Below are 288358 nucleotides of genomic sequence, written 5' to 3' on the forward strand. Positions count from 1 at the left end.
TATTTGGAAGTAAATACCACTGCAATCAGCAGGTCTTTCTAATTGCTGAAGGTTTGGGCTTCATGTTAAAAAAAAAAATTAACCCTTCTGAAGAAGTGTATAATACTTTTAGAGTTCAAAACTGTATTAAACTGAAACTATTAAGAATGAACGATTCATAATCCGTCCTCCCATAATTTATTCATCCCAGTAACGCACTGAAATCTGCTGTCATTACTTTTCCATTTTGTACTAGTTTCTGTGCAATCTTGCTATCATTGAGATTATGAAATACAGTAAAAATGTATGATAACCATGTATCATTCCCCTCCCCTGCCACTCCTCCCCACCCACTGTCATGAACAAGTGATTAACTGCACGCTTGCAATGCATAAAGGAAATGGGGCATGCCAGAATAATGGAAGAATTCTTTAATGGCCATGACCATTCTATAAATATTTCATTGATGAAAAATAATTCTCCTGATGTTGAGAATAAGGTCTTTGGAGCCAGAAGTATGATAGGTTTGCTATTGCACTCCCATCAAAGAATAAAGTCCAGGTGATCATTTGCTCATCTTGGCAATATTGATTGCTGCAAATAACTGTCAACTAACATCACATCTGATCCCTCTTCAACATAAGCACTGTGTGAATTTTCCAGAAAGGAATCTTCCAGTGGGCTTTAGCTAGCTATATTGAATAATACCAGGCAATCACACAATTTCTGAAAATGTAAACCATTGATCACTATACCGACTCCCTCTTACTTGAAACCTGGTACAGATACTCTGCTGTTTCCTCACCCCTCTTATAACAAAAAGCTCTCACCATTTCAAAATTAATTACCGCAATGGCTCTTGTAAATAATTCAAGTGGCTTCTAACATCAAATTAAAAATAGAACAAGTATACAGCATGGATGAGTGGGCCAAGAAAGAATGCTGTTTTTATCCTGTGACATCTTCATGACACTAGAAAACGGCTGTTTTACAGAAAGACTGCTATTTATGCACTGTTAACTCTAGCATTTATGTCAATGGAAAGTTTCCCTCGAAGTCCAAAACATTTACATTTGATTACAAAAATAAGACAAAAATGAGGGGACTGATCAGAAGGAAAATGAAAAGGAGAATCAAAAAACATCAAATTCCTCTTGGGTGCTTGGAAGCTATATAGAGCCATGCTTTCTGAGGCCCATATAGAATGCATATATCAGGCTAGGAAAGGTACCGACAAGCGTAAAAGGATGCATGCCTGATTAATGACCCCAGTCAAGTAAGCCATAAAAGGCAAAAAGGCTTCATTTAAAAAGTGGAAGGTTTGCTTGAATGAGGTGAACAGAAAGAAGTGCAGGTTTTGGCAAAACAAATATCAATTGACAATGAAATAAGCAAAAAGAAGATTCAAAGAAGAGGCTGAGGAAAAACATTAGAACAAACAATAAATGGTGAATCCTGATTCTTTTTATTCCTGCTTCTATGTTATTTTCTATTAGTGTCTTGTTTTCTTTTATTTGACATTTTAACTTTTTAAAAAAGGTTTGCTTGCTTTTAACCCTGGTTTTGGTTGCTGCCTTGAATATACCAGCGTGAAAAGGCAGGATAGATGTAATCCGCCTAGAGTCTCAGTGAGAAAGGCGGACTATAAATGATATACATACATACATACATACATACATACATACATACATCAAAGATTGGTGAGCCTATTCTCCTAGGACCACCTGACAGTCTCTTACAGTGAGTAGCTGGACTTTGCTGCATGTTGGCATTCCCGTGGGACAACTGACCATTCTAGATGATTGATTGATGAAGGCATTACCTAATTTCAAAGGCCTTGTGAAACATGTACATTGTCAAATGGATAGAGCCCAGTCTTACATTGGTCTAGTTTATGTCCATCTCAATACAGAATGCATAGCCCTAGGAGAGGGGCCGTGGCTCAACGGCAGTGTACATGCTTTGCACGCAGGTCCTGGGTTCAGTCCATGGCAGCTCTGGTTAAAAGAACTCAGGAAGTAGATGATGCAAAAGACCCCGGAGAGCTGCTTCGTCAGAGTACTGAACAAAATAGACCTACGGTCTGACTCAGTATAAGGCAGCTCCATGTATGTGCATGTGACATCAGTCTTTTGTATCTTAAAAGGAAACTTCCCCCATATCATTAAAGTAACTTCTTTGACAAAACTGGGTGTTTCAGGTAATGGTGGTGGCTGGAAAATATAGGGTAAGCCTATGGGATAACACTAGGCAGTGGGGAAAATCAAAGCACCTGAACGCCAGCGAGGTTAAGTGTGTCACTTTGGTTCCTGGTGCTGCCAGCCCAACTTTGCAGCAGCCCATTTGTATCTGTCTAAGGGTGGGCATTAATCCAGTTAACTCAAGGAGAATTGAATCAAGAAGATATTTCTTACTTGCCCTGATCTAATTTGCAAGGGGTGGCTTTCGATACTGTAATTTGGTTATTCTGCTTGCACTTAAGGTAATTCAAAGTGAATGACTTGCATGTGTGAAATGAGCAATGCACAGTTCAACCACTTGTACCATTCAGCGGTCTTCCCATCAAACACAATGCTTTTCAACAGAGGCAGTTCTTTCCTATTCAGCTGTAAATTGTCCACAATGATATCCGATTGCTGAGGTGCCGAATAATATGCATGCATGTGTGAATTAGCTATAGGGTGTTGCCTGCAATGTAACCCAGAAGGCTCAAATCTCAAAGCTGATTCATGCAACCAGTTTTAATATGGAAAGTCACCACACGTTCTTTGGGTGTATAGGTTTCCTTGTGTGAAATGCCTTTCTGAATACCCTGACATACTTCAAGATCTCACCTTGCTATGTTGCAAGCTGAACTAATTTTTAAAGCTATATGGGACATGGGTGTATTGTGCAGTATTTAATTAAATTAATTAATTACTTATTGACCCACCTTTCTTCCCCATGGGGACTCAAAACAGTTTACATTCTATTCCTCCATTTGCAATACAAGTTCTGCATGTCAACCAAAATGTATGCATTTCACAAGAAATACAGTAAACTAAAGCAAAGAAAACCTTATCATGAAAAAGTCTTCTGCATATTAATTCTGTCGGCTACCTCTGTTTTCACATTCCTCCACTTACACTTTCTCATCCAATAAAAAATCCCTCTAATGGCTCCACTTAGGAGACACGGTGGGCCACTTGATGTGTTTAAGGCCCATTTCAGTTCATGTTCTCCATCGTGAATTCTTTACGGGCATCTTAGCTATCCAGCACTTGCTCCTCATTAGCAACTTGCCAGGCCTTTTCAATCAATAGCTGGTTTTTTATGGGAACTATTATGTCTCTCCTGCGTAAGATTATCAGAAACTGATGACAGTATATTATTAAGTATGCTTTCATTCATAGCTGCTACAGCCAGGAAAATTGGACAGAGTCATTTATAAAGAGGAACAAAGTGAGAGGGAAACCAAACCTAAACAGTTACAAAGTAAATGGTCCATCTCCAGAGTGAGTGCACATAGGTAATTAAAGAGTGCAGCATGTAGCTTTTGCTGAGATATTGGTAATAGCAAATATAAAGTAAGTCTTAGTTTGAGCTGTGTTAAGAATTTGCTATTTCTCTCTCTATACCGAAGCTGCTTTTGGATTGTGAGCGATACTGGCTCTTGTGACTCTCAGAGCATTGGCTAAACCGGAAATAACAGCATCAAAAAAGCTTCGCACAAACTCGGTTCTCTTTCATTTGGAAACGTTAAGGTGCTGAGAAGACTGTGAATACATGAATGTATTGGAGCTTAGTCTCCTTTGCCCCAGCAAGACAGCTGTACATAGAAGGCTGATTCATGAAAGCACCAGCTTTTTGTTAAGGAGGATCTGATGGATGCCTGCTATGTCAGGGGAACAGAGTATTTTCTGTAAAGTGGGAAGGGAATGACTTTGACTTGTTCTATGCTGCAGCTGCAGAGAGCTCAGCCTAGCCTCTGGCTCTAACAGTAGGAAGATAGGTCTACAGCAACAAAAATAAAGCTCAATAAGCCTTTGTCACTTCTCTTCACCTTCATTACCTACCATTCTTTATTTACATAAGAAAGACGAGTCCATTGACAGACAACTAAAATCCGACCCTCTTGTTCCTGGTTAGCAAAGAAATAGGGCACATGTTATAGTAGCATGCACAGAGACCACTTGAAATAATTCCGTATGGCAGCAGGAGCCACATTGTACAGCACGTCACCACACCAGCCTTTTATGCACTACTGCCAAACGTTTGCTTGCCATTTGTGGGGTATGGAAAGAAGTGTCCAACCTATGCAGTAAGATGTTACTATGCCTTACAATATGAGCACCATCTTCTATGTGGATTTAAAGACTACTACAGTGTTGGCCATGATATGCTATTTGAAAATAAATCAATTGCAATTTCAGGAAAATTGTGTCTATCCATCAGGTTTTCAGTACCCAGTTTATTTTGCAGTTTTGCTCACAGTCACTATGTATTATTGGTGTTGTAGTATTAGAAGTTCTTGGACCACTTTGGACTAGCTAATCTAGCAATAAGTCACTTATGCCCACTCATGGGCATGTTTGATCAAGAGAGACAGAATGGGGAGAATAGTCACCACCACATACTTAGTGCCACAGTCCAATCCAGATCAGGCCTCCCATGGTTGTTTTCAGGACTTTTTTTCTGGGAAAAGAGGTGGTGGAACTCAGTGATGGAACTCAGGACTGTGCAATGATGTCACTTTGGGTCAGCTGGAACAAGGGGGGAGTTTTTAAAAGTTTAAATCACCCTTGGTGAAAATGGTCACATGGCTGGTGGCCCTGCCCCCTGATTTCCAGGCAGAGGGGAGTTTAGATTGGTCTTTGTGCCGCTGCGTGGAGGGCAATCTAAACTCCCCTCTGTCTGGAGATCAGGGGGCGGGCCACCACCATGTGACCATTTTCAAGAGGTCCCAGAACTCCGTTCTACCACGTTCCTGCTGAAAAAAAGCCCTAGTTGTTTTTAAGGATCATTCATGCAACTTTGTCATTATGCAGTTTGTCCCTGTATATAATGTATGGCTGCCAACTCTGGGATGGGGCATTCCTGGAGATTTTGGGGTGAAGTCTGTGGAGAGTGGGGTTTGGGGAGGGGAGAGACCTCAACAGGGTATAATGCCAGAGTCTACCTTCCAAAGTAGCCATTTTCTGCATGGGAGATAATTCCAGGAGATCTCCAAGCACCGTCTGGAACAAGGGTGGCCAAACTGCGGCTCAGGAGCCACATGTGGCTCTTCTAGACATATTGTGCGGCTCCAAGAGGTCTCTGAGTATTGTCGTGGCCATATATTTTATTTTAGTTTATTTCCCTCCCTTCCCTTCTTTCTTTCCATATCTTTCCCTCCCTTTTCCTTTTTCTTTACTTCCTTCTTTCTTTCCATGACTTTCATGTTTTCAATAAAAACGTTGGGGTTGCCAGGTCTGACTCAGAAAATACCTGGGGACTTTGGGGGTGAAGCCTAGCAAGGATGTGACATCATTTTTGTGATGTCACTTCCAGCATACTGCACCAAAACCCCACCCCTTCCTGTGATGTCACTTTCAGGACACTCCCCCAAACCCACCTCTTAATCTGAAGTCACTTCAGTGCATCATGACTTGTGGCTCTCAAACATCTGACGTTTATTCTATGTGGCTCTTACATTAAGCATGTTTGGCCACCCCTGGTCTGGAAGTTGGCAACCCTGTCTGTGTCAGTTAATGTTAATCAGCGTTGTACAGAGATGGCTACTCCCAGGCAAACTCTTTGGAACTCAAATGACATAAGATATGGTTAGGTTATAATCATTGATCATTATAATAAAATGTCAATCCATCTATCCTGTTGGGAAAGGAATTACCATGTATTTTCAAAGTTATTCCCAATACCCTACCTGAGTTGGGTGGAGAGGTACCAAAAACCATTTTAAGTAAATAAATATGACCACTCTTTTTAGTATAGCTAAAATAGTCTTGGACTCTGCAAGGACACAAGGAAAGAACTAGGTTAGCTAAATCTCTAGGATCCATCTGAAAAAAGAAAAAGTCAAGTTAAATTCAGTGCAAAATTAAATATCTCCCTGGAGATATCATTAACACCTACCAATTAATTCTGACAGTCACAAAATGTTTAGTATCTAATGGACTGCAACCATGGTTGATGGAGCCAAAGAAGAAAAATAAGATGGAGTTAGGCAATACAAATTTCAACACATAATTGCTATTTCTGTGACTAGTCATTTTTTCTGCTCTCAGTATTCAGTCGTCACTGTTTCAAAGTTGTCTGTTGTATGTAGTATACAGTACATTTATTTAAATTGGAGAACCAAATATCCATACTTCAATGATACAGCACATGGTGAGCGTATGGGATCCACATCAGTGGTTTTAGTCCAGGAGGGGCAGAGTCAGTGAGTGGAGGTTACCAGTAGAGAGTATCTGTTTGCTGGGGAGTTGTATAGGATTTGCTGAGCTCTTATTACCTTGTATAAGAAAATTATGTATGTAAAAAGTTAATTGCTAAAATAGTTGGGGGGGGTAAATTTAATATGACTGGCATTATTATTGGAATCATATTATTATTGCAGGGTTATATTTCTCAAGTTGAAGAATGTCACTTGGTATCTATGATGTTCAGTTTGTTGTTTTTTGCAAGAAGAATTCATTGGAAGAAACTGGCATTGATGGACTGGCGAAGTTGGACTTGGTTCAGATTAAATTGTTGTAAGCAAGAACCAGTTGTTTACCTGAATTTGCAGAAATTATGTTATAGATTTCTGTTCTCTGTTATGCTTATTGTATTTAGTTATATACATCATACTGCATTGTGTTGGAAGGTATTAACTAGGGATGTGCACTCAAACAAAATTCGGGTTTCCTGCTTTGGGTTTACACGAAGCAGGAAAAAAATCCAGAATAACCCTAAACCCAAAGCGGCAAGATGCTTCAGGTTTGGGTATTTAAGCTGCTTTGGTATGCTCTGTAAATATTTGGAGCACACCGAAGATCAAAGCAGCACTTCCCGCAGGCTTTTTCATCCGCAGCCTGCGTGGAGTTTTGAAAGCTCAAAGCAGCCTTGAAAAGAGCTGATTTGAGCTTTTAAAACTTCCAGGCTGGCTTTTTCATCCAATGGGAGGGGAGAAGAGGGAACTCTCTCTTCCCCCCTCCCATCGGGTGAAAAAGAGGTTGGGGAGGTTTGAAAGCAGCAGCAGCAGCACTTTTCTTGCCATTTGCAAACAACAAGGAAAGTGCTGCTGCTGCTGCTCTACACAAAGCTTCCTGAAGTGTTCCGAAATGCTTCAGAAAGCTTTGCTTCGGGATTCCCTAATTGGCTCAGCAATGCTGGGGCCGATTCAGGAACCCCAAATCTATACAAATCGGGCCCGATTCGGGTTAAAAACATGAATAGGAAACCCGAAGCACACACCCCTAGTATTAACTTAATGAAATGTTACATTGTCTTGCAAGTTGCATTTCTGACTTAGCCCCATTGGCTTCCCATCAGTTACCGGGCTCATTTCAAGGTCATGACAATCACATTCAAAGCCCTTCATGACCTTGGCCCCTCATATCTGTGCAACTGTCCCTCCTCTATGTTCTGCAATAGTAGCTTTGCTCATCTGGACAGGGTCGTTCACAGATACCACACTGCAGTTGGGCAAAATCAACTGCTGCTCACACACGTGCTTTCTCTGTGGCAGCCCCCACCTTATGGAATGGCCTGCCTGAGGAGGTCAGGAAAGCTCCCACTCTCCTTACTTTCTGCAAACTATGCAAAACAGAATTATTCAGAAGGGTTTTCTACCCAGATTAGAGAGCTGTGTCATAAGAAGTAGCTCAGAGAGATGTATTGGTAGGGGCAGGGACTATATACTATTCTGCTGAGTGCTGTTGCTGATGTCAACATGCAACTACTAGGGAGTTTCCACGCTGCTACACATGTTATGTAAATTAGTTATGCTTCGTTTCATAAAGATTTCATCTCTGTGCTTGGCTTTATGCTTGCTTTTCAAATATTTCTGCTTCCATACCCTATTGTATCTGTTTCACTGAATGTTCTAACTGCTGTTCATTAGTGTACTTTGTTCAGAGAATATCCTAGTTGCTGATTATATTAAATTTTCACTCACACTGTATACTCAACCATGGATCTAAGTGAGAAAGGTGGACTATAAACACAAATGAACAAAAATGTACACAGGCAGAGGTTATACATACTGATCCCAGATTATATATACAAGTCCCCGGGTACCTCTATCTGAAGAATATCAGAGAACAGAGCTGGGAAATATTCCACAACAGTTCCCAGTTAAAATAGACAATTGTAGATCAAAATGGTTTTATAATGCAGGTGGGGCTAGTTCTCCACCAAAGCAGCCACTCTGGGCAGCACAGCAAGGAGGGCGCTGATGTGCCTCAAGGGCTAAATTAGCTTCCGCCTGGCTTGGGGTTGTCATTGTATGATGGACCTGGGCCACTGTATCTCATCGCTTGAGCCCTGAGAAGATGCTATCTATAGATACTGTTAAAGAAATAGCAGATGTTTAAACAGAGGGGTTGATTGAAGAGCAAGACTATCATTTCAGCGTAGGTGGTAAACCTAAGAAATGCTCTCCAGAGAAACAGAAATTTACTGATGCTCGAGGGGAGAAATTGTTGCATCCGTGTAACTTCTTTCTGCCAATTTGTCATACACTGTGGTGTTTATAAAGCCAAGTGCAGGGAAACTGCTCTGAAGTACCTTCTTTATTGTGCCTGATTTTGTCCCACATTAGTAGTAGCCAGTGCTTATAGAAAGACTGTAGTAGCCCTTGAGAAGAGTCTGTAATTGGTTCTCTTAATTCAGATATAATGTAATAGACAAGCCTCAGGAGTTTTTGCTAAGCCTCTGAGAATTGTGTGATTTGGAAATGCATTCACTTATCACTTTGATCTCAGCAAGTGATATTTCCTCAGCAAGTGATATTTATTTATTTTATTTTATTGGTAGTCCACTCTCTCTGTACACGGGCTCAGACATATAAATAAATATAATATATTATACAATATATAAATATATCTAATAAAAATAATTAAAACTCTGGTAGCAGTACTATAGATACACCAATAAAAACATATTAAGACAGCCCACCTTGCACCCTACATCTACATCTATTTTCAGTGCTCTTGTAAGAACATTGATTCATTAATGAGCACCAGCCAGTAGAGGTGCCCAAGTTACCCACTATGGCCTACACTCCAGGCTTCTGCTGCTGTAACTCTTTACCAAAATAGCCATCTAGGATTTTTTGTCATAACCAGGGCTTTTTTTCAGCAGGAACGCAGTGGAACGGAGTTCCAGAACCTCTTGAAAATGGTCACATGGCTGGTGGCCCCGCCCCTTGATCTCCAGACAGAGGGGAGTTTAGATTGCTCTCTGTGCCGGCTGTCTGGAGATCAGGGGGCGGGGCCACCAGCCATGTGACCATTTTCTCCAAGGGCAACCCACTGAGTTCCACCACCTCTTTTCCCAGAAAAAAAGCCCTGGTCATAACCAATTATCTGTAAATATTTGGGAAGATCACCCCAGCCATGTATTTTCCACCCTTCTAAGGTATCCAAAGAGCTTTACCCTGTAACTTACTCCCTGATTTGTATTATTTACTTTTCTTGTTGGGCTTTGAAAATGATAGCTACAGCTATCTGTAGTCAGTTTTGTTTCATGGTCTACAAAACACAGATGATTTGCTGAGAGCAGCCACCAGTTGGGCTAGTAATCCTGTGACTTTTACTGTGTGTGGTATGTAGCTAATTGAAGAGCTGCGGGTGACATTTTGATGTTATTGTTTTCCTGAAAAGACCAAAGGCACTCTGAGCTCTCACTGATGTTCACACAGGCTGTTATCAGTGCTTCACCCCAGACCCCTAAATCAACATCTGCCACACAGAGTGGCTCACTGCTTGTGGGCAAAAATGAGTACAAAATAATACTGTACACCCCCCCCCCCTTGTTTTTGCCCTGGCATTTCAGTGTACTATGAAAAGGCTAACCACATTTTCAGGAACTCGCTACAGAAAGAGATCAGAACTAAAACAGCAATTACTATAATGACATGGTATAAGTTGCACCCACATTTAGAATATTACATGCTGGCTATGACTAAGATTGGACCGTGAAAGAGATATGAGAGAATGCAGAAACAAGTAAACAAAACATGTCACTCCCTAAATTTCTGCCTTTGAGGCCGCTGGGCCAGGTGTTAAAGTAGGAATAGTGAAACAGTTGGTAACTCTACTCATGCAATTTTTACAGTTGTTTCATATAGGTAGCCATGTTGGTCTGCAGTAGAAGAGCAAGATTTGTGTCTAGTATCACCTTAAAGACCAACAAGGTTTCCAGGGTATAAGCGTTCACCATCACCAGTCAACGCTCTCTTCTACAGTTGTAGTCAGCTGTTTTTGTTTGTTTGTTTGTTTGCTTATTGTCCTCCTTTCTCACTGAGACCCAAGGCAGATTACACAAAGCACGTGAAATATAATCAACAGCTAGGACATTCACAGAGCAAAATACAGTAGTGATCAACAGTCAGAACCTTCAGCGTGCAGAGCACCACGTCATTACGAACCCAGGGTACAAACTGGAATGATGAGGTTCATGGGTCTGTAAAATGCAAATTGTGCATGTACGCTGCCCTGATTCAGGTTGGGGACATGCAGAGAGAGGAGGAATGATTTAATACTTCAACCCACTTAGTTTCACTAACAGAAATCAAGCGGCTGTAAATTCTGCTGTAATTAGAATTTTAAAGTGCAGGGTGGGGGGATGGGGCCTTTAAAAACCTGTAAAAGCACAAGGAGCCTGGCTTTGATTAATGAAATTGAGTGAAGACGTGGTTTAATTCCTTTCCCCCTTCACATGATTCCTACTTGAATTTGCCTTGCACATACAAGCTATTTATTTAATTTAAAACACTCGTATGCCACCTTTCTCCCCAAAATAGGGTCCCCAGAGGAGCAAACTATAAAACCCTAACAATGTAAAAATATTTTAAAACAATTTAAATTTAACTTTAAAACATTTAAAATAGTATTAAAACAATTCAATAAATATGACTACACAAACACACAACACAAAAAATAGGGAGGAGAGCAATTATTGGGGATATGCCAGATAAAAGAAAAAAAAAACGTTCACCCACTGACAGAAGAGGGGGCAGTAAAGGGGGGACAGACAAATCTCTCTAGGGAGGCAGTTACAAAGAAGGCCCTTTCTTGAGTTGCCACCTGTCTAGCATCAGATGGCAGGGGCACTCAAAGCAGGGCCTCTGAAGATGACCAAAGTGAATCAATAGGTACATATGGGAGAAGGTAGTCCTTCAGATATGCTGGTTCCAAGCTGTATAGGGCTTTAAAACATTTTGAATTGGGCCCAGAAACAAATTGGAAGCCAGTGCAGATGGAACAAGACAAGATTTTTATGGTTTCTACAACCCACTGCAGCATTTTGTACCAAATGAATCTTTCAGACAGTCTTCAAGGGCAGCCCAATACAGAGTGTATTGCAGTAGTCTAATCTAGAAGTTACCAGATGTGTACTACAGTGACAAAATCTTTCCTGCCCAGAAAGGGCTGCAGCTGGCTCACCTTCAGAAGCTAGTAAAAGACACCATTGGTAATACCTGCCATCTCTTTATTCAACAAAAGGTCCAAGTTCAAGAGAGACCCCAAACTATGAACCTACTCCTTTAGGGGGCATGCAATCACATCTAAAACAGGAGGTGACCCATTTCCTGAGTCAGAACTCCCCCCCCATCACTTCTGTCATGTTGGGGTTAAGTTGCAACATGTTACTTCTCATCCATCCTCAATTTGTCTCCAGTCATCTGTTCGCAGTTTCCACAGCCTACGTGGGATCTGCTGGTAGTGCAAGATAGTGTTAAGGGTCATCTGCTTATTGGTGGCAACTCAGTCCAAATCTCCAGATGACCTCTCCCAGTGGCTTTACATAGATCTTGAAAAGCATGCGGGACAAGACAGAAACTTGAGGCACCCTGTAGGTCAGAGGCCAAAGGGCAGAGCAGCATTTCCCCAGCACCATATTCTGAAACCTACCTTCAATGCAGGTCTGAAACTGCTGCAGAACAGTGCCTCCTAGTCTTTAGCCTGAAAGGTGGTCCAGAAGGAGACTGTGATGGATGTTATCAAAAGCTGCCAAGTGGTCCAGAATTAACATGACTGCACTCTCCCTGTCCATCTCCCAGCACATGTCATCCATTAGGACAACTAAGGCTTTTTCAGTTCCATAATCATGCCTGAAACCAGATTAGAATGGATCAAAACAATCCATTCAGGAATCCATGAAGTTGTCCAGCTAACACTACTTCAATCATCTTGCTTAAGAATGGTACGTTTGAGACTGGACAGTAGTTATTCACCTCTCCTGGGTCCAGAATAGGTTTCTTTAGGAGTGGATGCACCACTGCCTGCTTCAAGTCAGGAGCAACCACCCCCTTTCTCACGGAGGCATTTTCTGTCTCCCAGACCACCAGCCCTCCCCCCATAGCAGCTTTAGGCAGCCTGGAGGAGCAAGGGTCATACAAGCAGATGGCAAGCCTCAAACTTCCAAGAATCCTCTCCACATCCTCAGACTGTATAATCTGAAAGGTATCCCACACAAATGGACAAATCAGTACCCTGGGACCATCCAATCCCATAGCTGCTAATGTAGAGTCCAAGTTGGAATAGATGCAAGAGATTTTCTCGGCATAGTGCTTAGCAAAATGATCGCAGCAAGCCGCAGAGCTGTCCACCTCCTCCTGTAGGCCAAATCCCAATAGTTGCATGACAACCCAGAAGAATTCTGCATGTCTACACTGAGTGGATGTAAAGGTGACAGAGAAATGTTGTTTCTTCGCTGCCATCATCACCACGGAGTAGGCTTTAAAATGAGCTCTAGCCCATGCCATGTCAGATTCATTTCAAGTCTTTCTCCACAGTTGCTCTAGTAGTCTCCCTTGTCATTTCCTCATCTGCAGCCCTTCAGTAAACCAAGGGGCTGCCTTGGCTCTTAGACCTGAGAGAGGGCACCTAGGTGTAATCAGCAGGAAAATCCCCAGGATTGTTGGAAAACCAGCCTAAACCCCAGGAATACTGATCGGTCCATAGCAAGGGGACCATTTTCAATCCCTCCATCTTCAGATCACCTTCAGATTTGCCTTTTACAGATGCACAGAGATTCATGAACTTCATAATGTTCATAATTATAACTACTGCAGAAAATATCTCTGCGTTAACGTAGACCAATGTTTAAAGTGTTGGACAAGGACCTATGAGACTGTGGTTTATCTCCCATTTCAGCCATATTTATTCATTTACATTTTGATTTTTTGATTTTTATATCACCTTTTCCTTGTGGTATAAGGCAGTGTTGAATTCCAAGATAAAAAACACCCAAAATATAATAAAATCCTCCAAATGGCAGCAGCTTAAACCCCATTAAAAGTCCTTACAAATAAATCAGTCCTATAGACCCTCCTAAAACCTTCTGAACATAGTGTCCCCTCTCTCAAATACTCAGGGAACCCTTTCTGCAAGATGGGAGCCCCTGTAGAAAAAACTGACAAGTGTGCCACCTAAAGTGTGGGAACAACAGGAAGGAGGTAACCACAAGCTCTTTGGGTGATCTTGAGCCAATGACTTTCTTTCAACCTGACAGTGCAATCTTATGCTGAGTTACGCCAGTCTAAGACCATTGATTTCAGTAGGCGTAGACAAGAGTAATTCTGCATAGGATTGCACTGTAAATTACCTTACAGGTCATTGGGAGGACAAAATGATGAGAAATATAAATGCTATGCTAAACACCTTGGAGGAAGGGCAGGATAAAAAAATATAGACAATTAAGTGTAGATACTATTTATGTGATATTCTCCTTCCACTGAAATTAATAAAACTGCTCTTATTTCCATTACTATTTTACTTTATGAATCTTTGCAAATATTTGCAATTTTATATGTGAACAAAGGCTCACATACAAAAGCGCTCGAGATAAACTAAGTTCCAGTTGAAAATGGCCAATTTTGTGGCGAGCAGGAACGCATGAAACCCTGAAAGAAGACCCATGTATTGTATTTTCTGTTGATACAGGATGAATTTCACTACTGTCACCTCTGAGGGCAAAATGTATGGAGAGTAGAGCCATCTTCCTGTTGTTGTGTGCCTAAAATGACAAGACTGGAGGAAAGATAAAGAGGCTGCAGGGTATCATTGCAAGGAAAGAAGCCCAAGAGATATAAGTGACAATAAAATATTTTCTAGGAATGCAAGTGTCATTTTTATAGAATGAGGAAGGAGAGTTTTATATTTTCTTTGTCCAGTCATCTTCTACAGAGCCAATTATTTCTGACCTAGGTAGTATAGCATCTTCTGACATACAGCGTCCCTTCACTGCTGGACTAAACTACAGAACAGAACATTTGTCTCAGTAGAATTCCTTCTCCCATGAAATCTCATTGCCTCTCAAATGAAGTTTGAGCTGTGGCCACACAATGACAGCCCTACGACAGCCTCCTGCCCTACATCATACAGTGAGGGCAAGCCCTGCTGTCTAATGTAATTAAAAGCATATATATATATTAAATAGGCCTGCCTATTGTCAGCAATAACTGTGGCACATGATACTAGGATGTCAGAAGGTAAAACTAGTGGGACTTGTCTAAAAAAATCCAGACTTAGTACCTAGCCTTGCTCTAGGATCCCAGCAAAAGATGGGAAATCTCATTCATTTATATCCATTCCTGTTCTGCAAGTAACTGCGTATAAAATGGGCACAGTTTCTTGTACTGTCTTCAGTTGGGCATGGAAGATCCTTTAGGTATGGGATGCAACCAGGGCTTTTTTTCTGGGCAAAGAGGTGGGGGAACTCAGTGCGTTGCCCTTGGAGAAAATGGTCATGTGGCTGGTGGCCCCACCCCCGGATCTCCAGACAGAGGGGAGTTTAGATTGCCCTCCGTGCCGCTCGGCGGCGCGGAGGGCAATCTAAACTCCCCTCTGTCTGGAGATCAGGAGGCGGGGCCACCAGCCATGTGACCATTTTCAAGAGGTTCCGGAACTCTGTTCCACCGTATTCCAGCTGAAAAAAAGCCCTGCATACAACCCTTGAAAATTCATTTGTAATCAGGGTAGGAGAAAGGTTACTGATTTTCTAATATGACTAGATCTTCATTCCCATCTTAAAGAATCCAACTCAAGATTGACATCAAACTCAAACCCAGTTACCACTTTTTTGCACGCACACCCTCTAATTTTTGAAGACATGTCCTATTTGTTGTTTTCAGCATTCAGTCATTCTGGAATGCTTCACTAACTGTTTAGTTTCAATGACTTGCCTTGTGTGTAGCCTGGTAAAGTCGACATTTTTGGGTGACTGTGTGTGAATCTTTTGTGAATCATTTGATGGCAGTTATTGCTCGCATATCTTGACAAACGCCATTTCCACTGTGCCACAAGAGAATCCTCATTGTTTTTAACAGCTAGTAAACATTATGGAGAAAGACCCAATAAAGAGACAGATGCTAACTTAATGGGCACTCAGTGTGAACGACAGTTCGAGATCAACAGATCATTATATTTCACAGCGAGCCAAGATAAATTACAAAACCTCTGTGCCATCAACCTTTAGCTATTAGTTGCATTTTCTTTGAATGTCACACTAAGGGAATATTGCTGTCTTCTATTTGTGCTAAACTGCAATTTTATCCTCGTTCAAGGAGCCAGGTGTAGCCAAGTGCCGTCAATTAAAAAGAATAACAGAACATCTCGCATCTCAGAAACCCAGCAATCAAGGAAGTGGCCAGGACAGAAGTGTTCTTGTTCCACTTTGGACTAGCTAATCTGGCAATAAGTCACTTATGTGGCCATGAGTGGGCATTTCTGATTCAAGAGAGAGAGAATGGGGAGAATAGTCACTCTCCCCCTCCCTTACCTAGTGCCTCCCATCGTTGTTTTTAAGGACCATTCATGCAACTTTGTCATTATGCAGAGTTTGTCTCCGTACATAATATACAGCTGCCAACTCCAGGCTGGGAAATTCCTTGAGATTTGGGGTTGGAGCCTGGGGATGATTGGGTTTGGAAAGGGGAGGAACCTCAGCAGGATATAATACTACAGAGTCCATCCTCCAAAGCAGCAATTTTCTCCAGGGGAACTGGTTTTTGTAGTCTAGAGAACAATTGTAATTCTGGGATATCTCCAGGCAAGTGTAATATACCAGCAAGTGAATTATCTTGAACCCTTTAGGTGTAAGACTCAAAATGGTTAGCTACAAAAACTGATAATGTGAATGAAAGTATGCAGGTATATGCAGTGGTGAGTAATATAATGACAGGGAATTGCAACTAAAAGAGAGCCAGTTTGGTGTGCAGAAAGCCAGTTTGATATAGTGGTTAAGAGCCAGTTTGGTGTAGTGGTTAAGAGCATAGGACTCTAATCTAGAGAACTGGGTTTGATTCCTCACTCCTCCACTTGAAGCCAGCTGGGTGACCTTGGGTCAGTCACAGCTTATAGCTCTCTCAGCCCCACCCACCTCACAGGATGTTTTGTTGTGGGGCTAATAATAACATACTTTGTAAACCACTCTGAGTGGGTGTTAAGTCATCCTGAAGGACGGTATATAAATTGAATGTTGTTGTTGTTGTTGTTGTTGTTATTATTATTGATGGTTGTTGTGGGTTTTCCGGGCTGTATTGCCGTGGTCTTGGCATTGTAGTTCCTGACGTTTCGCCAGCAGCTGTGGCTGGCATCTTCAGAGGTGTAGCACCAAAAGACCTCTGAAGATGCTACACCTCTGAAGATGCCAGCCACAGCTGCTGGCGAAACGTCAGGAACTACAATGCCAAGACCACGGCAATACAGCCCGGAAAACCCACAACAACCATCGTTCTCCGGCCGTGAAAGCCTTCGACAATACATCATTATTATTATTATTAAAAGATTTATGCCAGGCTTTCTTAAAGGTGCAATACCCATCTAATGAAATGAAGAAACAGATTGAGAAGGGCAGATTTGAACTCAGGGGACAGGCTATAGCAAGAGAGGACAAAAAGATAACACCATTTATTGTCACTTCCAGCCCCAGCTAAAAAATCACCAATGCTTAGTAATGATCTGCAGCCCATGTTGGCAATTATATTTTTTCTCACAGGCCCTGGGTTTTTCTTGGCTCACACAGGCCCCTAATCTGAAACAGCTGCTCACCTGAAATAATTTATCACTACAAAAACATTTGTCAGGGACTCACAAGTCCAGTTGTTAACTCTGTCCCCATATTCACTGGCAATACTGTTACAGGAATGGAGAATGTCAGTCATTCATTTCACGAACTACGAACCACAAACTGTCACGAACTTGCCCCAGTTCGCAAACCAGTTTGTGGGTTTTAAATACCCCTTTCTGTGCTGCTGCAAAGTGGCATGAAAAGGGGTATTGGGCTTTTACACAAACCAAACCAACTGGTCTGTAGTTCGTGGAAGTTCATGGAAAATGTGCTTCCCATGAACAGCTGGTTCACAAAGCATGAACTATCCCAGTTCGTCTTGTAGTTTGTGCCCATCTCTATTGCTAAGTTTTGCATAGCAATGTCACAAATGATACCTCTTGCATTTCCTGGCCTTTAAAACCAGAATTCCCCTTAAAACAAGAATTTAAAATGATAATTCCATTTGTATTTATTCTTCTCTATGTGTTTTATATATGTGTGTGTATGTGTATACATACATATGTATGTGTGCATATATGTCTATATATCTACAGACTATAGTTGTGACCTGGATGGCTCTGGCTAGCAAGATCTCAGAAGCTAAGCAAGATCATCTCTGGTTAGTACTTGAATGGGAGACCACTGAGAAGTGCAAACGCCTGACTTACCAGGCGTGTAGTTTGCGGCCGCAGGGAGGAAGAGGAGGGACGGCTCAGCCACGGCTCTGCTGGCCGGCCCAGCATGCCCTGGGCCGGCCGGCAGCCAATGGGTTTAAACGGCGGGCGGCCAATCCTGGGGCCGCCCGGCCGGCTGCGGGGGGCAGGGCCTCTGCCGGACCTGGGAAGAGCAGTTTTCCCTCAGGTCCGGCAGGCCGGCATAAATTCCGGCCTCCGACCCCACCCCCCGTCATTCCGGTTCGGCAGCGACAGGAGCAGCACGCTGAGGGAAAGGTCTAGCTGAGCCTTCCCCCTCGCATTCCTGCTCGCAGCCCAGCTCCCCGGCTCGGACAAGGCAGCCGGGTGGGAGCGTGAAGCCAGAAGACCAGCGAGAAGCGAGAAGACCAGCTCCCCGGCCCGTGCTTGCACGTGTCGGGTGGGAGCGCTGCGTTCGGGGAGGGGGGTTGAGCTGAGCCCTCTCCCCGACGCTGCGAAGACGGCACCAGGGCTGAGCGTCGAGCAGCAGTGGAGGAGCCCCCCCCACTCTTACACACACACGCACGCACACACGCAGGTGGCTGGCAGGCATGGCCCCAGCAAAGGAGGCCAGGCGGGCCAAGGCTGCAGCCATGGATCCTTCGGGCTCCTCCACACGGGCCAGGCGGAGGCCCCCGGCAGGGGCCTCTAAGGGGCCTGGGGTGGGGCAGCACCCAAATGGAGGGCCGCCACAGGCGCAAAAGGCCAGGCAACCCAAGCACGCCAGGGCAAAGGGGCAGCCCTCGGTGGCAGGCAAGGGTAAGACAGCCAAGGCACCCCCAGCGCCACGCACGGGGGGAAGGAGGGGGGAGAAGAGCAAAAAAGGGGGCCAGACCATATCTTGTGGGGGAGGGGACACCCGGCAACAGCCGGGCTACAGCCGGGACCCCTCCCCAAACTCCCTGCAAAGCATTGCCAGGGCGCTGGAGGAGCTAAGCGCCCGGGTAGACCGCCTGGGGAACTCCAGGCCCGGGGGGGGGTTCGACTCCCTCAGAGCCTGTCGAGGTCCCCAGGCTGTCCCGCGCCCAGAAGAGGGGATCCAGAGCATCCAGAGGACACCGGGAGCCACAGTCCTCGGACTCCAGCAGCTCCAGCGGGGAGAGGCGGCCTGCCTCCAAGTGCAGGAGAACTTCACACAAGAAAGCGCGGCGGCGTAGGAGGCGGGAGGACACAAGCAGCGATGGATCCTCAGGTGAGTCTTCCTCTTTGGAGGACAGGGCCCATGGGGATGAATACTGGGGGGAGGGGGCCTCTATCCCAGGCATCCCCGGGTGGGCCCGGCGGCGCAGGGCGGTGCAGTCCAAACAGAGGGATCCTGGGGGGGTGTGGGACTCAGACCCTGGGGAGGCCCCTCCCCTCCCAGCGGACCCCAGGGACGACGAGGACCCCCCTGGCATCCACCTGGCACGCAAAGTTCGGGAGAGAATCCTGGAGGGATATTATGTGGATCTTTTTAGCCTCCTTAAACCCGAGGCAGAGGATGGCAGGAGTGCCCCCCCCTCCTCCAGGAGGGACAAAAAAGGGGGCAAAAAGGAGTCTGCAGATCGCACCTTTGGGAATTGGCTCGAGGGTTTCACCGTATATATGGGGGTGGTCCAGATTGCCTACCCAGAACGGGGTTGGCACCTCTCCAACCACTTAAGCAACGTCCTTAGGGCAAGGGCACTGGTGGGGGAAGGGGCAGCAATGGACTACGACGAGGCCTTTCGCAAGAGGGCCTCTCACAGCCCCCATGCGCGCTGGGACCTCATCAGCCAAAAGTTGTGGCTCCTCCTGGTGGGTCCCCACATGCGGGGCAAGGGCGACGGCGCCCGGGCGGGGCGCTGGCCAGGCAGGAGGGAGAAACCGCGGGGGTTGTGCTGGGAATTCAACCAGGGCAAGTGCCAGCGGCCCAAGTGCCGTTACGAGCATATCTGCGACACTTGCGGGGGCTCCCATCCTCGCCAATCATGCCCCCGGGGCCCCCAGCCCTCTGCCCCCTTTCGGGGGGGCCGGTCCACCAGCGGCGGGATGCACAAGGATGGGGGGACCGGCTCCAACGCTGCCTCAACCGCCACCGGCGGGAAATAGTCCTGCCTGCCAAGAGCTCACCCTCGCTCGCTCCCCAGTTCGGATACCTGCTCTCCGCCCCCTGCTGGCCCAGTACCCCAACAGGCTCGCAGCGGCCTTTCTGTTGGAAGGTTTCACTAAGGGTTTCCGGATTCCCTTTACCGGGCCGCGGGTGCCCACCACCTCTGGCAATCTGAAGTCAGCAAGGGAGATGCCAGAGGTGGTGGCGCACAAGATAGCCAAGGAGGTTGCACTAGGCCGGGTGGCGGGTCCCTTTCCCTCTCCTCCCATTCCCAATTTAAGGGTCTCCCCCCTGGGCCTGGTACCCAAGAAGGCCCCAGGCGAGTACAGGTTAATCCACCATCTCTCGTACCCCCGCGGGTCGTCCGTCAATGACCACATCCCCCGGGAGCTGTGCTCCGTCAAGTACGCGTCCTTTGACCAGGCAGTCCGCCTCGTGCGGTCCTGCGGTCCAGGGGCCCTGATGGCCAAATGCGACGTGGAGTCCGCTTTTAGACTCCTGCCGGTCCACCCGCTTGACTTCTGCCTGTTGGGGTTCAAATTCAACGGGGAATGGTTCGTGGATCGGGCCATGCCCATGGGGTGTTCTGTGGCATGCGCTGCCTTCGAAACGTTCAGTACCTTCTTGGAATGGGTGGCCAAGGGCCGCATGGGGTCCCCGCACATCAGCCATTATCTCGATGATTTCCTGGTGATGGCGCCCCCTGGGGACAACACCTGTGAATCCCGGCTTCAGGCCTTTCAGTCCCTTGCAGCCGAGCTGGGGGTTCCCCTCGCTCAAGATAAAACAGAGGGCCCCACCACCCGGCTCACGTACCTCGGCATCGAGCTGGACTCCGTGGCCGGGGTATCGCGCCTCCCCCACGACAAGCTGGGGCGGCTCCGAGACATTATCTCGGCGGCCCTCGCCCGCGAGAAGTGCACGCTCCGCGAGCTGCAGTCCATCATCGGCCACTTAAACTTCGCTTGCAGGGTGGTCTCCCCAGGCCGCGCCTTCTGCGCTCGCCACTCCAGGGCCTGCAGGGGGGCCTCCGTGCCCCACCACCACATTCGCTTAACGGCAGGTATCAAGGAGGACCTGTGGGTGTGGCTAGAATTTTTGTCACAGTACAACGGGGTCTCGCTTTGGCAGACCACCTTAGCCCCGGGGCCCGGGCTGCAGGTTCACTCTGACGTGGCCGGCAGCCTGGGTTTTGGGGTCTACTTCAATGGCAGGTGGTGCGCCCAGCGGTGGCCCCCCTCCTGGGCCGGCACGGGGATCTTGAGGGACCTCACCTTCCTCGAGTTCTTCCCCATCCTGGTGGCGGTGACCGTTTGGTGCGAGCAGTTCAGGGACAAGCGCATCCTCTTCTGGTGCGACAATCAGGCCACGGTGCAGGTTATCAACAAACAGTCTTCTCGCTCTGAGCGGGTTATGTGTCTCGTTCGTCGTTTTGTGTTATGCTGTCTTGCGTTTAACATATCCTTTTCTGCCCGCCACGTAGCAGTGTTGGATAACGGCATCGCGGATGCACTATCTCGCTTCCAGATGGAGAGGTTCTTTGCCTTGGCTCCCAAGGCCAGTCGCACACCCGACCCATTCCCAGCAGCCCTGTGGACGATTGGCGAAGCTCCGTGATGGAGGGGATCCTTCATTCTGTGGCACCATCTACCCGGCGAGCCTACAGCAAGGCGGTGATGCGCTTCCGGGCCTTCGCGGCAGGCCTCGGCGCCGGGGATCCATGGCCGGCCTCACGCACAGCGGTGCTGCAGTACCTAGCACACATGCGGGGCCTGGGTCTCGCGCCCAGGACCATGCGGGCGGCCCTGGCTGGCATTTCCTTCTTTAGCAGGGCGGAAGGGCTTCCGGATCCTTGTGACTGCTTCGAGGCACGCCGGGCCATAGAGGGGTGGGGGCGGCTTTCCCCTCGCCCACCGGACCGGCGGAGACCCATTACCCTGGCCACCCTGGGGGCAATTTTTGAGGTGATGCCGAGCCTATGCTGGTCCGCCTTCGAGGCACAGCTTTTCCGGACTGCCTTCGGGCTGGCCTTTTTCGGGGCCTTCCGGGTTAGCGAGCTGGTGGCCAGTTCCCGCTGGGACTCTGTGGGGAGGGCCATCGCACTCGGCGATGTCTCCGCGTCCAGGCACACCGTCTCCATCGCGTTGCGGAGTTCAAAGATAGATCAGAAGGGCCGGGGGGCCACTGTGCGCCTTCGGGCCCTTCCCGGCCAGGCTCTATGCCCTGTCGCGGCTGTGCGAGTCTACATGGCCATTCGCCCCACCACACCCGGCCCCTTCCTGGCCCACCGTGATGGCTCCCCACTCACTCGCTACCAGTTCGTCTCCATCCTGCGAGCTGGGCTCCAGGCCTCCGGCCTCCCCCCGGGTGATTTCGCCTCTCACTCCTTTCGAATCGGGGCCGCCACGGCGGCGGCAGGCCTGGGCCTCCCCGACACGGTCATCCAGCGCCTCGGCCGCTGGCGGTCCAGGGCCTTCCTCTCCTACGTCCGCCCCTCACGGGTTCTTACTTGCTGACCTTGTTTTGTACTCCTCCTGCCTGCAGGTCATCGGAAGAAGGTGTGGATATGTGGTCACAGCATCGTCCACTGGGCCAGGAGGTACGCAGCGTCGTCCGGTTGGGGAGTGCACCTGGGACTGGACGACTTCATCGAGATCCGCTGGATCGGTTCCCGTGGCATGCTGTGGGACGCGCTGGTCCCCACCTTGACTCACCAGGCCCACCGCCTGGGCCCGCCTGATGCGCTGATCATCCAGCTGGGCGAGAACGATCTGGGACGGCGGGAAGGCCCGGAGCTGCAGCGGGCAATGTGCAGGGACCTGGACTACCTGTGGGGGCTGTTTCCCGGGACTTTCTTCATCTGGTCGGACTTGCTGCAGAGGCGAGTTTGGCGCCATGCCCGGCACCCGGACAAGGTTGATGGGGTGCGCCAGAGGGTGGCCCGGGCCATGGTGCGCTACATCACGGCAGCACAGGGCTTGCCCGTCAAACACCTGGACATTTCTTTCCGGCAGGAGGCGCTTTTCCGCCCAGATGGGGTTCACCTCTCTTCCTGGGGGCACGACTTATGGCTGCAGGACCTGAGGGATGGCTTGTTGGAGTGGTTGAAGTTGTAGGAGCATTGGCGGGAGCCCCGCGGGGGGCTCTGGTGGCGGGGGTCATGGGATCGGATCTCTTAGCGGGGATCAGGGCTCGCCCTGGTCCCCGGGAAGGGGATCCCCTTACGGGATCTTGGGAGTGAGGACGGAGGTACATGCCCAGCTCGGGGGCTGTCAGGGCGGACTCACTCCCAGGTGGCAGGGGGGGTCATGCAGGGGTGTACACCCAGATGATCTCCCCGCTGAATGCCACTCCTGGAGGCTCCCCCTCAGCACGGGCCTGAGGGGGGAGGGGTCATCGGCTGGCAGGCGGGTCAGCCGATGTTTTGTGGGATCCGATCCTCATGACTGCCAATGCTCCTGTTTGCTTTATGTTTGCTGTTCTTGTCAATAAAATTTGGCCAGTTTCCTCCACGCGCCTTGTCTGGGGTATTTCTTCCCGCGCCGCTACCCTCCTCGAAACCCTTAGCAATAGGCCGCAAAGCCCTCTACATAGAGGCAAGCAATGGCAAACCACCTCTGCTTCTCTCTTGCCTTGAAAGCCTGCTGGGGTCACCATAAGTTGGTTATGTCTTGACAGCTCTTAACATACACATCTAAAGACTGAAGATGCACTTTGTGTATCTGATGCAGTAGACTGTAGCTCTGAACACATTTGTTAGTCTTAAAGATGTCATAAAACTTCTTTTTCTTTTTGTTCTAACGGACTAGCTGGGTTATTCCACTTGAATATGTAGGCATAACTATAGCTGTTTCCTGTATTCAAGTTATTGTCTTATATAACTGCAATGACAATAGATGTTAACAAACGGTCCATACACATGAATGATGGATCTCTGTCCATCTGCAACTGGAAAATTGCACATGCATGGAGGTCCAGCAAGCATTAGAGCTGTGTAGGGAGAAGAGAGGGGATTTAATTGTTTTGACCCTTGCTCTGTTTTTCTAGTCTGAACAAGATTTCCCATGCTGTCATTAGCACAAAAAAACCCTCTTTGCCCTGTCTCTGTGGCCCTCAGAGTAAACATGGGAAAACAGAGCTGAATGATAATATTGTTTGGACAGAATTTGTTTGCTGATTTGGAATAGCATTATCAACTTCAAACATCCCCCAGTGAAGTTTGGTTTATATTCTGATCAAAAAACAAATTTTGTCTCCAATAGTAGTGATTTGATTCTAGATACTGAACAGTCACAAGAAGTTCTGCTGTAAATTCTTATTAGAAATAGGCTTGATAAAGTTTCACAGGTACATCAAGAAGTTGCTACACCAAACACTACATTTTTCTTTCCCCTTTTTCTTTCAGTGACTTCTTATAGTTTAACTTGATTTCAAAACTGTTGCTGCAATATAGCCTCAGGCATTTATTAGACCAAAGGGCTGGAGAAAATAGCTATACCCTATGAAGAAGAAAATCCCATTGTTTTCAAGAATTTCATTCCCTTTAGGAATCACTGTACTTAGGTGCTTAAGAATGGGGGAAATGCTGGTGTCACATATATAAAAAAGAACAAATAAAAAATAACACTTTGCAATGTCCCAAATTGCCTGTGGACATCACATTAAAGATTGGTCCAATTATACTGGCAAACTCTCTTGTTCAATGTGAAACCTCTTGGTTCCACGACTATGTTTAACCTTGTGATGTGCTCTTGCTTATCTGGAGAGCCTTCTTGCATTCTCATCTGCTATACCATAGCCACTATATTAATATAACAGAGGATAAACCACAGGAAAATACTAACACTTGCTTTGCCTTTGTTGAGAAGCCCCATAGTACCTACAGAGTACAATAAAACTCTACTAGCCAGGCAAGTCAAAATAACAAGCAAGGGCTGCATTTAGGCTGAAATCCTAAGAACTCTTTTCGGAGAGTAAGCCCAATGAATAAAGTGGGACTTATTTCTGAGTAGGATTGTTTAGGATTGCTCACTTTGGTATTGAAAAGAGGTTGAAAGACATGGAGATTCTGACTGGGAATGTTGTCTTATTAAACAATTATTAAACAAGTTCCATCAGAGGCAAACTCAAAAGAAAAGATTCACCTGTCTAGCTCGTCCTTCCTTGAAGCTGCAGTGCTAAGTCCTAACTTTCACCATAGCATCTTTCTAGGGTTCCCTTTCCTTATATTCACAGCTCATGATTGAACCTGAGCCAGCCCGCAGAACATAAAGAACAAATATAAAGGATACTCTTCCATCCTAAGACATAAAAGCCAAACTTCCACCCAGGGATTTTTCCATGCATGGACAGCAGGAAGAGACAGGACAGTTTTAATGATGTATTTATGTGTTGGATTTAATGGCTGTTAAGATGATATTTTAATTTGTATGTTTTAATTTGTTAGCTGCCTTGGTAGCCCTGTAAGGACAGAAAGGCAGAGTTAAAATCTTGTGAATGAACGAATGAAAAGAAATAGTTTCCCCCCAATTTTTGAGCCCTTTTGAAGAGCTTCTTTCCCCCTCACCTAGTCACGCTGTAGCACTTTAGTGCAGCCATGAAAAAAAAATAAAGTACTTAAAGGAGCTTTAATGGGGGTGTTGCAGGCTGTGGAGGGGCTCTTGAATAAAGTTCAGTCCCAACACAGAGGGTGTGACAGCAGAGTAAACAGGGGAATGGTGTGCATCATTGCTGTTTCAGTATGCACAGCTTGCTGTTGCTGCTATACCTGGGCCACATTTTTGCACCCCTGTCTGGGAGCAGCCTTATTTGCCTAGACAAGGGTTCTTACCTCCAGGTTGGGAAATTCTTGGAGATCTGGAAGGGGGTCTGGGGAAGGCAGATTTTGGAAAGGGAAGGAGCCTCAGTGGGATATAATGCTAAGCTGCTGTAGCACAGTGGTTAAGGGTTCGGCTGTGAGTAGTTTGAATCCCACTCTTGCCATGAGCTCAGTAGGTGGCCTTGGAGAAGCCACTCATCTCAATCCCAGCTCCCCAGCTGTATTGTGGAGATAATAACAACACTAACTTGTTCACCGCTCTGGGTGAGGCACCAATCTGTCTAGAATAGTGGTATATAAGCACAGTTATTATTAAACCATCCATCCTCTGAAGCAGCTATTTTCTTCAGGGGAACTGATATTTGCACTCTGCATCTATGGAGATCAGTTGTAATTCCAGGAGATCTCCAGGCCCAGTCTGGAGGTTGACAAGCTTAGCCCAGACCCAAGTAGGCTGTATCTGCACTTAGGGTGGACAGTCTTAAGGTGGGTCCTGAAGTTCTCCCAGAATCACAACTGATCTCCAAACAATTATAACTGATTTCCAGAGATCAGTGCTTCTGGATCAATGACATCTTTGGCATCTTTGGAAGGTGGGTTGTATGGCATCACATTCCAGGTAAGCTCCCGTTGCTCCCCAAACCATGTCCTACCAAGCATCCACCCCGAAATCTCCAGGAATTTCCCAGCACAGAGTTGGTACTGGGTGGGGGAGTTAATTAAATGAAACAACAGGTTTCCCTCTTCCTGGTTATTTAAGCATAAATAAAGCTGTAACACATTTTTCAGTATAAAATTTCTTTCTAGAAATGTGCACACAGTTCTTTTGTTTTTGGACAGCATAGAAGTGCGCACATGTTTTTGTTTTATTTAGGGCTCATTTATTTGTTTGTTGGTGGAGTTGTTGGCTCATTGTTGTTGTTACCCAAAATGTTAAATTGCAAGACTGTAGTCTTGGGAAGTAGAAAATGTATAATAATTATTGATTGACTCTTTGGAATACAATGTCTACCAAGTCTGATTTTTGTGTGTGTGAAAAATTAAGGAAGTTCTTTCTTAGGGAATAATTTTATTGAGATAAATGAGAATGAGGCGAGCAAAGAGAAACGGCAGAGAAGTCCATGTGAGGAGTCTTGCAGGAGAAGTAATGTATACTGATTAATGACCTGCTACAGAGCTGACAGAGTGTAGTATTGGATGGTGAAGCGCTTCCTTCTGTATTTGTACAGAATAGGCAACTTTTGCTGTTGAAATGTGCAGCAGTTACTGCAGTCATCAAAAATAGTTTTTTATGTTGAGGGTCAGATACCTTGTCTTTCTAGCACCAGACACAGCCTTTCGTTTTGCAGAAGGATGGCCCTGTATGGAAATGTCTGAGTGATAGAAGTACATTTTTTGGTATTGTTCCTCTAGGACAAGTTTTTCTTTAACAGACGTGCTAACATTAGCACTTCGTGAAGTACAGCAGCAGGGCTGGGAGTCTGGCTGGCTCCTTCTCCTTCCTTCCCTCCTTTTTTGGGGGGTGGGGGTATTTTTCCCTGTCAGTCCACACCTCTACAGGTAGTATGATTGGGGGCACCTTGTTCAGAGGCCTGTAGAATTGGACTTCTTGGTTACATGACAGTTAAGTGTATTCCCCCTAGAGAATAATGGAACTTGAATAATTATTGAATACCAGAAAAACCTGAACCTGAATCCCAAAGTGGTACTGGGGGAACTAAATATCACTGAGTAGACCTGGGGTTTGTTGTTTTATTTTGGTTTTAACCAGAAATATTTTTGAACCAGGGGTGCACAAAACAAACAAGCTGGCAATACATTCTGAAATCAGTTTCATTTTGTTAAAGCAGCTTCTGGAACGGTGAATCAAATCCAGAAAACTAAATTATGACTACATGCTTCCACCAAAAAGATTGTACATTTCAGTTCGGTTCCTACTTTGCAGCAGCGACAGCATCTTGTTTTCCTTAACAGCATTCACCAATCAGATACCAAGGAGAAAGAGCTCTCACACTATTAATTAACTCTGTAGGTGGGAAGGGGAATGTGCACAATGCACATGAGAGCTTCCCCCCCCCACCGGTCACTACTTGGGAAATGGTATTGTCTCCCTACCAAATGGCATTGTCTCTCTGCTGCCTGCCTGCACTTGACTGATGGATACTGGTGGCGAATAATGCATGAACACCTCCTCATCATGAGAACAAAACTGCAAAGCACAATGAAGCATGTCCTAGAGAGCCTGGAAGCCTGCATTACAAAAAACAGGGCCAAAACTCATGATAAGAACACCAAATGACAACACCAATATCTGAGCTGTCAACACCCTATCTGGAAAAAACAATGATGGTATATAGTTCCTTCAGAAATCCCAGATCCAAAACTGAAATGGGAATTTTTCTAGGGCACACCTCTATTTTTAAGTATTATTTTAAGCTGCTTTGAACCATGTGGAAAGAAGGGGTATAAATGTTTTAATAAATAAATAAAATAAAAATTGAATACCAGTATTTATGCCCTTCCTGATATCCAACTCTGAAAAATACCATTTTTTCAAGTGCACCTCCCTATTAGGGTGCACAATCTGGCAGTTGTAGACTGGCTAATTATCTGGATGTAAGTCAATCCAGCAAAATCCAGCTCTGCAGTTCAAAATAGAGGATCCTGGATCAGATCCAGGAAGCTGGATACTAACGGGCCAGATTAAATCGAGTTTATGCAGTTTAATCTGGCAAATGCTGCAGGATGACTTTTTTTCTTCCAGGCAAGACAATTTCCCTTGGCCATACCTTCATGGTTCTCCATGCTCTTGGATGTTTCCTCTCTCAGTCTCTCTGCCTGCTGCCTCCTCTCCCTTGCTAGTCTCTTGCTGTGGAGCGTGCCTTGGTGGTGCTTCAAGCCACTTCACTTCTCTGCCCTCTTGCTTGCTGCTGCTCCATCTCTCCTGCTTGCTTCTCTCTGTGTGGTGAGGGTCATGGATTCGCTCCCATCCCACTTCCACTCCTGCCTGAGCTCCCAAAGAGCTTTTCTACCTGCCTTTTAAACTCTGCAACTTGTTTGACGAGACTCACCTCCCCTAGCTTCAGTTTGGGATTCTCTGGTTTGACATTGGTTCCCATGCTGTAGTTGGGTTCTGTTGGGTTTTGTAGCATTGGGTGGGGAACTTGCATTGGGAGTGGGATTTGCACTGGGACATGCTTTTGGCAAGGGATTGACTTTGCTTAAGCATTCTTTTTGTTTGTAAAGCTTTTGAAATATGACCCTCATTGGACATAATGGAGAGTGGCTGGGGGCACCTTGTTCAGGGGCCCATAGAACTGGACCATGAAGTCCAATTCTATGAATGGACTATGAAGTCCAATTCTATGAATGAAGTCTTCCTGAAATTTGGGTGTAGTTAGTGGACAGTTAGGAATACATTCCCAGAAAATTTGGTGGAGATGTCTAAAAAAAAAATGCCCCTCCAGCCCCTCATTTTTTTTCCCCCTTAGGGAATAATGGCCGGCTGGATTCTCTAATCCTACTGATCTGGATTAGAGAATCTAACTCAGATTTCAGGGATATTGGTTTTTTATGGTATCCCTGAAAGCCAGATCTGGATTGATCTGAATTTTGCAGGGGGGGGGGTGCACACCCCTACTCCCTATTGCAAAATTGGATGAGTTTAAACAAAAACAAAATTTACTTCAAAGTTGACTACTACTCCCAACTCCTCAATCATTTGGTCTTACATTTTCAGTAGTTTGCAGTAATAACCCAGTTGATCCATTGAGTTCCTTTCTATGTGCCTATGTCCACATAAACCTGAGAAAAGCCAAGGAAAGACAGAAACAGGGTGGCAATGCACTTGCTTCAGGCTGCTAATCTAGTTGAAATTATTTCACTCCGCACATTTTACTGCTTTATGGGTGTACTTTGAAACATGTTTGTGCTTAATAACTAATTATTTTTAAAAACTAGCTGAAGGTTCCAGGCAAACTTTACACTGGTTTTATTAAACAAAGCACTTACTTTATTCTAGGTTATTTTATGACTACGTCCCCTCCTGAACCCTTCCAGGAAGCAGGATGTATATTACTGAATCACAATGCCATCAAAATTTAATAAAATGTGCCTTAAAGCATAGTACTGAAAACATGCAGTTAATATGTTATAGATCAGCCAGTTAATGGGTTTCTATCTTCTCATTCCAGTTCAGGATCAGATTCTGATTCCAGGATTCTGCCGTAAATTATCTTCTTTTGTGTATTTTTAATTATCTGTCATGTAACTTTGAACAGCTGTCAGGAAATAAATCCACTGACCATTATTATAAATAGCATTGGCAATGAAAGTCTTTTAAAAACATTGCATCTTCACAATTATTATAACCACAGAGCATCTAACAAATAGAAGCCTCTCTAGGTGGAACTGTTTGCTTCTAAGTACTTTGTATGAATGTTTTTAAAAGGAATGTATCACGGAAAACAAAGGAAAACCCCATCACTTTCTAGCTTTCTAGGGGAAAAAACTAATGTCCCAACCTTCCACCTCAATTAGTTTGTTTCTGAACTATTTTAATGGCTTTGCAAAAATTTCAATATTCAACCACCCTGCAATTAATAGTACTGACTTTTTGTTACTCTAATTCATTACCAGACCTGAATATCTTTTGCTGATGGATTCAAAGAGATAATAGATTTATCAAGAAGTTTCCTGAGAGATAGAGGGGAAAAAAAACAGGAACACCAAATATTAAACCAAATATAAGAAAGTGACAATAAGTTTGCATGATTTATTTTGTTTATCTCCATAAAACTCCTGAGAATTGTCAGAATTATTTCCAATTTGGAGATGGAGAAATGAGGCTGGCAGTGACTTCCTCAAAGACAAGCATTCATCTGTGAAAGGATTTCATCATAGATTTCCCCATAACCACATCCCACCATCTCCTGCCTGGCACCTTTGCAGCTACTCCTTTTTTTTTTTAAATTTTTATTGGTGAGTTTAAATTTCCAATTTAATACATACATTCCCCTTATATCTCATTTATTCTAATCCCCACCCTTTCCCTCCCCCCTCCCTATTGACTTCCAACAGCTTTCCAACCCTTACCCCCTCTTATTACTTAGCTCTATTTCACTTGTATTTTTCTACAACACATATATCATAATATCTCTTACTCTAAGCATATTCTAGTTCTTTTATACATATACTCTATCAAATATACTATCAATATAGTATTTTTTGTATACTATACCATACAATATAGCATAGCATACATTATAATATAACATAACAAAACAGCCCAATATAGTATGCTGTATGATATACTAACACCATACACCATAGTACGTTGTATATAATATATAGTATACATCCTCTAATATATCCGTTTTACTCTTCCTTTGTTAAACTGTATGTTCTAAATCAGATTTTCTTAAACATAATACTAGCTTAGATTGTAATAATTAAATTTCCCCCTTGATCCTTTGCAGCTACTCCTAGCGGCATGTATGATCAAGATGCTCACAAGAAATAGACTACAACACCACATTCAAAAAGTCTCTGAAACCATTTACCACCTTCCAGTTTCTTCCTTCCTTGCCCACATCTTTTTTGTAGCCAGTTTCCCCCTCCTTTTATTATATTAACAACTAAATATGCATTTGAAATTTATCTGTGCTAGTAAGTGGCCTTTTGGGACCAGGTGCTGGAAAGAACACCAGTATCTAGCTGTGATGATTTTGGTGTGTTGATAAATAAAAAGGAGACAGAGACACGGGCTGAGTTTGGCTGGATACAAGAGGAGTAAACTGAGCCTCGGTAGTGCTGCCAGCGTCTTGGAGGTTCGCCTTGGTTGGCTGAGATCATTTGTCAAGTGTTGCTTACCCTGAAACATATTGCTAAGAGAGGAAGGGAAAGTGTTGTGGAGATTTGACATTGGCTCTTTTAACAGTACCTGGAGAAAACAAAAGTACGCCAACATTTTAGGAAGGAGAAAGAGTGATGGCGTTCCTCTCTGAGGATTCTGCCAATTGTAAACACATCTCAGGTTCTTAACTGAGTAAAATGGAGCCATGTTTTCATATCCAGACTTTGTCCTTATTCTATTTTAAACAATCTGGCTCCCATAACAACCTTGCATTTTTTACTGCCCCCCCTCCCAGTCCGGCAAGACATTGCCTTAATTATCTTCAGAGAAATGTCTCATTCTGTGGCTTTGAGTAAATGGCTACTTCTTATCAGTTTTCAGCTAATGCCAACACTTAACCACATGGGCTCTTGATGATTCTCAATATCTTTTAATGCTGCTGCTATTTGAAAAGCAGGAAGCCATTCCAGGAACTATGAACACCACTATTAAATCTTTTAGTGGTCATTGAAGTGAAAATAAGATCCTGGCTAAGCAAACAGGAACATATTGGGCAATAATGCTTTTTTTTAAAAGGAAGATGAAAAATATGCTTTGGCTTTACTCCAACAGTGCCAATTAGATCAGCTTTCATAGAAGCTTGACTAGGTTTGACTGTATGGGAAACATTCATCTTAGTATTTCTACTTCTGATTCTCTTCTTCACTCATTTTACTTACCCACATATACTCCCTTGTTTTCTTGTAACTAGATCTACACCTGATCAGTGTGCGAAAATCAGACAACCCATCGATATGGTGGATTCTGGAGCCTTGTTCACAAGTTACAGTGAACTCACATACAATCTGTGTACAGATGATTGTTTTGTGTGCACTTGATTGTTCTCTACACCAGTTTCGAGTATCTACACATTACATTCAACATATGAACAGCTGACTGTATGACTGAAACCCCATACCGATCAAGATAATGATCCCCAGTTTGATTTGTAAAGTGAATGCACATTGGCTCTTTCTTACAAAGAAGTATACACGTGTATATGCAGTTTGTACTTGTGTTAACTGTAACATGTAAACTGGCCTGAGGACTCCTTAGGAATGAATAAAGATACACATTTTTAAATTAGACCAAGAAAAAGATTCCACCCTAAAGGCGTTCACAGCTACGAGCAGCTGAATGTCATATATAGGAGGACATAAGGGTAGAGAAGGTGAAATTAGCCTGCTTGACTTTTTGAGAACCCAAGAACTTGGGAAGTAGGTTTTGGATAATGGGATTTTCCAGTTGTCTCCTCTGTCATCATTCCTTGTGGCCCCCCAGCTTGTTTTCCTCAATTGCCCATTCTCCTCCAGCTGACATTTGAATGTTTAATTCTTATAGTGTAAACAAAAAGAACAGAATGACTCATAATCTTATTTATTTATTTATAGTCCGCCGCCTTTCTCTCTGAGACTCAAGGTGGATTACATAGTGTGAGATTAGTACAATCAGTATCAAGGACATTTCCATACAGTATCAAGGACATTTCCATAAACAATGTCATAGGATTTTACAAATACATAGCATTAAGGATCCAATACAAAGTTGAAGAATTGCTGAAATGGAACATAATTCTAGTACTGACATTAGATAACATGAAGCATAGGAGTACATATTCAAAGGAACAGATAATATGCAAGGCAACATAGTGGTGAAGTCTATGGTCCCTAACTCCTTAGCGAAGCATCTGAAACCCCCTCCCTACAATACTTCCCTCCTATCTGCCTTTTTGAATAATTTGGTTTTGCATCATTTGTGGAAAGCCAGAAGAGTGGGGGCTCCCCTCACCTCCTCTTGCAGGCCATTCCACAGGGTAGGGGTACCACAGAGAAAGCCCATGTGTGGGCTGCATGCTGATATGGATTGCCTCTGTTGTTTTTATATATGACTGTTGGCCTGTGTTTGTCCCTGTAAAATTAAAATAAGCAAAATGCTGACAAAAACAGATAATGCAGATCTTGTGTTTTGTTTTGTTTTGTTTTGGCACAGACTAGGTTAATCAGGATGGTTTTACCATCAAGCTTTCAGCAGCGTGGAAAGTGGAAAATCTCCTGCACCAGTAACTGCTCTGGTATGATTCTACCTTATATTAACTCTTGCTATGTAGTGATGAGTCCTGTATTATATAGACATTAGCAAAAAAAACCCTTGTTAACTCTTGAATAGGCTGTTGTTTATCGGTTATTCCTTTTCTGCAGATTAGATGTTTGAAAGCTGCTTTGCTCATACTGCCTGTTTCCTCTTGAGCATCCCCCCGAAAATTGCATTCAAGGCAAGTAGTAAAAACAATTTGAAACAAGTAACATTTTGAGTGTATTTGTACCTGAGCATTTGTCAGTGTTCAGTCATGTGGCTGTATGAGTAGCCACAGTTGGTGCATGTTCGCAATTTGCTTGCTTACTTGCATTGCAGATGGCCCAGAGTCTCCATGGACAGACTGTGCATAATTTTGAATCAGCTACATTTCAAGTACATGTACTGTGTTTGCATTCCATGACTGGAGGAATTCAGCAGTTGACAGCATCAACAACATTGGTGCATAAACAGGACATACTGGTGCATAAACTAGACATACTGAACTCATTGGGTAGTACAAGAATACATAAAGGCTCTGAGATCCAATTTAGAACACTTTAAGAATTCTTGGCTTTGTGAGTCAGGCAGGAAAAATGGGCAAGGCTGAAATTCTAGACAGACAAGATACATATCCTTGCCTCCCATCCCCTCAGCAGAATCAAGACAACAAAGGAAAGTATCTCTTCCGTAAGTTAATAGGGTAAAATCAGACCTATTTAAATCTATAAAAATGAATTATAGGCAATGGAGGTGGTGGGGAGGGAAAGAAAAGAGAAAATGGATGAGTTTCAATTCTGAAATCCTTGAACTGTTCTTGAAGTAAAGTTAACAACAACAATAGTTGATTTATATACTGTGTTTCAGGACAACTGAATGCCCTCTCAGAGTGGTTTACAAAGTGTGTTATTATTATCCTCACGACAATCACCCTGTGAGGTGGGACTGAGAGAGCTCCAAGAAGCTGTGACTGACCCATTTTACTTGCCGAGTCACAAAGCAGTGTGTTTGTATTCTTTGAGTACTCTAAACTGGATCACAAATACTTTGTGTATTATTGTACTGCTACCCACTATAAGGGTGTTCTGAAATGTTTGCTCATCAAAGTGCCAAAATCTCAGTTCTCTGTGGAGAACATACTATTTTGATTTTGACCTCAAACTCTGCAATCTCCTCCCCTGGAATTGCAGTTATTATTATAATTACTATGGTATTTTTGCTGATAAAAGTACAGTGGCAAATGTTTAGCAATACATTTCAATATGAAATATTAGGGGAACAAGAATTAGCTATGAATCACGTTATCATATTGCCTGGCGACACAGATTTCCATTTCTGAATAAAAAGGGGAGTAGGAAAAAACAAAGACAATCCTGTGTAATGGAAAATATGAATCCAAAATGTGCAGACAATTTTGCCTCACAGGATTCAGATCATGCCGTACCGGTCTGCTTCCAAATCTCTGGCTTTTACCCTGAATGGTGGCCCACTTTGCCAAATTATACATGAAACACATCTACCGTCTCCTAAGCATTTCAGTTTCACAGATTTGCATATCTGTCTTTAATGACTGGTGCTGGAAGTCAGAATCTCCTCGATCCTCAACATGCTGCGATATTTGAAGAGGGAAGACATTGCACAGAGCCTTGGCTTCCCATCATTGCGGACATGTTTCTTTGCTCTATTATTTATGCTAGCATAACTTGCATCTGTTACAGAGAGAGATGACAGTATGGAAATGGAGGGCTGGTAAGTGGCAGCCACCCGTATTGAGTATTACAGGAAGCTCCAGAAATTGTCAATGCTATTTGCAAATCTGTTACATTCTAAACAAAGGCAAACATGGTGTATTTTATTATATGGGAAGAGAGATGATAGAGTTGCTAAGACACATCCTTTTCAAGTCTGTTAGAAAAGGATGTTTTGGTCTCTCTCACACATGATTATGGCTCTTGCAATATATCATCAAAATGTGATTCATTCAGATTTAAAGTATCAGAATACTTACTGGCCACTAACTGATCTGGAATGGAGACAATCTCCAAACTGAGCATAATTCAAAGTCCATCTCATCCTGACAAGACTTGTCCCTAATGTAATTGAAGGAACAGGACCTTGTTTCTGAGAGGAACACGCCCTCAGGGCCAAGCTACACATGACGAATGACACTTGAACGGCAAGTGTATTTCTCCCTGTTCACTTGCCCTCCATTCAGTCCACTTGCCGTTCAAGTGTCATTTGTCATGTGTAGCTTGGCCCTCAGAGAAATTCCATTATGTTGGATTCAAGGTTTGGGCTTCTTCCAATTGTATGGTCAAAATGGAGTCCAAGGCTTGATTGACCTTAGATGGGAGTCAGATTACGGCCTGCTAGTTTGCACGGAATGTCTGATTAGCCCTGAGAGATGAACACTGCTTTCTTATACCAACACTGCAAAGTTCACCAAATGCAGTGGACTTTAAGAGAAAATTGTGGGATGAAGTTGTCCAGGTTCAAATCCCCACTCTGCTTGGAAGCTGACTTGGGTGATGTAGGGCCAATCACTCTCTTTCAGTCTAACCTACCTCACAGGAATGTTGTTAGGATAAAATGGAGGAGAGGAAACTGAAATAAACTGCCTTGGGTCTCCACTAGGGAGAACCAGCTCCACATGCCTGGGATCTCCTCAATGCAGCTCTCCCTTAATAACTGCTTTTTCTTTCCAGTTTTCTCTCTCATCTGCATAACCTTTGTAACAGCCAGGGGCTCAGAGGCTAAAGGAGACCCCCTCCCTTTTCAAACCCACATGTGCATGCCCACGTGGATGTTGTCAGCCTTTCCTTGCATTGTGTGCAAAAATACACAGACAAGCAGTGACCTGTGAGACTTTTAGTGTGGGGAATCTTATTCTTTCCTCTCCCTGTTATGCTGCTTTCTTTCCCTTGCCCTTCCTGCCTTTACTCTCTCCTTTTGCATCAATACTTTCTCCTGCTTTTCCTGTCTGATTCCAGTCCTTTTCTTCCATTTTTCTCCCTTTACTACTTTCTCTCAATTTTTTGCCTGCCCTCCAGCCCATTCCCCTTTTCCCCTCCCCTTTTCCCCTCCACATCATTTGCTCCTCTTCAATTTCTTTGTTGGGCCTTTCATTGGCATTTATCTTTCTGGGATTTCACAAGGTTTCACAAGATCTGGGTGGGCATGCCATGATTTGGGGAAAATTTACTCTCACCCATCATTTTTTAAAATAACATTTTGGATTTTTCTGAAAATCTGTATGGTTCCTTGTGTACATGGCCATGTTTTGCAGATTTTTACATCAACACTCTGCAATCGTTATTACATTTTTATGATCCAGCTCTCAGCCTTTGGGGCATAAGTCTAGCAAAGAGTCACTGCCATTACTCCACTGCATTACTTAGTTTGCTTTCATTCTCCCCTGAGATCTTGACTTGAGGCACTTTGCTCATTCACGTCTCATTCTTTTGCCAATCCTAAAGTCTTTAGTGGAAGCAAGTTCATCCTCATAGCGTTTTCCCCATTATAAACAGCACACATCCTTTTCATGTATTAAAAGTGTAGGTTCATAGAGATAATCAGTGAGTTGTGATGATGGTTTTAGATCTTTCCCATGTTCCTCTCTCCCTAGCCATCCTTTCCAATCCCAGGGAATGTTATACACAACAGCAGTGACCAATGTGGTCTGATAACATTATAGGTTGGGAGATTGCAGTAGGAAGGGGAAAGAGAATAAAATACTACTTTCTGACTCATTACAGGAGCTGCACTGATGGCCCTCTTTCCATTCCCCACTGCAGTCTTCTAGCCCATATGGCTATTAGACTATGTGGGTTCTGCAACCCTGAGAATACATTTTCCTGAGGATGGAAAGGATTGTTGGAAGGAAGGGAATGTTCTGCAGTCCTTGTGTTTGTGGATCGACTAGCAAGCTCCCTAAGGATTTCATGAATATATTGGATACTTATATCTATCTGGAGGAATAACTGCTCTGGCTTTAAGGAATCTCCATCCAACTATAATATTAGTGAGGTCCATTTGCTGACCTACAGCTTACTTAGTACTTCTCTCTCTCTGATTCTGGGCCACTTTCCCCTGAATCCATCTCTTTCCACTATCACCCTAGAAGAAATCTTGCTCACTAAAGGATTCACCTAAGGGTTCTGAGGAAGTATAATTTAGCTTTTGTTTCATACAACATACTGTAGTAAAACCTAATGTAACAAAACTATGCATGCAAGTAACAATAGTACCACAGGAAAGCGTGATAGCAAGGAAAGATATAAGAAACTGGGTTTTTCCAACTCTCTCTGCTGATCTTTGGTCCAAAACAGTCTTAGTCTAGGTTTCATCCAGGTGTATGTATGTTGGATTATCCAACAGGACAATAAAAGTACATACTCAGCATTTTTCAGCTCACCAAATTATCACAATGCTTTTATGTTCTTTTTTCCTCCCATGGCCCTTTCAACAAGTGAATATAACAGATCATCTTTCCTACAAGTTTGGTTTGTCTTCACAATTCAGCAGCAGGTTTAGGGAGTTGCATGCTGAGGAAATTAATGTTTTTGTATGAGAATTTAATGCCTTTTATTCTGAAACTGACCTGGATCCAACTGAGCATTTCTGCAGACGGAATGATTTCTGCCTATGGATAATGAATTTATTTTTTCCCTCTCCTGATGCAAACCAAAATGCCACCAGTGCTGTTCCTGGGGTTCCCCTGGGTTTTTTGGGGGAGCTGCAGCAAGTTAGAGGGAGACAAGAAAGCCATGTTCCATGGGTGGGAATAATGTCTTCTGCAAAAATGGTCTGTTAAATTCAACCTAATGTTCTCATAGGGACAGAACTGTTGAAGAACATTCAATGACAATATAAAACATCTCTGGAGAACAGAGCAAGTTCACCTAGGAAGTAGCTGAGTATCACCCAGGCAGCTTTAATTGGATGGCTATGCTCTGTGCATCCTGTCCCTTGTCTTGTGCCACTCTCCCAGTAAATGTAAGGTAAGTATGAGTGATAGCTGCTCCACTAACTTTATTTTGTCCCTATTAAATTTTATGCCAATGATGCACTGCCATAAAATAGTGACCTCTAGTTCACATGGTAGGTTAAAGAAAAGATTTCCAAAACACAGAGGGAACACTACTGTAACATCTTCCTGGTTCTAAAGTGTGGAAGTTATATCAGAGGACAAGTTTTTCTTAGAACTGGAGGAAGATCTAAAGGGCATTGTTTTCAACCATGTGCTGGCAATTTTCTCCACAGATGCTCAGCTAGGCTAAACCAAAGACAGAAGTGGAGGTTTCAGTTGTTTAGAGCCAACTAACAATGCAAAATATAGGCAAAGATCTGAGAAGATAATTTAGGATATTCCAAATGACTGAAGTGGCAAAGTCCCCAATTAGTGGCAGACTTGCCACCTTGCTGAAATTACTAGCATTTTGGCACTACTGGCAGCAGTAAGGACAGGGAAAACCCTTTCTTACAAAGAGGTTATCCAGCTCAATTGGACACCATACGTGTATCTTTACCACCATCTTGCATTTTCTGTTTTTCTTTAAAGATATAGGCTAGGCTGCAAAATGCTGCTTAGGTTTGCGTAAGGGATTTGAACTAACTGGCTCAGTGAAATAAAATGTTTGATTCCCCTACCTCTTTGAACAGTTTCCCTGCATGCCCCATTACAAAGAGCTTTGAAATTCCTCTGCACTTCAAAAACACCTTTCTATGCAGCATTTGGGGCCAATGGAACTACTTTCACAATTCTTTGGATCCTGGTCTATGTTTCCTCCCTGCTATCCCCCAGCTAGCAAAGTCCCACTAAAAAAATGTACAGGAAAAAGGAGAACCAATTGTACTCTTCTTATATGTGCCAAGGAAACGTCTTAATCTGAAGCTGAAGAAGGTCTTTTAAAACACAGGTTTATAATAGTAATTGGAATGTTGACAAGTCCTTGACAGTACAAGCAAATGGGAGTACCTTTGTAGTCTATAATTGCTTTCTCAGCGTAGTTAAAAATTATCTGCCTGCAATTGTTAAGATTTTAACTCAGAGTACTAAAAAGAGATTTCTGTAACGTAGAATGGCACTACGGTTTTGACCTTTTAGACTTCATTGCAATCTCCAGAGTGTGTTAGTTTATGACAATAATTCTGGTAGATCCCCAAATAATATCTTATCCATTTTGTACTAAAATAGTCTAGGCAGTGCCAGAAATTTCTAGACTGGCTCCTATGTCATGATTTTTTAATACTTAGGAGGAGTGCACTGAAAACCATTCCATGATTTTATTATATGTTCTAGAAGAAGGAATTGTAATCGTGTCTTTCTGAATAGTATTTATTACTTGGATTTTGAACAGCTTTATATTTAGAGATTCAGTATAGATAGCATTTATGATTAACAGATGATAAACACCTTAGGTATAACTTTTTAACTTAATCCTAAAATAAACCAGTTCCTCATTTCCATCACAAAATCCTTGTTGGAATTTTAGTAAAGCTAGCTGTGGCTTTCAAGAAGCAGCAATTCTGCACTCACTAATCAATATAATTATTTGCAGACAGCTGCTGTAGCATAGTGGTTAAGTGGCTGGGTTCTGAGCCAGAACTCTGCTGGTTTGACTCCCACTACTGCCATGAACTCTGCAGGTAGCCTTGGTGGGCCACTTCTCTCAGCCCCAGCTCCCCAGCTGTATTGTAGGGATAACCATTACACTGGCTTTGTTCATTTTTCTGAGTTTGGAACTAATCTGTCCAGAAGGGTCTGATTCCGTATAAGGCAGCTTCATGCCTGTTCTCATGGGTATAGGTACTAGAGACAGTAAACAGACCAATTGTTTAAATTGGTACAATGCAGTTTCATATATTTGTATTTCTTGAATGACTGGTATGTACATGTGTGTGATGTGCCATCAAGCCGCTTCCAACTTACAGTGATGCTATGACTTAATGATCTCCAAAATGTCCTATCATGAACAACCTTGCTCAGATCTAACGAGCTGGAGGCTGTGGCTTACTATATTGAGTCATGCCGTCTCATTTTTGGTGTTCCTCTTTCCTTCTTTTTCTGCTGCATGTATCTCTAGCTGAATAGGGAAGTTCAGATTTAAGCTGACAATATATGTGATTTTCCATAATACATGTGATTCTCCTCCATGCTCTTAGCTAGTCTAGGACATGTTACTTATCTTTGATGGATGATTTGTGATTTCACATGTTCAAAAATAACAGGTTTCCTCATTATACTCATGTTTAGATTGAATTGAGTCTTCATACCCTGAAATTAGGTGTATTCCCATATTATGTGCCTCTCTTGCACTTGCTCCTTTATCCAGGTATGCAGCTGAGGCCATCAGCCACTGGTGGCACAGTGTTAGAAGATGACTCTTACCTTTAATCCCTCACTGGGCCCTAGTGTCTTGACTGTTGACACTGATTTGAGATTTTTGTAAATCTAATACTACCAGAGCTATTGCTGCCACCTTTTTCTCATCAGAGAGGGGTGAGGCAAGGGGCAAACACAGAAGGAAAGAGCAATGTGCCACTTTCTCCATACCTGCGCTACAGTTCCCAAATAGCTGTGGGAAAACACACACATGTGCATTTAAAATATGCAAAAAAACTGAAAGCCACTTTAAACTTTTAATGAAAAGCATTTTCCCTCTAAGTGCTTGCAGATGCTGATTAAAATTGCCAAAGAAGTCTATTTAGAAAATAAATGCTATTTTGCCAGAGTACCTACTCAAGGGGCTTACAAAATAATCTATTGTATCTCTTTCACTGAATGCCCTAGCTGTTGATTATATTATATTTTCACTTGATCTGTATAATTTGCCTTGGATCTCAGTGAGAAAGGAGGACTATAAATAAAATAATAAAATAATAAGTGACCCCCTCCAAATTGTTATCAATAAACAATTTTAAAAACTTAGCATTAAAAACTCAGAGCATGAGATAGCATAAAACACTGAGCAGCATCAAAAGAGTCTCACAAAAGTTCAGGCTAGTTTCCTTTCGAGCTGAGATGAGGTTTTCTATCACATGATATTAGTCAATGAATAATCAATATGCACATAGGAAATGATGCTCACTATCTCCCAAAAGTAATGCATAGTTTTTAAAATCCAGGCAGGCATGCTTCTAAATGCAGCATCAGTATTTGGTGCCTTATGGTATTTACTTTGTGACAAATAATAGTTTATGCTTGACAGTTCATGTTTACGATCAATGTTAGTTTCATGTGCCAAAAAGATTCCAGTTAGTTCCTGCAACATCTGGAACAAGCTTGCTTTGATCTACCAAGATTCTGTCATTTGATTTAACTAGGTAAGTCATGTGGGTCTTGGAAAAGTTTCCATGCTAAACAATTAATCACCTAAACAATTAATCAACTTATGAATTTGTTACAGAAATACGACTCAGAAAACAGGAAAAGAAGAAAAAAAGAAAACCAGGAAAGTTTGCCTGCCACTGGATACTGCCACAAGCTATTGCTCTTCAGCTGCAGTTAACAGAGATCCTTGGTCCTTTTCTGCCTTCAGGACTTGCAGACATCATTGTTAATAGACTGAGACAAGCAAATGATTGTCCATAAGAGTGGTCTTCTCAACTGAGAAGTACGGAGAGGACTCATACTGCACTACACTTTCATCTACATTATGTAGATGGAGCGACTACTAAAAATGAAGGGTTCTGTAAAAAATAAACTCAGCTATGTTTTGACAGCACATGTTAAAACAGTATTAGACAACTGTTTATTAACATGATGCTTCTTATTGAAATAAAACGAGTATAATGCCAGTAAAAAAAACTGAATCCGTTTCCAAGGGCCAAACTATATATTATGGGGTCTGACCTGTGGCTGCGAACATCACTTCTACAGAAGAATTTGGCCATTTAAAAATGCCACAAGGGGAACTGTGGGAAGCACTTGAAAGGCAAACGTGTGGGGTGGGGGACAAGATCGCCTGGTCTTGCTGCACTATATGTCTGATCAGGATTGGGCCCTTGTGGAAAAAGCAATGGCTAACCAGCTCAATATCTCTTACCTTGAAAATCTGGTGGAGTCACCAGAAGTTGCCTGCAGTGATGCTAAAAATATTCTCTAAAATGGTGTCAGACCCATGGCCACCATAACTTCTAGTTTGGCTCTAAGCACATTTACACCGATCTATGTGCCATCTGGTGATCATTATTGATTAGTATGGGCACTTCTTAAGCATCTTGTTCAGTTTTCTACTACTCAAAAATCATTGTAGTTTTTATAAATAAATGTAAAACTTATTCCTTGCCCTATTCTATAGGTTGAAGGTGACTTATATTCTATGAAAAAGAACAACTTAAAAATGCTAATTTAACCCATCACTAGGGCAATCTCTTCCTTATTTCTATCCACTTGTTTGGCTAAAAATATCTGCATTGCCTGAAGAAATAATGAGATTTTATAATAAAGGTGGATTGGATTCATTAAAAAACACCTATTTGCTTTTTAGCCCCATAGCTATTTGCAACAATGTTTTCGCAGTCAAGCTTTTCAACATTCTAACACAACAAAGAGTGTCAGCCCTTCCTTCCTTCCTTCCTTCCTTCCTTCCTTCCTTCCTTCCTTCCTTCCTTCCTTCCGCTAAAGTACCCAAGGCAGGTACAATGCAAAAACAACTTTGTAAAACAAACATTAAAAACAACAGATATAAAAATGTTACAACTCATCTAAAAAAACTGTATACTCCTCACCAGCATAAGGTATTCACATGCTGCCCAGGCTCACCCTCTGCCATAGCTTTGTTTTGCAGTCTCCTTGAAAAATCAGGAAGGTTGGAGACTCCAGACTTCTGGTGGGAAGCTGTTGCAGAGGCATGAGGTGACAACTGAAAGGCAAGTGTGCCTTGGACAAGGGGGATAATGACAGTAGACCCTGATGGGAACAATGAAAGTGCTCCTTAGAAACAGGTAGAGAGAGGTGGTCCCTCAAGTATGTCAGCCTTTGGCCAAGAATGGCTTTAAAGGTAAGTACAAGCACCTTAAATATATACAAATACCCTTCAAATTTTATTTATGTCATTTATGGTCTGCCTTTTTCACTGAGACTCAAGGTGGATTACACAGTGTGAGAGTAGTACACTCAGTACCAAGGACAATTGCATAAACAAAGTCGTAGGGTAAATAAACTCAAGTTTACGAAGACATAGCATTAGCAAGAATTCAATACAGAGTTGAAGAAATGCTGAAACAGAACACAAGCAATTCTAGGGCTGACATAGGAGCACATATTTAAAGTAACAGATAGTATGTAAGGCAACATAGCAGTACGTAAGGCAACATAGTGGCGAAGTCTGTGGGTGAAGTCTATGGTCCCTACTCATTAGTGGAGCATCTGAGACTCCTTCCTACAACACAAAAGCCTTTTTGAATAATTCGGTTTTGCGAAATAAAATTGGAAATAAACTTTAGAATATTAATGTGGATTACTATTAGATGGATGTGTGGAACTGTTAATCTACTCTTTCTACAGTTAAACCAAAGGAAATGTTATTCTTATTATCTCACAATATGAGACATAGAGATAATAATGCTGATTTAAAGGTTCATTTAAATATTTGGGTTAAAAGTAGAACTGGAGGATAGCAGTGAGCAATATTTTCTGGGGAGAAAATCCTTACATGTGCAAATTTCACTTTCACATTTGCAAATTTCACTTGCATGTGCAAATCTCACTTTCACATTTTCTCCTGTCTGTCATGTACTAATTGATTTTTCCCCCTTCACTTTGGCTTCTTCCTAGAATGAGCCGAACCATTGAGAAATCTCATTCTTAACATGATGATGTCTACAAAGCCAATCAGGTTTGCTGCGTACTGACTTGTTCTGAATCCTATTCAGAACAAGGACAAAGCTTCAAAAATAGGTAAACACTGTTGGCTGCCCTTTCATTGGTCCCCCCGCCCCGCTCCAAAATTGCCAAAAAGGCATACTCTTGTCCATGCTGGTGGAAAAGTTCATGAAAATCTCCCCCCACTACAGTCCTATAGAAAAGAGCTGAGCAAAATTACCAGACCTGAATAAATAAATGATTCATGTGAGTTGGTTTTGTATGAATAAATGATTCATTTTCTTATACCAGTCTTTTAAGGAAGACTATGAAATTAATGCCATTCAGTGCAAATCAAAATCCTCTTTTAAAATTCTGACCTAATTATAAGTGTTTTCTAAACAATATGTATGGCATTACTTCTTATAATATTAATGCCACAGAAGTAACCTTCCAGCAAACAATAAGATATCCCATTTATGGATATCCATTATAGATGAGGTATTAGATATTGATGTTAGAATTTTTTTCTCCTTTCCTTTCCCCTGTGGAGATGCCACTTAACTGTTTTCCGAAACATTTTCTTAAAGCCCTTTGCTCTGAGTGAAATAATTAAAACTCCCAACAAGTCAACAACAATATTGAAAAATGGTCACTATCAACAATGTGACATTATACACATATTTCAGTTTTAACAAACTGACATCTACAGATCCAGTAAGTGTAATCATATATCCAGCTGCAAAATGCCAAAATAAATCTCAAGATCTCAATCTCAGACTGCAAACATCTTTCTTCTACAATTGTAGAAAAATCTCCTAACTTATTTCAATAGATGCAGTATCTTAATCTAGAAATATTTAAAGTAGATATCAGAAATATATCTATTATAATAATACACAGATCCATTTGTTCATCCATGGCAGGCATAATTCATCAAAAAATTACAGTATCTAGGATGCTCAAAATTAGCTACCAGCATCAGTGTGATTGAGGGTGTTTCAGTGACAAAAATGAAGGGACTCAGACTATGCTGGCCCAGATTATCACCAGAACATCTCCATCTGCTGTTTCCAATGGAAGCTAAGGTTATCTCTCTGTGATAGGCATAACTCATCAAAAAAATTAAGCTACAACTCTCAAAATTGGCCACCGGCTTTCATGATGATCCTGGGACTTGCAGTGCCCAAACTGAAGAAGATCTGAGCCTCCTGCCCCACATTAGGTTCAGAAACCCACCTATCCCACAATATTTGCAGTAAAACCTACAATTGTCTGTTTGTGGTAGGTATAACTCAACAGAAAATAAAACTACACTGGCTTCAGGATGATTATGGGACTTGCAGTGACAAAACTAAAGGAAATTGGACCATACTAATCCAAATTATTGGTAAATCACCACCCCATTTGCAATTGAAAATAAGGTTGTCTATGACAGGCATTATTCATCTGAAAATAAAGATAAGCATCTCAAAATTGGCCAACAGCTTCAGAAACATCATGGAAGCTGCAGTGCCAATCACAAAAGGGAATGAAATCTCCTGGCCCATGTAATCTCCAGAAACCCCCACCTCCTTGCTTTTTCATTGGAAGCCAAGGTTTTCTCTGGCAGGCATAACTCTCCAAAAATACAGTTCGGAGCCTCAAAATTGACCACCTGATTCAAGATGATAATGGGACCATTAGCTCCAACAATGAAGGAAACTGGGCCATCCTGGCACAGATTAGTTTAACAATATCCCTCGGCTATTTGCAATCAAAGCAAAGGTTTACTCATGAGAAGCCATGAAGGTGCAGGCAGTATAGACAGGGAAGCTGGAACATATGCCTTCCTTCATAAAAGAAAGGGTATTTAGGTTCAACATGAGCTATCACAGCCAGTGTGTTGTAGTGGTTAGACAGTCAGACTAGATTCAAGGAGATGCAGGTTAGAATCCCTATTCTGCCACTGAAAGTTGCAGGCTGACCTTGGGACACTTACACCCTCTTGTAACAAACCTACATCACAGAGTTGTTGTGAGGATAAAATGGAGGAGACAAGAACAATGTATGCTCTTTTCGGTCCCCATTGGAGAGGAAGGTTTTGCTCTTTTGGCTACAGTTTGCAAAAAAGGATGTTTGCTCATTATGTTGCTTCATCCTGAATTGCTGCAACTCTTTTGGCAGAAGGCAAAATTGTTTATTCATTATTCAAACTGCCAATAAATATTGTGAGTGCAGCAAGCTACAGGGTTGGTGAGCAGAGTGAGCAGGGATGGGAGCCCCAGTCAGAACATAAAGCTGGGAGTCTCAAATTTGGCCACCAGTGTCAAGATGATGATGGTACTTGAAGTGCCAAAAATGGAAGGAATTGGAACATTCTGGCACAGATCAGCTCCAGAATATCCCTCTGCTATTTTCAATGGAAGCAAAGATTTACTCATAAGAAGCCATGAAGGTTCAGGCAGCACAGACAAGGAGGGTGGAAAATATCCTATTCCTTACAAAACAAAGGGGGATTAACAACCTCTCTGGGCAATCAGAGCCTATGAGCAGTCTGTCTGACCTCCACCATTTTAACAGCTACTTATGATATGAAATCATAAGCCACTAAATCTAATGTGCTTCATACTGTATTAGCAAGCCACATGTCTGAGCAAAGTGTTGCCGGCTCCCACCCAGGAGAGTGAAACATGAATGGAATGCAAGCACATGCTGAGTGATTGGGCGGGATCAGTTCCTGCCCTCCCAAGCTGTGGACATGCTATCTTTGACAAGAAAGGTGCTTATGAGTCATCTCCCCTTGAACATTTCAATCTCCCCTCTTCCCATTGATTAGATCCTGTCCTGAAATTGAGGGCCATCAATCAGCTCTGATAAGTTTAAGACTCTTCCTGGGAACATTAAATCAAAACTCTAAATTCATTAGCCAGAAGGAGGACAGAAAACAGTGTCAGCTATTTTGGGTTCCCACTGGGGTGAAAGGAGGGGTATGATGTTTGTTATAAATCTAATCTTCACTACAGTTCACAAAAAAAGGAATTATCTTCCTTGTTGTTGCTTCATCTGGTATTGCCGTATCTCTTTTGGCAAGAGGCAGAACTACTTATTCATTATTCAAACTACAGATAAATAAAGTACGAGCACAGTGAACTATGGGGTTGGTTAATGTAACAAGCAGGAGCACCTCTAGTTATGAATGAGCTAATACTAATCTTTGTGAGTAAGACATACTACCCCACCAAACTAAAATGATATTTACATGTACTTCCTGTTTTACACAAATTGTGTCATATAACTAATGTTAGATACACAGATACAGTTTGGAAAAATGTCTCACCCAACATCACTCATGTTGATAAATTACTGGACCTCTAGAATTGGGAGGCCATGCACACAGTAGGCATGATTTATACCAGTGCTAGTGTCATCTCACTGAACCCTGAGTCTGATTTACAAAGTATTCTAGCCTCTTGACTGCTACCTTAATGACTCCCCAGTGGTAGGGCAGGATCAGCTATAAGAGGTTGTTGAATCTTGCATTGCTTGGTTCCTGCTTTTTATCATAAATCCTCCATAGGAATTCTTTAATTCATCATACCTCCTTTGTTCACACAAAGTAAGTTGCTAGTCAGAAAAAAGAACTCCTTGTAACATCATGAGCTCTTGACTCTGCCCTCAGCCTGGAGTAAATGATTATGCCCCAGCATGCTAGGAAGGAGATGGGTTTACCAACCAAAAAGTAATACTGAGTTTATACGGACCTATATTAAATTATTGATCCAAGTAGTAATGTTGGAAACAGCAAATGTTGCTGAATTAAAAATGAATTAATATTATACTAGGCTTTGAACAATTTAATGTCTAACCCTCTTTTAAAGCCATCTGCATTTGTGGCCATCTCCACGTCCACTGGCAGTGAATCCCACAATTTAATTACTCATTGTAACAAAGTATTTTGTTTCTCCTGAATCTATTTTCCAACAACTTCATTGAATGCCACCAGAAGTAAAAGATGTCTTTACTCATCTTATGCATAGTTTTATAAATCTGTACCATGCCCCCCATCTTTAACATTATACTATGAACTTATTGGGTCTCTTTCATAAGCATGACCATGGCAGCTTTCTGAAGACTTTTTCTGGCCCATGTCCAGGGATGTAATGAGAATGAGCAAGAGTCTGGAAGGAATTGGTTCCTCGAACAGGTATTAGAATTAGGGATCCAATTCCAACATATTCAAGGAGTCTGTACTAACCAGGACAGCCTGTCTTCTTGGAAGATATCAGAAGCTGCAGAATGAGGATCAATAGGCTTTGCTGGGGGAAGAGAGACTTCATTTTTCACTTCTTTTAGATGCCAATCTACTGGGCCACTTTACTTACTGGACCATACACCTGTGTGGAGGTAATGCAAACATTTTCACATCCTTAGGATTGTTAATTTGTCTAGCAACAAAAACACTAAAGCTTAATAGATCTTCTCAAAGCTTAGTTTCAAGGGTAATTAAACAATTCATTATTCCCTTTAATGTTAATCGCATTTTTAATTTTGCTTATGGTCTGACATCATTTACTGCAGCTAAAATTATGTCTCATTGTGAATGGAGTGGTGAATCAGACTCTGATACACAATGTAGGGTTTGTAAAGATAGAGGGAATACAAGAAGGGTGATCACCTCACTTTAAGCCCCTGCAGTTAGCCACTAATTACATCCATTAGTACTATTTGGCACAATTAATTCACAATACAATTGTCTTAAGGCAGACTATCAATTTGTTTTCAGATGATGTATACATACTGCTGTATTTAATTTTATCTGATCTAGTTAATTCATTTCCCAGCTATGCCAAGAAAGAAGCCACAATCTGGCATGCAACGACATCACAACTAACTATTGCTGGATTAGATCTGGGGGCAAAGTTCCATGACTTCAGTTGTGCAGGCATTATGAAGTAGTCTGGCTGGACGTCTGTGACAACTCCATCTTTTGATCAAGGACAGTATTTTTTCACTGTTATGGCTTAACCACAAGCTATAACCCACCTCAGAATTTAAGTTCCAGAATTAAGCAGGGATGAAACTAGATTTCTTTCCATTATTGTCTCAAGAGGCTCGAAGCAGAAGTTGGGAAGTACCTCTTCAGCTATATATTTTTTACTAGTACTCTACACTGGACCATAGCAGCTAAGCAGAGTTATGCCCTTCTAAGCTCATTGACTTCAACAGAATGAGAAGGGTATAATTTGGTTTAGGGTTGCACCTTTTGTTTCTGTAACTCTGTGCAGAGTTAATAAACTCTCATCCATTTCAAACTGTGCTTCCTCCTAATTTTCCTACCTGGCTTTCTGAACACAACAACTAGTGCATCACTTTCTCAATGTGGTCTGCTGGTGCCATTATATCTGAGATAGGGCATGGCAAAGACTGGGGGAAGGGTAGAGAATAAGTAGTCTGTGAAGATTTCTGTTGCTATTTGATCATCACTGAGCCTTCTATATTCTCATGCACCTATCTGCTCACTTTATGGTACTTCCAGTTATAGCAGCATTGGAATTAAGTATATCAAAACTAGATAGACTTTCCTAGGGTTGCCAGCCCTGCTTTGGCAAATGCTGAGATATTTCTGAGGGTGGTGTTAAGAGAGGATGGAATTTTGGGAGGATATGATGTCACTTCAGGATGATGCTATGATATCAACCAGCATCACTTCAGGGTGATGCTGATTGAGGCTGAGGGCAGAGGTTTACCCACTTCTGTTTTTTATTTTTTTTATTTTTCAATATCTAACATACAACTACTACATACATACATACCCTACAAAACAGTAACTACAAAAGACTACAATAACACAAGGGGTAGGAAAGAGGAGAGAAAAAAAAGAGAGGGAGGGAGGGGTGGAAAAAAGGGGAAGGTACCCTACAAACACTAAACACTAAACACTACATTTCTGTTTTCCCTTCATACTGCCATTATTCAAAAGTTAAAGCTTTATATTATATTGATGGAGTGGTTGACCTTACTAAATGCAAATTACAATTTAATTTCGAGTTAAATTTTTCTTCCCCTCCTGGGTCCCGGACGCAGTTCTCTCTGAGCAGCTGCAGCCGCAGTGCTCGTTTCCTCCCCCTCCCCCTCAGACTTCTCCTTTTCGTCTTGCTTGGTGCACTGGAATTCTGGGTTCCTGTCCTCAAAATCCCTTAGTTGATCTTCTGATAATATCTTAAAGGCTTGATCTTTATGGGTGAACCAGATTCCTTCCGGGAATAACCATTTGTACTTTATTCCACGTTCTCTCAGAAGAGCTGCGAACTTTTTATACTTAAAACGTCTTTTCCGGACTAGAAATGGGACGTCCTTCAATATCTTAATTTTGTTGCCCAAGAAGTCCAAATCCGCATTGTATGAATTGTATAGGATAGTGTCCCGGATCCTCTTAGATGAAAAATCGATGATGATCTCGCGCGGCAACTGATGCTTCATTGCATATTTTGAAGTAGCCCGACGGGCTTCCAAAATGGCGCTTTTTACTTCTTCTTTAGTTGCCCTCGCGGGTGTTGCCAATAGTTCCGAGACAAGACCCCGTAAATCCTCGTTTTCCTCCTCTTTCACATTCTGGAGGCGCAAAATTGTCTGTGTTCGTTCCACTTGTAGCCCGATCAACTGATTCTCCACCAGTTTAAGCTCTTTATTCGTAGCCTTCACGAGTGACGCACTTTTCCGAGCAGACTTCTCTGCCCCCCCCCGCTGCTTCCTTGATGGTTTTCACTTCGCTCTCAATTAAGCCCACCCTTTGATCTGTTTCATTCAGCTTGTCAACAAAGGGTTTTATAGCTTCACCAACCGCCCTCCGTACTATTTCCTCCAGCGATTCTCCCTTTAAGGCAGCCGAAACTGACTTGCCAAGGGCAGGACTTTGTTTTTTTGTTGCCATTTGGGGGGGGGGGGCGCCAACCAAATTTTGAAACTCAGCAAAGGGGAAGAGTGAGCCTTCTTAGCTTCAGATCTCACCTCTCCTTCACGTACGCTTGTAATAACAGAAGGAATTCGCTTACTTGTAGGCTCTCGCCTAGTTCTGCTCTTTGCCGTTTCTCATGGCCCGGCAGCACTCGAGGCGCCGCGCACGTCCGCCGGCCTCCGTAGGGACAAACGGGCAATTAACCCCCCGCATTGATTCCGGGGGGCTCTTCCCGCAGCGTCCCGGACCCAGCCTACCTCACTGGGAGTTTTGGGGGCTAATCTTCGCAGATCAGCCGCCCGGACAGGGTGCTCGGCCGCTTCCCCTCGAGCCAGCGAAGAGGAGCGTCCGACATGGCGGAGAAAACGAAACCGAATCCAGGTTTATCCACTTCTGGGTGGGGAGATGGCAATCCCAGATTTTCCCCATTTGCTTTGTATGGGATCTGAAAACACAGGAAATTTTCAAAAGCTCATAAGGAAAGAGCATTATTTAGTCCACACACAGAGCAATCCTAAGCAGCTCTGTTCAGAATCCTACTCAGGTCTATTCAATGGGGCTTACTTCCAGGAAAGTGTGTTACCAGAACTGCTATTTTATGGGGGAATTAGCTTGCAGTCTGGGTTTAAATAGTGCGGATCTTAGCCAGCTATACCAGAGTCAGTCTATCAGATTACTCAGACAAGAAAGAGGAGGCTAATATTCAAATAAATAATGTTTACTAAAAGTGTGGCATATGCCTGACATAGCACTTACATACAGCAGACATACAAGAACTCAGAAATAAAGGTTGGAAAGAGTTACAGAGACATTTGCATTAGCAGGAACCCACTTGAGATCAATGGAATAGAGGCAATACATTACTTGATCACTGTGAGGAGCAGAGATTCCAGCAGCGAGGTTGGGAGGTGATGTACAGTGCCATCTGGGTTGGGGATGGGGCACAGCGCCTGGCTGAGCATGGCGCCAGGCACTGGGCATGGTGCCCAGCACCAAGCACTGAGTGTCAGGCAGAGCCTGCTTAAATAGCCAAAAATGGGGTGGGGGCCTTCCATGTGGTTCTCAGGAGGGGGAACAAAAGCTTGATGTCTCTATAACTATCGCTAATGGGCCACTTTAGAATCTAATTGTGTGATAGTGACACCTTGGGAAGGGACAAAAGGAAGGGAAGGAGTGCAGAGCGGGTTGATTAGATTTGACAGGAAGCCGGGTTGTACTGATGGGATCAGCTTGGAATGTCAGTGCTTGGTGGGCGCATCAATATGAATCCATTGTCTGTTTTGTTCAGCCAGCACATCTCTTCCGTCCCAGGGCTGTGGCCAGCGATCTTCATATCAGGGTGAGGCTGGGCTCCGTGGAGGTGACAGGAGGTGGTCTTGAAATGGCAGCTTCAGAGTAAAATGTCCTTGGTGGTTCTTTGCTGCCTGAGAACATGGTTTCTCCCTTGGCATGCTTTGTGGGCTGGCTAGCAGGCTGCCCAGTGGCAAGGGCAGACCCAGTGATGGTCCTGCAAGGGGCTCTCAGTGGGAACTGATCAGGGGGTGCCTGGCCAGGCTCGTGGAGAGTCCCTCTGGCTGGCACTGTGCTGCTAGTGGTGTGGCTCTGGGCCCAGGTGAGGTAGGTGTCCAAGGGGGCAGGAAACAGGCATAGGTAACGCAGTCCATAATAGCACAGAGGCAGGAAGCAGGCATGGGCATTGCTGCCCCTAACAGAGTCTTTGGCAGAGCTTCAAAACAGCAAGGCAAGAAACTGGCACAGTTCATAGCAAGCTTCATAACAGGAGGGGGGCCTGGCAACAAGTGTTCTTAGAATTGCACTGTAATTAGGACCCCCCCCCTGTAAGCCAGCACCAAAAAGAAAAATCCATAATTGCCCCCCTCCTGTCTCAGGCCCTCACCCTGCCTGCAAACCCTAGATATATCTCAGACCCCTGCCCTGCTCACAGGTTCAGCTACAACTCAGGCTATATTATATATATGCAGGAGGTTTAGATAAAGTAACCATTTGCTTGCTCGCTATGACCCTTTTTCTTACCTACAGTTTATACATAGCTGTTTTCTGTCTCACTGAAACAGGAAAGGTGTGTGGGTTTTGCAAGATAAGTATAGCAGTGTTCAGCCATAGAAAATAGGAAGTAAGTAGCAGATACTTGTGCTCAGCTATATAAAATATGAAGTAAGGTAGCAGACGCACCAAGGGCTATGACCTTTGTGGTTAGACTTGCAGACGTGTGTGTGTGCTAATGTGTGACAAACTATGTATGGTGTAAAACAAATATGAGTAGGGGGTTTCGCCATCAGAGTAATGGGAGATGTAAACTAAGGCAGAGTAAGCAAGGAAAGGTCTTCCACCCAGGGCCTCTGAGAGAGAGGTATCATTTTCCAGGATGGGTTGTAGCTCACTGATGATACGTTGGATGGGTTTGAGCTGGGAGCTATAGGAAGACCTTTCCTTGCCTACAGACAGCCCCCCAACCTTAAATGACTTCTCACTCATAATCATGAATCGGCCAGCAGAGTCACCAGCACAGGTACCAGGCCCTGCAACAGACCCAGATGCCAGCTCTGCCCCTATATCTACCCAGGGAATACAATTACAGGACCCAATGGCATCAACTACACTGTCTCTGGCTCTTACAGCTGCTCATCCTCCAATCTGATATATGCCCTCATGTGCCAACAATGTCCTTCTGCTCTGTACATTGGACAAACCAGCCAACCTCTATGCAAAAGAATAAATGGACACAAATCTGACATTAGAAATGGAAACGTCCAGAAACCAGTTGGTGAACACTTCAATCTACCAGGACATTCCATCAAAGACTTAAAGGTCGCTGTAGATCAACAGAAACCTTTCAAAAACAAAATCCAACGGGAGGCTGCTGAATTGGAATTCATATGCAAATTTGACTCTGTCAAGCTGGGACTGAATAGGGACTATGAATGGTTATTACATTATCACAGGTAACAGATTTCCTTTACAGAGGCTGGGTCTGGGGGAGCCCAGTGACACCTGGCGTGGGCTTTCGGGGACCACAGTTCTCTTTGTCGGATGCATCTGACGGGGAGAGCTGTGGTTATTGAAGGCTTATATTGCATTGGAATTGGTTTTGCTGCTACAAACTAACAGGGCAAACTCCAACTGACCCCAACACCAAAAGGAGATGTTTACATTTACTAGCAAAGGAATGTTTTGGTTGCACCCTCCCTCTCACGCCCTAATTGCCTCTTCTCTTTCCTCCCCTCCTCCTCCCTCCTCTTCTATATTTGACCAGTTTCTGTACCATGCATCTGATGAAGAGAACTTGATTCTCGAAAGCTTATGCTACAATAAAATTGATTAGTCTTAAAGGTGCTACTGGACTCTTTTAGAAAGTTTCCTGTCAGGGATAATTTCCTGGATCACAATTAAGAGTACTTTACTGGCCTAGAAGCCTGGCTCCAGATTTCCCAGCATTCTGCCACAAATGGCCTTGCCTAGGCTCGTTGATTACTCCTACATAAGGATTTGGTATGGGTTTTTCTAAGATACTTGGTGTCTTTTTATTCTTTATTTATTGTGGCAGTGCCTATGGACTGAAAATTGTGTGGCCAATGGCAGGAGAAAGGTTGGGAGCAAGAAAGACAGTGGATGATCTGAGTGGGATTTCCAATAGAATGACTTCAAGGCCTTTTCTCCCCTCCATGACTCGTACATACAGATTATGCGAAGTAAGCATTTTACCTTTACTTATAGGCTGGAAAATTTAGCTTTCCAATTTTTTGTTGTCATGCAAGGTATGCCAAGCCCTGTCCCAAAGCCATTCATATTATTAGCAACTGAATTATTGCATTGTTTTACTTACTGCTAGCAGCTTCTCAAATGCCAGCTTTCCTTTCTCTGCATTTTTTTTTTGCAACCGGAAGAGAAGATTTCAGACTCACCAATTTGAGGTTGACAACATTTTGCTGGCAGCACAAAACACAGGCCTTGACAAATAGCGCCAAGTTCTTCATTCAAAAGGCATTTTAAAGTAGTTTTGTTGTATTGCAAACCTTTGGAGCTGAGGGTAAAATGACATCCTTTCATTTTCACCTTGATTGGGATTTTGTCTCACAGGAATCATCTGTCAGTACAACCATTGGACTGGGACTTGGGAGACCTAAAATGGAAAGGTTTCAATCTCAACTAACATACTGTCAATAAAAAACTGCCTGAGACTGCTTAAGTTGATGCACTGGAGAGGTGGAATCATTCCTTTGCAAAGACACTCGGGAAATCTTCAGTGCTGAGCAAAGAATCCTTCATCCAGTCAAGCTGATACACACCCACCCAGTGCATGAGAGCAAAAACCAGATATCCCTTCCCCTATGATTTGTTATTTTCATTTACTTTGTTTTGTTGCATTCCACCCTCCCTGCTGACAAATAGCAAGCTTTTCAAATGCTGTACTCCTGCCTCTAGAAAATGCTTAATATATTTTGGGGAGATCTATCACTGCAACCACAAGGGAGAAAGAAAACCAATCAAGACACACGAAGTAAGAGAACTTGGTCTGAAAGAGACCTCTAATGACATCTGCTCCAATCTACTTGTGAGATATTTTTGTTATACTTTTCTACTGTTAGAAGTCAGAAAAAAACTAAATTCCCATGCAATTATTTCATATTGACTTAATGCAACACTATTTCACTTATTCCTACATCATCTAGCACTGGTGACTCCCTCTCAGTTCCCGCTCTTCTCCTTCAGTTCAGACCTCAGCTGATTATTCCTCAAAACTGACCATTTCTGCATTCTGTTTATTGCTATGAACTATGCAATGTATTAGGCGTCCTGCACTCTGGAGGCAACGTGATACCACATTTATACATGACTCACCCATGCCTGGCTGCTTGCTACTGCTCAACAGCACCTCCCCCACAGGACCCAGTTTAATATGGTAGTTTCCATTCTGGGCTATTTGGGCCTCTGATAGCCGCTCTCATTCAGCCATTGCGAGTAATCAGTCATTATTGATAACTTGAGTTTTGCCCAAGGAGGCTTGTCTTGCCCTGGAGACAGCCTCCCAGTCCTTTGTCTCACCCCAGTAACACCACTGCAATAAGACTGACGTCAAATAACAATGTAATGTACTTTTATAAGTGCTTACTGAAAGGGCTAGCACTTATAAAGTACATTACATTGCAGAGTTTCAGAGTAAAATCTGGACGACCCAGGTTTAAATCAGCACTGAGGAAGCTCACTGGGTGACTTTGATCTATCACACATTCTCATTCTAACCTACCTCTTAGAGTTGTTGTGAAGAAAAAATGGAGGCAAGGAGAATGATGTAAGCTTTTTTGAGTCCCCATTGTGGAGAAATGCAGTATATATATGAAATAAATTAGTAAATATGATGAAGATGGGGGAGCACTTAAAAGGTAAATTGTTTACTGTGAGAGAAAGACATAGGGAAAGGTGAGCATATGGAGGCTGCCAGGAGGAGGGAGCGTTATTAGTGTGGTGAAGATGATACAGGGAAAAGAGAAGTACCTCCACAAGTCTTTGCAGGTTCCCTATCACACAACTGGGCCATATGGGAGAAGCTGACTGGGGTGGAAGTGGAAAAGTTGAAGACAAGGGAAAAACAAAGGGAAAGGGAAAAACAAAGTAAAGAAGGAAACAGGAAAAGTGGGAGAGGCTATTGGGGGGGGGCGAGGAAAGGAAAGAGGATGTGTGGGAGAGGGGAAAATGTGATGCTCCCTAAAATTCCTTGCAGGTCTCCCACTAATAGCTAATTCTCAATGTGGACCCATCTGTGGATACTTAAATCCACAGACTTGGGCCATGGATAGACAAGACTGATCTTTTTTCAGACCTGATAAAAGTCCTAGCTTTGCAGAAAAATCTGAAATCTTAAAAGAAATCTTAAAAGAAAATAATAAAAAACAGTGCCTGTATCATTAAGAAATGAATTCCCTCCATGGCTGTTGGTAGGCAACCACATCATTATTGCTAAACCTCCCAGCTTTGGTTTCTGTCAGTAAAATGCAGGGAGGGGGGCAGGGCCATCTTCAGGGCTGTTTTGACCTTTGAAGGAGGACTCATGAAGGAGGACCATTGGGCAATTTGCTATTACCTGACTTGCATGACTCACCCAGGCCTGGCTGCTTGCTATGGATTATGGCATCAGAAACCCCATGAAAGTCAGTATGGTCCAGTGCTTACAGTTTTGGACTAAGATCAGGGAAATCCAGCTTTGAATCCCTATTCTGGCATGGAAGCTCACTGGTGACCTTGGGCCAGTTACACATTCTCAGCCTAACCTACCTCACAGGATTGTTGTGAGGAGAATGCCGTAAACCTCTTTGGTTTCCCATTGTGGTGAAAAGTGGGGTATAAATGAAGTAACTAAATAATATATATAGCTAAAGATTGGGGTGGGCGGATAGAAGGTTGGTGGGTGGGAAAAAACAAAGGAACCATGGAAAGGTAAGGATATTGGGGTTGTCAGGAGGAGGAAATAGGAAATAGCATGGGGAGGAGGGGAAAGTGTGTTCCCCACACATTCTTATGAGTTCTCCATTGTGCAATTGGGCCTAGTTCAGTGGCCAGCTCCATGCAACTGGGCTGGTAATTAGCACCACACAGCAACTGGAAGTGAGTTTTCCCAGGGAGAAGCTGCCAAGAGGAGAGAAGTCAAGACAGGCTCATGGCCCGCATCCCACCCAGCCCTCCCTTTTGTCACAACTTTTGAGTGGAGCAGGTGGTTGGGCATTGGGCACTAATCCATTTGGGGGTGAAACAAGGCCCGGGAGCTCAGTTTCCTTTTATGAGGATCCCCTTAAGAAGTCTGGGGAGTAGGGCATGGCAGGTGCATTCCCAGCTCGGGGCTGTCAGGTCCGCCTCATTCCCAGGTGGCAGTGGATCCACACAGGGGAGCACACCCATGTGGTATCCCCCTAATTGTCATCCCATAGTTTCCCCCCCTCAGCCTGGGTCTGAGGGGGTGTGACAGTTCATTGACTGGCAGGCAAGTCATCTGATGCTCAGAGTGGTGCCCTATGCAGTACCAATGCTCTGCGAGCTGTAAATCAATAAAGTTGTGGCCTCTTTTAACTCCATCATGGTTGTTTTGTGTGTTTTGTCGCCTTGCCCCCTAGTTCTCCTCTCCCTCCCTTGACGCTGGCCTGCAAATGTTATGTCCACATGGCATTGTTTGGATGTCCCTTCCAGATGGACTTTTCAGTGTGGATGGGGCACATACATGAATGCACACTCTTATGAATTCAGTTGGAAAGAAAGCAGTGTGCATAGACTCTATCTACACTTGGATATGCATTGGAATAGGATGGATATCTGTTATCCCATAAACTGAGAGATATCACATACCACACTTGTAGTTAAAGTACCTATCAGAGGAAACTGCACCAATGGTGTGCACAAAAAATTGTCTAAAGGCAATTCATCCTAAAAATCTTGTTGGTCTTCAAGATGCCACTGGATTCCAATCTTGCTGCTCTACTGCAGACCAATGTAGCTACCCACCTGAAACTATCTTCACAACTTAACTAATCCCTTAAGCGTTTAAATACAGCTGGGTGTGCATGGAATGGGACTCAGAGAATACCCAAGCCCTTCTCAGTTTAGATCCCATACTCGAAGGAAGCAATGATTCCTTTTTCTTTTGATCTAATCAAATGCAACCCCCCCACCCCTCCACACACCTGGGTCTCAGAAGGAAAAATGTTGGCTATATCTATTTTATATGTTATTTGTTCAGTGGCAGAAGGAATATAAATGAAGCATAATGCCAAAGTCAGCAGCACTGCTACCTTGTGTTTTGAACCATAAACAGCTTCAGACAGCACATTTCTGGATGATACAATATTTGTTGTAACTTCTTTTAGAACTGTAATACAGTTTATTACGCTTTATTAATAACTAAGAAATATTAACCAAAGTCTGAGAACTGAAAAAATGGAATTTGGGGGTTTAAAGTCCTACCAGAGATATTCAGAAAAGGAAAGATAAAGACTGCTTTCAATAAAATAGCATCTTGACTTTATTCTTTAATGATGGCCATATTTGCCTTTAAGTTCTGTGGCTCTTTAAAAAAATCCTGACCATCTTTCATAAACAATGCTCTTCAAAAATCCCTGCCATGCCATTTTCACAAACAATACTCCTGCAGAGTTTCATCTTTTATTAAAAATCTTCCTTGGAGTGGTACTAATATATCAGTTCATGTGAATTGTCCCATCTTGCTGAAGAGAATGACATGGTCACTGCCTTTATCATCAGAAATGGCTTTTTCTTACTGTGGAATCAGTAAAAGAAATGAGGGAGGTTCAGCATCAGTCTTTTGTGGGAAACCGATGCTTTTAATAGCTTTATCTTGGCTCTTCTTTAGACTGTAATGACTGTACTGTTTTGGATTTCAGAGAAGGCCCTTCAGAGTTGTCTGTGTCAATAGAGATAAGATGGGCACTATCATCATCATCATCATCATCATCAATATTTTGCCCGCTTAGAATCATAGAATCATAGAGTTGGAAGGGGCCATACAGACCATCTAGTCCAACCCCCTGCCCAGTGCAGGATCAGCCTAAAGCATCTCTGACAAGTATTCATCCAGCCTCTTCTTGAAAACTGCCGGTGAAGGGGAGCTCACCACCTCCCTAGGCAGCTGATTCCACCTTTGAACTACTCTGACCATGAAAAAGTTTTTCCTAATATCCAGCCGGTACCTTTGTGCATGTAGTTTTAGCCCATTGCTTCGCATCCTACCCTCTGCTGCCAACTGGAACAGCTCTTTGCCCTCCTCCAAATGACAGCCTTTCAAATATTTAAAGAGAGCAATCATGTCCCCCCTCAACCTCCTTTTCTCCAAACTAAACATTCCCAAGGCCCTCAGCCTTTCCTCGTAGGGCTCAGTCTCCAGACCCCTGATCATCCTCGTAGCTCTCCTCTGCACCCTCTCGATTTTGTCCACATCCTTTTTGAAGTGAGGCCTCCAGAACTGCACACAATACTCCAGGTGTGGCCTGACCAAGGCAGTATAGAGAGGGGCTATGACCTCCTGCGATTTTGATGCTATGGCCCCTTTGATATAACCCAGGATTGAATTAGCCTTTTTTGCCACTGCATCACACTGACTGCTCATATTCAGTTTACAGTCCACTCTTACCCCAAGATCCCTTTCACATATACTACTGCCCAGAAGTGTATCCCCCATCCAGTATTTGTGCTTCTCATTTTTGTGGCCCAGATGTAATACTGTGCACTTGTCTTTGTTGAATTGCATCCTATTCACAGCTGCCCACTTCTCCAGAGTATTCAGGTCTTGTTGAATTTTAATTCTATCTTCTTGGGTGTTTGCTACCGCTCCCAATTTGATATCATCAGCAAATTTAATGAGCAGCCCTTCCACTCCTTCATCCAGATCATTGATAAAAATATTGAAAAGTACCGGGCCCAAAACCGAGCCCTGCGGCACCCCACTGGACACCTCCCTCCAATCTGATGAAACGCCGTTGACCACCACTCTTTGGGTGCGGTCCTCCAACCAGTTCCCTATCCACCGAACTGTCCTATAGTCTACTCCACAGTCTTCCAGTTTGCCCATCAGAATGTCATGGGGGACCTTATCAAAAGTTTTACTGAAATCCAGATAAATCACGTCAACAGAGTTCCCCTGATCCAGTAAGCTGGTCACTCGATCAAAGAAGGAAACCAGGTTGGTCTGGCAAGATCTGTTAGGAACAAAACCATGCTGACTTCCCCGGATCACTGAGTGGTCCTTCAGATGCTTACAGATTGATCCCTTTAAAATCTGTTCTAATATCTTCCCAGCAACAGAAGTCAGACTGACCGGCCTGTAGTTTCCCGGGTCATCCTTCCTCCCTTTCTTAAAGATTGGGACAACATTTGCTCTTCTCCAATCTTGTGGCACATCCCCAGTCCTCCAGGAGGCCTTGAAGACGATGGACAGGGGTTCTGCAAGTTCTCTGGAAAGCTCTTTCCAGAGAAAGAGTGCACCCCATCCGGCCCAGGGATTTGTATTCATCCAGTGCAGCCAGATGCCTCTCCACAACCTCTCTGTCAATGTCAATTAGCCACTCAGGTGTCCTGCCGCATTTTCTACTATCTCTAGATGTACCTGAGTTCTTCAGGGAGAAAACAGAGGCAAAAAAGTCATTAAGCCTGTCTGCTTTTTCTCTGTCCTGCATCAGAGTTTCTCCATCTACTCCCAACAGTGGTCCAATTGCCTCTTTTACCTTGCATTTGCTTCTCACATATCTGTAGAAGTTTTTCTTATTGTAGCGAGCCCTCCTGGCCAGACCCAGCTTGTACTGAGCTTTGGCCTCTCTGATGGCTGATCTGCAGTACCTAGTAACCCTCATATACTCCTCTTTAGAGGTCTGTCCTTCTCTCCATTTCCTGAACATTTCCTTTTTCTCCCTTAGCTTATTCCGGAGCTCTCTGTACATCCACATTGGTTTCTTGGAGCCCTTACCATGTTTCTGGCTTGCTGGGATAGTGAGGGCTTGAGCTTGCAAAAGCTCGTGTTTGAGAATGGCCCACCCTTCACTCGCTCCTTTCCCTTCCAGCACACTCCCCCACGGAATGAGTCTCATCAAGCCTCTGAGTTCATCAAAGTTGGCCCTACGAAAATCTAACCTACGAGACTGGCTATGAACTTCCTTGGCTCCCCACAGCAACTGGAATTCAATTCCCCATGAACAGGCTCAGGGCGGGTTATATCAGATATAAATACAATATAAAATCACAATAATTTCATTTACTTATTTTATTGTACAGCACAGCAATACAATATAAAGTTAAGATATACAAGATAGCAGCAGTCAGCTAATGGAAGTAGTCGATCTGCCAATTTAAAACTGGATGATGGACGACTCTAGTAGGGAGAGATCCAGTCTTCCCTTCTCCTCCTCTATCCATGCTGGTGGAGGCCTACCCTACCCTCAACCATATGCTGGCAGAATATCTCTGTCTTACAGGCCCAGCGGAAAGATAGTAAATCCTGCTGGGCCCTGGTCTCACTAGACAGAGAGTTCCACCAGGTTGGAGCCAGGACCGAGAAGGTCCTGGCTCTGGTCAAGGCCTGGCATGCCTCCCTGAGGCCAGGGATCACCAATAGTTGTCAGTCTCCAGATTGGAGCATCCACTGGGGCACATATGGGGAGAGGTGGGCCTACGGGACATAATAATACACATAAAATGTACAGCTTGTAACCCTGTCTTTTGTATTGATGCAGGTGAGTCATTTTAGGATGTAGACATTCACTATAGAACAATCTCTCTTCCCTTTCTGCATACTTCAACATTGGTAGGATCAGCAATACAGATATTGCCTAGTTGTTTTCACAGAACTAAAAGCCAAGAGACTGTTTCTGGCTTGAGCTCCTGAACTAGGGATTATCTTTTCTGTGCTGGACTTGGCAGAGGGCAAAATCATGTCCTAGAATAATCTAAAACCCAGCATAAACTTCTGCCCTATGGGTACAACCACACAGAAGCAATAACATAAGCACTATTCTAGTGCATACTGCATGGATCCCAACATCTGTGCAGAGAAGGCACATGGCATTTTCCTGCATTTCTGTCCACCTGAAAAGATTTTGATACCTGAAAAGATTATTCCCAGGGTCATGGAGGAATAGCTGCATGGGTCTAGGGGCTAGAGTGGGGAGGGACAGAGGGATGCAATTGCCCTTCCCCTTATTTGAGCTGTTCTTGTGGAAGAAGGTGGAGGAATGATTTAACACCTTTTCCCCTCCTCACTCCAACTCCAAAACCACATGGATATTTGTCTAAGTGGATCCCATGACCCTGGAAGTGATCTTTATGGAGGTTAGAAGGGGATGCAGGAATGGAGAGGAATGTGAGGAAAATACAGGTTCCAATAGTTGGATACAGACCAAATATGAGCTGGCATGCCTCTTCCTGGTAGTAAACTATATCCACACAACAACTTATTTTTCAGCTCCTTGGTTCATACAAATGAATGCAGTGCAGTGAGGACTTACTTTATTTTACTTCCTTTATATCCCACCTTTCTGCCCAAAAGGGACCCAAAGCAACTTACATCATTCTCCTCTCCTCCATTTTCCCCTCACAACAATCCATTGAATTAGGCAGGGGTGGCGCCAGAGTTTCTGGCACCCGCAGCCACCCCTACATGTGCGCACACGTAGTGCATGTGCACGCCCCATTCTGCATGATGATGTCACCACGTGATGATGTCATCACACAGCAAGCCAGGTCCATTGGCTGGCAGGTGGCTGGGGCGGTGTGTGAAGGCTGCCTGTGCTCCACATGCCACCCTGGATGCTTGCTGTTTCTGGCCCGCGGCTGCTGCACCCGGCCGGGGACATGTGGTGGCATTGGCGGCAGCGTCAACAGCATTGGCACGGGGCTGGCCAGCTGCAGCAGCTGCGGGCCAGGCACGCCAGCTCCATGGCATGCGCCTCCACCCGTGGCACCCCCTCTGGTGCCCCGGTGCCCACGGCGCCTGCCTCACCGCCTCAATGGTGGCACCGGCCCTGAGGTTAGGCTGAGTGTGTCTAACTGGTCTGAGGATAGTTTAGGTGGGTAGTTGTATTGGTCTGCAGTAGAACAGCAGGATTTGAGTCCAGTTGAGACCAAAGAGCTTTTCATCTTTTGAGAGCCCCCTGAAGAAGGGAGCTCTGACTCTCGAAAGCTTTCACTCTGAAAATCTTGTTGGTCTCTAAGGTGCTGCTGGACTCAAATCCTGCTGTTCTGCTTGGCCTGAGGTCACTCAGAAAGTTTCCATGGCAGAGTAGGGGAAGTGAACCTGAGTTGCCCAAATCCTAATTCATCACTTTAGCCACTATGCTATACTAGCTCAACATCGACTATTATGATGATTGAGATATAGTTCATGTAGTTCATAAATTCCTTCTTCTACATAGCAGCAAGCGCATGAAGGACTGACTTTGGGGTGCATGCACCAGCTCTTACACTATTGGGAAGAGAGCATCTTTTTTCAGCAGACAGGATACTAATTAGATGACGTCTCTTCCCAAACCTATCACTCTATAAGAGATCTATCTTCTAGAAGTAAGAGAAGCCACACAAGGCAGGAAGCAAATGCCTTATGAGAATGATACATAAAACTCCTAAGGTTCACTATGGGTAATGAGAGATGGGCACGAACAGAAAAAAAATCCGAACATGATGTTTGTTATTCGTTGCCATCCACAAACAGGGACCCATGAACAACCACAAACATGGCCCTGTTCACGAACATGTTCGTGGTTGGCTGTTCGTGGGGGCCAGCAGCCTCTCCTCTAGCCATCATCCAAGTCAAGATCCCTACTGCACCACTCCCCGAAACCTGACCTGAGCAGGCACCAGGAAAGGTACCAATAATAATTAATAGCATGGCCCCAGAGCCTGGCAGCAGCCCTGCAACTTGAAGGGGTAGATTCCTACTGCACCACTCCCGGAAACCTTACCTGAGCAGGCAGCAGGAAAGGTACCAATAATAAATAATAGCTTGGCTCAGAGCCTGGCAGCAGCTCTAGAACTTGAAGGGGTAGATCCCTATCCCATCACACACAAAGAAAATTCAAGCTCCAATGCACTCTCCCTGTCTCTCTATCAAAATGCCAATAGCAACTCTCTCCCTCTCCACTGTCTGCAAACTAAGCCAGAGCTGGGACCCCCCCTCCCCCTGCTCTTTGCTCCCTTATTGTAACAAATTTGGAGCTCCGCACTTGAAAGGAAGCCCTGCCTATCAAGCTAATTGGGCTGAGATTGGGGTTTCCAGGGCAACAGCAGGAGTCCAGACGATCCCTGCCAAGTTGCCAAGGGAATTGATTGCAGGTGCCAGACTGTCTGGCTTGACGAACAGCAATGAACAGCAATAGACGAGGCTTGCAACGACCACCTGTTTGTTTAGAATGGGGCCTCATGAACAGCTTGTTCGCGAACAGCAGATTGGGCTGTTCATGGCTTTTTTTTGTTCGTATTGCTGTTTGTGCCCATCTCTTCCTGACTATTACTACTATAAATATAAATGTCATTGTGGTAATGACTCTAAATGCCAAACACACTGAAGTTTTAGAAATTATTATCTGATAAGGGGCATATGCTATGTAATCCCCAAATAATTGAATAAGAGTTTTCAATGATATTTTTACACATCCTCAAATATAAACGATGGTTATACTACTATTGACAAGCAAAAGAGAAAACATTATTAGTTCTTTCAAGTCCATAATAAAATGAGAAAGTTTTCAAGAAAAGAATAAAATAAACTTAAACACATAAAATGAGATCTAGGAGTGACTGACAGGCTATAAAGCATGTTTAAAAAGTATATTGACTAATAACTGGATGCTTGCCAATTTACAAGTCTTCTCTGCCTTTAGCCAGAGTTACCATGATGCTATAATATGTTGACAAATATGGTAAAGGTAAATCAGGTAATGGTAAAGGTAAATCAGAATGGTAAGTCATTATCACTATGAAAGGAACAGCATTTTGGTTTGGCTAGGTAAGAAAGCTTACATGATTCCTTGGAATGAGATACATCTGCATTCCATTTGTTGGCAACCACCAAAGAGACACAAAGAAATGGAATTGAATGGATTTCCTATATTTATTGAAATCTTTGGATTGGATTCCATGACAGTCTGGCACAGTTTTTGTCCCTGGATAAGCCTGGTTAAAGCCTCCATCTTTGAACAAATTGTCATCCAAAACTGTGATTTTGCTGAGACTGCAGTGATACAACATTGGGCCATTGTTTTGCATTTCATGAGGAACATCAAACTACAAGTAGATCCTAGTGCTTGAAATGCACATCTCAATACTGAGGTCACTTGATCCAAATGGACATTAAGAACAAAAAAATCCTCCCTCATCCCACCTGGCTGTGTTGGTCCTGTATAATATTATAAGGAGAGGAGAAGCATGGATTGCTAGACTTTTGACCTTATTTTGCACATTTAATCTTGTTTTGCCTTTTTTTTCAGGGTCCACCTGCCTTGAGGATGTCTTGCTGTGTCTTGAAGCCTTCAGAGGCCTATCCCTGCCATGCCCTCCCCCTAACTCTCAAGAGTCTGAGAGGCCCACCAAGTTAATGAGGGTCTTGTCTCCCTGACGTTGCTGGATCCTTGTAGTTATAGAACTGGTTTTGCTTGCTAGGCACCTTAGCTGTAAATAGAAGAGCAGGACGGTGGCAAATAGAACTTAATATTCAGAATGGTCAACATGCATTAAGCTTGCAAATATATTAGCAACCTTTTCTTTCAAGTGTGTTTGCAATGTATCATTAATGGTTCATCTCTCCACAACCTAATGTCCACTTCTGGGGACTGGTTTAGAACTGTACTGTAGATTCATATCTTGTTTGCTATTTATTTATCCCATATTATTTGCTTAGCCATATATAGCTTTCTAATATTTCTACATCCATATGTTTGACCATGTATTCATGACTCCATTTGCTTTTGTAATGTATTATTCAATTGGGCTTTCCAATAAACCATTTAATTTCTATCAGTAACTTCTTGGATTCTGTGTCTTCTTACAGACCATTATGTACCTAAGAGGATGATATGAACCTGTCATAGCAGAGGTCTCCTGCTTAATAGGGTGGCCAGGTCCCCCCTGGCAACCAGTGTGTGGGTTGGGTGGGGGTGGCGTTTTCTTACCCCTGTTAGCCTCCTTGTGCATGTGTGCCAGCATGCACGTGCTCCTGCAGATGATGTCACTTCCAGTGTAACTGGAAACAATGTCATCGAGTTAGGGCAGTTTCTTTAAGAATTGGCCCCAGTACAGTCACACCAGACTGTTGCTTCCAGTCACACCAGAAGCAATGTCATCAGTGGGAGCACATGTGCAGACATTTCCATGGCCTTCCTACTGATGGTGGGCAATCTCTGGACAGACTGCCTCCTCTCGCCAATTGTCAGGTTAGGGTAAAAGTTCACATCAGCAGGCAGAGGTAGGAATCCCTGGGGAAATGGGCCCCACCAATGGACACCACCAATGGACACCAGTCCTTAAGGAGACCTAATTAACATCACATGGATCTGTTCTGCTAATGCAGCACTCTTTCTGGTGAAAGGAACTTCCTGTTGATGCAAGTACCACTTCCTCTGGTGGAAGATTTGGACTACAAATGCAACATTTTTTACTCAAAATGGATAGCAAAGGGACAGGAAATTGAAATATCCGTAGTCCACTTTTTATAGTGGAGGAGAGAAGTGGAACACAGAAAATACTTAGGATACTTTTAGATTGGCTGCACTCAACACGGACAATCTGGGGTTGCTGTCTGACCAATAAAGCTTCTAAAGATCTAAGCACTTAGTCCATTGAACAGTGGGATCATCCCATCCATTTGGTTAATGAGATTTCCTAGGGCACCAGAGGTAGAGGAGGGCCCAAACCATTCATGTTTCTGCTCTGCCTGCCTAAATTCTAAATTGCTCTTGTTATTTGAAATAGCATTCCATGTTTGCAGCCGAGGGTCCTATTTTTGTCCCATGTTTAGTTTGTTATTTCCTGTGATGATTCCTACAATCAGTAAGCATGATTTATAGAAACATAATCACTAAAGTTTTGAAGTGTTGTGCTTATCATTCACATAGAACCTTGAAAGACCATCTGGCAGCTGCAAAACACTTCAAGAACTGGCTCTTAATATTTACAACTGTCTCCTGCAGTTAGGGTAACTTTTGTTTGAAGATACTTTAATGACCTTTAAACTAGCACATGGCAATATAGTTGGAGCTCTGCATTAAGATATGAAACATTAATGGTTGAGGCTTTGATATGTAAATGCTATTCAAATTAAAATTCAAATCAAATTTGTTTCAGACCATAAGGTCTGCCTTTTCCAGACTTTCTGGGTGTCCTTTTAATCTTATGTCTATTAGTTTATCCTAATGAGCATCCCACCAAATTTCAAAGCCTCTAAATTCCCTAATCTAATCTGGCTACCACAGCAGCTATTGGAGAGAGGGGATAGTGTGCATAAACAACTGCATGCATGTAGGAAAATGTTTTATGCTAAATGTCACTTCAGTTACTCTTCAGCTCTCCACTTGTAGTTGCAAGAATGTGATGCAACCAGGAGGTGTGCAGCTTGGCAACCAGTAAGAGATGGGGAAACTGGAAACTTATGGTATGGAGGGCCATGATTGATGTCCCCAACATAATGATGCAACTTGTGATGCGACTCAGAAATGATGTCATTGCTCAGCGGGTGCACTGTAGCATTTACCCCAAACTACAGTTTAATCATTGAATTTGGGGCAAATGCTAGAGTGTCACTCAACATGATGATGTCACTACCAGGTATTGCAGCAAGTTGTGTTATTTATTTGGATATTTTTACCCTATTTTTCTCCAGTAAGTGTGGGCTCAAAGGGCTTAAAATACAAAAAAGCAACAAACCATAAATTCAACAAATGGCCTGGCAACAAAAAACTGATCCCTAGGGGAGAGAATGGGAACAGAGCAGATGGTAAAAGCTTTGCCCTTGATGGCAATAGTCTCTTTCCAGGTTATCCCATCAGGATGCCTATCATGCCCCCACCCCATACTGCTGTCATTTTCCTCCTGCTACCCAGCTAAGCTGTGGCAGGCAGCAGAGGGGTAGCTGGGAGATCTCTTGCCACTAGCAGGAATGTGGAAAGCCTAGCAACAACATGTATGCACATTACAATGAATATGCATGCATTGCAAACTATATACACTGTACACATGATTTTTCCTTTATGCATATTGAGGAATTCTTATGTTACATTATGTATGGCTGAATGTGAAATTTAAACCCCACATTTCTCCAGATATGGTTCTCACTTTTATGTTACACTTTGATTCTTTCTTACGAACTGATCAAGTATATCAGGTTAATGCATAAACAGAGTCTTCAAAAGGCTTTCAGGATTTCAGTTCATCAAAAGGGATTTCAATTCATGTTTCCCTTACAGAACATATACACATTGACTGTAACATGTGTCCTGCAGCCAGTGAAGTTTAGCTAGAAAAGCCCCTTGCAGATGTGGTCTTCTTACAAATTAGGAGCCACAGAACCACATGAATAGGGAGAGTGCAGTCCACATAATGCACCTAAAGGGATATGTACTGTATTGTGTGAATTGGGTGGTGCATGTGTTTTCCATGAACCAAAACCATTCATGTATATGCAGGCAGTACTTGCATGGAAAATCTACACACTTCCCAGTTCCCAAGACACAGCAATTATACATGTCAGGTGCATTGTAGGGAATGCATACTCTCAATACATGCAGCTGAAAGGTTCCCAGTTGGTGTGAATTGTAATGTCTGCCCAGGCCTACTATTGGACTAGGATCTGGGAGATGCAGGTAAACAATTTTCATTCTGCCATGAAACGAAGTGGGTGAGTTTGGACCAAGCTTTCTCCCTCTCAACCTAATCTATTCTTTGGGGTGAGGGTAAAATGGTAATTTATGTATGCTGCTCTGAGCAAATTGGAGAAAGGGTGGGATAAAAATGTACTAGATAGAAAGATGCAGAAAATGACATGTGAATGGCAAAATCCTGCTGACAGACCTGGTTTCCAGGTTGCAAATATTGTGAGTGCTGTATACTATTTTAACTGATGGTCCATCTAAGTCCATTATTGTCTGCTCTGACTGACAGGAGCCTGACCCAGACCTGCTCCCTGCATTCTTTAACAAAGAAGTCTGAAATCTGCAACCTTATGTATGCAGAGCTATTGAAATACGGCTTTGACACATTGACTGAGCATAGTTAATTATGGACATTGATGTGCTAGCAGTTGGCTTTGAATTCTTCAGGATTCCCGTGTCTATAAAATAGCCTTAAATCAATTATTAGGGGAATGGTTGCCTACCCCCTTGTTCTAATCTGCACCCCCTGCCATTTCCTCTGCATTTGGCTGTATGGAATCCCAACCAGGCTGGGATTCCTATGTGTGCATTGCCCCACTGGGGAGAGCTGATCATAGACAGCAATTCTCCATCATCACTGCTCCCTTCCTTGGACTCAGAGCCCAACTAGCTGATACCAATTCCTGGGCACTGGTCAGACTCAGCACATCCCTACTCCTCCCAGGTGGGTAAGGGCCCAGTTTAGACCAGGACAGAGCACAGTGTGAAGGGGCATCACCTTACCCACTTCGTTGTCCTGAAAAGGACACATGAAGCCACTAGTTACCCCATGAGGAATAGTTTCAGGTGGATAGCCATGTTGGTCTGCAGTAGAACAGCAGGATTTGAATTCAGTGGTACCTTAAAGACCAACAAGAGTATAAGCTTTAAGAGTCAAGCTACCTTTGTCAGTATCTGATGAAGGGAGCTTGAATCTTGAAAGCTTCTACCCTGGAACCTCTTTGTGGATCTTGAAGGTGCTACTGGGCTTAAACTTGGCCCATGAGAAACAGACTCCTGGGCAGAGGAAAGCAGAACCAATGATTGTTCCCAGGGTCTGTGCTGAGCCAAGAGGAGCTATAATTTTAATCAGTTTCTCCCATCTTTCAACCCAACTTTCTATTCTTTGACCCAAAAGAGATCATATATGTAGTATATAATATAGTTCTAGCTCATTGTTCCTCGTACTTGCCCAGATGCATTTTGCAAGGTTATGAATTTCTGTCTGTACATCATTGAATATGATGACCACGTTTGTCTCACCAAGCTTACTCTCCTAAAAGGAACTACAAATGCCCTTAAATTTGAAATTGAATACATTTGTGGTATCTGTTCGGTTAAGACAACTTTACTTTCTAAATGCACTATCAATTATGTATAAGTAAGTTATGAATCAATCCATATTTTCCACCACATAGTCATAAATATTGTACACTGTGTTGCAAACACTTGAAAAAGACAAATGCTGACATTGAAAAGGAGTTCAACTCTCAACCTTAAGCTGGAACACCTATTATGCCTGGCGGGAAGAGGGGGAGGGAACAGAAGGACTCTGGGTAATTGTGCCCAACATTGGCTCTCTGCCAGACGATGGCTTTCTGCAGACCTGTCCCTTTTGGCCAATTGCACAGCTTGGAGGTGGAGGAGGCCACCAGATGGTGAAGGTCAGTAGATCCAGTTTGGTCCAGGTTGCATATTTGAAAGGAAAGAGCTGCAGGCAGGCTGGGCATTTGAAGCTCTTTTTCAGTATATGTAATTGTACAAATCAGCCAGTTTGACTTTTCAGTGGCAGACAGGTATTTTCGAGTGAGTACAATTGTAAACATGTTGTTCTTGGCATTATGTGGCAACATGATTTCATTCAACCGAGACTGGGCCTTGCTAACAGGTCAAGTTTTGTACTAACTGTAGAAGTTATTTTCTCTTTCAGCAGGATCTCTGGAATAGTAGTCATTTTCCCTGAGGAACTAATTATATGGCAAGATTAATACACTAACAGGTTGGAGCAGAAGCTCAAGTCCTCTGTAAACAGTTATTACAACACTATAGATGTCAGTTAAGTGCAGTACTGAAAACAACAGTAAGTTTAAAAACAAATCAAAAATGGTAGCAAGATCTTGGAGGGCGAACATCATTCACAGCAAAGGAGCATTTCCTTGACAATATATTCCCTTGTTTAGTTGGAACTAGTAACTGTCCATGGCTTGTTACTATGGCCACAAACTGCTGAGCTCTGTTTCGTTGCAAGCCTAATTTTAAATGAATGGTGATTAAGTGAAAGCACAATTTGGTGGAATAATCCACTGTAAGCAGGTGGGGCCTGGAGTTCTGGAATTAGTTTATTTATTTTATTTATTTACTTTAGATTTTTATTCTGCCCTCCCAGCGAATGGGCTCAGGGCAAATTATGACAAGTTAAAATCCATCACATAATTTATATATAATTAAAACAACAAAAATATTTAAAACATTTGCATAATATAGCATACAATATATAATAACTAGATAGCAGCCATCAATAACACTAATTTAGAAAACAGGATGGTGGACAAATCTAACAGGGAGGGTTCAGATCTTCTATTTTTTCTTCTTCTTATCAGCCAGAGGAGGCTGGGCCCAGCCTCAACCATATGCCTGGCAGAATATCTCCATCTTGCAGGCCTGGCAGAATGATAACACATCCTGCCAGGCCCTGGTCTCAGTGGACAGAGAGATCCACCAGGCTGGAGCCAGGACCAAAAAAGCCCTGGCTCTGGTTGAGGCCAGGCAGGCCTCCTTGGGGCCAGGGACCACCAATAGTTGTTTCTCTCCCGATCGGAGCATCCTCCGGGGCATGTATGGGGAGAGGCAGTCCTGCAGATACCCTGGTCCCAGTCTGCTTCGGGCTTTATAGGTCAATACCAAAACCTTGAACCTGATCTGGTATTCCACTGGCAGCCAATGCAGTTGGTGCAGTATTGGTGTTATGTGTGCTCCACTTGGTGCTCCTGTGATAACATGTGCCACTGCATTTTGAACCAGTTGTAATCTCTGGATCAGACTCAGGGGAAGCCCCAGATGAGCTCCAGTCTACAGAAATCAGGCCGTTTAGAGGAAATGGCAGTTTCCAAGGGTGGAGTGCAAGGCATCACATCCCGGTTGAGCTCCCTTCCTTTCCTGCAATCCAGGCCCCCATGGAGCAGCGGTGCCAGGTTTTTTGGTGTTCGCAGCTAGCTGGCGGGCCTGGTGCCCACGCACGCACACACTGGCCTGCGTGATGACATCATGTGTGACATCATCACGGGCGTGCATGCGCTGCTGGCCCAATTGCTGTGGTGGGTGGCTGGGATGGCGCGTGGGTGGCCTCCCAGCTCTCCTGCTCAGTTACCCTGTGCCGCCGCAGACGCCTGCCCGTGGCTGCTGCACCTGGCCAGGGGTGTGTGCTGGTGGCGGCAGTGGCACAGGGCGGGAGGGGTAGGAGGCTGCAGCTCCATGACATTTGCTCCTACCCCCCGCGGCTCCTCCTATGGCACCCCCTCCGGCACCCCACGCCCTGAGGCCACCACCTACCTGGCCTCCATGGGCGAGCCGGCCCTGCCCCCATGCCTATCGCATGAGTTGTCTGAAACAGGGAACTATTTCCTTTGAATTCATGTGAATCTATTTATCTAAATTGTTCTTTCAGCAGCAATGTTAACAGGGTCACTTCAGTGATGACATGACAATTACATTTTGAAGCTTATCATGGTATTTGGAAAGGGTTACTTTAACTGGTTACTTCATCGAGGCTACTGCCATTTGTTTAAACTGAACAATAAATGACTTTATGACTAGTTCTGAGTAGTAATATTTGGTTAACTGTTAGCATGGATGTTTCATTCAACTTCAAAATGGTTACTGGCATAGTTTTGGGTAAGATCTAATGAGGCTTAAGTCAGGCCTCCAATATACCTGTCCATTCACTAACATTTTTATTTTATTTACAAAATTTCTGCCTTTCTGCCCTCATAAAAGTCACCAAAGTGGCTCCTGGTGCCTAACATGGTGGTGCTAAAAATATGCAGCCATGTCACAGAAAATTTGACAGCTGCTTTGAACACAAGTCTGCATATTTTTGTAATGTCTTTATAAAGGAAATAAGAATGAAGACAGCAGCTGTACAGAAACTAAAGAACGCTCGGGCAAGAATCTGTGTGTGAGATGGAAAGGACAGGGAGCTTGGTGCTGCAAGATGGGGAAAATGATTGTGAACTAGAGATGGGTACAAACCGGGAAAATTCCAAACCACGCAGTTCGTGGTTTGTTGAGTCTTACAAACCACAAACTTTCACAAACTTGCCCCAGTTCACAAACCGGTTTGTTCAGTTTGTGAAAATGTCATTTCTGGGTCAGCAGAAGGTCTTCAAAGAGCCCCTCCCTTCTCCCTGTTGCCTAGGAAACTGATTGATCGGCACCCGGCTGTCTGCAGTGATGAACCAAAATACAAACCAAATGAACCAGGCTAAAATTCATCACAGTTCATGAGAAATGAGCTCCCATGAACTGCCGGTTTGCGAACCATGAACTGGCCCAGTTCGTGACAAACTTTGGTTCATATTTCGGTTCGTGCCCGGCTCTGTTGTGAACTCAGCTCAAGATCACAACCTTAAAGAAGTCCAGTCTGACCTGCTGTGTACTGCTTCCACCTCTAGTCATTTATTTGGCTCTGTTGTTCATTATACCTCACCCCTACCAATTCTCCCCATCTGTCTGGAAAACTACCACTAAGGACAGTCTGAGCGAGCCTTAAATATATTGGGTAATAGTTATTTTAAGTGGTATTTTCATGCTAAGTGGTCACTAATCTATACCATTTATCTGTTACATTTTATCCCACCCTTCCTCCAAGGTGCCCAGGAAAGTGCCCAGGGTCCCTCCCTGCAATTTAACATCATAATAACCATTTGAGGTAAATTAATCTGAGAGACTGGACTAAGACAACCTGTGGAGGTTAATCAATAAGATGGTATTCGAACCCAAGTCTCTCCAGCTCTTGTCTGGCATTCTAAACATACCATACTGGCTCACTGAATGTTCTTTTAAATGTCTCTTAATTTGCTTACAACTGGATTATTCCAGATACTTGCCTTGCAACTCTGGTGCAACTACTTGTAACTAAGACCATATGATTCCTTTCTGCAAAGAATTGTGCAAGTACACGTCATTAGTTGCCAGTGCATGCAATAACGCTGACTATTCTTCCTGTTCCTGCCTTTTCCATATTCAAGTTCTACGGGTTCATAGTAGAAACCTAGGGCTCAGTATTAGATTGCTTATTCCCATCGGTTAGATTTACAATTGCAGCTTCAATTGGATTTCATGCATTATGGATTCTGCACCATGACTGAAAGCTGCTGTAGGAAAATCTATCCCTTACCTTATTTTTTTCTGCATCTGTCGCTTTTTATTAAAAATGCTGGCTGAAGTGGAATACATAATTAAAGAGAGCAGTACTATCAGCAGTATGAACTGGAATCTTTAGCAAGGATGAACTGTCTAGTTAGTTCTTGATATTAGTAACAGCCTTATTATATAAGCTAAAGGTCATTTCTGCACCCTCATTTTTTTATTGTTCGGTTCTAGATACTGTTACTGGATACAATTACTTCCTAGACTACTCTGACCTTACTAATCATATGCCTATCAAAGAGCATCCTGCCCCTGAACCTAGGCTGCATCACTCACCCAGGGTGGACTGACCCTTTAACTTACCAGGAAAACTTCTTGATAGGCCAGTGCCCTGCAGGTCTACTAGCAACCAGGGGTAAGCCAAGATGAATGCACTGCTCAGGCAACAATGACAATGAATGTAGGCTCACTTGTCTCAGGTCAGCTTATATCTAGTGTCCTTGTTGCCACTACCCGGGTCTGAGCCAAGCAAGCCCTACAGGACTGCAGAGGCCACTTGGTTCAACTTGTGCCAGTCTGTTTTAATGTCACACACAACTGGCGCCTCCCCTTTAAAAAGTCTTCATTAGGCTAAGTCTTCAAACTGGCATCAGCATACCTCACTTTTAAAATGTTTTGAAAGGGATTATTTTGCCAAGTCAAATTTTTATAAGGATCAGTTTTGGAATTGTAACTGTTTGCCCAGCTAGAGACTAGCCCTTTATATTTAACCCATTTAAAGGATCAATGATTGCCAGTGTTGGATACTTTGAAGCCCCAGATGCACAGAGTATTAATGATATGTACTCATAGTTGTTTAGTTTTTACTTAGATATGGGAGACTTTAAACAGACAACCCCTTTTTGTTTGTGCTAACTCATTATCTGAGTAATCTTTACAATAATCTTGTATGGTAGGCAGGGCTGATCCTGGACTAAGTGGAACTCTTGTCACAGGCATCTTGATTCCAGTCCTTTTATTTAATCAGTGTTTGAATACCTCGTTTTTATTGCATTTATAGTCAATTTCACAACTGTGATGCATGATTTGGACACCTGATTTATACCTGTAATATAACACAATCACTTTGTACCCGAGGAACTGTAAATCGGTGCTTATTCATGGCATATATCAGCGCACAAAAATAAAATTTCTTTCCTCCAAGATTATAGAAGGTTTTTAGTCCTTCATCAACCTCAAAAATATATGTGGGGTGGGGGGAGGGGCAGGAAGGGATGCCATCATCTTTTATGAGCATCTCTCCTTCAGCACGTTCCCAGTGCAGAGGATCGCTGGTATTGATTATATGTTCCTTTAGTTAGCAGAGGTGGTCTCTGGCTTGGTGCTGGAGACCACCATACTTACAGTTCTGGAGAATTCAGCATCCATGTGGAAGTTTTCTTAACTGGTTTTCCTCAGGACTACATGGACCATGGGACTGCCCCAGATTGTACTGAGCCAAATTAATGAGAAATGGCACCCACTGGATGCAACCTCCTTTATGGGTTGGTCTAGGAGAGGATCTGGAAATCCAACCTTGACCAGGTCATTATTTGTTGGAGGCTCAGTTGAGAATGGTTGCCTGTCCTTGCATGTTGTCAGACTAGTTAGATTAGTCTGCCTCAAGAAACTGATAGATCCTGTGAGATTCCAGCAGGCACCAGAGGATTCTGAGAGCTTGAGCGGTAACTCTTTTGAAACTATGATAGAAGCGTGGAATGCCCGACTATGACAGGGTTGCTCCCTGGTGGCCTCTCTCCCCTTCAAACAGAAGCCCAGTTCTGTAGTTTACTCCAAAGCTAAGTAATTTCAAGAGTGGTGGAAATTTGGGGCTGAATATGACAGGGCATACTCTCTGTGACTGCAGTGAACAAATTTCAGCTGAATTGCATAAAGGACAATGATTTAGGCTAATTTGGCAATTGACAACTCCTGGGAGTTATTCTCATGAAAGAGATTTGTCATTTAGCTGTTATGCTTTGCACATTTCTTTGGATCCTGTGAATAAGTTAAGTGCACACTAGATCACCTCTGCTACAGAGAGTGCTTCCTCTTCTGCTGAAAGTTCGATTTGGCCACATGGCATTTCTGATGTGGCAGAGTTGTTCCAGTGAGAGTCCCCCACAATAGTTTTTAACAAAATGATCTTAATGAGCATCCTCATGTACAAAAAAATGCTAGTTGTCACGTCAAGACAAATGGTAGGAAGCAAGTATATTTTAGGATGTGGTAAGCAGTGATTTTACATCATGAGCAGTATCTTTCACTTGAGAGTATTGTCATGTTAATGTTTATAGGCAAAACTATTGTGATTTCTAAACAAGGATCGTATGATTCACCCTTGAGATGTGATAAGCACAAATGTACTAGTTTAACAGGTTTCCCAAACTTCCCATGGCTTGGCAGCAATCCTAGGTTCCCTCTCTGGAATCCTTTGGCATCCCTCCTTTATAATCAATGGGAGCCCAGCCAGAATAAATTAGGAGTCTATTACTTTTTACTCTGTGGTCACTACCGTAAAAAGGTCATTTTTCTCCAGCTTTTCTGGTTAGAACTACATCTTGGAATGTGCAGCTACATCCAAAAATGAAAAGTGGGCATTTCATTGCTTCTCACCTCTCTGGAGTAGCGTGAAATACTGCAGTGTCATCACGAGGTGGTCAGTTCTCCTAGACAATTTTGAGAAAGAGGGAGGAATAAGTGCAAATTGGCAGTGGAATTGGCTGCCTAGTGATGTGATGGGTGGATTCCCACTCATTGGCAGTCTTCAAGGAACAGCTGAACAGATACTTGTCAGGGATGCTTTAGGCTGTTTCTGCATCGGGCAGAGGGTTGATTCTATGAAATTGTTGTTTGAAGCAGCAATTCTACATTTAATCTAACATGATGGTTCAACCTCAGTGAACACAATTTCACAGCTTTCACATGATATGCATTTGTGGCTCAGTGGTAGAACACACACTTTGCCAGCAGAAGATCCCAGGTTAAATCCCAGGCATCTCCAGTGCTGGGAAGGATCCATCTCTCAAAGAATCTGGAGATTTGCTGCTGGTCAGAGAATAGGCAGTGCTGAAGTAGCTGGGCCATTGGTCTGCCAGCTTCCCTTAGCAGCTTCCATTGTATTAGATGGTGTCATTCTCAGTCCTTGGATTCTCAGTCCTTGGGTGAAGTTCCAGGCCAAAAGCCACCTCGCAACAGTTTTCACACCCCGAAAGTAGTGTCAAAATGGTTCTTAGGGTATGTAAGCACAGTATAAATGAGAGTCCAGAATCTTCCTTTATGTGCCACCCCCCCCCCCCCCCCGCCCCGGCAGTCTGGCAAAGATGGAGAGCTGCAGAATGAGCCATGCAGAATGAAGTTGCTACTTCCTTCCTTGAATGATGGGAACTGGAATCCAGCCAATATCTGCAGGGTCCTAATGCTCAGTTCTCCTTACCCTATTCCTTTCCGTGAAAATAATCAGACTTTGAGCAGTGGGAGTCCAGCACCACAGGGATAAAGAAGATGAGCTGAGGAAGCAATTTTAGCAAACAGGATTGAAAATGCTAATGGTCACAGGAAATTAGGTTCTCTCATGCTTTCCATTTTCTTTGAGGCACCCACAGGAGAAGAATTTTGCTGCCTTGCTAGGGCGTATTCTGCAATTCTGTGCAAATACAACAATGCACGGAATTTTGTATTCAGTGAAGTATGATACTACCCAAGAATCTCAGCTTTCATGGTAAAAAAGAAATGTCTAGAATTTATAGCTGTGAAAATAAGCTTAAAAGTTTGTGGACTCTCTTGTCAGATGACTCCTAACTGTCCATGACTGTCAGAAGTAGAATTGTGAAAAACAAACAATTCCAGGAATCATTGACTTAATTTGCATAATCTATATGAGTTCCAGTACTCAAGGTTTTTTAGGCACAAAATTTGAGTTACCTTTGACATTTGTATTGGTATAAGATAGATCAAGCTTTTTCTGTAGTTTATCATGTTCAATAGGATTGTTCATATATATCAACAGTTGAAAATCCAAAAAGTAAAAATATTCTAAGGATACTTCTGAAATTCTCCTCATCTGGATTTCTCCTCATTCATTTCTGAATTCCCTGGTCTTGTTTCCATATAAAGCTAATGTATTTGCTCTATATGAGCTCCATTTAATATTTTAGAAACAGAATCCTAGAGTTAGAAAGGGATTTATAGGACATTTACAGCACAATTCTAAGGAGAGTTATTCTAGTCTAAGCCTACTGATTCCAATGGTCTTAGACTATAGTAACTCTTTTTAGGATTGCTCTGTTAGTCCAACTCCTGTCATTATAGGAAATCAAAGTAGACTATTCCCAACCAATGGTTGTCTAGTCCTGGCTTGACGTTTTCTTGCTCCTTCAGGTAATTGGTAACTGAATAGCTCTTACTGTGAGTTATTGTTGAGCCTAAATCTACTCCTTTGTAACTTACATCTAATTTTTATGCCCTCCACTGAATATGTTTCAATTTGTCTACATTTTCTGTTTCCAAATTTGTCACAGAGTGCTGTACATGTACATTTTGACAAATTTTTGACAACTTATTTGTATCTCCTCTCTCCACCACATACACGTACTTGTTGAACCTCAAAAAGAAAAAAAAATCTTGATGAGGTCATGCATATGTTCTGATTTCTTTTTATTTGTTTCTTTCTTTTAAAAAAATGCACTTGTGTGCATTGATAACACCACAAAAAGCAGTCCTGATTAGAGATGGGCACGATCTGCATTACGATAAAAAAAACCCCATGATAATGGCGTTCGCACAATCAGGACCTGGCGGATCGTTGTCTTCCATGGCAAACGATCCAGCGGTCGGGAGGTGGCTGGACTGGGGCTGGATGGGGTGATTGTGATAGGATTGGGAAGCTAGACATTCAGGCCCCAACAATCTATTCCCCTGGCAACGGAGGCAGGGGAATGCCTGAGCTCTGTTTTAAACTTGATAATATTTCCCCTAGCAAGGAAAAGCAAACAGTTGTAAGTGAAAAGGTGGCTTCCGAGAAAAATATAAGCAAAGTGATTTGGAGAGGAAGGGGTTAAGACTTAAGAGAGAGAGAAAACAAGAGAGCCGCTTTGAGCGCGGCTATCAGCAGAAGCTGTTTTGTGCTCCTCTCCTGAGTTCATTCAGTGCGTTGAAAGAGTTAACAACACTGAGAAGAGATCTCTCCTCCTGACTGAGTTCATTCAGTGCATTTTGGAAGACTGGCTGCTTGCTTTTAAAATCAGGTGGGGAGGATTCTATCCCTGCTTTTTTAAAAAAGCTGGCTGAAACTTGTTGACAGGGTCTCTCTCTATTTGGAGAGGCAGGGATGGATTAAAAACTCCCCCCCCCCCTCTGCTCTAAGTGCGTGTGTGTGTGTGTGAGAGAGAGAGAGAGAGAAAACATCCCCTCCCTGAGGGGAGGCAGCTCGTCGCCAGGTTAAAACTCCCCCCCTCTGCTCTAAGTGCGTGTGTGGGGGGGGGCGCCCCTCTGCTTTGGCCTCCCAGATCCCAGATCGGAAACGGGACATGATCAGAGTGAATTGGAGATCTGGGGTCGTCACCAGCGCAGATCCACGATTAGCTTGATTGGTATTTTTTTGGGATCGTGCCCATGTCTAGTCCTGATCCAAACTGACAGATATTCACATCAAGATTGCTTTTTTGCTGTGTGGAGCATTGTGCACATCAAAAAAGAGTACTGGGAGGATTTAAAAGGAATGGAGTGAGGGGAACAAGAGATGTGGCAAGCTGCAGATGCTACAATTCTCTTAGTTAAAATTGAGGAATTAACAGAAGTGGAACTCATCACAGAACAACCTTTTGGTAGAAAAAAGGACTGGAACCAGGGAAATGTGCTCATCCTAAATTTATTTTTTTCAACTGACCCTAAAATTCTAGACACATGTCAAACTGGCACTATGTAGAGCTTCAGCAGCAAGAAACATCCTCAGTTTTGTGTCTTCCAATTTTTCCTCATCCTCAGCTCAAGTGACTATTTATTTGGATATCTTTCCCCTTTACAATTTTTGGATACTGTTCCTTTAAACCCTGTCCTTGTTGTTTCCTCCTTAGGTTTGGAGCCAGCCTACGCTAACTCCACCTCACCTCAGGAGCTGTGGGCTGGTGGCAATCTTCAGACCAGTGTTCCTTCTCTTGTATTGTTCTCCTGAGTCAGGATTCTCTTTTGTCCCCATCATTGAGAGCAGTGCCCCGGGTGAGTTTTTCCAGTCCTGCCTCCTGGAAGCTTCTTGTCCTCATCCCCTTCCTTCCCCGCCAACTTCATGCCTTTATTAGGTCTCAGCTTCTGGGAGGAGAGGGAAGGCTACCCCCACCTACGGTGTCGTGTCCCCACTGTGTTTATATCTGCTTGGGCCAGCAGCCATGCAGGGCCAATGCACAACTCCCAAGGCCTCCCTTTCTCACAGCAGATTTAAAAAACCATTTAACTGAACATGCCTATTTGTCATTATATCTATCATATCTAAGGTCACAGCTGGGTGTGTTATATCAAGTGGTATAAATAGTGTTGCCAGCTCAGGATTGGAAAACTCCTGGAGATTTGGAAGGGGGATTTTGGAGAGGGAGGGCTATCAACAAGGATGTGGTGCCATGAATTCCAGCCTTTTCTCCAGGGCAACTGACCTCTGTGGTCTGGAGAGCAGTTGTAATTCCAGGAGAACGCCAGTCCCCACCCGGAGGTTGGCAATTCTAGATATAAACCCTCCAATTCCTTGTGGACTGGCTGCCATTGCTATTAGTATACCAATTCCTAAAACTTCTTACAGGTTTGTGTTTGGGTACTTCCATTTAAAGGAAGCATTCTACTGCATAGATGCAAAAAGGGGGTGAACTGCAAGTAATTCTGTACTTTATGCAAGCCATTCCATTTTGTTATTGAAATCACCATGAACTTGAGGGTGCTTGGAGGGTAAAAGAGAGAGCTTGTTCTTGGGCTGGACAAAGAAGCCACAAGCTGCAATGACCAAGTGGCTGCTGTGGAGGCACAAAATGTCTGAGATCAAGGCAACCTTCACCAGGAAACACTGAGTCAATCTGATTAGGAGCTTGCCTTATGTATAAGCGAGGGGGTGCAAACAAAGCATGTTTGCCTGGCAATCATGTTCATTTCATTGTTAACAGCATGCTTAGTTGGAACTAATCATGCTGACAGCATTGTTACAATCCATGTAACTGCTATTGTTTACTGAAAGGTCAGTCTTATCAGGAGGGGGGGAGGCAGGGATATTGTAACAGTGGTGACACATTTGATTTTGTTTAGTAGAATGCATTACTTATTGAACAAGTCCTTGTTTTACACTAACCACAGCCCAGTGGAGATACTTTAAATTCATGGTGGCACTCACCAAATAAAACATATAGGAACCTTTCACGTTCATAGCTTCTTTTCTGTGTTTGATCATGGTATGATTGGACCTGGTTCTAGATGGGTCCCTGGCCCTTCCATACAGCTACCATTTCCACTGCTGAAGCCATCAGAGGTCTCCATCATCATGACTCCAGTGGAGGACCAACCCCCTCCAGCTTTCAACTGCCTTGTCAATCAGAAAGAGAACAGGTATCCCCTCCTATAAATCCTTGACTCCCCTGCCACCAGCTTCCAATTTCTATAGCTGAGGAATCTAGCCCTCTTGTTTTTACAGTTTTGATCTATATTTTTAAAAAGGAAGTAAATTTCTTTGAAGAGTCATGTTGAAATATATATATTGGCGCAGAGTGGTAAGCTGCAGTACTGCAGCCCAAGAGTCCGATCCTGGCGAAAACTGGGTTCAGATAGCTGACTCAAGGTTGACTTAGCCTTCCATCCTTCCAAGGATGCAAAGGGGACTACCTTTACCTTATATATATATATATATATGTATATACAGAGAGAGGGAGGGAGGGAGGGGGAAAGGATAAAATGCTTTTAGAATAAAACGGGATAAGGGGAAATAGAACTTGCAGTGCCCCCATCTTTGCCCACTTATATTTGCTCCTGTGGACTAGCACCCAGGAACCTTCTGCCCCTTGCTGCTAAATGAGCAGCTGAGCCTATTGCATCTGTCTCTGTTACCAAGCGGACCAACACTGTTACTCATGCATACTAAAGGAGTGGTGATTGACTGCTACCCCCTCCACTTTTCTCCCATAGTATTCATGGCTGAACAGAGCTTAGAGTGGATCACAGAGATCAGACAACCCCATTCAAAACGTTAAGAAATTTAATAAGAAAATTAAAAGCGCACACACCATAAGCAAACACAACAGACTGAGCAAGGACAAAAGAAAAGATGGTAACACACAATCTTCTGACCCTAGCTCTTATATAACCATAATGAAGAAAATTAGGCTATTGATTCTTGGAGTTGTAAGCATTGAGAAATCATTATTTACCTTGTTCCAGTGGCTTGGGACTTCCTCCCTTGTGATTTCAGCAACATGTGCTCAAGGTGGGTTTCAGGTATAGAAAAGAGCATGGCTTTATCCCTCATGGCAAAAAGACCAAGAGGCTAAGAATGAAGTGCTAAGAGAGCTTCATTGCAAATGGTTACCCAACAGAGCTTCTTCATGTCCCAGAGTTTTATCAACTTCCCTTCTACTCACCCCCAGCAGACTTTCTTTTTCCTGTTTGCAGGAAGCGGTCCTTCTTTACTTTGGCCTCCTGCAGCTCTATAGCCAAGGTGGGGCCTGGCTGTTGTCCTTCTCCTGGCTAGGGCCATTTGCATTTCTATGGTACTGCATGTTTGGGAGGTGAGTCATACCCACTCCTTTTTCTCCTTTCCTTCCTGCCAGTCCACAAAGTCACCATAAAACCTCTGAGCCTGTATAGAGTACAGACCCAATTATAATGAACTTTGGTACAAATCAAGGGGTTTAAAGCATTTTGCCACACAGACTTATCACTTGGAAGGGAAAGGTAAGATTCTCAAGCTGCTTTCCAGGAAGAGGATGATATTTTTATTCAGATGGGTGGCTGGGAAACAGCAGATTCAGTGGGTCAAATTTCAGCATTAGTTTCCTTGGTAAATTACAGGATTCTTTTGTGCAGTACACAAAACTCCTGGAATCTGTAAATTTGAAGTCGTTAGTCAAGAGTTGTCTTGGAGGGAAATTTTGAAACTATACCCCAACTTCTAATTGATCTAGGAAGGAGCAGCCAGGGGTGTAGCTCTGTGTCAAAGTTTTGGTGTTATGAGAAAACAGGCATCTGAAATCCTCTGTCAGGGGACAGATGAGAGGTGTTTGGAGTCTGATCTCTAACATCCCATTCTTGGATCCCATCTGTAGGGGGAGTAAGTATAGATTAGAAGGCAGCTAACTTTCCTGCTCTTTTATTTATTTACTTACTTTATTTACACCCCATCTTTTCTCCCTAATGGAGACCCAATGTAACTTACATCCTCCTCCTCTCCTCCATTTTATCCTCACAAGAACCTTTGAGGTAGGTTAGGTTGAGAGTGTGTGACTGGCTCAAGGTCACCCAGCAAGCTTCCATGGCAGTATGAAGATTCAAACCTGGGTCTCCCATATCCTAGTTCAACACTCTAACCACTGTACCACATTGGATATCTTTACTAGTATTCTACCTTAATTCTACCTACTAGAACAGCAGACTTTGAGTCCAGTGGCACCTTAAAAACTAACAAGATTTTCAGGGTATAAGCTTTTGGGAGTCAAAGCTATCTTCTTCAAATATGGGGAGGACTTGGGATCCCGGAGCCTTTATATCCCAGTCAGGAGGTGGGTGGGATGAAGCCAATATGTGAAGGTACAGTCTAGCTCAGGGGTGGCCAAACTGTGGCTCGGGAGCCACATGTGGCTCTTCTAGACATATTGTGCGGCTCCCAGAGGTCTCTGAGTATTGTCGTGGCCATACATTTAATTTTAGTTTATTTCCCTCCCTTCCCTTCTTTCTTTCCATATCTTTCCCTCCCTTTTCCTTTTTTCTTTCCTTTCTTCTTTCTTTCCACGACTTTCATATTTTCAATAAAAACGTTGGGGTTGCCAGGTCTGACTCAGAAAATACCTGGGGACTTTGGGGGTGAAGCCTAGCAAGGATGTGACATCATTTTTGTGATGTCACTTCCAGCATACTGCACCAAAACCCCACTCCTTCCTGTGATGTCACTTTCAGGACACTCCCCCAAACCCACCTCTTCATCTGAAATCACTTCAGTGCATCATGTCTTGTGGCTCTCAAACATCTGACGTTTATTCTATGTGGCTCTTACATTAAGCATGTTTGGCCACCCCTGGTCTAGCCTGATTACAGCAGAAATTAGCATCTTTAGTGAGATAAGAATCCTATTTCTGCATTGTTCTGAACTTGTAAATGAATTTAAGTTCATACATCTCACTCCACAATCTGCCTTCGGCATTTCTCTGTTTGAAGACGGCCACTTTTAGGGCAGCAACGGGGTGTCCTGGAAGATTAAAATGTTCTCTCATTAGTTTTTGAGTGCTGTGAGTTTTAATATCAGATTTCTGTCCATTTATTCTTTGGTGTAGGGACTTCGTCAGATGAGCTGTGGTTCTCAAAAGCTTATGCTACCATAAAGTTGGTTAATCTTAAAGGAGCTATTGGACTCTTTACTATTTTGCAACTGCAGACTAACATGGCTAACTCCTCTTGTTCAATGTAGAGAGTAGAAGGGCATTGCTGTCACTTGATAATATATATAACATTGAAAGATGAACAAATGAATGAACTTGAGGTGTTTATTACATCAAGTGCATATTGTAATCCCAAAAATGTCTGTTGTAGATCCTGTAGGTGAGAATCCTTGTCAGAGAAATTTGACTCTCAAAAGATGAAAATCTTGTTGGTCTCCAAGATGCAACTGGACTCAAATCCTGCTTTTCTACTACAGACCAACACGGCTACCTACCTACTAGATTGCTCCCAAATCTCTCTCTGGGTTTATTGGGACTTAGCCCTTCCATCAGAACATCTGAGTTTTGGTTATTTGGGCATGCTTCTAAGAGAGCTAGTGCTGAAGGGACAGTTCCAACTTCCAACAGAAAGATGGTGAATAAGAGAATGTTGAAGCTTCACTCTCTCTCTCTCACAAACAAACATTTCACTTGCCAATGAGAGCAGACCAGAAGAGGAAAAGGAAGGCATTTAGGAATAGTTCTAGGACCCACAAATTCCTCTGGTGGTGGCATACTTCCCCAGGAATAGCCTTAGGTCAAGGGAAAAGAGATTTTCTGCTTGGCCCAACTCAGTGCGCTGAGCTGAGACCCCAATACTGAACACAGTTTTCATATTACCTTTTTGTAGCTCACATATAGCACAGTCACTGAGTGCCAACTTGATATCAAGCAACGGACATTCATATATAAAACAGTCTTGAATGAAAAATCAAGAAGGAGGAACATAAGAACAGCCCTGCTGGATCAGCCCAGTGGTCCATCATCCTGTCTCACACAGTGGCCAACCAGTTATTCTGCAGGGTCAACAGACTGGAGGCCTTCTCCTGATGATGCCTAGCACTGGCATTCAGAGGTTGTGTCAGAACAACTCAACTCATTATGTTTTCTTATAGAGAGAGTCTCCTAGTGTGAAAAATGTGTACTAAATACTAAAGAATGCACAAGTGGCATTTTGTCATAATTTCATGGGCAGCTGAAAGGATAAAGAAAATATATATGCTCAGACTAGATATGGTCTAGAAGCATAACACTTGACCTTTAGAAAATATTGTTTCTGTATTGTCCTGCAAGCTAAATAAATTTGCTTTGCATCCATCAAATGTTTTCCATGGGTGGAATGATTTCTACCCATGTAGTATAAGTTTCTCATTTCCCTCCTCCTGCTGCTTAAACAATGCTGGAAATGTTTGGGGGTTTTTTTTAGCGGGGCGGAGGGAGGTGTCCCTCTTTCCCTAACAAATTATTTTTCCATGAGAAGAAATCATGCTGCCTATACACAAGCCCTGTTGAATCCAAACCAATATTTCCAGGTTACAATGACAATTAACATATTAATTACAATAAAAGCAAAAATAGTAACTATCAATGAAATCATTTTTAAAATTCAATATAACATGTTAACAAAGTTGTAAATATTTCAAAGAATGTCAGAAAGAAACCTGGGAATGATTCTTCATTCCTACCACCTTAGGATAGGATGACAAACAAGTGTGAGACATGTACTTCATTCATTCATTCATTCATTCACTCACTCGTTCGTTCGTTCGTTCATGCTTGCATTAATTCACTTTCTCCCCAGTAGGGACTCAAGACAGCTTATGTTGTTCTTCTTGTCTCCATTTCAGCCTCACAGCAACCCTGTGAGGTAGATAAGGCTGAAAGTGTGTGATGGCCCAATGTCATCCAGCAAGCTTCTGTGGCCCAATTGAGATTTGAACCTGAATCTCACAGATCCTAGTCCAACACTCTAATCACTACACCACGCAGGGAAGTAGATGCAAATGAACCATGATGCATTATTTCCAATGCAGACAGTTTAGCTTCCTAGGCGATTTCATCTCTGAAAAAGTTTCAAAAAGAAAGTGGGTAGGTCAGGCTGAAATAAGGATAGGATTAACTGTTCCAGTGGAGGAATAAATGCTGTTAGGTTTCTTATTATTTCAAGGTTCTTTGAATTTTCAGAAAATATTTGTTTGATAGTAATGTAAGTGCCCAGGCTGTGCACTACATTCTGTGAGACAAGAAAATGCAATTCCTTTACACAAAAGAATCACAATCTGTTCTAAGGGATAAGCCCAGAAAGGAGATGGCTATCAGATACACTAGAAACCGCATTAATATGCTGCTGGCTAAGGCAGAATGACCCTTCCCAGTGCTTCTTGCATAAAGCATTCAAAATTGATCTTTAAGTGATGCGTTCCTCTGTGGTGAATTAACCATGATGTATAACAATATAATTAAGTTTCAAATGCTTTTCTAATGTGAAAAATGCACATCACTTCACAGCCATTAAGCAAGAAGAGAAGAGTTACAAGAGGCAATTTTGTAGCTGGTGGCCTGAAAATTCCAGATAAATCCAACAAGATGGCTTTTGGAGGACCCAAAGGCCTCCTCAGGGGAGGCTTTTATCAGTCTGGTTCGACAAATCAATAGTGACATGCCACAATGAGATTTCTACTTAGGCTCATGTAACAATCTCACATCAGAATGGAATTGAGGTAATTTTTTGTATTTTTTGCCTTCAGTTGATTGGCTAAATCCTCTTTGCTATTTGTTTCTGGTGGCCAAGTTAGTTCTGACAAAATAATAATTGCACAAGGGGTGTGTGGTGAGCATGCGTGAATTTGCTATGCACTCTGCAAAGGCTAGCCTGACATTCATTACAAATCATGCGGCATCTTCAGCTATGACAGATTTCTCTCTAGTTAATGCAACTCTTGAATTAGAATATTTGATTTTTTAGAATCATATGAAAAAACTCTGCATTGTTTTAATGGATACCTTGAGACTCAATATTTTCCAACATTTTATCTCTATCTCTCTCTCTCTCTCTCTGTAAGAGAATTTTATGCCACTTCTACAGAGACCCTTCCCAGGGCAGCTTACCAAATTAAAAAAAACACCATTAAAAATACTTAATTAAAACCCAACATAAAACAACCAAGCTGAGCATAAAACACAGAGATAATTCAGCCACTTAAAATGCTTTAGTTTCCACTAAACATACAATTAAAATGGTTGTAAAACATTGACCCCTTTTAATTAAAAGCCTGGGCAAACAGAAACATTTTATCCTGGCACCTAAAAGAGAGCACTATAGGTGCCAAATGAACCTCAAGGGGAAGGGCATTCCACAGACAAGATGTCACCAAAGCCATATCTCTGAATGCCACCTGCTTCACCGCTGAAGGTGGGGGCACAGAGAGCAGGGCTCAAGAGGCAGAGCACCTTACAATAACACAACCCTAATGTAATCAGAACATGGGACAGAGCATGCTTTCTGAGGAATGTACGAAGCTGGCAAAACAGCTGGAGCTGATAAAAAACATGATGTACCACTTTGCTGGATTACAAATGTATTCACTGGTAGATAGGATTATTTTGGACACTTGGGACAAAAATGTTCCTATTCCATTCTACAGTGTTTGCAAAATAATTGGTCAAACTGCTTAAATCAATTTCCTTACTTGTTGTGTGCTATCCTTGGAACTTGGATAATGACACGTTTTGTACAACTGGCCCATTTAGCCCCCTCTACAAAGCAAGAACACCTGGAGGAAGGCTGAGATCTGAATCAATATTAAAACTTTACACTCAACAAGGTTGAATGCTTGAAGTTCCTGATCGGTTCACAACTTTAGCTGAACATTTAAGGCTACATTCAAGCAGTATGTATATGTCCAGCTGGGCAAAAAAGCATATACAGTCTCATACTGCTTCCCCAAAGATTCTTTCCTAGCATCTCATCAGCCCTTTGCCACCTTCAGTAAAGAAAACATTTTACAATTAGTGACTTACTGCTGTGAGGTGTCTTCATGGCAGTCTTTTTCAGTGTTAAAGGCAGGTGAAATTATCTGGACCAATCTGCATATGTATATTCTCTCACTGACTTGTGGAAACGATAGATTTTCTGGTTGTTGTGGGTTTTCTGGGCTGTATTGCCGTGGTCTTGGCATTGTAGTTCCTGATGTTTCGCCAGCAGCTGTGGCTGGCATCTTCAGAGGTGTAGCACTAAAAGACAGAGATCTCTCAGTGTCACAGTGTGGAAAAGATGTTGGCAGGTCATTTATATCTACTCAGGAGGGGTGGGGTTGAGCTGAGTCATCCTGTAAGAGTTTCCCAGGGTGTGGAATGCTAATGGCGGGAGGCTTCACTGTATCCTGAGGAGGTTCTTTTGCATATGGATTGGTACTTGATGTTCTAATCTTCTCTGCAGGGCTATTGTCGGGTATTGTTAGCCTGGTGTTTTTCAGAACTGGAAACCATGCTCTGTTCATTCTTAAGATTTCTTCTTTCCTGTTGAAGTTTTGCTTATGCTTGTGAATTTCAATGGCTTCCCTGTGCAGTCTGACAAAGTAGTTGGAAGTGTTGTCCAGTATTTTGGTGTCCTGGAATAAGATACTGTGCCCTGTTTGAGTTAGGCTCTGTTCAGCCACTGCTGATTTTTCAGGTTGTCCAAGTCTGCAGTGTCTTTCATATTCTTTTATTCTTGTCTGGATGCTACGCTTTGTGGTCCTGATGTAAACTTGTCCACAGCTGCAGGGTATACGGTATACTCCTGCAGAGGTGAGGGGGTCTCTACTGTCTTTTGCTGATCGTAGCATCTGTTGTATTTTTCGGGTGGGTCTGAATACTGGATACAGTAAAGCCTCCCGCCATTAGCATTCCACACCCTAGGAAACTCTTACAGGATGACTCAGCTCAACCCCACCCCTCCTGAGTAGATATAAATGACCTGCCAACATCTTTTCCACACTGTGACACTGAGAGATCTCCGTCTTTTGGTGCTACACCTCTGAAGATGCCAGCCACAGCTGCTGGTGAAACATCAGGAACTACAATGCCAAGACCACGGCAATACAACCCGGAAAACCCACAACAACCATCATTCTCCGGCCGTGAAAGCCTTCGACAATACAACGATAGATTTTCTGTCTCTAGCAAATATTTTGTCATTTAAATGATGTACTTATGCCTGCAATGGTGCAAATGAGTGATTTGTGCTCAAGTCAAAATATGAGAGTACTTTAATGGTTTGACTAATGGTAAGACCCTGTGAGATGTGTGTCCTCACCAGTGATAAAAGTTCTGCTTACTAATTGAACAGGTGCAAAAATATCAGAACCTGCAACAAAGAAATGGCAAATGATCCCATGAAGTTCAAAGCAATTTATGAAGGAAAGCCTGACGAAGCAGCTAATGTGCTAAATGCAAAGCTGCTCAACATGCCCAGTTTCAAATTCATGTCCAGTTTCAAATTCAAGAAGCAATGGCTCCCAGAATCACCTGGGCGGCCAGTTTGTTGGCGATGTGGGGGAGGTGGGCAGGGAGACAGCATGGCAGCCACTCTGGGGGTGAGGGGTGAGAGAATGACCAAGGGTGCACGCCCAGGACATCTGGCATGGGCCCCTGGCCTGGAGGCCTGCTCCTGCCCCTCCACACTTGGCCCGTGGCAGGAAGTTGATGACATTCATGTCAAATTTGCAGTATCCCTGCATAATACTTTTACAGAATTTTTTAAAGCCCATATAAGCAACATTTCTGTATACAGGGATCTAAATCAGAGTCTACCAAATTATTTGTTGTTATGCTCATCATATCCAGACATAAAGCAGAAATAGCTGATTTAATATTGACCAATTAACTTGAAATGAGAGGGTTTTTTTAACACTCAGAACTGAACAGATAAACATAATGTGCCTATTGTCAGATATTTACCTACCTGACTGGGAAAACTAGGCAGGACTTTGTAATATTAAACGTCACTCAGAGACAAAAAGAGGAGATCTAAATGTGATTGTAATATGGTTTCCTGCTACATACTTTTGTATTCTTTTATTATGGCTAGTACTAAAATAACTTAAAGTAAACTTGATTCAATCTTCTCTAATGGCTTTTAAAAACTGGGGGTGGGGGGTGGGATGACTAATTCCGTCATCTGCATTTTCTCTGCAAGGCCTTCTTTCTCATGTAGTCTCATAAAATTTTGTAAAAGGTTATTATCATCTTAATATCAGCCCTCACAGCAATGCTTTTACTGGAACACTTTCTTTCCTGGTGCTTTTTGAAGCCACAAACATGAATTCAGCATAAACTAGAACTGCCAGCATTGATTATCTGTAGGAACAAATGTGTGGTCGCCAATCTTAACAGTTGCCTAATACAATAAGGCTTCTGAACTGGATAGGTTCAGTTCATTATTCCATACTTCAGAAGTAATACCGATCACCTCTTTGAGAGAACATTCCTCTACATTTGGTCTAGTTTTCTTTTAGTCTTTTCCTAAGTAGAATCTCATGAGCTTTGAAGCTCTTGGGAGTCTGTATCACTGCTACCTTCTCCAGTGTGCCACCGAAAGACATGTTGTAGAAAATAATCCTGATAAAATGGAATAGAGACTTTCCTAATGAATTTTGGTTGTGTATCTGAATAGGCAAGACAAATATCATTGGAAAATGTCTTTGTAAACTGGCTTCAAAATAATTAATTTTAAATTAATCAAGAGCAGGTGTGGTATCTGAGAAACCCAGGTTCAAATCTTTACTCTGCCATGGGAACTTGCAAACACTCTTAGTGTAATCCTACCTCACGGGGTTGTTGTGAGGATAAAATGGACAGGAGAATAAGGTAAAGGGAGAAAGTGGGATATAAATGAAGTAAGTAAATGAATAAACAAACTTTGATGGCCTAAAATTGTGTTCTATCTCATTCTGTTTGTGTTTGTGTGTGTTTGTGTGTGTGTGTGAGAGAGAGAGAGACAGAGAGAGAGAGAGAGAGACAGAGAGAGTTTCCAGTTCAAACCCTCAGCCTTCCCATAGATCATTGTAGGTGTTGATTTTGCTGATTATGGCATGTTTTTCAAGGCAAAGCTACCAGAGCAACCTTGATTACAAAGCACACTTTGCAAAATAAGCAAATTATTGTGGTTTTTCAAAACAATCATAATTTTTCTGGCATCTGATGAGGTGGTTCTTGAGGGACTATATGTGAAGGGAAACTTTTTGCAAGCTGCTGCAAAAATGAGAGCAAATTAGCTATTGCTATTGTTCTCTTGCACCTTCTTTGTCTACTTGAAATTAAAAGAAGTGCAAAGTTGAGGATGAAAATCAACTTCATAATTAATATAACCACTGCTTTGGAATAAGAAGGGTCACTCCTTCATCTGAGGTTTGTATGACCAACTAAATGACAGACTAAAGTCGACCCCCAAGATTTTTAATGCTTAACAAAGTTAGGATTTGGCCACAACAGCTTCGCTTATCTGAACAGGGCCTCCTCCAGATATCACTCTGCAGTTGGGCTAAATCAACAACTGCCCATATGCGCATTTTCTTTGTGGTAACCCCCACCTTGTGGAATGGGCTGCCTACGGAGGTCAGGAAAGCTCCCACTCTCTTGGCTTTCTGCAAACTATGCAAGACTGAATCGTTCAAGAGGGCTTTCTATTCAACTTATAGGACTGCCATAAGAAATAGCTCAAAGAGATACCTTGTTAAGGGACAGGGACTATAGATTAGGCTGTTGGATACTGTCTGCTGGGTAGTTCAACATTGCTAAAGACTTCATGTTAATTACTTACGCTTTAATTCAGAAAGATTTCTTGCAACCCCAGCCGGAATGAAGAGACAGACACAGGCTTGGAACTAAAGGGCCATTGACAGGACCATAAACATAAACCACGGCAAGGGCTAACTAAGCGGCACAGGTCAAGCCACAGGGTCACCCCTGGACCTCTGCCTTGACCTGTCTGGGCAAGCCCCACAGCCCCGGGTGTAGGCCATCCCTGGAATGGCTGCAATCCGGCCAGCCAGGCAAATGGATCCCCCCATCAAGCACATAATGCCCCGGCCGTACAGCATGAGGGAAGGCCTTGTCCCTAGATATCCCCGCAGGCATCTGCTCGTGTTATGGTAGCCAACAAGCATACCGCACTGTTGGCAGACCCTGTTCCCCACCCATGGGGAAGCGACTTTGGGTGCTCACCGGCCTGTACTCTATTCCCAAAACTCTCCTGCCACTGCAAGGGTCAAGCCTCTGCTTAGACCCTCATGCCCCACAGGTGGCTTAAAGCCAACCAAAGCCCTTGCCACAGGTCATCAAGAAAAATCTTGTTGCCCTCCGTCGACAGGTGTACACCGTCACCTCAGTAGAGGTGGTCAAATTTGGCCCTAATTCTCAGGTGTGGTAAATAAATTCCCAAGCCATCCCCAAAGGGTTTTTCAATGGCATGATTAGCCTTACACTAGGCCCCCTCAATTGCCCTAGCATCTAAGGCTTCCCGCCAAATCCATCTTAGCAGCATCTCAGAACAAAATATAAGCACGCCCGGCCATCAGCTGGTTATAACCCGCAGGTCTTCAGCTACCTGTAGTGACAGGGCCTTTCCCTGCACTAAGCCCAAGTCATTACCTCCAAGGTGGATGACCAAAATATCCGGGGAGGACCCATCCTTACCCTAAACAAAAGTGGCAGTCGGGCTGGCCACCAAAGGCTACACCATCTCTGCCACTCAACAGTGGCCACAGCCCTCAAGCCCAGCTGGGATTCAACCAGCACTCTCCTAGCTTGGTAGGCCACCCAGAACACCATGCTGTGTCCACAAATCAGGATTCTCTTCTTTCCTTGGCCCAATATCGCACCTAAGGAAAGAGCAATTAGTATGACTGCTTAAAACTGAGACAGGAGGTGGATGTAAGTCCTAAATACACCCAACTTCCACCTGCCCACATGCTGAATCACCCGGTGAGGATACCCCATGGCTGCTGCCATAGAGGCAGCCCCAATCCTAAAAGGAATGAGTGCCGAATTTAACCCCAGACAAACCAATCATCATAAAGGCCCTCTTTGTAACAGCCCCAAACTGATACTTAGTTAATGGGGTGTGATCTTCATGGTGGAACAACTCACCATGGCCTTCCCCACAGAGCCCCACATATTCCTTAAGGGTCCTAATGGGGCAAGGCTCCCGATCCTCACAGGGGACTATGAAAAATTAGTTTCCTACTGCTGCTGGTCAGTCTTGGACTGCTGAATCCTAATGGAAACCTTATCCCTCATAAATTTTTTTCTTGGGTTGCCAAGGCCCAGCCAGACACATCCCTATGTGATTGGGACACCAGCTCACTGAACCAAAGGGGGCCAAAGAATGCCATCGAAGAAGCAGCAGAAAAAGCTTCCTCTCGTACTTAGAGGAACAAACTTCCCCCCAGGAGGAGATGGGGATGCCTAAGATCATCATGCACCCCAGCCTCCAGGGCCCATCCTTCTAACATTTTATGGACCCTAAAATCACCCGTATCTTCTGGTAGGCCATGCACTTTGCTCACAAAGGCCAAGTCGGCCACCTGTCTCCTAATGGCCCTAACCGGAAGACCCTACCACACAAAAGTGTATAAGGTGTTAAGGTGGAATAGGCCGTAACTGTTGACGCCCAGCCACCTTTCCAAACCCATTAAACTGCCCCACTGCATGGTCGTAGGCCCAGCGCATGCTGGGGGCTATGGACAGTTGGATCGCCCTGTTTACTTCTGCCGTCAAACTGCCAAAGCTCTTGTGGCACCTGTGATGTCTGCCGATTGGCCTAAGGGGCAAGCTGCCAGAATCGTTCCATCTATTGGCGAGACAAAACATCTGCCACACCACTGTTAACTCCTGGAACGTGTCTGGCCCTAAATAAAATGTTTAATTGGAGGCATTTTAGAGTGAAGGCATGTACCAGCCTCATCACCCTAGGGGATTTAGATGGTAAAGAGTTGACCACATGCACCACTGCTAAGTTGTCAAACCAGAAGTGGACCAAGTGGTTGGCCAACTCCATCCTCCAAAGCCACACAGCCACCAATAAGGGAAAAAATTCCAAGAACGGAAGGTCTTTGGACAATCCCTGTGCCATCCAATCCACAGGCCATTGGTCAGCACACCAGTGGCCCTGAAAGTAAACTCCAAATCCCATAGCCCTTGAGGCATCAGAAGTGACCAAGCATGCCAGACCTCTAGGTCTTCACGCATGCCCCTACCAATCCTCAAACGATGATGGGGCAACCACAGGGTCCCCCTGGTGTCACACAGCTGTCTGAGGAAGGCCCTACCCAGGGCTACCACCTTACAGGCAAAATTTAAATGGCCAATTAACTGCTGCAGTTCCAGAACGGAGACTTTACCCTTACTCCTACAGTCCTCTAACTGGGCTCCTAAGTTCTCCGCCTTTTCAAGGGGCAACCGTAAGGTTTGCTGCCCCGTGTCCAATTCAATGCCCAAACATGTTAATGCCACAGAAGGATCTTCCATTTTCTCATGCCGCAAAGGAACTCCCAGTTCCTCGGCCAACAGAGACCCTCTGGAATGCCATCATTCACTGATCTTCCTCAAGGAAAAGACAAGTGGTGAATAAAACAGAATTCACCAGGCGCCTTTAGAAACCACCCCAAAGGAGAAACCCTCAAGGAAAGGACTGGAGGGGCATCAAAAGGCCCCCAAACCCTACCCTCAGTGCATTCCTTCAGGATTTTTGTCTGGACCACCTCTTCCATGCCAGCCACCGATCGAAGGCTGGCTGCCATGAAAGGTGTCCTAGGGCCCTGAAAGGGGATACGGAAGCCAAACTTAAACTCAAAAGGTTAATATGTGGTGTCGTGACGCCTTGGGTAAGCTTGCAGCAAGTGCTCAAGTACCCTCAGCTGTACTGGGCTGGGCCCCTTTTCCAGCTGACTGCTGACCGCCCCTGCCCCCGGAGCATCTATTGCTCTGCTTGGCCTTGGGGCAAGCTGCACCAGCGCAGGAAGGGCACTCATGCTTGTGTTTACAGGCCTTTTTGTTGCACACCCCCTTGTACGTAAAGTCCCACAAAGCAGCCGGAATTGAACCTGCTGCCTTGCAGGAGTGTGGATACCTGATTCTTGTGAAGCCCAGAAAACCAGGTGACCACTTTCCAATATATCACCTAGATTAGATTTAGCAGAGGCCATCATCTGTAGCCACAGCTGCTGGTGGATTTGGTCCCATGGAAGGCTTGGGTTCAAGGCCGCCCGCATGCGAAATTCTTTGTCATACCATAGCCAAGCCGCCCCTTCAAAATCAGTTTACTTCCTGTAAATGATGTTCATATACTGGAAAAGGGGGAGAGCCCTCCAGGGCTGCACCCTCACCAATACCCCTGCATAAATAAGAAAGCTGGGCAATCAATGGGACCAAATCCGGTCAATCCGTCTCCGCCTAATCTTTTACGTGTCCCTCTTATCTAGATCATCTTTATTCTTCTTCTCTGGCTCCTTTAAGAGAAGGGTGAAGACATCCACATATTCCCCTTTTAGAATCTTGTCCTGGGTGGCCTGTGTTGAGTGATCCCCCAGAGGCAATGCCGTATCCCCAAATGGCAATGCCCTATATGGAATCATGCCATACACAGGGGAACCATAAGGAACTGGGCCCCATTGAGGGCCATAACCATAAGGCCACCCTACTGCAGAAAAAGGGTAGGTCTGGCTATCCACACTAGTACCCCCTTGGGTAGGTGTGACCTGGGCATGTTGGTGACTCAGTGACCCAGTGGTGAAACCAGGCCAAGCAGGTGGACCCGCCGAAGGCCAACCCTGCATAGATGAGAATGAAGATGCAGAAGCTGCAGACCCAGCGGAAGCTGGTTGACCTGAAGACCAGTTGCAAGCTGGCTGCAGCAGAGCTGACTTACCCAGAGATACTGCCGGTTTGACTGCTATAGTCACCTGCCCACTGTCCATTGGCTACTCCTGCTTGACATCCACAACTCCCCCAGTCGATGCCATTGGTGCATGGCTGCTGCTGTCATCACCCGCCACCTCTCTTGATGATTCAGTAATCTTATCAATCAGGTCCACTATTACTTCAACATGACCAGATTACATCAGCCTAGGCCAGATCCACTACTGGCCATCGATTGTGTGAATCAGTGAGCCTAGTGCTGGGCCCTGGCTCTCCTCTTGAAGTTTGAAGGTAGCAAGCAGAGGAATATCACAGCTTCTCCAAGGCAGCTACTGCTGCCTAGCCCTGGGGGCCTTCAATAAAACCAGCCTCAGAGGAGCTTGGCTGAGAGAGCTTGAGATGCACTCTGCTCAGGCCAAGCACGTGAAGCAACTGCGGCCGGGGAAAGCGGAGCTGCCTGTAAAAGGCTCCTGGCTCCCGGCCAAAGCCCCGTATGCCTGGAAAGGGAGCCTGTCTCTCCCTCCGGGCAGGGCTGCAAAGGCCAGCTCCCAGTTTATGCAGTTATGCTGCAGCCAGGTGAGCTGAATTCTATGTGTTTGGCTTCATGCTACTTTTCAAATTTGTGGCTACCATAACCTATTGAATCTGTTTTCACTGAATACCCTAATTGCTGATCATATTATATTTTTGCTCCATTAATGTCCTAGCTATTGATTATATTGTACTCACTTGCAGTATGTAATCCATCTTGGATCTCAATGAGAAAGGCAGACAATAAACAAACAAACAACAACAATTATTATTTCAATGAGGTTTCTGCAGGAAAGCTTCCCCCTAGTTTATCTCTTTTTTAAAATACAATTTTTATAAGTAGGCTTCACATAGTTTGCTAAGATGTAGAAGTAAAAATGCTTGAAATTTCATGAACTAAGAGTGAAACTGAGTTGCATGAGTGAGGGTTTTTCTTTTCACTACACCAGACATCTGACGTGAAGAACATGTGTTGAGAGATGCAATTTTAGCTGGGAAGGGTAGTTTAAAAAGACAGAGCCTGTGACAGGTCAAACGCTTTGCTATACCCTGGAGTTGTGTGAAGGGGCTATGAAATGCTAGAAGGGAAACTTCAGCCCATTATAACCTCTCCAGATCCAGGGCTCCAGGCTCCAGGCAGCCTCAGCCCATTTTCGTTCCTCGCTGCCCTCTGGTTGCGATCCCTCACAGTTTTAGACTGGAGAGGTGAAATTGACAGTCTTTGGGGAGGTGAATATCAAATATAAATCAAATGTTATGATGTCATTAATTAACAAAACCTCTGAGGAGCGATCTCTGCCTACTCTGCCTTTTTAAACGATGCTTCTTGGCTAACATTGCATCTCCCTACACTTGACAAACACACGCTGAGGTGTCTCGTGTGGAGACTCATAGGCAGAGGCAATGAACTACTGATCCAAGGTCCCAATGTGACACCTTTTAAGACTGATGGTGACATATTGGCCATACATAAAAGCAATACAATATAAGCAATTTTTGTATGTATTGCATTCAGCCACCATGGCTGAATGGTTAGAGTGTCAGACTAGGATGGAGGAGGTTCAAATCCCTACTCTGCCATGGAAGCTTGGATGGGTGAATTTGGGCCAGTGACATACACTTAGCCTAACCTACCTCACAGGGTTGTTGTGGGGTGAAATGGAGGAGAGAAGGATTATTTAAACCACCTTGGGTCTTCATTGGAGAGAAAAGTCAGATACAAATAATACAAACAAACAAATGAATTTTTGTATGTACTGAATTAACTTCAAAAAGGGCCAAGCAATTGTAGGCATTCTGGCAAGTCCTAAATATGCCATTATTATCTCTCCATATCTAGACTTGCCAAGAAATGTTACAAGCTATAAGTTATCAGGCAATGAATACCGGGATCATATTAAATTTCCTCAAGGACTCTCTGGCTGTCAGTATTTTGAGAGAGCCATAAATCAGTTAGAAATTATATGCTTTGTGTGTTCAAATTCCAAGGTTCAGTCCCTGGCTATAAGATCTCTGTTAGCAGAGCTGGGAAATATTTCTAAGATCTGCTGCCAACCAGAAGAAACAGCATTAGTGATCCCACCAATGTGAATATTTCAAATTCTGATTTTTCCAGACTCAGATTGAGTACCATGTCTCCCAAAAATGTACCTCAGACTCAAAACAAATGAGAATCTCATTGGTTGTCCTCCATTCAGATCTAAAACTTCCTTACTCTCAGGTCTTCAGATAGGACATGATAGGTAGTTCCCTCCATGCCTGCTCATGGGAACTACCATGGTCAGGGAGCTACATGACAAGGTTCCCTCAGTGTACATGCACCAACAATTCAAACCAGGGAAAACTCTCAGAAAGCTGATGAGCTTTTTTTAGGAACTCGCATTAAAAATTAGCCAATTCCAAATTGATCCAAGGGAAGGTTGCCCAGCACTTGAACATGCAGTCTAAATCCAGTATTCACAATAATTCTTCCCCATTCTACTGTAGCAATCACCTTCAAAAGCTAAGAAAGTTATTGCTTATTGGATAAAGCAATGGGAATGAAACCTGCAGACAGGCACTGCCATTTTTAAGTTTGCAGAAGAGTGGTGTTTAGACATGGGCACGAATGGAAAAAAACCCCTGAACAAGCTGTTCGTCGTTCATTGCCATTCACGAACAACGAATAATGAACAATAATGAACATGACCCTGTTCACAAACATGTTCATTGTTCGTTGTTCATGGCCCTTTAAAGAGCCCTTTAAAGTATCAGCTGGCAGGTGACAGGGGGGCTGCAGGCATACTGCCTTGGTGGAAAGTAGCCTCCGGGAGGCCTGGCGGGTGGGCACATGGGGGGTGCTGATGGCCAGTGGCTAGACCCCCCCACCCACACGGGGCCAGAGTGAACTGGAGAGGGAGGGTGGCTCCATTTGTATTGAATGGGAGTTTCCTGGGGGCGTCAAATTTGGGGGTGTATAACTCCGAGATCCATACTGCAATCTTGACCAAACTTGGATGATGGCTGGAGGCAAGCCTGCTGCACATTCCCTGTAAATATGGGCTCTCTAAGTGCTAAGGGGGCCGCTCTGGTGTCAACAAACAATGAACACCAAACATGTTAGTTAACGGGACATGTTTGGTTCCAGTTGGCTGTTCGTGTTCATCGTTGGCAACAAACAACGAACAGCCTGTTTGGGGTTTTTTCCCTGTTTGTGCCCATGTCTAATTGACACTCCCTTACAAACAGGTGTACACAGGCAGGTTGTATAACTGTCTAACAGTTGAACAGGCCGTCAACTTTTAAGTATAGTAAGCATGTGAGATGGCTTCATTAGGCTCCAAGTTTTGCTGCTGCTTCTGGACATAGGAAAGCTTGCCCCATGATCAAGTAAACATTCAGAATATTACCGAGGAGACAGAAGAAAGAAATAAGGGGAAGAAGGCAGTGTGATTTTCAGAGATAAGCTTGCACTTGCAAGTCCAGTTATAGTCTATGATGATGGCTTTGAATGATGCATATTTTAAATTTTATTTTACTTCATTTATATGCTGCCTTCCTTACATCATTCACCTCTCCTCCATTTTATCCTTACCACATCCCTATGAGGTAGGTTAGACCAAGTGTATGTAACTGGCCCAAGGTCACCCAGTGATCTTCCGTGGCAGAGTAGAGATTTGAACCTGGGTCTCTCAGATCCTAGTCCAGAACTCAACTACACTATAGTGGGTCTCCCATACTGACTCTATATGTGTGATATCAAATTGCAACTGACTTTTGGTGAGCCCAGCAAGGAGTTTTCAAGGTGAGTGAGGAGCAGGGGTGGTTTGCCATTGTCTACCTCTACACAGCAACCCTGGACTTCCTTCAGAAAGAGTCCAGTAGCACCTTTAAGACTAACCAATTTTATTATAGCATAAGCTTTCGAGAATCAAGTTCTCTTCATCAGATGCCTGATCAAAACTGGGCAGATACAGAAGAGGAGGGGGAAAGAGAGAGAAAAGGGAGGGGGCATAAATCACAAGAAGGCAGAATGCAATTAGCATAGAGGCAATCAAAACATTCCTTTGCTTGGAAAAGTAAACATTTCCTTTTGGTGTGCAGTCAGTTTGTAGCAGTGAAGGTATCCAATTCCTATGTAGTATAAGCCTTCGGTAACCACAGCTCTCCCTGCCAGTTGCATCTGACAAGGAGAACTGTGGTCCCCGAAAGCCCACACTAGGCGTCACTGGGCTCCCCCAGATCACGCCTCTGTAAAGAGAATCTGTTACCTGTGGTAATGTGATAACCATTCATAGTCTCTATTCAGTCCCCGCTTGACAGAGTCAAATTTGCATATGAATTCCAATTCAGCAGCCTCCCGTTGGATTTTGTTTTTGAAAGGTTTCTGTTGAACCACAGCGACCTTTAAGTCTTTGGTGGAATGTCCTGGTAGATTGAAGTGTTCTCCCACTGGTTTCTGCCCAGTTTTGATCAGGCATCTGATGAAGAGAACTTGATTCTCGAAAGCTTATGCTATAATAAAATTGGTTAGTCTTAAAGGTGCTACTGGACTCTTTTTGATTTTGCTACTACAGACTAACACGGCTAACTCCTCAGGATCTATGACCCTGGACTTCCTTGAAGATCTCCCATCAAAATACTGACAGGGACTGACTCTGCTTAGCTTCTGAGATCAAGCTATGGTGTATACCTGAATATTTATATTAACAGTTTTTTTTAACTTCACGTAGCTAAGGAAAGAAAAGTTACTGCTGGATGTCTAGCAAAAGGAGATCTAATAGCTAAGTGGATATAAGAAATCTGCTCCACAACTGATAACCGATGTACTCCTTGTTAAGTGTATACTATTGCTTTCTATCCTCCATGGAAAAATTATTTCTCCAAAAAAGCATCACAAACTAAAAATCTGTGCTTTGCCAGTGGCTGCTATTTCTGTAAGATGTCCCTGTGCATACACTTATCTACTTGCTGCACTGACACTATTTGAAAAAAGACATTTATCTCAACACCTAGGATATCTTTGCCATGCTCCCTCAACAAAGGGAAGAGTTGCTTCAGACAGTCATGCCTTGCCAGTTGCACGGAAAGTTAAGCAGCATTATCTTTGCTAGCTGGGGGAACATTCTCAATTATGGTATTTAATCAGGTGACAACAGATGCGTTTCTCATATAGATATTTTGGAGGCAGCAAGGCATTGCCAAGATAATTAGTGTCATCTGAAAAAAATGAAAACAGAAAAACGTGCTGCATCAATATCCACGCAAGAAAAGAAAGCAATAATCGTTCTGAAGAATCAAACAAAAGGTTTTACCCTCCCCACCCCATAAGTTTGTGCTCAACTCACCTAGGGCACTTTCTCCTGTGCCCTAATTCCATGCCAAATTCTGCAGTCCTTGGTAGGGATTTTTAGCCAGAACTTTAGTAATTCAGATCTGACACATTTGGAAATAATGTAGGTTTTATCCCATCTGCAGGGCCACAATCTCAAAACCTCACCCTTTCCTCTCCTCTGGAGCAATTTCCAATTCCAGAAATGTTTATTGCCAGGTTGAGGAACTTCTGTGCACTGGCCAGGCAGCTGTTGGGGGCGGGGGCATGAGGAAATCACTCTTTTATTTCTCTTCCATGAGCTCCTCTCACACAAGAGGTGCAAAGAGTGATCTTATTCCCTTCCCCTTCTCTGGTTTAGCTATGACCCTCTGAATAAATTTTCCTGGAATCAGAAATGGCTCTGGTGGAAAGGGCAGGTGGAGCAGGCCCCAGATCATCCATGCTTTCTGCTGTCAATTCATTGTAGATGCACTGAATCTGAACAGAGCTGTTCCTGATGTTTAAAAATGGTCAGAATTCTCATCAGATAGTTATTCTGTTGCCTCTTTCTTTAATTTAGTTTGCCTGAGCAATGGGAGGTGGCATTGGCTATAAAGGAAGAGTGAAGAGACAGAAGTATGCCTGATAGAGGCATGGTCCATCTAAAAATGTTACCCCAAAACAACTGGGGAATTAAGGTAGAGGTGTTGGATGTGAGTCCTATGGCACAATAGAGACCAATAAAATTTTCAGGGTGGAAGCTTTCAAGAGTCAGAGCTCCCTTCTTCAGAGGTGGTTGAGGTAGAGTTGAGGTAGAGGTGGTTAATCCTTTCTCCTATCCCTTCAACAGGTAACTCAGCTGCATACTCTAGGGGAGATAATAGAGATAGAAGCTTAGGCTTGCACACTATGATAGGCAGCAAACCAGCCTGACCTGCAGGGGACAAAAGACAAGGGCTTTGTTTGCACAGATTTACTGAAGATGGAGCTGCAGAGACAGGAGAGGATAGAGAAGCAGGCCAAGCTTTTCCTCTCTTGAGATAGATGGCCTGTCCAGCATGCAGCCTGTGAGGGAAGAGACAGAGGCAGCAGGTTGGATCCCACAAAGTGTTTCTCGCTAATCCATCAATGGACTGCAATTTCCTCATTCTCCCGTCCCACCGCAGCCCAAAATGTCCTCTAATATGCTGCTGGGGGTTCCCTATCTCCCAGGAAAGGCATTTCAGAGGACATTTTGGGCTGCAGCAGGAAGGGGGAGTAATGGAGATATGTTCTGTTGAAAGAGAACTTTCCGTTGACAGAAACATCTCATAGGATCCAATCCTGAAGCTAGGATCTCTCCTTTAGAAAGAAATTGATCATGACAAATAATCAGATGGTTTTGCTATGCAAAAAAGAAATGCTGATTCAGGTCCTGAGATCTTTTAGGCAGCTATTATTTACTTAAATGAGAGTTATTGATCAGATAATTATACTTGTTAATATTTAAGAATCATGAACTCAGATAATTTAATTTACATTACAAAATGGAACTAACTTCAGAAACAATAAATAAATACTTAACAATTCAATTATTTATTATTTCTTGACAACTATATAGAGTTGTTCATGTTAAAAATATACATGAATAGATCGATAAAGAGGATATGTTCTTTTCCATTTTCCAATGTTATTATTTATCCTCAGAGTTGCTCCAAATAAAAATAACTGCAATTATATACCACCCTTCTAGACAGATTAGTGCCTCAAAGAAAGTCAGTGTTGTTATTAGTATCCACACAATACAACTGGGGAGCTGGGGCTGAGAGGTGTGGCTTGCCCAAGGGCACCAGCTGAGTTCATGACATTAGTGGGATTCAAACCAACAGAGTGCTAATTCACAACCCAACCACTTAACTGCTATGCTACAGTAGAGATGGGCACGAACAGCAATACGAACAAAAAAAAGCTACGAACAGCCCAATCTTCTGTTTGTGAACAAGCTGTTCATGAAGCCACATTCTAAACGGACAGGGGGTTCATTGCAAGCCTTGTTGGTTGCTGTTCGTCAAGCCAGACAGTCTGGCACCTGCAATCAATTCCCTTGGCAACTTAGGCCGGGGTTGTCTGAACTCTGTCTGAATTCCTGCTGTTGCCCTGAAAACCCCAATCCAATCCCAATTTAGCTTGATAGGCAGGTCTTCCTTTCAAGTGTGGAGCTCCAAACTTGTTACAAAGGAACAAAGACCAGGGGGGATGGGGGGCTCTGAGCTCTGGCTTTGGAGAGGGAGAGACAGCTGATGTTGGCATTTTGATAGAGAGAGTGCATTGGAGCTTGAATTTTCTTTGTGTGTGGTGGGCTAGGGATCTACCCCTTCAAGTTCCAGGGCTGCTGCCAGGCTCTGGGCCAAGCTGTTATTTATTATTGGTACCTTTCCTGGTGCCTGCTCAGGTCAGGTTTTGGGGAGTGGTGCAGTAAGGATCTTGACTTGCATGATGGCTGGAGGAGAGCCTGCTGGCCCCCACAAACAGCCAACCACGAACATGTTTGTGAACAGGGCCATGTTCATGGTTGTTCATGAGTCCCTGTTCGTGGATGGCAATGAACAACGAACATCATGTTCATTTTTTTCTGTTCGTGCCCATCTCTATGCTACAGAGCTTTCTGAAATCTATGAAATCTAAACATTATGAATATAAACAGTCTTTAAACCTTTATATGACATAATTTTCAAAGAATGCACACTAGCACATATTCACCAGTCTTGGATCCACCAGGTTGCATTTTCAGAATCTGAAGAAATCCTTCTTCCTTGCCTGACATTTCGGATTGCCGTTTCCAGTTTGGGAAATTCCTGGAGATTTGGGGGTGGAGCCTGAGGAGGGTAGAGTTTGAGGATGGGAGGGAGCTCTGCAGGGATGTGATTCCATAGAGTTCACCCTTCAAAGCTGACGTTTCCTCCTTTGTGTTCTGGAAATTAGTTGTAATCCGGGGAGAACTCCAAACCCCACCTGGAGGTTGGCACGCCTGTTAATATTTGATTTGCACCACACAACATCTCTCATCCCAAACTCCCTGATTGGCTGAGAAATTTGAATTAGATTCCAAAAACTTGCACTGGTGGAGGAGAGATTTCCTTCAGATAGGATTGTGAGGTCAAATGGTAGGCTGCTGGGAGAAGGAGAAGGCAGAGAAACAGCCCGTCCACCAAGTGTTCCTGCAAGCTTTTTCATAGGATTGAACTCAATATCAAAAACAGTTACATGGGTAATGTTATTCTGCAGGTATTGCTGTTATGGATCTATCTGGTGGTAGAATGTGCTGTCAAGTCACAGCTGATTTATGGTGACCCTGGTGGGGTTTTCATGGCAAGAGACTAATGGAGGTGGTTTACCATTGCCTGCCTCTGCAACCCCGGTCTTCTTTGATCTTCATGGTTGTGGAGATTTCAGCCAGGGTCTCCCAGGTACTGCTGTGATCACACTAGCAGCTCCCATTGAATATTCTTGTGAGAACCGGAGATACAAATAAACAAATGAAATACCGCCTGCATGATGTTAATTAGCCTGTGGCGCAAGGTGTCTCTTGTAAAGCAGAGTTTTTATTAGAATTTATAGAGAAATGGTATTCATGGGGAGTGAATATTTGAGACAAACACAGTTTTAATATATATTTCCAGCCTCATTCCATCATGCTCAAGGCATCAACCAATGCTGCTTGCCAAGGTGAAAATAAAGTGTGGGCACAGGGTGTATAATTACGGAGCTCATACACGGTTATCATGAGCTCTTTTTTGCTCAGAAGAACAGGATAATGAGGATTAATGTGTCATAAGGCTGTTGTGGGTGAAAAATGTTAGTATCTATGGAAAGCCAGGAGCTCTGAGGTGTATTTTGAACAGGCAGTGTTATTGACCCTTGTTGAGGAATAAGCAACATGAATTTAGCAGCACACTGCCCACCATTTGGCATACATTTGGCATGAATGCTGGACAAGAGCAGGTGCGAGCAAAATTTTCTTTCATGGCTGAATGATCGAAGGATAAGCTTATAATATTTTCATGCAGCAGAGAGGAAGGGTTCTGTCCCACCCTAGTATTTTCTTTCCATTAAACAAATCGTAATTTTTACCCCAGAGGAAAAGTATAATTGAATAATGCAAAGAATCGGTGTGGTGAATATCCATTTCATAGGAAAATTTGTATAGAATAATTTGTACATTGAAAGGAGTGTTTTCACATGACCCCCCTGAGGCAGGCTTCATATTGTCAGAAATCCACTATCCTTGCAGCAACCTGCCAATCTTATGATGGATAAGTGTTCATAATCATTTTGCCAGTGGCAAGTTATTACAACTTTACTTTCCGAAAAAGAATCCTTCAGGTCATTCACTTCTTGATCAACCAGCTGAAGAAAGGTAGATATTTTAGAGAATATTAGCAGGTCAGTATCAAATGTACAAATGAGCACAAACATTTTCTGCTTTTACACAGAGAAGTATACTCCACACCATGTGAGCTCTCACATAAGAAGCTTCATCCTACCGAATAGAACATGAGACCTTGAAATGTGGAACAAAAGGAAAAAGACATCCTCCCCAACAGGAGGTTAGTATGTCTGATGGTGTCGACCACATGAATAATTCAGTATGCAGTAAAGTGCAAAAAAAGTATCAATTGCTTATAAACTCAAGCAGATGTAATATGCAAAAGGCAGATCTTGAGGAAGAACAAGCACTGAAGACAAGTTGTTTTGGGAAGGCATGCAGAGTCAACTTAAGCAAAGTTACACCCTTCTAAGCCCATTGACCTCAGTGAACTTAAAAGGGTGTAACTCTTTTTAGGATGGCACTGTTAGACTATCATTACCATAAATATGTAGTTCCCAAGTGGATCCCACATGTGGATACTTAAATTAATACATTGGAGGCACTTGGGAAGAAAACAGATGTTCCTACAAACTTGGGAGAACCACTCCACCCCAAGTTTGCAGAAAAGTCTGAAAACAAACAAAATATATTGGGGGGGTTAACCCCCCCCCAAACAACAACAACAACGATGGTGTGTTGTCTGAGCACACACAACTTACCTCCTCTGTCATTGCTGACCATAGAGAATCCTCAGAGTCAGGACAAGGTTGCTGACTTCTGGGGGTGGGGGGAGAGGCAAATGCTGGAGTGTCCCCACAAGGCCCAGGCACCATCGTGGACATTCCTGCTGGCCCACCGTGAAGACAAAATGGCCAGGCCATGAGGAAGCCTGGGGATACTGTTGGAACGGTAGGCCCTCTCCATCCACCAGCTGCTATCCATAGGAAGGAGGCTGGTGGGCAGAGAACGGTCAAGCTGTTGTGATATGAGGATCCTGGGGCAGACCCAGCCAGGAAGCAACCAAGACTACATAAAAAAGGAAGGATGGATAAAAAGGAGTAAAAGGGTGCAGTGAATGAGGGGCTGTGAGGGGGGAGAGTAAAAGAAATGAAGGGTGGATGGGAGGGAAGAGTAACAGAGAAGGGTGGGGGGCTGATAGGGGCACAGTTACAGGGTAGATGCAGGCAGGGAGAGATGCCACTGTGGCAAAGCTAGAGGATGGGCTATATGGTTTAGAAAAAGTAAAGGAGGGAAGAGCCTTGATGGTGGATGGGGACTGGGAGCCCTGCACAGCTCCCTTGAACCTCCCTGCGAATTTTGTGGGGGGATCCACTTGTAGTAACTCATGACAGATCTTGTCTAGACATGTGATGATGATGAGGCCTAGGGTTGCCAGTTCCCTGCTGGGGGTGGGGGATCCCCTCCCACCCTCCACCCCCACCCATGCTTACCTGGCCTGATTCGGCCCAAATAGGCCTGGATTCAGGCCAAATTGGGCCCAATTCAGCCCCCTGAAGAGCGTGGGAGTGCTCCCAGGGAGGCATGCGACTCGCACGATGACATCACTTCCCAGTGATGTCATTGCATGGGCTGGGAGCATGCGTGCATTTTGCATAAAACGTAGGTGCTGGGCCTCTGACCTCCTGACCTCCTGCCCTGGGGGTCGAGGGACCTGGCAACCCTAATGGTGCCTCAGGGTACACAAGAGAAGGGAATCAATAGAAAGTAGGCAGGACAGAAATATCCAATATGCTCAAGTTATTTCATTGCATTAAATATTTAGAAAATAAAATTTTAAGTTTATAAAATTGAAAATTACTGCTTGTCAGTTACCTGTTGCCTGGAGATTGGAAGGCAAGTTCATTTCTTTTGGGTACAACACTGCTTGCACCTTTTTCTGTATCTTTTTAAAAACAACAAAAGCTGAACTTTCTGGGAAGGAGTCTGGCATATCCCCAAGGATGTGTGCTGATAGGCCTGTTTCACCTTGATCCTATTTTTACAGTCCCAGGAGAGTGCAGTTTTTCATGGAGACACATCCTTCTACGTATATTGAAGGCAATGGGCTTGGAAGGATGTAACTCTACTTAGGGATTGTACTGATAGGTTGCCATTCTTGCTGATTGCCATTTCTACTAACTTGATAGATATGGAGGTAACTCAGGAAATAATAATTTATCTTCAAATGGCATTGCAATTACATAATGCCCTCCCACATGTGTCTCATTGGCAAATCACTCCTCATTAATTCTTTACAGGAACAAGAGTGATTATGATTGCAGTGGATTGAGGCTACTGTCCATTGGCTGCCTGACTACAGTGAATGGGTCTATCATTATGTTTGGTCTAGAGGAACACAATTGAGTGAGGTTAGGGACTATGGTAAAATAACACTAATATTTCTTTGTAACAGATGTATTCTCAATAGGAACTAATTGCCAAGAGAGAAACTACAGATAGTTTGCTTGTGAAAGACCCCTCACAACTTGAAAAAAGTGATATCTATTGTCTTCACTAGATGTATGGAAAAACAGCAACTGCGAGTTAAAAGATAGTACAATACCTAATGATATGCAGAAGTAATATTATTAACACTGCTATTCAATATGACATCACTAGTCCAGGCAACAGGTGGGAGCTTGGGAGTGCCATGGGATGGGGGGAGGGGGCATGTAGCATTGTTCAGTTCAGAATTTACTGTGGATAGCCATAGACCATCACAAAATTACAAAGACCCCATTAAATAAGATCAAAATTAGGAAAAATACAACTATATACAGTACAGATTTGCCAAAATTCCATTACTATTTAACTTGTACATTAACAACATAGTTGAGAATTTATCTGGCCCCCACTTTGTTGCCCCTTCTTTGGGCCAACAAAAATTTTCTATTTTCCTTTATGCAGACAATATGGTTTTAGTTTCCCAGACAAAAATCAGTCTGCGTAGGTTATTACATCAACTTGGGCATTATTGCAAGGAGGAAGCACTTAATATCAACTTATCACCATAGTTCAACAGAAACCTTTCAAAAATAAAATCCAACGGGAAGCTGCTGAATTGGAATTCATATGTAAATTTTACTCAGTCAGACTTGGATTGAATAGAGACTATGAATGGTTATCTCATTATCAGAAGTAACTGATTTCATTATCAGAAGCCACTGATTGCCACTGATTGCATCTACTCCCCCTTCCCCTCCTCACCTATATATATCTGACCAGTTTCTTCATACCCTCCATGCATCTGACAAAAAGAACTGTGGTTCTCAAAAACTTATGCTACAGTAAAGTTGGTTTGCCTCCACAGTCGGAAGAATGAGACAGACACAGTAGTTGGAACTAAGGGCTGCTTTATTAAACATAACATCAACAGTAAAACTGTGGCAAGGCTAACTGGCGGTACAGGTCAAGCCACGGGGTCACACCTGGACCTCCGCCTTGATCTGCATGGGCGAGCCCCGCTGCCCCGGGCTTGAGCCATTCATAGAATGACCTGGACCCGGCCAGCCAGGCAAAGGGTTCCCCCCCATCAAGCTCCTAAAGCCTCAGCCATACAGTGTGAGGGAAGGACTTGCACCTGGGGTTCCCTGGAGGCGGTCTGAACAGGTGGTGGCAGCCATGAAGCATACCCTCCTTCCTGACAGACCCCTTTCCCCACCGTTGGGGAATTGCCAAAGGGGGTGCTCACCGGCCCGCTCCCTACTCCCCAATTTCTCCTGCCAGTGACGCCTACTAGGCAGCACCCATCAAAAGTCTCACACCCCTGCTACAGTACAAGGTAGGTGAAAAACCCAAACCCCTTCGGCCAATATGGGGAAAGGGAAAAAATTCCTACATGGTTCAGAACAGCAGCCGGCTAATCCTGCACTGTAACAGGGTGAGGCGGGTGGGCCGATCATGCGGAGAGACTGCAGCCTCGGGACGGAGATGCCTCCTAGGGCTCTTGTCTCCTCCCCCAAACAGAAGCACATGACAGAGGCCAGTCTGTCCCATCCTCCTTCCGAAGAGGGGCAAACTTTGGCCCCCAGCTTAGGCTGCTAGCAGCTGCTGGGTAAGTGCCGCATTGCCCCCACAGTCAGAAGAATGAGACAGACACAGTAGTTGGAACTAAGGGCCACTTTATTAAACGTAACATCAACAGTAAAACTGCGGCAAGGCTAACTGGCAGTACAGGTCAAGCCACAGGGTCACACCTGGACCTCTGCCTTGACCTGCATGGGCAAGCCCCGCTGCCCCGGGCTTGAGCCATTCATAGAATGGCCTGGACCCAGCCAGCCAGGCAAAGGGTTCCCCCCCCATCAAGCTCCTAAAGCCTCAGCCGTACAGCGTGAGGGAAGGACTTGAACCTGGGGTACCCTGGAGGCGGTCTGAACAGGTGGTGGCAGCCATGAAGCATACCCTCCTTCCTGACAGACCCCTTTCCCCACCGTTGGGGAATTGTCAAAGGGGATGCTCACCGGCCCGCTCCCTACTCCCCAATTTCTCCTGCCAACGCGAAAGGCCAAGCCTCTGCTTAGGCCCTTGTGCCCCACAGGTGGCCTAGAGCCAACCTGAGCCCTTGCCGCAGATCATCTAAAAAGATGTCGTTACCTACCACAGACAGGTGAACCCTGTCCTTCCTGTAAAGGTTGGCAGAAGTGGCCTTAATCCTAGGGTGGGGCAGGTATATACCCAGGCTCCCAGCCAAAGCCTTCTGGATGGCCCTATTGGCCCGGTGTAAGGCCATTGCCATACCCCTAGGTTCCAGTGTCTCCCTCCATACTTGTCGAGGGAGGATTGCTGACCAAAATACGTATGTTCGCAGCCAACGGGCCTTGATCGCCCTAAAATCTGTGACCACCTGCAAAGACAGGGCCCTGCCTTTCATCAACCCAAGATCATTTCCACCCAAGTGGATGACAACAATATGCAGGGGAGGACCCTTCCATCCCTGAAACAAAAGAGGCAGTAACCCTGACCACCGAAGGCCCCGCCGGCCACACCATTCGATCGTGGCACTATCGCTCAGCCCCAGCTGAGATCCGATCGGTGACTTCCTGGCTTGCACGGCCGCCCAGAACACCATACTGTGTCCCGCAATGAGGATCTGCTTCCTCTCAGGATGACCCTCCGGACCTAAGGAAAAATTCAATCAGTGGAAAAACCCAAAGTAGACAACGTCTGGACGTAAGACTGAAAGGCAGAAGATCGCCATCTGCCCACCCTCTGAATGGCCTCACCAGTATATCCCATTACCGCCGCCGTAGAGGCCATCCCGATCTGAAAAAAATGGGTGCCAAACTTGACACCTGACAAACCCAACCGTTGCAAGGCCCTGCTAGTAACTGTCCAAAATTGATAACGCGTCAAAGGGGACAGGTCATCATGATGAAATAAAACCCCAGGATCAAGGCCCGGTCCGCAATATAACCCCGAAGGGCCTTGACTGGGCACAAACCCTTCTCACTGCAAGGGCCTAATATAAGCTCGGACCCAACCTTCCTTTGGTCCGTCTCAGATCTCCTGTTCCGAATGGAAACCTTCCCATTGAAAAAATCAACATCCCGGTCACACAATGCCTGCCTGAAACATCACCTCGTGACTGAACCACCAGCTCACTCACGCGCAAGGCACCAAAAAACGCAGTCAGCGCTGCAGCATAAAAAAGTTTTGTCTCATAATTAGAAGAGCATACCGATCGCCAAGCCGACCGTAATCCATGGAGTATAGCGGGGGAAATAGGCTGCCTATTATTCCTTGGGTCTGCCGATTCCCTGGCCCAGCCCTCGAGCAACTTCTGAACCCGGAAGTCTCCAGTTGAATCGGGCAGGCCCTGTGCCTTACTAACAAATGCTAAAGCTGCTAGCTGTCCCCTAACAGACTTGACTGCCAATCCACGCGCTCGTTGAGTGACACAGAATGGCAGCAAGTGCTCTGCAGGGATGGGAACCTGCTGCTGCAACCCGGCAGACACCCGAAGAGCCCGGAATTGTCCTACCGCTCGCTCATATGCCCGTTGAGTGCTGGGGGCAATGGCTAACTGGATGGCTCTGTTCACCTCAGATTCCCAAGATGCCAAAGCTCTGGGGGCATTCTGGAAGGAAACTTGTCGGCGCCGGGGGCAAGCTGCCAGAAACGGTCCATCTGTTGGCAAGACAAAGCATCCGCCAAGCTATTGTCAACACCCGGGACATGTCTGGCCCTAAACAGGATGTTCAGCTGGAGGCATTTCAGTGTGAATGCCCGTACCAACCACATAACCTTAGCTGACTTGGAGGTGAGGGAGTTAACCACTTGCACCACTGCCATGTTATCGCACCAAAAGTGCACAACATGGTTGGACAATTCCCGCCCTCAAATATAAACTGCTACAAGAATGGGAAAGAATTCTAGGAATGTAAGATCCCTATTTAAACCTTCCCCTGCCCACTCTTGGGGCCACCGGTCTGCGCACCAGTGCCCCCTAAAGTAGATGCCAAATCCTATGGATCCTGAGGCATCAGAGGACACCTGCAAACCATCTCCCATCAATAAATAATTTCTCCAAAAGGAGATCCCATTAAAAGACACCATAAACTCTTGCCAAGTCTCTATATCTGCCTGCATGCCCTTGTGAAGCTGAAGCTGATGGTGGGGAGCCCAGAGTGACGACATAGCATCACATAGTCTGCACAAGAAAGGTCGGCCCGGTGCAACAACTTTGCACGCAAAATTTAAATGCCCCACGAGCTGCTGCAGCTCCAACAGGGAAGCTTTCCTTTTGCCACTAAATTCGGCCAAGAGGTTCCTGAGCCTGTCGACCTTATCCACCAGGAGGCGGAAAGTCTGATGCACTGAATCTAACTTGATGCCCCAAAACGTCAAGACCTGAGTAGGGCCTTCCGTTTTCTCAATTGCCAACGGAATGCCGAGCTCAGCGGCGAGGGACTGAAAGCCCGCCAGTAGCCTGGCGCACTGGGCGGTGCCCGCTGGTCCCATGAACAAAAAATCATTGAGATAATGAGCCGTATCGTGGCAACTAAGCTTCCAGCGTATCTCCCACTCAAGAAAAGTACTAAAACGTTCAAAGGCAGAACATGAGATTGAACACCCCATAGGCAGTGCCCTATCCATGTAATAACCTCCCTCGAAGAAAAACCCCAAGAGTTCAAAATCCTCTGGGTGCACAGGGAGGAGGTGAAATGCGGACTTAATGTCACATTTAGCCATCTCCGCTCCAAACCCGCATCTGCGCACCACCTTGACCACTTGGTCAAAAGACATATATCGCACCGAACAAAGGTCGTCAGGAATGAAATTATTCACCGAAGAGCCTTTAGGAAAAGACAGGTGATGAATCAAGCGATATTCACCTGCTGCTTTCTTAGGGACCACCCCAAGGGGAGAAACCCTAAGGTGCGGGACTGGAGGGGCGGAGAACGGGCCGAGTACCCTACCTTCAGAACATTCTTTCTTAATTTTTTCCCGAACCACCCCTTCCATGCCAACCACTGAAAGCAAGTTATCTGACATGAAAGGGGCCCTAACTCCCTGAAACGGGATCCTAAAACCGAACATGAAACCATTTAACAAATACAACGCATCCTGCCACTTGGGATAAACTTCCAACCATTTCTCAAGAACTCTCACCCTTACCGGGCTGAGTCCCTTTACTAGCAGCCTGCTGGGGTCCCCCTCCACCGAACCGTCTACCTCCCCCACCAGATTTGGTTCTGGGGCAGGACGAGTAGGGGTGGGGCCCAGAGCATGAAGGACATTTATGCTTGTACTTGCATGCCCTGCGATTACACACTCCCTTGGACGTAAAGTCCCAGCAGAGCAGCCGGGGTTGAACCTGCTGCCCCGCTTGGGAGCGGGCCACCGAAGCCGCCTGGGGGCGATGTATCAAGTGGCCACTATCGGACCTATCAACAGAGTTAGTTTTAGTGGGTGACATGACCTGCAGCCACAGCTGCTGGTGAATCTGGTTCCAGGGTATCTGCGGATGAAGCGCAGCCCGCATCCTAAATTCTTTGTCGTACTGCACCATGCAGCACCAACGAAGTCAGTGTACCCCCTATAAATTATGTTGAGGTACTGAAAAAGTGAAACCGCATGAAAAGGTTGGGCCCTAGCCAGCACACCTGCATAAATTAAGAAACCAGGCAGCCAATTGTGCCAGGTGCGGTCAACCTTCCTCCTCCTAATCTTCTCCTTATCACAGTCGTCCAGGTCATCTTTGTCCTTCTTCTCCAGCTCCCTGAAGAGAAGGCCAAAGACGTCCACGTACTCCCCCTTTAATATCTTGTTCCTAGTCGCCTGGGTAAGATGATCACACAAGGGGAGTGCCGTGTCACCAAAAGGGAGGGCGCGATAGGGCACCACCCTGTACGGAGACATGCAAAAAGGAGGAAACCCCAAAGAGGGATAATTTGCCAATTGGCCAGCTGTCTGAGCGCTCAAATAATGGCTATCACCACCACCCCAAGCAGTTAGAGGGGTGGACAATCCAGTTGGAGAACTAGCTGCACCAGGAGTCTGAACCAGCCACCCTGTAAGTCCAGCCATCTGCAAAGGAGAGGAACTAAGTGTGTGTGAAGGTGTTGCAAGGCCTGAGGACCCGGAGGCAGCGGCCTGACTCCAGGGTCCCCAAGGCCACATGTATGCCTGCTCAGGCAGGGTTGACTTACCCTCAGCCAGCGCAGGCTGCACTGCCACAGCCACTTGCTCCCCTTCGCCTTGACCCTCTGGCTCATCTCTCAGCAGGACCTCCTCTTCCTCTTCCTGGACATCCTGACTATGACCAGCTCCTACAGGACCGGCTGCAGACTCAAGGGCAGAGATACACTTCATTATTTCAGTTCTAAAAGCAGCCTTGGACGCAGCCCTGACAGGCCACCACCCGCTGCAGAGGCTTCCCTAGCTTTCTCCAAGGCAGCAAGCCGTTGAAGAATTTCAAAGTGGAAGCTTCCCTCCCCCTCATCCTCAGAAGAGGAGATAGCTGGGGCAGCCCTCTTGGGGTGTTGCCTCTTCGCCGGCTGCTTGCCCTTAGAAGGGCCTTTGCCTTTCTTGGATGCCATTGCAGCAATAAACTCAGCAAAGTTAACCAACTGATGCTGTATACCCACAGGCAGGCCTGCACAATAGGAAACAGTGGCACTGCCCCAAGAAACCCCTTCCCAAGCCCCCAGCGTAATGGGAGCATGCTTATATTCCACCCTATCAAACAGGTTGGTACCCAATCTGAAGAAAGTGAGTGGCTTGCCCAAGGCCACCTGCAGAGTTCGTGGGATGCAAACCAGCAGAGTGCTGATTTGCAACCCAACCACTTAACCACTAGGCTACAGCCTCTTCTAGCAGAATTGGGCACAAAATGCGGTCAAACAACAAGGCACAAAATGGCAACGGCCAAACAGTAAAGCCCAAAATGGCACCCTAGCGCTGAGTTCGCGCCAAAAAGGTGGCTAAAAAACGGCGCCTCTGCCCCGATTTCCACAGACCGAGGGGAAAAAGGGGGGGTCGATGAGAGCCCAACCCCCACGGTCCCACCCGCAGAGGGAAGGCACCCAGCCAAGGCCCCCTAGCCCTCTAACGTGCCCACCACCCCCGGTCCAACAACAGAAACCCCCAAAGAGAAAAGTTTCCTGCAAACTGCAAAAGCGGCGATGAACTGCGGGGTGAGCAAATGCTTCAGCCGCTTCATTCAGGCTGCGCTGCCCTGTGCAGCCTGACGCCGCGCCACTTTCGCTGCTCCAAGCAGCAAAATGAGCCCTCGAGGAGCGCTGAAAACACAGAGCGGTAAGCCGCTGCAGGGGCAACGAGGCTCCCCTTGGCTTTTCCCCGCTCTGAGAGCTCTCCACTGTCCTTTCTCCATGGAGGCTGAGCAGGAGCTAAAAAGCACCACTGCTCAAGCCGATCACACGGAGACACTGCAGCCTCGGGACGGAGACGCCTCCTAGGGCTCTTGTCTCTGCCCTCAAGCAGAAGCACATGACAGAGGCCAGTCTGTCCCATCCTCCTTCCGAAGAGGGGCAAACTTTGGCCCCCAGCTTAGGCTGCTAGCAGCTGCTGGGTAAGTGCCGCATAGTCTTAAAGGTGCTACTGGACTCTTTTCTAATATCAGCTTTGAAAAACTAAAGTAATGGTCTTTAGGAAAAGGGCAGTACTGTCCTCTTGGAATATCCTCGGTAACCCTATCAATCAGTGCAGTTCCTTTAAATACCTTGATGTTACTTTTAGAGAGACCTTAAATTGGAAAGCCCATTTGGAAACAGTAAAATCTTCAGTACTAAGAATGGTAGGGTCTATCCTGTGTTTCTACTACTCGAAGGGCGGACGTCTTCAGAGCATGGTCATTCCTCATTTCCTCTACAGAGTTGGTTTGGGGATGGAGAGAGGTAAACCTAGCTAGTATAGAAGTAATCCAGAACCATTCCTTAAGACGTATCCTAGCCCTCCCCAGGAGGTCTCCAGCTGCTTTGATGTGGCATTGTGTGTGCCATCACTCAGAAGGAAAGTGTAAGTGTTGTCATGTCTCTCCAAGAATCACCAGAAACTGTGATAAACCATGATGGGGCTTCTTAACAATATGAATGCAACATGCTCAGAATCTTCATTATAGGGATTCCCAGAAAGATCTGATAGTTCCTTTGAATGATTTGCTATGCCTTCTAAGCTAATTGACTTCAATGGGCGTAACTCTGCTTCTGTGCCTAATAGACATATGCATTTTTGGTTATTAATTACAATAATTATAAAAATGGGGTGTTTCATAATTATACTAATTCATATGAAAACAAAAAAAAACCCTATCTAAATAGCTTATAAGAAAGGGGGGAAACATGTTTTTCTTTACTTTTACTTGAGTAACTTTAGTTTCTCTCTGACCTGAGCAGGCTTCTCTCTCTGCTGTGTTTTACTAATAAGGGTATAAAGCTGTGTTTCTTAGGTGGAGGCTGCAGCCACGAAGATTACACGTATGTGCGAAGTAGTCCAATCATGAAGCATATGGGCTGGGACTTTGAATCAAATAAGAACCAGTTTCACGTCATGGAGAGTGCCTGTTTGCAGAGAATCTCTCTCTCTCTCTCCAGCCCCCTCTCCCTCCCTCCCTCCCTCCCTCCCTCCCCCTCTCCCTCTCCGTCTATCTCACAGTGGTGTTGTTGTGAAGGGAGAACAATTGTATAAACAATTGTAATTTTTTCTAGGAAGTAAGCTACCATTTTCATTGCCTTTTGGAATGACCTGGTGCTAGAGCACTTACATGGGAAGCAAAGGAGCTGTACCTCTTGTCTCAATGTGGGCACACTAAGAGGGATGGCAGGATATTGAACTGAGCTCACACAGTAGTTGGAGAAGATTCCTCCATTGCTCTTCCCTTGGTTTGATCCTCAGTATTCTACCTCCTTGTGGTCAGCTTGTGTGTCCGGTCCCAGTTCTCTTGGCTCCTAGCCCAAGACTCAATACTAGTGAGATCATAGTTCCGGCAACCCCTCTTCCTTTTACACAATGTTGCATGTCTTTCTGTCACAGCTCAGTGGGTTCCATGCTAAGTGGTTCTTGGATCTGGAAAGACTGAAGACCACTGGCTTAAAAAATAAAATCCTGGGGTCCATCTGGCTTGGTTATCTGTGGATTCCATTAACCTTGCATTCTTTATCCTCTTTTGTTTATAGAGCAGCTCATCTAACCAGGCAGCCACCAACCTGGAGGAAAAAAACTATTTTATTTCTTCCCCAAACAACTATGAATGATGATGAATTTGTGGGCTTGACAGCATGCAACTTTTTAACACCTGGTTGGTCCAGGATTGCATCTCTCTCTTCCCAATTCCAAAAAGTCCACAGGAGAGCATCATGCCCCATTAACTTGAGAAAGAAGCCACGTCTGTGAAACATTGCCTTTTGTTAATTAAGCCTCTTCCTGCTGGAGGAATGAAGAATCATTAACTGCTGATATTGCCCCAAGGGCATAGAGCTGCCTGTGATCTCCGGGGATGCTACAGATAAAAGGCTATGTATTTTCCTGGCTTAGTTTATCCAATTATTTCAAGTAGAAAAAAAAAGGCCCAAAGAAGATTAGCTGGAGTCAAATGAGGGAAACATGGTGCAATTGCTGCCCTTTTGGGTCATATGTGAAACGTAGTGCTATTTTCACCCCTTAAAACCTTCTGCTTCAATGGAGTGTAAATATTGCTGCTAAAATTTTTATTTCTTTGCAGAAGACTAATATAAAACCTTCTCTACATCCTACCAGATTTGAGGGATCTCTTTTCCTTTAATGGATTTCAAGCTCTGTTATGTTTCGGTTCCTCCAGAATGCAAGCTTTGTGCAAGCATTTCATAGTCCACCAATTTTTGGCAACTGGCTGCTCATTGTTAACTTCCTCCTTCTTTTGTTGGGTATTGATAGTATGTGGCTTTTGCAGAGGAGAAAAAAGACTCTAAAAGATGAATTGGAATAGATTAAGATGAAAGCGGTCTGTCACCTTGCTATTTTAAGTAACCTTTATTAAACATTTAGTAGACTTTGTGCACAAAGGGCTTTCCAAGTGAAGTGAACAGAGACATTCGTATATTTGGGCACTCTGGACAAGATCGACAGGTTGTAATTTAGCAGACTGGATGTCTTGGACGTTGTGGTACGTATATGTGTACTGTCTATGTACTCCCCTCTCCACCTATATATTTGACCAGTTTCTTCTTGCCGTCCATGCATCTGACAAAGAGAACTGTGATTCTCGAAAGCTTATGCTACAATAAAGTTGGTTAGTCTTAAAGGTGCTACTAGACTCTTTTTGATTTTGCTACTACAGACTAACACGGCTAACTCCTCTGCATCTATGTCTATGTACTGTAAGCTCTAGAAAGGGGAAACTCTCTGTAGCTTTATAAAGCTATGGAGACCTTATAAAGCTAGTGAGACCTTGTACCTGGGGACTAATCTTACCCTACATACACTCTGCCTAGATTGCAAGAGCAGGCCATAGCTTGTCTCCCTTTTTGCTTTTCTCTAGAGAATCCTCATGTTGACGCAAATACTAGCAATACATTTTGCTTGTCCTACATAACGATGCCATGAACTTTATGGTGAACAGGTTCAGAAGGTGATTATATTGTGTTCGACAACCATGATGACATAGAAGCTGAGCCTCAGATCTGTTTGGCTCACCACCATCTGAGTCAAACAGCTATTCAACAGCTTTGCCACTGAGCAGTAGCTGCAGTGGTGATGTTACATTTCTTTGTCTTGCTAGATCTTTTGCATCCTCACAGTACGCAAAATTGATTCTCTTCAGGATAATAGATGGTTGGGTCAGGTAATTAGATGATGGGGGTGGGGGGGACTGTGCTACCCATAAGGCTATGCAATATTGTACATGTGTGAAATAACTTCCATAATACAGATTTAAATGAACAGCAAATAGTGAGAATTTTTGAAAAAAGAGTGTATATTTTTGCAGCTAGGTGGTGTGCAGTAATGACAGGTCTATTCAGGTGGGGGAAAATAGAACTCTCATGGGCTGTGTGAGAAAGTGTGTGTATTAAACACTGTACTGTATGAGTATATGAAAAGTAATCTAAGGAACAGGCTCAAACTGCTTATGAACTGATGGATGATAAACACAAAAATCAGCTCCTTGTTTGTAACCAGTGAAAAGAACATCAGTTGCGTTAATGGGTGTTCAAGTTCTGTCCCATTTTCTATGTCTGCTGCCAGTGAATCTACAATTTAATTACCTGTTGAATAAAGAAAAATTCCTTTTGTCTGTCCTGAATCTATTGCCTATCAACTTCATTGGGTGCCCCCAAATTCTAATGTTATATGAGAGACAGATGCTGTCTTTCAAATTTCTCCACCCCAAGCATAATTTTATAAACCTCTATCATGCCCCAAAGCCCCTGACTCTTCATCTTTTCCTTATAGGAAAGGTGCTCCAACCTCTTAATCATTTTTTGCCACCTCCTGGTCTTTTCCCTTTTTGAGATATGGTCCCCACCCCTCTGCCCCAAGGACAGTGTTCTCAGATAACATGGATGATTTGAAGGCTATCTTACTTCCTGCCAGATAAATATGGCAAGTATAAAATAAATATGCCCTGTATAAAAGGTCCTGCTGCCTGTCAGAATAAGAAACATGAGTAAATGAACCAACAAACTATTATTATAAGTATTGTCAAAGGCTTTCACGGCCGGAGAACGATGGTTGTTGTGGATTTTCCGGGCTGTATAGCCGTGGTCTTGGCTTTGTAGTTCCTGACATTTCGCCAGCAGCTGTGACTGGCATCTTCAGAGGTGTAGCACCAAAAGACAGAGATCTCTCGGTGTCACAGTCACCGAGTCACAGAGATCTCTCTGTGACACCGAGAGATCTCTGTCTTTTGGTGCTACACCTCTGAAGATGCCAGTCACAGCTGCTGGCGAAACATCAGGAACTACAATGCCAAGACCACGGCTATACAGCCCGGAAAATCCACAACAACCATCTATTATTATAAGGTATCTCTGTTGACAGACATCCAATGAAGGGATATCTAACCCATAAACCTTATACCATAATAAATTGTTAAGCTACTACAAGGTTATTTTTCATAGACAGATTGGCAGATAATGTATTGTAAATGTGTGATTTTACATACATTTATACAATTTCTGAATGTGTACATAACATTTCAACTTTAAAAGAAGGAAATCCCTCTGGTGCTTTTCCAATACAATCCCTTTCAAATTTTTAAATTACAGAATGCTTGCATAAATCATGGAAAATGAAAGCTTGCTTCTGTCTCTTTGTTTTATATTTAGCCACATCCTCTCCCCCCCCCCGTGTTAATCTCTCTCCATTTTACAGGGTTCTATTTAATTTTTAGGCTCAGAGACAGCATGAGAATGAAGGCTGCTAGAAAACCTGCTTTAGTGTTTTCTTTCTCATTTGTGCCCTTGGAGCTATTAATTAATAAAGGCCATACACTGCCCAGGTTTTGAGCATGACTCATTTGAAATCTACTGGAATTTCTTTTATTACTGTGAACCAAGGACAATGTGAAATCTTAAATGCTATCCTGCAGTGCAGCATAAATAGACAGTGCTGGAATGATAAATCTTAAAAGATGGCAGCATTTTTTTCCAGGCCTGTGTTTTATAGAAACACATAGATATATAATTACTTGATGTTTTGAAATGTGGCATATCCTAGCAACACTTTCCTTGAAAGCTGCCTGGGTTCACACTAGGATTCCCAAAATTATACTGGGAAAAGATAGTTTGGTAGACATCCAGGAGATGAATCATGGATGAACCTTATGATTAGAGAGAGCAGCTAAAACGAAGAAAATCCATTATTTGGTGAAATGCATCTTGTACATATCAATCTAACTTGGAGTTGCCAAGTCTCCTTACCCTCTGAGCAGGAGGGTGGGATCCGGCACTTACCTCTTCACTGGTTTCAGTATGCCTCTTGTGCATGTGTGCAAAGCACGTGTCCCACACTAGCATGAAAATGTCACTTCTGGGAAGTGACGTCACCAGACTCACCACGCAGGCATGGGGGTATGCATGTGCTTCATAGTGGGCTGATTTGGGCCCCAAACAGGCCCTATTCAGCCCATTTGGTGCTCAAATTGGCCTGCTGTGAAGCTCAGGAGAACTCTCAGGGCACTGAGATGACATCATTCCCAGGAAGTGACATCACGCCACCCCAGGAGCATGCTCAAGAGGCCTGTTCCTGCACCTTTCCTCCCCCACCAGCTAGGTAAGTGGTAGAGGTGGAAACGGGATCTCCTACCCCCCATTGGGGAAATGGGATCCCTATACTAACTATAGTTAGTGGGGCAGATCTCTTCTTACCCCTATCCTACCATTCCACTCAGCAACATTTGAAACCTGCCAGTCATGATGTGCTGTGGTTTTGCACAGAGGTCAGATAAGATACTGTAATGTATGTATGAAATGTATGTAATTTACTGGACGGTGTGTGATAAAATAAATAAATAGAAGGGTTGTGGTTGGGTTATACTCAAGACACCCAGACATACAAGAGAGACTGAGTTTACACAAGACAGATAAATCAGTAGGGAGTGGATGCAAAATTAAAAATCAAAATGGTTCAAGATCATGCTCAGGCAACACAGACAGTCACACACTGAAAACAGTAAAGAACTAATGAAGCAAATAAGATGGAGGGGGCATAAATTAAAAATTGGCCTCCAAAGAGCCAGTGTGCAGAAGATAGAAGGGAAGCCAAAAAAGCAGAGAAGAAGGAGGGAGGAAGTGAACCGCAAGTAAAAACAATAAAATATCTCAGAAAGAATTAGACACACATAAAAGAATTAGGGATAGCACACTCAAAACAGAAACTATATTCAAGAAGAAAGCTACACTGTACTTTAGCACAATACAATTTACAAATAATCTCTCTTTCTTACAAGCAGGCATGCTGCAGTATGTCAAACTGACTCTTATGTGATTCAAAGTCCCACCTCACATGCTGCCAGATTGGACTAGTCCATACATATTTATAATTGTGGCTGAACAGCCCTCTGTAGAGAGGTGAAATTCAAACTACACTTCCCAGCTAACATTGGGTCTCCCTTCACTTGAGCGGCCTCATGTAATTCATCTCATGTGGTTTATCTCTTAGTTAAGAGAGACTTTTAAATTGGATGTGAAACTTTTGATACAGTCTAAACCTAAAAATGAAAGCATTTCTTCCCAATAATCTTCTTAATAGCTACAGTTTGCAATCAACCAAGAAGATCCAGAGGCTCTGTCTCCTTTCCCCCTAAAGAACACAGCTTTATATCCTTATTAGGAAAACACAGCAGAGAGAAGAGACCGAACAGGGCAAGTCAGAGAGAAATGAACACTAAAGCAAAACAAAATCATTTTTTAAAGGCTGCTTAGATAGTGAATTTGTTTTGTTTTCATATCAACTACTATAATTATGAAACTCCTAATTTTTCTACTTATAATTAATAACGAAAGAAATACACAAGTCCTGAGGGAACCTCCTTAGGCTGGAAGAAAACTCTTTGGAGAATGGCTGGATCCACTCTAGAGTGATTGTATGTATGCAGGGCAGAGGCACTCCACTAACTATGGTTAATAGGGTATATCAAACCAGGATTAGAAACTATGGCTTGATGTTGGTTTATTAACCAATGTCAGTAGCAGGCTTAGTGATTATTAGGCCCTAAGCAAAAGTCACCTTTTTACTCCCACCTAAACCTCTCTTATTTTATTCTAAATAATCGAATGACTTAACAGTCTTGTACAACATAAATCATACCAATGTGTGTGTTATGTGCTGTCAGGTCACTTCTGACTTATGGCAGCCCAATGAATTTATGACTTCCAAAAATTCCTATCATTAATAGACTTGCTCAGGACTTGCAGACTAGAGGACTACCTTCTACCTTTCCTAGCATTATTGTCCCTGCCAGTGCATCGTGTCTTCTCATGATGTGACCAAAACACAACAGCCGCAGTTTTGTCATTTTAGGTTCTAGGGAGAATTCAGGCTTGATTTGATCTAGAACCCACTTATTTGTATTTTTGGCTATTCAGGATATCCATACAGCTCTCCCCCAGCACCACATTTCAAATGAATCAACTTTTTTCTTGTCAGTGTTCTTCATTGACCAACTTTCACATCCATACATAGTAATGGGGAATACTATAGCATGAATTATCTTGATCCCTGAAAATGCATCCTTATCCTTAAGAATATTTGCCAGGTTATGGCAGTTGCCAGGTCTGTGTTTTTTTAACCTTCACTAGGCCACACAACTTGCCCCCTACCTGTCGACCTGTGATCCAGCAGCAGTGATCCATGTAACAGTCACTTCCAGACTGGATTACTGTAACTTGCTCCACGCTGGGCTGCCCTTGAAATTGCAACTGGTCCAGAATGTGGCGGGACTCTATTCCGGTCACACATTACACCTGTTCTGTGTGAGCTGCACTGGCTCCCGGTGGAGTTCTGGGTCAGGTTCAAGGTTTTGGTTTTGACCTTCAAGGCCCTTAGTGGTCTGGGACCAGCATACCTATGGGCCTGTGTCTCACCCTATATTCCCCAGAGGCTGCTTTGATCAGCAGACAAATGGTTACTAGTAATCCCTGGCCCCAAGGAGGTTTGCCTTGCCTCTGCCAGGGCCAGGGCTTTTTCAGTCCTGGCACTTACCTGGTGGAACTCTCTGTCTGTGGAGACCTGGTCTCAAGAAGGTTTGTTACCATTTCCCTGGGCCTGTTAGACAGAGATGTTCTACCAGGTTTTTGTGGACTGAGGCTGGTGAATCATCCAACCAACCCTTCCTAGTGGGGGGAATATCCCCCCCCCACCTGAATTTATTAAATTTCAGCCACCTTGCTCATGGACTTTAAGGATATCAGATGTAGGGTGCAAGGTGGGTTGTCTTAATATGTTTTATTGATGTATTTATATGATTGCTACCAGAGTTTTAATTGTTTTTATGATATGTATTTACATGTTGTTAATCCACTCTGAGCCTATGTGCGGGGAGAGCAGACTACAAATAAAATAAAATAAATAAAATTTCTCCCTTAATCTTCTTCAGTAGTTGTTTCAGGTCTTCACTATTTTCTGCCGTTAATGTGATGTCATCTGCATATCTCAAATTTTTACTGTTCCTTCCACCAGTTTTCACTCTACCCTCATCTAAATCTAATCCAGCTTTCCTTATGATATGCTCTACATAGGGGCTGCGCAGGTAGGGAGATAATATGCATCCTTTCCCAACTGGAAACTATTCGGTTTCCCCATATTCTGTCCTAACAGTAGCCTCTTGTCTGGAGTACAGGTTGCACATCAACACAATCAGAAGTTGCGGTACATCATCCATAGCTTTTCATGATCCACACAGTAAAGGCTTTGCTGTAATCTGTAAAACACAGGCTGAATTTCTTCTGAAATTCTCTGGTGTGCTCCATTAAGCATCATGGATTTGCAATATGATCTTCGGTGCCTCTTTTCTGAATCCAGCTTGAACATATGCTATTTCTCGTTCCATATATGGTGAGAGTCTTTGCTGCAGATTCTTGATCATCAGTTTGCTTGTTTGGGAAATTAATGAGACGAACCAATAGTTGTTGTAGTATTTGTCATCTCATTTTTTCCGAATTGGAATGTCAATCGAACGTTTCCAGTATGTGGGTCATTGTTTTGTTTTCCTTATTTGTTGACATATTCTTGTTAAGATTTTGATGGGCTCAAAATAGCTCTTTTTGACATCTCATTGACTCCAGATGATTTGTTCCTCCCAACTACTTTGAGTGCAGCTGTCACTTCACTTTCTAAAATTGTAGGCTCTTCATCAAAAGATCCTTCTTTGAAGAAATCTGCCATCCTTCCCTCTCTTCTATATAGTTCTTCAGTGTATTGTTTCCATCTTTATTTTGTCCTGATTGAATCCATGTTGATCTTTCAGCAACCCTACCAATGGTTTGAATTTTCCTTTGATTTCCTGGATCCTGGATCATACTAATACCTCCTCTAATAAGAGGTGTACATGAATTTTTTTTTTAGCAAATCCAATTTTTTTTCCTGAATTTTTTTTAACAACTACTGAATTACTTAGCCAAACAGAAGCAAAATGAGGCGAGGGATTATTGTGATTATGGCTGGGTACTACTTGGTTCTGTTCTGTGGTGTTTCCCAATGGCTGAACCCAGTGCCTAGCTGTTGTGAATGACACTGGTTCTGATAGACTAATTTGCAATGTTGTTGCTTGCTTCAATTTGGTTTGGGTAGAATGGGTGTGATTTTCTAGTGTGATGCTGGTCCTCTTGCTTCTGGGCGGGAAAGGTGTCGATTCCTGTACTTCAGTTTTGTTCTGTTGAGCTTTCTTTAGGATGAGTTCAGCTTGCTTTGGGAGTGTACCTTGGTCATGGCAGCCTTGCTCCAGTGAGTTTCTGCTGTGAGAGTCAGTTTTGATTTTTTTCCCATAAGAAACAATGGGGCACTCCCAGGGTCCAATGTTACTGAAACTTGGAGGTCTTTAGATGACAGTCAGGACGGAGTAGATCCTCTGCAAATTTGGTGGTGTTTGCTTGAAAAATGACCCCTCTCAGCCAACTGGATACCCCCCAGATTGATTTCCCCATAGAAAATAATGGTCAGATTTTACCAAATTTTTACTGCAGATTCAGAACACCTGTGTTTTTTTTAACTTGGAACACCCAGATTTTACTGAAGCAGCCAAAATTTGGTATTTTAATCCAAATTCTGGACCAAAATGCACACCCCTACCTCTAATTTCACCCTTGTCTAGAAACCACAGCAGCCAAAAATTTTGCTACAGTCTGAGTTATACCATAGTTAGTATCAGCTAACAAAGAAGACAGGGAAGTAGAAGAAAGACCTGAGTTAATCATTGGCTGAATCCAGAGATCTCTCAAAGGGGCCACCAGAACGCAATCAAAGAAAATATGAGTTAATGTTTCATTTGCATCACATCCACAAGGACACAGTTTTTCTGAATACATAAGTCCTCAAAATCTGCTCAGCAAAACAGCCAAGGGAACAGCTTTTAACGTAGCTAGAAGAAAATCTTCTGATATTTACGAACAGTCAATAAATAAAAATAAAATGGCAAAGTATAAGGAGGCACAATACAAAAAAAATGTAGACCATCTTGAGATCTAACAAGGGTCAACTGATGATCTGAGGCCTCCAAAGCTCTATCAAGAGATGTCCTTGCAGCCTAAGGGCCAATAGATAACAGAAATGCAGGGGGCAACCCTAAGATATGGAGTTTAGATTCAAATCTCCATTGTGAGACATAACAGTCAGAGTTTTATTTTCTCACAGAGTATATAAAAGAAAGGAAACCAGAAGCTTCCCTAGAAAACAAAACCTTCAGGTAAAGCTAAAAAGCCAGCTTCTCAGCTTGTTATGCCACTGATCCAAGACCCAATTCCAATTGAAGGACCACAGAGTCCATGTAATGAGGAACTTCATTAATTGTCTGAAGGAAAGTGTCAAAAGGTCAACTCGAGAAATCCAAATGGCCACTCCGTAGGAAAGCTGTGACTGTACTTTGGCCCTAAACTTCTGAATCGCTACTAGGACAAACTGGTCCTGAGAAGAGAAAAGGAATGATGGCTAACTGACAAACTGACTGCAGGGAGAAGGGCACATTTTTATAGGACCTCCATGAAATAGAGAGTTGATAAAGAATGCCTAGGTAGCTAAACTGGGATCCCTACTCAATTGGCTTGTTGTTTAAGTCCCAAGATGGTTCCTTAATTCAAGGGGCTCTTGGAAAAAATATGTTTTTAGATTTTTCATAACTGATTTTTCAAATTAATAGCCAGTAGCACAATGAGTCTGAAACACCTTCTACAACCTACACAGACCCACTGGGGTTCTGGATAAAAGTATAGCATCATTTGCATAAAGTAATATGATCCGGCAAGTAGCCAAATTGGTGTATGAGAGTTCACCATTGATACTGCACCAGTATAAAGACTGAAGAAGAGGGAGGCCAGCAGGGCCTTCTTTGTCAATTGCCCCAGGAGGCCACAGCAAACACAGGCAGTAGGATTTCTATATAGTTGTTCTATTAAAAATAAGAATCTGTAATCAATGGACGATGCATACGATTTTGCCCACAGGTGATTTCTAGGTAGAGAAACAAATCCATCCTTTAAATCCATATAGGCTACATAAAGTGCTCTTTTCAGGTGGCAGGGGAGAGGGGCATTGAAGGGAAAGGACCAGGCAGTGATCTAATGTAGAATCCCCTCTTTCAAAGCCAGCCTGCTTCATCCAGCCATGAGACCAACTTATGATGTAAGCAAGAGGCATAAAGCTTCCCAACAGAAGAAAGCAAACTACTAGGGCAGTAGTTAGACAGATCTGATCTGCAGGCCTTCTTATTAATTGGTACAATGGTTGCCTGGAGCCAAGATTCTGTAATGTTACCAGAGTTGTTTGTTGTGGTGAACAGTGCAGCTAAAAGCAGTGCCCACCAGTCTGGAAAGGACTTTAATAGGTTTGTTGGCAGAAAGTCTGGCCCACGAGTTTTACTGGCCTTAAGGTGTTATATCAAACCTCTTACCTCCTGCTCTGATAGCAGAAGCCAAGTTTGCAGAGAACTAGGAAAGATCAAGGGTAATGGGGAAAAGAGGCCTGCTGAACATGGTTGCTGGGCAAAAAAATGATTCTTTCAAATCTCTGCTGGAATACAAGAGTACAGAACCCAAACATGGTCAAGAGAGTTAGAAACTATGGTCCAGATTGTCCTAGAGTCATTACAGGATGCGATAATAGCCAGTTACCACTTGTCAGTACTGCTTTTTCTGAAAGGAAATAATGGTCTTGTAGGTCCTTTTCACCAAAAACAATCTATGCAAAGTCATGGCAGAATTAACCCACCTAAACCACTCTGAATAAGAACAAAACATCGAGTTTTTACCATGCATGTCCTTTAAAAATGTGCTATGATTTGTGCTTTCATTTTATTCTGTTTTCCAATATTCTGTCATGAGGCTAAAGTGCCAGGTCATTTGAGAACATCTGGGTGCAACTTACAGGATATGATTGAGAAAATCTAGACATCACCCTTCATTCTACAGTGCCACCTTCACCAGTTAGAACAAGGACATCTGTGAAGCTTGATTCTGTGGCTGATAGTTTCCCTTTGTCTGTACTGGGGTGGTTTCAATCAATGTTTCTGTTGCAGCACTATCCTCAGTAGGAACAGTGACACCCAGCTTTGTCACTGACTGAGTTCAGTACAGGGATGGTGCAAGGACTTTGGGTAACTTAGCTGGCAATCACTTTCTGCACTTGTTTCACACCAGCCACTCACTCTCCACTTAGTCTTCTTTCCCCTACTGTTTGTTTGGCTCTCATCTACCACCTACCTCAGAGAAAAGCCACTGGAAAGAATACAGGTGCTCCTGCCTTAAAATTTGAGGGGCAGGGTGCCAGTCTTTCTCTCTAGCACACACGTGAAGCACACATGCACTCTGTGGGGCTTCTGATGATGTCAGTTCTGGTTCAACTGGAAGAGATAAGGTCTCACAGTGGCCAGTTTTTAGGAACTGACCCCAAATATAGCATTTTTGCTATGTTTTGAGGCACTTTGTAAAGAATTGGCCCTGCTGAGACCCCATTTCTTCAAGTTTGAACCAGAAATGGCATCATTGGAAGCCTTGTCGAGCACACGTGTGCCATTTTGCCAAGTGCTCCAGCCAGCCTGCCTACACCTTTCATCCCGGCTGGCTAGGTGACTGTTGGTGGGGACAGCAGCTGGGAGCAGGGGGATCCCCTGATCCCAGTGGGGGGCTGGCAACCCTAGCCATAGTTGAGGTTTTTTCTGCTGGCTTTTCTGTTTCAATATCATTTGTACTTTTGAAGAAAGTTGTAACTTTTTGTAAACTCTTGTGTAATTTCTTCTTTGCTTTAATATTTGTTTTTGTTTTTCTGCTGCAGCTGGATAACTGCTTCTGGCTATCTAGGCTATAAGCTAGATTGATGGCCCATGTGTGTCATTTTGGAGAAAAAATATGAAAAATGAATAGCACTCACTATTCTATCATATGTGGATGTCATTAAAAAATACCACCTATGAGTGCAACTGGAATAGTTCATCTGCAAAGAGCAGGTAGACAGCTAGAAATAGCAGTTCGAATTTCTATCAGAGAAACTATCAAAGATGAAATCACTATCAGTTTTTTCATTTTATATTGAGTAATATAATTTGTAGATTTTTGGGTATATCACTTTGCGGCTTGTTGCGGCCATCGCTGGGCAGGGCACCAGCTGGGCTGGCCTGGGCGCCAGCTGGGCTGGCCCTGACGTCAGAGGGGCGCCAGGGATGCTGCAGGACCCTGCTCTGTGGAAGGAGGGGCAGTATACATCACCCAGACTCCCTCTCAGTCCACTCGCTGGCCTGCTCAACCTGGCCTGCTCACCCCCTGCATCTTCCATCATCTCCTCCTCCCAGAACTCTCCTCCAAGTCTCCACTCTTGCACTACTCTACTCTCACTCCACACCATCACTCCTTACTCACACCCACCACCCCAGAGCTCTTCCCAGCCATCCTTTATAGGGTTTCCTTTCCCCGCCCCGCCCTTCTTCCAGCCTGGATCTGGGCTGCCCCAAGTAGTTGCAGCTGGGGTAGCTGATCTGGCTCCACTGACTGGCACCAGCTGTGTCATGTTGCCTGGCTGCCAAGCCTCCCTGACTCAGCTGATTGCTGAAGGCAGGTCCAGCTGCGGCCCCTTGGCTGCCTGCCCAGCTCCTTCCCCAGAATGCCTGTGGCAGCTCCACCTGAGGTTGCTTGGCTTCTGGCACTCCCTGGGCCTGGCTATTGCCTTCTAGCTGGTGTATAGGCTGGGGCGTGGTTCTGGGCTGTTGGGACTGCTTCTCCTCATCAGGTAAGGGCTCTGCTTGGGCAGCTGCTGGGTCACTATTTCCCCTGCCCTTGCCTTCTCCCTCTACTTTGCCCAGCCCCCTGCCTTCTCCCTGGATGGTGGGGCTAGCTGGCCTTGCCCTGCCCCTTTCAGCCCCCTGGGGCCTTGGACCCTTGCCCCTTTTTCCTGGCATAGGCAGGTTCTGGCTCTGATGGCTGGCTGGGGCAGCAGGGCCGCTGCCTCCCGGCTGTCTCTCACTGTTTCCTCCCAGCGAGGCCAGGGGCTGTGCCTCAGACCCCGGACACACATATCTATTTATACATACATATCCTGCCTTTCTGCCCTCATCAGGGCTACCAAGACAGCTTACAGTCAAAAACTTACATAATAAAAACACACCTTAAAAACCATTAACACCAAACAAAAACATGTTGTTAAAACAATTAAAACCAAGCTAAAACACACAGATAGAAACATTAAAACAACCATTAAGACATAGTGCAGGAGGAGGAAACACCAGATGAAACCAAAAAGACTTCATCTGCTAGTGGAAGATGGCAACAGAAGGGGAGAGAGTTCAGAATTCTGGTGCCACTAGTCCCTTTCCCAGGTTGCCAGCTACCTAATCTCAGAAAGCAGAGACCCATGAAGGAGGGCCTTGAAAGATGACCATTGTGGTGGGATAGGTTTGTAAGGGAATAGGTAGTCCTTCAGGTATATTGGTCCCAAACCATACAGGGCTTTAAAGGGCAACACCAGCACCTTGACTTATGCCTGGATTTCAAATTGGGAGCCAGTGTAGATGGGCCAAGACTGAACTGATATGTTCCCTACAACCCACTCCATCAATATCCTGGCTGTGTATAACATATCACTCCCACCAGCCATGCCCACCCCCAGTGCAATTGCCCAGGATGCCCAATAGATCCCCAATCACAGATCTAGTTCAGATATGCAAAGCTATGGTGCATTTTTCTGGGAAGGGTTTACAAAATCAGGATGCAGCTCATAGGCAGTATCTGAAATCAAGGCTGCATTGGCAAATCCTAATTGCAGAGTTTTCTCTCTCTTCCACTCCCCTCTTTAAAAGAACCTATTGTTAGCCCAGCATGCATTGCAGCACCAGACTAAGGAAAAACTTTAATATGTCTACAACAGACTTTCAGTTAGCTAGCATTAATGTAGGGCCATAATAAATCCACAATCTCTTTGCCAGTCAAACAGTGTGGCTCTGCCTTTCCTCACATCAGATCAAAACATTAAAATGCCCCATACATACACTCACAACCAGAGTTGTTTGCTTCAGTTTCTGTTGTTTGGGGAGAGAAGGGGCAGCAAAGGGAGACTGACTCCATTGAAATGAGCCTCACTGGTGTCCTTGCCCATGTTTGGGCTGCAGATTGTCATCCCCAGTCACATGGCTTGCTTACTGGTTTCCGGGCAGTTCTTGTTCTTTAGATCCAAGAGTGCATAGTAGAGAGATCCTGACTCTGAGCCATTGCAGGTGAGGCTTGCAAGTTAGCATGTCAGAGTTAGGTTAGATTCCTTCTCGCTGACACCTAGTTTTCTGTGCAGAGGGAACTATTCTGTATAGAAGAACATTCAGACATACAGGCCCCCTATCTGCAGTTTGAAACCCAGGCAACTCTTAAGAAACTATAGCTATTTGGAAAGGGAAATGCAGAAGAGTTTTCTACCATTCGCTGCATTTTTATTGATCAGATAAAAAAACTTTTCTAGAAAAAGGGTACTTTTAAAAAGGTGATCAGTGGATGCTCAGCCTATATCAATAACTGAATTTAGGTCAAGGTTTTTCTGCTTCCGTCTTTCTTATCAGGCAGCTTCAGCTCACCAGTTCTGTTGTAAGGAGGAGATAACATTCTAATTGCTCCTAATAGAAAAACGAAAACTCAAATGATGCCATACAGATACGCCTGCTGGGAAGTGGTACATTTGAAGAAGAATGTGATGGTGAGTGACTCAAAGGGAAGATGAGACTTTCTGCCTGCAGAGAGGGAGGAGAATACAGACAAAAAGTACCATGCAGCAGGAGAAAAATCATGTGTGTATAAGAACACAAGAAAGGAAGCCTGGCAGCAGGGAATGAAAAGAAACATCAGCAGCCTTGGCAGCATGCCTACTTGGGCAAGCAGTGGTGAGGGAGTCCCAGCAGCCGCTCAGAGAGTCGACTCTAATTCTCTATGAAATGCTTTTTGTTACACAGCTCTGGCATATTCTTGTAACGAGAAGCCTAGGACTGTCACAGTAAGACTGTCTTTTAAAGAATGCTTTCGGTAACTCTGGGTCAACCCCATCCACAACTAACAGGAGGCCTCCCGTGAACACAGCTGCCTTCTATTTTTAGTGGCTGTTTCTGATCTGGAACAGGTCAGGCAGAAGGCAACCCAAGGGGGATTAAGAGTGTTTTCTGACAGTCTGGCATGATAGTTGGCTGGTAGAAAAGGCACCCACAGGTAGATGCAAGATGAGAAGTTGAATGTCTCCTGTTGAGCATATTATCCAGACTCTAGTTTGAGTTACTTCCACTCTGGCAGCTCAGGACATCAGTCACCCATTACTTAGCCATTTTATGCTTTCAAGGGGCCATTTTGTGCATTGGATAGAGGCGAAACTGACTTTCCTATGGAGTATCTGTGCCGCAGGGGTCTGCAGACGATTCATGACACCTTGGAAAATGAGCCTGTGAGATACCCAGGTTTGTTTTACTCAGGGCCAAGCTACACATGACGAATGACACTTGAACGGCAAGTGGATTGAGTGGAAGGCAAGTGAACAGGGAGAAATACACTTGCCATTCAAGTGTCATTTGTCATGTGTAGCTTGGCCCTCAGACTTTGTTATTTCATACTTTTTCATTTAAAATACCATAAGTGGCAGCTAACAACAACAACAACATTTGATTTAGGTAATGCCCTTCAGGACAACTTAATGCCCACTCAGAGCAGTTTACCAAGTATGTTGTTATTATCCTCACGCCAATCACCCTATGAGGTGTGTGATTAACATTTAACATGTAATGTCCCCTGTCAGGAGGTGGGGTTTTCATGGCAAGAGACTAACAGAGGTGGTTTGACATTGCCTGCCTCTGCACTCTCCTCCAGTACTGCCATGTAATTATCGAGCACCACCATCCTCTGTCCTGAGGAAAGAGGAAGACTCTGAGAGTCTCTCTACGTGAGATGCTTTGGTGTGTGTTCATGAAATGTAGAGAGACTCAGTGTTAACTGGGAAGTGTAGTTTTAAAAGACAGAGCTGGTGGAGATCACTTCTTAGATGATTTGTAAAATCAAAAAGAGCCCAGTAGCACCTTTAAGACTAACCAACTTTATTGTAGCATAAGCTTTCGATAATCACAGTTCTCTTTGTCAGATGCATGGTTTGTTAATTTCATCTTTGCCTCCCCAAAGGCTCTTTCAGTTTCACCTTTCTAGTCTAAAACTGTGTTGGATTACAACCAGAGGGCAGCGAGGAATGCAAATAGACTGGAGCTGCCTTCCAGAGCTGGGCTTGGCCCTGGAGAGGTTATAATGGGCTGAAGTTTCCCTTCTGGCATTTCACAGCCCCTTCACACAGCTCTAGAGTATAACAAAGCTTTTGCCCTACCACCGACCCTGTCTTTTAAAACTATTCTTCCTGGCTAACATTGCATCTCTTGACACGTGTTCTTCACATGTCTCATGTAGAGAGACTGTGAGACTGACTTGAGCCTGATGGACAGGGAAGCTGCCCCTTTCAATCAACAATGGAGCTGCAATGAGCATTACACAGATGGCTGTAAAGGCAGAAAGCCTGATTCACTCTGTCAGCTATTTGCATGGTAGAGGGAAGAGACCTTAATAGAAGCACGTGCTTCTAACATGTTTCTGTTTGGGGATCAAGTTACGCTACTCATGCGAATTTAACAAAAAAATCTTCAACATCTTAAAAAAAATGCACATTTGAGTCCAGCTAGGGACATTCACATATGACCATAGATTTCCGTATATGTACTCTTACCTGAAGAAGAAACAATGTGTGTTGTATGTATGGTTTATTATGTATTTATTTAGAAAATGTATCTGCTGCTTCCCCAGAGACCTGCTTGAGACAACTACCAAAAAGAAAACAACAATAAAATTGTAAATAAAAAAGCTAAAAGCCTGCTAGAGGCACATGAGTAGGAAATACCAATAAATAGGAAATACCAATAAATACCATCAAGCTAGAAACAAGATGTAACAATGCAACTAAAAAGATGGAACCCTTTAATTAAAAGCCTAGGCAAAGAGAAATGTTTTGGCCTTGCATCTCAAAGACAGTGAAGAAAATGCTAGGCAAGTTTCAAGGAAGAGGACATTCCAAAGGCCAGGAGCCACCACTAAAAACCCGATTCTGGTTGCCACCCGTATTACCTCTGCAGGCAAGAGCACAGTGAGTAGGGCCTGAAAGAAGATCTTAACTGGCAGGCTGGACAGTACGGGAGGAGGTGGTCCTTCTAGTATCCCAGCCCCAAGGCTGTTTTTTTTTAAAAAACTCCATTCTCAAGAAAGCCAGTTTGGTGTAGTGGTTAAGAGTGCGGGACTCTAATCTGGAGAACCGGGTTTGATTCCCCACTCTTCCACTTGAAGCCAGCTGGGTGACCTTGGCCCAGTCACAGCTTATATGAGTTCTCTCAGCCCCACCCACATCACAGGGTGTTGTGGGGATAATAACAGCATACTTTGCAAACTGCTCTGAGTGGGTGTTAAGTTATCCTGAAGGGCGGTATATAAATTGAATGTTGTTGTTGTTGTTGTTGTTGCTTGTTGTTGTTGTTGTTAAGTGTTCGGTGCACTTCTGATTAGCTGCAGCTCACTGGTTGAAATGTCTGCAGCACTTCTACTAGTGCTACCTTTTAAAAATTTTCCCACCCATTTCCAGTGCGCTCTCCCGCACCCCGCTTTTTGAATGGATAATGATTTCTGCTATAGCGCTACAATAGTGAACACTGGTATCATGGGTATCACACAGATGGTATTGTATCACCATATTCCTGCATTGACACTGTAGCGCTGTTTGAAATGGTCACAATAATTCACATACAGTTCACACATAGTTCATAAATTATGTGTCCCACACACTCTGAGACCGACTTGATCCTGGTGGAGAGGTTCCCACACAGAATTGGGGAAGCAATGAATAACAATTGGGTTACAAGGGTAAGGTCCTTGGAAAGGCAATAATGACACCCAATTAGATACATCAGAAGGGTTTGGGAGGCTGAATTTAGTTCTTTCTTCTCTCTCTTCTGCTTGCATAACAGCTGATAAACACGATTGCTGTTATCTAAGAGGGCTGTGTGTGCACAGCTTTTGGCTGCTCTGGCTGCACAAACGAATAGTAGCGTCAGACTGAGGACCACCCACATCAATGGGTATAGCTGTTGGGGAAGATATTTGGCATTAAAATGCCATTTTTAAAGATTCACCACCATTTTTTTTCTGCAGAGATGTAGCACTACTCCCTTTTTCATAGATAATGAATGACAAACTGACATTTAAAAAAAATAATTTATTTAGCATGTTGTGTAACCTGTGGTTTGGAAGTACTTTTTGTTAAATGTCATTCACTCAGCATGATTACCAGACAGCAAACTAAAGCCTGGTTGAAAGTGATATATATATATATAGAGAGAGAGGCAATATCCAAAAGAAAAGCGAAATTGAGTTCTGCTCATTTGGTTGAAAAATGCGGACTATGTATCATGGATTTTTAAAAATATTTCTGAACGTTTTATAATATGCACAGAAGAATATCCCTTTTTGCATTGTGCATTCTCACCTGCTCACATTATACAATAAGAAAAGATATAGATTTTCTGCCTTAGGTCTTTTATTTATTTTCCCATTACTGCCTTGAGACCTTCTACTAACTTTGGCTCTTTCCCAAATTTTTCAGAAAGCTGCAAATCCTGGGAGCTGTATAGTACTCATCAATTACCTTGAAAACTACTGGGCATGTTCCGAGGATGTAGTGTTCATAGAAGTAGCTATAGGAGTATTCTTGAATGTTACAGCAAGAAGTGAAGTGATTCAGCAGTGGGAACTGCTGAGTATTGTTGTGGAATGAAGGGGGAGGGAGTGGAATTGCTATCTGATTAGCAGAAGTTGGTAGAAGTGGGGAGCACCTTTGCACATTACAACCCTGCTCTTGCTGAGTATCTAACGTCAGCAGTCTGCACCTACTCCAGGAGTATCTAACATCAGCAGTCTGCACCTACTATTTTCAGTGTAGCAGTTAAAGTGTCAGGCTAGGATCTGGGACACCCAGGTTCAGATCTCCACTTTGCCATGCAGGGCCAGTGCAAGAGTCTTTGGCATTCTAGGTAGGGTTGTCATCCTCTTGTTGGGGCCTAACTTTCCCCCAGAATGACAACTGACCTAGAGACCACAGAAATCAGTTCCCCTGGAGGAAAAGGCAGCTTCAGCGGTTAGACTTCATGGAATCACATCCTCATAAATAAAATGGAGAAGAGGAGGAGGATGGGCTATAATGACAGAAGGGCCATTGTTTAATTTCCATTCAGATGGCAGATTATATTAATATATGCTTAAGTAAATACTTTGGATTATTTTTCATTTTCATAAATCATTTCAGGGCATGATTTCACATCCAAAGATCTTTGTAATCTTGATCATTCACAACTCTATGAAGCAGGACACTTTTCCTTTCCTTATATATCTGGGGACAGAATTTGAGCTACAGCTCAACTTCAAACATTACATTTCCTACTCAGACATTGTATACATCTATAAAACTGTATTGTATGTAGGCAGGACATGTTTGCAGCCACCTTTTAGTGCTTGTGGGCACCTTTTGAATTCTGACACAGGGTGGTAGGTACAACTACAAAATGTCTGCTATGGGAGGTAGAGTTTAATAATTACAGTCCAGTCTCAAATGTACGATTCTAGAGCAAAGTAATTGAACAAGTCATGGCTGGGCAACTTCAGGGATTCCTGAATGGATTATTTGGATCCATTCCAATCTGGTTTCAGGCCTGGTTGGAACTGGGAGGCACTGTTCCGCAGTGGTTTCAGCCCTACCTCAAAGGTAGGTTTCAGAGAATGATATCACAGAAGATTGTATCCACAAGAAGGAGGTCAACAGCAAAACACTCAAAACTGGAAGTGAGGACTCACTTCCAGAGTAATGAGCTGCCACCAGCCACTCTTGACTAAACCTTGAGCTGTGGAACAGAGAGGCAAGTTCCCAGTCCTACCAGGTTTTAAATCTTGACCAAAATGGGTTAAAGTACTGGATTCAGATTGAAACTTACAAATTCCCAAAGAGCACACAAGGTTATACTCCAAGGAGTTTATTAACAGAAGTACAAAAGAAGACAGACACAGAATAGTGCAGAGAAGAAAACAACAAAACTAGCTAGACCACCCTAGCAGACTTAAACAGACTTTCAGTCTCCCAGCCTAAAGTTATCTTTCAGAATAAACCAAAAGAGTCCACAGAGTTCCAGTCTCAAAATCCAGAGACACAAATCCTGGGCTGGCATCAATCCCATTGAGCAGGTCCAGAGTACAAAAGCAGGCAGCAGAAATCCTCCAGAGTTCAAAAGCAATAGGGCTCTGGGGGAGGGGGGGCTGAAATGAGGATCCTTGTTTTATACAAAACCGTATAAAAAACTAGCCAATCAAGGACAGTGCATGTAGTCTCACCCAAGGTCCTTTGCTAGAATGATGCAATGTAGGTGCAAGACCTTGAAGCTATGCACCTGCATAGTTCAATCCCAGCTCTGAAACCTGAACTAAACCAAAAAACAGATGGGCACAAGTCAATTTCTTGACATATGGTGCTGGGGGACTGCTGCTCTACTCTTGGCATCTGGCTTATGGGGACCAACAAGGTTTTATCTTTCCCTTATGTTTTTCAATATCTTCGTAAGGTTGCGAGGAAAGGTCACCTGGAGATGGTTGTTGTGGGTTTTCCGGGCTGTATTGCCATGGTCTTGGCATTGTAGTTCCTGACGTTTCGCCAGCAGCTGTGGCTGGCATCTTCAGAGGTGTAGCACCAAAAGACAGAGATCTCTCAGTGTCACAGTCACCTGGAGATTTGGAATGAATTGCCACCAATATGCAGATGATACTCAGCTCTTATCTTGCACTTCTAGAAGATCCCAGAGAGGCTATGTGGAAATTGTGAACAGGTTCCTGGAGGCATTTTGGGGATGGACAAAGGCTAAGAAGCTGAAACTTAATCTTGACAAAACAATGATGATATTGGCAATTTGACTCTGGAATTGGGGTATCCTGTTCTGGATGGGATTGCATTCCCCCTAAAGGAGCAGGTTCATAGCTTGGGGGTGCTACTGGACTCAGGCTTCCTGTTGGATAAACAGGTGGCAGTGATGGCCAGGGGTATCCTTCACCAGCTTCAGCTTGAGAGCCACCCTTTCTGAATGGGAAGGATCTTGTCACTGTGATGCATGCCCTGGTGCATCTAGATTAGATTACTGCAGTGCACTTTACATGCAACTGCTCTTGAAGACTGTCCAGAAGCTACAGTTGGTTCTGCATACCTCAAGGACCCCCTTCTCCCCTATGAATCTACTTTCACCTGGGAAGAAGGGCCTTCTTACTCATGGTGCTAAAACTTTGAAACTTCCCTCCCTCTATTGCTATCTTCTGCCAGCGGGTGAAGAATTTTTTGTTTTGTTTTGTGTACTCCCAATAATGGTTATTGGCCTCTTCCCTGGAGGAGCATGGGCAATGCTGCATAGGAATAATATAAACTCTTTCCCTTCCCGCCGGTCTTAAAGGCAGGCTGAGTCTCTTCAAGTCTCAAATCTCTTCAGTAATGCTAGTTCCTGCGACAATGAAAAGAGTAATTGACTAGCATTTCACCAAAGTCCTGCAGTTACACTGTTTCCCTTTCAGACACAAGAAACTGCTTGCACCAATAGCATCTAGCTTGGGAAACACTAGGTTTAAAATAAAGCAAAATAAAGCTCTGTGTATGAGGGGGGCCAGGAAACAAGCTTTTAATGGCCTGTCATGAATACAGGACAATGTCATATGGAAACATGGAAAAAACTGCACAAATATGATGGCTGAAATGGCAAAACCCTTGAAGTAAAAGCAGCCCTGCACTCTGAAGTGGCACAGACCATTTTACTACCTCAGGATTGTTCCATCTCATTCTGCTGCATGCCCCTATTGAACTTTGATGGATGATATCACCAATGTTTGTTTTCCCTAGGCTTGGATTATACACAGTACTCAAAGTCCAAAGAAAGATGAATTTTATAATCCCAGAAATCTTCTTCACGTCAGTTTTTAACATGAGCCACGTTTTCATCCTCATATCCTCTCTTCTGCATCATCGGTTACTTCAGTGGTTGCTGCTGCTGACGTTTGGTGGCTTCAGCTCCAGCAGTAAACAGGCAGACAGGTGAATGGGGAGCTCTCTCTTACTTTCACTCCCTCCTCTCCAGCACCCTGGACATTGACGTACAGTGGCTGAGGCTGAAGGAGCCCTAGGAAATATTAGCTTACATCTGGCTTATCATCATCATCATTTTTATTACACTACCAAGACCAATATACAAAAATTATGTTACCAAACCACTTATCAATAAAAAGAAAAACCATCAGTTTTTAAACAACCTTTAAAATACATTTCACGCCATTTAAAAATTAATGTACGGAATCTGGCTACTTGCCATGTGATCATGTGGTTTTTATCGGCTAAGAGCCAGCAGAGCTTTGCTTTATTTGTAATTATATGGCTGGGAATCCTATCTAATAGTGGGGTAATAATTTTTAAACAAATCTCTCCATAAAATGGGCAACTGAAGAACATGTGCTCTGCAGACTCTACCTCTCCCAAAGGGCATAGACATAGTCTTTCTGCATAGGGAATTTTGTTGTACCTACCCTCAACAACCGCTGATGGAAAAGCAGAACTCCTGGCCAAAGAAAATGCCCTTCTGAAATTATTTACTTCCACAGAGGCCGGATACTTGGTTGGCTCAAGGGTAGACATGGGCATGAACCAAAAAAATTTAACGACTCTGCGGTTCATGGTTCGGTGCCAACAACGATCCCGAGGTCACGAACTGCAACAAACATTTTCCGTTGCTGAGCCAGTCTGCAGTTTGTGGTTCATGGGGGGTGCAGAATGCCCCCCATGACACTTAGAGAGCCCATATTCCTGGGAAGTGTTTTGCAAGCTCTCCTACATCACCCAAGTTTGGATAAGATTGCAAAAGGGATCTTGGAGTTATACCCTCTCCAATCCAAGGCCCCCAGGAAACTTCCACAAAAATCCAAGCTGAATTATACTCTCAAGGCCAAGCTACAAGTGACGAATGACACTTGAATGGCAAGTGTATTTCTCCCTGTTCACTTGCTCTCCACTCAATCCACTTGCCATTCAAGTGTCATTTGTCACTTGTAGCTTGGCCCTCAGTCTCTCTCCCCAAAGGCTAGCAAGTGGCAAGCAAGAGCTCTGTCCCACTCCACTGCTCGTTGAAAGTGAAACCCAGCCTGGGAGCCCACGGCTATTTATAAGGACAGGTCCCATTGAGCAACGCAGGAGGTCTGTGTTTGGCTGTCAGATATGCCTGTCAGGGTTTGCAGGGATGAGATTGGAGTGCCCGTGGCTACAGAACACCCCATTCCCCCTCCCCCCCCTGGGTGTCTTCTCCCAACTTGTAACTGCTTTGCAGCTCTGTGGTTGGAAGGAAGACCTGCCGATCAAGGTAAGCTGGGTTTCCATTCGAGTTTCCAGGACGACAGAAGGAGTGCAGACAGGCATTCCCCCAGCTCTGTTTCCAGGGGAATTGATTGCTGGTGCCTGACTGTCTGGCTTCTCGAACCGTGGCCGAAAGCACTGAACCAGCCTTCTTCTGAATGCTGGTTCGTTGGACGAGGACAATCATGAAGTGCCGGATCGTGATCACGCGATCACCAATTTTGTGGGTTTTTGAAGTTTGTAATGTGGTTCGTGCCCATCTCTACTCAAGAGTACCTTTATCATTTATCAACAACCCCATTTTATATGTGCTAGAGATGTCAGATTGGCCCTCTATGTCTTCTATTCTGTTTAATTAACCCTTTGGCTCGTTCAGCTCCCTGAGTTAGGAGCGCGTGAGGAGAAAAACCTATTTTTGTAATATACCTATAAACCATCTTAAGCCAGCTGGATTTAAATTCATCATGGAGAATCAGGGGGAGCAAACCTTGAGGACAGAAAAAAGCTTTCAGCCACATATGAATGGATTGAATACCCACCCTAGCTTCAAACCTCAGGTTTCCAGATTCCAGCTGAATCCAGGCATTAGATACACCCTTGGGAACTTGTAGCACAGCTCTCAAAAATTTGGACTGTGCTCTTCCTTGTGGATTGAAACAAGAGGGGGGAGGACCTAAAAATGTTCCATATAGCATCTGCGCTAAAGATTTGGCCTTATACAGCTTTAACGCTGCTGGAACAAAATAGCCGCCCTGGGTACAAAAATTTTTTAATATGGCATTTGCTGATCTTTCCCCTTGTTCAGCGACATATTGGCTGTGCTTAACCCTTGACATCTGGCTTATCTCATCTATCAATGGTGCGGTTGATACAGAGCTATAGTCTGTGAAATAGGCAGCTGGGCAGGTTTGGGGGCTCTAGAGTTCTTTTGGCTTGACTTCACTTGCTCCTGGTTGCTGGAGGTCCTGGCTATTACCCAGAAGTAGAGAGGTGACAGCTGCTGAACAATGGCAAGATGAGGTGGCTGTGTCATTCATGCCCTTTTTATGAGTTACCCAGAGACATCTGGTGAATTGTTACTGGAAACAGAATATTGGTTCAGGTGGATCTTCCAAGAGGGCAGTTTTTACATGTGATTATTTCACAAGTGTTTGTGTATATGAGAGCTGCTGTGTTTTCCTTGGGAAAAGATTAGCATCTGAAGATACTCCTCTGCTACAGAGGAAAGGTGAGGCATGTTTCCCCTGCACAATCGAGATTACAGTCAAGATTCCATTAGACTCTTTATCAACAATGGTTTAGGACAGACTTTCTGGCAGCATCCCAAAATCCAAAGCATTAATCCATTAGAGTGTCTGAGTATTGACTATTGGAGAGAAGGCTGAATTGGCTTTTGGCAGGGCTCCTGAGTAACCTCTTGAATGATAATTCTGGACGATGGCATGATACACACCTTTTACTAATGTGTGCACTTAATTTATTTCACACTGAACTCTTCTTGAACCAATAGGGCTTTATCTTGCATACCATGTCCTATAAATTAATACCACCATTCTTTTTTATCAGTATAATTTCAATGAACTAATTATTCAAAATGATGAAGAAGCTTTACTTCCCAAGAACTTCAGGTGCTTAAAATCTTGGCCTAATTTTTCAGCTGCCCCATATTTATCCAGTATTACCCATGAGTCCGACAGATGGGCATTTTCTAGAGCCCGGTTTGAGGCATTGCCTTCAGCTGTATTGTACGGCAAATTCTGGCAGATACCAATGCATGAGCGCTTATGTCCATGCATGGACAATATGGTGGAATCGGTTACTCACATACTTTTATTCTGTGAATTTTATTGTGAAGAACGGTCTCGCCTCATACTACCTCTTTTGTCTAAATTCATCCCTTTGCAATCCTATTTGGAATTTAGACCAGAAGTTCTGCACAAATTTCTTTTAGAAGATTCTCAGAGCTCAGTAACCTATGCTGTGGCCAAATTCTGCTCTTTAGCTATCAGAAAACGTAAACTTCTCTTAGTGGAAAAAACATTATAATTTTTTTCTATTTTCATTATTGTTATTCCATTTTCACTCTTATCCCTTTATGCCTGTGGTTTTCCTGTATTGATAATATTGATTTATTGCTTGTAATCGTATTGTTTTATATTGCTGGCTTTTGCTGTAATAAATTGGATTTGGATTTGGATTATTCAAAATGAAATTTAATCATGATCATTCCCCTCCAACCATCAGATATTAGGCATTCATCAGGACTGGGAGAAATATGATCTCCCAGTTTGATTGGCCAAATAGAACTGATCGATGTCACTGTCAAAGTTTATTGCTAATTTGGGTGGTAAACCTCACAGGAACCTGAAAGATATGCTGAAGCTGTACATTAGAACATCCCTTGCTTGCCTAGACTTGGACTTAAATTATTAGTTTCTTAATGATTCCGTGAGTGCATGGCTAGACAATCCTTTGAGAATAGGTGAATGGCTTTCTGTGCAGTGCTTTTGTCAGGTAGTAAAATAATAATAATAAAGAATCCCCTAATGTCAAATTATCCTCTTCCCCCCTTATTGTATTCATTATTCTTCATATTTCTGGTGATCCTTCATCCTTCAGAAAGCTGATCTACTTAAGGGCCAGAAGTATACCTCTTGCTTCCTTGTATCCTGTGAAGACCTGCAGGAATGAAGCATATTGCACAGCCAAAGAAATAATTGAGGTACTGATTCGGAAGATTTTTTTAAAATAAGAAACAAAAATATACACTTATTTATTTGTTTGTATATTTATTGCGATTCAGATGTTTTGTATTTTGGTGTCAAAATCAGAAAGATCCAATGAGGAATTCTTTATTAACATAAAATGCAAAAGAGAGAAAAGTTAAGCAGAGCTGCCATTTCCCACTGGATGGCTCTCACCCCCTTATCTAAGAAGTCTTATGTTCTTCCAAAATCCTAGATAAATACATCAATGTTATAGTGTAATTAACTCTGAACTCTTCTAAAGCTATATCAGCACAGCCTTTCATCCTAATCAAAGAGAATCTGGGTGTTTTTACTCAGAGATGAACAACCATATGGAGAGTGTCCTCTTGAGATCATATGTTTGTACTGCAGATGGGGAATCACATGTTTGCAAGTTCCCCCCAAATAAAAGAAATCTTGGTAGATAGAATGCTAACCATTGGAGCATTCTAATTATTTTTTTCTCATGTTGATTTTCCCTGGGAGATCTTCAGTTTCCTCTCTCAGGCTCCTTTAATCTATGATCTACTTTGTTACCTGCTCTGTTACCTGCTTTATTTTTTTCTGCCTGCTGCTTTGGTCACCTTTCTCCTCTGTAACTTAACTTGCAACGGCATCTTCCACCCAGTTGTACTCCAAGCTCCTAATATTCTCCATTCTCTTCTTAGTTCCAGCCCATCTTATCTTTGCTTCCTTTTCTTCTGCATCAATCATCTGCCATCAAACTCCCATTTTATTTCCACAGCTATCTCCCACTTGTGTGCATTTCCCACCCCTCATCACTGAAATTCCCTCCTCTTGACATTCATCTTGTTATATAATCTTCAAATAATGTTTAAGGACACCTATGCTGCTTATGTTTCCTGCCCCTTTCTCTAAAGTTTCATCTTTCTTCTTTGATTGTAAATCTGAGAGGGTCCATTTTTAAACCCTTTATATTCTTGGCTGTTGTAGGCACTAAAAGCATAAGAAGAGCTCTGATGGATCACAGCCTAGATAGTTCAACACTTTATCCCCAAAAAACATAACTTTATCCCCCCAAAACAACACTTTATCCCCCCAAACATAACTGGGCACTTCTGGAAAGTTTTCAGCCAGACATGAAGACAACAGCTGTCCCCTGATATTTATTTTCCAGCAACACTTGGGTGCCTTTAATTATGAAATAGGTGAAGAAGTACTCTCTTTTGTCTATTTTCAGTCTACTACTGTTCAGTTTCACTGGATAACCCTCAGTTCCAGTGTTAAACAGAGGGAGAAAAAATTCTTCTCTGTTCACTGTCACCATGCTGCCTATACAGTTTATAAGCCTCTGACATAGCTTTCCAATAAAGTTTTTTTCTAAACCAGACAGTTCCAGATGCTTAAGTATTTGTTGTATGAAGGCAAATGGATGATAAATACATGGTATTTTTGCTATGCCTTCCTTCAAGGACCTTGTGACAATGTATACACTTCTCCTTATCTGTTTAATCCTCACAACAATCTTGTGAGGTATGCTGGGCTGAAAGAAAGTGCCTGGTACAGATTCACCTAGTGACTCTCATGGCATAGAGAGGATTTGAACCCAGGACTCTCCTCTCAAGTACACTAATCAAGACACATTCTGTCACACACGTACAGTCTGAAGTACTACCAGCCCTGAAGAGTTGCACCACGTGATGTTTCTGAGTCCAGCTTTAATTGCAAAGACATTCTTTCCTCTGTTATTTCTTGACATGTTCCCCAACTAGGCATACAAAATGGAACCTGGGGCTCATTCAGTGTTCAGCTTAATCCCTGCTTAATTATGAGGCAGTCTCCTCTGATCATGCATCCTTGCTCCGAACACGAAATTGGCAAACATTTCCCCCCAGCTGGCAATGATTAACTATTACTTTATACATCACACCTCTTCCATGGAGCTGACTGAGTTTCAACTAACTCATCTGGTGCAAAAGAAATGCACACTGCACCATTGGTTCTGCATACAGCCGGAAGGTATTTGACCACAGGGATGGATAATGATTACCTGATGGCAATAAAGGCCCTTAAAACTGGCCTTGCATTGCCTTGAGGTCTTATTAGTCAATGTAGACTAACTGATATTTTTTCCTAAAGTGTAAAGTTTGTGGCTCCCTGTATATTCTGGCTCGCAATGTGATGAAAAGCGAAAACATTAACCATCTGCTTCCAGAAATTTAAAGTCTCTTCAACTGGTGTGTTGATGCTGCTGAATCACTGAGGGATGTGTTGCAACCACTGAAACCTCATTATGCTTTGTGCAATATAATAAAGAAAAAAGTGCATTACTCACCAAGACATTGTCCCAGGAGTGTATCCCATGAACAGCAATGTGGCTTTGGTACCACTCAACTGCAGGGGTTAAAAGTGTTGCCCACTTTTTTTTTTAAGATTTTTTATTTTTTTTATTAACTACATTGACTAACAATACAAAGGGAAAGAAGGGGGGCAGGGGAAGGAAAGAAAAAAAAACAGCAACATATAACAACACTACACTACACATAATGCTTTCCCTTCATACTGCCATTATTAAAGAATTAAAACTTTGTATGATATTGATGGAGTGGTTGAACTTGCAAAATACAAATTACAATTCAAATTAAGTCTTCCTCCCCCCCCCCCCCCGGGCCTCGGACGCAATTCTCTCTGAGCAACTGCAGCCGCAGCGCTCGTTCCCTCCCCCCCCTTCAGACTTCGCCTTTTCTTCTTGCTTGGTGTCTTGCTGAAATTCTTGATTTTTGTCCTCAAAATCCCTTAATTGATCTTCTGATGTTATCTTGTAAGCTTGATCTTTGTAACTGAACCAGATATAGCCTTTTGTACTTTATTCCACGTTCCCTCAAAAGAGCTGCGAGCTTTTTATACTTAAATCTTCTTTTCCGAACTAAAAATGGGACGTCCTTCAGTATCTTGACTTTATTACCCAGAAAGTCCAAATCCGCATTGTATGAGTTGTATAGGATAGTGTCTCGGATCCTTTTAGATGAAAACTCGATGATGATCTTACGAGGCAGCTGATGCTTCGTTGCATATTTTGAAGAAGCCCGACGGACTTCCAAAATGGCGCTTTTTACCTCTTCTTTAGTTGCCCTCGCGGGTGTCGCCAATAGTTCCGAGGCCAGACCCCATATATCCTCATTTTCCTCCTCTTTCACGTTCTGGAGGCGCAAAATTGTCTGTGTTCGTTCCATTTGTAGCCTGATCAGCTGGTTCTCCACCAGCTTTAACTCTTTATTCGTTGCCCTCACGAGTGACGCATTTTCCCGGGCAGACTTCTCTGCCCCCCCCGCTGCTTCCTTGATGGTTTTCACTTCGCTCTCAATTAAGCCCACCCTTTGATCTGTTTCATTCAGCTTGTCAACAAAGGGCTTTATGGCTTCGATAACCGACCTCTTCACCAAGTCCTCGAGCAACTCTCCTTTCCCCTGCAGGGCTGCCGAAATTGACTTGCCCAAAGCGGGACTCTGCTTTTTCGCTGCCATTTTAAGGGGGGGGGGACCGCCAACCAAATTCTGAAACTCAGCGAGGGGGAAGAGCGAGCCTTCTTAGCTTCAGATCCCACCACTCCTTCGTGTGCGCTTGTAATAACAGAAGGGATTCGCTTACTTACAGGCTTCCGCCTAGTTCTGCTCTTTGCCGTTTTCCATGGCCCTGTGATGCAAAAGGGAGGGAGGTGAATCCCACAGGGAACAAAAGAATCAATTTCATGCCATTTATAATACGAGTCAATTTATAAGTGCAAATGTGCCATTTATAATACAATGAGTCAATTTATAAGTGCAAATGTCCATATGGACATTTGTGAATGGATATTTATGAATTTGTTATATTGTGGTAATATTTATGAATTGTCAGCACTTTGCACTTTCAATTGCACTTATAAATTGACTCATTGTATTATAAATGGCACATTTGCACTTATAAATTGACTCGTATTATAAATGGCATGAAATTGATTCTTTTGTTCCCTGTGGGATTCACCTCCCTCCTTTTTGCATCATAGTTTATTACAGGGACGGCCTAATTCTCAGTTTGTTTTCCATGGCCCGGCAGCACTCAAGGTGCCGCGCACGTCTGCCGGCCTCCATAGAGACAAACGGGCAATTTACCCCCCGCATCGATTTCAGGGGGCTCTTCCCGCTGCGTCCCGGACCCTGCCTCCCTCACTGGGAGTCCTGGGGGCTAATCTTCGCAGATCAGCCGCCCAGTCAGGCTGCTCAGGCGCTTCCTCCCGGACCTGCGGAGAGGAGCGTCTGACATGGCCGAGAAAACGAAACCGAATCCAGCGTTGCCCACTTTTTAAAGGCATCGTCTCCATCTAGCTCAGTTATTGTCTTTGACCGACAATGACTTTCCAAGATTTTAGGCCTTTCCCTGCAGCTGCTCCCAGAGATTCTTTAACGAGAAAGACCAGGGATTTGTCACCTGAGACCTTCTACTGCTGAACAATTGCCCTGATCCCTTTCACATGTTATGCAGGAACATGTGAAAGGTGCAGGAATATCTTCCAGCCAAGGTTTGTATGGATCTGCTCCAAAGCAGTCAGTTCATAATTCACATTGTATAATATGCGCTTGTGATTTTGGCTTAGATTCCAGCCTTTATTAATGGCTCTTCTGGAAAGAAAGTTGTTCTGTGCAAGATGATTCATACTTTTTTTAGATCTGTGAATAGGTCTTGGGATCTGTCCAATAAAAACAATCAAGAACCTTGTGGTAACAGATTTATTGCTGCCTGGTTCTCACAGAGGAGTGCCCACTTCATCAGCTGCATCAGACAAAGTGGGCTGAAGTCCATAAAAGCTTATGATGAAAAATTCAACACAGCTACCTTCTCTGAAACTGGTCCAAATGCAAGAAATCATATGTTTGCATGAAGATGATTTTAAAAATTGATTTCCATAGAGTTTTATTTGAATTGCACAACCATGCAAGGGAAACATAATGGCTAGGCAGTTGCATAGGCCAGCAATAACAACCATTGCTGCTGTAATAGATAAAAAGAGATTGTGTCTTTCTAGCAATTATTGATATATGTGTTGTTGTTTCTTAAGAACAGGAGACATGAAGAAAGCATGTATGACTGACTGTTGCCAGAAGGTAAGGAAAGCCTGGCAGGAAATAGTTATAGGAGCCTGTTGAATCATGAGGGTTTGATGGAGAACTTTACTAAGAAGTGATCAAATGGGAGGATAGGGCTCCAAGCAGAAGTGTAGCTCCAGGGTGGGGCTCCGGGCAGAGTTACGTGGCTGATGGGGAAGCAGGAATGGGAGAAAATAGGGCAGTTTTGTAGAGTAAAAACAATTTTTTGCAAGCAGTATTTGATATGTAAGATATAAAAGAAATTATTGAAACATCAATTTTTAACTGCAAGTTATATATCTGTTTAAAGAGATTGGCTGCAGACCTGAGCTCCCAAGAAGGAAAAAGTTCAATGACTTTTCAGACATAGCAACCTCACGTTTGAGATTTAAAATGGTTTCTAATGCACATTTATACCCTGTCTGTAGGATTCCATAGTTTTTTCTTCCTGATTTGCTTCTGCATCATTAAGCAATCATAGGACACAGAAACACACACTAACTGAGATGCTCAAATACACATTATGCAGCCATACATATTTACCCTAAGATAATCCTGGAGCTGAAGTGGTCTGAACTAGACATGGGCACGAACCAAAAAACCCCGAGCCATGGGGTTCGTAGTTCGTGTTTTTGTTTTTGTTTAAACAACTTTTATTAATTACAGAAGTAGTTCATGGTTTTTCACGAACCACGGACTCCCACAAACTGGTGCAAGTTCACAAACCAGTTCATGGTTCATGGTGCATGGGGTTTAAATGCCCCTTTCTGGCTGCTTAGCAGCAGGGAAAGGGGCATTTAATCTTTTAATGGGCTCTTTCCTGCTGCTTGCAAGGGGCAGGTCCCTTTAAACTATCAGCTGGCAGGGGCGAATTCCCCCTGCTGCCTGCCAGCTGATAGTTTAAAGGGGCCTGCCACTTGCAAGTGGCAGGGCCCTTTAAATGGCCCAGCCCCAGCCCCAGCCCCACACTTACCTTTCTGCTGGGATGGTGGAGGCCATGGCCCAGCCACCCTATGGGCCCACGGCCTCCTCCTGTGAGGGGTGGGAAGGCCATTTTTGGCCTCTTATGCCACTGAGCGGCCCCACAGAGTGGTGTAGGAGGCCGAAAAAGGCCTTCCTTTCTCTCAAATGGCAGTGGCAGCAGCCATTTGAGGAGCGAGGAGGCCGTTTTCAGCCTCCTCCACCACCCTCTGAGCTGGCATGGCAGCGAAGGAGGCCAAAAATGGCCCCTCAAATGGCCGCCATGCCCCCCCTTGCCACCTGCCAGCTGATAGTTTAAAGGGCCCTGCTGCTTGCAAGGGGCAGGAAAAGTTTAAATGGCCATTTCCCCAGGGAAATGGCCATTTAAACTACCCCTTTAAGACGAACCAAACGAACCAGTAGACTAGTTCATGGAAAACGAACCAGTAGACTAGTTCACAAACCACTGGTTTGCGAACCACAATCCAGCATGGTTCGTGTGTTTTTTTGGTTCTTATTTAGGTTCATGCCCATCTCTAGTCTGAACACAAAAAGCTGCCTTATGTTAAGTCAGACCAGTGGTCTATCATGGTCAATATTATCTATTCTAGGGCTGCCAGATGGCTAGAGAAAAAATGCCCTGTACCTTTAATAGAGATTTAATGAGATGTTATTTACCAGATGATTTCAGGACATAGATTTGCCACAGTCTCTCTGTAGTAAATTATCCAACTTCTACTTATGCTATCTGCTTCGGCTTCAATGCAATTGGGAAGTGTTTGTTTTCCTGCTTCCCCACAGCATAATCATGCATTATTGTACCTCCTAGGGTTTCCCCAGCTTCTCTCCAATCTTTCTCAAATCCACTTTTCTCTGAAGTTTTTGGAGGAATCACAGTAAAACCTGGATGGCTGCTGTGAGGGTAAGGAGATTTAGATTTTCCCCACTCACATGGTAGCCATTTTCACCCGTCGCAGGAGCCTTTATTTTTTTAATTGGCATTAGAATATCATTATATAACATTATAACAAATATGTGTATCAGATTGTCTGAATTCCCAGCTTTCACTAAGTTTCTAGACCTTCTGTTGTGGAGCTATAAGGGGAAATGTTTATATTCTCAATTGAGAGGCCTAGACTCTTTTTTATTTTTAAATGAAAGCTAGGAATTCAGAGAACCTGATATACATGCCCCTTGAAATGTGGTCCACTCTCCAATCTCCCTTCTCAGCAGCCCTGGACTCCTCCCTGGTGCTGAGAACATTAGACTTACTGCTTAGTAGGTTCCCTGGTGGTGAACATGGTGGATGTGGGGGGGGGGTCACATGAATCATGCAAGGGGACACTGATGTCATTCCCCTGAGATGTGAGGGGTGTTCTAGAGCATGTGGGAGTGTGCCTCTCCCCCATTGCAACATTCCTGCACCTTCCCCCCATTGGTCAGGTGAGAGGTGACGGGGCAGAGACTGGGGCTGGGGAGGGTTCCCTGCCCCACTGAGGGACTGGCAAATCTACTGCTTAACATCTATGATTAGGAATTCACCATTAACATCATATAAAAATGTTTTCAATCTTCAGTCACAGCAACTCCAGACATACTAATAGGGATGAACTGATTTCCCCAGTTCTGGTATTTTGTTTAGATTCTAATGGTTCCAGTAGATCCCAGGGGGAGCCCTCAAGGTAATGAGCAATTAAAAATACCCAACTTGGAAACCACGATCTGGAGTATGGAGGCAATTTTGGGGTGGATAAGGACCAATAAACTAAACCACAATCCCTACAAAACAGAGGTGCTACTAATGGCTTGAAAGACTGATATGCAATTTGAGGTGGTTCCTGTTCTAGAGAGGCTTACACTTTCCAAAAAAAAGCAGGTTTGCAGGCTGGAGGTGCTGCTCGAACAGAGCCTCTTGTTGGATAAAAAGGCAGCGGTGGCCAAGGCCCATTTCACTAGCGCCAGCTGAGTTCTTTCCTGAGCAGGGAAGATCTTGCCACTGTGGTACATGCTCTGGTAACATCTAGACTAGGTTAGTGTTATGTATTTTTGTGGGATTGACCTTGAATAGTGTCCAGAAACTACAGTTGGTAAGGTATTGAAGCAAGAATGCTGTCTAGAGTGGGTCATAAGACTCATATCACTCTAGTCTTTTCCCATCTATACTGGCTTCCGGTCTGAATTCTGGCCCAATTCAAGTTGCTGTTAAAGGGTAGAGGTAGTCCCCTGTGCAAGCATCAAGTCATTACTGACCCATGGGGGGACGTCACATCACAATGTTTTGTTGGTAGACTTTTGTTATGGGGTGGTTTGCCATTGCCTTCCCCAGTCTCCCAGGAAACTGAGTACTCATTTTATTGACCTCAGAAGGATGGAAAGCTGAGTCAACCTTGAGCCGACTACCTGAGCCTGGCTTCTACCAGGATCAAACAGGTTGTGAGCAGTGCTTGGGCTGCAGTACTGCTGCTACCGCTCTGTGCCATGGGGCTCTTACCAAGTTTTCTGGGGGTAAAGCGTAGATGACTGGGGAAAGCAATGGCAAACCACCCTGTAACAAAAAGTCTGCCAAGAAAATGTTGTGATGCGATGTCCTCCCATGGGTCAGTAATGACTCGGTACTTGCACAGGGAACTACCTTTACCAAGCTGCTGTTACTGACCTTTAAAATCCTACATGGCCTGAAACCTGCATACCTTAAGGGGTGCATGGCCCCATATAAACCTACTTGACCATTCCCATTATGTTCAGGGGCTCTGCTTCAAGCACCACTATCATGTTAGATGGCTGGCAGCCCAAGACAGGGCCTTTTCAGACATGGCACCAAATTAATGAACTTCCCTCCTCAGGGAGATTTGCCTAATCTCTTTTATCATTGTTTTTGCCAGCAGGTGAAGACTTTTCTGTTTCATCTGGCATACCCTATCTGACCCTCCTTGTTTGTTTTTAATTACTGATTTTATATATGTTTTTGAAAGTTGTTTTTAATTATTGACCTCTTAAAGGGTGTCAATTAGGTGTGAAGGCAGCATACAAATGTTATATATGAACAAATGAACAAACAAACATTTTCACTGGGTTCCATTAGATCTTTGTTTCTACTGTGGCTGAGAGAGAGGGTGTGTCTGTGAATGGATTTTGGTGCATATACCCTCATATTTCATTTTCAACATAATTTTTTCCTTTAAATTCTTATTTTTTTTAAAAAAAAAATGTTTAGCTGACAACTAGGACTCCAGCATGACATTAAAATATTTCTAAAATATTTTTTTGGGGGGGGGGTGGCGTCTTCCTGTGTGTGTCTTTTATTTTGCCTTATGGCACCAGTGCATCAGTGAGCCAGTGCAGAGTTTTTAAAAAATCATTTTTAGTTTTTAAACCCTGCTTCCTTGAAACAAAGTATTTTAAAAACATTACTCTTTATATTTGCTTATATAGTAAATTCTGGAAATATAAATGTAGAAGAACTTCAGACTGATATTATCTGTGGTGATGTGATAAAATGTCCTGGTAATTCATAAGCCCAAAATCCAGGGATGAATTTTGCAGAAGAGAATTTGTAACATCAAGACTGCATTCTGAAGTTCAGATTCCAAACATATATCGGCAACTCATAAGTCTTTTGAATGCAGCAAAGTCACTGATAGCTCTTAACGGGAAAAATCATCTCCCTCCATCAATGTCACAGTGGTACTCTTGAGTTTGGGACCAATTTATAATTGAAAAAATTACTGACAGGATCCAATATTCAAATTCACCTAATAAAAAAACAAATTTCTATGAGAAATGGATGCCCTTTTTTGAGTTCATTGAAAGGAACGATATGCAGCCTTCAAGTTCTTTATACCGCACCATCTTGGAACAATGATGGTTTTTATTTAAGATTTCTACTCACTGTTATGAGAATTTGCTCAAAGTAAAATTTACTTTCATACTGTGATACACCTTCATGAAATCTAAGTTTTCAATAATTTATACAGGTTAACTTCATAATAATATTGTATTTCACCCTTATATGTATCAAGTTATTGTATGTATCAAGTTGTTTTTATTGGTTAATAAAGTTGAAAAGTTAAAAAAAAGACTGCATTCTCTACTTGTAATGGATGGCACTTGCTTCTGAGTAGATCTGCCTAGGATTGAGCTGGAAATCATACAAGCTGATCTAGAGGGCTCAATTTGAGTTGGGATCATCAAGGATTTATCCCTAAAGTTATTTGTGTGTGGGGGGGGGGGGGGTTAGAACTCAGCTCAGGAGCACTGAATTTTCAGCAGGGATGTGGCAAAAAGGGTGATTAAATGTTATAGCTTACCATTGTGGCCTTGATTGTTTGCACCCAAGTAATGTTGTCTACTGGCCAGGAAAAGAATGTCCAGTTCCTTTTACAGAGATTTAATATGCAGAAATAATAATAACATAATAATAACATTCGATGTATATACCACCCTTCAGGACAACTTAATGCCCACTCAGAGCGGTTTACAAAGTATGTCATTATTATCCCCATAACACCCTGTGAGGTGGATGGGACAGAGAGAGCTCTGAGAGAGCTGTAACTTACCCAAGGTAATCCAGCTGGCTTCAAGCAGAGGAGCGGGGAATCAAACCTGGTTCTCCAGGTTAGAGTCCCACCTCTCTTAACCACTACACCAAACTGGCTGTCCAGTTTGGCTCTCCAAAATGGGCACCTGAAGCTTTCTTTATATGGCTTGGAGCCAAATAAAATTACTTGGTAATTACCAGCCGTTCAAAGAGCACTCCCAGTTTGTTTCTCTTTGCACCTATCCCGTCAGGATGCATCATGTAAATGACCTGCCACTGGGGCAGGTTTTCTTTTAGGAGCAATGGCTCAGCAGGGTCCATGGTGGTGGAGAGTGCCCTCAAGTCACAGCTGACTTATGGTGACCCCAGTGGGGTTTTCATGGCAAGAGACTAAAAGAGATAGTTTGCCTTTGCCTGCCTCTGCAACGCTGGTCTTCACTGGAGGTCTCCCATCCAATTACTAACCAAGGCTGACCCTGCTTAGTTTCTGAAATTTGGTGAGATCAGGCTCATAAAGGTTAAAAAAACACAGATAGGTGAATTGTTCTGGATCCGGACCGTTTGCTTGCTTTTGTCCATTAACGAACATGGACTAGGCAGCGGAAAGCAAAAGAGGAAGGCAGATCTGCTTATGACTGCACTGTAAGTCATTAATTGTGAGATGAAAATACTTACAAAATGCAGGAGAGGTGTTTGTGGCAGATGTGAAGGGAGAAGCTGGGAGAAAACTCAACAAGACGACCCAAACAAAAAAACCTAGCCTTTTGTATATAAAATATGTCAAATAAATTGTTGAGCTTGAAACAACACACAAGGGAAGACAGGACTTGCCTCAGACCAAGAAGTGCTGAACTGCTAAATATAATAATGGCTCCTTAGTCATCCTTCCCCTGTGTGTACTTTGGATGTTTCGAAAAACAGTATTTGTAACACTTGCTGGTGAGCACTTTATCAATGCTTAGAATATGTGTAGTTGTGAAACTATACCTGTACACACATCACCAGTTGCATAAATCATTTTTGTCATTAGATGTGGGAAATAATATGAGTGTGAAGAATGACAAATGTTACAGCTTGCTTTATGGACAGGGCTCTGTAAACTGCCTCTATGAAGGTGTGAGCAACTTTATGCATGGCTATACTATTACAGAGTTATATTTATTTTATTCAGTTAAATGTTTTTATCCTACTTTACTCTCATAGTGGTGACTCAAAGCAGCTTACAAGTAAAATACACATACAATAAACATTTACAATGCAAATACATTTACATCCCAACAATGTGACGTCGCAGCATCCGTGCAAAATGCTATGACATTGCGTTTAATACAGCTACATGGAATGTATGTATTTGCCACTGGGAAGCTGGTACCCCAGGGACAGCCCTGTTTCTCACTGATACATATATACAGGAGTAGATGTTATCAAAGAACTTGATTTGTGTGCATAGTCAGGATCCATGGACAGGATAGCAAAATTCTAATGGGCTCTGGGGAAGGCAGCCTTCCAAAGGCATGACCTTGTTCTCTCCTGTATGGGAAATGCAGTGGTTTGAAACAAGTGGACTTTTCTGGCTTCAATCTGCCCCACACCCCGGACCTCCACCTTATTGCTAGGGCAATAATATCTGCCAGGGGTCTTAGTTATCTGAATTGCTTTTTGAGTAACTTCAAATAAAGCAAATTCTCATGATATCCTCAAATAGAATGCTTGATCCCTAAATTCCATAGGTTCAAACAAACACCACAGTTCATATTTAGGTATGTTGTAGAATTAATTGTACATCAAACCCACCAAGGAGTGGTGAATTGCCCTAAGATTTTATCTTCCCAGGTACTGTTCATGTTATCACATCAAACAATAGATTTTAGTAGAGTTATATTACTTGCAAATAACTACTTTCACCATGGAAGGGAGTTATTTGCACTCTGAGCCCCAGATCTCTTCTCAACCCTTATCCATCACCTGTCCCTTTTTTTCCTCCTGAATTTGCAATGATCCAGCTTTCCAATCACCTTTAGAATTAATTAATAACAACCCAAACTAGATGAGGACATGTACTAAGTGTTCATATCAATTAGCCTCATTTACACATCAGGCATATACCCTGGATATAAATATAGCACCCCAACAAGTGCTATGGGTTCATCTGTCAGTCCATCCTGCTTAGGTGCCTTAAACGTTCATTGGGAGGAAGGTGCTCATTTTGTGTGTGTGTGTACGCACTTGAGCTGCCTTTTGTAACTGAATGTTGATTTTGGTTTTTTTACTATTCCCCCAAACTTTAGTAAGAATAAATCCTCCCTCCCCTTCCTCATCATAGACCAATTCACAGGATCCTGGGCTAGTGGTGCTGGTCTGTGTTTTGGATATGCTCAGAGGGATGCCTCTGGGGCCAGAGGGTAGACACATATAGCCGTTAGAGTACCAGCAGGACTCCAGTCAAACTTAACACAAATCATGAGCCAAGTACAAATATGAAGCTATCTTTTAAGTAAGACCTTGGTCTGTCAAAGTCCATATTGTCTACTTTGGCTGACAGCAGCTCTACGGGGTCTCAGGTAGAGACCTGTCACATCACCTACTACCTGGTCCTTTTAATTTCAGGTGAAGGGGTTGAAACTGGGACCTTCTGCTTGCAAGCATTGGCTGTACCAGTATGGTCCAGGATGCGGACATCCTGGACCATACTGCCATGACCCACACAGAACCAAGGGCTACAAGTAGAGATGGGCACGAACAGGAAAAAAAACCAAACATGATGTTCGTTGTTCATTCCCATCCACGAACAAGGACCCATGAGCAACCATGAACATGGCCCTGTTCATGAACATGTTCGTGGTTGGCTGTTTGTGGGGGCCAGCAGGCTCTTCTCCAGCCATCATCCAAGTCAAGATCCCTACTGCACCACTCCCAGAAACCTGACCTGAGCAGGCACCAGGAAAGGTACCAGTAATAAATAATAGCTTGGCCCCAGAGCCTGGCAGCAGCCCTTGAACTTGAAGGGTAGATCCCTATCCCACCACACACAAAGAAAATTCAAGATCCAATGCAAAGAAAATTCAAGATCAAAATGCCAACAGCAACTGTCTCTCTCCCTCTCTACTGTCTGCAAAGTTAGAGCTGGGAGCCCCTCTCCCCCCTGCTCTTTGCTCCCTTGTTGTAACAACTTTGGAGCTCCACACTTGAAAGGAAGACCTGCCTATCAAGCTAAATTGGGCTTAGATTGGGGTTTCCAGGGCAACAGCAGAAGTTCAGACAGAGTTCAGACAGTCCCTGCCTAAGTTGCCAAGGGAATTGATTGTAGGTGCCAGACTGTCTGGCTTGACGAACAGCAACAAACAGCAACGACCGAGGCTTGCAACGGCCACCTGTTCGTTTAGAATGGGGCCTCACGAACAGCTTGTTGGAGAACAGCAGATTGGGCTGTTTGTGGCTTTTTTGTTGTTCGTATTGTTGTTCGTGCCCATCTCTAGCTACAAGCCATTAGGTAAAGAACCTTTTAGCATGCATTTGCTACATCTAAAAAAGGGAGGGACAGACATTCATCTCAGGTTTATTCAGCTGGCTCAGAAGGTTCGCTGTATTTACTCTGTTCAATTTCAATACAGAAAGGACTTTTTTTGTCCTAATAGAGATTCTAGTCCTTTAACAGCTGTATGACAACAGGCCCCTCAGCTGCATCTTTCTTCATATTTACATCCCCACATCAGGCAGCTCTTCATTTCTTATACTTTTCCCTAACACAGAGATGTCCAAGTCCGAGAAACCACTACAGATGCACATTAACTCTCTAGGTGAGGAGAGAGAGTGGACATGAGTGCTGGTCTTGCCCCTTGCTTCCACATGATTTCTGGGTGGTTTGCACAGGGCAAACATGCAGAGGAAGTGCTTGCATGCACACCCCCATGTCTTGGTCAGTGAGATTCCAAAAGCAGTGTTGCTAATCACAGGGAGGGGGTGTACACAGTCACTTTCTCAGCATAGTTGCACTCTGTAGATGAGCAGGTAGTCATCAGAGGCAGTGGGTGGGTGTGTATGGGGAGGGGTCATCTGTACCGGGCTAGAGTGACCCTTGTTAGGGACCAAACAAACATTCCTGGATACAACAGTGTGCCAGTTTTCTTGTTTTCACACATTATATGAAAGCTCAGATAAAATAGCAAAACACTAACAAGTCCAGTTTGATGGTACTTTGTTTCCTTCTTACCTAGTCTTGCCAGTTCTGGCTTGGGAAATTGGTGGAGATTTCCTGGGGAAGGGAGAGAGCTCAGTGGGTATGTGATACCATACAGTATGCCCTCCTAAACTGCCTTCAAGAGAACTGATCTCCAGCAACAAGACTGCATCTGCTGCACTAGAACTGGACATTTTACAGTTGCTTATGGTTCCAGACAGCTGCTCTTATTACAAACCATTGCTAAAAGGATGCTCAAGAAAAGATACAAAAAGAATATAAAAGAATATTCAGGCAGGATGGAAAGGTAATTAGGATTCAAAGAGAAACCAATTGGTTTTTCGATGGCTTGCTAGGTCAATTTCAACAAATATGTGTATTCCTGATGCTACCAAGCAGAAATGAATCCTTATTTAGTGAAAAAAGAGAAAGGATGGACCATACCTTTGTCCAAAATGCAGTCAGAATGTTATTTCAGTATATTAGAGCAGCATAGAATAAGTTCATCTAACAAGCTCTCTTTGGCTGTTTACTGTGCCCGGTAAGCATCTTATTAAATGCCAAGAGGAGGTGAACAAAGAAGAGCTCTTTTTTCATCCTAGCTGGCAAAACATTATACATTCTTGTGTGTTAATCTGTTTCTTCTTCCCATATGGTTATTGGTGGCTGAAATCCTCATAATAAAAGGAGAGATTCTTGACTGGGAACAGCAGCATAGTCATGTAGGTTTTTAAAGAAAAACAGTATGGATGTATTACGTATGGCATGGAAAGAACAAACCATTTTTGCAGACCAAAGTATTTCTCCCCTCCTGCAGCTGCCCCAAATGCCCTCACTCACATAAAGATGCTTTATATTGAAGTAGACTAGTGGTCCATCGAGGACAGAATTGACTACTCAGACTAGCAGCGGCTCCCCAGGGTCTCAGGCAGAGGTCTTTCACATCACCCACTAATGGTTTCTTTTAACGGGAGATGCCAGGGCTTGAAACTGGGACCTTCTTCATGCCAAGCAGATGTTCAACCACTGAGCCACAGCCCCCCTCCAAATGCTGCTGTTCTCTTCTTGGGTGACAGCATGAGGCAGATGAAAAAGTGGTGCTATGAGGATGGAAATCCTTCTGACTGCTTCATTGGTTCCAACCCACAGTCTTCATTTCTTTATGAAAATCATAGCAATGTTTTCCCCTCCTCATCATATATCCCTTTGGATTTGCCTGTATCATTGTTAAGGATGAGCTTTCCATTGTCTGCAATGTACTTGGATTTTGGTATGTGGGTAATAACAATATGTCTGTGTTCAATGTTCATAAACCAACGTAGAATCATAGAGTCAAAGGGTTGGAAGGGACCTCTAGGGCCATCTAGTCCAACCCCCTGCACAATGCAGGCAATTCACAAATCCCCACCCCCACACAGTGACCCTTACTCCACGCACAGAAGATGGCAAAACACCATCAGGATCCCTAGCCAAACTGGCTTGGGGAAAATTGCTACCTGACTCCAAGGTGGTGATTGGCCTTACCCTGGGCAAGTAAGAAGGCCATGAGAATTTAGCACTGATGTAACCCCTCATGATCTGCCCAGGTTCACAGAATCAGCATTGCTGTCAGATGACCACCTAGCCTCTGCTTAAAAACCTGCAAAGAAAGAGAGCCCACCACCTCCCAAGGAAGCCTGTTCCACTGAGGGACCACTCTGTCAGGAAGTTCTTCCTAATTTTTAGCTGAAAACTCTTTTGATTTAATTCCAACCTGTTGGTTCTGGTCCGATCCTCTGGGGCAAAGGAAAACAACTCCGTGCCATCCTCTATACGACTGCCCTGCAAGTACTTGAAGATGGTTATCATAGCACCTCTCAATCATCTCCTCTCACCATCTTTGTTGCCCTCCTCAGGACACATTCCTGCTTGTCTATATTTTTGTCTATGCATTTAAACATTTTCCTAATGAAACAGAAAAAGCCACAAAGAACATTTTCCAGCTGACCCTTTGCTGTTCTAACTCCACACTCCCATCTCTACAGAGTATATGCATTTTACTTAGGGAAACAGCAGAAGCATATGACTAATGGTACTGCCAACTACTGAGCATTGTTCTTATCATTACTTTGTTTTTAATATATTTAGTATAACCTGTAGGTCAAATCCTGTAATTTAGAGTTAATACAATTTCCAAATTGATTTCCATTGTCTGAGGCGTGACTGAAGCAGTTAGGAGTACACCACATGTGATCAATTCTGTGTAGTATATTGGTTAGAGAATTGAACAAATGCTGAAGAAACTTGTGTTCAAATCCTTACTCACCTATGGAGCTTGCTGGTTTACCTTAGGCCAGTCACACTCACCCTGCCTACCTAACCTTGTATGGTAACTTGGGCATTTTAGAGGAAGGGTGCTATAAAACACATCCTGACTATCCCATGGGAACATACCCATTTTTTTTCCAATTTATATACCGTCCTTCAGGACAACTTAATGCCACACTCAGAGTGGTTTACACAGTGTGTTATTATTATCTTCATGACAATCACCCTGTGAGATGGGTGGGGCTGAGAAAGCTCCAAGAAGCTGTGACTGACCCAAGATCACGCAGCTGGTTTCAAGCAGAGGAGTGGGGAATCAGACCTGGTTCTCCAGATTAGAGTCCTGTCACTCTTAACCACTACACCAAACTGGCCTATTTACTCAAAAGAACGATCACTTTGAAGATGACCATCCTTAGAAAAAGTTATACACATTTTTTTTAATGATTGGACATAACTGTAACTGCAACTGTAAGATAACCCTTACTTTTTTTGTTTGTTTTGGATGGCACACTTGGAAAAAAACTAGTCTTGCATTTAACTACTAAAGACTGAGTTGCATTTTTGTAAAGACTGTGGGTGATTCCGTTCATCCTGGCATATCGCTATACTCACACAATAAGGGCGTCTTCCTGGCATGATTTCTGATGTTATCTTGCCTCGAGAATGGCATCATGGCGTGATAACGTCAGAAATCACTCCAGGAAGATGCTCTTGATCCATGAGTATAGCGCTATGCTGGGGCATGTGGAATCGCCCTGTATTCATAGTGAAAATCTTATATGATACCCATACCCATAATGGGATCAGCCACAGCAGGGATGGATTGGCAGTTGACTTTACTGGGGAGAATTCTGGTGAGCTATTGCCCAAAGCTCCACCTACTCCCACAGTGCTGGCAAGGAGACCTATGGATGTCACTGGCATTGGATGAAGCTGCAAGCCACTGTGTCTATTCTCCTTGCAGGGAACAGCTAGGAGGGGCATGGGTGCTGCAGTGCCTGATTTCACCTGTGCAAACAAGACCCATACTCCTTGCCAGCCCCACTGTGTGTAGCCAAGGAAGAGGAGCATGGGTACAATGGTGTTCTGCTTAGCCCCACACCAGCAGCACCTGTACTCCTCCTTGCTGGAAAACCATATCCAGGCCAATGAGGAGGAGTACCAGCACAGTGCCATTTGACTTTGCCCTTTGCTTCCACTAGTCCAGTGCAGCTGCTGAGTGAGAGCATGAGCACATCATTGTATGGCAGCAGTCTGTGAGAAGGCGCATAGGCATCATGGCACTCAGCTTCATCCTGTGCTGGCCCAAACATGGATCAGCAAGTGAGGAAGAGCATGGGCACATATTACCTGGCTTCACTCTGTCAGCACAAGTGTGGTGTGGACAGTGAGTAACAGATGGCATTACTCATACCCCATACATAGATCAACGCCTGGTTTCTCTCTGCATATTCCTGGAAAGGTGAAGCATGGCAGTGCCCGTTGCCCTGCGGCTTGTGTAAGGTGGAGCTGGCCAGTCGGATCTTGCTGGTGCCTCTTTTCTGCCCAGCTGGTTCAGATGAAGGTGAGGTGTGTATAGTAGTGGGAGGAGGTTTCTTAGGGCCATTTTAGCACCCAGCCTGCCCCTCAGCCACAGTGTCCCAGCAGTTCATTTCTATACTTCTAGAAACCCCTCTTTAACTACTGCAATTACAAAAATTGCTTAGAAGGTCACAGATTATTTTATCTGCAAGTGGATTCCTAGGAACAGTAAAAGCTTTTGCCAAGAGAAAATTTTAGATGCCTGAACTCTGGGGAATCAAAAAACAATTCTGTGTTGGGCAGGACTGAGAATCCCATCCTGTGAATTAAATCATTCCCAGTCTTTGGTTTTTATACTCCCAGTCTCAAAGTGGCACATCATTGAGCTGTTCGGCACTCTTTTTACAATTCCAAAATGATTGTTGATCAGCAAGGAAAATCTTTGGTCTTTTCTTTAAAGCTAAAAACCAAGTTAAGTCTCCTTCAAATGGGCAGCTCCACTAGATTAGAGCTGGGATTTTTTATTTATTTTTTTGCTGTGGTATTACCGTTGAACAGCACCAGGCTAAAATACTGACAGTGGCGACAAAGCTCGCCCTCTATACGTGCAGATCTGCCCTTTGAAGTGCCAAGTGTTTGATCAATTGTGAGCCTTTGTCCTTTGGCGGCTGAGTTCTGGGCATCTGGACAATGTATTACATAAATGGGAAGTAAGCTGTGGGCAACCAGGCAATGTGCTATATTAATGAAAGCTAAAATAATTTGCAGAATAATTCTTTTCTGTCTGCATCTGTATCTACTTCTGTAGCATCGCCAGAGAATTATAGGCAACTAATGATAAACTGTGCCATACTGCAGCCTCTCTATGCAGCAATATGGATTTATGCCCTTTAGTGAAAGATATGTTTTATGTTTACCTGTTAACTTATAGTTACATCTAGAGACAACAGAAAACTTTAGGGAATAAAGCACACTTTAAATGTTCACATTATAGCAGAGAGGAAAACACTTACTCCCACTTTTAAAAGGTTCATTGAGCTAATAGAACCTTAATTAATAGGCTGTGAAGTGTTATATATGTTTTATACCTAGAACAATGTGATCTGTTACTTGCTAGATCTGATTTGACAATTTATTAACAGATGACTCTTTGCAGTGCGTGGCTGTTGTCTAAGCATTGCACCTATCTCCACATGCTAACTAATGACTCATTATATATCCCAGTCCTTCCAGACATCTCTGGGATTGACTTCCAGAAACAAAATATGTAGTTTAGTTAGTCTGAGCTCTGGGTTATCTCTCACATTATTCTGGTCTTTTTCTTGTTGTCTGCCGGTGTTGCTCTATCCCCTAAATCCTTGTTCTTTTCTTTGCCAGATTCATAGTAGTAAGGCAAAATCATATAGATCTGTGATTGTGCCATTGGAACAAAGGTTTGAAGGAGGTCTCTACATAAGAAAAGTATGCTGAAAGAAATAGGTAACAAAATTGTGGACACTTGCTGCCAAATATAAGAGGGCTCCACAAATATTCTAAAAATAGCGTACCCTATAGTAATTTAATGATACAAGTGCACAGTTGTCAGTTTTCAAGTTCAAGAAAATCAGTTTTAATGTTATGAAACATTTTTAACAAAACAAAATTGCTATATGGCTAAAACAGTTAAGACAGGTGATGGCTGACACAAGAACATTGATATGGCTTTGCTTCATTCCAAGTAACTGCTTTTCAATAGTAGCTTCTCTGTGTGTATTAGATCAGTCACGGACTGATGCTTTACATGGTGGGCCCATTGCCCAATGTGTGTTAGCTGCAATGATGTTGTTAGGTGCTCAGTTCTGTGCCATGTCAGTCTTGCCATCTGGCCTGCCTGTGCATGAACTGGGAGTTATATTGCCTGCCTCATGCCACCATTGGCCATTGGGGGGGGGGGATTTGGCCTGGGGGCAATTAGTGCTGGACATGCTGCTTGTTGGCCTCCTATGCTTCTTGGGGCACTAGGGGCATGGCAGATGTTGGGGGATTGCTTTTTCCAGACTCCATGGATGCCTATGGGCTAAGACACAGGCTTTGTTGATGTAACTTTCCTCCAGAGGCATTCCTAGGTTGGAGTGGCTTAGGAAACCAACTAACTCCTTCCACACCCCTGATCCTGCCACTTCCCTCTCTGGTGCAAGGGGCTGCTCTGGCAGCACTCTGACAGGGGGGCATAGTGGTTCCACAGCAGTGCTTAGCCCTTTTATGCTGGCTTTTCTCAGACATACAGTGACATAGCAGCATGTTAGCTCTCTGAGTGTTTAAACCCACCAACCTCCCCTCCCCAGATTGTGCTATAAGATTCTTTTTAGCAACGGTTGCTGATCATTTGTCTCTCAGGGCCAAGCTACAAGTGACAAATGACACTTGAACAGCAAGTGTATTTCTCCCTGTTCACTTGCCCTCCACTCAATCCACTTGCCATTCAAGTGTCATTCGTCACGTGTAGCTTGGCCCTCAGTAATCTAAAATTGCCAATGACTGGTATGAATTTTAACAGAAAAAAGTGTTTTCTCACTACAGTGAGGTTCATTTCTACTTTCTGGATTTCTGTCCAATTATTTTGTTGTTGTGCTTCAAATAATTAACAGCCACATGAACATGCCTTACACTCGGGCATAACATGAAGATCAGTGTTATTTCCTCTGACTGGCAGGAGTTCTCTAGGATCTTAGGTAGGGGTCATTCACATTGTCTACTATCTGATCTTTTAAGTTGGGGACTGAACCTGGGATCTTCTGTTGGCAAAGCCTGTGCTCTACCACTGGGCCACAGTCTTTCCCCTATCTTCAGATTTATTGGGCCAGAACAGAAGAACTCAAAGGGGTTAGAGCAGCAGCTATGCCAAAACAAACAAATAAAATAGAACACAGCTGCTAGACAGATTTGTGTTCATTCTGGCTGACTTCATAGCATCAAGACTTTATGGTAATAAAGTTTTTGTTTTTGAAGATTGTCTGGAAGCTATAGCTGATGTTTGTTTTTAAATTACTTTAGTTTGATATTTGGATCATGTGAAGATTTTATTTAAATGTTATCATAGAATTCGTTAATCAGTTAAAAGATAATCAATTCTTCAATGGCATGATAGCCCTAATTATCCCACATTTATATTCTGCAAGAAATTTCCTATGTATTAATCCACATTATCTTGATTATGGAGTGCCTCTCGAAGAGAACGTGCATCAACAAGTAGTTCCATGCCCATGCACTCAAGTGACAATGTTGCAAACTCAATCAAACATCCTTGTGCATTTCCCCTATGTGAGTCCCTTCAGAAGCTTCAAAAGTACTACTATCAAAAACTGTTAGCACACTTTAGGCAGATTGACATAGCTATACCACCACATGGCTACAAAAAAAAGTTAACTTTTAATTGTGATGTTTTTTGCAGAAAGCACTCCATCATATATTTATTTGAGATATTTATATTATTCCTTTCAGCCATGGCTCTTCAGGAGGCTTCCAACATATTTTTAAATGTATCAATAAGGATACAATAAAATGAAAACAATAAAATACTGACAAATGGGCTCAGTCTTCCTTCCTTCCTTTTGCAGATAACGTACAACCAAATATCTTAAAAGCTCAAAACATAAATCTTTCTTTCTCTTTTTTTCTGTCTGAGTTTTTACCTAACTTCTTCACTCCACAAAGCAGCGTATATATTTAAATACAAATTTAAAAACAAAATGAATATCATTCATTATTGTCATGTAAACACCCTAAAATCAATAAAAAACAACCAATAAAATTGCCCCAAACTCTCTTCAATAAATTGTTTCTTCCATGGCCTCATAACTGTAAAAAAAAAAAAAAGCACTGGTCCTCAATTATTTAGGAATTTATAGGTCAAAACTAGCATTGTAAACCAGGCCCAGAAACAACCTGGTAGCCAGCAAAGTTCTTTAAGCGCTGACACAATATATTCATTCCAGTTTCTTCCAGTCAACAGACTTGTGGAAGTATTCTGGACAAAATTAGATCTCTGAATCATTTCATAGACTGCCCCACACAAACTTCACTGCAGTATTTTAGCCTGAATTTTTTTAGGGCATAGATAACTGCTGCCAGGTGACATTTTTAGAAAAGACTACAGCTGGCAAACCAACTGAAGTTAATGGCACTTCATTAAAAGTAAACATTAGCTATTTGGCTCATGTCATGATACCCCTAGAGTTTTAAAAAGTTGCCTTAAGGCAAAATCATGCTTCAGTTTATTTTGGTGACTTATGGTACAGAGAACTGCCCTATTCCAATTTCCAGCTCTTGGAGAAAGCTCTCTATTGCATCGCCTTTCAATACTGTCTTTGGAATCACCATTCCCATAATATCACTGTTGAAGTCAGGAGGAAATGTTACTTGTGTAAAAGAGTCAAATGCAAGAGACTGCTCAAAGTGTTTTGAAAAATTTAATGTGCTGTCAGAGTGGCTCCCATGTCAGGCTCTAATGTTATAGTGTCTGGAGTGCTGTCACCAGAACATTTTTTCCAATTCACAGGTATCTGGATAGTGTTTCTGTACAATTCTTGGCTAGAAAAAGAAATGTTGTGATGAACTGGAATTGCAGTAAAAGTATGACTCTTGAAATCAATTTAACTGCTAGTAGAGATGGGCACAAACTGAAATACGAACCAAAATTCGTGACGAACCAGGCCACTTCTGACAAACCACCATGAACTTTAGGCTGGTTCATTTTGTTCGTTTTTCAGATCATCACAGCAGACAACCTGATGCCGATCAATCAATTTCCTAGGCAACAGGGGATGAACTTCCTGCAGACCTTCTGCTCACCCAGAAGTGACCTTCTGCTGACCCAGAAGTGGTGATTTGCTGGTCCAGAAGTGACATTTTCATGAACCAAAATGAACTGATTCATGAACCAGGGCAGGTTCGTGAAAGTTTGTGGTTCATGAAACATGATGAACCACAAACCACATGGTTCATTTTTTTCTGGTTCATGCCCATCTCTAACTGCTAGTGAACTTCACCAAAGTCAATGGGAAGCAAGTGCTGGCCAACTGAGAGAGCTCGAAGGCTTTAGCATTTCTTCACATACCCAGATGTTGCTTATGCTCATTGTCTCATTAAGACTGAGGTTACACAATAATTTTTGATAGGAAATTGCCACCATCTAGTGAATTTTTGTGGTCATTCTCTCACAATAAGACTTATGTTTAATCCAATTGGTAAAACTTACAACATCAAACTTCTTTAAAATGAGACCTCCCCGCCCCCCCAAAATAATTAGAATGAGAAAATGTTAAGGGGAGAAATGACATTTATCCTGATCCAGTAAGAGAGATTTGCATACGGAAGCAGGTTGAGATTTTTAAGTGCAATGGGGTGTTGTGTGAATGGGTTTCCTAAGCAGATGCCCCTATCCAGCACTGAAGTTGCATGTAATGTCTTAATTTACAATTGCATTAACTTATACCTTCATTATTGCTACTAACATGTAGTAACAGTTTTCTGTCAAAAATGAATGAATAAATTTAATTTTATAAAAGCTTAGAAGTGCTTTTATAAAGCATCACTGAGATCTATTTTCACTGAGGTGGCAAACCAATGTCTGGGCTGAACCACTTCTGAGTGCAGAGACTCACACAATAAAATTCTCCTTCAAGTTTCATGAATGATCCTTTACACACAGTAATCTAGTATGTTAGAGCAGCTAAGCTAGAACCTCTCTCCTTGACATCTAGTTTTCCTTAGGGAAAGAATTTTTTGTACAGATTAGAATTCAGTCATGAGTCCTACCTGCTGTCTAAAGTGTTACACGCAGGGGTACTACCACAGTGTGAACGAAGCCAGAGAGATCCACTAGAAATATCACTTGCATGTATTTTGGAAATTATGTAAGATTACTGGGTATGATTCAGCCACTTTTAAATGTCTCTGATTGCAAGAGGAGAAAACACCAGGATTTGAGAACAGTGGCACTTTAGAGCCCAACAAGATTTTTAGTTTAGCTGGGTAGCTGTGTTGGACTGCAGTAGAACAGCAGGATTTTAGTCCAGTGGCATCTTAGTGACCAATAAGATTTTCAGAGTGTTAGCTTTCAAGAGTCAGAGCTCCCCTCTTAAGGCACAAGCAGAAATGGAAATCCCTGACCCAAAGGGATTCCAGCCAAAGGTAGATGGGGTGTTACAAGAGAGGGCATCAGGATGTAAAGACACTGAATGGTAGAGATGGACAGAAATATACTGCAGAAATATGTATTAATTTGTAAGATCTGATCGATCAGAGGCTAGATTAAGCTGGAACTAAAGGTAATAAATATGTGTTAACTATGGAAGGTTTGATCGACCAGGTACTGGATTAAGCTGGAATTAAAATTAACAAAATATATTGACAGAACTGGATACATTAACAGAACAAATAAAAGGAAAAAATAAAACAGTCATAACTGGAAAGGAAGATGGATTCACTCTATAGATGGATGGAACGAAAATACAAAACAAGAACTCAAGTTTGACTTAGCAGGACACAAACTGATAGAATGAGAATGAAAATGGGTATTAGAACTAAATAAAGTAGACCTACAGTAATAATAGGAGGATAGCAGTGAAAGGAGTATATAATTATGATTGTATAGAAGAGATGGACTGAAATGTATAGTATTTACATGTATCATATGTAAAGCTTGGAAATTAGCATCTGTAATGAGGTAAGAATCTAAAGTCTCTGTTCAGCCCTGGGAGGTTCCATTGTTCTGAATTTGGGAATAAACTCAATTTCAGTAATCTCACATTGTAGTCTCCCCTTGAAGTTTCTCTGATTGATGACAGCCACTTTTAGGTCAGCAATGGAATGTCCTGAAAGATGAAAATGTTCTCCCACTGGTTTTTGAGTGCTGTAATTTCTGTCAGATTTATGTCCATTTATTCTTTTACATAGTAACTGACCTGATGGTCCAAAAGAGTACATCTCCATTCCTACTCCTGTCTGAAGAAGAGAGCTCCAATTATGAAAATCTTCTTGGTCTCTAAGGTGTCACTGGACCAAGATTTTTAGTGTATAAGCTTTCAAGAGTCAAAGCTCCCTTCTGCAGAGGAGAGATAGTATTTAACTCTGTCATGTTCAATTAACTTTGGTTGAATCTTGCCTTTAGTTCAACTGTATGCACATGTGCAGCAATGACCATTTAGAAAAACAGATGTCATGTCTGTTGTTGTTCTACAGGGAGCAGGAGGAACTAAAACTACTCCTTATTCTTTTCCTCAGTAGCCGATTGGTGCTAATGCTACTTTTCTAAAGATGCACTGCTACAGCAGAATGAGGGAAGAATTGCATATGCAGAACTCCTTATCAGGCTCATTGAATTGCCTCCAGGAAGCCCTACAACTGTGTGTCTTATGGTGGGACTCCTGAGGGTAATAGGGCCATAATAGCCTCTAGCTGGATCCAAGACCATGCCTTAGGCTTACATTTCCCTTACAATGTCTAGTTCTACCCATTATCTGGGCCTAATCATAATCAGCTATACAAAAGAAGTGAAGAAATTTACAATAAATCTTAGCTTGTGATGAAAATTAGGGCCCATGTCCTGACACAGCAGCACTCATCAGCTCCCACTGGCGTCCTGCAAGCTCTGCAAAACTGAATTCTTTGGGGAAAGCTTTTTCACACAGATAATAAGGCTGTGCTGTATGGAAACGGTTTAGGAGATGCTTTATAAAATGATTGAGACTGTAGACTATACCACTGCATACTCTGTGTATCTGTAAATATGTTCCTACTGTGTAGTTCCATTCTATGACATTTAATATGCCATGTCAAATGCAGCCTGGCATAAAGCAAGGGTCTTCATTCTATTCAGTTGGCTGTTTGCCATTTGTGGATACTACCTTGGCCTATTTTGCTTACAGCTGTCAAGTAATTGTTTTTGTGGAACTCAGCCTGCAGGTATCCTACCTTGCAGGGCTGACTTGATGTTTCAGCATTGTACCAACACAACAAATTGTACCAATTATTTCAATTTATGTAATCGATTGATACCCTGTTGTATTGTCCATTTGAAAGTCCCAGCTATTGATTATTTTGATATTAACTGTGTAGTCTACCTTGAGTCGCAGTGAGAAAGATGGACTATAAACAACAACAACTATAAAATCTATATAGTAAAGAGTCCAGTAGCACCTTTAAGACTAACCAATTTTACTGTAACATAAGCTTTCATGAACCACAGTTCTCTTTGTCAGATGCACGGAGGATATGAAGAAACTGGACAGATATATATATAGGTGGTGAGGGGGGGGGGAGTAGATGTAAATCAATTGCTTCTGATAATGAGATCAGTTTGCTTCTGATAATAAAATCAGTTACTTCTGATAATGAGATAACCATTCATAGTCTCTATTCAATCCAAGTCTGACTAAGTCAAATTTACATATAAATTCCAATTCAGCAGCTTCCTGTTGGATTTTGTTTTTGAAAGGTTTCTGTTGAACTATGTTGACTTTTAAGTTCTTGATGGAATGTCCTGGTAGATTGATGTGTCCTCCCACTGGTTTCTGGATGTTGCCATTTTTAATGTCAAATTTGTGTCCATTTATTCTTTTGCACAGAGGTTGGCTGGTTTGTCCAATGTACAGAGCAGATGGACATTGTTGGCACATGAGGTCATATATTTCATTAGAGGATGAGCAGCTGTAAAAGTCAGAGATAGTGTAGTTGATGCCATTGTGTCCTGTAATTGTATTTCCTTGGTAGATATGAGGGCAGAGTTGGCATCTGGGTCTGTTGCAAGGTCTGGTACCTGTGTTGGTGACTCTGCTAGCCAATTCGTGGTTGTTAGTGAGAAATTGTTTAAGGTTGGGGGGCTGTCTGTAGGCAAGGAGAGGTCTTCCACCCAGGGCTTGTGAAAGAGAGGCATCATTTCCCAGGATGAGCTGTAGATCACTGATGATACGTTGGATGGGTTTAAGCTGGAAACTATAGATGACAACCAGTGGTGTTCTGTTGTTAGTTCCTTTAGGTTTGTCCTGGAGCAGGCTGTTTGTGGGTACCAGTATGGCTCTGTCGATTTGTTTCCTCACCTCATTTGGTGGGTACTCTAGCCCCAAAAACGCTTGTTGTAAATCTCTTAAATGGGAGTCCAGATCAAGAGCATTGGAGCAGATACGATTGTAACATAAAGCTTGGCTGTAGACAATTGACCGAGTGGTATGTTTAGGGTGGTAGCTGGAGGCATGTATATATGGGTATCTGTTGGTGGGTTTCTGGAATAAGGTGGTATTTATCTGTCAACTATGTAGTTGTACAGTGGTGTCCAGGAAATGTACGTGTAGTGTAGAGTGGTCCAGGCTCAGGTTGATAGTAGGGTGAAAGTTGTTGAAGTCCTAATGAAATCTCTCAAGGGCTTCCTTCCCATGGGTCCAAATGATGAAGTCATCCAAGAACCTTAAGTACAGGAGTGGTTTCAGTGGATGGGAGCTGAGGAAGCGTTGCTCCAAGTCTGCCATGGTAGGTTGTCAATGGACTATATTTTCCTGAGAAAGTCAGTAGAGTCCCATAAATAGCTGGGTGTGCTGGTGGCATAGGGCCTGAGGATAGAGTCCATATATCCTGAGATTCCTCCTGTAATAGTGCCAATTCCTGAAACAATGAGTCAACCTGGGTTACCTGGTTTGTGGATTTAGGGTAGTAGGTAGAATGTTCCTGGCCGTGGTTCTGGGGGGGGGGGTGTCCATATGAATACATTCTTGTATATCCATGAGGAGTGTCTTTAATATTTTATTGAGTTCTCTTTTGTATTGCTCTGTAGGGTCAGAAGGTAGTGTTTTATAGAATGTTGTGTTGTAGAGTTGTCTCTCTGCTTCCTATGCGTAGTTATGTTTGTCTATGATGACAACTGTGCTGTACAATGCTCCTATAAAATCTATAAAATAGATATAGATCTATAAAATCTATGTCTTCAAAACAGCACACTAGAGCAATGTGGAGTACTTACTTGTACCATGCTGCTTTTGGAAGGAAGACCAAGGTAGAAGTGCAGCTCCCACTTAGGTTAATAAATGGAATCCCACAGAGGCACTGAGCCCCATGGAGCTGTTAGTATTCTTATCTTCACAATACAATTGGAGAGCTGGGGCTGAGAGGAGTGACTTATCCAAGGCCACTTGCAGAGTTCATGGTTGTTGAACTAGCTGTGTGCGGATTCACAGTCCAGCCACTTAACCACTATGCTACAGCAGCTTTAAAATGACAGTAATAAGTTGGATTGCATGTACAGTGATTCCTCAATAATTAGGCTGGGGTTGCGGTATCAGAATTAGCCATTGCAACGGAAATGTTACACCTACTGAAGATCCACAGAACTAAACTAGCCGTAGGCTGAAAGGAATTTTTTGATCCTCTTATAGAACCAGTATTTTGTGTACAATTTTAATTTCATGCAATGTATTCCTTTCTCAGTTAAAATTATCATTTTTTTTAAAAAAAGGTCAATATTAAACAATAGAGGATATCATTGCTATTTGTGTGAGTAAAATGGCAGTGTTCCTTCCTTTAGTAATCAGATTTGGAATAACGATTTTAACCTCAAGATTCCTCTTCTGGGTGAATTGTAGATGACTGGGGAAGGCAATGGCAAACCACCCCGTAAAAAGTCTGCCAAGAAAACATCGTGATGCGACGTCCCCCCGTGGGTCAGTAATGACTCAGTGCTTGCATAGGGGACTACCTTTACCTTTTTACTTTGGGCTTCAGTCTCTAACAATTGTTGCTTGTACTCTTAGCACAGAAGTTAAAAATGTTGTAAAGGTGTCTCAAAATATTTTGGAAAGGTTATGATGAATGATTTTTGATACAGTTTCCTCCTTTTAGAATGAGAAGACTAAAAGAAATGAAAAAAAGACTTACAAAGTGATGAGACCTTAGAGAACTTGTCTCTGTCCCTTCTGAAGGAAGGCTGTAGACTTTGAGCATATTTGCACTTGCAAAACAGCAGATTTGGCAGTACTTCAAAGAAAAACTAATGTGTATGTCTCAGAATCATTGGCAAGGAAGTATGGGGGAGAAAGACCTTGCTCGCAGACAGGGAAGGATCGAGGGGGGCGGGGGGTTAGCCTGCCCCTGGCACAGCCAGGGAGGGGGCTCCGGGAGCAGCTGCCAGAGCGCGCAGGCAGCAGCGCAGGCAGCCTTGCAGCCCCCCGTGCTGCCTTCCACCCATCCCGTGGGACAGGGGGCAGCCGGCTTGCCGTGCACCCCCTGTCCTGCCAGACAGGCAAAAGGCAGTGCTGGGGGCAGCAAGGCCGCCCGCGCCATTCGCCTGCGGGGAGGCAAATGGTGCGGGCAGCTTCCCAGCCTCACACACTGCCACTCCGCCCTGCATGATGACGTCATCAAAATGACATCATCACGCAGCACCGGGAGTGCACGCGCGCGAAGGATCACACTAGGGTTGCCCCGGGCACTGGCAACCCTAGATCCGGCCCTGCTCGCAGATTCAAAATGTGATCTGAAATTGATCAAAGCATGTCCAGTTTTTCAATGAGAAATATTAGAATTGTGCATAAAGTTTGAGGAAAGACATAAAGAGACCAGAATATAATTTATTTAGATCTGAAATTTTTCCCACTATAGCACAATCTCCTGTATTTCCACTACCAGCTTCCATTTGCACATGTGAAGTTGCTGGATTAGATGTTCTGCATACAGGGTTTCCGGTGCCTGAGGCCATGGCAGCTTCTGGTCTGCTCCTGCCCCCTCGCACACATGCATGCACCGGGGCGGTGGGCAGCTGGGCGGGAGGGCTGCCCACTCAGACTGCCCTGCGCTGTCGCTGCTGGCGTGTGCTCCCAGCCAGGCACAGCGAGTGGCTGGGAGGCGCACGTGCATCCTCCCAGCCCTCCTGCTCCATTGCTCCACGTGCCACCCAGGATGCCTGCCGCACCTGGCCCATGGCTGCTGCTCCTGACCGGGGGTGTTTGCTGGCAGCAGTGGCAGTGTGGGAGGGCTGGGAGGCTGCAGTAGCTGCGGGCCAGGCATGGCAGGTGGCTGGGGTGGGGCATGGGTGGCTTCCCATCCCTCCTGTTCAGCTGTCCACACACTGCCGCCGCCAGCTCTGCAGCATGCACCCTCACCCCGGCGCCCCCTCCAGCGCTGAGGCACTGGAGGTGGTTGCCAGACCTGCCTCAATGGAGGCGCTGGCCCTGTCTGCATAGTTTTTAAAGTTGTCACAGCCACAAATACCAGTAACACTGACTTTGTTCACTGCTCTGAGTGGGGCGCTAATCTATCTAGAAGAGCAGTATATAAATGTAGTTATTAGAGTACCCTACCAATGAGAGCATATGTCACAGCACATCATATCCACAAAGAGCCTACGGTACAGATCAAGAGCAAAAACACCCTATTAGGGAGTGAAAGCCTCACCTCCTAGGGTAATGGAAGCCACCACTAGTCCCTCCTGATTAACTTTCAACTAAAAGCCAAACTACAAGTGACAAATGATACAGGTTGGATGCTTGTCAGCTTCCCTCAAGTTTTGATGGGAAATGTAGGCAGCCTGGCGGAATGTTGTACAAGTGACAGTTGAAAAGTCCATTGGACAGCAGTTGGAGAGCCAAGCCGCAAGGCTAGGATGCCTACATTTCCCATCGAAACTTGAGGGAAGCTGACAAGTGTCCAACCTGTGTCATTCGTCACATGTAGCTTGGCCCTAAGAGACTGAGGAACAAAGTCTCCAGCCCTACCACATGTTAATCAAGTCAGCCCTGCAAGGAAGGACACCTGCAGGCTGAGGTCTACAAAAACAATTACTTGATAGTTGAGGCCAAAATAGGCCAAGGTACTGGATTTTGTTGAACCCTAAAACATAAATAAAATTACAGAAGTATAATTAATAGAATTTTTTAAGAAGAGTGCAGTAAATTACATATATAGAAATTGTACAGGACAGGAAAGAAATTAATAAAGATAAATATGTAACCTACAATATTGCACAGGCTTTTGGTTCCCTAACACAGATAATACCTTGTCATGTCAAATAACAAAGTGACATTTCCTCTCTCTTCCACTGTGTCTTGCTATTAAAACCAAAAATATTATTACCACAATACCCCTTCTATCTCCAGATCAATAGCATAGAACACACCATGATCTATACATTTCATTACTATACTACAATGCACCAAACTATATTAACTATACTAAACTAATCAAGTTAAATAATATGTTTCCATTTTGGAAAATTTTAATTTTATAATAAACAATATTTCAATAATCTCTGTCAATCTGAGCTTCTATTCTAATTTACTTTATTTACATGATTTATTCCTATCTTTTATTTCTCATCTTTATCTGCAATAGGCAAAGTAATTTTCCCATTTCTTTTCAAATTCTCTGATAGGTCTTCTATTTATATAGTTCGTTAATTTTGCCATTGCCACATATTCTGTCATTTTAACTTTAACAGTTTTCTTTGTTTGGGTGTTCTTCGTCTTTCCATTTACTTGCCATTACTACCCTTGCTGCTATTAGCATATAGCTCAAAGATTCAATATTATCTGGCATTATTCCCAACAACATAGTCCCTGGTTTCATTGCAAAGTCCGTTTTTAAGCTCTTTTGAATCTCTGCATGAACCTTTCCAATTTTTTTTTTACACATCCACCACATGTGGTAAAAGGTGCCTTCTACTTCTTGACACTTCCAAAACAACCCTCTGTATTTATTATCCATTTTTGCTATATCTTTTGGAGTTATATACCATCGATAAAACATCTTGTACCAGTTTTCTCTTATTATCCAAGTTTTTGATTTGAATTATTGAAGTTTCTGTATAAATTAGTGATGTTACTCTAGATGTATGCAAATGTTACATCATATAATGGTAGAATTTCCACCTTTATGGGACTTAACAGGAACTTTTTCACACCACATAGCTAAAAATTTTAAATATTTCTAACAGAAAGAAAAAATCATTCTTCTGATGGTCATGGCGTCAATATACTCCATAGGATTTCCTTGTTTGCCCACTTCCTATTGTTAGCTGTTCATTATTTCTGTAGGAATACTTTCAACTGGAGACAAAGTTAAAAGGTTGTAACTTTTGCACAAGAACAAATATTTAATGGTTCAGCCAAAAGATTCAGTCCAGAACTGAAGCTTGTTACAGAATTAAGAGTTTAACTATCATATATACTACTAGCCAAGTGTCCCCTTGATCTGAGAATATTTAAATCCGGAGACAGGAGCCATAAACAGACAAGACAAAACTTTCTACATGAGCAAAATTCTCCAGGTTTGCAGAAAAATCTGAAATCTAAAAGAATATATATTTGGAGTTTTTAAAAACCCCAAATTATAAAAGGGCCCTCAGTGGCTGTTGCTAGGCAACTATTAGCCTGTATTCCAGGTTTTGTTTCTGTCAGGAAAAAATAAGGGGAGGAAGCAGAGCCATTTCAAAGGCTGTTTTAGCCTTTCAGGGAAGATCCATTGGGGTCAGGCTCAGCTGCAATCACCAGGCCACTTGATACAAGACTTGCATGACTCACCCGGGCCTGGCTGCTTGCTACTGTTCAACAGCAGCCCCCCTAAAGCCAGTGTAATGTAGTGGTTAGAGTTTTAGAGAGGGATCTGGGAGACCCAGGTTTGAATCACCACTCTTCTGTAGAAGCTCATGGCCTGACTATGGGCCAAGCTACAAGTGACGAATGACACTTGAACGGCAAGTGGATTGAGTGGAGGGCAAGTGAACAGGGAGAAATACACTTGCCGTTCAAGTGTCATTCATCATGTGTAGCTTGGCCCTATGATCCTCTACCTAACCTACCTCTTAGGGTTGTTGTGAGGATAATATGGAAGCAAGGAGAATGATGTAAGCTGCTATGAATCTCCATTGTGGAGAAAGGCAGTATATAAATATAGTAAATTAATAAACATAGGTGAAGACAGGAGGGAGATAAAACGTGTTTATTGGGTTTGAAGGAGAGAAGGAGGCAGGGAAAAATGAGCTTAGGTGGAAAGGGATATAGAAAACAGTGAAGTACCCCTACAAACTTTGCAGCTTCCCTCCATTCAACAGGGCCTGGCTTAGCTAGCACCACACAACCTGGCCATAGAGGTGAGACTGCCTGGGGATGTGTGATGATGGAGAGCTGACAAAGGTGGGTGGGAAGGACAGAAGGAAGCAGGAAAAAGGTAGAGGCTATGGGGAGCAAGGAAGGGAAAGAGGCTGTGGTGAGGAGAGGGAAAATGAGACACCCTCCTCAAGTCATTGTGGGTTCTTCACTTGTTAAACTCTATTGCTGATTAATCCATACCCCTCTCCATACCCCTTGTAGAGTGAGACTGGTGGAAGGCTCAGCAATGGTGGGCTAAAATTAGCCTGCACCATATGCCTGGTGGAACATCTCTGTCTTACAGGCCCACCTAAATGATACAAGATCCTGGCGGGCCTGAGTGTCCTCAGACAGAGAGTTCTACCAGGTTGGGGCCAGGAAGGAAAAGGCCCTGACCCTGGTAGAGGCCAGCTGAACCTCCCTAGGGCTAGGGACCACCAGTAGATGTTTTCTGGTTGAACGAAGTGCTCTCTGGGGCACATACAGGGAGAGACGGTCCCTTAGGTATGAAGTTTTACCCAACTTATGAGTTTTACCCTTCTGAGTTTTACCCAACTCTGCTGCAACTTTTCGTAAACCTGAGGGCCAAGCTACACATGACAAATGACACTTGAACGGCAAGTGGATTGAGTGGAGGGCAAGTGAACAGGGAGAAATACACTTGCTGTTCAAGTGTCATTCGTCATGTGTAGCTTGGCCCTGAGTTGGTACAATCTTTCCTGAAAGATCATATTGAAAGTGAATTGTGGGGGGAGGGAGTGGGGGGATTTCCACACCTCCTCTCCCCTCCTCATGCTGCACCACCTTCAGCATTATTTCCCCTCATGCCTGCTATTCTCCCCCGCCATTGGTGGGCTTTCTGCCAGCTTTTTTGTTGTTAATCAGTAATTGATAGTAGTGTTAGGTCACTAGAGCAATGTTCCTACAACTAATTTTAAAGAAGCCAAAAGCCCCACCAGGGGCAGTGGGTGAAAGGATGACAGGCATGAGAGGAAAGGCCCTGTGTGAAAGCTCCACTTCTACTGCATTTGTAGGGTTTTTGTGAGACAAAATGGGCATCACTCCTATATTGAATAACCTAAGTTGTAAGAAATAAGAAAAAAATGTCATGCTGCTCTTTGCTACTGCCTCCTCCTCCTCCTCTTCTTCCATGACCCTTTTTTCTGATACATATTTCCAGTGAGACAATTGTCTAATTATGCTTTTTGGAGAGATGTTGGGGATGCCTTTAAAAAATAATCTTGCTATGCATAAAGCACGTGTACGTGGACGCACGCAGGTTATTAAAGGTATTTTACCATGCACTCACAAATGAGATTTCAAAGCTGAGACCTTCAGGCCCAACTCTTAACCACATACATAATAAGATTAAATTTTGTTTTGGTTTTTTTAAAGAGTAAACTTTAATAAACTGATGCAGCACACACCCTGTTCCAAAATCTAGAACAAGCAAGGCTATTGCAGGATACATGACTATGAGATGTGAAAAGGCACCGAAGAACTAGCAGCATTGTGTAATAGTTGAATAATGTGCTGAGGCACTGAGCCAGGTTGAGAGAATAGGGAGTGTCAAAATACACAGGATGATCCCTATTTTTAACACTGAAGTGCTGGAGGGTATATAACTGGTGATAATAAAAATTCGTTTTTTATTTTTAAAAAACAGGACAGATAGAAAGCAGGCCTCATTTCTCTTTTGCAGTATTGTTCCCATTTTCTGTGCAGATTGACCATCTAAAGAATATGTCACATGAACTTTATCTGCAGATAAGATCCATATTCATTTCCATTCAGCCCCACAGAAGTTTACCTTCTCCTTAGTTGTTAACGGAAATTAAATGCTGCTCTCCAATAAAGTTACAGCTTCCCTAAGGTGTGCTTCAAATTGCAATTGAAGTTGCTGAAAACACAGTTTCAACTCTGCACTGAGGGGACTACAGATCAGAAAAGGAATGTAAAATGAAACACTTGAACTAGGGATTCAAGGTGCCCACTGGTGGTGGGCAAATTCCTGGTGGTTTGCCCACTTGCCTGATGGCTACCTGCAACTGGCAAGAGGATGCAGACCATTCAGTGATCACCCACCACTGGCAAGCACCCCACGCACATACATGGTACATGTGCTCCCAGCAGGTGTGATGACATCACTTCCAGAAGTACCATCATCGTGCCAGCCACAGGAGTGCTCCCGTGCTTCACTTGGGCTGATTTTGGCCCCAAACACAAAAGTGCAAGAGCACTCCCTCAGTCAGTGTGTTGATGTCACTCCCAGAAGAGCCTCCTGACCATGAATGTCAGTCTCCCCTCCCCTTCTGCCAGGAGGGTATGGGAATCTGGCAACCCTAGCTTGGACAGCAAAGGAGACTTTAACATTGCAAGTTATACTCTAGAGCAAAACATAAAGACCATTGAATACTTCAGAAATTGCAATTTCTGAGTAGTTAATCAACAGCCAGAACACAGATTAGAAAGAATTTAAGTTTTTCAATTTTTTAGCCCTTAATATTTATTGAACAGAGCCTGCATTCTGGGCAGTGTCATAACTTTATAATTAGTATCTGTGCCTTCAGGCTTCTATTTCCAGCATATCTGGGAATCAGTGGCTGCTGTTTTGAACATTTGGAACATGGTTCAATAATATCTATAGATGTGTTTGCTGCATTAATAAGTACTGGAAGGGTCATAGTACATGGTGTTTTTATAAAAAAAACCTTTAAGCGATTGTTCAACAGAAGAATTTCAAGTCTCAAATATGGAGGACTAGGGCTAAGGGAAAGGAAAAAAATATGTCTTTCTGGCCCAGTCACTGGCTGCTTCCACACATGTTGGATAATGCACTTTCAATGCTCTTTAGTGATCATTTGGAACTGGGTTTCCGTGTGTGAAACACAAAATCCAGTTCTAAAGGATAACTAAAGTGCATTGAAAGTGCATTATCCAACGTGTGTGGAAGCAGCCAGTGACTCTCAGCTATTTCTTAGGGTTCCTGTGAGGATAAAATAGAGGAGAGTAGAACGATGTAAGCTGATTTGGGTCCCCATTGGGGAGAAAGGTGGGGTAAATTAGGGCCACTGAATTACGGCCACTGTGTGCTTATGTCCATCCATCCAGTCAGAGATTTATTTTTTCTGCTCTGATCGCACAATTCTTCTAATGAATATATCAAGGCAGCTGTTAGCCACAAGTACAATTCATGAAGATAGTTTCAGGTGGGTAGCCATGTTGGTATGTAGCAGAAGAGGAAGATTTGGGTCCAGCAGTCCCTTAAAGACCAACTAGATTTCATATGAACTTTCGAGAGTCAAAGCTCTCCTTGTCAGATATTCAAGTAAAATCAGTTTTCATGGTACTACTCAGAGAAAATCTTGAGTCCCTTATAAAGAAAAATCACAGTATTTGTATTTCATTTGCCACGATCACACTAAGCAAAGAAGTCTCCTTAAAGGACTAAAATGCCTTTTTAAAAAGTCTCTGGTATAGTTGTCTAGACTGGCCAGTTCATTATAGTTTTAAATGGCAAGAAAGGACAATTTTCAATTGACAAAGAAATGGGTGATGAAAAGCCATAGTAAAGAGAAAGAGCAGGAGAAAATGGGCAGGCATACAATGAAGAACATATAGAAACACAGCAAGCAAGGAGTGAACAGGTATAGGTTTCCATCTGGGACTGTTATTGGCTCCTGCCACACTTCACCAAAATTGTAGTTTAAGGTTACAACCTTCCCCAAGTCATTCCACAAAGTCAGATGTTTTGATATTTTTCACCTTTTGTGGATATAATTCATGCAAAGAAATGGTAATAGACAATGGACTACATGTTATAGCCACCAGAGATGTGCCCATTGCCATTTGTGAAGCTGTTTTATAATGAGTCAAACAATCATTCAACTACTGCAGCAACGTCTGCTCTGATGGGCAGTGGCTCTCTAGAGTCAGGTATAGAAAAATCTTTCCCATCTCCAGGTACCTTTTATTTGGAGATTCCAGGGACTGAACCTGGGACCTTCTACACAGAAAGCATGTTGCTCTGCTACTAAGCCATAGCCCCTCCCCAAAAGGGGCATGGAGATTTGCCTGATCCATAAGATGAGCTCCTAAAATAGCAATTAATCCTGTGGTTATGGTGAAGTCATTAAAGGGACTATACTATTAGTTCCTGGATTTAGGAACAATCATATCAATAGTCTTGCTCTCCTGTGCTGGTTACATATCAGATAGCCATAGATGTAGGAAAGTAAGCTGTTACAGGCCAGCAGCACAGTATACTGGTAAGAAAGTAGCTGAACATCTACTTTCCTTTTTCCACTTTAGACTCACTGCCCTCTCCCACAGAGAGAGAGAGCAGTGGTAAGAAATGTACACTTCCACTGCTGCATGGAATGACTCATAAGAGAATTAATTTCATTTGCAATTAAACTAAATACAACTTGGTTCCCTGGGTAGAAGAAACACAGGAAGGCAGAAAGAAATTTAGGGTAGCCAGGGGAGATACTCTGCATTATCTGTTTTGAAGCTATACATTCATGCTTGTGTACTCATAGTGGTTTTACTGTGTAAATGGGTACTGCTTCAAAAGCTACTTACACAGCTGTGTTGCTTTTCTGTTCAGCATTCAACTGCCTCTTTTAAATTTAAGACTCATTCAACAAAGTTCATTTGTTTTCCAGACAAGAAAAAACTCTAGACTTTTAATTGGTTTCACACTAAAACAACGAAATTACGTTGGGTCTCATTCCATTGTGAAATGACATTGTACAGGGAAAACTAGAGTGGTATGGGGGAAATAGCTTTCTCTTATTCATAGTAGAAGAAGGGAACAATGTTGACTATGGTGAGGGCTGAAGGTTAGGATTAAAATTCCACTGGTTGGCACTTGATCTGAATCATACTGACATAATCATCATTGGTCATGGCCTCCAAGGGAGAGACCTTGCAAAAAAGAAGGAAGTTGTTGAAGGATTAGAAAAGGGAAAGCAATCTAAAGCAAAATATAAATAAGTCATTAACTTGAATTTTTCTGTACCTCATGCTGTCCTGCTGACATTTAGAATACAATTCTCTTCATGGAATTATGTGGGTCTTGTCAAGTTGTGGGAGAGCAGGAAACTGAAAGACCATCCATACAAAATGGCTGCCATGGACAGGGGCAGTTATAATCATCCAGTGGCCAAGAGGTTAAGTTGGAGAAAATAAAATGATAATAGGGATGTGCAATTTTTTGTTATTTTGTTTATTATTACTATTCATAATTACAACTATTAATTTTGTTATTATATTCCTTTTTAGTTTCACAGAAACCAAAGTCGCCTTCCTTCTCCTCCTCTCCCAACTACACTGAAAGTAGCAAGTAGAGAAGGGCACGAACAGCCCAATCAGCTGTTCGTGAACAAACTGTTCATGAGGCAGGATGAGTGCCTCCGCAAGAGGGGATGGTTATCCCTGCCTTGAAACTGGCAGTGGTGTGTCCACACCTAAAGAAACCTGCTCTAGGTCCAGGAGACCTAAAGAACTACCATCCAGTCTCAGAAGTATCAATCAAGGAAGGTGATTGAACAAGTGGTGTCTGGGCAACTGAATTAAGTAGATTGTTTGGATCTGTTCCAATCTGGTTTCAGGTCTAGTTATGGGTAGAGATGGGCACAAACATCAATACGAACAAAAAAAAGCCACGAACAGCCCAATCTACTGTTCGTGAACAAGCTGTTCGTGAGGCCCCATTTTAAATGAACAGGTGGTTGTTGCAAGCCTTGTTCATTGCTGTTCGTCAAGCCAGACAATCTGGTACCTGCCATCAATTCTCTTGGCAACTTAGGCAGGGATTGTCTGAACTCTGTCTGAACTCCTGCTGTTGCCCTGGAAACCCCAATCTAAGCCGAATTTAGCTTGATAGGCAGGTCTTTCTTTCAAGTGTGGAGCTCTACATTTGTTACAAGGGAGCAAAGAGCAGGGGGGAGGGGGCTCCCAGCTCTGGCTTTGCAGACAGTGGAGAGGGAGAGAGACAGCTGCTGTTGGCATTTTGATAGAGTGCATTGGAGCTTTAATTTTCTTTGTGTGTGGTGGGATAGGGATCTACCCCTTCACGTTTCAGGGCTGCTGCCAGGCTCTGGGACAAGCTATTATTTATTATTGGTACCTTTCCTGCTGCCTGCTCAGGTCAGGTTCCTGGGAGTGGTGCGGTAGGGATCTACCCCTTCAACTTCCAGGGCTGCTGCCAGGCTCTGGGCCAAGCTATTATTTATTATTGGTACCTTTCCTGGTGCCTGCTCAGGTCAGGTTTCTGGGAGTGGTGCAGTAGGGATCTTGACCAAATTGAATGATGGCTGGAGGAGAGCCTGCTGACCCTCACGAACATCCAACCACGAACATGTTCGTGAACAGGTCATGTTCGTAAGTCCCTGTTCACGGATGGCAATGAACAACGAACATCATGTTCATTTTTTTTTCTGTTCATGCCCATCTCTAGTTATGGGACTGAAATGGCCTGAAAAGGCGGCTTAAAAATCAGAAATAAGTCAAATGTGTGGAAAAGTCCTTAATCCTGACAGAATGGAGGTGCTACTGGTGTGGGGAAGGTTTGGGCTAGGAAATGGGATATCTCTTTCTGGATGGGATTGCACTCCCCCTAAAGGAGCAAGTTCTTAGTTTGGATAACAGGTGGGAGCAGTGGCCAAGTCTGCCTTTCACTAGCTCTGGCTGGTGAGCCCACTGAGGCTTTCTGAGAAGGGGATTTTTCCACTGTGGCGCATGTCCTGGTAACATCTAGAGAAGATTATTGCTATGAACTCTACATGGGGGTGCCCTTGAAAACAGTTTGGAAGTTAGTACAGAATGCTATGGCCACAACATTGGCTGGAGTGGGTTGTGGTGGCTATATCACTCCAGTCTTGTTCAATTCTCAATTTGTTTCCAAGCCCAATTCAAAATGCTGGTTGACCAGCATACTTTAAAGATCACTCTTTTCCAGATGAACCTACCCATCCACTCAGGTCATCTTTAGAGGCCCCGCTTTGGGTACCCCTGCTCAGTGGGTGGCAACCTGAGAAAGAGCCTTCTCAGTCATGGCACCAAAACTTTCAAATCCCATGCACACACCTTGGAAGATTTGTCTGTCTCCCTCTATTGGCTTCCACCAAAGCTTCTGCTTCTTCTACAGTAGCTCCCACACTAAAGAACAATGTCTCTGAGGTGGTAGTAGGGCACCATTTTAAAGTGCTACAAGACCATGTTATTTGCTAGGGCTTTTACTGTACTTTGTATATTTTGAAATTTGGAACTAAAAGCCATCAATTCACAAAGGAAAGGCAGGGTATAAATATTTTCATAAACAGACATCTTGGATTTGTATGAAGGTGAAATTAGATGACAGAGAGTATACAGTTCTTGTAACTAAAGGTTTTCTGTCTGTGCAATGGCAGGGAATGGAGTGGAATGGGAAAACCTTTCACTATGATGATATTATTTTGTGGGTTTTTGTTAGACCTTACTGGCAAGACGGGAGGACAAAACAGAAGGCTGCTACTTTGACAACAACCATGCTCAAAATATTTCTCAAGTAAAAGTACCCTTATAACACACATCAGGAAGAAACAACACAGGAGTGCAGACATAAGCACTACCTATGCCTAACAGTAAGGCTATCAACAGCCTAGAGAAAAATGTCTCGTCCCTTTAATGGAACCTTAATGTCTACAAATGGGCAGATGAAGCTGTTCATTTCATGAAGGTGAATAACATCCCATCAATTCTCTGTTGAAGGGTCAAAAGTTTTTTTTCTTCCAGCTTTTGGAAGCCATACATCAACCCTCCTCCACCCTTTTCTTCAACAGTTGTTATTCCTACCAGAGATATCCATTAAGCCTTGTATTTCTGATCAGTCATACACCTTCACTAAATTAGGTTATCAAGAGAGATATGAGGACTGTTGTCAGTCATACATATTACATTTTACCCCATATTATGTGAGGTATATAATTCTTATCTACTTTTTTATTTTAAATTTTGGTCCTATTTTGGACAATTCTGCCTTACTAGAAAGGAAGCCTCGATTAGGTTTCTTACAGAAGAATCTTCAGCTGTAGTTCATTATGCATTGAGGGTCCCTGAAAAAAGGACTTCTTTACCACTCATGAGTCAGCATTTTGGTACACCACATTAGAAAATAATTACACTCAGCCTAATGAGAACTAATTAGCATATTACCATTGCTTTCTTCAAAAAGCTAGGTAACACTTTGCAGGATCCCAGACTTACAACGCAAGCTCCTTGTCATACATGTTAAATCTTATATGTATTCTGAGCAATTTAGGATGCTTCCTTTCTTCTTTATCTACTGTAAGGACAGTTGCTGTTTGCTCCAAGAGTAATCTTGCTCATAGAATAAACACAATGTATATTATAAATTTTTGAATTTAACATAGGGACAGATTTTTTTTACCCAACACACATTTTTCTAATGAAATTCTCAATCATTCTGTTGGCTTGTTTTTTTAAAAAATATAGAAACTACAAATGAACAGAATTCAAATAATAAAATGGGTATTTTTTAAGGGAAAATGAAATCTAATTTGATCCAGAGACCCCCAATTTTATATAAGCTTGAGTATATTTTGTGCCAAAACCACCAATCAGAACTAGTGATGCAGCTAAAGAGATACGCTATCACAACACTTCTAAAAAACCAAACAGAACAAAAACTATAATTTATTATACTTCTGTCTTCATTCTATGCAAGGTGTTGGTGGATTACACAGAACAAAATTCTAAGTTTCTTCAAAAGTTTCTACTAAATATAATAAAAGAGCAATTAACATTTAGTTTGTTACATTGAAAAAAGTGTATGTACTTCAATTGCCTTATTAGCTTGTACCTAAACCTCTTCAACTATTAAAAAAGGAAAGAGAAAAATCAATTGTTCATAGACAAAAAAAAAACATTCAAATCAGTTGATAGTTGATACAACATTACAGTACAGCCAACTAATATTGTTCAAAATCTTGTCATCTTATCTCAATTTAAGAGTCATTAGACCAGATTATGACAAAGCTGGTTTAATGTATTTTCAAGTTGGTGTCAGATTCTGCAAGACACTGTACTTTCTGTTGATGGCTTCGGAAGAAAGGGGTCATGCTTCTTGTAGATCCCAGGGCAATCCCAACCTTTCATTGTTTTCATAGTTAGAACAGCATTGTTAAATTAAGCACAACTAAAAAAAAATTGGAAGCTAGGTGAAGCTGCCATTTCGTGTGTCAAAACAATTGCGATACGCTATACTAAATTTTTTTTTTGAAATATCCACCTGTCCTCACCACTCTGCCACAAAACTAGCAAAGTCAAAAAATACAAAAGTCTTGAAACTTGTCACTTTTGCAGAATAAAGCAAAAAAGTCTTTGTGCTCCTTACTACCAGAAGCAATATACCATCCGAGTTACCACATATAATAGCTTCTGGATGTGTCCACTTGAGTTGGCTTGGTTTCTGCAGAACCCTCCTTATCCTTTTCACTGTCACCTTCCCAGAGATTAATAAGTGGAGGATATAGCTCATTCAGTGGGATTGAGGAGGTCTTTTGCATATACTTTTTCAAAGAATGGTGATAGTTTTTCCTCTTAAACCGTTTAGCAACATAAACGGAAATGGAGGCAAGACTGATGACTGCAAACATTGATCCCATAACTGCGGCTAGGGCTGTACTTGTTTCCTGATCAGTAATGTCAAGAGCAAAAGCTGCATTTTTTGTTGTAACATTAACACAGGACTTCTGAGTTTGCTGATGGATGTTGGATACAGTGAGACAAACCTCATAATCTGTGGAGGGTTGCAAATGTGTAAGGTTATATTCATGCACATCAACAGGGACCCTTGCAGTATATGTAATGTGAGGGTTGTCAATCTTCATTGTAGCTGATGACCATTTTAAGTTAGAGGTCATGACATTAGAATTTACCTTCCAAGAAACTAGGATTGAATGAGACTCTGCTTGCTTGACGTATATTTTCAGCACCTGGGTACCATCCAACAATGTTCCATTCACTCTTATTGTAGCTACTCTGGTGTCTGCACCTTCTAGGTTTTGGGCTACACAAGTGTACCTTCCAGAATCTTCAGTTTGAATATTAGATATTTCCAGAGTCCCTTCATTACTAAGCTTGTACTTGTCTGAAAGAGTGTCAGCAGTTATTTTATTTCCAAGTGGAGTTACCCAATAAATCTCAGGTTCTGGTTCTGCCATGGCTCGACAATCTAAGAAGACAGTCATGCCAATGTCCAAATTCAAATGATTTGGGAAAGTGTCATGAGAAATCATTGGAAGACATTGCTCACTGGAATCTTGTATTAATACCTCCTTTACTTGTTGCCCTCTGTATTCTGGTGGCATAGCACAGAACATTGATAAGGGTTCCATGAAACGGATATTAGTCTTGTTTGAGTTTATCCAATGGATGACACAGTCACACCTGAGGGGATTACTGTGAATGCTGATCTCACGCAAGTTTGGAAGGGATTCCACTGTTTTTTGGTAGACTGCATTCAAGGCATTGTTATTAAGCATCAGGCTCTCCAGTGCAGGAACATTCCGAAATGCTAAACGGTGTATGTAAGATAACTTTGGATTGTTTGTTGCTTCAAGCTTGGTAAGTTCAGGAAGATTGTCTAGTGCATATCTATCGACAGAAACCAGCTCTCCCATATTGTTGATTCCAAGTTCCTTCAGACGAAGCATGTTTTTAAAGTCTCCTTCTTGGATTTTGTGGATTGGATTTTTGTTAAGATCCAAAAATTTTAGATTTGGAACTTTCTCAAGTGCAAGTTGAGGAACTTTAACCAGCCTGTTGTCATAGAAAGAAAGACTTTCAAGACTATCCAGACCTACTAGTGCATTTCCAGGAATGTCAGTCAAGTACATGCCAGCCAGAACCAGACTTCGTAAATTTGAGAGTGGTTTGAAGTTCATATCTAATATTCCAATCACAGGATTTTCCCCAATCATCAAAATTTCTAGGTTGGGTGTAGAATCAAACCAACGACTGTCAATAACTTTCAATTTGTTGGAGTTAAGATGCAGTCTTAACAGATTCTTCAGGCCTGAGAATGCATTTGCAGAAATGGTACTGATTTGGTTATGGTTTATATACAGTTCCTGAAGATTGCACAGATCCTGTAAGCAGTAATCTGTCATCTCTGTGACCTGATTTTCCTCCAGATGCAAAGTAGTTAGCTGGGTAAGATTTGACAATCCCACATCTTTTATACTAGTGAAATTATTCTGTGAAAAATCTAACTCTGTTAAATTGAAAAGCTGCTGAAGTTCATCCGTAGTCTTAGCGATGTTGTTGCTTTGTAACAAAAGAACTTGAGTATCACTGGACAGGTTGCTGGGAATTTTTATTAAACGAAGATCATTACAATCAACTGTTGTCGCTTCTCTGTAAGTTGACTGGGGTGTAAACCATGGTCTGATCTCACACACGCACAATTGTGGACATTCATTATTCTGTATCAAAGATGCACTGAATGGATTTATGAGTAATCCCAGTACTAAATGGCACACTCGTAAAATATAACTAATCCCAGCCATGTTGGTCTGCTAGTAGGTTCTATCAATTAATCCCTTGCAAGTAACAAAAATATCAAATATATATTTGAACAAGAAATAGGAATAGTGAAGGTTGCTATTTGAAATGCTTGTACATTCAGAGGATAGAAAGCACAGCTAGGACTTTTCTTTTTGTAAACAGTAAGTGATCCGATGTATCTTCACCAACACCAGTATTTTCACTCAGCCTTCTCTGTGAGATGTTTTAATCAGTGTATAGTGATAGGCCTGAAAAGAAAAGAAGAAAGATATAAAACTTATTTTGCTTTTTAAATTATCACACTATTTCCAAAGCCTTATAAAATATGCATTGTTTCCTTTCTTTCATGCTCCTTTGAGCCAATGATCTTGAGCAATGATCTTTTACCAATGCCATGGTAAAAGTACTTTAGATCCTTTTTACAGGAGAGGAATTTTAACGTCTATTAATTTTATTATGTATATGTTTCTGTGTTCACATCATTATCTCTCAGTGCAATTAACATATATCATGAGGAACAAGATCTTCTTTCTTAGGCTTACAAACTTGTCAGATGCAGCATGAGAGAATCTGTGGCCTGTACACTCTGGCTCTAGAAATAGAGTTGCCAGATCCCTTTACCCTCTTGGCAGGATGGATGGGAAACCCTGCGCTTACCTCTCAAAGATCTTCACATGCAGGCAAAGCACAATGATGCAGCACAATGATATCACTTCCAGGAATGATGTCATCATGCAGGCTATGGAGTGCTCCCATGCTTCATGCCGGTGCAAAGTGTGGGAGCACTCCCACAGCCTGTGCGATGATGCCACTCCTGGAAGTGATGTCATTGCTCCACACTGGGAGTATGCCCCAGGAAAGCCCATTCCCATGCTTCCCCCCTGGCACCAACAAGGTGAGTGGTGGTGGAGAGTGGGAGCAGGGTATTCTCCATGCTCACAGGGCGAATGGCAACCCTAGCCTGAAACCAGCACTGCAATATATACTTCATGGCTTTGAGCTGCTAAAAAAACTAAATTCTATATGCTCCCAGTGTTTTTCAAACTTTTTGAATCCCCCCCCCCCACCATTCATGTCTGCATGGTTGTGTTGTCTTAGGGATAAAATCCAGAAGGTCTTCAATAGTGTAGGGTGGGGGAGGGAACCAGCTCCCTCTACCAGCTGACTGTCTAGAAAACATCTGAGTTCATTCCAAAAACAATAACTTCTTCCCTAAATCAGAGGCAGATGGCATTTGGCTCAAAACCTTCTGATATTATGAGATGGGTCTATATACCACTGAGGCAACTATTTTGTGATTGGCTACCACAGGGCAAACCACGTTGTAAAAAACGTCTTCCCAAAAAACCCATTGTGATGTGATGTACCCCCATGGGTCAGTATGATTCAGTGCTTGCATAGGGGACTACCTTTACCTTTTTTACCACAGGGATAGGACCCATTACCTTATCTGAAGATATTATATAGTTCATGGGCTTAGCAAGGTTGGGATCCTTGTGTATAGACTTACTTTTTGCACTACTCTTTTCTATAAGTAACTATTTGTCAAGTCTGTTTCTTGCACACAAACTTGATCATACTTTACAGTGGTCTAAATTTTTATATCCTGTTGCAGTCTATAAACCATGTTATAAGAACCAGTTGTCCTGGCCTTCCCCAAAGAAGTTCAGAATGTTTTGCTAAGTTTAGCCATCTAAAACATGCTAAGAAGCAATTCCAAGCAATTTTGATTTAATTATGGAACTAATTGATACAAAAATATTTACCTGCAAAAATCACTAGAACATTACTGGTTAGTCTCTAGTTAAAGTGTAATAATCTTGGGATGACCAATATAATTTTGTACATAGATCACACAACAATGCATGTGGACTGCTCTTCAGCTTTGTTTATTTGACACGTACAGGCACAAAAGAACTACTGAAATCCTACTTAACTGAAACCTACTGGAAGAAGCCCATGATGCTGCTCCCTCTGGCAATTATGAACCACTATTCAGCCTTAACAATTCCCAAAGCTGTATTAAAGTAAGTTGCCAACTCCGAATTGGGGAAATCCTAGAGATTTGGCTGTGGGCCATGGGGAGGACAAAGTTTGGGGAGAGGAGGAATCTCTGCAGGGTATAAAAGAGCCATTATCTCCAGGGGGACTGACCTCAGTAGTCTGGATATTAGTTGTTATTCCAGGAGATCTCCAGACCCCATTCAAAGGTTAGCAAACCTATATTACAGTTAACTCAAACTACAACAATTAATAATTCGTATCTAAAATAAATACAAAAGCCCTAACCAAACAGCAGGAGAAGCAGAACAGCCAGAACAGAGGACCAGATTTTTTTTTCAAGTTACAAAAATAAAGTTTATCCTATGGTTACCAAATCCTCCCAAAACACTTCAGAAAACAAGGACTGTCAAAGATGGAAAAGGAAGGGCTGAAACAAATTATAATATACACACACACACACACAAGTAACAAAGCCAATTGTGAGAAAAAATACAACAGGCTCTAGAAAGGGGAGGGTGGGCAAGCGGCATTGCCTCCTTCTCCATGACTGATCTCGGCTGAGTGAAGGCGAGGGGTAGACCTAGCCACCTGCTCCACTTCTGATCCCAGCTGGATGAAGGTGCGGGCAGGCACTGCCTCCTGCTCCATATCTGATCCCAGCTGGGTGAAATGGGGGCTGGCATTGCCGCATGCTCCATGCTTGATCACAGCTGGGTGAAGGAGGGTGGCCATAGCCTCCTGCTTTATGCCCAATTCTGGCCAGGTGAAGGAGGGTGGGCATTGCCACCTGCTCCATGCCTGATTCTGGCCGGGTGAAGGGGGCGGGCACTACCACTTGCTATGCGCCTGATCCCAGCTGGGTGAAGGCGGGGGGCAGTCATTGCCACCTGCTCCTCTCCTGATCCCAGCTGGGTGAAGGTGGCAAGTAGGCATTGCTACCTGCTCCACTCCTGATCCAAACTGGGTGATGGTGGGGGGTGGGCATAGCCACCTGCTCTGCTCCTGATCCCAGCTGGGTGAAGTCTGGGTCGAGCATTGCCTCCTGCTCCACTCCTGATCCCAGCTGGGTGAAGTCATTGCCACCTACTCTGCTTCTGTTCCCAGCTGGATGAAGGTGGGGGTGGGGTGGGCATTGACATCTGCTCAGCTCCTGATCCCAGCTGAGTGAAGGTGAGGTCAGGCACACATTGCCACCTGCTCTGTGCCTGCTCCCAGTCTGGACTTCCCACCATGGCGTGCTTTCAGAGGGATGGGCTGCCTCTTCTAGGCTTTCCTCCATGGCAGTGCCCTCTAGAGGCACACCAGGGTAGGAAGTGAGTTGTCTGGAACATGGTTAGCCTTTTATATAATAGAATTTTCACAAATATTTTTTGTTACTTCAAAACAAGACCCTTCCTTAATATTAGTGCTTTGAGTCAATCATTATATTCATTCCCTCAATTCCCATAAGATATGCTTTGCTCAGAGGAAAGGCAATATATAACACATTTGAAAAAATAATTTTTATAATGGTTCAATATGTCTTTTTAAATAAGCATTTAACTTCTTTTGTTTTGCAACTCTTGACTTGGCTTTTCCATTTACAGAAATAGACACCCTCTAACCATATAAGCTGCCAATCTTGGGTAGCCTCCAGTGATATGGTAATGCTGAACTTACTGTGTTGCCAGATGCTACTTTTGATGTACTCTCCACATGGGTAGAACCACCATCTGGTAAATTTCTAAGAAGCTACAATACAAGTCAGCGGTTTTCTGTTTTCAGCCCATGAACAAACATAGGGAGACATATTGGTGGGCAAACGTTTGCAGAAGATTTAATGGGCTATTTTGTTCCTCATCCAACAATCAGGAAATAGGTATCATTTTATGAATTCACTCAGACGGCACAATTAAAGCTCATCTGGAGGATGCCATACATAGCCGTTCCCCACTACATAGGCTGTACACTTAAATGTAAGTAAGCAAAGTAGTGACATGTGTGTTTGGCTCCAGATCACTCCCAGTAGCTGCTAAGACACACAGAATTTTTCTCTTTAAAAGCTAATGCATTACTGTAATTGAAATGAATTAATAACCTGCTTTTGGATAGGTGCCATGGCTCACTGCTATAGCATCTGCTTGCCATGTGCAATGCCCTTCCCTCCAGGTAAAAGGATCAGGTAGCAGGTGATATGAAAGATCTTTACCTGAGACCCCAGAGAGCTGCTGCCTGTCAGAGTAGAAAATACTGACCTTGATAGACCAATGGTCTGATAACATAAGGCATCTTTGTGTGTCCATTAAACTTGTACATGGGAGCTCGTTTCATTTCTTTCATTTTTGCTATTAATTCCAAACGGGTTTTGTTACTGTTGTTTTGTTTTCATAATTCTATTTCACTATTATTTCCCACAGGTATCAATGGAAGCCTCCCTCTCCTGTTTTTGAATCTGTATCTTCAGTATTTTCCATCCAAACTGGACAGAACTCATGGGGACTACAGCACTCCCCTAGAGCATCCACATTCCCAAGTTTCAGACAAATTAACAAGCTCCCTCTTTTTGAGGCAATGAAATTCACACATATCACATTTAAGTATATATGAGAATTGACAGGAAAGATTCGAAACACACAGTAACACCAGCAGCAATGTGCAGCGAGGGAATTTGGCACTGCAGCCAAGTAGCATGAAGCAGGGGAGTAGCATGAGGAAGAGGCAGACTGACAAGGTAAGATCATTTGGTAGCTGAAAGAGGGCATAGCATCTGGGCAGGCAGTTGGCAGTCAGCGGACCCTAAGGTGGATTTGCTTAGGTGAGGGATAAGGTTTAGAGAGCAGCAGGCAAGCAAGGGAACACAGCCTGCATGGGGAAATTCAGCAGAGCAAGACTGACCACAGCTGGAGACTGGTTTCTGTTTGGCTTTTCAGCCTTGTAATAAATGCAACCTGTAGATCTGGGCTCCCTCACTCCCCCTTAATCAACCAGAATAGGCTGTCTGCACTTGGAGGGTTGCTCCTGTAAAATAGATGACGGTGGAAGGCTGCTCTTTCTCATGCTTTATTTATTTATTTAGAGAAGGAAGTCTTACAATGAGTGGTTTAGTGAAGCCTACCACTTTTTGTTCCATCTTCCATTCCCCCAAGAGCTCGAGTGATATATATTATTTTCTTCATCATCATCTTCACAATGTGAGGTAATTTAGGCTAAGAGAATGTCACTGTCCCAGGTTACTCAATAAGCTTCACATTCATGAAGGATCAAATATGAGCCCAGTCTTTGTCTTGACACTCTAACCACTACACCGTAGTGTTGAAGAGAAAATTATGAAGAGCAGTTATTATGAAGAGCACGAACTTTTAAGGTTATCTTGTAGAAAAGAATGTAGTTCTCAAAAAGCTGGTGGGCACACACAAATACCACAAAATAGCGACTTTAATTTCTTTTGTACATAACGTAAACCACTGCAGCTTATATTATGAGGGAGCACAAAAACTGTTTAAATAAAAAATACATTGGGGCATAATCACCTGACAGAGTACAGTAAGAGCTCTCTCTCACTTTTGATCAAAGTGAAATGGATAGAGGATTTCCATTTCCCACTGTCTGATAACATGGGAAATATTTCTATCCTTTCCTCACTTTTTCAAATGGCAGCATGGTTATCTCTTATTCAGAAGAATGGTCTGCAGTCACTTGTGGAAGTGGATTCCAGAACAGACATAGTTTTCTTGCCTCCGGCAAACTCTACTTGTCAACCTTTCAGAGATAGCTGGCAGATGGCTGTCGGAAAGATAGCTGGGCTAGATGGATCTTTGGTTCAATTATTTTTAAAAATTGAAATATTTTCCAACATGACAGTACCCAAAATGTTGCATATCAATCTTTGAAAAGGCTACAGAACATTCATAATATATAAAATGTGCAGGTCAACCAAACTACAATGCAGCTCACCTAACAACCTATCTTATACCCAGAGAGATTGCCAGTCCCTTAACAGCTAGCTATGCTATCAGTAAGCTTGATGGTACTGTCTCCTCTGACTGGCAGGGCCTCAGACAAAGAAAGGTCTTTCCCAACATCTGCTACACAAAATCCTTTATATGGAAATACAGACTGAACTGGAAAGGATAGGATCTACCATCAAGTTATATCTAGAGATGGGCATGAACTGAAATACTAACCAAACTTTGTGACAAACTGGGCCAGTTTGTGGTTCGCGAACCAGCGGTTCATCAGAGCCCATTTCTGACAAACCACCACAAACTTTAGGCTGGTTCGTTTGGTTCATTTTTTGGTTCATCACTGCAGACAGCCTGGTGCCAATCAATCAGTTTCCTAGGCAACGGGATGGACTTCCTGCAGACCTTCTTCTGACCTGGAAGTGGCCTTTTTCTGGCCCGGAAGTGACCTTCTGCTGACTCAGAAGTGACGATTTGCTGACCTGGATGTGACATTTTCACAAACCAAATGAACCAAGTGAACTGGTTTCGTGAACCGGGGCAGATTCATGAAAGTTCGTGGTTCGTAAAATGCGATGAACCATGAACTGCATGGTTAGTTTTTTTCCAGTTCTTGCCCATCTCTAGTTATATCTCAGCCCAATATAAATACCAGGTCCACACCTGGTATAAGAATAGATGGAGGTGGCCAAATGATTCTCCTGGGCAGGGGACCTAAACATCACTCCACTCACTAAGAATGCTATATCCTAGGCTTTCATGGATCCCACACTTTCAAGAAGTTAAAAGCACAGCTTCACCAGATGGACTCAGGGAACAGGGAGCAATATGTACTACATCTACCATGCAGGGACTGTTAGGGTTTTCAAAAATATCAGCACCTTCAAACTGGACAAGAGAAACAGTAATATGCTGGTTGTAGCTCCCCCCTCATTAAGAGATGAGGAGCAGCTGCAGTTTCTCAACAGTCTTTGAAGGGCAGCCCCATAGAGAACAAATTGTAATAATCTAAATGGCAGGTACAAAAATATGGATGAAGCAATGAAGTTCTTACACTCAACTGAATGGGGATTCCATAACTTGCATTTCTTGATTGTTCCCCCAATATCTTTCCGGTGGATTTTCCAGGCAGTATGTTCTTGAACTGTGACAAACAGTATCAAGGAAATCCCCTTGCTTGGACACAAGATTGTAAAATAAAATTTAACAATGCAGTTTCTAAGTGCGCGTTTATTAAATTAACATATTAATGACAAAGGCTATTGGAAGAACATAAACCTTGTGATAAATACACATATAAACACTTCATTGGCTTTTATAGCCTTGACTCTTCAACAATAAAGTAATAAAAGTGGAAGGACACAGACATTTTTATTTGGAAAACCATGGTTGAAGTTTTACTTAATGTATTTACAGCTGTCCTACAACAATCATTTTATTCACTATAGTGATTAAACATTGAATATATGGCAAATAATGACAATCCATTATTCTGCCACTGTATTACAGACCTAATTCACATTCCTTATTCTATTCACAACAGTATACTGAACAAGCACCTCGAATAACAACTGAAAATACAAACTTTCAACTGATTTTTATTTATTTTATGTATCAAATTGGTATATCTTTCTTCAATAACTAAGCATTGGCAAACCACTTCTATTAGTAGGTTCCCAACCTCCAAGTAGTTGCTGGAGATCTCCCAGAATTACACCTGATCACCAAGCAACAGGAACCAGTTCTCCTGGAGAAAATGGCTGCCATGGAAGGTGGATTCTATGGCAGTCTACCCAGCTAAGTTCCCTCCTCTCCTCAAATTCCCCCCTCCCCAGTATTCCTTCCCCAAAATCTCCTGGAATTTCCCAACCAGGAAATGGCAACCCTATCCATTAGTATCTTGCTTGAAAACTCCAGCAGGGGTAGCCAAAGGTCAGCTGTGACTTGACAGCACTTCACACAGACAAGCAACATACAGCTTTATAATTTGTATTATTTTGATCAGTTTTTTAAAAAAACCCTTAAAATAAACAAATCAAACAGGAATTCTAAAGTCAGCAAACAAGTTTCTTTCAAAAGAGGTGGCATGACGTACTTAGAGCACCCAGAATCAAATCCTGCTTTGCCATGGAAGCTTGCTGGGTGACATTGAGCCAGTCACTCTCTTTCAGCCTAACCTACCTCACATGGTTGTTGTGAGAATAAAAAGGAGGAGATAAGACCTGCAATCTATCATGAATCTAGCTTTTTCAGGCAATCTATCATGATTTATGAATCTAGCTGAAAACAGCTAGAAGTCATTGGTACAGACTGCAACTGCTCTAATGACTTCTTCCACTGCAGTGGTAAACTCTACTTCCCAATTTTCTTATGTGAAAATTAGTATTTCAAACATTTATTAATTCAACCAGTCTCTTACTTATGTCCCTCATAAGTAAATCAAAAAAAGGTGAATATTTATACAAACTACTTGTGGAAATCTATAAAAATGTGTGGACAGTTGCTTTTTGATGTATTGGTCATAAAACAGAACCACTACCCATTTACCCCAGATAACCATGCATCAGTCTGTACTGACTCAGTCCAACTACAAGATCCTAGATGCTAGATGCCTGTAGAGCTGTCAACCTTCTAGTTTTCACTATTCTGGAGCCAGTTGCAGATAACATTGAGCTAAAGTCAAGTTAACAAAAGATAAAACTTTCTATTTTAATATGATTGGCTGGTAAGAAACAGAGATACACCTGCCGAACCACCTCTTCTCTCTTCTTTTACATAAGGTTCATTTGCTCATGTTCACATATTTGCCATAGACTACTTCTTAATTTTTAATTTCTTTCCTCTAGGGAAGGCATGGCTATTTTGACTTTATACAACCTCAGCACAGAAATCTTTTTCACAACAGCACAGTAATCTCTTTTGCTAATCTCAACAAAGTTATTGGGTGTTGAAATAAAGTTGCGTATTTTCAACATAATTAAAGAATGCAAGAGACAATTGGGCAGAGCAGAAACATGCACATCTGAGAAAGGTACAAGCCTATGACAACAAGGAAAGAAAGGAAATGAACATAAATCCTGTAAGAAGCATTGGTGAATAACATCTTCTCTGCATACTGAACTCTGCAGTTTGGTTGACAGTCTAGTTACCAAAACATTCATGTTTCAGAAACTGTGCATTTCTATTTTCCAGAGCATTGGCATGAAGGAAAACACATCTGTCCTTTAAGACATGAAGACTATACTCCTAGTATATGCATAAAAGAAATGTGACAAGGCAATGTTCATGTTACACTAATGTGCAGTGCAGCTGGTAGATTAGGGATGGAAAGATCATGGAAGTTTAACAGATGCTGTTACATATAAACATATACATATTTTTCTAACCTGACCCAGAACTTCACCAATATTATCAGGAACTGCAAGTGCATGTTAACTAGAGATGGGCACGAACAGCAATACAAACTAAAAAAACCCACGAACAGCCCAATCTGCTGTTCGCGAACAAGCTGTTCAAGAGGCCCCATTCTAAATGAACAGGTGGTCGTTGCAAGCCTCGTTTGTTGCTGTTCATCAAGCCAGACAGTCTGGTACCTGCAATCAATTCCCTTGGCAATTTAGGCAGGGATTGTCTGAACTCTGTCTGAACTCCTGCTGTTGCCCTGGAAACCCCAATCTAAGCCCGATTTAGCTTGATAGGCAGGTCTTCCTTCCAAGTGTGGAGCTCCAAATTTGTTACAAGAGGAAAAGACCAGGGGGGAGGGGGGCTCCCAGCTCTGGCTTTCAGGGAGAGACAGCTGCTGTTAGAGACAGGGTGAGTGCATTGGAGCTTGAATTTTCTTTGTGTGGTGGGATAGGGATCTACCCCTTCAAGTTTCAGGGCTGCTGCCAGGCTCTGGGGCCAAGCTATTGGTACATTTCCTGCTGCCTGCTCAGGTAGGGTTTCTGGGAGTGGTGCAGTAGGGATCTTGAATGGCTGGAGGAGAGCCCCCACGAACAATGAACAACAAACATGTTCGTGACAGGATCATGTTCGTCAGTGTTCATTGTTCGTGGATGGCAATGAACACCATGTTCGGGTTTTTTTCTGTTCGTGCCCATGTCTAATGTTAACTACTTGATTTTAAAGCTGGTTCTCAACTAGGAGTGCATGGATTACTTCATACCCATTCACACGTTTTAAAATAATTCTGTTGCAGAGGCTTTTGAAAAGTCTTCTAAAAGCCAACAGAGGTGTTTTCTGAACCTCTTCTAGTAAGCCATTCCAAAGGATAATCTTGCAACCAGGCTGAAGATTGCACATGCCTATGTGATGGCTTGACTAGTGAAAGCCATTAAGAGGAGGACAGGTGATACAAAAGTTCATATGAAGACAGGAGGCCCTTCAGATATACATGAATCCAGGGGGTTTTTTCTGGGAAAAGAGGTGGTGGAACTCAGTGGGTTGCCCTTGGTGAAAATGGTCACATGGCTGGTGGCCCTGCCCCCTGATCTCCAGACAGAGGGGAGTTTAGATTGCCCTCCGCGCCACTCCAGTGGTGTGGAGGGCAATCTAAACTCCCCTCTGTCTGGAGATCAGGGGGCGGGGCCACCAGCCATGTGACCATTTTCAAGAGGTTCTGGAACTCTGTTCCACCTCGTTCCAGCTGAAAAAAAGCCCTGCATGAATCCATTCTTCTGTGCAAGTCCTTGCTTCTATGTCACCGAACGCTAAAGAGCTTAGTCGCGCAAAACTCACACGAGAAAACACGATACTTAGCATCTTCCCTGGCATGATCCGCAACGTTGCGCCATGTCCCGGCTTCAGGTAAGCCGTGTGGAAACGGCCCTGGAATCTAGAACTGAAACATCCAGCATTGGCAGTGGTAACTGGTCACTCAGAGAAGCACTGAGGGTCTATCTATTCAAAGGCCTCAGGTTCCAGGCACAAAAGAAGTCAGTATCATTTCTTCATTCCAAGATTACACATGAGCATGCAGCACAGGCATGGACCTCACAAGAGTTGGCTGACCTACTCTGTATTAGTGAGGAGCACCTAGTTCTCAACCCAACCCTTTCATGGTGGCAGGGTTAAGAATATTGGAAAGGTGAAATAATCTAGTAAAGGTAGGGTTGCCAGCCTCCAGGTAGTGGCTGGAGATCTCCCGGAATTACAACTGGTCTTCAGGCCACAGAGATCAGTTCACCTGGAGACAATGGCTACTTTGGGGGGTGGACTCTATGGAATTATGCCATGCCAAGGTCCTTTTCCTCCACAAACCCCACTTTCTCCAGGCTCTCCCCCCCACCCCAGATCTCCAGGAATTTCCCAACTTGGAGCTGGCAACCCTAAGTAAAGGCCTCACAAAACTGGATCATATACACTCAGGTATGAGGTCATTTCAAAGAAGAACTGAGGAACAAGGGCAAGACTGGAAATGTTTTTATCATTCTGGCCAGCATTGATGTGAAATGCACACCAAGAAGAATCCAAGTGAAAGATGGTACACAGTGTTTTACCATATATTGATTAAAATTTGGCAGAGCTACTGTATGAGCAGAAAAAAGTTGCTTATGGGGCTGAATATGACCCATGGGCTGCCAAATGTCCACCCATCTTTGGAAGGAAGAAATGATACGCTGTTCCAAACTCACTACCGTTATAATTAGTCATTTTAATAAAACGTTCAGCAGTAGCGGGAAAAGGGGATGCATGAAAGATCAAAATAATATTCTCTCAAAAGAATATTGCTAATTTCTGCAATGAATTGTAATCTTTCTAGGGACATCGTGTCTTTTATTGTTGTATAAGAAACTGTTTAACTGTAACTTAAAAGACAGTACAGGTTTCGCCCTCTTTTTCATTTCATTTTTTTTGTTTAGAACATTAATATTTTTTCTAAGTAACAACAACAACAAAAAAACCCAGTTCTGTTTCACTTTTCCTCCAAGAAGCTCAAGCTCTGGAAATATAAGGAGTCATCCTATTTTGTCTCCACAACAAGCCTTTGAGGAAGGCACTGCTGACTGAAAGAAAACGATGGCAACAGTAAACATTTCAGCTCAGGCCTCCAGGGCTCAGATTCAGTCCTCTAGCCACTGTGCTAATGCTGGCATTCACTTCAATCTGCTTTATAACCGTCAGACAATGAGATGAAGTGTTGTTAATGGAAAGAGCTGCAGCCACCTGTACACCATAAAAATTACTCCAGGTGAACTCCCTGGGTATGGAGCAAGACATGGCATAGGAGGCTACTACCAAGGAGACATTTACAAAGTCATCCCTTCCCTCTTGGAAACACGAGCAGGAGCTCCCACAAGGAGAGTATTGATTTGATTCCCCCTTCTTGCTATAGTCTAGGGCTATGAAGTCTCTCATTTTCCTAGCAACAGCCTCTGACCCCCACCATCACTTGTTAGGATGGCAGGGGAAAAAATAGTCAGAAAATACCCAGCAGAGTGATGACATATCACTTCCTGGGTAAACCCAGAAATGATGTAATTGCATTGACACAATGTTCTAGGACTCACCAGAAACTCTATGGTAATACCACAATGCTATCACTTCCATATTTGCCCCATTAGTGACATCACACTGTCACTTAGATAGCAGCCCCCCCCCCATGTCTCTGTCTCCACAGTCCCCTGCCCTCTATATTGCAGCGCCTCCTATATTCAATGGATTCCCTTGGCTCTTAGGAGCAGCTTTTCAGGAACAGTGCATCTTCCTTTAAAAAAAGGAAAAAGAGATGTATTTTTGCAATGTATTTTAAAGCAAATGTATAAAAGTACAAATGGGGGACCTGCAAGGACGTGTGTGTGTGTGGGGGGGGGGGTGATCCCATTTCCCTCTCCCCCAATATTTCCTCTTCCCCTTCTCAAAAAGTCCCCACAGTCTCTCTCTTTTTCTACTTCCTTCTCTCCTTTTCAACCACCAGCCAATCTACATTTATCTGCCCCGTCTTCAGCTTTCTCACCTCCCCCCTTGCAGCCTCTACCTGGGAAAATTATGGCCCAGTTGCAGTGCCAGTCACTGGGCCAAGGCCAGTTGTACAGTGGGGAAGCTGCAAGACTTGTGGGGAGGCACCTCATTTACCCCCTGTATGCCCTTCTCCTTTCTATTTTATCTTTCCTTCCTCCTGGCAATCCCCATATCCTTACCTTTCCCTGCTTTCTTCCTTCGAAGTTCCCACCCACCCTACCTACATTTTATCTGCCACTCCATCTTCAGCTATACTTATTGTTTCATTCATATCCTGCCTTTCTCCACAATGGGGAAAGCAGCTTACATCATTCTCCTCTCCTCCATTTTATATTCACAACTCTATGAAGCAAGTTAGACTGACAATGTGTACCTGACCCAAGATTACCGAATGAGCTTTCATGGCAGATTGGTAAAGTTGCCAGACCCCCGCTGGGGGCAGGGGATCTCCTGCTCCTGCCCTCCATCCCCCACCCCTGCTTACCTGGACGGTGAGGAGGAAAGGTGGGGGTGGTGCGACATGCTCCTGTGCACCACAACTGCCCAGATCAGGCCTGGATCAGGCCCAAGTTAGGCTGAGTGCAGCAGCACTCCTATGCTTCACAGCAGCATGGTCCGGGCCAAACTGGCCTGGATCAGGACCAAATTGGGCCACTGCAGAGCGCAGAAGCGCTCCCGTACTCTGCAGCGGCCTAATCCCGAAATTGGGCCCGAATCGGACCCCTGCGGAGTGCAGGAGCACTTCCAGGGCAGCATGCAGCCTGCGTGATGATGTCACTTCCCAGAAGGGGAGAGGGCCCAGGGGACCTGGCAACCCTACAGATTGGTGATTTGACTAGGTCTTCCAGATTCTAGTCTGAAACTTTAACCACTACGTGAAACTGGCTTTTGTGGGGTGGCTACTGTTAAACAGTAGCAAACAGCTAGGCCTTGGTCAGTCAGGCAAGTCACATGGAAGCAAGTCACCCAGTCATTGCTGGTGGGCCTAGATAAGAGGAATTCTCCTTCAAAGGTCAAATGTGCCCTGGAAAGTGCCCTGCCCCATCTCCCTGCCTTTTACTGACAGAAATCAGGACTTGAAGTCTAGCAATACTGTGGTTTGCCTAGCAATGGCTCTCATCCCTTAAAGCTACAGGTAATGGTTCTATTATTGGGTAGGGGGTTAACCCCCAATGTATTCTTTTTTAGATTTCAGTTGCTTCTGCAAACCTCGGGTGTTTTTCAGGTTTGTGGAAAGAGCAGTCTTTCTTCATGGCTCCAGTCTTTGGATTTAAGTATCCACAGATTTGGTCATGTCAAGAATTAGATATATCGATAAGCAGAGAACCTGCCAGAAGCAGCAGAGATCATTTCATTTCCCCCTGTATTGCCTTCTCTACACTATTTCTTTCTTTTCTCCTAGCAGCCCTATATCCTCTCCCATTTCCCTGCTTCCTTTACTCCTTATTCAATCAACTTTCTCCACGCCTGTCTTTAGCTTTATTATTTAATTTATACCTCATTTTCTCCCCAATGGCAATGCAAATCAGCTCATATCATTTCCTCTCCTCCATTTTATCCTCGCAACAATTCTGTAAGTGACTGGCTCATAGGGTTGCCAGGTCTCTTGGGGGCCATATTAGGGGATGGTGGGGCACAGTTGGGAGTCAGACGGGGGGCACTTACCTTGCATGCATGCTTCACATGTGCAGTCCAGAATGCCCAATGTCATGACAGAAAATATGTCATTCCTGGCGCAATGCAGAAGTAATGAGTCACGCAGGGGCTGATTGAGTAAAAATTCTCCCCAAACACTAAATTGGGAGCTGATTGAGTGAAAATCAGCCCCCATTGAACATCCATTATTCTGCATTATGCCAGGAATGATGTCATTCCTGCTGCAATGTAGGCATGTGCAGGGACACTCCAGAGAACATGCGAAAGTGCTTCATCCTCGCCACAGTGTTCCTGCGCCTTTCTTTGCCCTGCCAGCCAGGTGAGAGGTGGCAGAAGGTAGAGGCTGGGGGTGGGGGGTCAGGGGACTGGGAAGCCTACTGGCCCAAGGGTCACCCTGCAAGCTTCCATAACACAGTGGGGAATAAACTTGGGTCTCTTGGATCCTAGTCTAACCACTACACCACACAGGCTCTCATTTTCCCCTCCTTTTCTTCCCCTGACAGCCTCTCCCTGGAAAAATTCTGCCCCAGTTGCAAATGTTGTGAGGTAGCAAGCTACTCCTGTGTGTTGTGTGGTGGCCACTACCAGGCCTGGCCAACTCATGAAAGTCATGCGGAGGCTGCTGCTTGGGTCCGTGTGAGTTGCATGGCATCAAGTAGTAGTGACTTTGACATCTGGTAGCATTGCACAATTTGCATGTAGTAAGTTGCACAGTAGCTGTGGCTGAGCCTGTCCACAAGTCCTCCCTCTAGAGAAAGTAGGAGGGGAGCAGGGGAGAATTGGGAGGACAAAATGCCCCTTGAAATGCCCTCCCTCTGCCTTTCACCAACAGAAACCAAGGTTTGAAAGCTGACAATATTGTTGTGGATGCCTAGGAACCCCCACAATGGTCACTGAGTTCTTCTTTCTTAAAGAAGGGCTACACCCAGGAAGTTCACCTGGAGTATTTTTTAGGGTGCACAGGAGGCTGCAGAGGAAAGAGGATGGCAGGACTGGCACATTGGGTCCCCCAGCTTCTGTAAAACATCTATCTGTATATATAGCTTGCAGTGAACAAACTCTAGGACATCAGTCCTCCAGATGGTCCAATTTAAATCCTTCCTTCTTCATGAGTGTACGGTGGTGCATTTTGTTCACAAGCTCCAAAGAAGGGAAAGAGATATATATCTGCTCCACCAATTCATTCCTTGAGCTATTCTGCAGGGCCCAACCCATTCGGTATAAAAAACAGATTCTTTAGAATCACTTTAAAAACCATAACATGCATAACTTTATTCAAAAGTTATAGACCACCACTATCTTTTTTTCAGCAAAGCAGGAATTCACAACAGAAGGTCACTGTCAATACCATACAGATACAATACAGAGGCAAATTCCGCTACAGACATGAATTGCTTGACAAACATTTGCCAGAGAGATTATGCAGCTTCTCTTTTTGAATTTTGTACCTTCCTTTTTGATCCAGAAAAATCGTAAGCTTATATAAGAGAGCCTTCTTTCATACTGCTGTACATAAACAAAGTGTTACACTTTTGTGCCAATAACTATGCAGTAAAACATATTCTTTTGATTCAAAGAGAGCTCCAGCCCAATCCCAGCATTGCCGGTTAAAAGAATCTCAGGCAGACAAGGGACGAGGGCGGCGGGGGGCGGGGGGATCCCTTTGCCTTAGATCAGAGACCTGACTTGATCAAAGGCTGCTGCTGCCACTAAGAGTAAATAATACTGGAGTAGATGTATAGTTTGTTTTACAATGTATGGCAGCTCCTTATATCCTTACCCGAAGCACACCCTTCTGTTTGCTGCTCCATCAGTTCCCAGTAGTTAAGAAACACTTGAATTGATTCACAGTCTGACGCCTATGCTTACAAATTGGCAGGATTTCTTATATAAAGAGGACTGTAACCTGCATTTCCCTACTTATAAAAGTTTTGTCAGGCACTTTATCATTCCAGCTATGTAAATATGTTTGAAAAGCTTTTTTAGAAGACCCAGAATAATTAGCTATATTTTATTAAACAGAAATCCTTAACTTTGTGCCAGCAGCAAACAGAAATTATAAAACTGTACTGTCATAAAATCTTGACTGTTAGCAATTTAGTAAAGAGGCTAACAACAAAGCAACATGCCAAACAAATAAGAAAAAAAGACTACTTCCCTAGAGTACCCTAATTTTACCAACTTCTGAAGCACCCAAGTTCCAGTACACTTTTGCAAGTCCCATAAATGTTAAGTTCACGAATGCTCTGCCTTTTTGGAGGCAAAAATGAGCCCATTGATGGCAAAACTGTAATTGATTTCCGTGTGGCTTCAGCATAGGGTTGCTAACCTCCAAGTGGTGCCTAGAGCTCTCCCGGAATTAGAACTGATTGCCAGATTACAGAGATCAGCTCCTCTGAAGGAAATGGCTGCTTTGGAAGATCGACTCTATGGCAACATATCTTGTTGAAGTCCCTCCCAAACTCCCCCAGACTCCACCTTCAAATCTCCAGGAATTTCATAACCCGCAGCTGGCAAGCCTACTTCAGCATTTAATTCTTATACCTTTAGGGTTTTTTCCCCCCTACTCCACTGTATGTTAAAATAAGATTGATCATTTTGTTACCATGCAGACTACGAGAAATTGGGTTGCTTCAAGATTTACTCTCAGGTTTGAAAACTCATTCTCAACAACTGAAGGAAGCAAGTTGAAATCTCAGTATCGTCACTCAGCTAGCAAAGGCATCTACACGCACAAAACTTACCTGATAAATTATCAAGCTAAGAAGTCTATACATACTTACTTGGGGCAACCACTGCACACACAAACTGACATTAATGGTTTAACTACATGTTACATTTTATGCACAGTTAATTTCTTTATTGTGTGATTAATGGTCCCTCTCTTCAAAGTCGCAAGATTGTGGATGTGTGTAATCACAGATACCATATGAAACAATTGCTAATGTACCATCAGTACTGCTATTCAGTGCAACATTTTGAGGTCCTACGCCATGATTCTCACATCTTGGGATACTAGGAACCTGTCAACTTTAAACACACACACTTATAATACATTGCTCCCTGCTCCCCCAGCCCAGCAACTTCCTGCTCCCCAGTGTAGCTTCTGAGGAGCCAGGCAAACCTATTACTCTTGCTTGTTATTCCAATACATACACCTCACAAAAATGACCAAAAGCAGGCCAAAGACATCAGCCCAAACATAATATGCATCAACTGCAGCATTTCTACCATACTTGCTATAATATAATAGCATGAAATTTTTTTAAAATCCTTCAAGATACAATATCCTAAAGCCATTAACGTTAGTTAACACAAATTTTCTTTGTGAAGATGTCTTTCTGACCCGGATACAAGGTTGTACTGGTGAAAAAACATATTGGATAACTAAACCCCATGTTTAGTTATTACTACATTTATACATTGTTATGAAACCCAAGGCACTGAATTCACTGGAGTCTCCTGTTCAGGTACTGGTTAAACTAGACACTTGCTTTAGCAGGGTTGCTGTGTTATTATATGCCTTCCAACTATGGGCCAAGCTACACATGACGAATGACACTTGAACGGCAAGTGGATTGAGTGGAGGGCAAGTGAACAGGGAGAAATACACTTGCCGTTCAAGTGTCATTTGTCATGTGTAGCTTGGCCCTATGTCTATTTAAAGGACAATCTCCACACTTTCCATAGCAGATAATAAATCAGTCACTCTGGAAAGGAAGGGAGGCATCAAGCTGCCTTACACTGAATCAGACCATTGGTCCATCAAGACCAGTATTGTTTACTCAGACTGGCAATAACTCCCCAGGGTGTCAGCCAGAGGAATTTCACATCACTTATGACTTGATCCTTTTAATTGAAGATGCTGTGGATTGATCCTGGGACCTTCGGCATGCCAAGCAGATGCTCCACCACTGTGCCTCAGCCTCTCCCCATATAAAATAATATAAAAGCATCAAAGATTTTCCATACATTAACCAGAGCTATGTTAGAAGTACAATACATTTAAACACCAAGGCAATCCACTGTAGGCATGCTACAGTACAATCCTATACAGAATTTCTCCCTTTAAATATATTTAACACTCAAAAGTGTTTCCGAATTCCAGAATTTAGATACCAGACCTACATAACAGAAAAGCCTGTGCTAATAAACCTAATGTACTACGCAATGGCTTTCAATATTTGAGAAGAGAAAACTTGTGATATTTTAAGTCTAGATAGTTGTTAGCTCATGCTTTCCATTACATTACAGAATCATAAACTTCCATGCCGGAAGGGACCTGAAGTATAGCTAATCTAAACTACTGACAAGGAGAAGACATTCACTAGTTTCTAAAGTAAAGATCCTTCCTATCCAAGTGCCACAGAGATCCTGCTAACCTGGATATGGTAAGGTAAAGGTAATCCCCTGTGCAAGCACTGAGTCATTACTGACCCATGGGGAGAAGTCACATCACAATGTTTTCTTGGCAGACTTTTTTGTTACGGGGTGGTTTGCCATTGCCTTCCCCAGTTATCTGCACTTTACCCCCAGGAAACTGGTTACTCATTTTACCGACCTCAGAAGGATGGAAGGCTGAGTCAACCTTGAGCCAGCTTCTGCCAGGATCGAACTCAGGTCATGAGCAGAGCTTGGGCTGCAGTACTGCAGCTTACCACTCTGCGCCACAGGGCTCTTCAACCTGGATATGATGAGGATTGTATTTGGGAACTTACAAGTGAATTTAGCTATCATGGCTAATAGTTACTGAGGGAACTATCCTTCATGAATTTGTCCCATCTAACCTAGATGCCTTGTCTTGTAACGTTTCATTCACTCCAGAAAAAGCTGGAGGAAAAGAAGGTGGACCAGGCAAACTGAACATGCCTATGTGTCCATGTTTTATAGTGCCATTCTTTTCAGATTTACACTCTTCCAAGCCCATTTATTTAAATGGACAGAAGTCTTTGAAGTTTACTTCAGTGGACAGAATTGATACTATACAACTGAGACCCCCAACATGGGAACCTCCAGAAATTAGTGGTTTTTTTTCCTTAATTTGGTCTCTCCCAAAGGTTGGAATAAAACATGTGGCAAATTAATGACTGGATTAGAAGGGACAGTCAGCATCCCAAGGCTTTCTTTGCATCACAAAGAAAAGCAGCCTATTGGACTGAAAGGTTTGCCTAAAGGTAATCACATCAACCATTACCTTTCCATTCAGAACAATAGCTATGTTTCAATAATTAGAGTTCTTAATAGCCTTAATGCAGAGAAGGATCAACCAGCAATCACCCTTATCATAAACCCATGAACCTTCTGGGACATAGCCATTACACCATCTTGGCCTTTTATCATCCCGGGAACAACTGAATCCATGTTATTCCAAATACTTATCATCTTAATGACTCCGCCAATGAAATTTTCTCACCATTAAAACCCAGCTCTACCAAAAATTCAAACTTTTTGGTTCCAATCCAATCCCACTATGAGAACCCCACTATCATCATGATTCCAATGTTTTTGGTCAATAAAAGTAGCCTTAGAAACTCTGGTGCTTTGCAGTCACAACCCCGCTATCCTTTGTAGCAGTTTTTCTTTGGATATTTCAGCTACTGCCCTTGAGACTGCACAGGACCTCCAGAGACTTGGAGCCAGTCTTGGCATCTGCCCTATTTTTCCCTTTCACTGTACACTTGATCATTGCCTGGGGTTACCTGGAGCACAAGCATTGCTGTGTGCCCTTCTGCTTCTTTCTTTGGACCCTCCAGGACTTCCTCTCTCTTCAGAACAGGACTTTGTGTTTTCATTTCACCCTTTTTATTGCCCCTTTGTTGCATTGTGTAGGGGCTATGTTTTTATTGCATTTATTCCTTGTGTTTGAGCGCCTAATCAGTTCTCAGTGTGCCTCTCTCGCTATTCCCCTTTATTTCCATAATAAAGATTTCAATTTTATCCTATTTTGCACCTGTTTTATTTGGGAACTCTCCTCATCCTGACACTGAAGGATACCCAAATCCAGGACCTCAGAACGCACTAGGCAGTGGTCCCTGTAACAGAGTTTGCCTGGATACACGTGGGTGTGTTCCAACATGCAAGGCGAACCCTCTAATTGTTGGGGTATATTTGCATACAATCTATCCAGATAAAAGAACTCTACTTAGGCTGGCACTTTTAATGTTCTACCATTGCCTATCCCCCCCCCCCCAATGTAACATAGTGTAACCAGTGACAGATGGGAGGTTACAAGAGCTTAGATCAACCAATTTGACTTTTTCAACATGTCATATCAGTTTCATATTCAGAATTTAAGATTTCTTTGTTAACATCATTTGTCCATCTTTCACCCCTATTAAGTCACCTGAATCTATTATAGAGTTCATTCAGCTGTGGAAATGAGAACACAAGGCTTAATAGCATAAAGAACAGACACCCACTGGATGATTACACAGTTTTTAAAAAGTCAAAGTTCATTCTTTTGATTCTCTTAATAGCCTTTCAAAGTCTCAAGCAACTAATTTTTCCTGAAGCACAGGCATACTTATTAGCATTGTGTTATAATGACGGCATTTCAGAGCATGGTTGAGTGACTTTTTAACCAAATCACTCAATTTCTATTTTTTAGTAAGCTTAATTGCAGAAAGGATGGCAATTAAAAGATTTTTTCCACCTGTTACACAGAACTTGTGTTTACTTTTTCTACTTTTTCTTACTAGCACATTTATTCATTATTTCATAAACTCCACAACTCTATACCCATATAGGTCTAGGGTTGCCAGGCCCCCTCGATCTCACAGCAGGAGATTGAGACCTGGCTCTTACCTGAAGGGGGGGTGCGCACGTGCGCACGCTCCTGCAAGCGTGATGACGTCACTGCTGGGAAGTGACGTCACCACGCAGCCTGTTTGGGCGCGAATCGGGCCCGTTGTGGGCTCCTGTGGAGCACAAGAGCGTTCCTGTGCTCCGCAGGGGCCCACAATGGGCCCAATCCGTGCCCAAACGTGCCTGATCCGCACCCATTTTGGCATGGATTGGGCCCGTTGTGGGCCCCTGCGGAGTGCAAGAACGGTCCCGCGCTCCACAGATCCCCCGCCCCCACCGGGGGTCTGGCAGCCCTATATAGGTCTGTTATACAACTTTCATTAACCACATCTAACAGTCTCAGTAGATCATTATTTAATAACATAATAGGAGCAATACCCACACTCAAGTGTGCCCAGGCAAAAAGGAACACCTACACTTCCGCGGCAGGGAAAGGACCCTTTAAATACCAGCTGGCCTGCAAGGAGATCCCATTTCCCCGCCAACCAGCTGAAGGCAGGAAAGGGCCCTTTCTCTGCTACTTCTGCAGCAGGGAAAGGGCCTTTTAAATGTCAGCTGGCCCACAGGGAGATCCCATCTCCCCATGGGCCCGCTGAAGGCAGGAAAGGGCCAGGCAGCGGAAGCCAGGGTTTAAATGCCCGAGGCATGATGATATCACTTCCTGGAAGTGATATCATCATGTGGTCCCAGGAGCATGAGCATGCTTTGTGCGTGCATATGGTACCAGTGAGTTCCACCACCTCTTTTCCCAGAAAAAAAGCCCTGAGGGGCGTTCTCCCATGTGACCACTCACCTGAAGATTGTGGCACACAGAAAAGGGCTGAAACATATGGTAGAATGCTATGCTTGATATATCCTGGTACCACCAGTTACAGTGAAGTCATATACAATCTGTACTTTGTACATTTTTCTTTATATGTCGGCTGAATAATTTTCATGTTACATTCAACACATGTACAGCTGGACATGTGATTCAAACCTCACATTTATCCAGGCATGGTCCCCATTTTAACCTGCAAAGTAAACCCAGATTGGCTTCTTCTTTCAAACAGGCATAAGAACGTACATGCAGGAGGATGAATGTGCATGTGAACAAAGCGTGTGAATGTCTAGCGGAGCCACATTAAGCCCATTGCCTACATTGATTCAGGCTCCTAAGTTCTTACAGGCCCAGTTTTGGCCTGACACCCTGGGAGTGAAATGTGCAGCTCAGTTAATGAATTGCACCTGTGAGCTGTTGCCTAGGGAAGGTGTCCTTGAGAGATGAGGAAGTCTTGGCTCCGCATGTACTCCTTCTCAGTTCTCAGGCTAGTAACGCTGATTGCAAGTGTGCCCCTGAATGGCTGACAATCATAGAAAAGATGGCTCCTCTCTGTTCTGACCACCACGCTACACACTCTCACTGAGACTTCATTGGATCATCCTATGCTACCTTATTCCATCGGCATGTGAGAGACTTTGCTTCATGTCAGGCCTGAGATGACCAGACCTGCCTGGCATGGCTTATGGACTTACTCTGTGAGTGTGAGCCTCAACCCTCTTCAAAGAAATGAAAGTTTGCAAGCTTATGTTTTTAGTCAGTCAGTTTAGTAAAGAATAGGCAAGCTGTTTGTTATTTTAATGCCATTTGCTTGTGTCTTAATAGAGTTGTTCCTGCACCTTGCATACACTCTTCTAAGTTAATAAACCAACTATTATATATAAGTCTTGTGTCTTGAGTATCTGACTAACTGTGTGCAAAATCCCCCAGAGAAAAGAACCCAGAGACTGTTGAGTCTCGAGCAACAAGGGTAGTCCACCCTCCCAGGAGGCCTGCTACGAGTCTGAGTGGCTGTGATCAGCACTTAGAATGGTGGGCAGGAGGGTGACCCCCCCCCTTGACAGTGAACTAGTCAGGGCTCTAATGGTAATTACCTGCAACTTGAATTGGGCAAGAAAGTAACTCTCTGACGGTTGCATTTTGTATCAACTGAAGTTTCCCAATCATTTTCAAGGGATGCCCCTCAAAAGATACAATAAGCCAGTCTGCATGAAATCACAACATGAATACTTGTGTCCGAAACATGCTTATTGAGGAAAGGGCCAGATATGGCATACAAGTCTAAGCTGAACAAAAACATTATATGTCACAGAGGAGATCTGTGATGCCCAGGGCCAGATTGAGAGGGCAAAGGGGGGTAGCCTGCCCCTGGCGCCGCCAAAGAGGGGGCGCCGGGCGTGGCTGCCAGCTGCCCGGGAGGCTGAGTGCAGGGTTGGGAGACTCTCACCAGCCCCGCCGATGGGGCAGCTGGCTGGCTTGCCGCATGCGGACCTCCCAGCCCTGCGCTCAGCCACCTATGTGGCAAGCCAGCTGCCCCAGTGCACGCCCTCACCGCCGCCAGCTCCGTGGCTCACCATGCGCTGGGGCAGCTGGCTTGCTGTGCGGGCGCCACAGGGCAGTGGGGCACTCTAACTGCATGGAGGGCCTCCTAGCCCTGCACTCAGCTGGCTGCGCGGCAAGCCGGCCACCCCAGGACCTGGTGAGCTGCAGAGCTGTCAGCAGCGAGAGCGTGCGCTGGGGCAGCTGGCTTGCCGCGCAGGTGGCTGAGCACAGGGCTGGGAGGTCCTGCACGTGTGGCAAGCCAGCCAGCAGCCCCAGCGCACGCACGCGCCACCGCCAGTTCCATGGCTCACTGGGCGCTGGAGCGACCGGCTTGCCATGCAGGCGGGCATGGCTCCCGCCCTGCGTGATGATGTCACAAAAGTGACATCATCACGCAGCGCCAGGAGTGTGCGCGCTGTACACGCACGGAACACTCAGGCAAAGTTTGCCCCGGGCGCCCGCACGCCTGGATCCGGCACTGGTGATGCCATCTATAGATCAGAAGCTAAAGGGGGAATCTTTTCCTTTTCAGGGAGAGGACCCTATGCAGTTTCCTTAAACTTTCATTTATGAGGTAAGATTTCACAGAATTTCCTTCAGTTTGTTTCCCTTCATACTTTGAAGCTTCAATTCTTAACAGATATGACCTACAGCCAGCTGTAGTTAACATTCAATAGCTGTTACTTATATAGCATTTTAATGTGTACAGTGTGTTATATTTTTGTAAAATTCTCCACACAAAATCTTGAAAATCACTTTTTATATTTTATAATGAGAAATGAGAGTGACAGACAGTCTACCTGTATCCACATGCCAAGGCCTTTGAAAAATTAATATTTAAATCTAGAGCCAAATTCTATTTAGACTTGCAATCCCCCTGCCCAGGGCAGGGGAACTCCTGCCCCCACCTGCTGCTCTCCAGCCCCACTCACCCCAGCTAGGATGGGGGGAAGGCATGGAGGGAGCATGTTCAATCACTCCAGTATCCCCCCCCCACCATCACGCCTCATTTTCCATTGCGATGGAGGTGCTGCAGGCACACTGCACTCAGCCTGGTTCAATAAAAATCACCTCCAAAGAGGTGCACACTCCATGTGTGAAATTAGTACTGTGCTGCCCCCCCCCCACTCGCCAGGCTTAGACTGGAGTAACTCTCCTTAGGATTGCTCTGTTTGTCTACCAGCAAAACTTATTGTATGTGATATTTCTATTAACCAATAATCAGACCGTAAACCTGTTGTGAAACAGCTGCAAACCACAGGAGTGCAGCAGATTGCCAGATGAATTGTTTAATAATTTGAAGGTCTGTAATTAGCTTTTGATAAATATTATGGAATTGGATTTTAAAAATTTTATGTGCCTCCCCCTTAAAAATACAGCCCACTCTCCACACAGGCTTCCCCCTCTAGCAGACATTTTCTAGGCACAGAACTGAAAAAACCCTTTTAGCTTGGAAGGATGAAGTATCACACGTGTATTGTTCGTGTAACTATGGTAACCTACAAATGACACCAGTGTTTCTATTTTATACACAAATGAGAGGACAGCTGTGGAGACCACATGTCTGCCAAAAAGAGTATTACTTGTGAATTAGGGTGGCTTGGGTCTGAAAATTAAAACTTCTTTTCATGAACTCAGGTTCTTAATTATTTTTTGTTTTAAAAATATAATGCACTAAGATAAAGGTAGGAAAAGAAAAAGACATGTATTCTTGGTGTCTCTTCATTACTCCAGTTTCTTTCTACTTTTCCAAGTAACTGAACATGTTTTGTTTTGTTTTACACACACCCCGCCCCTTCATAAGGTCCTTTGGAAAAGGTCACGCAGGTTCCACATCCCAACAACATTGAGGCAGGGCCGGCGCGCCCATGGAGGCCAGGTAGGCGGTGGCCTCGGGCGCGCGGGCACTGGAGGGGCGCTGGAGGGGGTGTTGGGGGCAGGGCCGCCTGTAGCTACTGCTGCAGCCAGCCAGCCAGCCAGCCCCTTGCTGCCGCCGCCGCCGCCACACACCTCAGCCGGGCGCAGCCTCTGTGTGCCGTTCGAGCAGCAGCTTGCGGCTTCTGCGCCCAGCTGGGGCGCGCGGCGGCGGCAGCACGGAGCTGGCTGGCTGGCTGCAGCAGCAGCTGTAGCCAGCCACCCCAGTTCAGCTGCGCGCTCCTCCGCCCCAGCCGGGTGCAGAAGCTGTGAGCTGCTGCTGGGGCGGCACACGGAGCAGCCTCCGCGCGCCGCTACAGCAGCAGCCCGCAGCTTCTGCACTCGGCTGGGGCATGTGGCGGCGGCGGCGGCACGGGGCTGCCTGGCTGGCTGCAGCTACTGCTGCAGCCAGCCATGCCAGCTCAGCTGCGCGCTCCTCCGCCCCAGCCGAACGCAGAAGCTGTGAGCTGCTGCTGGGGCAGCGCACGGGTCAGCCTCCACGCGCTGCTCCAGCAGCAGCCCGCAGCTTCTGCGCTCGGTGGTCCGCGCGCAGCCCAGCCCCCCTGTGGTGCGTGATGACGTCTGCGATGACGTCATCACGCCTCCCGTGGGGCGCGTGCGCGCCCGCCGCCGCAGGCGCTGAAACCTCTGGCGCCGGCCCTGCATTGAGGCCCTACCCATATCTTCCTTCATCCATTCAAACCGCAATGCTAAACCCACTGAGCTGAATGAGAGCTACTTCTGAGTTAAAATGCTTAAGGTTACACTGAAGTCCCTCATACAAAGTACATCTGATGAAAAGAACTGTGGTTCTCGAAAGCGTATGCTACAGTAATGTTGGTTAGTCTTAAAGGTGCTACTGGACTCCTTTCTATTTTGATACTGTAGACTGACACAGCTAACTCCTCTGGATCTATGACCTCATACAAAGTGTACTCAAAAATATATAAATATTTGCAGTTATTCTGCAGAATCAGGTCCCCAACTAAGCATGACATTCAAAAGATATATAATAATATAACTGCAGTTTAAGCAGAGGGTGAAGGAGCACTCATTATCTGCCACTGTCCTCCAGAGGAGGTTTATACACATTCTTAAACTTCTCAGTATCTGCAGCAGATTCCAGCTCATCTTACAGAAAATTAAGTCCAGATCTTTTTCACTGTTACAATGCACAAGACTTTTAGCTAAGCACAAATTTAGAAAATCTTATGATGGAGTACTGCAGTTGATGAAAGTTGAACAGCTTCTTGAAAAAAAATCTTCTCTTGTGACCCAACATACCTCTAGACATGTTACAATTAGACTAAAGTAAACTTTTACCACTGATTCAAACTTTTATCACTGATTCCTCTTGTAATTATTGATCCATGCAATGAGTATTAATTCTTCCCCTGAAGCGTGGACAGCTCCAATTAATATTTTTCTTCCATTAACTTAAATTTAACAATGTAATAATATACTTTATGAAAAGATCATATGAAAAGACAGCGTAGTCTTTAAAGAACCTCTCTGTATAATCCTGAATAAGAGTGCAAAAATATACATTGTTTTTACTTAACAAAACGAAAGCTGAATTCTTGGACCATGACATTTATTCAGCTCAAGCACAACAAAAACACAGCAGCTGAACTTGCGATTCTGACTACCACCACTAAAATGATCTACAATTAACTCTAACCTGGGCAGTTAAAATTGGTATAAGGTCTATCTCTCTCCTTATTTTTCCATGATCCTCAAGCAACAACTTCCTGCTCAGTAGTTTTGTGACAACCTGACCTGGATGGTCCAGGTAGCAAGATCTTGTCAGACCACAGCAAATAAGCAGGGCTGGCCCTGGTCAGTATTTAGATGGGAGACCACTGAAGAAGGCCAGGGTTGTTAGCAGAGGCAGGCAATTGGCAAGCCATCTCTGAACATCTCTTGGTTGTCACAAATTAGCTGTGATTTGATGTCATACAGACACAAAGTTTTGAAGTGAAATATCCTATTACTGAAATTCTCAATGTGTCTAAGCATCAGTGCTTCTTCTTTTTAAAATGGGAACAAACTTCTTGATGTGACCATTGCCCTAATTTTTACATGAACTGCTAACTCTGTCTAAGAGCTAACTCTGCATATTAAGATCAGAAGATAATTATGGTACACCAGCTCACAGATACAGTACTAGACAAATCCCTGGCACCTGTCTGCATAGAAATGTGATGCTTCTCAAGAAGGCATTTGAAAAATTCAGTTTACGATCAGGACTGCTGCCTAGGAATCTGGATTTTCTTTTTCAACCCTGGAAATAGATTTGGGGAAGGGAGGTGTGCAATTAGAGACTGAGTTAAGGAAGGAATGTAGCTCTTCATATAGCAGAGAATTAAATATATTTCCAAACCATATGACAAAATTATTCAATTCAAACTCTTGCTCCCCTACCCTTTCCAAAAGAAATTAACCTAACACAAAATTTATCCCTCTGTGGGGGATAACATGAACAAGAAAACAATACAATGAACTAAACACTAGTGTAATGAAGAGAGGGATTTTGCATCTACTGCATGACAGAAGTGAGATCCACTGGTTTTATCTAATGCCATTTTCATTATCTTAGGTTAATTAGGACTGGCAAATTAATTCCAGATACAACAGAGATTCATTCTGCAACAAACCCTTCTCTAGTCTCTTTTATAAAACGAGTCATATGGCAGACTAGGATCCTAATCTGGGTCTTCACTTCCTATTTCATGGGCAACTGAGTTAATCACAATTGAAGAAAGAACACTTCTACACACAGTGAGGTGACCATGTTCCATCACCACCACTGCTCATGTAACTTTTCAGGCTTTCATGACATTTTACTGTTGCCATGTACAAGCGACAAACTTTTAAAAATGGCAAATTTATTAACAGCCACAGGTGGCTAGACAAGATTTCGTACAGGTAACTGGGTACTGAAGCTTTACTAAGTATTTGTTTTGTTTACAGCAACAAATGGTACAGTCCTAAGCAGAACTACACCCTTTGAAATGTATGTGCAGTGCTGCTTCAGACTGTACTGATAGGTATGTGTGGACAAGGAGCCTAGGACATTTTGGGAGCTGGTAACTTTTGTGGAGTTATTTGCAAGGCTGATACAAAGGACCCCTTTGGTTGACCAACATGAGGCACTTTCCTTTTTGCCAGCTTGCATCTTTTCAAATGCAATCTTCTCTGGAGCCTTCCAAGTTGATTAATTTGAAGAGAGAGATTTATTTAATAATTCAAAAACCCTCCCAACCCCATTTAACTGTAACATTAGAGAAATACAAGCAATATCTGATTTCATGAGACAACGAAGAAGCCTTACTTAAAGCAATTTCTAGTTTAAAAATGTAACGGCCTCATTTAGCAGCATGGAGCTAAATTCATATGGGGTCCTTTACGTAAAGAATAAAAGAATATTTAGCCTTCTTTGACTTGTTCTGGGGCAACTAGTATGCATCTTGAAAAGTGAAAGGGGAATATTAACCTTGCACTAAGATGCTGCTTTCTTCTACCTGTAGACTCTAAACTTTTCATTCCTCCTCATTTCAACTCAGTTACCTGCTGAGAAGCACATAATAAGACAGCACTAAATAACTTGGGAAAGCGTGTAAAATAGCAGACGAACATCTGTTGTATTCCTCCTCAAAACAATGTCTCTACTAATACAATGCCTTCTTTCCCTCTAGCACGTTATTATGCCTCCTTCAATGAATCTTCCCTTCCTCTCTTTTTTATTTTAGTGAATGGGGTCTTTTACTTTTGGCTGTGGAACTCAACAATGGAAGAGGCAACTGGTGCCTGGCATGCAAGGAGGTACATTCATCCATTGCTCACGTGCAAGTCCATGCTGCATGCTTTTGTCTGACGGGGCTTCACAAAGCTGGGAGGTGAAATGCACAGGCTGCTGTCTCTCAACCTACTGCCCAAAAGGGCAGGAAAAGGGGAAGTTTTGAAGAGCACTAACTTGCCTTTTTAAATTTCCAGCATTTTACAGGAAACCATTATCAGAATGTGCCTGGGTAGCGGTGGGGGCTAAGGCTAGCACAAAAAGACAAACTGCATATACAGTTTGAAAATCTTAGGCCACCACTAAAATGCGCACACACACACGCACACACACACACACACACACACACACACACAAAGACTTAATTGATTTGAAACTGAAGAGACATACTGCACCTTTTATTTGGTGGCTTACATCATGAACAATATGAGGGGGAAGAGTACAGATTTAAATGATCACCATAGAAAAATCTGAAATCAGTTCAATGTATCAGAAAAAATAAATAGTACTCTTATCTTTGTAACCCAGTTAAGAAATGAATCTTATGAAATTCCAAAAGCAAATTTATTTTAAAAAAAAGGGAAAAAAAGAACCCCTTTAGGATTTTTAGTCAGAGACTTTGGCTCTTGGATAAAGGTGACAGACAGCAAGCCATATAATTTCCAAACAGAAAGAGAAACAAAAAGCCACTCACACTGAGCCTTTATGCCATTTTCTTAAGGTCTATTGTTAAACTGAAGACTCCTTGTCTTTTCAAATTCCTTCATGTGAATGGATGAGGCAAGACATCTGCCGGGGTGCAGCCACATTTGCATGCAAATCAGAGATTTGGGGGGACACACATGCCCCTCACTGGACAAACAGCATCAGTCTCCCTGCCATAGGAAGAGGGAAGCAAAACTTCACCTCTGTACTTTTTTCCCCATCGGATAATTTGTTAGTTGTTCAATGGCAGCATGTCCAGTAAAATACATAGGGAAGTATTTAACAGAGTCAAAGAACCTGAAGTAGCCAGCAACACAACAAAGAGTCTTCATGTATCTTAAAGATGAAGTGATTTATTGAGGAACAAGATTCTGTGACCCTCATGCCTTAAACAAAATAGAGGGAGAAAATAATTAAAAATCATGACATCCTGGAAATATTGTTGGTTTCTTCTTCTGTGTACATTATTTTTAAAAGAAAGAAAATACACCACCTCTCTTGAGGTTATATTTATTAACTCCTAAAGTCAGCATACAGACAATAATCATACTGGACTGGAGTCTTGTAGCACCTTAGAGACCAACAGGATTTCCAACTGTATCTGAAGAAGTGATTGTGACTCACGAAAGCTCATACCCTATCACAAATTTTCTTAGTCTTATAGGTGCTCCTGGACTCTTGCAGGATTTTCAGGGAACAAGCTTTCAAGAGTCAGAGCTCCCTTCTTCAGATAAGAGAGCTCTGACTCTCGAAAGCTTATACCTTGAAAATCTTGAAGGCCTCCAAGGTGCCACTGGACTCAAATCCTGCTGTTCTACCACAGACTAACAAGGCTGTCCACCTAAAAACCACACTGGACTTTCTTTACAGCAATTAACGATATTCTGTGGTTAAACAATGCAACCACAATAGCCCACACGCATTTAACTGGAGTGCTTCCAAGCTCCGCAAAAAGAATTTCTGAGCTAGGCTAAACCCCTGAACCAGCAAACTGGAGGCTCAGGGTCTTCTCGAGAGAAAGGAGGACACCTAGCTGCTGCCTCAGCCTCCACCCCCTATCCCTCATGCTCACGCTCGGAAGCACAAAGGACACTCGCTGGCAAACTTTCCTTACTTTGTCTGCCTGGGATAGATTATGGCTGGCGACGGCAGCAGCGGCCCCCTTTGGTCTTTCAAGCAGATGGGGGTCCGTGACCACCACACCTATTCGAAAAACCAGCAGCTGCCCTCAAACTCCTCCGCCGCTTTTCTCCCTTGGCGGAGCGATTAGGCAACGCTGCGCCCTTTCTTTACACCGTCCCCAGCCGCTGACCCCTCGTCGTCATTTAAGAAACAATAGGGCAGCTGTTTCTTTGTTACCTTCTAATGGAGAAAAATAGGGGGGGCGGGGGGAGATTTAGGGCAGGTTTTTAAATACCCGCGACCGTCGACTGAGCTACGCTTTCTCCAAGAATGCAATTCCCAGCCTAACCTTTCGAAACAAAAAAAGCCGCCGCTGCTAGGTGACATCCCTCCTGCTTCTGATCCCTTGGGGGGTGGGGGGGTGCGCGATTGTTCCTACAACCTTCCATAAACAACGGGAACGGAAAACCCCCCACCTTTCTCCACACCTAAGGTACGCCCCTCCACAGCCTTACTCCATAGCAACTTGGATTCTACTTTACCTCCGACTTTCTCCATGTAACCCACCTCCCTCCAGCCCCAGCGGAAGAAGGCAGCACTTACCCGGTGGGGGGACGAGGAAGGAAAGGACTCCCTTTCCCCTCCATGCAGAACACGGGAGATGCTCATTCAACATCCGCCAGCCCTGCTCGAGAGACACAACTGGGGGGAAGGAGTAGGGGATCGGAGGGCTTAACCAGCAAAGGCGCCAGGGTTCAGGCGCCGCCAGGTCGACTTGTTCAAGGCTGCAGCCCTGCGGCGAAAGGACCGTGGAGGCTCGCCGAAGCGCTCCGCGCCAAGCCACCGCGGTTTAATTCCCACTCGAGGATAATCGGTCCCTCCCGCTTTATTCTTCTTCCATCTCCTCCTCCCGCCGCCGCTCCTCGCTGCCTTCGCCTAAACTCGGCTTTGCATAGCCCGCAGCCGGCGTGCACCTGGTGTAAGCAAAGCGGGTCAGCTGATGGGCGGCCTTGTGATTGGCTGCCCTCCGTTCTCCCCCCCCCCCTCCTCAATACACCAGAGACCCAAGCAGGGCACCATCTGTAGGGGCTGCTAACAAAGGAAAGGGAGCCTGGCTGGTTAATGGGGCTGCTGTCCTGGCGGGGCTGTGGGAACAGGGGAGGGTGGGGAAAGGCAGCTACCCCCATCCCCTTCCTTTGGCACTGGGGCCCCAGCAAAGGGAAGAAGGGGGGAGGCGGACAAAAAGTGCCTTAAAAACACAAAGGGGACAACAGAGCTCTTCTTCGGCAGTGTGGGGATGAAAGAGTCAGCGCACAAGATGGTTATTCTTTTAGTTAAATTTTGATTTGCGATCTTTAAACATGATGTACGACAAAAAGCACCTTTCAGTGTTTTTTTTTTTTTTACAAATTTCCTATAAATGTGCCAATATTACACAGGGCGTATGTTATTTCTCATCTCTCAACACTGATCTTTTTCACTTCTGGGCTCAGGGCTGCCTCACCTGTTAAAACAGTTCTCACACAGAAATCACTTCTGTGTAGAAATTAGCAACAACCTGGCGATAATCGGATTATGTGATGATCGTGCATATGTATTTTGTGAATGTGTGTGTACACACACTACGAAGCTTCATTTGGCTTTTAGGGATAATCCTACACTAGGATCTGCACTGGGGTCTTTCTGCTGTACAGAACCATATTTCTTCTGCTGTTTGTGATCCTTCCAGTCAGTGATGTCCAAGTATTGTTTTACTGGCATCCAAAGGCTTCTTCCTCAAAGCATCTCTGTGCCAAAGCAAACAGCCAGTTTGGGCTTTCCTCCACTTCACTGCAGTAGGTGCTTCAGGAAAGCCCTGGAAGGGATCACCTTTGTGTCTGCAGGGAGCACCCCTCAGGACATAGCAACCTTCATCGCAGGAGGATGTTTGGCTTGAAACTAGCAAACATTTTGTGGGGTTTCCTAAAGCTGTTTGATAGATCCATTCCCCTCCAAGGCCATTATGTTGCTGTGGTGCCCGCCCACTACTGACTTTCAAAATTCCAAAAGTACTCACAGGTTCAACAAAGCTGAGGACCCAAACTTTAAATCCTGATGGTGAAATCCTCCGTTAAAAGAGCTGGGGGCAGGGCTGGGTGAAGAGGCAGGAGGCTGCTTGCTTTCTTCCAATCACCCACACTCCAAAACCTTGCTGATCTGATGAGTGCTAACAACATCCCTGGTATTAGGTTGGCCTATGCAGCCCTTAGCCGCTGCCATTTTGGTGTGTTTGGGGGAAGGTGGGGCTTGTTTTGAAGACACACTTCCCAGCAAGTTTAAGGGACAGAGACTATCTGCAACTCTCTCCTCATTCAGACATCAGGCCCATTGGATGGATGTCCATATACAGGACAAAGGGAGCGTTGACTCTCCAAAGCTCATGCTTTGGACATCTAGTTGGTCCTTAAAGTGCTATTGGACCTGGATCTGGATCTTGCTCATGTGCAGGAAATAATATTCCTTCTGTGCAACTGCTATAAGTGTTCCACTGGTCTTTAATATATGTTAAATTCACGTGGAGCTCTATCATTTATAGGGTCACCATAGGTCAGAGGCAACTTGACAGCAGATAACACATAGAAACTACAAAAAATAACTAGCTGTTTGTAACTTTTTAATCACCTTCTGGACTTAAATATCCATCTTGTGAACTAAAAGGATAAAACAACCACCGGTTCCCTTCCTGGGTAGCTGGAAACAATTCTTAGGACTAGATATAAACCTGGTGCTGACTGACCCAAGAGCTTTTCCATGTGACTCTATACAGGCTCAGCATCTCGTTTAAAGTGTACCAACCCATGCAAAGCAGCTATGTGTACTTAGTTGGTACACCAGAGATCTGTCGCCTTGCTGGATGCCATGCTCTGCAAGAATTGCTGCACAATTTAAAGCAGAAAGTGAGCCCATGCAAAGTCACAGGGGGAAGACCTTTGGCTTCTCAGCCAAATGGGACCATAGTTGCCAGAACAGACTGAGTATGAAGCTATACCAAACCTGATGTTGTTATTTCATTTATTGACAACATTCTTCCTCTCCATGTTGTTATTTCATTTATTGACAACATTCTTCCTCTCCAAGGTAGCTTACAATAAGCAGTAAAATCATATCAAGAAGAAATGACCAAAACTACATAATCAACAAAAACCTCCTGTAAAAGTGTTAAACCTTGACAGAAAACCTTTAAAAACATCAATTTTGATAATAATTCATCACTGGCCAGCAATTCAGCTGATCTAAAATGATAAAAAAACTCTTCAAAACAAATGAATTCCCATTGTTTCCTAAAGGATAGGCAAGATGCATATATCCTGCAATGACTTGCTAAAAGTGGAAGAAAAGGCCATTCCATAACCTAGTGGCTACAGTTATAATGGTTCTGCTCCTTGCTTTAAGTGTTTCAACATCACACAAAGCTGTAACTGAGTATTTAAAGGTGGGGGGATATTAGGATTAGATAAGTACAGGTACAGAATCCTACGGTGTTTGTGTAGTGCAATCCAAAGATGCTTATTCAGAAGTCCTGTTACTCCTTCTTAAGTCTATTTAGGATTGTGCCTTTGTCTAATATCATGGCTGCCCCACACCAATGGCAAACACAATTGTGAGGTTTGAAGGAGTATAAATAATGCAGCTGTGGGATCTGGAGGTGTAGGCATTTGGAGTGTTTCTATGAATGTATCATTGGCATGAATATAGGGTACCTAAATGAGGCCATGCCTGCTTGAGAGCATGAGAAACATTTTCTTTTTATTTTGAGAAACCATTTGCTTTTAAGCTGAGTACATTATATATGAAAGAAACTAGACTCATGGTTAGTAAACACAAATAGATTATTCTAGGGTTTTCAATAATCTCTGCTATTTATATTGTATGTTACATAATCATATATATGACGAAATGGCTGTGTCATTTTTTTCTGTCTTGAAGGTCAGCACTTATGTTAATGATTTGCTGAAGTTGAATGAAGAAGAAAATTGAGTGTCAAGTATTAGCTGACAATTTAAGAAACAGCATTTGTCTGTCATCCCATAGTTTAGCCAAAATCCAGAATGCTTTTCAAGTCTTTCCATTAACATCAAAATGCTGTATTTGCTCAAGTTTAGTCTCACATGTTGCAGCATGATACAAATGTAGAGTGAAAGCATGCATATAGATTCTTAAGACCAAAACAGACATCGCAAATTTCAGGGATCTCCATCTGTCTCCACCATCACATCTGTGTGCTTGCAGTCATGATTTGGATTGGACTGGGGTGGGTTAGGGTGAGTTCTAATATAAACCAGACTTCCCATACTTTTTCATTTTAACGAGAAAAAGACAGTTTCTAAAGGGCACATCTTTCCCCTCCTTTAAAACACTAACAATAGTGGGGGGGGGGGCATTAGTTAATGAAAATGAGCAAGGCTTCAAGGGTTAAATTCTCTTTTGTATGGTCCTAGGCACTGCTTGAATGTGCAATTTATCTTTTTACCATTGGATGGTGATCGTTCACCTCTGGTTTTGCCCCAAGTGTGGTGCAACTGACTTTGACACCTGTTCTCTGCCCTAAAAGCAAGATCACCAGAATATGACAGAACAGCTTATGCCATATTTTAGATATCTGTCTGTTTTCATCCTTAAAAGTAGGTCCCAGTGAAATCAGTGGGGGACTTCCTTGTCAGTATGAAAAGAGAGCACCTGGCATTCCTTTCCTTAACATTCATATTTAGCAGAAGTTATTCCAAAAAAGCTTTTAGTTCACTGCTGAGTAGAGGATGATTGTCAATTTTAGCAAATTATAGAAAACAATAGTGTTGAGAAGGAGTTTTACTTTAAAAGAATTGTGCCTTACTGGAAAGTTCCTGAAGGTCAGTGAGTCTAAACTCTCCTTCCCTAAAGCAAAATTTTCTACATTTTCAGAGTTTAAGATTTCAGTGTACCATCATCCTGATTTTAGTGCGCCATAAGTATGGAACAGAAGCAAAAATTATTTAGTACATTGTTTTTCTGCTGTTAGGTTGCAGCCTACAACTATATAGCATAGCAACAGAGAGAGGAGAAGAACTATGGTTGTATGTGGTAGCAAAATAAAATAAAATGGTCCCATTCTGAAGGCTGAAGTTTGGGGTCTAAAAAGATTAAAACCTGGGGATCTATTTTACCACAGCTTTCTTCCCTCATGGAATTCAAGGTGGCATGCATAGAGTTCCCAAGAAATTCCTCATCCAGGTACTGAGCAGACTCCCAACTGATTAGTTTCAGCAAAGTTGTCGCGTCATTTGTCTTCAAACCATACTCTGCATCTGGATTTAGCATAAAAATCAAGAAGAATTAAGCTGATAAGCCAAGCCACATGTACATATTTATTTAGCTTATTCATAGCCCACCTTTCTCACAGAGTACAGAAAAAGTAATCATGCAACATAAGACATCTAATGCACAATGCAATAGGAGCAGGAATAAAAATTCAATGACAATGTGAGAAACAATAAGAATACCAAACTGCCTAAGGCAAAGTATCACACGATTCACACCAGCAATGCAGAATATAGGATTACAAAGTATAAAACAATGCAGTAAAAGCCAGGTGATACCTAGAATAATAGATGATACCAACAATAATCAGTGCAATGGACTAGAGACCTATTCCCATATGAAGGTTTTCCATCTTACTACAGGTCTAGTTCTTTTTAAGACTGCCCTCCTGAACATTTCTGTTTTGTACATTTTGTGGAATGATAACCTCAGGTCAAGCCATTCCACAAGATGAGAGCCACCACAGAGAATGGGTGTAAATGGGAAGTTGCTGATCATATCCAGTTGCAGGAAGGAATCTAAGACAAACGAGCGAGCAAGCAAGCAAAGAGGTGCTTGCCAATCAGCCCCATAGTAAAATTCCTTCCCACTCCCAAAGATGGCAATTACAATGGGTAAAAATTACACTGAATATATGAGAGCTGCTGACTCTGCCTGTAAGAATTTTGTAGGTTCTTAAGTCAGCAGGGAGAGCTGCAGGGGATTGCTGTCAAAATCCCTTCTAATTCCTAGGAAAAATGAGCTGAAAGAGACATACAAGATGAACAATGGGATGGTGAACAGTTCCTTATTTCCTGTGTCCTTCACTGTGATCCCTTCTAGCTTTCTCTGGTTTTGGGTAGCGGATGTGGAAATATCATTAGGCAGAGCTGAGATGCTCTCCTATAGTGAACATAGTATGTATTTTGATTCCAGACAAACATAGTTTGTAGTGTAAGAACACATGCTTTGCATTTGTATGGGTCCAGGTAAAAATTCCCCTCTACATTCACCTAGAAAGTATTTCAGACAGTGTTAGAGGACCATAGTTGTGTGGACTGTCACTGTGATCAAAGTAGATAACTTATTTTTTCTTTATTTTTTTAATTGACATTTTTATTTTATTTTTTATTTTTGGGGGGCAAACCTCTCAATTCAGCTTACAAATAAAATGATTATAATAGTATACAACAACATACAAAGGGGGAGAGAGAACCATCAAAACCACCAGCAGATATAATCAAAAGAAAAATTTGAGGAAAATGTCAAACAAAAATTCAAGGACAGAAACCCAAATGGAGCAACAATGGAATAGCTCCACCACAATCACCATTTACTCAAGCAAAAAGCCACTGAAAAATTATCTTCCGGAACCTAAAAAGGGATGTTGGCAAACAGACTTCCTTGAGGAAGAAAAATTCCAAAGCCTTGGTGTCAGCATAAATATCTGCCAAAATGCTGACAGTGGTGCAACATATAGCAGGGCACTTACAGCTGGGATGTGTACAGAAGTTGGAGAAGGGACTCAGTGGTCTCTGGTACCAAATATTTAGGGCTTTTAAAGTGAGAACCAAATTTTAAAGAGACATCAAGAGGGGAATCAGGAAATTACAGACTAGTTAGCCTAACATCTGTCCCAGGCAAAATAATAGAAACCAGCGCTTTTTTTTAGGGGGAACGCGAGGGAACAGAGTTCCGGCACCTCTTAAAAATACTCAGCAATAGTGCTTGAAAATAATATGATTTCAAAGAATCCCATGTGTTTTTCCTCATTTCCCTCTTGAGAGTTCCACCACCTCTTTTCCCAGAAAAAAAATCCTGATAGAAACTATAATCAAACATAGTATTACACACATAGAGGAACAAAGCATTTCAAGGAAAAATTAGCATGACTTATTCTACAAAGGGAAGTCCTGCCTCACCAACTTTTAGGAATTATTTGAGACAGTGAACATGCATGTAGATAATGGTAACATGGTAGACCATTATATACTTGGAACTGTCAAAAGGTTTTTGACAAGTTACCTCACCAAAACTCCTGAGTAAGCTTAGCAGTCATGGGATAAAAGGATGGGTTTTCTTATGGATTAAAAACTGGTTAAATGACAGAAAGAAGAGAGTAGGAATAAACAGATAGTTCCCTCAATGGAAAGAAATGTGGGGGTCACACAAGGATCAGTCTGGGGGCCTGTGTGATTTAATTTGTGTAACTTATCTGGCACTGGGGGTGAACAATGTAGAAGTCAGATTTGCAGATGACACAAAATTATTTATGATGGTGAAAACCAAGATTATTTGTGAAGAGCTCCAGGAGGATCTTCACAAACTGGGTGAATGGGCAACCATGCTGCAAATGAAGTTCAGTATAGGTAAGCGTAAGGTGATGCACACTGGAACAAAACAGCCCAACTTTAAGTATAACGGGGCCTGAATTTGCTGAGACTGAGAGGGAAAGAAACCTAGGGGTCATAGTGAAAATGCCAACCCAGTGTGCTACAGCAGAGAAAAGGAAAACTCTGTGCTGGAAGTTATTAGGAAAGGGACTGAAAATAAAACAGTCAATATTATAGCGTTCCTGTATAGATCTATAGTGTGGCCTCATTTGGAATACTGTGTGCAGTTCTGGTCACCATATCTCAAAAAGAACATTGCAGAATTGGAAAAAGTATAGAACAGAGTAACAAAAGTGATTAGGGGGTTGGAGCACTTCCTGTGAGGAAAGGAGAAGGGGTCTGGGGCTTTTAATTTTAGAAAAGAGAGATCAAGGTGAGACATAATATAGGTTTATTAAATTTAGGCATGGGGTAGACAGAGAGAACCTTTTCTCCCTCTCCCAAAATATTAGAACTCAAAGGCATCCAATGAAGTTGATGTCTAGCGGATTCAGGATGCACAAAAAGAAATACTTCTTAACTTAATCAGTGATTAAAATGTGGAATTTGCTACCAGAGGGTAGACAAAAGGGAATTAAACAGCTTCATGTTTAGTAGCTACTAGCCATGGTGACTAAAGGGAACCTCCACATTCTAAGGCAGTAAACCTCTGAATACCAGGGGAAGGAGGCCACATCAGGGGAAGGCCCCCATGCCCTGTTGCTGGCTCTCCAGAGTAACTGGTTGGCCACTGTATTGAAACAATGTTGGACTGCTTGTCTGATCCAGCAGGGCTCTTCTTATGTTCTTATGCCCAGAAAAGGGGCTTTTTTTGGCAACCCAAAAGGGACAACCGATTTCATCTAAGAGATCCTGGGGCAGAAAAGCCACAACACACTCGATCATCTTGCATGGAGTGTTGCAAACTGACCTGGTCCTATAGTTAAGGGGCATGGTTGACCTAAGCAGCATTACACCCTTCTAAGACCATTGAAGTCAATGAAGTCTTCAGAGCAGGTCTGTGGAGGTGGCATTAAAAGTTCTTAAATAAATAAATAATAATATCTTGATTACAGTGTGACCAATTCACTGTTAAGTTTGGGATATACCCTCTGGTAAGCAATCTAGTGGTTGTTGCAGAAGCCTAAGAAATGAACCTTTAATTAAAAACAAAGCAGTGTTTTTAGGGGAATAACGTGTGAAACATCTGTCAACTCCTGAAAAGTTAGACAGGTTGCATTGTAGTTCATGAATTCCTTTACATCACTTCCTGGATCTACAGTTTTTTTTTTAAAAAAATCAAATATTAACACTTTAATCAATTTAATTTTAGCTCTGAGGGATAGATTGAAATATTAGGATATCTATACGGCAGTGGTAGCTTTGGCATAGGAAAGATAATGAAATCCCTCACAAAATACTTTTTAGAGAAGAAAACCAGTTCACCAGTGATATTAAGGCAAGCTTTTTTAAAAAATCAGGTGAAGATAAATTAAATCCATAGCCAATATGGTCTTGATTTAATTATGCTTGAAATCTCAAGTCAGTATTGAATTTAAGATGTTGATTTTTTTTTAAGTTCAAAAGGTTACTTGGGCTATGTAAAGAATATTCTGATATTTATCATGTAAGCAAATTGAATTTTCAGAAGAATCTCATCACTGGTTTTCAGGATGTTACTCTCTCTTCCTCTTGAATGCTCATCACTCAGCCAGTGTGTGTCCTTGCTGCTATCTGTCATGTGTAATTGGCATAAAGAGAGATTATATTTGAAGTTTTCTTTTGCAAAACCTTCTGTGTTATGAATAGATTCCCACCAGAAGCGCTATCTGTGTGGGAGGGGGGAATGTATTATTCTGTTTTTAATGGAATAAATTTCCCACGTCTCTCATAAAGTATTAGATGTGTAGTAGAATAATAAACACCTGTAATTGGTACAAAGAAAGCAAAGGCTAGGCATTGCTAACAAAAGAATGTGCTCTTTCTTTATAGTTTTGTCATAATCATAAATGGTGTGATAAATGGAGAGCTAGTATAGCATAGTAGTTAAGTGGTTGGGCTGCAAATCAGCACTCTGCCATTTTAATACATGCCATGAACTCTGCAGGTGGCCTTGAGTAAGCCACTCCTCTCAGCCCCAGCTCTCCAGCTGCATTGTGGGGATAATAATAGCACTGACTTGTTCACCACTCTGAATGGGCACTGATCTGTCCAGAAGGATGATATATAAGGACACTTCGGTTGTTGTTGCTGTTGTTCCTTTTTGTATTTCAGTGTTTCTTTCAAATCTACAATCTCTGCATCTGTAAAAGCTGTCCCGTTCTAAATAGAATATTGTTGTACAGGATAACTATTACACATAGTGCTGAATCCAATCAGATTTTTCAGTTAGTCTCTCCCAATTCAACTTTGTACTACAGCTTCCACGTCACGTAGCTTTGGAACATGTGTGTCTCATGTGAAGATGTTTTGTTGATCAAAGGAGACCCCCCCTTCCTTTCTCACCAGCAGAAAAACTGATTGAATCCAACAATATACTAGTTTTTCATGAAGAATTTAGGGCTCATCTATGAATTTAGTCTAGAATACGTATCTACTGAATTCTGGTTTTCTGGGTAATGTGACTTGTCTGAGGTAGCTCACAAAATATACATATAATTGGTCAAAACAGTTTAATACCAGAAAGCCAATGAGAAAGGCCATTGATTGATATCATATTCTACTCATCATACTCTTATGCAGCCCCGGCACCAGGGGCTCTGCACGCATGCCCCCCGGACTGCGTGATGTTGTCATCACGTGATGATGTCATCACGCAGTGCTGCCAGTGGGTGGCTGGAGCAGAGCGAGGAGGCTGCCCGCACACCACCGGCCACCTGTCGTCCCTGGCTCATGGCTGTTGCGACCACCTGGGGGCAGCCCGGCGGCGGCGCGGGGCTGGCCGGCGGTGGCGTGGGACACACTCCTCCACCCCTGCACCCCCTCTGGTGCCCCCTCCAGCCCCATGGCCCCCGCCTCACCGCCTCAATGGTGGCGCCAGCCCTGCTCTCATGAATGCTTCTACTACTACTCATCTGAGGCAAGATGGGCAGCAACCTGAGAAAGGCCTTCTTGGTCATGTCACGGTAACCATAGAATTATCTCCCCAGGGAGATTCTTCTGCCCCATTTTATCATTGTCTTCTGCCAGTAGGAGAAGACTTTTCTGTTTTATTTGACATTCGCTCATTTACCCTCCTTCTTGTTTATGTGTTTGTGTCTTTGTTTCATTGTTGTTTTAGTTGTTTTATGTATGATTTAAAGCTGTTTTTAATGCTTCTGACTGTTTTCCTTCAGAGGGGGGTGGCTAAGCTGGGTGGAAAGATTGTGCAAAAATATTTTAAATAAATATTTTTTTAAAATAATACGGATGAAAATATTTACTATTCATCAGCACAAAAATAAATACAAGTGCGTAAATGTGTGGTAAATTTCTCCTTCCTACTTGGAAAGATTTTTTTATTTTATTCACTATTATATGAATATTATTATATGAATATCATATACTACAACATTTAAAGCAGTTCTCAAAATATGAAAAACTATATAATGAAACAATAACCCTGTAAAATTCATCAATTGCAACCAGTATAACATATTAAAATCACAATCAGTTCAAATTCCATCATCAAATTTAGTGAAAAAGATTATCTCTAGAGGCAGATTTTAAGAAACAGGAGGGATTTGATGGGAATTAGTCAAAGATGTCAATATATGTAAAACCAGCACTGACCAGAATTACAAGTGCGTCTACTCCACTTTTACTTTTGGAAGAAGTAATAGATGTTCATACAAATTATGCAAAAAAGGCTCAAATAGCATTTAAGCTTAATGTATGAGAAAATGTGCTGATGTTCAGGCTGACTCTTCCTTTCATACTGAAGCCTGATGTTCTTTCTTTGGATTAATGCAGATATAAAATTGACTGATCTTGTCAATGCAGCTACTTGAGTCCGTGCAATCCCTGCATTGCTCCCTTTTCTTTTTTCTATGTCCAAAGGCAGCTGTTTGTTTTCTTTATGGGGAAAATAGTACAGGTGTGATAATTGTTGGGTCAAACTAATTCATGTGTCTCATTGGATCACTGGTCGTCAAATAGTCATCAGTGGACAATATTCGTCATTGAATCTCCTCCAAGACTATGATTTCATGGCAGTAGAGAGTAATGAGATCCCTTTCATGCAGTACACAACAGTAAACCTGAGCTTTCCATTGTGTATTCATTGATCTGGGAGCTGCAGCTAGTCTTGGATGTGTTTAGCTGTACAATATATTGTTGTTCTCACAAACAATTTACATTTTTAAGTATTTCTTTTTTTAAAAAAATGAAACATACACCTGGAAAAGTACACTGTATATAGAAGCCTTGACTTATTTTGTATATGCTTATCTTTGTTATCACCTTGGTTCTGATGCAAAACTTGGTTATTCAGGGTGATTTTTCTGCTTTTGGAGTTCATATTCCATGAGTATTATTTGTGCAAAGATAAATGTTGTGAAGAAAGGCAGCCTGTCTGAAACACAGTAGGAACTTCCAGTGGTGGGGAAAATGAGATGTCTTATTTGTTCTTTGAGAAAGCAAATAAATTAGTATGTTCTGTCCCCTTGGTGTAGAGGGTTCTCTAACAGGGACCAAAAAATGGCCTGCAGTGCCATCCTAAGCAAAGTTACACTCTGCTAAGCCGGTTGATTTCAATAGATATAGAAGGGTGTAACTTTGCTTAGGACTGGAGAGGAATTTTCAGATCAATCCATTCATTTCAAACGAGCATCATATCTCCTTTCTTTCATGTTTTATTCATTGTAAAGTTTTTTCTTCAGCTGCTTCTCCTGTTCACCAATGAATTTGGTCCTAATAAGCATTCATGAACAAACCCCATTCCACTGTATCACCTGAAAACTTCATTAGTTTGTTAGCTGGATACTTTTTTTAAAAAAAAAGAAAAGAAAGTAGCTTACAAACTTTAATTACAATATCGTATCATTTTCATCTCCTCTTAGAACAAAAGTCATGACCAACAAAGCATAAGCCCTATTTTCCTCCTTCTAATCCCATTGTATAATTTCAGCTAGCTGAACATGCATGAGAGAATTTCAGCAGTACAAGAGATGATTCATTACATTTCACACCAACAATAAAAGTCCATTTCTTAAACTTCTTGCCATTATGGGGCATGGTTATATGAGGCTAAGTAATTTATTTTTACAGTTTCTAGACTGTGAAGCTGCAGAATGTGATAAACTTCCTAGTGGTATGTAGTATGGCCCCTATCAGATAGATGAAAATGAAAAGTTTCTTTGTCCCTACTATATCACTCATAGAGTAGGGCAGAGTAAAAAATAATAAGCACTTAGGACGCAAATGAGCACAGGATGAATTGGGTTGGGAGGGGGTGAAATAAACACAAAAATGTGATTTTGGATCATTTGGGAGAATTTTTTGTTCTTTAGTTATTCATTTTTATTTATTTTGCCTGGATTCTTTAAACTTTCCTTTTTCTTTCTTTCTTTCCATCAATTTTCATGGGAAACACATTTCTATCTGCAGCCTTGCTGTTTCCCACTCAACTGATTTGATGTTATCTGAGTCTGAATCCCACATATGAGTGATCCCAAATTTTAAGTAGCTAAATGAAACTATCCCTGTTTCTTAGGCTAAGGCTTCTTAGTCTCTTCTCTTGGATTTAACTTAGGTAATAAATTGTGCAATTTTAAAAGTACTTTCCTGGAACTTTGCCCCACTGAATATACCTGAGTAGGATTTTGAATAGACCCTGTTGGATTATAATGAAAACTTCTCAGGCCCAGTAGGCACAGGCAGGTGTGAACTGGCATCAGTAAGTTTTTCCAACTTTTCTGCTATTCTCAACCGGTGGGGAGAGGGTGGAAGAGAAGGGGAATCTATTTTGCTTAAATAAAAATGGTGCACTCAGGCAAAGGGAAGCAAACCGACTGTTTTCTTTACAAATGAAAGAAGATTGCTGTATTTGTGGCGGATAGGGAACAATTTTGTGTAAGGCACCTCTAAGGTGAACTTTCTGTTTATTTCCTCCGGTCTAGCAATTCTAGTTTGGTGGCTGCAGTTAGATAAAGTGTGCTCCAGGTCTGGTTGTTCATAAGTAGTTGTTGTTATCTAGTTATGCTTGTAACCTCTTGTTTTGAGCTTCAATAAAGTTAATTGAGACCTCATTTTATCTTTGCACGAATCCAGTACTTATCAGTAGTGGTGGGCAAAAACCAGGAAAAAAATGAACCATGTGGTTCGTGGTTAGTCCCATTTCACAAACCAGGAACTACGAACTTTCATGAACCAGTTCACGAACCAGTTTGTGGTTCATGGGGTTTAAATACCCCTTTCTGGCTTGGATCAGCTGCTTGTCAGGGATATCCCTGATAAGCAGCTGATTGGGGGGTTTAAATGCCCCTTTCCATGCCATTTCGCAGCGACACAGAAAGGGGTATTGGGCTTTTACGCAAACCAAATGAACTGGCAGCCCAGTTCATGGAAGTTCATGGAAAACAGGCTTCCATGAACTGCTGGTTCGCGAAGCATGAACCGGCCCAGTACATGACGAACTTTAGTTTGTCTTGCAGTTCATGCCTATCTCTACTTATCAGATTCATAGTTCAGTTTAGATATCTCATGCCCATTATTTTGGCCTTTGGGGGATGGTCCCAGAGTATCATTGTTGTATTAGATTACTCTTGGGCTGATCTTGTAATGTGCAGAAAAGATTGTCTTTGAAACTTGACCTGCAAATACTGTCGAATTTGAAACAAGCTACTATAGAGAAAGCTACAATAGCTACAATGGAGAAAGAAATCGAGGGAAAACTCCCATTCCTGGATACCTGGATACCTTGGTCCCATTCCTGGATTCCTGGATACCTTGGTCATCCGCAAAGCAAACTTTCAGTTAGGTCACAGGGTCTACAGGAAACCAACTCACACTGATCGGTACTTACACAAAAACTCCAATCACCACCCCCGATAGAAAAGAGGCATAATGAAAACATTAGTGGATCATGCAAGACGGATATGTGAGCCGCACTTTCTCAATGAGGAAATTAATCATCTAAACCACGCACTTCAGGCAAATGGCTACTCCAGAAATGAAATCCGAAGAGCAATCAAACCCAGGATGAATCAAACAACCAAGGAAAAACAGTCTCCTACAGGAAAAGTGTTTTTGCAATATATCAAAGGAATTACTGATCAGATGGGAAAGCTTATGAAAAAGCATAACCTTCAAGAAGTATTCAGACCCACCCGAAAAATACAACAGATGCTATGATCAGCAAAAGACAGTAGAGACTCCCTCACCTCTGCAGGAGTATACCGTATACCCTGCAGCTGTGGACAAGTTTACATCGGGACCACAAAGCATAGCATCCAGACAAGAATAAAAGAACATGAAAGACACTGCAGACTTGGACAACCTGAAAAATCAGCAGTGGCTGAACATAGCCTAACTCAAACAGGGCACAGTATCTTATTCCAGGACACCAAAATACTGGACAACACTTCCAACTACTTTGTCAGACTGCACAGGGAAGCCATTGAAATTCACAAGCATAAGCAAAACTTCAACAGGAAAGAAGAAACCTTAAGAATGAACAGAGCATGGTTTCCAGTTCTGAAAAACACCAGGCTAACAAAACATTCTATCCCCGACAATAGCCCTGCAGAGAAGATTAGCACATCAAGTACCAATCCATATGCAAAAGAACCTCCTCAGGATACAGTGAAGCCTCCCGCCATTAGCATTCCACACCCTGGGAAACTCTTACAGGATGACTCAGCTCAACCCCACCCCTCCTGAGTAGATACAAATGACCTACATCTTTTCCACACTGTGACACTGAGAGATCTCTGTCTTTTGGTGCTACACCTCTGAAGATGCCAGCCACAGCTGCTGGCGAAACGTCAGGAACTACAATGCCAAGACCATGGCAATACAGCCCAGAAAACCCACAACAGCCAAAGCTACTATAGAATTTCAGAGACCTTTGGACATGACCTTTAATATCTCCATCCAGCCCCTTCTGCTCTGCCAAATTTAAGTGGAAAGGAGGTAAAATAACACTCAGTTATGTCATATAAACATTGTCAAGCACATTGTGAAAGATAAGATGTTCACAAAGTTGTAAGAATATCCCGATAGAGGAAATACATTGTTACTGGTTATTAGAGCTTGACCTAAATAGTAATCCTGAACAAGATTCAGCTCTATTATAACTACACAGATTACATAATAGCATGTTGAGTCCCCTCCCCAAAGTGCACACATAATTATAGATTACACATTTTTGCATTTAACCCATTAGTCCATTTGCACTGGTGCTTTTATTTGCGTAGATAAAGCAAGTAAGCTGAGATCATAGCAGGCATGTCCCATAAAGCTTTACAGAAAACTATTGCTTTTGTAATCCCCTTTTCCCTGCTATTTTTCTACTGGGTAAATCCAGCAATAGAAAAAGCTGGCACCATGTAGGACAGCTGTGTAATACGTAATGCTTAGTAATCAGCAATCCTTCTGTTTGTACAATACTCAGAACACATTTTAAATGTCAATGTCAGCTCAGTGTATGCCCTGCATCACTCAAAATAACTCATTAATACTCAACAGAGAATTACACATGTGTATGCTAACCTCTTCAGGCCTAGATATTAATTCAGAATGTTGAATCATTCATACTATCAAATATGGGTTAGATTGGATGCTACAGCAACAGCTATAAAAAAGATGCCAGGGTATTCTATCACACATGAAAGTCCTTTGTTTACTCATCACATTAATGAGCTTTTCTTCAAAATTTCTCAGAGGAATTTGCATATGATTCTCATCCATGCATCTTTCTTAAGAAGATTGTATATTATTTATATGATCAGCCCTCTTCTCTTCCAGCAAAGTAAAAGGGGGGTACATATTTCTCTGTTTTAATCTCTTTACAAATCTATGATGTAGATGAGGCTGTGCTAAAGTGACTGGCTCAAGGTCAGTCAGGGAACTGCATGGCTGAGTGGAAATTTGAATCCATGTTTCCCTGAGCTCACACTCTAACCATTATTCCACATTGGATCTCAGAACTGTTTAGTTTCGACTTCTGGCTTGGGATCCATGGAGGTCTAATGCAGCTCAGGGAGCTGGGCTGTCCGAGTCACTGTTTGTAGGGCTGGAGGGGTGCAAACTGCCCGCAGCCCCCTGTTCTCAGGCGGAGAACAGGCAAGTACGCTCAAGACCTTGAGGGTGCGTTGATCTTGGGTGTGAGGGGGGTTCTACATAACGAGCCCCCATCCACCCTTGAGGTCCCACCTGAAGAGAGGTTGCTGAGATCTCTGCAGTGACTTTGGAGTCAAATTTTGGCATAAGACCTACATGCCCAAGCTTCAGCAAACTAAGAAGGGAACCTGAATCGATTGGATAATCGAAGCAGCGATTAGAACCCAAGAGAAACATCTAAGAAGGTAAAGATAGCTATCTCTCATTACGGGACTGATTACAATAAGAAATAAAGTGACAAAGAGATCTAGAAAACTGCAAAAGACTTGATATATAACTGAGAAAACTCCGGCAAATAAATTATTAAAAAGTGACATTGTAAAGAAAAGTAAGAGCGGAAAAACGATTATTGTTTACATACCTGCGGCTAGAGAGAGATAGTGGACTGTGAGAAACTTTTAACATTGCGAGAACTGCTGTGAAACGGAGAGGAACAGGAAGTGTGTCAGAACCATAAAGAGCTTGGCGAGAAGCAGCTTGTAAGCAGCGGAAGTGGAATATCGCCATTTTTGAAGAGGGCAAAGCTGCGGCTTTAAGGAAAACGGAAGTAGGCCATCTTAGACAAGGGTAAGGGCGGTTGCCTCAGAATAAAACCATAGAGAAAAGATGCCTGACATTTTGGACCGCGTAAGCATCAGTTTTTACAAAAATAACTTAAACTTTGACTTTTAAAAATAAAGGAAAATAATAAAATCGCGCCACAGAGCTAAGGAAAAGAGCAGACTTGTGGGAGCGAAGTAGAGCTAGCCCCACGATGTCAAAGAAGGAATGGCAAATGGCGCTGGAAAACCTAGACAAAAAAGTTTCGGAAGGGAATAAAGAGCTTAAAGATATGATGCAAGAGATGGCGAAAAATTTGAAAGACTTTAAAGAGACACTTAAATCGGAGATGGCAGAATTAGCGAAGAATATGGATCAGGTTCAAAAAGAAATGCAAGTTACACAGCAGAGAGTTAACGCAGTAGAAAAGGCGGCTGATACCTTGGCAGATGTGCAGAGAATGGAGCTGAGAGGCGTGAAGGGAAGAATGGCCGTAGCTGAATGTAAACAAATGGAAAGACAAGTGAGATTTCGTGGAATCCCGGAAGTTTTGGAAAAAACAGCCCAAGAGCAGATTACAGAAATTTTGGCGGCATACCTGGGAAAAGAAGAAGAGGAGATTGCAGCGCTTCTGGACGTGGCATACAGAATTAACTCAAAATTTGCAGCTCAAAGGAAGTTACCAAGAGATATAATTGTGCAATTTACAACTAGAAGGACAAGAGAGTCAATTGTGAGTAAACAATTTCAGGACCCATTAGAGGTTGATGGGAAAGTGGCGAGAATCATGAAAGAACTGCCCAGATCGGTGTTGTTGGAGAGGAAGAAGTATAGAGAGTTGGCCCAGATGTTAAAAGACATGAAAATCAGATACAGATGGGAAATACCTGAAGGACTGGCATTTGAATTTGGTGGTGTAAGGAAAATCATCAGATCTGGCCAGGAGATGGAAAGGTTTATCAGGGACAATGAAAAAGACTTACCAAAAGGAGCTAAAATTTGATCATGGAGTGTAAAATCATATCTTGGAATGTAAATGGACTAAATTCACCTTTTAAACGTAAGACTATTTTCCACTGGCTTTTAAAACAAAAATGTAATATAGTGTGTTTGCACGAGACACATATTAAAAAACAGGATGTGAAATATTTGAAACTTGCAAAACTTGGAAATGAATTTGTAGCAGCTTCCAAAAAGAAAAAGAGAGGAGTTGTATTATATATAAAGGAGGAGCTACAGCCAAAACTGGTTCTAAGTGATACAGAAGCTAGATATGTTGCAGTGGAAATAATTTGGAACTGTAAGAAGATTTTGGTGATTGGAATTTATGTGCCCAATGGGGCAAAAGAAAATTTTTTCAAGGACTTACAGGAACAATTAGATGAATTGACTTACGATCAAATAATTTTGGCAGGTGTCTTCAATGGAGTTACAAATTTGGAAGAAGACAAGAAATCTAAAAGTGCACAGAAAAAGAGAGGACTTTTGCCAAAATCGTGTTTTGCGATTAAGGAACAAGAAAGTCTGGAAGATGTGTGGAGGAGACAAAATCCGAAAAATAGACAATATACATTTTACTCTGCAAGACATTTTACACTATCAAGAATTGACATGGTCTGGGCCTCCAAAGAACTGGTGGTATGGACTAGAGATGTGGAGATAATGCCCAAGGTAGGCTCAGATCACAATCCAGTTATGTGGAGATTTGGGAAAAATAAAAAGAAAAGAGGATGGAGGATAAATGAAGACTTGCTGCAAACGGAAGAAAATATGGCGTTGTTACGAAGAGAGACCAAATTTTTTATACAGTGCAATTTGAATAAGGATGTACCAACTAACAAGGTATGGGACACATATAAAGCTGTTATTAGAGGAACGCTAATGGATCTGAATGCAAGAGCTAGGAGGAGTAGGGAAGAAAAGAGACTTGAAATTATGGACAAAATTAAAGCCAAAGAGATACAACTTAAAAAAAGACCAGGAAAAAAGAAAATATTTCAGAATATGAAAATTCTGCAGGAACGATTGACGGCAATGAACAATAGAGAATTGGAGAGGAATTTTAAAAAAATGAAACAGAAGTCGTTTGAAGGTGCAAATAAGCCTGGGAAATATTTAGCATGGCAATTAAAAAAAAGGGAGAAGAAAATCATAACTAAGATTCGAGAGGAAGATAAAATTTTGACAGATCAATCAGCCATTAGTAGAGCCTTTTTTAAATTTTATGCAAAGCTGTACCAAAAGAAAGAGGTGAACAGAGATTCAATAGCGGAATATTTGGAGAAAGTGAAGCTTCCAGTAATTTCAGAGGAATGGAAAGAGAAGTTAAATAGGGAAGTGACAGAGGAAGAAATAAAAGAAGCTATACAATCAACAAAATTAGGGAAAGCACTGGGACCAGATGGAATAACAGCAAAGTTCTATAGAATGATGGCCAATGAGCTGACACCGTTTCTAAGTGAGGCAATTAACAGAATATTACAAGGCCAAAAGATTCCTGATTCATGGAATGAAGCTAATATATCATTGATCCCGAAAGATGGACAGGATTTGACCAACGTTAAGAATTATCGTCCAATTTCGTTGCTGAATAATGACTATAAAATATTTGCGAAAATTATGGCGGAAAGATTAAAGGGATGGATGTCGGAATCTATTGCAGAAGAACAAGCTGGATTCCTACCCAAGAGACAAATTAAGGACAATTTAAGGACAGTAATAAACGCTATTGAATATTACGATAAGCACTGTGATAGGGAAGTTGGTTTCTTTTTTGTAGACGCGGAAAAAGCATTTGACAATTTGAACTGGGATTTTATGTTTGCCACTATGGAAAAGCTGCAAATGGGAGAAAAGTTCACACAAGCAGTTAAAGGAATTTACAAAGACCAGTGTGCAGCGATTGTAGTTAACGATGATTTGACTAAAAAATTGAAAATAGGTAAAGGTACAAGACAAGGTTGCCCATTATCTTCATTGTTGTTCATTTTGATTTTGGAAATTTTGCCGATTCAAACTCGAGAGGACGATACAATCCGTGGCATAAAAATAAAGGAATTTTCCTACAAAGTCAGGGCATTTGCGGATGATGTAATGTTGATAGTGGAAGATCCAATAGACAATATGCCAAAATAATGGATAAAATAAAGGAATTTGGTGATTTGGCGGGATTTCATGTGAACAAAAAGAAGTCGAAGATATTGTGTAAGAACATGATGAAGCAAAAACAGCAAGAATTAATGGATATAACGGACTGTGAGGTAGCTAATAAAGTGAAATATTTAGGAATTGAGTTGACTGCAAAAAATATAGATTTATTTAAAAATAATTATGAGAAACTGTGGCAACAAATAGAAAGAGATTTGATAAAAATGGAATAAATTAAATTTGTCATGGTTGGGAAGAATAGCAGCAGTGAAGATGAATGTGCTACCACGTGTGATGTTTTTGCTGCAAACTATTCCAATTATCCGAGACTTCAAACAATTTGACAAATGGCAAAGAAAAATTTCAGACTTTGTGTGGGCAGGCAGGAAACCCCGAGTGAAAATGAAGGTATTACAAGACTCGAAAGAAAGAGGGGGGCTGCAACTGCCAAACATAAGATTATATTACGAAGCAATTTGTCTGACATGGTTAAAAGATTGGATAACGTTAAAAGACCGTAAACTGCTGACTTTGGAGGGACACAAAAAGTTGTTTGGATGGCATGCCTATTTGTGGTATGATAAAGTTAAAGCGGACTCTATGTTTTTGCATCACTATATCAGAAGAAGCCTTTTCACAATCTGGAAGAAATATAAGAATTACATGGAAAGTGGTATCCCTTCATGGGTGGTACCATATGAAGTAATAGATCCAAGAACTGTTTATAATGAACAACAATGTTTAACTTATAAAGAGATAATGTCGATAGAACATAGAATACCAAAAATAAAGACACAAGAAGAGTTATCTCCTCACTATGGATGGTTTCAATATAGGCAAATTAGGGATCTTTACAACTCGGACTGTCTAAAGGGAGGAATAAGACTAAAAAACTCAGAGTTAGAAGAAGTGATTCTACAAGAAGGCAAAAAAGATATTTCGAAAATATACAAAATACTTTTAAAATGGTATACGGAAGACGAGACAGTCAAAGTCCAGATGGTGAAATGGGCAATAAACCTTCATAAAGAAGTAACAATGGAATCATGGGAATACTTGTGGAAAAATACTTTGAAGATTTCAACTTGTACCAACATTAAAGAGAATGTATACAAAATGATGTATAGGTGGTATTTAACGCCTAAGAAGATTGCGCATGGAAATGCAAATATGTCAGATAAATGCTGGAAATGTAAAAAGCATGAAGGATCATTTTATCATATGTGGTGGACATGTGAGGTAGCTAAGCAATACTGGGGAGATATAATAGAAATAATTAATGAGGTTTTGCAAACCCAAATAAATAAGAACCCAGAGTTGTTGCTACTGAACTTGGGAATGGAAGAAGTTCCAAGGCAGTACAGAACATTGCTATTTTACATGACTACAGCAGCAAGACTTTTGTATGCGCAGAAATGGAAAGTGCAAGAAATACCAACTATAGAAGATTGGATTTATAAATTGCTGTACATGGCTGAGATGGACAAAATGACAAGAAAACTTAAAGATCTTGATCCAGGAGAATATATTGCAGACTGGGAGAAACTGAAACAATATTTAGAAAAAAAATGGGATGTGAAAGGAGGATTGTGGCAGTTTGAGAATTATTATGTGACTTTATAAAGGGGAGAGAGAAGTAACTTTACCATTAATGGGGAAACTTAGCTATTAATTAATCTAAGCTAATATTAGTAATAAGGAGATTGTATTAAAAATAGATAGTTTAAACAGTGAAATGTAGATTGATATATTAGAAAATTGGAGATATAGAAGAATTTGAACATGCTTAGAATAAGTGATATAACATATATAGGATTTAGAAAAATTATGGTTAAGAGTAATTTGAGTAATAAGAGGGGTTTGGGGTTGGAAAGCTGTTGGAAGTCAGTAAGGAGGGGGGAAAGGGTGGGGGCTGATATAATTTAGATAAGACGGGGAATTTGTGTATTGAATAACATTGTATGTACTCACCAATAAAAATTAAAAAAAGAACTGTTTAGTTTCAGCAGTAGAACTATGTCATCATATGCTGTCTAACTCAAACAACATGCCTTACACAGCTCCTTAAGAAATTAACTGCATGGCCTCTTCCTGTACTTCTGGTTTGAAGCCAGCAAGAAGTATCCTTGGAGAAGACAGGTAACTTGCTTCAAAAGACAGTGGTCTTGTGCTGGTCTGCCTCAGCATTATTGTAGCAGGAGTTAATCAAAGTGCCCTAAGCTCCTGATATGTCTAGTGCATGATTACCAAAATGAGATAAATGACTAGATAAATTCTAAGTTCTCTGTTGCTATAGAAGATACCTTAAATGGAGTTGTCAAGGACTAAACCAATGTGAGCTTAATTTTTTGGAGGTATACTTCAGCCTCCCCCTGATTTGAGAGAGAAATATACAGATGTACCATTTCACATTTCCTTATTCAGAGTGTCTTAGATTTTGTGTGAAATTTCAGCTTTCTAAGTCATGTATGCCCTAACCATTTTGATAGAATCAGTTGCTACATGGACCTCAGAGTAAGTAGAGACACGGGGGTCACTTTTCCAAGTGTTCATGGCATGGAGCTACTGTAATGTTTAGAGGTACACAGGTCAGGAAAAAACACAGGTCTTTACCATGTAGTCATCTTCTGGCTCAGATTGGGAGTAATGATAAGAGTCTATACAATTTTCATTGCCCATATGATGGTGTGTCTTTAAATACTATGACAGTGACATGAGATGAATTATGCAATTTCCACACAATTCCTGTAATGTCTAACAGGCAGCTCAGCCACACTGAAACCGTGCTCTAAATATGTATTGATTACATTACAATCTTTCTTACTTGTTTGAACTCAAGTCAGCTTATATTGGATTCCTGTGAGACCTCCCATCCAACTTCTGGAAGACTGCTGTTTTATGTGTCCTCCAGCTATATACTGGGGCTTCTTTAAATACCCAGGAAATGCTTTACCCACCCACTAGAAAATCTGGAAGTGATTTGTCCTGTATCATATAATCTCATACTTATTCAATGGCAAGTTACTAGATTCTTCCAAATCTCACTTTTTCTATGTTAATTTCCTCCTGCCTGGCAATGCCTGCACATATTGAACTGATGGAGGCAACATTGTGTGAGAAATTTGCAGTATGTTAGTGTGTATGTGATTACCTACTTGCAATAATGTAATACAAATTTAATCAGCTCAGCAACATCCAAAAAGGTCATTGGGTTGTGGAAGCTGGCCAACTGATGATGTATGAGAATTCCAGAGAACAAGAGTAAAAATGGATGTTGTTGCTGCTCTGAGTATAGAAGGAGGTCATATTTTTTAAATCTGCCATATTTGTTTTAAGAAAAAAAAATGTACTTCTAATTCAGGCTATAAAAAGAGTTGAAAATTGCTGGACAAAGCGCAGTGGGACTTGGCTTAGTAGACTTTCTGTTATGTTCCATTTTAATGTTTTATGTCATTTTATCAAAATTTCCCATTTGTAAAAATGAGCATTCTACCTAGTCTAAATTCCTTCTTCTGAACAGAGAAACAAGAATGTAATTAAAGTTCAGCAGAAGCAGATGGTAAATTTCATATGGAATAGAATTGAAACAGTGTTTTTAATAACAAAAAAAATTGGTGAAGATGCAGATTTCAAAAAAGATTGACCTATATGGATTAGAATGCCAGTTACTAGAATTACTAAATACTCTGTATACTCTATTGCAAATATGTCCTCTTAATTGTTGTTGTTGTTCCTGCCGTTGCTGCTGTTGATAAGGTTTGGATCTGATTGTTGGTTTTGATCAAAACAACAGAAAACTGAGGCCAGTTCATGAAAGTGAAACTTTTAAAAAGCCTCTCCTGGGGGGCCTGGGGACCCTCTGGAATGATGTGAGATGTAGTATTAGTGGCTTGTGGTTGGGGGAACAGTTAGTTGTACAAATGGATTGTGCAGAAAGGAGAAAAAAATTCCACTGATTCTTCTCCCACTTCACACTTTTCTGTGTCACATATACTTTGTTCCTGGTGGTCACTGAGCCCCAGAAGTGATCTTGGGGAAGGGAAATTCAACAGGGGTTTGGCAAATATATGAAATTTCCTCTGACTGCAGTTGTTTGGAGTCAAGCTATTCGAAGAAATATAGAACTTGTGCTTAATTTAATTGCTGCTATAAATTAAATACTAGTAATTGGTCAAGTGCTTGAGGGGAGGGGGGAGAATGACCACAGAAGAATAATCTTGAGACATTTTTATCATGGTTAATTTATCCTGTTATATTACATTTTTAGTATTTATCTAGGGCAGGGATATTTAATATATCTCATTGTTTACTCGATGTCTTTTGATTATTCAGAAGTTATATTTTATGTGGAAAATTAAGTAAGAAAATTAAATTCGGAAAGACCTTTCCATAGCAGATCTAGCAAGGACTTTAATGCAAACATGCTATTTTAAAATGGGAATACTTAAATATGAAATGAAATCTTTCTATAAATACTTGATTTAAAGCCAGTTTTGCCTTATCCTAATTCAAAATACTAAATGAATCCTCCAGCCTATGTGCTTTGAAATAGTGAGTCAGAAACTCAGCAAAATTGCATTGAAATTACATTGGCATTTGAATAGAAGTGCTTACGCCTAAGAAATAAAAGTGATGTATTTCCAAGTGTTATGGCTAGTGTTCAAAGATATCACAGATACTAGAATACTATCAGTTTACCTTCTGCAGAGGTCTGCTACTTAAAAAACACAAAAGTGTTAGATTCTGAAACACATGGACATAATTTGCCATTATATTTAAAGGTTCTTTAGTTCCCTGAGGCTTCAGCTTATTTAATTACACTGATAGTCATGCAGAAGTTGAATGGCTGTTAGTTAATTTAACACTTCCCCAGTTCTCAGGCCAATATTCCATTGGGCATAATACACACATGAATCTGCCTTAAACTGAATCAGACCATTGGTCTGATCAAGGTCAGGATGGTCTACAAAGACATGCAGCTGTTCTTCAGAGTCTCAGACTGAGGTCTTTTGTATCACCTACTATCTTATTCCTTTAATTTGAGGTGCAAGGGGTTGAACCTGGGAACTTTTGCATGCCAAGCAGATGCTCAACCACTGAGATGCACCCTTCCCACTTGAATGATTCATGTAGGACTATGAACATAGGAGATTCTTCATATTCTCAGATAAGATAATTTAGTTCTTGAACTGGGCAACAACAGATGTGAGCTTCAGTGAACTGGATCTGTAGCACAAGCTTGTTTTGCATGTTATTTAGAGGGCTGAGTATGGTATATTCACCTGGCAATCATGTGTGTTGATATTCTCAGTATTTATCAATCACATATAATTTGCCCTTACTTCCAATGTGCTATATATATATATATATCTTCTGATGTGTACATCATGAAATCAGGCCCTGCTCTATTTTCCATCAGTGTATCAGATTTGAATATTGGGGGCCAGGAGAAGGACTTTCTTAAATGGTAGCTCTTGGCTTTGGAATACATAACTATTTAGGATTGTGCTATAAATAAAATAAATAAAACATATTCTTTCATCTTACATCTGATTGATTTTGTGGCTTGCTAAGTGTGTTTTGGTGTGTTTTAAACGAGGTTTTATTTTCTGTTGTTTGAATGAGATGGTATTCACTGTGTGATGAAAGCTGCTTTGAGCACTGGAGAAAGATGCTTGAAATAAATGCTGCCCATCTGCCCATCAGTTACCAGGCTCAATTAAAGGTTTGACTGTCATGTATAAAGCCCTTCATGGCATTGGTCCCTCATATCTATGGGACTGCGTCTCTCCCTATGTTCTGCCACAGCAGCTTTGCTCATCAGAACAAGGCCTTCTGCAGGTGCCATGCTGCAAATGGGCAAAATTAACAGCTGCCCATGCACACACATTCTCTGTGAAATATTTATGTTATTTACAATATTTATAGTCCACCTTCTCACTGAAACTCAAGGCAGATTACACAGTATAAGAGCCAAACCACATGATATGAATTACACGTGAATGACACAAAAACTTACTTACACGTGTTCCAACGTTGTTTTCAACTACACGCGCCAGGACTGCAGGACCTCCATCGAACCCATGTTCTCAGTGGCACGGGATTTCTCCACGTACCTCCAAGATATCCCATCATGCATCTCCACTTTGCACACATAGGAAGCAGAAGATATAGGAAATAAGGACACTCTGCATTGCCGACTTACTGATTGTGACCACGTACACGCACCATCATGGCTACACTGGAGCAGAAAATTTTGAATGCGTGCCTGGACCAGGACATGTGCTCATCGATAGAATGCTGGACATGGGCATTTGTGGTAAGACAGGACTCCTGACACTCGCTCAGTCTCGTGTAATTCGTATTGTGTGGCTCGACTCTAAGTCAATGTGATCATCGACTAAAACTTTCAATAAACAATACAATAGGGTATGATAACAGAAATTTGAATACAAGTAGAAATCCTATACAGAGCTGGAAAATGCTGAAACAAATTGATATGACATGTTACTAGCATGGAAACTGTCTGGTAGGACCACAGTTGCAGCAACAGGCAATAAATAGCAGTATACTATACTTGAACCATTTACTTAGAGTACAGCCCTTTTATCTGTGTAAGAAGGCCCTGCTGAATAATTCAGTTTTGCAGTTGTAGAAAGCCAGGAGAGTGGGAGCTTTTCTTACCACTTCAAGCAGGCTGTACCATAAGGTGGGGGGACTGGGGCCACTACAGAGAATACATGTGTACAGACAGCTGTTGATTTTGCCCAGCTGCAGGGTGGTACCTGCAGAAGGCCCTGTACAAATGAGCAAAGCTGCTGTAGTGGAGCATAGGGAGAGAGGTGATCCCATTTTTAAAAAATTTTTATTGGATGGGTCATTATACAAATATAAAAACATACACAGTTAACTTTCCATCATATTGTAATACCCCCCTTCCCCCCTTTTCTGTTGACTTCCGACAGTTTTCCATTCCCTTTATTACCTCTTAAATAAAACCTTAACCAAGCTAAAATATATATAATATAATAATACCTATCTAATGATAAATACCATTATCTAACATTCCATATCCTTTAGTACTATCTATCCATAATATCCAATAACCTACAATATAATATGTCCCCTATATTAATAGCTATATACTACATTTTAAGAATGGGTCATAGTAATATATTTTATACCATTGCATATCTTTAGATGGCACTATTACATATATCTATCATATCTATAATGTTCAAAATTATTAATATCCTTTATATTTTTAGTGATCCCATTGATATGAGAGACCAAAGCCATGAAGAGCTTTCTATGTGATAATCCAAACCTTGAACTGAGCCCTGTAACTGGAATGACTGCAGAATAGGAGCAATATGCATACTTTGGCCAAATCCACATTACCTCCGCGCATCCCGGTGTTGCGCTAAATGTCCACGAAACACCCGGAAGTATAGCGTCTTTCAAGCGCGATTTCTGAAATCGCGCTTGAAAGATGCTATACTTCCGGGTGTTTCGCAGACATTTAGCGCAACACCGGGACGCGCGGAGGTAATGTGGATTCGGCCTTTGTCTAGCTCCTGATAATAACTGAGCTGCAGCATTCTGCACCAACTAGAGTCTCCAAGTTGACTTTGAGGGGAAACCTATATAGAGTGTATTAGAGCAGTCAGGTCTCAATGTTACCATGGTATGGATCCAGGAGTCCAGACTGGTCCTGTTAAAGTAGAGGGCCATCTTCTGGACTAGACTGAGTTTGTATAAGGCACTTTTTGCAGCTGTGTTAACTTGCTTTTCTAGCAGCAGTGCTGGACCTAGTGCAACCCCAGCAACTGAGGGCCTCTAAGGCAGGAATGGCCTGCCTGCGGAGGTCAGGAAAGCTCCTGCTTTCCTGGTTTTCCACAAACTGTGCAAAACTGAATTACACTGAAAATAGGGCTGTGCTTTAAGGAAATGGTTCAAAGAGATGCTTTGGTAAAGGGATAGAGACTGTAGACACACTGTCCGGTATTGTTGCTTATTTTGTCACATCAGATTTCTTATGCTTTGTTTCTATATAATTTCTGCTCTGTATCAGATTTTTGCTTGTTTTCAGATTTCTGTAATCTATGCCCTATTTTATTGTTTATTGAATTCCCTAGCTGGTGATTGTATTGAATTATGCTGTATAATCTGCCTTGAGTCTCAGTGAGGAAGGTGGATTATAAATAATGTAAATACAGACAAACAAACAAATGGTGTTCAAAGTCTGCTGGACTTGGTCAATGAAAATGCAATGTGAACATATCCTGAGATAATATGTGTGGACTGTGCTCTTCTCTGGAGTCCATAATGATAAGGAACAACAACAAAACCATATTAAAATGGGATAGTGAAAATAAAGTGAAAAGAATAAGGTTCAGAGTGACAGATTTACTCCAAAATATCCATGGGAAGAATATAAACTTCCAAGTGGATAAGTACAGAGCATGGCTGGTCTTTTAACCCAGAGTCAAGGGGAGCATAGAGCATCAAAGCATTATCCATTTATACACATGACAACAAAATATGCATTCCTTCAGCCGTAATAATTTTAAACAATGATTTATTTCTTTTGCTCTTCCTGACGCTATATTTGTTACAAATTGCATAAGGGTGATAGATTTTCAGGCCTCACTCATATCACTTTAAAAATAATAAAATTTTCTACCCTAGGGAAATGACTTCTTCTTCTTCTAAAAGAGTATTTTACTAAGTATTTTAAAAGCACAATTGTCCTAAGCAAATCCATGTCCACAATCTTCCATCTCAAAGCTTCCTTACATGGTAGCTCTGACAGAAGTAAAAGACACTCATGCTTGGAAAAGCATAAATTTCAGATGTCTCTCCAAACCTATTTCGAAAGAAAGAGAAATTACAATTTCCTTAGGCAGTTTATTGAACCACTATTATAACTTGGACATTTCTCTAACATTTAACTGCAAGGCTTTATGTCAATACATAGAATTGTATTTCCACTTTTCCCAACATCCTTTAAAGGATCCAAACATTGTCAATATATCATTGGTATGTTTTAAATTTGTTTTCTGTATACTTTTGTTCATGTATCCCGCAAGAGAGAAATTTTAAAATTGCTTCCCTGGATTATTCAAAATGGATTCTGTCCTGTTCTCATTGTCCAGAAGTAGAAGCCACCGTCCTGTGCAGCAAAATTTACCTGATTTTACATCCACTCCAGGAAGCCAAGAGAAGACATAGAAAGTGGGGAGAAGCTGAAGCAGTTGTGTTTCATGGATCGTATGACATGTATCACCATTATACTTTTTCTTGGAATTCTTTCCAACAATCTGCCTTCAGCATTCTTCATGCTCGGCTGCTGACAATCCAGTGTTGACAATGGGTGTTTCCAAATGAGTTATTTGCCCTGAATTTAATGCTGTTGGGAAGTGAGGAGGTCCCCCCCCCCCGCTTCCTCATAGCTTTGGGGTGTATTCGTGCACCTTCTGGGGTTTTACTAGTTTTTCTCTGATCTTTCTCAAAGCTGTATTGTTGAAGGCTTTCACAGCTGGAGAATGATGGTTGTTGTGGGTTTTCCGGGCTGTATTGCTGTGGTCTTGGCATTGTAGTTCCTGTGACACTGAGAGATCTCTCTTTTGGTGCGACACCTCTGAAGATGCCAGCCACAGCTGCTGGCGAAATGTCAGGAACTACAATGCCAAGACCACGGCAATACAGCCCGGAAAACCCACAACAACCATATTTCTCAAAGCTGCTTTGCTTTGAAGTTTTGGGACAGATAACAGCAGAGCTGTTGAGGGATTTTTCTGAGAACCCTTTACCTTAAATCCTAAGTGAGCATTATTCAAGCTGAACATCTACACAGTAGGTGAACTTTGCCTCAGTAGGCAAATTAGATTAAACTACAGGTCAGCTCTGTCTTACAGTGAGGCAAGAAAGTTCAACTGTAAACACTTTCTCTTGTTTTTAAGTTGTAACTAAGTTTTAGCCTTGGAAGAAAAGTTTCCTAGAGAAGTCTTGAACCCCTTAATCGAAGTGTGGCTTCAAGCATTTAAAATGTTTATATTACAGTGAGATCTGACTGTCCTGACACTGAGGCTTGTTGGGTGCCATGTATCCTGGGAAATGTAATTCAGAAGAATTGTTTGTATTAACTTTTTTGATATTTTATTCTGTAAGCAAACAGTGCTAAGGTATATAACGTTCTCTGATGTAACTGGTCTTTAGGCATATGAGCCAGAGAGAGGCAATTTGCATCTGGGCTTTGTTTGAAACACAATAACACTCATATTTCTTTGTATCACTGTGATTTGGAGTCTTGAATATATTTGGGTAAGTGGTGGTAGGTGAATTTATAACTGGCAGCAGAGTACTATTTTTTAAAAATTCGCTATCAAAAGCCTGGGTTGCTGCCTTGTGGGTGGAAAAGTTTGGAATTTGCTGGTCAAGCCTACACAGTAGGCATTTTCCATCCTTTCTCTCTCTGGTCTGGTGCTATCTCTTTGAAGTGCAGGTTGCTACCGATAGAGACTTCCTTCATTCCATCTTCACTTTCGCTCTTCACTCTTCTCTTCCCTGTCTTGCAGCCGTGAAAGAAAGACATGCTTCCTGCATCTCTCAGCATCCTAGCTTAGAGAGTTAGATTTGAATGATGTCTCTACTCCTTTCCTATCCTAACTGTGAAATCCTAAGCAGGATTACTCCAGTCTAAACCCATTGATTTCTCTGCTTAGGATTTCACTTAAATAAAGAGGAGTTAGCCGTGTTAGTCTGTGGTAGCAAAATCAAAAAGAGTCCAGTAGCACCTTTAAGACTAACCAATTTTATTGTAGCATAAGCTTTCGAGAATCAAGTTCTCTTCGTCAGATGCCTGATACAGAGACTGGTCAAATACAGAAGAGCAGGAGAGAGAAGAGGCAATTAGGGGGAGGAAGGGGGAGGGAGCAATCAAAACATTCCTTTGCTAGTATATGTAAACATCTCCTTTTAGTGTGTGTATCAGTTGGCTTCAAAGGAGTTTGCCCTGTTAGTTTGTAGAAGCCAAACAGCTAGACCATCCAATTCCAATGCAGTATGGGCCTTCGATAACCACAGCTCTCCCTGCCAGATGCATCTGACAAAGAGATCTGTTGTTCCCGAAAGCCCACGCCAGGTGCCACTGAGCTCCCCCAGACCCCACCTCTGTAAAGGAAATCTGTTACCTGTGGTAATGTGATAACCATTCATAGTCCCTATTCAGTCCCAGCTTGACAGAGTCAAATTTGCATATGAATTCCAGTTCAGCAGCCTCCCGTTGGATTTTGTTTTTGAAAGGTTTCTGTTGAACTACAGTGACCTTTAAGTCTTTGATGGAATGTCCTGGTAGATTGAAGTGTTCTCCCACTGGTTTCTGGATGTTTCCATTTCTAATGTCAGATTTGTGTCCATTTATTCTTTTGCGTAGAGGTTGGCTGGTTTGTCCAATGTACAATTTTCAGTTTTGGAACACTTGGTCCACCCCCATGCTTTGGATGTGGGCAAGGCTCTCCTGCAATTGGAATCTAAATGGATCTTTCAACTTCAGTCTCTTAAACCATTTGGAATGAATTTGGAAATACCTTTTTCCTCTTTTCTATAATACACCGTAAGTTGTGTGGACCCTGGTCGATCTTCCCCAGCTGGGCTTGATTAGACACGATATAAATTGATTCGGTCCCAATTGTAATACATACAGCGTCCTTTTCAATTAGACATTGGTCCGTCCACACCACCGTCTCGTGAGCCGTAGGAGAGGGTGCTTCTGAATAATATGCTGCACTTGTGAGTATGTGAATGAGGATGATTTAATTTAAAATGTTCGCAATAATATAACCTTACCTTTGTAATTTCATACTTACAGTGTGCCCAGTCCTAATTGTTGTACGCCCAGGATGAAGTGAGTTTGTACTCACGAAACGGGTTATTGAAAAATTGCCTGCATATTCCCGTCGGCGATTTTCCACGCATTTATATATTTATTCTATGGACTGCTAAGAGATAACATCTTGCACCGCATTCCACCTACTGGCGGCTTTTCATTGATAGCATTTTGCACTTTACAATTGTCTAATGAATGTTATGGACTGTAGATATTTATCTTGTATTGTATGAATTGGTTATTGATGGACTGTAACTCTGTACTGTATTTATTCAAATTTGACACAATTTTGCACGTTTGCACTTTGAACTATTAATATTAACTTTGTATATCTTTGTGATTCCCTGGTCTTGTTGTTTTCTTGTGTGTCCCTACAGGCAGGATCTGCCAAACATGCACACTGCCATGAGGCTGATAGTGCAGTGCAAAGCTGGGACTTCGTAAGACATGACAAACTTTTGCAAGCTTAGCCATCCTGCATATTAGCCTTTATGCATCTCATCCTATTATATAACAATCAAATTACATTTAGAATTAGAAAATCCTCTACTGTGCAACTCCAAGAACATTTTCCTCACAGTAAGCTACTTTGAACAGACCTGAATAGGAATCTGAGTAGACCTGAGTAGACCTGATAAGGATTGTTCTAATAAACTATCATTGGTCTCATCCATCATTCAAAGCATTCATTTTTTTTAAAAAAAAATTGATTTTATAACCCAATACCATTAAACTGTGGTAGTTCTAGAATAGATATACTTTCCAGACTTAAATGCCCACAGAGTCATTCATATTCCATAATGGAGGTATATGACCTTTTTATGATGAAAGCAAATAATCCAATATATTACGAGGGAAAGCTGCATTTTTCGTATTCGCTCAGTGAGCCATAGCTTCCTTTAGGCACAGTTCTCAGCAAGTTGTTACACTTTATGGCAATAGCTTGGTAAAGTGCATTTGTGCAGCTTACTCATTAAAAAAATGAATTTTTGACTTTACCAAGAACATTGGTACTTTTTTTAATTAGGAAAACTAAGAAAACTCGAGGGAGACACATAAACAGATGGGGGAAATTGGTTAAGCATCCACTTTAACTTTAACTCAGCCTGCCTCTTCCTTCCCTCCTCTTCAGTCCCTGTGCATTGTGTTTATGCTGGTACGGTTTTTTAGAGCTTCTGAAATGAATGCTTCCTGAAAGAAATATGTTTCCCTGGGGCCTCAGCAGCTTTCAGCCCTGCCTCTGTGGAGGTGAAGAACTCTGTTTTCATTTAGTATTTATGAGATGGGGCATTCATATTACCCAGTGACCGGGGGCCTGTGTGCACTTAAGAACCTGCAAATAAGAACCAGCTCATTATTTTTTAATGTAAAGAGGATGATTGCATATTTGCCAGCAAAGTTTGCAATCAAAGATATTGGTCCTACTGCAGAATGTACACCAAGCCTCCTCACATTTATAGTAAGCTATATTCAGTTTTTACTCTTCAGCTTGCTTACTGTTAAAAATAGCACTCTTAACTGAGATTAACACTAAAGAGTTTTGTTTTTAGTTGCTGAGCATGACTCACAGGAAACTATTTGGCTTTTCATATGGATTTGCATCTACAGGGCTTTTTGGAGGGGGCACGTCTCTGCTCTACCCATTTGGTAACAATTTTCTCCTAGTTGGGCAAATGAGCTTGGCTGAAGGAGAAGCGACTTCGAAAGCAAAGGCGAAGAGGGTGAGACCCAGCCTGCCCATACACACGTTCTTTTAAAACAGCACTACCCTATTTTATATGCAATTTAAAGAGACCGTTCTACCACTCATGTGTCTAGGTTGGTCAATACTTGCCACATTCACACATTTGCTTGGGGCAATGCAAGTCATACAAATATCAGCCTCCTAACACAGGCACTGAAAACAATTTGTTTTGATACAGGATCCTCCCTACCCTATTCTACAACCTCAAATTCAAAACAATACATTTGGAATATTTATGCAAATTGAACTATTTGTACACTTTTTCTTAAATTCCATTTTATACCTTAAATACAATGTGTGGGTTTTTAAAAGCTTCCTCCCTTTAGAATGCTGGGTATTTTTTCTAGGATGTGGAAAAACAGAAGGGAATGAATGGAGGACCTTGGAATATAATAGATAAGCTGATTGAACATCTCTCAAATCCAACAAATAGAAAGCTCATTGCCTCCCTAGTTGGAATGAAGAGACAGACACAGGTGTTGGATCTAAGGGCCACTTTATTAAATTAACCTCAACATTAAACATTAACTCATAACTGTGGCAAGGGAAAAGTGGTAAAGGTCAAGCCATGCTGTCACCCCTGGACCTCTGCCTTGACCTGTCTGGGTGAGCCCCGAAGCCCTGGGTGCGAGCCATCCCTAGGGATGGCTAGGAAACCCGGCCGGCCAGGCAAATTGGTTCCCCCCTTTCAAGCTCCTAAGCCTCAGCCATACAGCAGTGAGGGAAGGACTTGCATGTGGGGTTCCCCCAGGCAGTCTGCCCACACACACTGGCAGCCATCACAAGCAGTACCAGCTGCTCTTAGCAGACCCCTCTTCCCCACCAATAGGGAAGTGCCAAGGGTGCTCAGTGGCCTGCTGCCTCACACCAAACTCTATCCCGCCAGTGCCACCTGTCCGGGGTCTGAGCCCCAGCCCCCAGACTTGACAAGAGGGAACAGCAGGGGACAAAAGGGTGGCAGCAACTCCACCCCCCAAGCCGGCAACCAGGGCCAGAACCTACCTACTCCATGGGGAAGGGGCAAAAGGCCAGTACCTCAGAGGGGTGGAGGGGGCAAGGAGAAACCAGCCAGCCCCACCCTCCAGGGGGAAGAGAGGGGGCTAAGCAGGCCGGAGGGAAAGGGACACAGCAGGGAGAAGGTGGGTCCAGCAGCAGCAGCAGCAACCCAAGCAGAGCCCTTACCTGGCAGGGAGAGGACGCCGCCGCTGCAGCCCAGAGCCACACCATGGCTAGAAGACAGCAGCCTGGCTCAGGAGTTGCTAGAAGCCAAGCCTCTCCAGGGGGGGCTGCCACAGGCATTCTGGGGGAGGAGATGGGTAACCCCGCCCAGCATTGCTGAGCAGGCAGCGCAGAAGCTGGCTAAGGCAGCTCCTCGTGAGCAGGGCCAGGCAAGCTCAGTAGCTCAGAGGCTGGCTGGGGCAGCTCCTCGGGAGCAAGGCCAGGCAAGCCCAATAGCACAGAGGCTGGCTGGGGCAGCTCCTCGTGAGCAAGGCCAGGCAAGCTCAATAGCACAGGGGCTGGCTGGGGCAGCTCCTCGTGAGCAAGGCCAAGGAGCCCTCAGCTGGGGATGGCTCGCACTCAACCCCACCCTGCCAGCATGGCAAAAGGGCCCAGGAGGGATTAGTGGTTGGAGGGAAACACCTGGAGGAATGCACAGCTGGGCCCAGTCAGGAGAGGGAACAAGCCTGGAAGGAGGGCGGGGTGGAGAAAGGAAACCCTATAAAGGGTGGCTGGGAAGAGCTCTGGGGTGGTGGGTGAGGAGTGATGATGTGGAGTGAGAGCAGTAGGATGCAAGGGTGGAGGCTTGGAGGAGAGTTCTGGAAGGAGGAGATGGAGGACACAGAGGGTAAGCAGGCCAGGTTGAGCAGGCCAGCAAGTGGACTGAGAGGGAGTCTGGGTGAGGTATACCGCCCCTCCTTCCACAGAGCAGGGTCCTGCAGAGTCCCTGGCCCCCCCCTGTGATGTCAGGAGCAGACCGCCCAGTGCCACGCCCAGTGGCAGCCGCGGCAAGCCCTGACACCACCCCTAACAGGCACCACCCAAAGCCAATTCCCTCACCCAAGCCCTGGTGCAAGGTAGGCAAAAAATCCTTCTGTCCTATGGCCAATTCGGGGAAAAGGGGGGGGGATTCCTACCTGGCTCTGGATAGAGCAACTGGCTAATCCTGCACCAAAAACAGCATGAGGAGGGTGGGCCGAGCACTTGAAGCAACTGAAGCTGGGCAGGCGGAGCCGCCAGAAGAGGCTGCAGGCTCAGCCCCCCGGCAATTACCCGGATGCCCGGGAAACGTCCGTCTGTTCTCCCTCCTTCCAGGGAGCCAATGCACGGCCCCCCTGCTCGAACAGCTAAGCTGCCTGCAGGTTTGGCAGTATTTCTTTCATTCAAACCTTTAGGGTGCAATTCTAAGCAGGTATACTCAGTGAGAACCATCCAAAGGCTATCTTATCCTCTTTCAGAGGGTGTTTTGATGAGGTTACTTTAGATTGTTAATGCTGAGTACTGCGTTGAGATTAAGAGACTCTCTACATGAGACATCTGACATGTGAAGAACATGTATAAGGAGATGCAATGGTGACCAGAAAGGATTGTTTTAAAAGACAGAGCCTGTGGCAGGGCAAAGGCTTTCTATACACTGGAACTGTGTGAAGGGGCTATGAAATGCCAGAAGGGAAATTTCAGCCCATTCTAACCTCTCCAGGTCCAAGTTCAGTTCTGGAATGCAGCTTCAGCCCATTTTCATTCCTGGCTGCCCTCCAGCTACAGTCCCACACAGTTTTAGACTGTGAAATTGACAAAGCCTTCAGGGAGGAGAAGATGAAATTAACAAACCCTCTGAGGAGTGATATCCACTCGCTCTGTCCTTTTAAACTACCTGGCTAACATTGCGTCTCCCTGCACTTGATAAACACGTGCCAAGGTGTCTCGTGTAGAGAGACTCTAAGTTAGTTGAATTTCTTGTTAGCTTGCTTTAGCTACTTGGATGTTGATGAATTATGTTTTAATGGTTTTATTGTATTTTTCTGCCATTGTGGCATTTTATTTGCTGCCTTGAAACTTTGGAGAAAGGCCACGTATAGCCATTTTAATAATAAATAATTCACATGAGTCAGCTGAGCTACAGAGGGGGGAATCTGATAGATGTTCAATGCAGTTCCTTCAATCTCTGCTCACAATGCAATACACTACCTTATACTGAGTCAAACCATTGGTCTATCAAAGTCAGTATTGTCTCCTGTGACTGGCAGCAGCTCTCTGGGGTCTCAGGCACAGGCCTTTTTCACCAGCTACTACGTAATATTTCTTTTTAATGGGTGATGTCAGGGATTGAACCTGGGACTGTCTAAAAGCAAAACAGATGTTCTTCTGAGCCACAAAGCTTCACCTATACAATGTCTCTCTCTGTATTAGGGTAACTCTTTTGAGATGGCCTAGTATCACAAACAAAGCACCATATTATGAGCAATGAATCCTCTTCTGCCACTTACTGCAATAATGTAGTAGCTGCTGGGAAGTAGAGGTGGTCCAACAGAAAGTGGGAAAATCACGATGTATTTATTAAGATATATTCACTGGCTCAGTAGATAGTACATATCTGTATTACACAGACTTTGTCAAATAATGTCTTGATGGATTAGGCAGGCACCGCCCGCAATATATCTTTCCTACTTCTTATGCTACAAACGCTGTGTCTCCTTTTCTTCCACTGTACAGATAATCTTTTCTTTGGCAGAAGTGTCAACAGGTGTGATCATGTATAAAGGAAGATGTGAATGAAAAATGTTTCCTATTTCTGAAGGAGGTTGTAAACATACAAAGAAGATATCAAGATACAGCAAACCATATAAAGGAAAAGAAAAATGATTTTTTCCCCTGAGATATGCTTATAAATACATTTATACTATTGTTCTTTCCTAGCCAGTTCAACTAGTTGTATGAGGTGTGCAGTTCTGTCAGAAGTTGTAGTCAATGAATAAATAATATTAAGTACTGAACAAAATATTGTACTCTCATGTTGATTCAGGAGGAGGACAGGGAAAAATTAGAAACAGAAGATCCTGCTTCCCCAGCCTCTCTGAAGCCATTTGGCTAATTGCTTGCCGTGACTCTCAATGAGTAGCTGCCACCATGTCTGTCACTTTAAGATCTTTGGCAGAATCTGACAGGCCCACTTCTTTCTCTGTCAGGCACCAGGAACTGATGCACATGTTGTGTCCATCTTTCCCCTCTCACAAGGGTTAATACAGCTGCAGGACATTTCTGCACAAAGAAAATATAAAGAAAGAATGAATTTTCCCTTTGCCAGGGCTTTGGCAGGGGACCTCCTGCTTCAGGACACTGGGATCCCACTGCTACTCTGTGTGCAAAATCGGGGGGAAAGGATCAACATCATGCCAATGCTGTGACGTCTCTTCAAGTGCAAACTCAAAAGTGACATCACTGTGTTGGGATGACATTCTAGGATTCACCTAAAACTCCATGGTTTGCCAGTGCTAGGCCTATATTGTCCCCGAACATGGACCCCCCCCCCAGCATCTCATGTAATTTGGTTCAATAGGCAATGCATTTTTATTTCTAAAGTTCTATCATAATTCATTGGCATCTTTTTTTTCTTATCAAGTTACAGCCAACTTATGGCCACTCCATAGGTTTTTCAAGGCAAGAGACATATAGATGTAGTTTTCCATTCCCTGCCTCTGCATAGAAACCCTAGACTTCCTTGGTGGTCTCCCATCCAAGTAATAGTCAGGGATGACTCTGCTTAGCTTCCAAGATCTGACTAAGCTGTGATATCTGTTAATTGTTTCTATATCCACATGTAATTGGCATCTATATATAGTTAAAGACATAATTAGTAGAAGACTATGGAAAACTTTTTATGCAATTGTAATTACAAGAACAACTTAGGAAGGCATCATAGTTAAGTAGTTAGTGTTTAATTTACCTGTGATCTGTGAGGTTCATCCATGGAAAGAGTATTTAGTATTAAGTCATATTTGCAGCACCTGTCCATTAAGAAACTTAAGCTGTATTCATATCATGCTGAGTCCATGAGGGCATAAATGACAGGAAGAATTAATTTGAAGAGGACCCTACTCTGCCTCTGGACCTGATGATGGAAATCTGATTCAGAAACAAAGAGCACATGGAAGCCCTGAGCATAAATTTACCCAATATAGAAGAAGCTTATAAGTGAGATGGATTTTCAGGCTTTGCACAATAAAGGCATTCCTCTTTCACTTCTGAAACCACTTTTTCCCATCTGGGATTTGGCTCATAAATGCAAGGATATTATTGTAGTGAGACTGTGGGGGAGAGCAGAGACTTGCTGCCATTTGGGAAAGAAGGAATTCAGGGCAAAGTAATCGGAACATTCCTTTGCTACTTTCAGCCTCTCCCGACATAATTATCTGTGACCTTGTGTCACTTTATACTCCTTACAAGTCCACAGCTGAGACTGAAGAAAGTTTCATCTGCAACAAGCCTTATGAAGAATGGCAGCAGAGTGAAAAATTAGAATAAGTTGCCAACTGCTGAGAGGAAATGTCCCCTTAAAAACCAAGACCTTGTGACAGCATTGTACACATTCAATTGCTTGTTCAAGAGTCATCACACTGACAACTAATGACACTTTAATTCAGTTTCAGGGAGCTGCAGCGTAAATTTCAGACCTTTAACTGAAAGCCCCTTTTAAAATCTTATTCAAAATGCATATTATAGAAAATGTATATTCTACCTCTCTAGACACCTGCTCAGAAATAAACCATCAGCCTGATTGATACCCTTCCCAGGCAAGTATACTCTTCACATGATTGAGAAGTGAGTATGTGCTACTTGCTTTCACCATGTCCTTAGTGTATAATGTGACTCGGTCTCTTGATGTAGTGGTCTGTATGCACATACACCATATTATTATAATCTTCCCTTTTTGTGGCAGTAGGAGGAATGGATCACTTGCAGCAAGCCTCCACTTGGGACATGCATCCCACACACTTGATATGCATAATGTACATGTCTACTTGTCCACCAGATGAAGAAGACTGTCATGTAGCATAACAACTAAGTCCTTAAAAGGGAGATGTGGAGCTCATGCCTGCCTGGAAGTAATTTTTTCCTGACTTGTCTTATAAATATAATTCCAGATGTGTAGGAAGGGATGGTCATAGTTCTCAGTTGAGAAACTGAAGTGTTTTCTAATTTTCTGGGATCTTTTTTCACTGCATTGCTCCAAATGTTTCAGCCATTACATTTTGGCATTGCAAAAATTTTCTGACACACTAAATCTCAGAAAGCCTTGGTTCAAATTATGCCCAGTCCTTTACTCCTTTTCACAACTGTGCTAGTTAAAACTCCAAATTACCAAGACTTGGAGGCGTGTAAAAATAGGAATTGGGAAGAAGTCTCTTAAAGAGCCAGTTGCATTACTCCTAGTTTCTCAATACTTAAGCTGAGAGCCAAGCTACAAGTGACGCCTGACACAGGTTGGACACTTGTCAGCTTCCCTCAAGTTTTGATGGGAAATGTAGGCGTCCTGGTCTTGCAGCTGTAATGGAGAGCCAAGCTGTAAAACCAGGATGCCTACATTTCCTATCAATAATTGTGGTAAGCTGACAAGGGTCCAACCTGTGTCAGGTGTCACTTGTAGCTTGGCTCTAAGACAACTAGGCCTTCAATGAGAGTGTGCTGTTTCTCTTTGGCCACTCTTCTGTTTCTTAATAGCAAAAGCATTTATGGATATAATAGTCACTCAATGAACATGAACAGTCCATAATACAGTGCTCCACAAAAGCCCAGAGTAAGATAACTGTAGAGTAATAATTAGCTATCTGCAAGTTTTCTTAGCTCTGCTAATGGTCCAAAATAGTCAGTGCCTCAATACTTCCTGCCTATGGGGGGAAAGCACAGCAAATTGTGCAAGTCCAACGCTGCTATATCCTAAGCAGAGTTACACCCTTCTAAGTCAGTTGAAGTCTATGCAACTACGCGATTTAGGATGCTGCTGCAAGATTACCTCACATCATGTGAGGAAAAGCCTTTCTCTTTCTGGTCAGGGCTGCCAACAGCCACCAGGTACCCTCAGTCAAGAACAGACTCTTCCTCAAATCACCCAGACCCAACCCAAACATTGCATGAAAGCAAATCATATGACTTGCCTAGCAACAGAGGACCACAGGGTAAGCAGGGTCCCCCTAGTCCTAATCCTAGCTCAATGATCAAAGGTAGCCACAAGGAAGGATTTGCAGGTTAGTGAACGTTCCCCTTTTTTCCTAGAACCAGAGGAGTTAGCCATGTTAGTCTGTAGTTGCAAAATAGTAAAGAGTCCAGTAGCACCTTTAAGACTAACCAACTTTATTATAGCATACACTTTTGAGAACCACAGCTCATGCATCTGACGAAGACAGCTGCGGACTCTTTACTTTTTTCCTAGGACACTCAAGAAAGGAGGGTTTTATTTGGGGGAGGGGAGTGGCAATGTTTAAACAAAAATAGAGCCTGTGGGTACTAGCAATTAAATCCTCTCCCCATAATTTTCTCACTAAGTTACTTTCTTTTAAGCATTTTCCACCTATCCTGATTTTGATACCACAAGTCAGCTAGACTGGAGAAAAATGCTGAAAGCACTGGAAATGAGCCTGGAACAGCAGGACCAAAATTGGTGTGTGTGTGTGTGTCAGCATTACATGTTGCTGCAGCCTCACTTATGGTAACATGACCAAAAGTGATGTCATGACAATGAGTGATACTCTAGAATCTCCCAAATCTCTATGGGAAAAAAACGTAAAAATATGGGGAATTCACATGATGCCAACATCACCGTTTCTGTTCCTACAATGCTTCCAGAGGCAATCACATGAAAAACATAATATCTAGATGGTATGATAATTGGTAGAAAGTGAAAAATCTGTGCATAAAAATGCTAATTTATACAATCTTGTTCAGTAGGAACTTTTCTTCTTGGACAATGCCCTTGTTTTGTATAGTTTTGCACATATCCCCTCAGTACCCAGGGTAGGCCTCTAGACCAAATTAAGACATGCTGAGGCCCTAAACTCTGTCAAGTTTCAGAGATCTCATAGCACTAATGAAACAATGATAGTTTAGTAGTTTTCCAGGAGATGTTTCATATTTAGAGGACTTTCATAATCTGAGCCCATAAGCAGTAATTTACTTTGTGCATAAATCCAGCTCTGCTACTGCTGCCTACTTCCTGGGCTGTTTCAATGCACCCTTAAAGGGACGGCCCACTCACTGAATGCTGGCGGTTTTTCCTCATGAATCCAGATGTCTCTATTTGCAAAACAGTTGTGGGTCATTTTTTCTGTGCCTTTTTTAGGAACACAATTTCCATGGTCCCAGAAAAGGTGCTAAAAATGGAAGCCAAAGGGACCATATCTGTTTTGCAAATGGAGACATCGCCAGCATTCTGTTAGTGTACCATCCCCTTATGGGCATGTAGAAACAGCACTGCTGTGTACAAAAGTGTAACCAGACAATGAAGTATCGGTATAACTCTGATTGCAAAAGATGATGTTCATTGTGTTTCCTCCAACCTTCCCCATTTTTGCCTTCAGTTTCTCTCTCAGTTGGCAACATCACTTTCTATCTTCCCAATAAGTATTAGTATATTAGCTTTGATTCTTGATTTCAGTTGGCATTACTGCACTAGCTAAGGTTAGTCAGTTTTCTGTCTATAATCTTATCTGGAAATGTTCCTAAAATACTCACATGTCATTATTTTGCCATGAGTAGATAAACTGGAGGTTGTCAAACCAAAACTGAAAGCAATACATTGTCATTAGTAATAATGGAAACAGGACCTTTTTCTAAGCCAGGATGTTATAAATGCTAAGGGGAGCCCTGGAAAGGAGACCAGTGAAGATTTCAAATGGAAAGCCGCCAACAACTAATAGTGAGTTGCCCTTTGCACAGTTATGAAAAGGCTAAATGAGGCCAAAGGAGATATAGAAATGGGGAATATAGAGGCACCAGCCCCCACTTGCTTCATTGGAGAGGCACACAGTCTGAAGCTAGTGCTAATGGGATGCTGGTATAACAACTATGTTCAGCCTCAATATCCAGCTGAATGGAGACAGCACTACAGAGGAGCTGGTGATCTCATAAGACATGGTACTCAAGTACTTGTGATGAGAAAACCCTCTCTCACCCCTCTCTGAATGAAGCAGGCTTAGTGTGTAACCAGGGTTGTCTTCTGAGGTCCATCTTTAAGAACAAACCTGACAAATAGTTCTATAGTTTGTTCTTCAATCTTCTGATTTTACTAAAACCTTTATCTGGTTCTTATTACATTGCATTTTTACCACTAACATATTTTAATGGACTTATCTTTGGTCTCTCCTTTATTCTTACTAGTTTTTTTTCTCTTCAAGTTATATCTGTTTATGTTTCTCTTCACTGGCTTCCTCTACTGTTTCATACTGTTTAAACATATTTGTACTTCAGGTCTATTTATGGTCTTGCTCTTTCTTATTTATTGTTGTCTCATGTAGGGTGGCCCCTGCTGCGGACCGCCCCCCCCCCCCCCGCTTATGGTTCCCACTGCCACTCAGCTGGGCAGTGGGAGGAAAGAGCAGGGAACTAGGGGGAAGCCAGACAGCATGGCAATATGATGACATCATTTCCCATGAGTCCAGAAGTGATGTCATTATGTTGCATGGTAAAGTCTTGGAATCTGGGCAAAAAAGAGAATTTTGCCTAAATACCAGAGTGGTTTCTGAAGGCCTGGTGACATGATGATGTAACTTCTGGAAGTGATGTCAGTGTTTCACTGGTGAGATGATGATGTTGCTGGCAAATTGCCTCCTATGCCCAGTAAGTTCCATCCTGTCCGCTACTGGTTGTTGAGGGGCCAGACAACTCTAGTCCCCTGCTTTATCAATGGTTAATCTGTTTATTTCTGCACAGAATCTTGAATAGTATAGGCATTTTGATGATGATGAGGATAGTGGTTAAAATGTTAGACAGGAGACCTGGTTCAAATCCCAACTAAGCAAAGATGGGCATTAAATAACCTTAAGCCAATCTTTCTCTCTCAGCATAACCTCCTTTCAAGATCTGATTTTTTAAAACTTAATGGAGAGAGGCAAAGAGGAAATAAAGTAGATCACTGGAGCAGGTGGGGTGGGGAGATGACATGTCACTTCAGAACCAAAAAGGGCCTGGGAAAAAGAGGTAAAAGGCAGATGGAATTTGGGTAGGAATAGCTAAAGCTGGGATTTTCTTGGGGCTCTAAAGCAAATAAAGAGGCCTTTTGTTTTGAAAAGACATGTGGTAATCTCATTATTTAGGATTATATTTGCTTATCTCTGCAACAGCAACATATCAGGCCCTTAAATATATAGCTTCTGGCTGAGGAGAGGTCACAGGGGCTACCCTAAACCTCATCTCAAAGATAAAGAAAGAGATTTGGTATATGGCAACAACTGCGGCTTCACAGATATGTTTCTCCCCACTTTCTCCTTTGTTCCCATCCATAATTTTCTCTTCTACCTTGATTGATAAGCAGTACCTCCACATTTCCCAAACAAAGGGCAATAATTATGCCCTCTGGTTTTAAAAAAAACCCTGTGTGCAAATCTAGATAAACATTTATCTCTTTTTTCCCTTTGAGGCTTATACACAGTCTTGTTTCATATTATAGGAATATATGTCTGTACTATTGAAGCTGCAGTGAAGAGGTAAGATGGAGGGGAGAGGGTGCAAATAGTCCTGGATCTGCAAATGAAGATAAGGACTGCATCACTGGAAAGGCTGGATATAAAGCTAGCCAGTTGCCAGCTGCAAAAAATGATGTTTCTGCACTGACTATTTCAGTGGATGATAGAATAACTTAGATTATTTTTTAGAGTATTGTTTTAATGTTCTTTTTGGAATTTTTGCCTCCTTGAACTTGAGAGAAGGCAAGTTATTAAATGCATTAATAAATAAAAAATTCATATGTATGCTTGAATTGTGCACTTAAGAGAAACTTGATGTATATGGTGCTTCGTGCTTTCTATAAGTCTGTCCGTTTCTTTGGACATAAAATAGAAACTATCAACATTTTGGTAGGACTTAGGGGATGTGTATCTTTGTGCAGCACTAATTAAATATTTATCTGTATTTCCAGTAAAACTGTAGAGCCAAAAGTGATTTCAGAAAGACATCTTTAAAAAGTGAAACAAAAACCCAAATCAGGTTGAAAGAAAACCAATAACTACTCTCCAAAGAGCATCTCAACAGCATTGGGGGGAAAGGCAATATAGATTTCAGATGACTAGGACACATAGATCTGAAGGAAAATAAAGAAAAATATGTTGGTGAACTATGCTAAGAGAAGCTAAACTAAAGCTGCAAGCTTCAGTTAGGAGCCTTGAAATGGTTAGTTTGATTTTTAGATACTACATCTTCCTTTAGGATGGCTCTTGAGGCAAATTTGGATGCTCAAAGAACTGTGAAAGACCTTTTTTCCTTTTCTGTCCCTGCCTCATGGTTTTATAATCATATGGCTGAACATGTCTCTTATTTGGAACAGTTTTCCCCCCCCCTGAAGTTATATTCTGCTCCCTTCAGAATTTCTTCTGTGATTGCTTGTTTCTATAAATGTTGTTCCATTATCTCCTATCACTGGAGATCTTTCTATCTTTCACTGGAGACGTCCCATTTTTCTTCCTTTGTTTTTTGAACCAATGGGCTATAGCATGATAGCTCCACCTAAAGCCAACTTTTAATCATTACAAGTGTTACACTGATTCGGTTTCGTTTTCCCGGCCATGTCAGACGCTCCTCTCCGCAAGTCCGGGAGGAAATGTCCGAGCAGCCTGATCGGGCGGTTGACCTGCGAGGGTTAACTCCCAGGACTCCCAGTGAGGGGGTCAGGGTCTGGAGCGTGGCGGAAAGAACCCCCTGAAAGCAATGCAGGGGGTAAATTGCCCGTTTGCTACAACGGAGGCTGGCAGACTTGCGTAGCACATCGTGTGCCGCCGGGCCATGGAGAACGGCAAGAAGCAGATTTAAGGTGAAAACCTGTAAGTAAGCGAATCCCTTCTGATTTCTAAGCGTATGCAAAGGATTGGTGGGAGTTGAAGCTAAGAAGGCGCGGATTTCTTCCCCTCCATGGAGTTTCGGAACTTAGCTGGCGCCCCCCCCCCCAAGATGGCGACGAAAAAGCAGAGCCCTGCGATGAGTAAATCGGTGATGGCGATGTTACAGGGGAAGGGGGAAACCCTGGAAGAGATGGTCAGACGAGCGGTCTTTGAAGCTATGCAGCCCTTTGTAGTGAAGTTAAATGAAATGGGGCAAAAGGTTGATTCAGTGGAAAGCGAAGTGAAAACCATTAAAGAAACAGCGTCTGGAGCAGAGCAGTCTGCACGCAAAAACGTAGTACTCATGAAAGCAACAAGTAAAGAAGTGAAGCTCTTGGAGAATCAAATAATAGGATTACAAGTGGACCGTGCCCAAACGGTACTGCGTCTTCCGAATGTAAAAGAGGAGCAAAGTGAAAATTTAAAAGATTTGGTGTCGGAACTTTTGGCGTCATTCGCTAAGGCAACTAAAGAAGAGTTAAAAAGCGATATTCTGGAAGTCCGTCGGACATCTTCAAAATATGCAATGAAGCGTCAGCTGCCTCGCGAGATTATTATTGACTTTTCATCTAAGAAGACTCGGGACACCATCCTATATAATTCGTATAATGTGGACTTGGACTATTTGGGCAACAAGGTTAAAATATTGAAGGATGTTCCATCTTTGGCTCGTAAAAGAAGATTTAAATATAAAAGACTTGTGGCTTTCCTGAGGAAATGTGAAGTAAAATACAAATGGTTGTTTCCGGAAGGCATCTGGTTCAGATACAAGGATCAAACCTACAAGATAACATCGGAAGTACAGCTGAGGGACTTTTTGTTTAACCATTAGGAGTTTCAGCAAGAAGAAAGTTCAAAGTCTGAAGGGGAGAGTGGGGGGAGGAGGGAACGAGCGCAGCTATTGTAGCTGCGCAGAGAGAACTGAGACCGAGATGCAGGGGGGGGGGGGAAGAAGACCTGATCCTGAATGTAGTCTGTATTTTATAAGATCCACCAATCTGATAGCATATTAGAAAGTTAACTTTAAAGAAAAATTGCAGTATGAAGGGAATACAAGACATGTAGATGTAGTGTGTGTTTTCTGTATATATGTTGCTCTTCCCTTTTCCCCAGTCCCCTTTTTTCCTTTATATTTCTGTAGTTTTTTGTAGTTTTCTGTTAGAAATTAAAAATAATTTTTTTTTATAAAAAAAAAAACAAGCGTTACACTGTTACATAATTCAAGCATAGTTAAAAGGGTTAAAAGGACACATGGTTTTAAAGACACATGGTGCTTTACAAACTAATCAACCATAGAAAGAAAGTCATGGATATTAATTAAATAAATATGCCTTTTACTCTGAACTCATACTCACTGGCTTCCATTAAGAAAAAAGTGAATGAAACATTACATGAGGACAAGATAGGAAGTTTGCTGTCAATACAATACAATACAATTGTTCTTTATTCAGATAATTTTGGCAAAACTTGCTTGCTTAGCTCTCTAAAAACAGTAAAGCAGGAGAGAAAAATACTGAATGGCTGTCTCAGGTAGTTTGTAATAAAGAAGATTCTTTTGCATCCGTATCACTGGCTGAAATGCAAGCAGAGCAGAAAGAGTGAAATATTTCTTTTATAACACTGTGGGGTAGATCGAGCCAGCTTGTTCTCTCAATCATGTCCAATTCCCCTTCTCACAACAGTTCCCTGTCCCACATGATTTTGTCCATGCATAAGCTTTGCAATTGCCACTTGCATCTGGAAATCTCCTGGGGATTTGCTCTGTTGCCCACCCTAGGGGAAAAATAAAATTTAAAAAAGCCTTCAACATAGTTGCTGACACATCACTTCTAGGTACAACCCAGAAGTGATAAGGGGTGGCTCCAGGCTATTGCCATTTCCAGGTTGTACACAGAAGTGATGCAGAGAAGTTGATGATGTCACCAAAGTCACATGCCCCCCCATCCCCAACCCTCCCATAGGTCTCCAGGCTTGGCCTGGCAACCTTATCCATGTAGGTCCAAGGACCTCCAGCATACTTTTTGGATGGTTAAACCTCTTTTCCCCTTTTCACCATCAGAAAAACTGGTTGGCTCCAATTCTGTATCAATCATTTCAGTTCACTACCTAATGTGGTAGACAGGACAAATCCAATTTACAAATACGTTATAATAAATTATTTACTTGCTCCCTATGAAAGAAAACACAAAGTGAAATAAAGATCAACTAGAAGAACCTCTAAGAAAACAATATACAGAATTAAAGTGCACAATGCCTATTCATAAATATTATAACTCCCTCCAATTTTAATAGAATTATTTCTGTCATTCAGGGATAACAGGAAACCTCCCACTAATTCTGGGACTTTTCTATCTGATTTTATTTCTCTGGGCATTGGAAGGTGGGACATAATTTAGGGGAGAGATCTCAGTGGATATGTGCTTAATAAGTACATTGTCCAGCCACAACAGTTAGCTTATCTTTCAGACAAACTAGATCATCCCAATGGCATTTCTATCAATCAATATAACAGCAGCAGCAACAACAACAAGAACAACATGCAATTTATATACCGCCCTTCAGGACAACTTAACACTCACTCAGAGCAGTTTACACAGTGTGTTGTTATTATCCTCACAACAATCACCTTGTGAGGTGGGTGGGGCTAAGGGAGCACTGGAAGAGCTGTGAGTGAGGCAAAGTCACCCAGCTGGCTACAAGCGGAGGAATGGTGAATTAAACCTAGTTTTCCAGTTTAGAGTCCCACCGCTCTTAACCACTAACCAAACTGGCTCTCTCTATATCTAATATCTAATAAGAACATAAGAACATAAGCAAAGCCATGTTGGATCAGGCCAGTGGCCCATCCAGTCCAACATTCTGTCACACACAGTGGCTAGAAATCCAGTGCCATCTAAAGGACTGTCAGTGAGGCCAGGACACCAGAAGCCCTCCCACTGCCTTCCTTCCAGCACCAAGACAACAGAGCACCACCTCCCCACAAAGAGAATACCATCTATCTCCTGTGGCTAATAGCCACTGATGGACCTCTGCTCCATATATTTGTCCAGTCCCCTCTTGAAGCTGGCAATGCTTGTAGCTGCCACCACCTCCTGTGGCAACGAATTCCATGTGTTTATCACCCTTTGTGTAAAGTAGTATTTTCTTCTATCTGTTCTAACCCGACTGCTCAATAATTTCATAGAGTGCCCACGAGTTCTTGTATTGTGAGAAAGGGAGAAAAACACATCTTTCTCTACCTTCTCTAACCCGTGCATTATCTTGTAAACCTCTATCATGTCTCCCCTCAGTCGTCTTTTCTCCAGGCTAAAGAGCCCCAAGCGCCTCAATCTTTCCTCATAGGGAAAGTGTTCCAACCCTTTAATCATTTTAGTTGCCCTTCTCTGTACTTTTTCCAGTGCTATGATATCTTTTTTAAGGTGTGGCGACCAGAACTGTACACAGTACTCCAAATGAGGCCTCACCATCGATTTATACAGAGGCATTATGATACCGGCTGATTTGTTTTCAATCCCTTTCGTAATAACCCCTAGCATAGCATTAGCTTTTTTTATGGCAGTCGCACACTGTGCTGACGTTTTTAGTGAGTTATCTATCATGACTCCAAGATCTCTCTCTTGGTCAGTCTCCGCCAGTTCAGACCCCATCAACTTGTATTTATATTTTGGATTTTTGGTTCCAATGTGCATTACTTTGCACTTGGCTACATTGAACCTCATTTGCCACATGGATGCCCACTCTTCTAGCCTCGACAGATCCCTTTGGAGTGCCTCACAATCCTCTCTGGCTTTCACTACCCTGAACAATTTCGTGTCATCTGCAAATTTAGCCACTTCACTGCTTAATCCCAATTCCAAATCATTAATAAACAAGTTAAAAAGCATTGGACCCAATACCGACCCCTGTGGCACCCCACTGCTCACCACCCTCCACTGTGAGAAGTGCCCGTTTATACTCACTCTCTGTTTCCTATTAATTAGCCAGTTTTCGATCCACAAGAGGACTTGGCCCTTTATCCCATAGCTACTGAGCTTACTTAGGAGCCTTTGATGAGGAACTTTGTCAAAAGCTTTCTGGAAGTCAAGATAAACAATATCTATCGGGTCTCCCTTGTCCACTTGTTTGTTCACTCCCTCAAAGAACTCTAACAGATTGGTGAGACAAGATCTTCCCTTACAGAACCCATGCTGAGTTTTCCTCATCAGCTTTTGGTCATCAATGTGCCCACTAATTTTATTTTTGATAATAGTTTCCACCAACTTACCCGGTATTGACGTCAGGCTGACTGGCCTGTAATTTCCCAGATCTCCCCTGGAACCTTTTTTAAAGATGGGGACAACATTAGCTACCTTCCAGTCCTCAGGAACAGATGCAGAGTTTAATGACAGATTACATATTTTTGTGAGGAGATCTACAAGTTCACACTTGAGTTCTTTCAGAACTCTTGGATGTATGCCATCTGGGCCCGGTGATTTATCAGTTTTTAAATTATCTAGCAGTCGCATAACCTCCTCTCTCGTCACCTCAATGTGACTCAGGTCTTTCAAAACCCCTCCCAAAGTCAGTGCTTCCGGAGTGGGCATGCACTTCTTATCTTCCACAGTGAAGACAGAAGCAAAGAACGCATTCAGCTTCTCGGCCATTTCCCTATCACCCTTTAGTAATCCTTTTACGCCTTGGTCATCCAAGGGCCCCACTGCCTCCCTAGCTGGTTTCCTACTTCTAATATATTTAAAGAATTGTTTATTGTTTTTCTTTATGTTCTTTGCAATATGCTCCTCATATTCCCTTTTTGCCTGTCTGATCACAGACTTGCACTTTTTTTGCCACAGCTTATGCTCCTTTTTATCAACCTCACTCCGACTAGTTTTCCACTGCCTAAAAGAATCCTTTTTACCTTTTACAGCTTCTATTACATTGCTTGTTAACCATGCTGGCCTTTTCCTAAACCTATTTGTGCCTTTCCTAACCAGCGGTATATATTTAATTTGAGCTTCCAGGATTGTAGTTTTAAATAGTCTCCAAGATTCCCCAAGTGTTTTGACCTTTTTTACTTTCCCTTTCAGTTTCTTCTTCACGTACCCCCTCATCTCAGAAAAGTTACCCCTTTTGAAGTTAAACATGGCTGTGTTGGTCTTATTTGGCAATTTCCTATTTATACATATGTTGTACTCAATAACATTATGGTCACTGTTCCCAAGTGGTGCAATCACATTTACATCTCTCACCAGGTCTTCAGCATTACTGAGGACCAAATCCAGGATCACCTCTCCCCTAGTAGGTTCTGTAACCATCTGTTCCATAGCACAGTCATTGAGACAGTCTAGAAACTCACTTTCTCTCCCCCGATTCGAACACCCATTGGCCCAGTCAATGTGTGGGTAGTTAAAATCACCCATTACAACACAGTTTTTTTGTCTAGCAGCCATCTTTAATCCTGTCATCATTTTATAATCCTCCTCTATTTTCTGATCTGGAGGGCGATAACAAACTCCCACAGTTAAGTTTCCATTTGGGCCCGTAATTTCAACCCATAGCATTTCCAGAAGCGAATCTAATTCAGTTACCTTCTCAATCTTACTGGAATGTATACCTTCTCTGACATATAGAGCCACCCCACCACCAACCCTTCCCTCCCTATCCTTCCGATATAATTTATAATATATAATTTATAATATATAATTTATAATATATCTAATTCTCACTGTGGTCAAATCTGTGGAGAGAGTGGATTGAGCAACTAACTGGCTTTTATGTGAAGAGAGTCATGTGTGACTGTAACCATGGAGAACAGATACATTCATATACTCTCGTCCTTTTGAGGAATGGGAGTTTAGGAGGGTGATAATTTGAAAAAGAAGAAAAGTTGGGACAACTAAGTATGCATGAACATTGCATGCAGTTTTACTTGGTTTGTACTTCTGACAACAAACAAAACAAGAAAAACAAAGCAAAGGCCAACAGACTGGAAACATTCAACATACATTCTAATTCCAAAAAAAGGCGAGTCAAAGTTTGCATCAACTATTGAACCATAGCTTTAATTTCCCACGCAAAAAAAAGTGATGCTCCAAATTTTACTTACAACAGAGACTCTTACCTTATATGGATCAAGAAATGCTGGATGTTCAAGCTAGATTCAGAAAAAGAAGAAGCACTGGAGATCATACTGCAACTTTATTATGGTTACCGGAGCATACCAGAGAATTCCAGAAGAACATCAGTTTGTGTTTTATAGATTACAGCAAAGCCTTCACCTGTGTGGATCATGAAAAGCTATGGATGGTTTTAAAAGAAATGGGTGTGCTGTAACATCTGAGTTTTTGATGTACAGCCTGTACTCTAGAGGCTACTGTTAGGACACAATATGGAGGAAACAGAATGTTTTTCAGTTGGCAAAAGTGTCAGACAAAAATGTATTTTATCTCGCTATCTGTTCAACCTATATGCAGAGCATATCATAAAAAAACTAGATTAGATTTAGATGATGGAGTGAAAATGGGGGGAAGGAATATTAAAATTTTGAGATATGCAGATGATACCACATTACTGGCAGAACATAGTGAATACTTGATGACTATTGATAAAGAAAATGCCAAAGCAGGATTACAGCTGAACATCAAGAAGACAAAAATAATGACTACTGAGGAATTACACAGTTTTAAAGCTGACAATGAAGAAATTGAAATTGTTAATGATTTTCTATTCCTTGACTCAATCGTCAAACCAAAAGGGAAAGTGAAACCAAGAAATCAGGAGACTGAAAGCACAGATCACTCAAGCTAGACACTCAGGAATGATTGGACCACGAAAACATACAAATGGAGGAGCAGGCAGGTTTCAGAGCTGGCCACTCAACCATAGATCAGTGTATGATAGTGTATCATTTAGCAGAGAAATATAGTTCTAAACCACTTGGGGCCACATCTGTTAATTTTCAAGCTGCATTCAGTAGCATGTCAGACTGTGGCTTGCTAAAAGTTGCAACTCAGCCTGCCTCTTGCAATAAGACAAAAGTCCTTTGGTTTCAAAAGGCTTTACTGGAGATAAACAACCATTAGAGTACACATTCCAAGATACACGGATCTTAGATGAACTAGGAAATTGTTATGAATGCCAAGCAAAGGTTGAGGTACAGAATAAGCAGTTCCCTGCAGGCTCCATCCTCCCCGACAGTTCTCAAAACAAACGGCCTGAGGGTGAGAAAGTGAAAGTTTCTCAAGGGTGTCGGAAAGGCAGATGTATGTAGACACAACAATCCTCCTCTCTCTGTAAAGCTTCCAGCAATAGGCTTCCCACCTGCAAAAGAAACACTTAATACACTGACAAGATTAAAATGGAGTCTCTTTGGTTTAAACACAATCAGAACCTGACATAGCATTCCCAGACACAAATTACGGGCAAAGATTGAAAACTCCACAATTCACACAAGACTTCATATACTTATTCATATGCTGTATGACTTTGAAGGACAGCCATGATGGATGGATTTTGGGGCCCAAAATCAAGATGCTTCATAGTATGATATTCCCCATTACTATGTGGATATGAAAGTTGGACAATGAAAAAAGTTGATAGGATTCCTTCAAAGCATTCATTCACAGACCTCCCAATCTCATATCTAATTTACCATTAATTTACTGTTCCCTAAGCTAAGTAACCTTGGAGAGGACTGAGCAACAGAGTAGGGGAAAAAGTTGGAAGTGACTAGTTAAATGGGAGTTAAGCAGGTGATCCATAAAGGAGGATTCCATCACCCAGGGTCTCCCTCTAATGTGAGAAAACAATAGCAGATCTGCTTTACATTGCAGACAGTTTCACTGGAATAAATGATTGGGTCCACCTCTGGCTAAATCAGTCTAATGATCTCCATCTTGATCCATGCTTAAAGATTTAATATGTCGTAGTCATATGAGTTGCTTTAGCAAAGAAGTGTTTAAGCTCAAGCTGTTGTACAAATTGCTGTTTTCATTTAGAGGGCACAACAATTTGCAGCCTTCAGCTTTTCTTTGAGTATCTCAGTAGGTTCAGAAATCATAAACAAACTTGAGAGCGCAGAGATTTTAATGTGGCTTCTTTTTTCAAAATAATACACTGCACCAAGGGAAACTTCTAGCTCCCTGCTTCTCCGTAAAGAGAAAAAAATTTGTTTAATTAAAACATACACTTCCTCGCTTGGAATCCAACAAAAAAGGGTCTTGTATTTTATATTCTACTTCAAAAGAAATTTTCAAAGGAAATTATGTATTCCCTGTGGCTTATTTAGTAGTTCAATACAATAATTACTACAAGGAAACATATATACTTTACTGACTTTTTAAAATATTATATCTTAATGATTACCAGTCCATGAATAGAATTAATAATCTGGCAGAGCAGATAGGCTGTATAATGGACAAGTATTGGAGTCTTGCCTGGATGTGAACAGAACTGCCAGACCAAACAGACATTTAGCCATCTCCAAGAGGAAAGCTGCTGATGGTTCCATGGTAGAAGATCCCTGTGTTATGCACAGGAGATGTGATGATGATCTGGTGTGAGACTGGATTGTACTACAAGCATTATCATGCCTACAAATGTGGGGGAAATGTGGGAGAGGTACAGCAGTCCACCATGTGAGTGAAGATAATCATCTCTACACATGGCTACAACAGCCATGTGGATCTTTCTGAACAGATCACTTTACTGTAAGCAGTTACCTGTATCCATTCATGTAGTGTTCAGTACACTTGGTTGGATCCCATGAAAAATCTCCACTAACAGAAGAGAGGGCTGCTTTTCACCAGTTCCCCTATCTCACTGTGCACCTCTAATTTTCCCCTCATGCTGTTCCTTGTAGTCCTGTCCTCTAGGCTCCACAATTTGGGACTCATTTTGGGTGGCAGTGAGAGAGGGGGAAGTAGGAAGTTCAGTTTCATTGACAGAAATCCCTTCCATCAGTGGAGATTTACTGCAGGATTCAAGCCACTATGTTTGCAATCAATAGCTCATTGAATGTTTATTGCCTGTACACAACTCCTGCCCACATAGATAACATCCAAAACTTTTCCAGTAGAGGTGTGTCAAATCCCAAGAGCAGAATGCAGCTCTCTAATTGAAGGAAGACAGCATTGTGCCTTATTTGTTCCTCTTGCTGATTTAATGAGAATTACTGCAAACTGATTTTCAGAAGCCACCAGGTTGCTTACAGCTCTCGGCTGTTTCTGAAATGTGTCAAGTCCATGCGACTGAACTTTCTTTAGCAAGCTTCCATTAGCAAAGCAGTTAGTGTTCACTGTCACATAGCGAATCCAATTTATTTGTTTTGTTCAGAGCCTTGTGTTCAAAAAACAAGTGATGGCATAAACAATGAAAATAACAGCAGAATAATATCCCTCGAAGACACAAACATTCAAAAGATTTAAAAGTGTATTGCAATTAAGGACAATATTTCTGGATGGATATCCTTTTTCCATGCTGTGTTTTGATAGTATATTGCTATAAGCGATGGAATGTGTGCTAAAGCCCCTATGATTCCAAAAGTATAACTGTAAAAATGGCACAGTGTAATCCTATGTTTTTTTTTTATTATTAGTTTGCATACACACTTGAGCTTACAACATAAAAACATGAATGTTTTTCAATCCAACCATGTTAGTCAGTATGAGAGGCATTTGCCTGGTTTTCACTGCTGCCTTGTATTAATTCTCATGTGTTGGAATATTTAACATCCATCATACCTGTGAATGCTTTATTTCTTCGTTGATATTGGACAAAGTGATCCGATTTACTTATATCCTTCCTATATTCTAAGGCTTTCAAGACAGTGTACTGTGTCAACGATTTTAATCTTTGTATGGTAAGGAGTCAAGGCAGATTTTTCTTCCAGGCCATATTGGCTGAGAATCCTGGAGATTTTTGCCTTCCTCTGGGCATAGAGAATAGGGGTCACTGGAGGAGGTGAGGTGGGGAGATAGCTGTGAATATCCTGTATTGTGCAGGGGGTTGGAGTAGATAAGCCTTGGTATCCCTTCCAGCTGTCTGTTTTTAGAACATGTCATGACAGATAATTCTTTTATGACTTGATGCAACATTAACATCTGGAGAAGAGGTACATTTCTTTTTAATCTGATTTCACAAAAGGGAAGAAACAGCCAATGGAACCCTTACACATTCTGAATGTGTCATTTTGTATGCAAACACATTAAGTCCATTCAGTTAGGTACATGGACCTTCTTGCCTTCAGGAATGCATACTTTTGAATCTGCAGTCGATTGCACTTGCCACTTTGATATATGCAAGCGTCAAAAAGCCCATCTTGAAAAACAGACTGAAATATAACTCAGAGTGCAATGTAGCTCCTTTTACTGTACATATATTGTAATTTTTATGAAGTAAAAGGCCTCTGCAAGGTAATAGTCTACCTAGCAATTTTAATACAGTTGCATTTGACATAGATGCAACACTATATTATTAATGGCACCCTCAAGGGCAATCTTTTTAATTTAAGAGCTTTCTACATTGCAAATTCATCATGCTAACAGCAGGCAAAATGTGGAGTATTATTATTCACTTTTCTAGTATGAAGGACAAGTACTGATGTGTCAGTTAGGCTAAAGAATTACACCCCCACCCCCGGTTGCCCAACACTGCATTGCATGAGTGTCAATATCTTTTTCAGAATACATGTTGCTTGGTCAGGGGACCAATTTGAAATAAAAAACCAATTACCTTTACTATACATCAATGATCTGAACCTATGTACATTTTATTTTAATTTTAACAAAAGAATTTAACATCCTACAGGTATATAAAGAAGATGGTCCTTTTGTTTGCATGATATAGACTCTGTTAAGTTAAAACTTATATTACATGAAATTTAATTAGATACAATACTGAATGAACTCGGAGTCGGTCAACAGAAGATCATAAAAGTACAAATTAGACAGCCTGAAATCTTAAATATATTTAATTTGGAGAAATGAGATGTGTGAGTATGTTAGTAAAACACCATAAAATTGCAGCTGACTTACAGCAACCCCATAGGGCTTTCAAGATTATATAAACAGGTGATTTGCCATTCTCTGCCTCTCTGTAGTGACCCTGCTCTTCCTGGATGGTCTCCCATCTAAGTACTAACCAGGACTGACCCTGAGATTGGGCTAGTCTGGGCCATCCAGGTCAGGGCATAAGATTAATGAAATATGTTTATGAGTAAGCATGTTTAGGTTTGTATTTAGACAATTAACATGGTTGAACACTGGATATCTAATGTACTTCTAGCTCTGAGTATTTTGTTTCCCTTCTGAAAGAACTCCACACATTTCAAACATTTCATACTGAACCCAAAGAATCCAGTTACTGAGGTTGAAATAGTTCACTTACGCTTGTTCCAAAATTTTTGTATCCATCTATGTCTCAATCTTTACAAAGAAGCTGCAAATGTCATTGCGTGAACCCACAATTACTTTACTGCATGGTTGGGTTGTATATCACATGTAGCTTGGCCATCTGTATATAGTGTAATTTTTTTCCTGCCATGTATCCTTATGTGTTATAAAGTTGGTAATTTTTACCAGCTTGAAAGGCTTCCTCACTTTTCCCATGGACTGTCAACTGCATTAGTAATCTCTGGTGATTTTTGTCATCAGTTTTTAAAAAATATTCTTCAGAAGCTGTGCACATGTGTGCATGATGAAGGAACCAGGCTTTTTAAAAAAGCAAAATAAACTTGAGTAAATAACACGGACAGAGAATATATGTGGATGACTTATATTATGCACAAATAGGATTTGTGTTAACCTCCTATTCAACCGCATACTTCTATAAACAGATCAAAATTAGTAACAAAAACTTGCATTAAAGTATGAATATTTTTATGTCATAACAGAGCAAGTGAGTAATTAGAAGTAGATCCACTGCACCCAGAATATACTACTACTACTATCACCACCACCAAAAAAAAGCCATGGTGATTTGCACTGAAGTCCTTTAGTGCATATTCAAGAAGTTTGCAAAACGTGCGTGCGTACGTGTGTGTGTAGGAAATACTCATGTATTTTGTACTTTCCAAACTAAGCTTTGGACTCAGCATCAAAGCACAGAAGCTCTGAGGAGACAGACTCCCAGCAGTCTGAGTATATGATATGAGTCTAATGCTTATCTGGGATGCAGTGCAGATCCAATCCCACTTCCTTATTTAGGCTATACCAACACTTGTCAGCTTGGTAAAGGATATTATTTCATCTATTTGTATTTCGTTGCTGAAGTTTGAAAGTATCTTTGTTTCTCAAGATACAGCAGCTGCTTACTGAAAGTCTCCCACTCTTGTCAAGTATTTACTAAAAATATCGTCCCTGCCTTCTTTTTTGCTAGTTAGATCATTTGATGACTCAGATTTGCCTCTTTATTTGGTTTGCTTCCTTCTGGCTTTGTGTAAAACGGATGAAGGGCTTTTCATCCCAATGACGGACTATCCCGTCCGGAAACTTTCACCCTTTTTACCACCAGGTCATTGATTATGACAGCCTACTTACAGCAAGCAAAGTCCTTGCTTATCAAAGTGACCTCTTCGTTTTTTCTGGGTCATGAGGGCAACCTTTCCCATGAGAAGATGGGAAGACTCCTCATTAACTTTTTATACAGAAAGTAACATCAGCACTAATGACTTACACCAAAGTAGTTGGAAGAAAATGGTGTTTATTGTTTAATAGCAACTGTGCTCGTTTAGCACAACATCCTATTCATAAAGCGAAAGGTTAATCTTCTCTTCAATAAAAACTTTTAAAAAGAATGTCCCCCCACCCGCAAAGCCCTTAGTTGTTCACTTGTGCATTTTTAGTGGTGATGTTTGGGGAGGGGGAATCTATAGACCCAACTGTTCAAAAACCTCCTAATAAATTTAAAGCAAGGGGAAAACGAAAATTAGCAAAATGTATTATGACTAGAGTGAAAAAAGATTCACTTCAAAAACTTCTCTTTGATAACAAATAGTGAATATTTTGAATAGCAGTTTAATCCTTGCTGAATATGTGATGTTGGTATTTGGCAAGCATGAATGATTTTTGGCTGTCTGACTCCAGTGTTTGATTACTGAAATTCAAAGTAAGGTGAAGTTTCACAATCAAAATCTGAACTTTTGCAATAAAAAAGCAAATGATAAAATTTGGAATTTTTGCTATAGTTCTACAAGACAAGCTTCTTGAGGAAAGTATTTAATTGATGCTGTGTCAGTGTTAAAAATGGAATTTCCATCATTATACAAATACTGATTATTATTGAAGCTTCCCCATGTATAATGAGTTCAAGCCCACCTAAATTCTTGGTACAGGAGCACAACTTCCCTGCCTCTTCTCTTCTGAAGCAGCTCAAAATTCCCCCAGAAATACTGTTCTTGAGGGATGGTGGATTCCAAGAAGCAACATTAAAGGGAGTGGAGGGCTGCAGCAATTACAAGCCCCTGCATTTGCAGATGTTTTCAGTTGGACCCAGCCAAAACTTCTACTTTTACTAAGGTACCCTGCAATTATCCAATCAGCTCTAAGGTATCTTCAGTAGAAACAATGAAGATGTGACATGTTGCAACTGATTCTGATAGGAAAAATTCTAGGTATTCATTCAAAACAGATTACTAAACAAACATTTTTAATGTGGGCCTTGTTCAGTCTATTAGGTATAAATATGATGGGATGGTAGATGAATAGTTAAGGTTATGTTTTCAAAATTGAATATTAAATTTACAGTGTATTTGGGTTCCTGGTCAATGTTAATGAAATCACTTAGCTATGGTCTGAAAACGATACTTTACCACAACACCACGAATATACATTAATATAGTTAATGCCTGTGAAATTTGGGGCAGCACTGCTTTGTTCATTGTATACATTATTCTATTTTATTGCATTGTTCTCTGATTTTGTTATCAAGTTTTGTTGCAGTGTTTGTTGAATGAGTATGCTGCTTTATTGGATTATTATATTGTTTATCCTGCATTGTTCCCTGATTTTGTAATCCAGTTTTATTACATTGTTGATTATATAATTAGGGTAAAGGTAGTCCCCTGTGCAAGCACTGAGTCATTACTGACCCATGGGGGGATGTCACATCACGACATTTTCTTGGCAGACTTTTTACGGGGTGGTTTGCCATTGCCTTCCCCAGTCATCTACACTTTACCCCCATAGATGCACCATAGATACCACTTTATACCGGAAACCAACAGACCGATACTCATATCTACATGCCTCCAGCTACCACCCTAAACATCCCACTCGGTCTATTGTCTACAGCCAAGCCTTACGTTACAACCGTATCTGCTCCAATGCTCTCGACCGAGACTCACACTTAAGAGATTTACAACAAACATTTTTGGGACTACAGTACCCACCAAATGAAGTGAAGAAACAAATCAACAGGGCCAGACTAGTACCCAGAAACAGCCTACTCCAGGACAAACCTAAAGGAACTAACAACAGAACACCACTGGTTGTCACCTATAGCTCCCAGCTCAAACCCATCCAACGTATCATCAGTGAGCTACAACCCATCCTGGAAAATGATACCTCTCTCTCAGAAGCCCTGGGTGGAAGACCTTTCCTTGCCTACAGACAGCCCCCCAACCTTAAACGACTTCTCACTCACAACCATGAATCAGCCAGCAGAGTCACCAGCACAGGTACCAGGCCCTGCAACAGACCCAGATGCCAGCTCTGCCCCTATATCTACCCAGGGAATACAATTACAGGACCCAATGGCATCAACTACACTGTCTCTGGCTCTTACAGCTGCTCATCCTCCAATCTGATATATGCCCTCATGTGCCAACAATGTCCTTCTGCTCTGTACATTGGACAAACCAGCCAACCTCTACGCAAAAGAATAAATGGACACAAATCTGACATTAGAAATGGAAACGTCCAGAAACCAGTGGGAGAACACTTCAACCTACCAGGACATTCCATCAAAGACTTAAAGGTCACTGTAGTTCAACAGAAACCTTTCAAAAACAAAATCCAACGGGAGGCTGCTGAACTGGAATTCATATGCAAATTTGACTCTGTCAAGCTGGGACTGAATAGGGACTATGAATGGTTATCACATTACCACAGGTAACAGATTTCCTTTACAGAGGTGGGGTCTGGGGGAGCTCAGTGGTACCTGGCGTGGGCTTTCGGGAACAACAGATCTCTTTGTCAGATGCATCTGGCAGGGAGAGCTGTGGTTATCGAAGGCCCATACTGCATTGGAATTGGATGGTCTAGCTGTTTGGCTTCTACAAACTAACAGGGCAAACTCCTTTGAAGCCAACTGATACACACACCAAAAGGAGATGTTTACATATACTAGCAAAGGAATGTTTTGATTGCTCCCTCCCCCTCCCCCCCTAATTGCCTCTTCCCTCTGCTCTTCTGTGTTTGACCAGTCTCTGTATCAGGCATCTGAAGAAGAGAACTTGATTCTCGAAAGCTTATGCTAAAATAAAATTGGTTAGTCTTAAAGGTGCTACTGGACTCTTTTTGATTTTACTTTACCCCCAGGAAACCGGGTACTCATTTTACTGACCTTGGAAGGATGGAAAGCTGAGTCAACCTTGAGCCGGCTACCTGAACCTGGCTTCCGCCGGGATCGAACTCAGGTCGTGAGCAGAGCTTGGACTGCAGTACTTCAGCTTACCACTCTGCACCACGGGGCTCTGATTATATAATTATAATATATTATATAATTATACTGCTATAATAGTGCTGTTTTAAATTGTGTAATCACCTTGATTCTCAGCAAGAAATAAGGTAAATAAATAATAAATAAATAAAACATGTAATGCATTTCCCACATCATTTTTCAGTATATCTCTTTATGCACAGATTGTCAAGGAGGCAGAATTATCTGTCTCCTCTATAATAGCTTGTATGTACATAGTCTGGGAAATAAGCACAACCACGGAAGCTGCTCAGATAGCATAACATTCACATTTGGCTAACTTTCTGCTTCAGAAAGATATATCTTTCTGGGAAATCAGCGGAGTAACTGAACACTAGGCTGAAGATGATAATATAAATTTTAAAGGGGCTTTTGGATTTGGGACATGAACAAGCAGGAATTTAATTTGATTTTTTCCCTGTGTTTTGAGATAAATTTTCTTTTAGCAGATTAATCCCCTGTAAATAACAGTCATCGTATGGATAAAGCTGCATATTGAATCTGCGTATGTGATATGCATATTGAGCCCTAATGCAAACAACTCTTGCTTGGTTCCAGTGTAAGCTGATTAGATTGGATTTGACATTAACATTCAAAAAATCTTACTTCAAATATTAGTTACCAAGAAGAGGCAAATCTAAAATGTCATCAGTCAGCAAAGACAGATTTTTTCCTTAACTCTACTAGAAGCAGAACTCTTTATCCATTATGAACTTCTATTAACCCAACCTAACTTTTGTTACCTGAATCACTTAGTTACTGAAACTCCTTGAGTCCTCTCAGTGTAGCCCAGTGATACGTACTTAGTAGCTTAGAAGCCATGTGTAAGTCTTCTATATACAATCCGGGGCTCTCCTGAGCACCATTCCTCAACGTGGCACCTGCTGCATGATTCAGGAAAGTGAGCACGGACATTTCTGAGTGGGGATTGTAGTTTGCCACAGGAGGATGGATGAACTGAGGAAGACACGAGGATGGATGAACTGAGAAATTTCCTGAGCTGAGGATCTTATGCCAGAGTCCATCCTCTGCAATGGCCTCCATCCCATCCTTCTCTGCAGCTTCTTCACTCTCACTCCAGGCATAGGCTCTGACTAGACATGGGCACAAACCAAAAAAATTTAATGATTTGGTGCCGACGATGAACTCGAACCAGTGACCCACAACGAACTTTCCCTGTTGCCGAACCAGTTCGAGGTTCATGGTTCATAAGCGGCAGAACACCCCCCCCCCCGTTGGAATTAGAGACCCCATATTCCTAGGGAGTGTTTAAAAAAGCTCTCCTCCAGCCATTACCCAAGTTTGGTCATGGTAGCAATAGGGATCTTGGAGTTATACCCTCTCCAATCTGAGGCCCCCAGGAAACTCCCACTTGATACAATTAAAGCCACTGGTTGACGTTGGCTCAGTGTACAAGGGGTGTACTCGAAGGCGTGCCACCTCCCCTCAGGGGGCGGTGGGTCTGGCCACTTGCCAGCGGCACCCCCCATGTGCCCGCCCGCCAGGCCTCAGAGGAGCGTGTGTTTAATGAAAATGATAATGACTATGATAATAATGTATTGTCGAAGGCTTTCACGGCCGGAGAACGATGGTGCTACACCTCTGAAGATGCCAGCCACAGCTGCTGGCGAAACGTCAGGAACTACAATGCCAAGACCACGGCAATACAGCCCGGAAAACCCACAACAGCCATCCACCTATGATAATAATAATTTGGTGAGCCCTCAGCCAAAGTGCCCACTGAGCTTGGCCCCAGGGCCTGGCAGCAGCCCTGGAACCAGAGGGAGGGAGGGAGGGACTAGAGCCCTAGCCCACCACTCCCACAGACCTGACCAGATCAGGCACTGGTAATAATCAATGTGAGCCCTCAGCCGAAGTGCCCACTGAGCTTGGCCCAGGGCCTGGCAGCAGCCCTGGAACCAGAGGGAGGGAGGGACTAGAGCCCTAGCCCACCACTCCCACAGACCTGACCAGATCAGGCAGTGATAATAATCAATGTGAGCCCTCAGCCGAGGTGCCCGCTGAGCTTGGCCCCAGGGCCTGGCAGCAGCACTGGAACCAGAAGCTGAGGCTAGAGCCCTAGTCCAGCAGACCCACAAGCCTTCATGGGTTTTTTACATTCGTAATGCGGTTCGTGCCCATGTCTAGCTCTGACATGGAATTCCTGTTCCATATTCTCAATAGCAACGATGTTTGTGAACTAGGAATCAGCACGTGGTTGTAGACAGCTATACTTCTTCATGGAACTGAGGTGCCAAGAATAGGTTTTATGACTAGGTCCTGATGTAAGACTGATAGAGGCATGCAGCAGATATCAACTTGTTCTTGGCATTTGGAAAGGAAAAGAGAATAATAACAGCGCAGGTGTTACTGTGTTGGGCAGAAAAGCCCAAACACTGTTAACATCAACATATAGAAAAAACATCAAAAATAACACTTGGGGAGGTTTGAATATCATGTGAAAGCACAAAACACAACTCCTCTCTTTCTGGTTTGGGTGATGTCCAAATTAGTAACTCCTGCTTCTTCCCCTAGGGTATACATTACCACTTTGTACGTTACCTGGAAGTATGGAAATACAAACAATACCTAGAATATAATTTTTAGTGCTTCCAATGTCACTTTGTACACCCAACTAAAATATTTTTCTGAGAACAGTACAAACTTGCAGCACCCCCACCCTACACATACCTAATCCCATCCCATAAAAATATGTACATTAATTGAGAAAGAAAAAAACATCTTTTATGTAAGGAAATTTTATTTCTTAAATCATAGATAGACCATATCATGGTAATAGATTTGAAGCCTGTGCTGTGTTCCTTGAGATCTCCTGGACCCAGTAATTACACATTTCCCCACTCCACTCAATACAAGCAGGACCCGTGCATGATATACTAATAATCATGTTAATTCCCTAATACTGACTTAATGGAACAATTTATTGATATGTCATCTCAAATCTTGGTAAGTAGTAGCTTTTGAATATCAATTCCCAAGAGACACAACAAATCAGAGGGCAAAATGATTTATTTATTTATTTTGTTTTTTATAGTCCACCTTTCCCACTGAAACTCAAGATGGATTATACAGTCCAATAAGATCAACAGGATGAGATATCCAATAAACAATGAAATAGGGTTTGGATTGCAGAAATCTGAAAACAGACTGAAACAGAGATGAAATGAAGCATTGGCTTTTAAATATAACACGCTAAACAATGCAGAAATTACAGCAACACACAGCACTCAGTAGTATAGTTCATAGTCCCTATTTCTTTACCAAAGCACCTTTCTGAACCATTTCCTTACAGTGCAGCCCTCTCGTCTATGTAAAAAAAGCCCATCTGAATAATTCCATTTTGCATAGTTTGCAAAAAGCCAGGAGAGTGAGAAACTTCCCAACCTCATCAGGCAGACCATTCCATACTATGCCTTTCTCCCCAGTGGCGCCCCAAAGCAAACTCCTCTTCTCATCCTTACAGGAACCCTGTGAGGTAGGTTAGACTGTATGTGACTGGCCCAATGTCATCCAGCAAGCTTTCATGACAGAGCAGTGATTTGAACCTGGGTCCCCCAGATCCTAGTACCACTGCACCACACTGAAGCCAGTTTGGCTTCAACGGACCTTATACCTTAAGCATCACCTTAAATTAGAGAACCAGGGCAGTGTAGTGGTTAAATAATAAAAAGACTACCAAGAACTTCTGCTGTTTTCAGCCTTCTATATCTTGCCTGGTGATTGAGAGATATTTGGACTCTTGCTGGCCTTTGCATTTGGCTTAACCCCAGTTTTCTGTTTCCATTGCATATGAGCTTTTTAAAAATTGAACATATAATTTTAATTAATTACAAGGTATCCTAGCTCCATTACAACTGCTTTTCTTCCATACTAACACAAATTTTTTCACATGTAGCAATATCTGCAGGTTGAGAATTCGTTTCATGCATCTAATGAAATAGATTCTAACCATGAAAACTGAAACTACAATACATATTTTTTTATGGTGGCACTAGATTCCTTTTTGGGTTTGCCACAATAGACTAAGCCCTCTAAAATTTGTGGGTTTTTAAAGATTTCTATTTGTGCCAAGTTATCACTAAGACTTAGCCTAAGAATTTGCCTTCATCATGGGCTGAGTTCTGGAAGAAAAATATTTCTGGGCATACATCGAATGCCTTTTCCCCCCACACTAAAAAAAAAAAATGATGTCTCTTTTCTTCCCATACACTTTAATAATTCAGTAGCACATTTTTCAAGATGCAGAGGAAGAAGTGGGATTAACTGAATAAATACTTCTCACCAGCAGGAAATAAAGGCAACAGCCATTCCAGACAGTTGCCTGCAAAAATTGGTATTCAAGAGTATACTGTCCTCTGGACATGGGGCTATTTGACCATAGTTTAGCTAGAGTATTGTTTGCTTTTATATAAATTGGAACTAGACATTCACTAGACGTATTATTCATGATGTATGTTAAGGGTGGAAGAGGCAGAATCACTCTGATAGATTTTTGGGAAATATTAACTTGATTCCCCCCCCCCTTCTATTCATAATATGAACAACAATTTTTACTGTTTTTTT

At 42.7% G+C, this 288358-nt stretch overlaps 1 protein-coding gene across 1 annotated transcript; it reads right to left on the reverse strand.

Moving 5' to 3' along the window:
- Positions 1–187576: 187576 nt before the first annotated feature.
- On the reverse strand, positions 187577–190427 carry LRRN1 (leucine rich repeat neuronal 1). Its single transcript, XM_054978048.1, has one exon. The coding sequence runs from the start codon at positions 190425–190427 to the stop codon at positions 188277–188279; it is 2151 nt and encodes a 716-aa protein (XP_054834023.1). The 3' UTR covers positions 187577–188276.
- Between the last annotated feature and the right edge of the window lie 97931 nt (positions 190428–288358).

This window comes from Eublepharis macularius, chromosome 4, assembly GCF_028583425.1.
Source record: "Eublepharis macularius isolate TG4126 chromosome 4, MPM_Emac_v1.0, whole genome shotgun sequence".
Taxonomy (NCBI): domain Eukaryota; kingdom Metazoa; phylum Chordata; class Lepidosauria; order Squamata; family Eublepharidae; genus Eublepharis; species Eublepharis macularius.

Bases quoted from the DNA above. Each gene is read 5' to 3' on its own strand.
- LRRN1 (XM_054978048.1), bottom strand. From the start codon at position 190,427: ATGGCTGGGATTAGTTATATTTTACGAGTGTGCCATTTAGTACTGGGA.